The sequence below is a fragment of the Gymnogyps californianus genome, chromosome Z (assembly GCF_018139145.2).
Source record: "Gymnogyps californianus isolate 813 chromosome Z, ASM1813914v2, whole genome shotgun sequence".
Classification (NCBI taxonomy): Eukaryota; Metazoa; Chordata; class Aves; order Accipitriformes; family Cathartidae; genus Gymnogyps; species Gymnogyps californianus.
In genome coordinates, this window is record NC_059500.1 from 62,802,093 (window position 1) to 63,090,450 (window position 288,358).

The 288,358-nt window shown below is 39.9% G+C and overlaps 5 protein-coding genes across 9 annotated transcripts; 4 read left to right on the forward strand and 1 right to left on the reverse strand.

Moving 5' to 3' along the window:
• Window positions 1–76,385: 76,385 nt before the first annotated feature.
• SMIM15 (small integral membrane protein 15) lies at window positions 76,386–78,002 on the forward strand. The gene is made up of 3 exons (XM_050913435.1): window positions 76,386–76,440; window positions 76,660–76,735; window positions 77,481–78,002. Exon 3 carries the CDS (start codon window positions 77,508–77,510, stop codon window positions 77,730–77,732), a length of 225 nt encoding a protein of 74 aa, XP_050769392.1. The 5' UTR covers window positions 76,386–76,440; window positions 76,660–76,735; window positions 77,481–77,507; the 3' UTR covers window positions 77,733–78,002.
• A 1,794-nt stretch (window positions 78,003–79,796) lies between these two features.
• NDUFAF2 (NADH:ubiquinone oxidoreductase complex assembly factor 2) lies at window positions 79,797–155,266 on the reverse strand. Its single transcript, XM_050913434.1, has 4 exons — window positions 155,140–155,266; window positions 103,978–104,067; window positions 94,480–94,520; window positions 79,797–80,412 (listed from the first exon to the last, which is right to left on the reverse strand). The coding sequence occupies exons 1-4, from the start codon at window positions 155,264–155,266 to the stop codon at window positions 80,155–80,157; spliced, it is 516 nt and encodes a 171-aa protein (XP_050769391.1). The 3' UTR covers window positions 79,797–80,154.
• Window positions 155,267–155,544: 278 nt separating this feature from the next.
• On the forward strand, window positions 155,545–186,936 carry ERCC8 (ERCC excision repair 8, CSA ubiquitin ligase complex subunit). Of its 4 annotated transcripts, XM_050912901.1 has the most exons (13): window positions 155,545–155,621; window positions 157,781–157,876; window positions 158,026–158,127; window positions 161,595–161,718; window positions 163,184–163,265; window positions 163,895–163,963; window positions 166,101–166,167; window positions 169,025–169,128; window positions 171,903–172,027; window positions 176,801–176,998; window positions 183,405–183,491; window positions 183,570–183,590; window positions 185,218–186,936. In XM_050912901.1, exons 1-13 carry the CDS (start codon window positions 155,545–155,547, stop codon window positions 185,269–185,271), a joined length of 1,206 nt encoding a protein of 401 aa, XP_050768858.1. In that variant the 3' UTR covers window positions 185,272–186,936. The 4 variants fall into 4 exon arrangements, with proteins under 4 accessions (XP_050768858.1, XP_050768857.1, XP_050768859.1 ...); XM_050912900.1 differs by lacking the exon at window positions 183,570–183,590 and having other exon boundaries at window positions 185,203–186,936; XM_050912902.1 differs by lacking the exons at window positions 176,801–176,998; window positions 183,570–183,590 and having other exon boundaries at window positions 185,203–186,936.
• A 42,924-nt stretch (window positions 186,937–229,860) lies between these two features.
• On the forward strand, window positions 229,861–242,539 carry ELOVL7 (ELOVL fatty acid elongase 7). The gene is given in 8 exon segments (XM_050913292.1): window positions 229,861–229,925; window positions 232,874–233,064; window positions 235,545–235,625; window positions 236,041–236,097; window positions 237,839–237,944; window positions 240,771–240,783; window positions 240,786–240,906; window positions 242,188–242,539. Coding segments are annotated over 8 exon segments (837 nt in total). The 5' UTR covers window position 229,861; the 3' UTR covers window positions 242,392–242,539.
• A 3,706-nt stretch (window positions 242,540–246,245) lies between these two features.
• Window positions 246,246–272,020, forward strand: DEPDC1B (DEP domain containing 1B). Of its 2 annotated transcripts, XM_050913251.1 has the most exons (11): window positions 246,246–246,290; window positions 246,964–247,229; window positions 252,931–253,066; window positions 256,316–256,443; window positions 261,547–261,677; window positions 262,729–262,776; window positions 263,208–263,348; window positions 267,924–268,090; window positions 269,564–269,740; window positions 270,412–270,597; window positions 270,952–272,020. In XM_050913251.1, the coding sequence occupies exons 1-11, from the start codon at window positions 246,246–246,248 to the stop codon at window positions 271,111–271,113; spliced, it is 1,587 nt and encodes a 528-aa protein (XP_050769208.1). In that variant the 3' UTR covers window positions 271,114–272,020. The 2 variants fall into 2 exon arrangements, with proteins under 2 accessions (XP_050769208.1, XP_050769209.1); XM_050913252.1 differs by lacking the exon at window positions 270,412–270,597.
• Window positions 272,021–288,358: the final 16,338 nt, after the last annotated feature.

Consider the following 288,358-nt stretch of genomic DNA (forward strand, 5'->3'; position numbering starts at 1 on the left):
GGGCAGAGCAGAGCGACGCCAGCCTTTCGCCGGGGCTGCGCGGGAGTTAAGAGCTGCGGCGGGGGAGTCTCGGAGGGGCAGGTAGGAGGGTCCCACACGGGGGTAAAGGCCTGGGCTCCTGCCTCAGAGGCGGGCTGAAACGTGCTTCACCCGTTTCAGCCCGCCTCTGGGGTACGAGCCGGGGTGGGTGCCTCGACGCGTGCCCGCAACAAGCCCGTGAAGTACCTCAGTGAGGCGCGCCCCAACGCGTTCGCCTCTATTAGAGGGATTACGGTAACCGCCGCCGCCGCCGCCGGGCCGTGGGGTGCCCGGCGCGTGTGGGCCCCGCGGGTGGCGCGCGCCGCGGGCGGGTTTGCAGCCCGGTGCCAGCTCCCGGCGGCCGGTTCGCTTCGCAGATGGTCCGGCTTGGAACCGCTCCGGTAGCCCGAGGTGAAGGGCTGGGCGCCACAGACCCGCGGTGAGTCAATTGAACGCGATTAACGCGTTCTCTTTGCCTCGGTGTCGGAAGGGTTCTGTGAGGAGGCTGGTGTCGGCCGTCTGTCCCGGTTAATTTTTAGCAAGCGGTGCGGTTGCAATAGAGCGTGAAGTCGAAAGGATTCTTTTTATTTGTCTGTGTTCGTTAAAAAACATACCATTCGGGATCGTACCAACTCCTCAAATTAAATGGCCTTCCTGAAAAAAACAAAAAAAAAGAGAAAATGCACCACAGTGGCAGGCTGAGGATACCAGACTCCTGCATAGCACTGGGTAAATACCAAATGCTACTTCTGCTTGTAGCAGGGAGTTCTGGCCCCAATTACAACCATGCTGCTAATGTAAAATATTACGAATATAGTATGCAGTAAGGATCAGGGCTAGCAAATTAAGCCAATACCGTCTTTCCGATGGAGAGAGACTTTGATGTATCATTTTAGAACAATCAACATTTTTTATTAATTAAATATTTTGGAACTTTGGAAATGACATTTTTGGCGACTCACAGTTGAAAACAATACTTATTCATCTGGCTTGGATTTACGAGTGAACAGCACTTCCTAGCACGTAATGCAGAAGCCGTAATTTGAGTGCCTAGTGGCTTCATTCACGCAGGCTGGTTTACCCAGCTAGACTACATTTTCCATGATGCAATGCAAGTCTTCAGCTGGGAGGTGCGCAGGCGGGAGGTGGCTCCATCAGGGAATGCAGCGAAAGAATGTCAAGTGTGCTAGGCGTGAGATCTGAGAACTACAAATAACATCCAGTTGACTTCAAACTTGACATCTACTTAATGTTTCCACCAAAACCCCAGACTAGAACAACAGCTTATTTTCTGAACAGGGGATTGAAGAGCTTTGCAGAAACTGCATTTTCCATTAAAAAGGGATGGGAAATTGAATGAACCATATCAGACTTGCTGACTTTGATTTTTAAAGAAAGATCAGCAGAAACCTGAAGATGGTTTAGAATATGCAAGTGTTGGCTTTTTTATATGCTTGTAAGCTTTTAGACAGTAGTACTGATTTGAAATTTCACAGGTAGAGAATTTTTTTACATCTAGGTATAGAACTTTTTTTTGCTTTTTCTGCTGTCAGTTGCTCATACTAAGAAAATGACTGATGTTTTTTAACCAAGGAGTTTCAACTGCAGACTACAGACAGGGCCTGAACTATGATGTACTGCGTAGTTTACTTTCTGTATATACTACAAGTTGTTTTTTCTTTGGGATCATAAGAGCTACCTTCTGGGTAAGAAATGAGTTTAAACTGATGCTTGTGCACCAGTCTATACCAAAGTATAGACTGCACAAAACAGTTACACTTGAGGTGCCAGTTTCATAAGTCCACAGTTACCTTGCTGGGATATTAACTGGCTTCTTCCTCACTTTAGGCATGTATTTTGTGAGTGATCTACTAGATTTATAAACTCAACTCCAACTAAATTTTGGAGGTGTTAGGGAGCCTGAATGCTACAGGCCAGAGATGAGGATGTAGTACTTTCTTTTACTGTTAATATGATATTGATTTCAGTATTTCTGTGAACAGAGAAATGGAACATGTAGAAGGTAAAAAAAGAACTTTATGATTGTGTGTGTATGAGAAGAAGAGGAAAATTATATTTAATTTTTGTCCCGTCACTTACTCTTTGTTAATAAACGTTCACATCTCAAAGCAATTTTTCTTCTCTGTTATTCTAGCACTATTTCTGTTTTAAACAAGTGTCTAGCAAGTCAGTAAAAATGCTCTTCTAAATTGGGTAATGGCTGTTCTTTACCAGGTCTTAGCCACCTGCTGCAATAAAAATAACACACTAATGCCACCAGAAGAATTCTTCCTGTCATAGTAAAGAAGCTTTACAGTAAAAATTGAGAAATAAGAAGAGTGAGAGGAATGCCAATGAACAGCAAAACATCTATAATAAGCAGAAGTATCCCATGTGTCAGTTATCTCAACTTAGTCGTTCTTCTGTCTTTTCAGATCTGGGCAGAAATTATTAAACTTGCTTAAGAAATCCCAGAGAAAAGCAGGTGGAAAAGCCCATAAATCCACCTCTTTCATCTGTCTAGCACTCAGCAGGAATAGCTACTTCCCATTAAGTCTATGAATATTAATAGCTACACAGGATGCTGGTGAAGCTTTTTTATTTCTGGGCTAGGGAGCACACGAAGAGGTAATGGTATCTTTGCTCTTGACATTCTGCCATAAGCACCAGGTATGCTTCTGCCCAGGCTCCCTCTGCACTGGTGTAGCACCGTAATGGCTTGCAAATTATCATCTGAGGTTGAAGTTCCTTTGTCCTGCCAGTTTTGCCCCTTGAGTTCCTTTAACTTTCTGAAAGCAAGTGGGAAGATGTGTTAACTCCAGGGAAGAAATTAAAATGTGTTAAAGCCATACCTGAACTGTATTTTAATTTCTAGTTAGTTTTTCTTTCAGTGGATATTCTTGTGGAAAGACCTTGCTGAGCTGAGCATTCATTTCCTCTTTTTCTGCTTCACGGTTTTGGGAGGTCCGTATTCCAGAGCTACGCAGAGAGGAAGGAATGGCTGCAAAACAGCAACCTTAACTTGGTTAACTTCCTGCATGTAATCAAAGGCTATTCTATGAGCTGCTTGGAAAAATACCCTTGGCCACCGCTCGATGAAATTCCTTCTTAATAATCTTTCAAAGTGTTAGGCCCCTTGCAGTCATTTTTGCTTATTCCAGTAAAACATACGGGGCTTGAGCATTCTACCAGTTGTGCTAATTTAAAAGAAAGATCGCATACAGCTGTACAGTTGTCTTTGTATGAAGCAAATAATGGTCTCAATGTAGAAAAATGGATGGCAGACAACCTAATGCTGGCCAACACAAGTCACCCTGGTGGTTAAAACTTATCTGGAAAGATGAGACTCGGCATTCCTGCATTGAAGCTGAACAAGAATCTGGATTCATGCGCTGCATAAAATATTACTAAACGCTGGGAGGGTAGGGGGTCAGAGATAAAGAGCAGGGAACTTGGGAAGGGAGGCTAGAAGGTTCTCAGAGCTAGAGCTTTAAGAAAAAAAACCAAGAAAAATTACTTAAGGTGACAGCACTAAAATAGTCAAATACAAAAAAGACTGATGGGCCTACTGAAACAGCTGAATTTACAATGCTAAACTAAGTCTTTTTATCCTGTTTCTTTAAGCCTTTTTAGATAACTAGGCACTTCAGTTCTTATAAGAAAGCTATAGGGTTTACAGATACCAAATGTATTCTAACATTTATCATTTGAAAGCTTGAAAAACGCTACTGTAGGTAAAGGTAGTGAATATCACTGCGCTTTGCAGTGCAGTGACTCTGGAAATTCTAATACAGGAAAAACAAACAGTAGTGATGAGTGTCAATGAAGTTATCATCTTAAGATTGGTCAATGAAGAAAATAGTGTAGCTGGTCAATATCTTCGGTTTTACAATGTTTTCTTAAAATAGTTTCCTTCGTTATGTTCAGAAACTATTTTTAATTTAAGGAGTTAAAAAAAGAACATTTGCCTTTTACTAGCCTTTTAAATCAAATACTCTAGGATAAATATTGCCAGCTCTTTAGAGTCTCTCTACTGAAGTGAAAATAAACCAGCAGCACTGAATGAGCCCTTTCAAAGTGCAGCTTTTTATTCTAATTAAATTCCATGATGATTCCAAAACTGGAGACAGAGGCTAGAATCTAAAAGCATTTAGGAAAATGTACTTAAAAGACTAAGCGTGCTTTACCAGTATTCTAGAATAATTAAAAGAGACAAACATCTGAATTTGAGCTAAATCCTCTTGACATTCGTTTCTGTGTCCTCTGCCTTTTTGTGGCTTGATACTTGACGTATGAAGTCATTCTGAGATGGACTGAAGGGGAGGGCATTGTGTGTGCCATAGTCCCAGAGCTGTGTGAATTAATGCTGCTCTGTATTTCCTCAAGGAATGAGCACATTCAGTTTACATTTATTGAGAATAGACCCTGGGAATGAATTATTTCTTCCTTATAAGGAGCCTTGTGTTGGGATATCTGTTGGGACAGTTTAGCTCACTACTAAGTTACTAGGGATAATAGCGTCACTGTTACAAGTAAAATGATAATGTGCAAGTGACTTCTTAAAATTAAACGTTGAACTGATTTAGAGGGTTCAGAATTTCAAAGTCTTGGAATAGAGGAATAAGAGCGTCTCACCTTTCTTCAGAGTTTTAACTTATTCATTTACAAAAAGTCAAAAGCAGAAAAGCCTGTCTCTGAGAGGACTCTAGATATAACATCCCTCTGGGTTTGTTGTGGCCTTCTATAGATCTGAGTTGCAGAATTCATGAACACTCAAAGTAAAAACAGCATTATTCCTCTCACAGGCTTTTGTAAACTTTATTTTTAAAGGATTATATTTTTCTAATATCGAAATAAAAGCAAATTTGATGAAAACTTCACGTTTTAAAATAACTTTCTTATAGGTATTCTCTCCCTTTACTGCAAATACACATAATTGTGGTAAAGTGGTTAAAAAAAAAAAAAAGATTCCTCAAGGCTTTATCCTCTTCTGGTCAGACATCCTCCACCAAAAATGTGATAGGCCAGTTCAGAAGTAAATCAGGTGCAAAATGCCACCAATTGGTCTACCAGCATGTGTAGGAACACCTCAGCACATGTAATGTACAGAAAGTTAAGTGGACTGGTGGTCTAAAAGGAAGCATTATCAGACTGCCTTCTTGCAGATAAGCATCCTACTACTAACAAACCTCCTTTTTATGTTCTCGGGCTTCCTCCCTTTCAACTGCACTTTGCTTTAGACTTCCTTGCCTTAGACCAAACAACTATCTTGCTGTGGCAGGCAACATAATAATTCTTGGGCAGAAACTCTGCATGAAGAAGGGTATGCAAACTGCAATCTGCTAATGTCAGGAACAAAAGGCATGCTTACCTAGATTTTCACCTGTGGCAAAGAAAGAGAAAAAACATATACTAAAATTCTCAGAACTGCATTTTCCAGGATGCTAAGTGCTGGTAGAATGGCTTTAAAAATTACTCCAAAGAAAAAAAACAAACAAACAAACAATCAAAAAGACCCTCTTTCTCCCATTTCAAGACGTCTGAGTCCAGATTCATTCATGATTGCAAGAGACCTGTACTTACAAGGGAACAGCTTAAATATGCCAAAAACTGAAGCTCCTGCCCATGCACTATAGAGATGTGGTGCATATCAGCAGGACCCTTGCTGTGCTGATGCCTCCTTGTCTCCACCAGCACAGCCAAGAGAGCAGTGCAAGGAAGAGGAAAGTATAGCTAACTGGCCAGCAATTGCTTCGGATATTTGCCAGTCTTCTGTGAACTTCTCTGCCTTTATAAATGATAACTGAGGACCCACAGAAAGTATGGAGGCAGAGAAAAGGCAGAGATACCTAAGCAACACTTAAATGGTTCCTGTTTAAACAACTGGCATTCCTTTAAAAAGCTTGGGGACAATGTCTGCTTTCCCTGACTTGGTCACCAGTGATTACATTTAGCAAGCTGGGGAAACTGAGCTGGACTTTAAGATTTTTTTCTTTACAGTCTATTTAAAATTTGATTCCTGCTGGTACTTAAATTCTTAGTTTACAAATATTTGAACAATATTGCAAACCTGCTTCTAGCTTTGCTGGAACTGAAACACCCAATCAGGATTTACAGACGATTCTTTTCTTGGGTTGTATCAGAGACAAACTTACAAGGTAGTGCTCTAAATACAAGGGCTTCTGTATAATTCAGACACCCTATGAAATTAGAGACCAAGATTTTTCTGTATGGCAGAAAAATTATGCTGTGCCATCTGGTTAAAGTTTAATTTGGTCAAAGAGGACTATGCACTGAGGAGTAATTAATAAAGACCCAATGCAAGGGTATAACGTTCTGAGGAGTTGTTTTCACTTTTTTTTTCTCTACCCAGACTTCATCTTCTATTTGTATCTCTATAGCAGTATTTGGTGTTGTGGTTTAACCCCAGCCGGCAGCTAAGCACCACGCAGCCGCTCGCTCACTGCCCCCCCACCCCGGGATGGGGGAGAGAATCAGGAAAAAAAAACTCGTGAGTTGAGATAAAGACAGTTTAATAGGACAGAAAGGAATGAAAAACAATGATAATGATAATAATATGACAATAGCAATACTAAAAGAATTAAACTATACAAAGCAAGTGGTGCACAATGCAATTGCTCACCACTCGTTGACCGATGCCCAGTTAGTTCCCGAGCCGCGATCCGCCCCTCCCAGTTAACTCCCCCCTGTTTATATACTGGGCATGATGTCATATGGTATGGAATAGCTCTTTGGCCAGTTTGGGTCAGCTGTCCTGATGGTGTCCCCTCCCAGCTTCTTGTGCCCCTCCAGCCTTCTTGCTGGCTGGGCATGAGAAGCTGAGAAATCCTTGACTTAGTATAAACACTACTTAGCAACAACTAAAAACATCAGTGTGTTATCAACATTCTTTTCCTACTAAATCCAAAACACAGCACTATACCAGCTACTAGGAAGAAAATTAACTCTGTCCTAGCCGAAACCAGGACAGGTGTCAACTCCATCCTTAAGTAAAGTGCCATTTAAGTACTTTTGCAAGTTGGGTTTAACTAAGTAAAACTTGGGCATTTGTCCCAGGACTTTAGAAAGTATTTGAAATTTTGTAGCCCAAGTGCTAATTAGACTGACGTGTACTTGTTTTCCCAACTTATCCCTGCAACGCTGAGTGACTGAGTGGTGGAATACTGCATCCATTCAGAGCAGTCAGCTTTCAAAGTTAAACACAGCTTACCAACGTATAACTTGGGTGATGTTGATATACTTTCACCTTTATTTTGTACCCCAGCTGTAAGTATTTTCATTGTCTATTTGCCTGTTTCTATCCCTTCTTTCTCTTTCCCATCTTCCTTTGACCATACTTTGGTGCTGCCAGTTCATTGTGCATTGTACTGCCCTGTCCCGACTAATGCCCCGTAAACTTTCCATCCGCTCACCTTCCTTCTTCCTATTCTTCCTGTCCTGCAGTCTTGGAAATTGTACCAGAGCTACTATCTCAAGCTAAGCCTTGTAGTCAAATTCAGAAGATAGAGATAAGCTATGGTTAGAGCTCGGCAGTAAAATGTTGTCAGAGAAACCAGTGCTTCCTTCTGCTTCAGTAGCTTCAAAGGTTTCACTGGAATCCCTTTCTTGGAGCAGGGATTTAATTTTTTTTTCCTACTGGTCTGTCACTAAACAACATCTAACTTTTGAAGTTGCTCTGAATAACAGCGTCTGACTTTTGAAGTTGCTCTGAATAGAAAGGGAGAGCATTCTTCTTTTTCCTCCTTTGTGCTCCAGGGATTAAGATGAGCTGAGAGATATGCCTCTGCTGCACTTCACCACTTGGAATAATAGTGGCACAATGTACTCTTATATTTCCGGAAAGTTAGTGCTTTGAGCCTCTTCCAGGGGGGTGTTAGGCGTTGCAAGAATTTGGCAGTTTTGCTACTGAAAAGGAAGGGACCCCTTGATACTTAATACATATCCATGCTTCTTTGCTTCAATAAATGAGGCAGGACTCATGGGACAGCTGTCTTATGGCTAGACACCGTCCTCTGCTGGGCTGTATTGAGGTCCTCCAGAGGGAATAGATACAGGCACTGTGTGTGGTGTGATTCAAACGCTCCAGGAGATACTGTGTCAGATACTGTGGCTGCGAGCTTAGGCAGATGTCACCATCAGTCATCCTGCAGATGTTGTGATCCATGAGCAGGAGGGGTAGAAATCTATTCTGGTGTGTTCATGTACAATACATTTTTTAGTGGTTCCAAAAAATGGACCCTCTGGGCAGGGACAGGTCTCTGCGGAGCCACTGAATTCTTCCAGTTGTAGTGAAGGTCCAACACTATGTTACTGCTCCCCCAATCTGGGAAGATGGAAGCATCTCTCCAGTACCCTAACTCAGAACTGCTTCCCAGTTAGTAATTTTAATATGTGCTTCTCAGAGCTTTGTTACAGACAGCACAAAAATCACCTTGTTCTTCTGTGGTTTCAGTGGTTCTGAGCAGCAGCAGCAGCACAGCCTGAGCACGGTTTTCACTGTGCTCAGGGCAGCAGCACAAGCACCAAAGCTCTCCATATGCACACTGGGACAACCAGTACTGAGTCGGTTTGCACCCTACTCTGACCTTTCAATTTATCTCTGCAAACATAAAGGCTTTGATTTTTGTTTTTTAAAACAAAAGTTTACTGGCTGCAGTTGAATGGCTGCTTTTGAAGTTCACTAGGAAAGCTAGAGACCTTTCCTTTAAAAAGAAAATAAGAAATCACTAGGATATGAGTTAGGAGTAGAAGAACTGAGGAAGAGAAGGGCAGAACTAATGCAAGTAAGATTTGAAGGATGAATGTATAAACCCAGTTCCTTGCCAACTCCACCCTCTAAATGGCATTTACTGCCAGGGAAATTGGATCCACCCTGGACTGATTCTAGCATCAGGAAAATCCTCCTAAAATAGCTCTGAGCCTTGCAAAAGTTGCAGTTTCCTCTCCCAATAATTGATGCTGTGGTGACAACCTCCATCTGGTACTCATGAGTTGCAGTCACCACATCTGCTAAGGAGAAGGCGGCAACTTTTTCCCTTTGCTCAGAATCTCTTGCCTTGTCTGCAGTGATGGTCCTAGGAGTGAAAAATTGCTTGCTAAGTTTGAGCATTTCTTAAAAGGGATGGTGTCCCCTATACCGGTAACTTGGAAATGAAACTGCAGTCTCTGCTTACTCAGATTTTAAGAAGTGTAAATGAAGAGGAACCACTTTAAGAGTACCTGGGGATTAGTCTAAGTTGCATTATTGCCATTGAAAGTGGGTTTATTTCACACTGTTTACTAAATGGAGAGTATAACCATGGCAACATTCATGACATGCTCTGTATGGATCTGCCAACACGAGACTGAAATTAGCATTCAGAAGACAACTGTTTGAAAGTAGCTTGAGAACTGAAAAATAATGTTTCAGACTACAGTCTGGATGAGAATACACTTCAGCATCTGCAGAGTGAATATTATGCAAAATTTACTACTTTGGCTTACACTGATCTCAGCAAGAGTATTTGTGGTATCATTTGTATAGATCTTGTCTTGATAGCGAAAGCATAATGGTATAAATACTAATAGCCAGTGGTGATTCTGACTAGCCCCATAACAACCATAATTTTGGGTGAAGTATACTTAAAAAATACAAATACTACTAGCCTTTTATGCTCAACTGTAGTGCAAAGATAGTTAAAGTCTTTTTTCCAAGTTTACTTCGAAAAAAAATAATGACAATTCCTGGACAAGATGAAGGTTCTACTGTCTGCGTATAAAGAAAAAAGGTGTGGGGTGAATGGGAATAAGGAGGAGAGTATAAAAGGAAATTCTAGATCTGAGTTAGTCCTCTGATGTCCCAGGTATAAACTGTTGATAAACTTAGTCTAATAAACCCTTTTTGTTGTTGTATGTTGTGATGTTCTTGCAGAAATCTTTTATATGGGAAGTTGTGGTCTGGCAGAATGAAGGTAGATTGAATTATAGCTTGCTTCTTCATGTCTCTCCACAGGTCACTTCTTTCTGAAAGAAGCAGAGTCAACATAACTACACCTTTCTCATTGAGTCATACCAGCTGTTGCAAGTAATGCTGAACAAAAATAATTCCCTGGTTACTCTGCCTGCACTCTTATCTGTGGTTAACTTCACTGTTTTTGTTTAAGTCAGTCTCTTCTTTTGTGTGCATCTGTCACATAGCAGGAAAGACATGTTTCTGTAAATAAGCTGCACAAGTCATTTAGGAGATGTGTAGGAAAATACAGAACTGCTTTTAACTAACTTTTGAAAGTTGGCTAGATTTTAAGCTGACTCTGCCCTTTCAACAGATGCTCAGAACAGTGACTGCTCTTTATTGCCTCAACACACCATCTTGGGATAACACATCAGCCAGTCTGATGGAATATTTTATGTAGAGTTACTGCTTCCCGTGAGTCAGTGCTGTAAATGGCAATTACGTCTGCAAAGAACACAGCATCATTCATGTCCCTTGCTGCCCTCATGGCTAGAGGTGGTACATTTAGGGAGGGTTATGTTAGTCCTAAGATTCATATGGAGCTATAGAAATGATGGAAATGTTGCTAGTAAAACACAAAAGACTGAATAATTATATTTTTTTTCTGTGTTTGAAGCATACAGGTAAACCTCAAACTTCTATCACTTCGCAAGGTGACAAAACATATCCTATTCCAGCAGTAACTCAGGAGCGTGTTAGCCATCAAAGCTAGGTTTAAAGTAACACATTCAGATAACTTTAATTCAGTGTTTATATTCACACTGACCAAACAGCTATCTGTATTGCTACTGTTTGTTTTCAATAAATTTGAAACGGGGAAAGACCATCCAGAGGATCTGACGAAGTTGAAAGTACTGGCAGTAAAAAGGGTAGAGAGGACAATCCAGATGATTATTGGCTAGCATCCATGTAGGCAAAAAACGTATAACTGATGTGTAAGCTATTAAAGGAAATCAGTAGAACAAATGTTGGTCAAGATGGGTATATGAAAAACAGATCTGACCACAGTTTTATTAAACAGCACCCTTGATAAAAAATATAGTGTTTACTTAACAATAGTGTTTATGTAATACTTAGACTTCTTCCAAACATTTGGACTTACCTCTGTATGACCCTTTTTATATGTCATGCCAATTTGATCAACATGACCTGTTAATTAATAGAATACTGGTTAACTGACAGCTGAAAACAAAATAGTAAATGGAGGATTCTAACTGAGCAAGTATATTCATATTAGGGTTATTTTAGGAATTGCTTTTGGCCATGTGTTATTTAATGTTTGTTTTAAATTACATCAAACGTTGTACAAAATTATTAATGATACTCACAGATGACCCAAAAGATTGGGGATGTAATAAGCAACAAAGATAAGTCATTGATGCAGTCCAGATGACTTTATTTAATAAGTTGGGGGCAAGCAGACAAGTGTTTTGTGTGTAACTATTAAAGTGATACACCTGTGAACAGTGAAAGCAGACTGTCCTTTTTACCTGTACGTTTGGTCTGCCCACCAAATACCAGAGCTCAAGAACGGAGAAGACACCCAGATTTGGAGCCATTGAAGGTCAGTTGAGCAAGATGTTCTCAAAATAAAATTCTCTAGCAAACACAGCCTTTTGTTTTAGAGAAGTCTGAGCTTCCAATTTGTTTTCCTGCGTTTCCGTGTATACCATGGCTCTGATCATCTCTAAAGCTTACACAACTTTATTTTGGCATCTCAGAGTAATGCTAAAACATCCCCATGCTATAGATTGACTCTACTTTTGAACCTTGAGCCAGTCGTTTTAAATATGTCTTGTACCACAGATGCGTCACTACTTCTGTTACCCTTTCTCTGCCTTGCATAGCCTTTTCACATGTATTGGTACAGCTGTAACAAATAAGGGAATAAAACCATGTCTGCGGATAATTCCCATAGTCTAATAATCAGTCACGTTATGGCAAACCTAATGCTGCTGTTGCCTTTTTCATCTTCAGAAATTTGTGTTTTGCTGGATCTAAGAAGAACTGAAAATGCTGGCTGGAATTTTTCTTCTGTTAGTGAGTTTTTATTTGGGGATTTGGAGGAGGAATGAAGAGGTACAGAGAGATTTGTCGAGGAAGGTAACAATGAATGAACTCTTAAATATGATGCTTTGGTCAAAATGCCTCATGTAATTCTTGGCTATACAAAGAGAAATCTCTAGGGACTACAAAGACAATACTAGTTATAAGTTTGGCACTGAAACAATTTTTGTTGGAATTTGCTTTGTCCAGTTTAGGATTCAAGAAGACTGTTGGTAGACAGAAAAGCTTGAGAGAAGAGCCAGAAAAATCATTGATTGATGTGGTGTGATACAAGGAAGTTTTTTCTGTTTGGTTTATCAAACAGAAAACTGTATTGACTGCAGTCCAGAAGTATCTGCAATGAAATAGAAACTCACTACCTGGCTTTTCCATTTAGCTGACAAAGACATAACAGGATCTGATTGCTAGATGTTGAAGCTGCACAAAATCAGACTAGAACCGAGTGGTACAATTTTCCCTGAATAATGAGCAGTTAACCATTGGAACAGTTTAATGAAAATGATAATGAGCTTTCCATCTCTAGTAGTTTTAAGCTCAAGAGATGCCTTTCTTAAAACACATATTCTAGCTGAACTCAGCAGTAGTTCAGGAATCTCAGGGACTTGTATGATAAAACAGATCAGCCCAGATGGTCACAGTGGATGTTCTAGCCTTGTCTTTGATGGGGACCAAGGTGGTTTTGGTTCTTCCTTCAGCTCTGCTATGGAAGCTTACTTCATGATCCATTTTTTTGTCTATGGATGCTAACATTTGTACTGGAACTTCAGTGCAGCTGCAGCAGTTCAAGAAAGGGCATAATCATCTGTAAATGGGATAGTGTGGCAAAGGATCCAAACTGCATAAAAGCCTGTTCTAAAGATGTACACGGAGGACAGCCAGCCACACATAGAATTTTAGCACTTCTTTTTCATGTTTATTCCAGTTTCTGAGCAACAGTCTTGTGAATTAGCAGTGTATCTGGTGATTCTGTGCCACTGTATAAGCTTGTGGTCATATACAGAAGGTGGAATACTGTTTTGGATTAACAGTCTTAGCTCACATTATTAACTCTTGTATGCTTGTATGATTCTAAACGCACCAAGAGTATGTCTATATTGACACTTGGGTTTTTAGCTTGTCCAAAACTTGCAACTCATGTTTGGGCTCTTGTTTGTAAAGTGATATTTAGTCCTTCAAATGAAAAGTGCAGAAGTAATAAGTAACATTAGCTTATCATTATTTACAGCAAACCAATTCCCTCTTTGTGCATAGAAAACTAAAATGATACCCTTGCTTGGCTGAAAACTTCCTTTCTGCAAGTAATAAAAAATGCAAATATCTCTTACAATGGCTACTTGAGCCTTCTTGCAGCATGGGGCAAAACCACATTGGCAGAAGGACAATGTCTTGTCTCTGATGGCTATGAAGCCTCTCTGAACTCGACCTGAATATGAACTTATACAAAAGGGACCTCTGTGCAGTGACAACAACTTGAAAACAGAGTATAATTACATAAGAAATTTAAAATAAGCTGGGGAGCATGGTTCAATGAGATCAGCATTCCAAGTAATCCCTAACAAGAATTGGATATGTGTATCTCTGTTGCCACTCATTTTTCTTTATGACTGATCATCTGAATTTTTCTGTTAAACTCCCTCCAAGCTGAAATCTTATACCTGATAGCAATCCTTCTTAACAGGCCTTTGGTGTAAAGTTGGCCTTGGTATCCTATACAAATCTCCCAACTTCTTTAATTACTTTCATACTGATAAGGAAGGGATGTGTTTAAAAAAAAAAAAAAGTATGACAAAGGACCCTGTGTTTTCCTGTCCCATGTTGAAGAAGCTAATAAATTGCATGATCTCAAGAAATCAAGAGAAGGAAGAGCCACAGTAGTGTCATGGAAGTAGTAGGTAGCTCAGGTCACCTCGTCATCGCAGCACTGACCAGGACAGAGCTGCACTAATTGCTGCCCTTGGTATCAGTAGCTCCAGGGCTTAGCCTCTATTCATATGAAACCAGTTTCTCACTAAGCTCCCAAGCAGTATTTTACTACTGAGGAGATTTCTCTTTTGTGTTCTCATCAGACTGCCTTGCATGTTCTTTTTAGTTTCACTGGTCACTACTCATTGAGGAGTACTTGTGATGTGTCACTCCTTCCTCATCCATCTTTGCATCAGATAGCTGTTCAATTGTACTTAAACTACTCTGGAAATCTACAGGTAAGCAAAGCATCAAATTTCTAAGTAGGCCTTACCTCATATGCCTGAACCTCTTGGGTGGGTTGTCCTATGTTTCCATGCCTTGGGAACTCCAGTTTTGGATTGAGTGCTTTTAAGAATCATCTTTAACTTTGGATCTTTGTGTCCGTGTCCCCCCCCCGCCATGGTAAAGACTCTGCCTGGCAACTCTCACTGAGACAGGAGGCTCCAAAGTACAACTGTCATGAGATGATGGCTTAGTACGTCATGCCTCCACAGTTGATTTTTGCCTTCTCCTACTGGAGTCTTGCGTCTCAGATGCTTTTGTTTGTGTTGCCCCAAAGTCACAAGGAGAGACCTTGCACAGCATTTGCTGGTCTATGCACAACTACACTTGGCCATCTTTTCCCTTTCTCATGGGCATCTGAAGAAACAAATTTTCATCTGTAGCTGTGGGGAAAGGAGGCAAAACCTTCTCCATCCTCCTTTCCCTAGTTTTGCTTTCTGTCTTTGCATTGAAGGAGGTTTCTCTTCTGAAAGAGCCCAAGTCCTTTAGACATCTGATGAGATTTTCCTGGGATACACACCAGGCTTATGTCAAAGTGCTGTGATAACGGTCAGTTGTTTGTAGCAGCAATCCAATTGCTCTTCCAGGCTGAAAGTATTCCTGGCTGAGGTACTCTTGGAGGCTGTTTCAGCTCCATAGATATAATCTTGTTTCTGCTACAAAATGGTGAGTCTAATCTGCACTTTAAATTACAATGAAATCATATCCACAAACTGGCAGGCATTCCCCAGACTGTCACACCTTGCTTTTAACATATGGGCTGACTGACACAATCAGATCAAATGATTTTCCAGGCTTTTTGCTATATTCACTAGGCAGCATTTCTCATTTGAGATTCCTGTAGCAAGGCTGTATCTCCAATGATAGCTTAGATTCTCATCTGCTGTAAGTTATCATAGTTCCAGTCGACTTCAATGGATTTGATAATTTATGCCATCTGAGCTTCTGCATCTGAAAACTCTGTAATAAAAAGCAGCTGCTACTTTAGCTAATCTGAAAAATGGTAAGTACCTAGTATGTGTCTGAGTCTAGCTGTCTTAATACTTGCTACTCAGCTGCCAGTACACCACTGCATACTGGAGAACTGAAGTCCTTTGTCCTGCATCTGAGTAACTGGGATTGTGTCCTGTATTTTATCGAAAATGAAAGTTGAACAGAGACTGCTGTAGTGCTTGACAGCAACTTTGCTGGGAGACCTGAAAGCCAACACTCCCTCGGCAAAGCCTGTGAGTTTGGCTCTGCTAGAAGCTAGTCATATCTTTATACTGACCATGAACATTACATATATTATACGTATGCAATATTTTAGAGCAGTTACTTAGGTTTGTCACTTTAATGTGTTTTAGTTTTGATTTTTGTATTCATCTTCAAGCCATATGAACATTACTTGATGTTCAGTATCAATTTGAACTTGTAAAGCATATGAGATTGCACAGATATCAACTATTTATATCAAGAATATGGTAAAAATTTGTAAAGTGTTTCATAGAAAACATGGTCTCTGACCTATTCCATAATGTGATACTGTAAATAAAGTGCCTGTCAGTATATGTTAGAAGAAAATGTGTCTTCTTTATTTACAGTTCTTGATTTAACTCTCCACGCAGAACAAATCATCATTTTTGCAAGACTACAGTCTGTTATGCAATTTTGCCTGTAAAGAACTATTTGTGCCATAAAGCATCATATTTCCCCTATTACTTTAAAATTTATCTACCGTTGTGCTCTTTCTTTTAGTAACAACAGGGCGTAGCTATAAACACCACCTTTTCTATAAATCATGTTCAGTCCTGGCTTAGCCATACTCCATGACTGCTACCCAGTGGGGACACTCTTGGTGAATGACAGAAGTTTCTGTCCATGCTCAAAAATGATCCTTAATAGGTCAGCAAGAAAAAGAGATAAACTTTTATTCCAGCTTGTTCCTCAGAAATCGCTGGTCCGACTGTCTTTACATCTTGCAAAGACTTTACATTCATCTAGACCTAAAAGTAACTTTTCCTGATATGCATGAGTAGAAACATTGATAAATGACAGAATGCTGGCATTTAGGAGATGAAGTTTTTTCCTGCTATGTGAAGGTCATCTTTTACATCTCTAGAGCTGGTTGTTTCATGTTTCCTCTGCATCATCCCCTTTGTTTAATACCCTACTACATACTTTCTCTGTAGCTAGTACTAAGACCTAAACCCTCCAGTTATGGTGGTGGTGTTGGGGGGAGGGCAGGGGAATTATTTTTGCTTTTTCCTCCATTGTCATATTTTCTTAGAAATGTGTAAACAGGAATGAGTTATGAACCACCAATCTAAAGAAACTAGGTGTTTACAATCCCAAATTGGGAGAGAGATTTTGGCAATATGTGTCAAGTTCTACTACAGTCACGGGACTTGTTAAGGGGATCCTGGGTTAGTTGCTTTGGACAATAGCTGTAGCAGCATCACCCAACAGAGCCTAGTACATGCAAAAGGAACACATTCGCCCTTCCAAAGGCTTTTGCAGGTGCAAACAGAAGCATGACAAAAATTACCCAGCTGACCCTAGGTAAATAAAACACCATCAAGCACAGCCGAAGTGTCTTTGTCTATAGGTTGGTGGCAAAACTTAAGCAAGGACCTCCCCAAACTTCTCTTTTCCTTCCTTTTCTCAGCATCCCAGTGTCTTTACCCTCACTGCTGTTTGACCACTGTCCACATGTTTGGGTGACTCCATCTTACTACAGAGGGACAACGTCCTCTGCCCATCCCAAACTGCAGCTGCTTTCCAGCTCTTACATTACTCATCTTCCCGCCATCTTGTTCCCACGTAGTGGCCATGTGTGTGAAGTAATCACCAAGGGTGAGAGAAAGGGCAACAAAGACAAATAAATGTATGGAGATCATCGTCTCGGTGAGCCTGCAGGAAGCCTCAGGTGTGGTGGAACTAGTCTGGAAATGTTCTGCCCTTTGGTGCTATTTTATGTGTACTTAGGGGAAATAATCAGTAGTACAGTCATTTTTACATTCAGGGTATACAGATAATTTGTGAGTACAATAAATATTTTGTTCATGCAGCACATATGTTTGAGTACATCTTTACCTACTTATGAGAAATGACTATTCTGCATGTGCTTCAAAATACGCTGCTTACTTTTTGCAGTACTACTATGGATAGATAAATAGTGTATGTTATGTGTTGGACACAAATATGGCAACACTTTGTATTGTTTTACATGCTGACAAATTGATTTGAATTTATTTGCAGCTAACCAAAGTGCCATATTGAAAACCTGATCTTAATTATGGGTATTCAATTTTGCATTTGCTAGAACAAATAGACAGCGTCTTATGTCAGAGATGAGTTTGGATGATAAAATATAAAATGAGATGCAGTACCTGCAACTTCTCCTCGGGTCTAGCCAAAGGATGTCCCAGCCACTGGGTTATCAGTTGGCTCCAGAACCCACACAGCAAGGATAAACACCTTGGCAGCTGGGGAGGAAAGTACTTGGGCTCCAGGGGAATCTTCAGAGGCAGGGAAGGGAGTCAGCCTGAGCTCTTCCCACAAAGCTAGTTTTGCAGCCTGTCCTGCCTTTTTTTAAACTGTATGAACTGGGATGTAATCAATTGCTTCTTGTTTTGCTATTCCCATCAACAGTCTTTTGAAAACTTAACCCAGACAGTTTTACTAAGCTGAACTGGTAGGATTTCCCCTTCAGCTGTGAGAGATTTTATTCTTGTTCAAGGTCTCATTCAGGCCAGTAACGGAAATACAGAAGCTTGGAAAGGGTTACAGGCCAAGGCCGAGCTGCCAGTGAGGGTCTTGGTTAACTGCAGCCCAGGAGGAGAGGACAGATCCCTTGCCCATTTTTCTACCTTTCTTCTTTTCAGATCACTTCCATGTTATGTGTCTCTACATGTCATCTGATCTACAAGGTTTTGTTATTCTTCCTAGGAAAATAATTTTCTGAATAAAAAGGATTTGCCTCTTGGAAGGTTTTTATGCTTATTTAGTAATAACACAGATTGTAGTGTACTCTAGGTGCACAGTACCTCTACCTATCCAGAATCGGACCCAGCACAGGCAAACGCAGACAACCTCCTCATAAGGGAAATGCTGCCGCATCAGATAGTGGCAGCTTTGGTACACTAGCATGGACCTTTGTACACAATGAGAACATTCACAGCTTCCTTTATATATGGGTGTGAATGCACTAATCACTCATAAAAGTTCAAACTTTGTAGAAATCCTACTTAGGCAAAAGAGCCTTTTGCTCCCACTCACCTTGTGGGAGCGAACTCCAACTGCGAAAGCCTTTCTTTTATGTAGAAGGCATTTCCCTTGAGTTATCATCTGATATCCTTTTGATTTCACAATGTGTCTTCTTCTCATATTCTGAAATAGTAGTAAATAAAAGCAGTTCATCTCTTTCCTCTTTATGTTTTTTGTACTGTACACAAATTTCTATTATATCTCAGATCTGTCCCCCTCCAAACATTGAACTGTGTTCTGTCCCTTCTTATCCAAGCAATGGATACTAATAATTTCCAGAACCTCTGTATTTCTGTTAGGCTTTTTTAATCTTGCGACATGTTAGGTTTTTTACTTTTTTTATCTTTAGTGAGGGCACACCTGCTCAGAAAAAAGCATGAAAATCCTCCACACAATATCTGATCAGTACTTACTGCTAGCCCTTATCTAGATAGATGGCTTTTTAATTAAGATCCATCTGACTTCAAGTAGGCACAATTAAGGGCTATAGCAGGAGAAATCAAGCTGAATTGAACTCTACACTATTTTTTTTAAATCAATTTTAAAGTATATGTGCAACTATTAAAATAATTTGTGTGAGACTAGCACGATAAATAACAAATATATTAAGAACATTAAAATCTTTTTAATTGTTAAATGTCTTCTATTAAAAGTCAGAATTGGCTAACAGATTCTCTCATGCAAGAATGTAAGGGCTGACTGATATTCATAACACCCCTTTTCTTCCTCATAATACATCAGATTTGTGTGCACATATAAATTTGTGTAGTTGTAGTCTTCCTTGCTAACATTTAGCAATGCATATATATATACATCTAAATCAGTATAATAACTGAACACATTTTGAAGAGGTAACAGTATTTCATTTGAATTTAAATGTCTTGTTTTGAATAAGCAGTTATGTTATGGAGCTAAATCAGTCGGCTTAACAACAAAGGGCAGTATGCTGATGAATTATGTATGTTATCTGCATTTTCTGCCTGCTGATAATTGACAGGTATCATGGCACCTTCTACAAACTTCCTGTAATTATGTGCCACATATCAAACACCGACTTATGTGCAATGGTTCTCCCCACATACACATACACACAATATGTTTTTATGTTTTATTTAAAGCTTACAGCATTTTTAATTTTTCTGTTTCTCTCACTCTGGTTTCCAAGCTGCTTTGCCACTCAACCAATTCAACAATGTTAAATTAATAAGATTTCTTCAGTGTTACTTTGTCAGAGTCACTCATTCAAGTGTTTGTTCCATCCTTTTGTTTGTTTTGTTTTTAAAAAAATTAGTTAGGATAAACCAATACCAAAGAAGATTTACCTTGTAATTGTTTAAGAGAAATTACCTGCTCTTTGGATACTTGTAATAAACAGATGTCTCAGTCTTTGATATCAAGTTCCTGTCTTTACTGACAGATATATTTTTGTCATTATGTAGCAGCTTTAGGTAGTAATAGGTTAAAAAACCTAGTGTCTTAACAGGGCTGATTAAATAGCTAGTTCCTTCTTGGTAGTATGCATTTAATTCAGACTAACTCCACCATAACAAGGATACATTAATTGGGTAGCTCTGCAACTGGACTTATTAGATGCAATGCTTACTGATTAAATTTAACCACTACTGGGTATCTTAGCACATGATTCAGAATTACTTTTCTTTTAATTCAGTGTTCTGTTCCTTGGAAGGAAATTAATTTTGCTGAGAATTATTTTAATAAACCTGTGATAATAAAACTATAATTAAAAAGGAGTCTTTTAGTTACCTTGAAGGGCTTTTTACTTGTATTGCCTTAAATACCCAAATTTATATTTTAATCTAAAAACCTACATACATTCAGTAAATGATACGCCTGGTATATGTGAAAAAGCACCACTAGTATATGCTGTGGAAGAGTTCCTCACTCTCTATCATCGCATCTTTGACAGTATTCACTACCAGAGAAAGTACATGAAACAAAGCCCCAGCAATTACAGAAAGTAATTGTGCAGAAAGAAAATTAGATAAATATCTTTTGTTCCCATTAATTTAGACTTGATTCGTCAGCTTCTTTAGAAACCAAAGCTTATATTCTTATCCTGTATCATTGACTAAGTTGGTTCTGAGGCTCATACCTTAGTGAAACAAGTGATCTGATTGATACACTGTTTCTCACTGAATTAGAATAAACTATTAAATAAATTTATAAAGCCCCTTTCATCAAAAAACACTTCAACTTTCAAAATATGATACCCTGGGACTCTGGTAGAAGGTGACAGCCTGTGAGCAGTCAGTGATGGCAAAGGAAAGGTAAGGTACTACCACCAGCTTGTAACATCCCTGCTCTTTACTGAACTGAAAGACACAATTTCAGGAAGGAGAAAAAAATAACACTTTTTTCTCTAAGGCATGATTTTTGGCAAAGATATCTGGATGTAGGACCTGCCTGGCTTGAGAGCTCTAAACACCTGAGTGCAGATAAACAAGGTAAAAAGCAGAGTGCAGATCTTTTAGCAGTTGTTGGCAAATGCTTATATGAACAATCATCAATGACCGTACATAAATCCAGTTTTCAAAGACATAGCATTCAGCTGAAGTAAATGTAAAATTCATAGGGACATGTGGAGGCACTCTGCTATGGGGCTGAGTGCTAACTTCTCTGTTTCTGCCCCAGCTTTGAGGCCCTATAGCTGATTCTGCAGAAAAAAATTATTGCCTGAACTTTTTTTAAATGTCCCTTTAGGCAGAAAGTTATGAGGAACTGCAACCATGATTTAAACAGAAATGATCATGCTCCCTCTCCAATTTTTATTTTACATTGCCACCAATGTACCTAACGCTTCCGAAGGTGGTTTTGTTTTCTAGCTGCTGCTTATCCAGCTTAGCCTGAAGCAGCACAGATGTCTCCCAGAAGGCTATCGGGTTCAGTGGGAGAAGCTTTCCAGATGATCTCAGATGTATCTGCACCACAGGAGGAACTCAGGAAAGCGAAAGCGAGCGGGCTGGGGTGCTTGGGGGACACAAGCCTTCCAGAGGCAGAGTGTCCTGGGGACGTACAGCAACAGCTCTCAGAGAGGAAGTGGCAAATCAAAGACATTTCCATAAGTTGGCTTATTTAGCCTCCTAAAATGAAGGTTAGGAGAGGGTTGGATTACTTTTGATCAAAATGTGAATGTCTTCCACTCTGTACCCTTGTAAAGAATAATCAAACAAACATTCAAAACAAAACAGACTCTGTCATCCCTTTTCATCTTTTAATGGTCTTCTCACCTGTCAATCTGCTTAGCATAGCCTAATTTGTTTGGAGCTAAATAATACACCACTTTCTTCACAGGAGTGGTACGTAGTTAGGCAAGTAATCTTATGAAATTAACAGGACTACTTCTTTAATTAAGGGGTTCAGGACGGGACCTTGGCAAAGACCTTTTCTTGTCTGTGAACATTCACATCAAAAGTGCTTACATAAGGGGTTATTACTATGCTAGAGCTGCGTTATCTGATTTTTTTTTAGTGGTGATGGGCCCCGTTACCTCCTATTGGGGCACTCACAGGCTCCAGCTCACCAACTTTCCATTATAATGCGATCAGAAGAGAGAGTATTACGTACCCTCCTACCACAGGGGCAGACCTGTCACATCATGGGCATGGGTGGGTGCATTCCCAAGCACGTGGTGGAGGAAGATGCACAGAGCCCTTAGCACAGGGCTGAAACGACTGCCGGAGCAATTCCCTGGCCCTAGCGTGGGGCACTGGGGGGGAGCAGCGTGCAGCAGTCGGGGGTCTTCTGCAGGGCTGGGCAGCACCAGTGAGCCCTAAGCAAGCATCCCCACTCTAGACATAGTTCAGTTCTGGTCGTGGATTGCAAGCTATGGGGTTGTGGAGATTCAGGCTCGTTGGTCAGCCTCTGACAAGGCAGTAAGTGAAGGAGCCACATCATTGCCAACCTACAGATGCTGTGTCTAAACTGAGCTTTCCCATGCAGGTAAGCTGCAGCTGGAGAGAATGGCTGTCTGCTCCGTGGACCCATGTGCAGAGAGTTCCTATGCTGTCCTCTCAGCTGCAAGGAGCTTCTGACAGGGCTTACACCTGTATCATTTTTGGGGTAGGCCTTTAAAGGGTGAATTGAAAACACACTGGCCTATACTTGCCCCCAGAGAATAAGCGCATCATTTCTGCTTATTTTGGCACTTGAGTCTACCAACAAAAAAATCCCACTGTGGCAAAATAGGCTGTCATTCTCATAGCAGGCTGACTTGATTAATATAGTTGCAAAGCTTGTTTTGCAATTCAAACCTTGTCAAACCAAATCCAAAATGATTTTCCTGGTTAAATCCAATTACAATGTAAATACTGAATCAGAACATATTTTCTGTAATTACCAAGTAATTCTGTAAAAAGGCTCTTAATGTAGGCTAAATTGCCTCTCTTACCCTGCCAGCCCTCCTTGCCCCCCCAGGGGCACCTTTCTGGAGCAGTGCTGTGCTTGGCAGAGGAGGTGGGAGGTCAGCCTGCATGTGCAAAGCCCCCAGCTTTGGGCTGGCTTGCAAGTGGCGATGCTCCACGCAGCCCCAGTGCTGCTCCAATGGGAGAAAGGATTCCTGACAAGCTGGTGTCTAACGAAAATGGACACCTTTCCTATCCTCTTTTTTCATTTGAACTCCTCTCCTAGCTGGATATGCTTCTGTCAGATCAGTCAAGGCATCACCAGGCTTTGCTCTGAGTTGTTACAAAGACAGCAATATTTTAAATTATGATAGTCACTTGTTGTATGCTTCTTTTTCATTTAAAAAAAAGAAACCAAATAAACGTTTTTTTATCTCTATAAAAATGTCCATAGGCAAGTGTTGGAATTTTCCTCTTCCTGTAAAGCTGGCAGACATGTCGTAAGCATTACTAATTCTGAGGAGTTTGAAGACAAAATGCCAAATTTTTTTAACAACTGCTTTTTTGATTAGCTGGCAACCTTGATGTCTGTAGTAGCTTTGGGTTTGTACGGTCTAATTTTATGTGAGTGGCAGCTTGAAGGGCTCAAATAATTCATGACAACCCCCTCACTTTTGTGTTACTATTTTCCCCAATTAAAATAATGGGGTACCAGGCCGGGGTGAGGGTCTCACAAATAACGACTGCCACAAACGGTCCTTCCAAAATGACTGGGTTGTGCACAGGAGTGAGTACGTGTTCAGCACAGCAGGTGGAAACATTTTTGAGGAAAGCTTTTTTCCATCTAAAAATAACAGTTGGTTAAGCCGAATGTTTCCCAGGAATGTCACAGTTTTGACAACAGCAACAACAACACAGAAATGTGAACGGCGTCCCCGGGCCAGGGCGGATTTTGCAGGATGAGAAGGAAGGGGATGCCCCCGCACTGGTCAGATGCATCAGGAACAGAAAGGTTTTCCCACCTCCCTAGCCAATGTCCTGACTGCGGCACCACGCTCTGTCCTTCTTGCTTTCCTGCTAGAGATATTCCACTTCAGAGAAATAATCAAGAGGTGTCTGGGCTGGGCTGCAGGAGAGAGGCTCCGGCTGCCTGCACCGGCCTCGCAGGCAGCTGCTGGGGCCAAAGCCCCCACAGGGCAGCGAGGCCAATCTACTTTCGCCCCCCGTGCCTGGAAATACCAGCGCTTCTGCAGAACCGGTCATTGCGGAGTCATCTCGCTTCTCTTTTCTCCTTTTATCGGAAGTGCGATTTTACACTTTCTCTTTAAAATGTGAAAGGCATTATCTGGTACCAATATAGAAATAAAAGACATTTTGAATTTTTTCATATACAAAGTTGTTGTTTTCCAGCCAGACTCAACAGGACAAAAACATTGACAGGCCATTGACAAGGCTGAGGACTTTCTGGAATTCTCCGAGCTGAGACCGGATCCCCATTGCATTTTTAGTGCTATATTTCACTTTAACAAAACAAAGAGGAAAATAAACAAGCTCCCCATCTCCAAAATGTTTCCACCCACGCCAGTAAACATCCTTGTGCTGATGATGCTTAGACTAGGAATTGATGTATCATTATATTTCAAAGATGCACTTTAAGTATATACATGTTACAACTTCCTGAGTAATACAGACTGTACTTGTCTAGAACTGTTTCTACAGTACATTTTTTCAACACCCAATTACTCCATACTTGCCTCAAGATAATTTGTGGAAAATTTCATGAGAACTGCATTAGCCCTGATTTTTACAAGATGTTATCAGAATCAAAACAAAAATTCATTAAATAAATATACAATATCTCTATGCCAGTTTTGTGTACCACTTCTGGTTCTATACCATGCACAAGTTCCACATTTCTATTTCATCAGCGTCTGTCATTAATAAAACGATAGTCTTAAGATCCAGTAAATAAGTAAAAGTGTGGAAAATTATGCTAAAATAACTGTGACTTAGACAAGAAAAATTGAGAAAAACATTTAATAAAACCAGGCGATCATTAAAAGCATCAAATCAATTACTGTATTTCCTTACTTTTGATATCATGGACTAAACAGTGTCCCAGTTCTCTGATGAGACAACAGAGGAACAGACTGTTCTTCATTGACACATTTCAGGTTTATTGTTATTTTTAATGGTAGAAAGGGTGAAGGAAGGACGATGAGGTGAATCTAACAACTGTAATGATGAAAAAAATACTGCTGTTCTGGAAAGAAGAGTAATGATGTGCTCATCGTGAGAACCTGCAAGTGAAACCGGTCTGTTCTCACTATTCAAGCCAGACAAACAGAGATGGGACAGAGCAGTACATTTAGGAACAGCAGCAAGGCAAGTTTAACATCATTTTAGTATCCCTTTTAGAACTTGGAAAATCCAAAGCATAGCATTAGTATTTAAAGAATCCATTCATTTTTAGCTGAAAGAAGTGGGGAGAGCCCAAGCACTAGTCAAAGGCTTTGCCCAACAAGTATAAAAAGGCTAAACATAGTTTAGAGGGAAAAGTGCCGACTGCAATGTAACCCACCCCTGGTCCTGCAGTAGTGGGGGCACCGAGGAGAAACAAGCATGCCAGGAAAGAAGAGCATGAGCAGAAATGCTCAGGGTAGTGTGACTTTGCACAAGCCATCCAGTGAAGGCAAAGATGGTCTGGATCTCACACTCTGAGAGATTGATTGAGATGGAAACAACACTGCTCCTTTCCAGTCGCCTGTTACACATGCCCCTCAGCACCGACGCTTGCCCGGCACGCCTCCCAGCACGCTAGGTGCTGTGCAACCAACCAAATGACTGTCCGTGCACCTGAAGCACTTACAGTGTGAGTCCCGGAGCTATGCTGGTATCAACACATTAATAAAATTAACAAGCATGTCTGATGCATATCATAGCCATCCTAAGGATTTTTTAAAAGGAGCGTGCAGAACACTTTAATTTCAGCCTTACTTGATTCAAACTTTGTTAAAAGCTCAAAAAAAGTTGCACATATATACTGAAAATTTTGCCAAAACTATTCATCTTCTGGCAGGGCCAGCTGAGGGTTTGGAACATTGTGAGTAATGCAAACAAATTGTAACTGAACCTATAACTACAGCGATTGAAGTTGTAACAGATACTACATAACTGTGCCAGCTGATAGCAACTAAGCAGGTGAGAAGGCTCCTGTCTGCTGTGGAAACTCTGCTCACACTGTTTCCCTTTAGTTTCCCCTCTCACCCTCCTTTCACTAAAAGCTGATACACCATGTCATAAATGTAGAACATCTATAGAACAGGACAGGAGTTGGCATTTTGTTATTTATTCGTGCAGTCTGTGATGTTCAAGTTTGATTTTGACCCACAGGTTCTGTGTCGTGGTTTAACACCAGCTGGCAGAATTCACTCACCACTTCCCATCGGCAGGCCGGTGTTCAGCCATCCCCAGGAAAGCAGGGCTCCATCCCGCGTAACAGTTACTTGGGAAGACAAATGCCATCACTCTGAACGTCCCCCCCTTCCTTCTTCTTCCCCCAGCTTTATACACTGAGCATGATGTCATATGGTATGGAATATCCCTTTGGTCAGTTGGGGTCAGCTGTCCCAGCTGCATCCCCTCCCAGCTTCTTGTGCACCCCCAGCCTCCTTGCTGGTGGGGGTGGTGTGAGAGGCAGAAAAGGCCTTGACTCTGTGTAAGCACTGCTCAGCAGTAACTACAACATCCCTGTGTTATCAACACTGTTTCCAGCACAAATCCAAATCTTAGCCTCCTACTAGCTACTATGAAGAAAATTAACTCTACCCCAGCCAAAACCAGCACATTCTGTTAATCTACAAAACACTACAGTGACATGGATTGGAGTTTGGCTTGAGTAAGGCCTGCAGGACGTAGCCAGTGCCCAGCCCGGCCTTCTCACCTTTGCTTTAGTCTCTAGGTATGAAGAGATCTGCAAACTGGTGCAAGATAATCATAGAATTGTTTAGGTTGGAAAACACCCTTAATATCATCAAGTCCAACTGTAAACCTAACACTGCCAAATCCACCACTAAACCATGTCCCTAAGAGCCACATCTACACATCATTTAAATACCTCCAGGGATGGTGATTAAATTTTGTTTCTGTGTTTACTTTTACATATTTTTCTGTCCCTATTATTTACTTTTTTCCTGTGTGTCTTCTACATCGTTTCTTTTAAAATTTTCTTTCCATGTCTACCTTTATCGAGATGCCTAACCCTATTTTTTTATTATTTCCTGTCTGTCCTGTGTCATGTCGCTCATGCAATAAAAGTATCTTCCTTCTCCCTTTGGTTAGGGATTTTTAGAAGAACACTCCCCACAGAAAAAAAAAATATATAGCATAAAACTAGTACTGTAGATGAGAAAAGTGTATCTTCAGTAGTCAAAAACAACAAAACCAAGTTAAATCATCCCAGAATTTAAATTCTTCCCAATTTCAGTACTCCCTGCTTTGCCTGCACTGCAGGCACTGATGCTACTAAGCAGTAGGACCCATTTAGGATCAGGTATGCTTGTGTTATGTGTCGTAAGCACCATCTTCTAACAACATTGCAAATTAATTAGAAAAGATAATATACTCTGTTTTAAGAGGAAAAAAAATTGTTTGCTTATCTCTGCATCACTGACGTATGAGACCCAGCCTAAATGATCCTTTAATAAATACGTTGTTTAAATATAGGTGTTCTGGTCTGAATCATATTAATATACAGAGAGTCAGTTTTAGTGTATCAGCTTAGCAACATTTCAGCAGCAAGATCTGGTCTAAATCACCAAATAATTTCCATTTGTGAACCATCAATCAGTTTCATGATACCTAATACACAGAAAAGCTTCTTAAAGTTTTTTTTTTTTTTTTGAAAGAGAGAAAAGTTCTTGACTTGGGATAGGTCCTGGGGAGTCCTGAGCGAAGACCCAAAGGACAATAGATATAATTATTCTACTAAGGTTTGGCTTTTGACTTTTCTTTTTTTTCCTGACAGAAGCAAAGAAGGGAGGCCTGAATAATTCCCCTTTTTTTCCTGCTTAATATCAGATTTGTTGGTAAGGAAACTGGAGTTTTATAAATAAAATAAAGTAAAGTAAAATAAATAAAAAAGATGCAAAAGCTGTTTGTGCATAAACCCAGTGTTGAACTGATGCACAAGCTAGTGTTGGAAGAACTTTTGGCATCCTTCCTATGACCCATTGTCATTAAAAAGGTTTCCTGTTTAATAAACAGGTGGTGGTTGGTTTGCGCTAGATTCCAGGCCCACTTCACCTTTCGATGTTGAAACAATGTGGATATCAAGCCATGTAGGTTGCTCCATACCTCATAGTGCTAGAGTGTCTCAGTGTCTTTTGTCTTTCTCGCCTATATATATCCATTTAAGAAACAGTTATATGCTCCTTCTTTAAAGTTTGAAGATCACCGACATCCACCTAGCTGTGCAATTACAGTAGTAAATTAACAAGTGAGATTGATCTGTTTGGTGTATATAAGAAACAAGTACGTACTCTATTGCCCCAAACAGAAATATTTTAATACTATATTTCTCACTCCATCACTTGGTATTACCTTTCTGGAGTCCTGCTTTGCCAGAAACACGGTGGGATGTCCATGGGACCACGGACTACTCCTAAAGACCCCGTACACAAACGGTTCATTCTGGAGAAGCAGAAAGCACCTATCTGCAGTGGCAAACCACGGATCTGAGTTCACCCACGCTGCTGGTCTGCCAGGGCTTGCAGGGTGCATGGTGTCTGGCTGCGTTCCAGCACACACTGTAATCAGTCAGGGGAGAACAATATTGGGCATCCTTGTCCTGCTTCTTACAGGGAATTTAAACGCTATTGTAGCACTTTTTAGGCTCTTGCAAGCTGCATAACGTGCTATTAGAATAAGCAGTTACATTTTTTTCCTAGTATCATCTTTGCATAAATAAAAACATCAGGTGCCATACATGTTGTAGCACTGGTTTATATTTGCATGGTAATTGCCTGAGCAAATTACAGTGCATGAGTAAGCAGAAGGGGAATGGAGAGAAGACTCCTCACCTGGATTAAAGTTTTTGATTACCTGCGTGACACATGTTTATCCCTGTGCTTGCCTTAGAATGGATCTTGCTAACCCAAGAGCATGACACTGAATTATTTGGTGCTGTCAGTTTGCTGAGGTCCCCACGTCACTGGCTGCATGGGAGCACTGGAAGTCAAGAAGCAGCTGACTACATCCATGACTGAAAGCACCAGCTCTCTCTATTTCCACCCTATGCATTAATCTCAATCTGCGCAGGTTGAATTCACAGCTTTCACCTCCCAGCACTTATAATTGTGAGAACAGAGGTAAAGAAACCTCTAGGATTACTAATTTCTTAAGCAGAGATGGGAAGATGTCCTACCTAAAAATGAGACGGTCTTCAAATCACCTCTGTTATTGGGCAAGGAGCAGAAGAGTTGGGAAGAGAAGTTTGGAGAAGAGAGATTGGAGCTATGCAGAATGCTTCAGTTCTTCTGCTGCCACTTGGTCATTGCTGAGTTCTGTAGCGATAACAACAGTTTTGGGGCTACAGCTGAAGGAGGGTAACACTCCCAGAAAATAACTGCAGTTGGTGTGGCATCTCTAAAAAGACTTCCAGCTAATTTTAACCTCAAGGTTTATGCGACTGTAAGTCATGTTGGCCAATACTAACTTAGTGTCACTGATAATGGCAGCAATGTTCATACCACAGAAATGAGGCCTTGAAGGATGATTCAATATTTCCTTACAATGTTTTCAATTGTATCAACTTACAATGTTTTCAAAATTACTTTCAGCAGCATTTTACCTGTTTGAGTGCACTGTTTTACATCTCTCTAGAGCTGTATCAATAAAGACCTAATGTTCTGCCTCTCCAAATGCCTCTCAGATATTGAAAAAAACATAGTATGTGTCACAAATAGTGAACTTTTAATGTTCTCTCTTGTCACTGGTTCACTCTCACTTCAGCCAACATTAGTCTCTGTTACTCTCTTGACACTGTTTTGTTACGAGGCTTAAAGTGCGCCTGATACTTCACTGTGTAGGGATAGATAAAAAAGAGACTAAGAGGAGGAATAATAGCTCTGTAGTGAAAATAAACACAGCCTTGGATGCAGGCAGAGTCAGGATTAGCAGATGCACACACTCCCAGTCACGCTGCAGAACACAGCTTTCGCAGCTGGGCTCACGCTGAGATCCTTTGAACAATCAGTGTCAAAACATTCACAACTCTGCCCCGAGTTTTGTGTTTTATTTAATTTCTCAGTTCTCACTTCTTTTTTGTTGGATCCAGCAATGAAACTTAAAGGTGGGAATGGGGGAGCCCACAGGACCTGTGAGGTTGTCACAGAAACTGGGGAAGTGACTAGAGTGGGTATGCAGGCGAGGGAGGGAGGCTGAAGAGCTGTGGGAGCTGGTGGAGTGGCCGGGGAAGGAGCAATGAGAAAAACCCCAGCAAGGAAACCATAGCCAGGGAGATGGGTGGGGAGCAATGAAGTGGAGAAAGAGAGGTTACATCAAGCAGGCAGATCTAGAAACCATTTGGTCTCAAATGTGCTCTGACACCCTCGCTAAGATAAGCAGAATGGTTCAGATGGCTGACTATACGCCTAGGAACACCCAAGGTATTCTCGCCATATGGTACACGCAGTCCTAATGAAAGCCTAGGGCAGTTCGTTATTAGCTTGCTCATGTAAAACATACAAGATGCACACTGACAAATTAATATTGCACCCTGAAGTTGGAGAATTTTCTGACTTCTAGTATTTGGTCTCTCAATCCCAACATTACTTTTACTTCATGCACTATACATTCAAACATATCTAAGGAAAGTTAAGGAAAACTACTACAACTTACTGAAAAGTCATATTCTCAGGTTGTCATCAGAGTGCCATGTTAAATCTTTGACTTGCTTAGAAAACCAGAAATGTGTTAAAAATGCATTCAGACTTAATTAGATATGGTATTCCTGTTACAAAGGACAAACCTCAGATCGATGCGCTCACATGAAAATACCAAACGTGATATCTTTTTAAATTCTTCTTTTTTAATAATATCCTCTTAAATGTGTTTCCTTTATCCCATCACTTGGTATAGTTAGCAATCACTGGTAGACAGTATGCTCTGCTGTAGCTTACTCCCCTTAAGAAAAAACAAAAGGATCAGGGCCACCCATGTCTAACAGGGTTTTTTACAAAAGCAGTTTTGAGGAGTGAGGCTGCTCTCTCATCCCATGCTCTCCCACACTCCCCCTGCTTTTCCTGCTGTGAATGTTCTTCCAAATGGTTAGGCTGGCTCTGCTCAGTGCATCATTTGTTATCCTAGGTCTCTCCATGAATAATAGGCAACAGAGTGTAAAGTGCATAGCTTGCAAAGTGACTCCTCTTCCTTTATTAGTTACAGATGCAAGCAAGAAAACTCAGAGTCTTCCATATTAAAGCCTATACCTTCAGCAGACCTGTTCCCACAAAACCTCCTCTGAGTCTCAGGCAAGAAGGTCAACTATTGACCAGGAAATATCAAAGCAAAGTCCACACATGAAAAGAAATCCAGTTTCCTGGTCCAGCTAGCTCAATATGACTGTCTCTAGGAGGCATATCCACAAGCTCAGACCTTCTTCCTTAGCAATCCTGAGCAGATCCCATTCTTGGAAGCCACCTTCTACATATGTCCCCAAGTAAGAGGGTATACATGTTCTCCTCTTCATGAGTTTGGCAGAAAGAATCTCTAATTAGCCACTAAAGCAAGACCTCTTGACCAGGAACAGTCTATCCTTTTTTTTTCTTCTGTAACTGGCTAGTTACAGACATAATTCTGTGTGCAGAGTGGATACCTCACACATGGTGATAACAATACTTCTACCCAGCCACCATCCTGCTGGATCCCTCCAGCCCCTTCACCATGTAACCCCAAAGTTATGGCTACCAGCACCGATCAAACAGGAAAAAAACAATATCTGACAGTTCATTAAATTATGTGGTGAAACAACAATAGGATTTTACATGCAAATAAACTTTAACCAAGTGTATAATTGCTGATGTATGACCTCTGATATCTAAACTACACCTCCTGAAAACTTAATCTATGAAGGTCATGAAATCAAAAAGAAAACCCGCAAAACTTGTACTGGCTTACCTTTGGGACCATCTGACACCTTTAGCCACAGTCCCTTACCCACAGGAACTCTTCTTATAGCCCTGGTTGAGTTCCTCTCTGTGAGTAGTCACAGGACTGATGTATTGGATCCGCCTTTTGGATCTTACTTGCTTTCAAGCCAGCTCAGCTGGTGTTGCACCAACAGAGAGTCTAAGCCTTCATGTGCCTTCATGGACCTTCTTCAGGCGCAGGTGCTCTCTCTGGGGATTATGCAGTCAATGACATAGCTGTTCCAGTTCCCAGTTTAACTCTCTGAGGACTACGTGATAGGTAGAGCATTTACAGCCTTCACAAACAAACTTTTTACCACACAGTCAGCCATTTCACTTATAGGTAAAAAACCAAGAGAGCTAAGAGCTGGGCAAAAAATAATAAATGTCTTTTTTTGGATCCTCAGTACATCTGGGCAGTACAACTCTTTCTGCTCCCCCGTATTTGTGCTCACTCTTCCAGTCTGGTCATGGTGAGAACGTTGACATGGTAAGAACCCTTTACTGGGTATTGCCATTCTCCTTCCTCCTTCAAACATGCTCGCCAAGAGTTGTTAGTAGTCTGTAGCTGGTACCCTTCATTGCCCAGGCAGGACAGCTCTATTGGTTATTACTCTTAAAGGAATATCTCAGTTTCTCAGACAGTCTCCCTTTCCTGACATAAAATGGACAATTCAGGTTGCACTGAAAGTGATGGGGAGTTTGTAGAATGGAATAGATGCACATTGCAGGGTTCCCTGGCTCACCGCAGCCAGGGCTCCCTTTGCAGCCTGGGTTAGAGCCATGGGTGTTGCCTTGCCCAATATGCAGCAAAGAAAAACCGCTCAGAGAACAATCATCTGGCAGCCTGTGTGTATTCTTTGTACCACCTTTGAGGAACATGAAACTGTGTTCACATAAGGAAACCATGGCACATTCAGTCTTATTCTGGCCCTACATCTCATGTTTGCCTATTTTATCTCTCAAAAAATAATTATGACTACACGTTCTATTCACTGGCATATTTGTTTTGTTTTATCAAACCTGTTTTTCTTGTTACAATAGCATGTGATCTATCAACTATTTAATACAATTAAGAAAAAAACCAGTAACTCTGCAAGTAAGGCTGTGCACACATTCCAAGGCTGTGATAATATCACAAGTCATGAGAGCTTTGCTTTTTTGAGAGAGTATCATTTTGTCAGAATGACTGGGTGTGGGTGCCCTTGGGTCAAAAATGAGGTTTGTAGGGTTTTTTAGAGACAGCTTTTGATTCCCTTGCCTGCATTTTTAAGATAGGAAGGAAGCTTCCTAGTGCCAAATGCTGCATCTAAACATGTGACTAATTACACCAGAGACAAGCAGTGCTACCACTGATAGGAAGAACAAGTTCTGAGAATGAACATTTCCAGGATCACCTCAGCATGCGCATTTTGACAGCCTAATGGTATTTAAACTGCTTATTCTAGAAACATTCTTCCCAAAGTTCCCTTATTAGGCAACTTCAAGTGACTGTGTTTCATTTGATTAAAGATCTCCTGTTTGCTTTCCAATATAGTTTGGAACAAGGAAATTTGACCCACTCATGCTGACCTTCAAGGTGCAGCTCTCCTGACTTGCAGTACTGATGGATTTCCAAAATAACTGTATGTCCCATCTCATCCTAAGGTCTCTTGCATACCTGATGGATCAAGAGATAAATTTCAGTGGTTTTATCTCTGCTAAATGCATTCAGGATAGTCCCTGCATAATCATTTCAAGATCTAGCATTTGTTGTTTAAATTGATGAGGCCTTACTTAAGGTTGTGTTTCAAAAGCACATAACACTTCAGTGTTTTTATCTATCTCCTTTCCTTCCTGGCCTTTGCATGCTAGGTATTTTTGTCTGCTTTTCCTGCTGGCTATTGCATGCCAACTAACTTATTGCTATGGCACAGAATATACCCCATCTGTCACAAGCATTTTTTAACAGAGTCTAAGCTGAATGTTGAACGAAGCCATGCCTTATGTAGAGGAGTTTTAATTATTCTTCGGTCTGTGGAAGAGGGGAGTAAGGCCAGGACGAGGAGGACAGGGTTGTCAGGCAGATAGCTGGAGGGAATCAGAATATATCATTACCTAAGGGAGTGGTATCCTCAGTCTTCATCTACTTTAATTCTCTCACCAGACACATCAAATGACAGTGCTGTAGGGCTTAAAAAAATTGGGGCAAAGCTGGGGCAGTGGGTGGCTGATAATGACAGCCTGTCTAAATGTCTGAGTGGCAGACAAGTGGAGAGAAAGAAGTTTGCGGTAGGGGCTAGCTAAGGTGGAGTGATAATGTATTTGGTTTTTATCTGCTTTCTTTCCTGAGCAGGGTTTGGCAGCTGGTTAAGCTGGCTAGCTCTACATAAGCTTCACAATGCTGTTTATTAAATTTTTTGCTAAGAAAATTGAAATTTGGCAATCATCTCAGCTTGCCCACAACTGATTGTTACTGCATGGAGCACAAGAATGAATGACTTGAATGACTCTTGCTTTACTGGCAGAAGTAAGAGGCAGCCACAGCCTGATTTCTTTCCACACCTCCTACAAGGGGCCCAAGTTAGGAGTCCGCTGCAGATGGAATTACTCGGGAAAAAGGAGGAGCTCTCCAGGAGGGGATGTAGCTGCAGTTCTGCCAGTGTCTCCTTCCTATGAAAAAACATGTCTATTCCAAGTCTATCTCACTATTTACACGTGGAAATCTATTTCCTACTCCCTAGGCAAATCTGACAAGTGTTCCTCTAGCTCATTCAGCTCTTATGGCACATGCATATATACGTGGCACAATAGCCACAAGTAACCTGCAGAGCCCCTGCTGATCCCACCCTGAGCCTATGAGGCCAGGAGGTCCTGGTTCACACAGCACAGCTAGGAGCCCTGGCACTTGCCACTGATTGTCATGGGAGATGAGGTGTCTCATCTGCCCAGGACTTCCCTTCCCTGACCAGACTTGGCAATTACAATGAGCTGGCAAGTGAGGGATAGTGTAGTGCTACCCCATCACTTCAGCATAGAAGACAATTCCTGACTTAAAAAGCTTTTCCATTTCCAGTGAAAGAGAGCAGACGGAAAGGTGAGGAGGGCGCACATGGAAGGGTGGTGTTGCTCTTACTCAGCTGTGTGTATTTAAAAGCTAGGCTTTTAGCTGGGGTAGTCATAAGCCTCCACCTATAGACAAAGAGAAACAGGCACTTCCAGAGACACATTCATGCCATCTGAGATAGATACCTAAAGACAGCACCTCTGGCAGGTGATTCATCCCATCTAGCACTTTCTCCACAGACTAGAGAGGGAGTCTAGACAACTGGATGTCTAACCTTCAGATGGCAAAAATTAGGTGAGTTCAATACAATATAGATAAAAATAAACATGGGCATGAGAGTTTCCTTTGGATACCATGCCCCAGCTGTTCTTCTACAAAGTTAATGTTGCTGATTTTTTCTTTTTTAATGTTAACTTTACTGAAGCCAAATATTTATTTAGCAGCAAAACAGGTCAAACCAGCTATTATAGATCTGCCTGTTGATTAGCAGCAGTTTTGTTACCACATAAGACAACTAATGCACCATTCCCATCCTGTGCCATGGTAGCCTTTTGATCAAAGTCTATCCCAGATATCATAGAGCCCATGACATCCCAGGGGAAGACTCTCAAAGGTTTTTCTCTTCCACTCCCTGCTGTTTAAGCAGACAACAAAGAATTGCTCACATGTAAAGGTGGCTGGCCACCTTTGAACTTACCCACCACTCCAGATTTCCAAATTACTTATCTGTGATGGTAGTCAGCAAGTAATTCCTTACCAACAAACTGTTTGTAAAAAGCTCACCACCAACAGTCCTAATTTCTGCTCTCCTGCTTACACATCAGGTGACACTGCATCTATTCCCTGAATAGATGCAAGCACACACACAGAGTAAGAAAGATCTGCATTTCTTTCCTGGTCTAGGACCACAATGAACTAATGTCATGCAAAGACCAAAAAGGAAAACAAAGAGCAAAATGACATATCCTTCCCTAAACGCCTTACAGTCTTAATATAAAAAAGAGACAATAAGCAGGCACAGAGGGGAGCACAAGAGAAATGGCAGTAACAGACAGCTTGTCAGGCAGTACACATTGCACATCTGCAGCCTGGCTTATTCAGGCCTCTGCGAACATTATGGAAGAAAAGAGCTTGATGGAGACAAGCTGGCATTCTGCAGAGGCTTGCAGTGGGCTCCAGAGCACCAGGGCAACATGAGCCTTCTCAAAGCCAAACATGAAGTTCTCTGCTCCTTCAGAGGAAGCAGAAGGTTCAGCAGAGTGATTAAAAAATAGCATCTTTTGTTGCCCCAGAGTGAGACTGTCAATTCTCAGCAAAGGACAGAATTTAAAACATATCCTTCTCTCCTTGGCAGCGCTATTGCCCAGCTTTGGCAGCTCCCCACTCAGCTGCCTTCCACAAATCCCACACCAAGGTGCCAAATCTCCAGCATACCCATGGATCAGATTTGGATGTTAGAAATGCCATTGGGTGCCTACAACTCGGGAACTATGACCTTCAGCATTATAATGTCCAAGTCTCTTTTTGGCTATAGACCAAAGACACTGAAGGGACTCACAGAAAGAGAAATAGAGAGGCTGTTTGCATACAGGCTACCAATAGGACATCTCTTTCTAGACTGCCTCAGATCATGCCCTGCCAGTTTCCAGTCTGCAGCACACTGGATGCTCAGTCCACCCCTTTCTAAAGAAAAGAAAAACCACTGCATTTTTACAACAAAATCCGTAAGGCAGGTGCTACATTAAGAACAAGGGCCAAAGGTATACAGAATTCAAACAAGCCACACTGCTGAGTGCAATGGACCCTGGAGGACTTCCTTGGAGGAGAACATTGCTAAACAGGGCAGTTTAGGTTTGGAGAGGAAAGGTGTTAGGACTAGCCTGGCTGCTTTCCATTATCCCATATTTGCGGCATGGTGGGGAGAAACTGTAGCTCATTACACTACCTCATTAGCCCTACCTGCTCGCTTCCTGTCCTCCATGGCCTAGTGGCATTGGTGGTTCAGACTGGAGGAGCAGGGGAGAGGTACTAGTTGCTCATGAGGGGCTCATATGCTTTTTACAGACTTGGTACAAGGGTTTATTTGCTTCAGGTCTAGCTTAATAGTCAATCTTTGCAGTAATCAGTGAGCATGGAAATATTTGTTAGAAGCAAACAAAAGGACCACAAACATCTCTTTCATATTCAAACAAACATTTGTACATCTCCTCATTCCCTTTACCCTGTCTTTAGGTGTGTATTGCTCAGCAGTAACACCTATCTGTGATTTATTTATTTATTTATTTACATGCTTGGATTTATATCTTGCAGGGGTCCATGTTGCCCAGCTCAAGGCAAAAGCCAGGAAAACATGAGGTTGTGCTTCAAATATAACTTGTAAGTCACCCATAGAGTGGGAAAGGATCCGACATGAAGTTATTCTGTTCTGTCCTTCATTCCCAAATGGAGAAAACTTTTAAATCAAGCAAACTCATTGTACATCCACAGTAACTGGAAGCAAATTACATTACCAGTTTCCAAAATAAGAAAACATGTTTTCAAAAGAACCATAATGCACAGGTCCATGCATTTGTCTAGGTCCCAAATAAGTTTGATATTGAGGAATCTGGTGACCTGTGGGTGGCTGATGGCACTGACTGTGCCTTATGGGAGTTGCATCCTTCTGTCTCAGCCTATCACCCCATAAAGGAGGTGCTTGATCGGCCACTGCCTCTGTGGCAGTGTGACCCAGGGCCACTGTTCAAGGGCAGAATATGATGTATTGTATCTTAGCCTCAGTCTGTGAGGGACTTCCACATTGCTAGTCCCTTCTGCCTTTTGTCTTTCCAGAGAAATGAAACACATATTCCAGTAATTAAAAAAATACTTTCTTAGAGCATTCACATCTGCATTTTTCATTCCACATTGCACTGCCAAAGTGTGCAGAGCCAGTCCTATCTGTTAAAAAGGGGTGTTAAAGACTTAGAAAAGCATATAATTTTCTGAAGCCATAGACCAAAGAGCCAGAAGACCAAAGTCTGCAAGATGAGAACCTCTTCAGGGCACATGTACTAACTTATTCAGGAATGAGCAAACTCTGCTTTATCCTTTTGTTCTTTGGTTTGCACAGAATAAACATTCCAGACTTATACACATCATACACAAAGGCCCATTTCTAGCTTAGGGGACTAGGGACTGTATTGTGTTTTGTTTGGTCCTAGACCTGAAAACAAAAGACTTCAATTAGGGATATTACTCATTTTCTGAGCAGTAGCAAAAACAATCTGCACTCTAAAAATGGCATTCAGCTGTATTCCACTTCTTCAGGAGAAGTGTAGGTACTCAGTCTTGTGCTGCAATGTACTCCCTCCTCATTTGTGCTAGCACTGGAGTTTACTGGAGTGCGCTATCAGCCAGGGTAGAGGACTGACATGGCTTAAATCCCTCTTGCTCCCTTTTCTGTCAGACTTAGAGATGAGCCTCTTCACTTTCTGGAGGCCTTCAATGAAAGGACAATTCATTCACTGGCTGCTGGCCCTCAGCCCTGGGTTTGGTCATCCATTTGGGCCAAATTCTCCCTTTGGGCATGGCCTAATGTGATCACACAATGCCTTCAGTGGCAATCCTGCCCACTGAGCTGAGAGCACAATTTAGCTGTTAAAGCTGACACAAATCCTGATGCAAAGCCTTTCCTTTGTTCTTTGTTATCTCAGAAAGAATTTCAGCCTCCCTTGCAGCTGTTATTTTTATCCAACAATAACAACACTTTTGTGGTCTTTACAAAAAATTAATATCTGCCAAAAACCTCTGCTTAAAATAGCACCGTACAGCATTTAAAGTATCATTTCTCTTGCATTACTACTTTTAGGCATCATGCTTAAATCCATGGGTTGCCTTTTTTTGTGTTGATTTAGGTGGTTGCATTTCCTGTTGCAGGAATGAAAATAACACATATATTTTTTAAAACTACTCTCCAGCTTCCAGTGGACAAAACTATGTCCCAAATGGCACAGGACCAGGCTCTCATTCCTCTTCTGCTATTGAAGAATATTTTACTGTGCAAGTTTTCCTACTGAATCAGTGAAACTATCTGTGGAATAAGGCACCATTCGGGAACAGTGAAGATCCTGACATTTAACCCTTCATTACAGCAGTGCCTCTGTAACTGTAGTCATGCACCAAACCCAATACATTGCCTAGGATAATGCGAACAAAAAACCTAAACAAATTAGCAAACAAACAATAAATCCTCCCTCATGATTAACTGCATGCTCTTTCTTACATTTAAATGGGCAACAAACTATATATGAATTCTTGGATTATCCAGATATATCTTTTATGTCTCTATTTTATATAAATATTCAATTAAATACTTAATTTTTTAAAATTATTATGCAGAAAATTAAAGTCTGTTTATATGCTTTGCTCTTCCAAGATGCTTAAAATATCATTAAGATTTGGGGAAAATGGGTCAAGAAGTCAAGGAAATTTGAAGTTTAAAATGAGGTATTACCAGTTTCTGAAAATTGCACACACACACACACACACACACACACACACACACTCTTAGGCTTGTGATAATGTAGAATGTCTTGTTCTAGGGCATCACCATGGTTCAGATGTATTATCCTTGTCTCATTGAAATGACGTTTTTCATTGCTGATGGTCTGTGCTGGCAACGAAGGCGGCTAGAAGATCAGTAATCTTATGTAGGTACTACAAACACTCCACAGGCTGCGCAGGCTTCTGAACTCCTTGCTGCTCACACCTGGAGGGCCTCGCTACAGCAGGTACCGCACAGGAACCCACAGTGAGGGCCAGGGCAATTAAGCAACAAGAGCAGGGGGAGAGAAGTCATATGCAGAGAAAGGAAGGCAAGTGGACATTCTCACAGCATCTGCTGTTGGCTTGTACATCTATGACCAGCGTGGAAAAAAAACCAGCCCAGCCGTTGAATGTAAGCCTGAATTTGACAGGGAGCACACCAAGAGGTTTTTTATTCATAATGATATGCCTCAGACTTTGAAGGAGTAGAGATTTTATATTTGACTAAAAATTTTCTGCATGTAAAGTAATTCTGTTGGAAACAGATGATCAGTTCTTAAATTTCAAGAGGGCTTTGGGACTATTGTAAAGTTCTTCTTCAAGTGCAGGTCAGGTTCCTTGCCCATCTTATTGAACAGAGGAGAACTGCTTACTACATATACGTCAGTCAGTGGGCTTTTGCTTAAGATGAGTAGAAAGTGTGATGTACAATGAGGAGCATGAGAGTCCTTTGCTTTAGTAGTCACCCTAAAAAAAAAAAAAGAATTCTTGGAACAAGAATAAGCTCATGGTACATAGGCTTATACTTAGAGAACATGAAATTTTCCACTATAAAAGTATGGACAAAAACAGAAACACTTTTGCAAAAATACTGTATGGACACCATAGAAAAACAAAGTTGTAATTGTCATAGGGAGTTGAAAGAGAGTGATAAAACATCTTGACATTTAAAAAAAGACCACTTTATGGGTGCATTTTTCTTTCTGGGCTTCTCAGTCTGCCCTGCCTCTTCCCCTTCTGTCACCTGGAGTGTAACCTATTCAAGATGAGAAGAATATGTATTATGATTCAGGATGAACTCTATTCATAGTAATTAACAATGGAACAGAAAGGTACCACTGAAGGGGGAGATTTCCTCAGTAGGATGTGTCTTAGCAGGAACTGTACATTTTTTTTCAGGAGAACCATTGTACAGAGAAAGATGAGACTTGAGAGCAAGCCTGGCAAGTCCAGAAGATAGGCCGCTCTGCTGCACAGAGCTCCATGGCGTGTAGCCTGGCGAAGCAACATTTACTATGCGGATCAGGAAAGGAGGTGCAACAGTGAAGACTGTATACTAATAACCCAAGTCCAGTTAAGACTTGGTTATAATAAAGGCAGAAATCCCCTCACCTCACCTAGCTCTATAAAAAATAGGCATCCCATCCAAACTAGTCATCTTGACTTTTTCCCTGTTGTCAATGGTGAGACAGACACTCCAGAGAGTGATTTATTCTTCCTCTTATGGCTGCATGCCCTATGATAACATCACTCATCTTCTGAAAGAAATTTTGAATAGAGACAGGTTATAGTCTTAACACCTTGTCTCTTCCAGACATTTTAGCAATTCCCAATTAAAAACGGCAGCACTACCACAGTGGTGGAAGCATCTATGAGAATGCTGAAGGAAAGCAACATTTTTGGCTACTAGTAATGTGAACCTGCTTCAGGATGTTGTAGGTAACATGATAATGCAAATGCCAGTGGTTTCCAGAGCCCGATCTATACCCACATTGCCTCTGTGACTAGCCAAAAGGGAGCTGTGCTGGCAATAGGAACAGCAAGTTATTTTTGCCACGCAGCATGAAAGGGCAGGATGACAACTCTCCAGCTAGCTCCAGCTAGCTACAGAAATTAACATTCTCCATTAACAGAGCGGATGGCAACACAACAGACACAGCAAATTTGCCAAAGAATTCATTATAGTGGATTACTGTGGTGTGGATTGCACTGCTGTATAATGATCCCTTTTTGTTAGGTGTAAGCTGCACATGCCTACATGAGAGGTTTGATCAAATGTTTCATTGTTTTAAATTTTCATCTAAAGATGAGGTTGCAATACAAATGTAAATATTGCCTTTTGTTTCCAAAAAAGCATCTAACTCTTAACAGAGGGCGCATATTGCCTCCTTTGCCATCAGTATGTAGAGGCTGCACTGCAAGGAAATTCCTAGTGAGGTTCTTTTTGCATACACCAGCCGTATTTTCTTCTTAGATGTATCTATTAACCTGGTTTTACTCCACTGAAGTCAGTGGAATAATTCCAGCTTTTCACTGATGTAGAGGAGATCAGAATCTGCTGGCTGTGACATTAGCCTTCAGATTGTCTGTTCAAGCAAGTCCCACATCATTAAGTAGTTTTTTTCGTACAGAACAAACTACACCACAGAGAGAGGGGAGGTGGCTTTGCAGTTAAAGCTCCAGCACTGGTTTAAGGCCTCTTTGTGCTACTGTTTAGGAGATTTAAGGGATAAACAGCTGTACTAAGCCTGTATCTCTGGATGACTTGGACTGGGAGACTCAGGAGCCCAAGGGCTGGCTTTATCGTCCCTTTTTGTATACAGTGTGTGGGCACGGAGAGAGCGATCCCCTGGCAGAACAGAAATCCCTCCACACTGTAACCATACACAAAACTTAGAGCTGCCCTGAATGAAGAGCACAGTTAGTGTCTGGACTACAAAATCCTCTCCAGAGAACATAATTCTATTCTGCTGTGTAACCTAATTCTGCAATATAAATGCAAAGCGAACAGTTTAGTGTAAATGTGTCTTTACATAAGTATGTATCTGGGTATGGTTCGCTTTTAATATACCATTGATATAATCACGAATAAGAAACAAAACCTGGCATCTGGTGACCCCATAATTTCAGAGATGCTATAATCAATACAAGAGACATTATTTGGAGAGCTTCAAAGAATCTTTCCCATTCCAGAATCAGATCTCTTGCTGATATCTTAGTTTCTCCTCTGAATAATAATGCTGAAGCTTTATTAGTTAATCAATAAGACATGATACAGGGTATGGTTATCATAAGATAATCACGCCCTGGAGCATTTTGAGGCATGAGCCTTATGCTTCTAATCAGATTGGGGTGAGATTATCTTTTGATAACCACACCCTTGAGGACTGGCTCATTTCTATTATGAGAAAATTTTATGGTTGGGGAAAATGTGCATTTCTGCTGTAGAAAAATGAAAATTGTAGTTTAGAATTAGCAGCCATTTCTCCCAAGCTGAAAAATCAGATTTCCTTTTGGAACATTCCAGGGGAATTCCTCACTATCCATGCTACTTTAAAGCAAAAATAATTTCTAAACAGGTGACATGCTTCGGAGTCAGTTTTAACCTACCATACATACCAATATAGATACATATATATATATGCGCACCAAAGAGGCACACAGGAAGGAAATATCCAATCACAAGTTTGCTGTAGAGATGCAAAACAAAGAAAGGCATTGCCTTGTTTTCTTTAACAAAAAAAAAAAAAAAGACCGGCTGACTTGGTATTGTTTCTGATGTCATATATGCTACACATCAGATCACTGTTTATATACATTAGAAGCCTGTCTGCAGTCAGTTTTTGTCTACTATTTACTAACAGGAAATTGTAATGTTGATAAAAGTTTCATTTAAAGGAAAAAAAAAAAGAAAACAGCACATTGCAGTGAACCAGGAAATAACCTTTTCCAATTATAGTGACTAGAAGTAACAATCACGCTTGGGTGTGTACATCCAAAATGTACACATACACTCTTTTTATAAACAAACCCACTGTAGACACTTCTACATATTTTGGAAGTGCTTTCTATGAGTGTTCGTAAGAAGCATTAATGACAAAATAGTCTCAAATTTGCAATTAAAGGTGATTGGAAAAAGCAATTTTTAGATGTTTATGAACAAATATCTGTATGAAATACATGATCAGTAGTGACAGAATTCAATGATTTTGCTGAATAAGAGTAATATTAATAATAAAACCTCAAATAACAATAATTTCAGGGATTCACATTTAACCTAGTATTTTTTATCATTGGAGATCACCTCTGTGTTTCCCCCCACCCTGCTCCAACAGACTGGGAAAGGAAGGCACAAAGAGATGAAATAACTGGTCCCAACTTACCCAGGACCCCAATGACAGAGTGAAATGCAGAATCATAGCCTCAATATGTGGAGTAAATGTCTACGCTATGACTTGGTATGTGCCTGAGAGGGCCCAGTCACTAAACCGAGCCCATGTTAGGGCTCTTGTTTATGCCTACTCAGGTGAAAAAGTTCCACTGGTGACAGTACACAAACTGCCTTTCTCGGGAACCACTGAATATGAGCCTTACTGCAGAAAGCAGAGAGCACAGGAGGTGAACTGTGACCTTTCAATGAAGATCCAGCTGATAAGAAGCCTCCAAATCAAAGAGGTGTGGCAAAGCAACAGCTGCTTCACAGCCCATGTTCCTACTACTTCCACCATGCTCTTCTGTGCGCACCTCCATCTCTCTGCTGGTTATGATTTTTCTAAACTTTGTCTGCATTTCGTAGGTGTGTGTGGTTCTTCTTCCATAAAAAGAAGGAAGATATTTTTAGAAGGGGATTTTTCTTGCTGTTCCCTTCAGCACACACACCTTTCCCATGGCTATTTGCTGCCATTATTCTTAGCCATAGCTGTCTGTACAGTCCAATAGCACGAGATTTTGTGATCACTGAGAGATCAGAACAACTGCTAAAACTATTGCAACTAACTCAGGACCCCTTGTTGATCTACCAGGACAACACTCTGTTCCTACATATTTCAACATGGACCTATTTCAGTTATTCTGGTATTATATTCTGGTATTTGTGAATAGAGAAGGACTCATGGGAGATGTGATGGTAGGTGGCTGTCTTGGCCACAGTGATCATGAAATGGTTGAGTTTAAAATTTTCAGTGTAATGAGAAAAAAGGACAGCAGAGTTGCTACCCTAGACTTCAGAACAGTAAACTTTAAGCTATTCATGGAGCTATTTAGCAGAGTACCCTGGGAATCTGCTTTTGAGTGCTTAGGAGTCCATGAGTGCTCGTCAGTCTTTAAGAACCACCTTTTAGAAGCACAGGAGCAGGCAATTCCACTGTATTGGGAGTCAAGCAAACAGGGCACAAAAGCAGTGTGCCTGAACAGAGAACTCCTCGTCAAGCTCGAGAGGAAAAAGAAATTGTATGATCTCTGGAATTGAGGTCAGGCTTCACAGGAAGGTTACAGAGCTGTGGTTTGTATATGCAGGCATAAAAGGCCAAAGCTCCATTAGAGCTGAAACTGGCCAGTGTTGTGTCAGACAAGAAGGGCTTTTTTAAGTACATTAATAGCAAGAGGATGTCTAACGAAAACATTGGACCGATATTTGTTAAAGATGGTCATCTGACTAATAGGGATGAAGACCTAAGTCAGAGGACCACAAGTGTGGCAACAGTAATTTTCCCTTTGTGGACACTGAAATTGTGAAGGACCAGCTGTATCAGCTGAACGTTCACAAGTCCATGGGGCCTGATGGGATTCATCCCAGAGTACTGACGGAGCTAGCAGATGTTATGGCAGGACCCCTCTCAATCGTCTACCAAAGGTCTTGGGAGTCTGGGGAGGTCCCTGCTGACTGCAAGCTAGCCAATGTCACTCAAATTTACAAAAAGGGCATGAGAGAAGACCTGGGAAACTACAGACCTGTTAGTCTAACCTCAGTTCTTGGAAAAATTATGGGGAACATCACACTGGGTGCTATTGAAAGACATTTAAAGAATAATGCAATCATCAGGCACAGTCAACATGGGTTCACAGAGGGAAAGTCCTGTTTAACAACTAATTTGATATCCTTCTATGATAAGGTGACCTACCTAGCGGATGAAGGGAAGGCAGTGGGTGTAATTTTTCAGGATTTTAGTAAGGCTTCTGATATTGTCCCTCACAGCATCCTCCTGGACAAGTTGTCCAACTGTGGGATGAGCAGGTTCACGGTGCACCGGGTGAAGAACTGGCTGAAGGGCAGGGCTCAAAGGGTTGTAGTGAATGGGGCTACATCTGGCTGGCCACCGGTCACCAGTGGTGTTCCTCAGGGCTCAATTCTAGGGCCAGTCCTGTTCAATACATTTATCAACGACCTGGATGCAGGAGTTGACTGCACCATTAGCAACTTTGTTGATGACACCAAACTGGGAGCTGCTGTTGACTCTCTTGAGGGACAAGAGGCCTTGCAGAGGGATCTAGATAGATTGGAGCATTGGGCAATGACTAACGGGATGACATTCAACAAGTCCAAACACCAGATTCTGCACCTAGGACAGAGTAACACCAGGCACAAGTATAAACTGGGAGAGGAGTGGCTGGGGAGCAGCCCCTCAGAAAGGGATCTGGCGGTGCTGGTTTAACGCTGAGCTCAACATGAGTCAGCAGTGTGCCCTGGCAGCCAAGAGGGCAAACCGCATCCTGGGGTGCATCAAACACAGCAGAACCAGCCGGTCAAAAGAGGTGATTGTCCCGCTGTATTCAGTGTTGGTGCGGCCTCACCTTGAGTACTGTGTGCAGTTCTGGGCCCCACAATTTAAGAAGGATGTGAAGGTCCTTGAATGCATCCAGAGGAGGGCAACAAAGCTGGTGAGAGGGCTGGAAGGCATGTCCTATGAGGAGCGGCTAAGGACTTGGGGATTGTCTAGTTTGGAGAGAAGGAGGCTGAGGGGTGACCTCGTTGCTCTCTACAGCTTCCTGAGGAGGGAAAGTGGAGAGGGAGGCACGGATCTCTTTGCCCTGGGATCCAGTGACAGGACGCATGGGAATGGGTCAAAGCTGCGCCAGGGGGGGTTTAGACTGGACATTAGGAAGCATTTCTTTACCAAGAGGGCGGTCAAACACTGGAACAGGCTTCCTAGAGAGGTGGTCGATGCCCCCAGCCTGTCAGTGTTTAAGGGGCATTTGGACAATGCCCTTAATAACATGCTTTAACTTTTGGTCGGCCCTGAATTGGTCACTAGTCATAGTTGGACTAGATGATCGTTGTAGGTCCCTTCTAACTGAAAATAGTCTATTCTATTCTATTCTATTTTGTTCTGTTCTGTTCTGTTCTGTTCCATTCCATATGTTTTGATTCTGATCTTCCTTACTGCAGATTTAGGTAAATGTAATGCTACTGAAATTGGTGGAATGTGTGGAAACCCACAAATACAGGATGAACAAGATTTAGAGGTGAAAGCAGCAGGATCAGGCCTAATACTTAGATGCTTAAAAAAAAACCCTCAGACTTAATGAAAAGACCTCATAGGATCCAAGTAGTCAAAAGATTCTTTTTTTCTTTCTTATAGCACTGAGCTGTGAGCCTGAGTGTGATTTCTGTCCTGTTTCATGTTTAGTCACACTCACATCAGTAGAAGTAAGTGTGCAGCAGAATTGTTAATAGCTCAGATTTTTCTGTGCCATTGCCCTGAACATACTCACAAGTACAGCAAAGATCAAAAGTTGTCATGGCCTTAATATTTAAACAATGCCACATGTGTGCATGTGGTTGGAGCATGTGTTAACAGTATAACTGTGACTAGTCTTATATGATGCCCTTAAGGGTCCAAACTACGTAGGCTTTAGTCATGCACTTGAGTTGTCCAGCTATAATTTCTGAACCATCTTTCAGGGCCAATTTACAAAAGTAATCTCAAAAGGCAAGCAAGTGCCCTTTTGCTTTTCCTTACAGGCATGTTATTGCAACAGTGTCCAGTGTGGGGGTTTGCATCTGAAGCACATCAGACAGAGCATGTCACAAGACAGCATTCCTTCTGTCCCAAATTCCCAATGACTTTGATGAAGTTTGGCATGTGTTAAGTGTTCTAAGAACTTCTATTTATATGGTGATTAAAAAAACCCTAGTTGATAGTTTGCGTCAGCTGCTGTTTATTGTATAAAGAAATGGTTTTATTTTTTTAATTGATAGGTCTTTGTAATTGCAGCACAGCTGGAAGATCACAGTTCTAAAATAGAAAATTAGAGACATATGTCCATCATGATCTTCTGAAGATGATCATCAGCTAATCATAGACTGTCCCAAAGCCCACCAAAGTCAGTGAGAATCTTTCCATTGCATCCAAGGAAATAACTGTAATACCTGACAAATTAGGTATTACACTGAGGAGGTAGAACAGAAGTTCAGCTCATCCTGAGAGAGGCCAATATGCACACTGTTACACCACATGAGTTGTGACAGACATATGGACAACCCTGCTAGGATGCCTCCCACAGCTTTGTAGCTTACACCAGGGACCAACCTCTGCATGATCACCTTGCAGAGCTGCCCAAGGGTTGTTCATGGCCCAGGCTCCTGAGACTGCTCTGCCTTCTCCACTTCAGCTTCTACTACTCCCTGAAGCAGAAAATGTTTAAGACTCAGCCTACAGTAGCTCTGTCCTGGCAATATTTCTGAATTGCCGTTATACTGGCTGCTGGTGTTGTAAATGGCCAAGTGGAGCTGAAATCTGGGCCATATGTGGTCCAATTAGCTAAATAAACTTGGATTTTAAAAGTAAAGATGGCAAGGGGATCATCTTTGACATGAATGCTAAAGTTGCATTTGGCATTTGTTGGCCCTAGGTCCTTTCTTCTTTTTATTATTATTACAGCATGAATCTTATTATTAGAGTATTTATTTTTAAATTCCTTGTTGACTGTAATACCAGAAAAATTGAAATTAACTTGCATTTGTTTGCCAGCTTTGTTTTGGCAAATATTGCAACAACCCTTTTTAAGGGGAATGATATAAAGAGAACCTGCTTTACTTGTTTTGGTATCTTAGACATGTATGATTCCAACATAATTTGGGGATTAATATTTATTTATTAGCCTGTACTCCATTTACTGATTGGCTGGCTGTGTAACAGCAGAGCAAGCGTGCTGAATAGAGCCACATTAGCATGGAATTTTTTTTTTACAAACCACCAATGGATTAAAAAGTAAATCAGAAATAAAAGGTCATATCATGCAGCAAAACAGTCTCAGAAACATTCCTCAAACTATTTACCAGCATCTCCTTAATATCAAAGCTGCACAGACACAACTATATTTTCTAATTCATCTAAACTTGACAGGTATGCAATATAGAGACCAGAAATGTATATTAATACAATGGGGAGGAATTACTCTATTATTAGTAACAATAAGCATACTTTGACCATGTGCCATCAAAAGAATTATCAGAAACTTTGATTTATCAAAAAACACTGTAAACATTTTAAATGTCATTAAAACTGATTTACAATGCATAGATGAATCTCTAGGTCAATAACAACATTATTTCTCTGGAAAATAGTGTACCTCCAAGAGAAAAGCACAAGAGAGGGAGGAGGAGGAAAAACCTAAATACAAAGTAAGTAAGTTCTATAAGCAAAACAGTAATGCTCACAGGTACTGTGAAGGTTTAACTACTGAAAATTTTAGATTATCTGCATAAGAAATCTATGCCAAAGCATGCTTGCTCCAAATTCTTGCCATTAAAGTCTTGTTAGACCTTGTACCATTACAAGCTAATACACTGATTAAATGTGTGTGAGAGAGAAATAAAACACTTTTTTGTAAACACTGCAGTGCATTTATCAGGGTAGCAATTTTTTAAACTGTCAGATTGGCTATTCAGATGTGGGATTTTTCATTGAAATAATACACTGGAATGTCCCCTAAAATAATTTTTGTCTATTAGATAAGTGATACATACAGTAAATATTAACATGAGACTAAAAAGGATAGTAACATTTCTATCTAGCCTCCACAGATATCTAAAAACACTAGGGGTATGGGAAAAATGAAGGAAAAAATACAAGCTTAAGGGGTGAGACTATCATTTTGTCCTTAAGTCTCTGTCTGAATTACATGGTGTCAACTTATACTGGATGTTTCATACTTCTGCTTACATGAAACCTTCAGTATTATGTACCTGTCTCTCTTAAGTATTAAACACTAGTCAATTTTTTCTTCACTAATAGCCATTTGCAGTGTGAAAGCAGATCCCTCTTTCCTGCTGTGCTCCTGGTAAACATCAAACAATCATGTTACTTGCCTTGACAATGTGTCTTCACAGTGTAGCTTTTTCAATATGATTTTGGACTTGTATGCAATTTTCTTCTTCAAAGAAGAATATTCTTTCATTTTAATTTCAGGACCATGTCCAGTTGGATTTTGAGTATCTTCAGAGATGGAAACTCCACAATCTTTCTGGGCAACCTGTTCCAGTGTTTGAGAGTAAAAAGTGTTTTCTTGTGTTCAGATGGAATTTCATGTGTTCCGATTTGTGCCCACTGCCTCTTGTTCTGTCATTGGGCACCACATAGAAAAGTCCAGCCGCTCTTCTTCATTCCCTCCCCTCAGGTATTTAGACACATTGGTAAGATTCTCCCTGAGCCCCTCTGTTCTCTGGGACAGAGAAAGCTGTGTAAAACATCAAGGATCTGCCCCTATAGAAAAGTACTGCATGATCTCTAACTGCCACCTGCAAAACTACCTGACCAGCAAAGTGAATTTCTCGCTAACAATTCATTGAAATGACAGAAATACTGCTTTCTTTAGAGCTGCACTGTTCTACCAGCACTTCCCCAAGTTTTCTGATTCAGAGGGGAAAGTCTTGACAATTTAGCTTTGAGTCGTGCATGCCATGAGAACAGATGTGCTTCCACAAATAAGATTTCCATCCTTTCACCAGAACACATCCATATGACAGGATGATTTGGGCATTTTTTTCTGGGCCTAGCTAACCTGAATGCAAAACCTACTGCTGCAGCTTTCAGAATGCACTTTATTTCTCGATTTCAAAAGCATTTTCAGAGTGCAAGGGTCTACCATGAGCTACTGAAGGGGCTGTATGTAAAGATGAGAAGATTGGCCTGTCTCAATATCCAGTCATTCTCAGGAGACATTCTATATAGCTGGTTAACAAGTGACAGTGGCTTCTGATACAGAGATGCAAGTATATTAGGAACTGGACTAGACAAGTGGTCTTTCTTTCCATAGGCAGTGGCTGCTACATAAAGGACAGCATTTGTCAGCTCCTGCCGTAGATATTTCTTTTTCTATTGATACAGAAAACTGGTATTATAGAGAACATTCTGACCCAAATGGATTTAAATGCCCAAAAGAATTTAAAAATATAAAATTACTAAGATTAAAATGAGAATAAAGAATTATTGTGAAGGGTGAAAATTAAGGAAGTCAAAGCCAAATAGCCAGTTCTGCTGCTTGGCGTCTGTGTCTCATGCACTCCATAGCATACTGGTTGGACTCATCTGGTTGGCTACTGAAAACATGTAGTATCTCAGAAGCTTTCTATTGAAGTTTTTTTGTTGTTAGATACTTTCCATGCAGGGAGAAACGTCAGAGGAATTACATTCTCCAAAACAAGTAACTTGACTGGGATGCTGGCTGGTGGCTAGTCTTGTCCCTCAGAAAGGAGATGATGAGCAATAAACTTTTCTCACCTTGTTACTTTTTAAAATCAAGACTTTTCATCAAGTTTAAATGCCCCCCTAGTTCTTGTCACAAGATTTGTAACACTTATGAAGACATTACTAAGTTGTCTTTTAGGTTAAGTTCCTGAATGAGAGAAAAACAGGTTGCTAATATTGAATTTTGCTCAAAATTCTTTCCAGTAGCCCTCCCCAACACATGAACACCTGATCTACTGCAGTTAGTGGCAAAGCTACACTGACTTTAATTGGTAGGATTTTGCTCAGCCACTCTTAACCACTTTATGGCAGACATCCAATATCTTACTGTAAGCTCTACATGCACACACTTTGCAACTTGTTAACAACTTAATGTTTTTGCTCTCAGGGGAGTTTATCACATCTTAATCATTGCCCCAAGACCAGTAAAGTCACGCAATACATATTATAATCATTAATTTTAAACTTATAAAACAAAGAATGCCTTTGTCCTAGTGAAATGGACACACAGCTAGTAACCCAAGAAATACAAGGGAAAGAACATGTGATGGCTCTCCTGTTTCGGCATTCCTTGGTAGTTCTGATGTTTGCCGTTACCAGGACTGGTGTAATTGTCTAAGAATCCAGAACAACGTTTGTCATTCTTTGCTCATCATTACAGTGTATTGTGTATTTTCCACAAAATTAAAAATAAAACAGAACACAAAAACACAGTAAAACTGGGAGGGCACTACAACTGTTGGAATAAAGATGAGTTGCCAGCTGAGCTGTCATCAGCAAAGTTGATTTCATCTCCATTTGCAGCTGTTTCTGCAGGGTTTAGATCAGGCACTTTCACAGAAAGGAACTATTTCTTGGTGGTAGGAGTCAAGGACCCCCCAGAGCTGTGAGTACATTTTGTGGTCCACAAAATCGTGAACAGAATAAAACTTTCATCAATTATGATTGACAGAAAGGATCTGAATTCACTGGCCTCAGCTACAGAAGATACAAGAGCACCAAATGTGATTTCACTTTAAAAAATATGTTGTTCTATAATGTATAATTTAATCACAGATATATACATACGTTGTCTCTGAAACCTCATTTAAAATCCAATCCTTATCCCCAAAGCTATTTTTAGATCGCCTAACAAAGGCTTATTAGCATATTAGTAAAAGTATGGCACTCCAGCATGTGAAATGTCACTCCAAAAACTTTCCACCTGAGGCTGGTTATTCATGTACTCCAGTTGATAATGAATCAGTTATTTTTAATGAAATCATGTAATGTCATACTTTTTAACTGAGAATTTGCAGGAAAGGCAAATACTTCCTTCTAAAAATTTCTTCCCACTCTTCTCTTTGAAGTGCTAAAGGTTGAAATGCTAGGAATAAATTGTGTCTCATTTGAGTGGTACCTGGAGTTTACCCCTCATTGGATCAGCTCAGTGGACAGCCTGGACCTACTGAGGTTTTTATTTTTCTGCAATGTCCTTGGGAACCAAAATCAGAAATGGTAAATGTCTTAGAAGAAAGAATCTAATTTGAGACTAATATAGTGCAGCAAGGCCCTATATTAGCCAAACAGGCTGCTGAAGTCACTGAGAGAACTTAAGCAGTGAGACCTACATACACAAGTTTTGCTGAAGCAGGGCTTTGAACAGAAGAGTTTGCTCCAGAGGATACCCTGAATTCTGTTCCCATCTCTTCTACCTGCTACCTCTTGCAGCCTTAGTCAGATATAGCAATGGACTTGAGCAATCAGAATTAGATTTAGGCACACTTGAGGTGTTTTAAGTCCCTATCTGTGATGCCACCTTTCATCCACACAGTGGCCATTTTATAAATTAGGCTCACAGCCTTTGGTCTTTAGAGTCCCATAAGCACCATCTGATTTATGACTGCTCCCATCAGACCAGGCAAGCACTAGACAATCACTACAGGACCTAGAAACTTGGAGAGTGACATGTAAGCCCTGCTTAGTAAATATTCTCCAAGCACACCTAACTGAAGCTGACAGAATGAGATCCTTCACAAAATGCAGTTGTATTTGTTATCCTTTTCAGACCCCGTTCCTGGAGGCACAGGTAACTTATCTATCCAACCTAATGCCTAGAGCACTTATCTGAAGTGGGAAATCCAAGTTCAGATCCTTCTTCGGCCACAGTGAGTTCAAGTCCACAAATCTCCCTGCACAGAAGACAATCCAAATGCCCAGGTTACAGGCTGTGAAGCCAATGTAAGCAAAGAAGCAAGATTTACTAGACAGCAGAACAGCAAGCAAAGGGCATGATTCTGCAGTGCTTAGTGGCTCTCAGGCCTTCTTCTGGGAAAAAAGTTGGAACCGACCTTGTGCTTCTCCTCCAACCACTATCTCCAAACATGTTTGGAGGGGAAGGATTGAAACAAACATAAGCGCAGTGTTCATTTTAAGGCCCACAATACTCATAATATTTTCACTATGCAAGCATGCTTCTTTGTAAATATTATGCCTTTATTACCAAAGCAATCCTAAATGGCTACTCTATCAGAGAAATTTCTGGCTGGCTAGCTAGTCAGCTTACTTACGTCTTTTAGTTTCTGGGATATGCATGTCACATTCACAAACTCAGCTCTGCCTAATTTCATGCCAGAAGTTACACAAAACCCATACACAGACAATCGATTATGCCGTAAAGGGGAATAAGAGTTTAAGGATTCCAGGGGAGCAATGGCAGTAGTAATATTAATGAGGGCTGCAGGTGCCTTTGTTGTTCTAGTAAAGCACACAGACAATGTGCCAGCTCTAACGATATTATGCTCTGACTTAGCAACACAGAACAGTACAGAAATGAAAAAAACAGTGATGTGTCTTTGCTGAGGAGGACAAGAGGAGAGCTTCATGGAAGGAAGGAATTTTAAAGATGGATTTAATGGCAATAAAGAAGAGTACACTGGGCATAGCAAGTAGGAACTGGAGGTAAGGGAGATGGAAGTTACACCCTCCCCATATGTGTGTATCTGAGCGTAACTGCTGCTAAATAGAGTCAAGGGCAAAATGTCATGGAAGAATACGGGTTCTTGGGAACATACAAAGGATAAAAGCTTGGAGATTTATGATAAGAAAATTATTGTGGTTTAATTAAACACTTCTGAAGGCCATTACACTGTTAATAAAACACCAGGTGCAAATAATTTTAGGGACAGAATGAGTCACAAAGTATGTGGGAGATGGCAGGGTCTAGCATGAGCATTACTGCACAAGGAGCATGGCTGAGAGGCAGGAGGCAGCAGATCTATTTCAGACTGTGCCACTGGCTTGTTTCTTAACTGAGTGAATCACAAAGATTCAAATATTCAAAAGCAGCTTCTGATTCCAGATGCTTTGCCTTAGACACTGAGTCTGTCTTTTCAAAAGTGCTGGACACCTGCAGCTCTCTTTGCAGTCAGATGGGATATTCTCTGGATGAAGTCATAAATATCTGAAGCCAAGTTCTGAATAACTAAGAGTGAGGTTTCATGTTATGGCAAAACTGATTGGCCGGCTAACTGCTGGTAAAAGAGCTGCCCTGCTCCCACCTGATTCTCCCACGAGCTGCTTTCGCTTTTGTTGGGATAGGTCTGACCTCACAGACCCAGGGGCTAAACTGGCAGAAATACTCACTTGTGGGGGCTTACATATCTTCTGGATTAACTCCTTGAGTCATCCTCCTTTGTGGCCTCACAAGCACCGGAGGGGTGCAGGGGAGCATAGAGGCAGTAAGAAGGAGTAAGGATTCCCTCTGAGGCAGACACATTTCAAGGCTAATTTTGAACCCATATGTCTTGTCCTCACCATTCATTTGTTTCAGTCTCACCATTTGCAAAATAGAGATGGGGACAGATTATTGTAAGACCACACTAACGGGAATAAGAACGAGGAAGTACAAAGACTAAGAGCAACTCCATATAAATACAAATCTTAACTAAAACATTCTTATCCTCATGTTTCTCCCACAACCCTGCCCACTGTATTCCTTTCTTGTCATAGAATCATCGAATCATAAAATCATTTAGGTTGGAAAAGACCTTTAAGATCATCGAGTCATTCTCACCTCTCTCCTGATTTATGTTATTGAACACATGTATCTTTTTCAATTCAAATTTGGTAGAAATACACCCACTGTATAGTACTTTTAATCAGGCTTGTATGTTGAAACCAGGCCTATCACTTTTAGTTTCAATCCAGCTGCGCTGCTGCTTCTTGTACCTTGAAACAGCACTCCTCAATCAGTGCCTCTTATCAGAGCCTGACAGGAGGTGCTGCTTCCAATTCATCAGCTGGGAGGAAACGGCTTGCGGTAGGATAGCTGCTGGTCTGCCAATGCCACTCCACAATAGTCAGCCTTTGAGAGGGCTTACTACTTCAAATACTCAATTAGTGAAATCCTGGCTATACTGAAGAAGGCATTGGGACCTTTGCCACTTGCGTGTAGTGAAGCCAAGATTTCACCCATTGTCTGTATGCGGCTGCAGCACACTGAGGCTCAGGATTTTCAGGCTCACCCATAAAAGGTTATTCCCTGCTCCTGAGTTAACTCAGGAGTTGTTGTAGTTATAGACCACCCAGTATTTCACCATGACAGCCCCCACAGAGATAAATCTGTCAATTAGCATGGCTGTGAGAAAAGGAGGGTAGATGTTAAACATGAAATCATATTTAGAGCTAACAGGTGCTGAAAGGTATGGTGGGGTTTTTTTGCCATACATTTCAGACTGAAAGACTACCTGGAGAAGAGCACAAGAAGCACCAAGCTACATTTGTCAGCAACTAATTATAAAAAATCCACATGAACTTAGCTTTTCCCTTCCACATGAGCAGGTAGTCTCATTATGCAACTCAGTGATAACAACAATATCAATAACCAATTTAGTTATATTAATTTTGCTTATTAATACAACTATTTTATAAGCAGATTTATTGACTGAAACACAAACTATGACCAATAATTAAAAGCCAATGCTATGTGGTTATACTCGCATAACTTTCCTATAACCTGATAATATGGACAAAATATGGTCCCTACTCCCAAATATATACCAATATCCCCAAACTCATGCTTTGTATATAACTGATGATACATGGCTACTGTTAAAGATTAATATCTAAATATTATTCTGAAGATTGATAATGTGACATGCAACCACACTAGGGCATCATTAGGACGATCTAGCTGAAATTGCAGCAATTATTTAGGTACTGAGTACAGTGCATTCAGTAAGAATGACCTTCATCACCTGAAAGTGGCCTGCATCAGTCACACATATGTAGAATTATTCCTCATCCAAAAGAAAGCTGAGAAATTAAATAAATAAAGTAGTAGGACTGTGGGCCCAGGAGAACCAGCTTTCTATACGCGAGGAAGCTGCACAAAAACAGGGCAGCTTGTGCTGTAAAATATTAGCCTATAAATAGAAGTGCAGTATGTTATAAAATCAACATGGAGAAAAAAGAAAAAAAAAACCTAACAGGTTGTTTTCTTTGTGTGCTCACTGTTGGATTCACAATTGTATTTTTGTGCATGGAAAGTACTGTATAAACAGTATAAACAATCTCAGCAAGGTATTTTTTTTAGTCCTTCCTGTTCAATATGACTTTAAAAAAAAGCTATAGAAAAAAGGCATAATGCAATAATTCTCTTAAAAACAGGAGAAAAAAGTCTTGCAACACTTTTGTTTGCAACTGGTTTGTTACACTTCAGCAATGAAATAGAAACTATTTAATACCTGGAATATACACAGAGTCTGTATAAACCAGCATCATCCCTTTGGCTACATTTCGAACAACTAATTCTATAATTCCTTAGCCATTTACTCAGTACTTGGAAATGTCATTCTGTGGACAAAGTAGACTATGCTCCACATTAGCTGCACTAAGCAAACAGCCATTCAAAGTAAATATTAACAGAACTTCATTTAATGCAGGAGAGAATGTCCATTTGCATTGTTTTATTTTCTTTAAAATGCTGAAGTATTACACTTGTGAACACAGGAAGACATCTATATCCATTAATATACCCAAGCTTAAACCAGACCGGGTCCCAAAATGGAGGTCCACAGCAGCAACTCATCCAGCACTCACTGAAATTTATAGAAGTCCTTCCACTGACTTCTAAGTGCACTGAATCGTGGTTAGTCACCATTGCATGATTTTAAAGCTACATATAGATGGGTAGTTTCTTCTTATAAATACATATGCTTATGTTTTAATCACTCAAGTGGAGTTCTCTTTACAAATCTTTACTCATGCTCAACAGAAAATAGGGATTAGGTTTTTTAAAGTAAACATTTTGCATGTCCAAAAATAGCTAAAATAGAAAAGTGTTTGCATGCATAAAGAAGGATATGAGTTTTGTCAGGTTCTCATATGCTTACCTCTTTTTACTTCCATGTTAGGTAAGAGGACTGTAATCAAGTTTAATGGATACAACAAAGAGCTAAATTTAGTCCAGTGTAGGACAATAGAAAAAAAGTCAGTTTCTTTTTTTTCTTATGAATAGGTAAATACATGGCACAACCGAACAAAAATTGATCACAGTTTACTACCAAAGGTGAGAGATATCCCATGCAATCCAAGTGTATCCATCCCCAGGGGATGTCCACAGCATTTTAGATATTTATTCATGCAAGTACCAAACAAAATGAAAATGAAAACAGCTGTTTTCAAAGCCTAAAGGAAATATGTGATTTTGTTATATAAGAATTACATACACCGGGAACAAGAATTACTTATAGCAACATCTCCCTGGGCTGCCTCAGGGATATTCTGAGGCAAGCTGCTGACTTCCAAAAAGAAGACAACCTAAGCACCTGCAGAAATACTTCAAAAGCATGACATTGTGTACAGAAATATTTCCTTCATGTAGGGCATAGCAGCTCCTATGCACAGGCTTTGGACCTATGTGTTTCATTGGTTTTGGACAAGAGACCGAGTGAGAAGGTACAAGATATGAGACTTTCAGAGAGATTCTCAAAAACATTGCCAGCTTATCTAGTAGTTTGTGTCTTTTGACTTCTGCAGTGCTTACAGCTAACAGAAAGAATTTCACAAATTATGCACACACACTTTCTGTGAAATAAATATGGGAAGAGTGAGAGCAAGCCAAAGCAAGATTGCCCTGTGCATCCTGGTTTGCAGCTATGGGTCATTCAGTACTTTTGCAATTCTCTTCCGTAGGTCACAACAGCACACATACCCCGCACTGTGCAGGGAGGCCTGTGAGGGGCCTGAATAATGGAAGTGGGACTCACGAAGGAGTTGTACAGCTAGAGAAAGAATAATAAGAAAAGCAATTTGACAGGCACCCTGACGTTCTTTTAGCTGGTAGAGGTCTTTCCATGTGCTTTGCTTCATAGATATGCACGAGAGCACAAAATCCCACCTCCTCATCATATGACTCCAAGGAGATTCTGTTGCCTGGATGCTGCAGCATTCTCTACCTAATTTTATTGTTATGTGGGACAGCACTGACCTGAGAGACCAGACTATTCTCCTTTATGTGATGTGCAATAACTCAAATTCATATAGACGTTTATACACACAATGTTGCCATTAATAAAACTGTTTTTATTAGAAGATAACTAAGATATTTATTTTTATATCATAAATTTTTCTTTCCTTATTGGTATTTTTTTTCTATAGACAGGTTAACCAAGTATGCTTGTTAAAAATTGCTTCCCTAGTTTCTGCCATATGATCTCAATACAAACGCTTTTAATTTCCAGATGTAATGAAAAGATCCTCTTGTGTATTTATAAAGGCTCTCCTGGATGTTACTTTCTGGTTTATAAATTGCTTTCAAAGCTGTTTAGGCAATACCAAGTAGTTCATGATACAATCCAATAAGCACAGTGTCATTCTGGAAAGTGGCAGGCAAAGAAAATATAAAAATCTATACTGAAACACAAAACACAGAAATATAGAATTGTGTTTATTTCTGAAGGCAAGGAGAGAATCTTTTTTACTAAACATTTATGTGATGTGAAAAGTAAGCCTAGTCTAGTAATGAAAACGATACAGTCCAAATTCATTTTACATTGGAGGAAAAATCTTCTGAATGCCATTCTGTTTGCTGTGAGGGCTGCTACACTAGATTTTTAAGGTGTCCAGTTTGAAGAGTATGTGTGCCTGAAGCACCCACATGTGCTTCTGGAGTAATGAGGGGGAGTCACGTAATTTTGGGTGCGAGGGCTGTTATGGTGCAGCATAAGAAGAAGAAGGAGAGGAGCAGCACATACATTTGGGATTAACTGAACTGCAAGTAGATGTTTATGGATGATCTACTCATATGAAGCCCCTTTAACATTACTGCAGAAACAACTAGGCATTTCCAGGGTTACAGTTCATCTTATCCCATGGTCTGAGTTGGGTCAGATGAATTTCATCCTTAAATTGGCACTTCTTTCTAGCAGCTGTAATGAGGTATTAGGGCCCAGTCGTAGCAGGTACACAAGACGAATCCTTCCACCAATACTTGTTAGAGACACAGCTGAACTAGAAGCAGAGAAGAAAAAATCCAGTGCATGAAGTAGGGGAAGAGGCATGTCTAAAATTGTCCAGGAATGGGATCTGATTCAGGATGGGGATGGGATGGGAGAGCATTAGGGACAGAACAGTTCTCTGTTCCTGGAAGGGGGCCCATCCTTCGCTGGAGGGATACAGTGCCAGCAGCTTGAGAGGGAAGTCCATGCAGACAAAATGCTTAACACTGCACAGTGTAAATGAGTGAATGGAGTTGATCTCAGAGCACAGCTGTTTCATGGCATAGCACCAAAATCCAAGTAATTCTTCCTCAGCCTGTATGCCACACAGAAGAAGAAAAAGATGTTGTGGACTCCTGCTTGAGTAGACTTCTCTGACCTCCACAATATTGCTGACAGCACTGTCCATTTGCTTGGAAGAACTGAAAATGCAGGTGGTAGATATTGTGATGCCTAGCAAAGCCAATTCAAATCAGAGCTTCTAGAAGCTTTTCAGTCTGGGTTACATGAAAGGCTTGGTGGGTGACACTACAACCTAGGTCTATCCTAAGGATTGGCAACTGTTGGAGTCAGATCTTGTTGATGTGCCCTGAAGTCTAGAGATCGCCCACAGGTCACCATTTGAAAATCTTGCTTTACAGTACAATTGCTCTGTATTATTCTTGCTATCTAAGAGAATCATATCCCATCTCACCCCCAAAAGGACCTGGATACAGAAGACCTGATGTGATTCTGTTGTATGGCAGACAAATTCCATGACTGGGTTACTGATGATGTAGTTTGACATTACAGCCAAACAAACTTAACAGCCAGCTGCTACCAACACTGGCAATTCTTTCCCCTCACTGCTGTTTTTTCATGCCCTGGCAGGTGGAAAGGTGTGTGTCGGAAGAACTTCTGTGACTCAAGGAAAGAGAAGCAGTGGTGTGTGCATGGGGGAATGCTAGCACACACGTCCTGCCCCTTCACCTGGGCTGGCATTTATCTACATAGCAGCAAAATGGGCTAGAGAGCTAACCTGGCATAAAAATTAGCAGTTCATTTGACAACCATTTGTCAAAGGACTGAGTAGCCATGGCAGCTCCAAATTTCTTAGCATCCAAGGCAAAATTGAGCTTTGTTGCCTTTAATTCACTTTGGAAGTAGATAATGTAAACAGGAAACCCTGTTTATACAATATGAATGTCCACAAACAGACATTATTCTGTAATGCTTATTCCAATTTATTTTAGACTAACAGTCACAAACAGATGAGTTCCAAGTATCCAGCTATTTTGTTGGTAAAAATCTGGTGGCAATCTAATCTAGGAAAGGAGATCTTTTAGCTTGCACTAAGGATTTTACAAATAAAAATACTTTGACTCACTGGTAGTAGTGGTACATGGTCTTTCATATGGAAGAATGCACAGCTAATAAAAAGATGACAAATAAAATTCAGTATACTTTCTTAAAATTGACATAAATAAAAACTGTCCCAAACCATACTCCTCTCAATTCCTGCTTTATGCAAAGTGTGTTTGCCCTGAACCCATGTAATTGTTTGTTTTGTAAAACTTTTATGAAAAAATGGAAATTCTAGGTTCTAACTGTATCTCTTAGGAAAGGGGCAACAGGTGTAAGAAATGTGATACTACAATCAAGTCCACAAAGAAGCCTGTATGTTCCACAGTCTCTGCACACATCTGCAGTATTGGACCAAAGTACAGGGCAAACACTTGGCTCTTACCACTGCATTATATGTTTTAGAAAGAGTAAATCTCAGGCAAATAATAGAAAATGCCACTGTCTCCCTGAGATGGACACTTCACGTTTCTACACTGACTCCTATTCTATTTTGTTTAGAATTCTCCTCTTCAAATAGCTAAACACTGAGTTTAATTAGCTGTATTTAATAACCATAATATGTTGTATTAAATATATATTCTCTGTGAAGATGTAGTTATGTTTGAAGAGAAAAATCTTCTAGCCTTCAGAATTACAGCTGCTAACCAATACTTAGACAAAGGATCTACATATTCCTCATTTTCTTCTTTACATTTCTTGCACGTTATCACTACATATGTGTTAGATAGCTGTGGCCCAAAAGCAGAGCCCCAAATCTGACGCTTTCCAAACTATTTGGGAGTTCAGGAATAACAGAGTACTCCCCATGCGAGGCCCTAGGCTCTGGAATTTGATTCCCTCTTTGGTCTCCTAGTTCCTGGATTTAGAAACATTCCAGGCATGCTACATAGTCCCTCTTATCTTGCAGGGTTCAAAGAGGATGAGGCTTGAGAGATGGAAGGGCTGGAAATACAATGTAGGTGGGGTTTCATAACACTGGTCCCTAGAGTGTCTTTATTTTTTGTGGGAGAATGTGTAAATAGGAGCATTCACAGCTGGAAATTCTGATGAACTGAAGTATGTACTGAAAGCATGCTACAAGCTGAAAGGTACTTAGAGCCGTGGGTCATTATACATGTCTTTTGCTTGTTCCACAACAAAAACAGTATGAAGAAACCATGAGGTATAATTGAGTCCCAAATAACCGCACTTACTAAATAATACACAAACATGCAAGACATATAGCTAGGGGCATGCTGCTGCTCAGACTGGTTCCTGGCAGCTTCTATAAACACAGAGGGTGCTATTAACAGGTTCACAAGTGATTTAAAGAGACACTAACATATCCTTATACACTAAGAAATCAAATTGGTGCTGCAGAAATCAAATCAATAAATAAAAAGAAATGTAGACTGTAAAAAGAAAGCATCCCACTATGTTGTCCTTTATTTTTTTATGAGAAAAAGTAAAATGCCATGGTTGAAGGAATTTTGGTCAGTAAGAATAACATTCTTAAACACCACAAATCATAACTGAGAAAGACTCATACAATAATGCTAAAATAATACTGAAGTGGTCTGAAAACTGAAGTGGTCTGAGCTATATCTAGTTTCAGCAGCCTGTGAGGTTATTTAATGCATTGTATTTGTGCTATAATTGTTAACCAAACAAGTAATAAATAATTATATGCAAATCTTCCTCCAAACCAAAATCAAAAAATAAAAACCTTTAACGTAACTGCAATAATAGTAACTACAGACATATCCACATTATGGCGCCTTTTTATCACTCAGACAAAATACAAGGACATTAAAGCAGGCATAAATGTAGATACGATTAGGCCTATCTTAAAGAAGCTTTGGTGTAACCGAGAATTGCGTTTATAGAATTAAGTTCCCTCTTATTTTACCACTTTCTGCACAGACATTAAAGCTAATCCCTCTGTTGTTCACATAGCATAAACTCAAGTGCCTTTAAAGATAGGTGATAGACATTACTGTTAAGTGTTCCTTTATATTGTGTGATTGTATAATACATATCCCCAAATACAGTATGACAGAACACTATTCTGTGAATGTTTTTATATACATATGTATGTGTACAATTATATATGTACATATACATATATTTATATGCATACATTTATATATCTGCATGTCTCATTACAGGCAACAGTGCAGTTCAGTTTTGACTGCATCATATTATATGTTGGTATCTGATGGTTTGGGATTATGGAATTCAATGCCCTATCAGGGTGTAAAAGTGAAAAACGACAGAAGAAACATCTCTGAAAATAAGTTTGAAATTTCCTACCTTATGCATTATTAAAATTAGAGCTTTAACAATACATCAGCACACATCATCATATAGCATTCTCACTATTCCCCAGTTAGCAGAGAAGTGGGGCCATGGGAGAACTCCTGGCTAAGTTACAGTCAGAGAAGTTTCTGTATTGAACACCAAATATGAGAGAAGTGCAGCCAAGATCAAAGTGCAACCTGCCTACAAGAAAACAATTCAGAGGTGGTGAACAAAGTGATGCACTCTAATGCAGAAGGTAAATGTCAGAATCTTATGTTCTTTCCATATTTACTGACCACATTAGTGAACTGGCTAATGTTTCAAAGAACCGAAGGACAGATAACAAAAAATTATTTTTAAGTGCACATCAATCTGATACCATTTAAGGAAATCACTACCTTATTACATTTGCATTTACTATATTGCGTTCAATACATATTTTTATGCATTCTCAAGTTAGGATGCAGGATGCTAAATACAGCATGAGAGACAAACGTAGCGCAATGGGTCACATAGGGTTTATTTATAATGCAGATTCTTTGTGGGGAAATTTGCACAGCCTAGAATTGGTAGAAAGTCATAGTCTTGTTAAAAGTTGTTTCCAGGGAACTGACTGGAATCAGGACCGAAGATTCCTGAGAAAACAGAATTGTTTGGATGTGGCTTATCAGCACCTCTCACGAAGGATGTATACAGTGTAAATGCAGAAGTTGTATTTGGAGGATATCCAAACATCACATTACTGATTCTTCTCCAAAGGGCAAATAGTCAGTAAGGCACCAACTTCTACCACATGGCAGCAAAGTGAAGATATTTAACTTACACAATTTTTTCTGCCTGTGATCTATGGGAGTGTTTGTAAATTAATACAGGCATTTCCTATGAAAGAAGCAACAAACCTACCATTGTGGCAGCCCAATCCTCAGTTACACTAAAGCTGTTTTATACTTCTCTGGCATCACCAGGATGTTAAAGAGAGCAAAGAATATCTGAGAATATCTCCTCCCCAGTCAGCCACTGCTAGCATTAAAGGATCTAATTTGAATTCCTGACACAGGGCATTGGGACACAACTACTCTGTGCTTTTTGAAGAAAGTGCAGTGCAAGGAAGAAGTCCTCCTACATGTTTTACCTGTCTTGGTTATGTGCATCTGTTTTAATTTATTAGCTCCCTGAGGCAGAGGCATTTTGTAAAGCACTTGCCCAACATGCAAATTCAGCATAGGCAATCATGTCTAAACAATTCAAACAGCCCTCTCCTTTGCCTTCAATTTTTTTTTCTGCAGATTCTCCAGTGGTGTAAAATCAAGCAGCAGCTTCCAAAACCCCAAAAAATTCAGTACCTGCCTCTCCTAGACTGATGTAAGCAATGGTTTTGTGGGTATAAAATTTGCATCGTGCTTCTCACTGTCATTTCTGTGAGTTTGATTCTCCTTCCAATCAAGTCAATGGGAAATTCAATACCAACATCAGCAAGGCAGAACTGGCCCAGGAGTCATGAATATCCTTCATCTAACAAAGGAGTCTGAGGGCTGTTCTTTCCACCACTGGAGTGGGCAATACAATTATTGGGGCAGTTTGTGGGAACCACCGGAACTCACACGTCTTTCTGTTCTCCATTCCAAAATGGAGAGAGCAAAATTTCCAGTGGAAACGTTTGAGCAATTAAATAAACACAACAAGCATGGAGTAGTTAAACTTCAGGGCTGAGTATAAATATACTTGTTTGGTTCAAACTGTTTTAAGAATGAAAATGAGGCGCCCCACCTCTCCCTGCCTTGAAAAGGACTGTGACTAATGTGAAAAATGTTTTTGAATCAGAGCAGGAAAAAGTGTGCCCTCTGTTTTTTGGAATACTTCCTTGGTATTTTTGATGAAGTGAAAGCTTTCCTTGGAGAAAACATATTGCCTCCTGTAATGTATGCCTGATGGGAGCAGGGAGGAAAAGGCTTCCCTTTTCAGAAGCAAACTGGAGGAAAAAGTATAAAATTCAAGGAGAGAAATGAACTTTGAATGGAAGAAATAGTCCTAGTTATGCACGTGTTTCTTTGTTAATCGCAGTTTACTGGCAAGTCTCAGAATCAAGAACATTGTGTTGTATTAGGCTGAAGGAGTCTTGAAATGTAAGTGAAAGTAGGTAATTCAGTATCCATGTGATATAAAGGTTAAGCTGAATCATAGTCTTCAACCACATGATGAAACACTTGCATTCAAAAAGGACACCAAAGCCATTGGTTTTCCCCAGCATTATCTAATGTGTAAAATAACAGACCAAACAACTTTGGGAGATGTGACAGAGACCATGAACACCTACCTCACCATCCAAGCTAGATGAAAGATAATACTGTTGGGAAACAAAAAGAAACATAATATCCTGCCCCTATTAAGGGAACATCCTGTCCCTTAATCTGGAGGATCGTTATGCAATGTAAAATACTAGTGACTAAGACTATTTCAAAAGCCATAGTGATGAAATTACATTTTCTAATTGGAAATAAAAACTAAGTATAGAAGGCAAAAATTTTCTTCAGGTGCCACCATCAGCTGGCATCATTGTTGCTACAAGCACTAGTTTCAATTCAATAGAATAATCTCTAAATATGTAATACAAGAAATTCCCTGTGACCACCTACTCTACCTCCTGTTTGATTCTGGCTATGAGATTTCTTCAAACCAGCTTCTTTATAGAATCATTCTTTCCCTGGAAAAGGGTCCTTTTGAGACATAAACCTGACTTATCCTTTTACAAGTAAGTGCACACACATATTAGGCCATAAACAAGACTCTTTTCCAGATGTAGGTCATAAATATTTACTGAACATTTCAACTGTCCTGGACCAATTCTTTTCTTAGGAGAGAATATAATCAAAACGCCTAGTTATCCTTAACTCTGCTGGCTATAAGCTTGTTCACCTGTACTTACTTCTGTTACCACCTTTCTGCAATTCCTACATTCTGCTTTAGAATATGAATTGTTTAGTTTTCCCTTTCTTGATATCTATTATTTCTGAAATAGCTGCTTTAATTTTCTCTCTAAATGGTTTTTTTAGACTATGTCATCTACTTTTTGATTCTGGGACATCTAGTAAAATGTTCTTTAAAGGTTTCTAATAATCATTCACACTTTTTCTGTTCTTTTTAGTAAGTTACTTAGTGAGCCACAGTCAATTGGAATTAAGAGGTTGCTTCCCTTAAAGGCCTACCAGCATTAGTGCATATCTAATTGCTCTGTAACCCAGTTCTGTTAAATGACTCAGTTTATCTTAAAAACACCTTAAACACAGTTTATCTTAAACATGGTTTTAGTAGATGTTTTTAAACTGATAATTTTGACAGAACTGGTAGAGAGCAATTACAAACACAGATCCAGCTGGACGGTAGCCCCTCACAAAAAAGCTTTGGCAAGTAACACTGGAGGCCAGCTTCTTAACTTGTATCAACTATAGGCAGAACAGTTCACCTTACCAAGCCCAAAATTATGGGTGTGGATCCTAATTTTTTTCTAGACACTAAAGCAAGTCAACTCAGACTAAATAAACATGCAGTTGTCATAACAAGCTTTGTTAGGGTCCCCAGTGTGCCTCTTCTCCAGGGATAGCGGCCCACCTCAAGTACTGTGTGCAGTTTTGGGCGCCTCAGCATAAGAAGGACATCAAACTATTAGAGTGTGTCCAGAGCAGGGCGACCAAGATGGTGAAAGTTCTTGAGGGCAAGACTTAGGAGGAGCGGCTGAGGTCACTTGGTTTGTTCAGCTTGGAGAAGAGAAGGCTGAGGGGTGACCTCATCACAGCCTACAACTTCCTCAAGGTGGGCAGCGGAGGGGGAGGTGCTGATCTCCTCTCTCTGGTGACCAGCCATAGGACACGAGGAAATGGAATGAAGCTGCGTCAGGGGCAGTTCAGATTGGACATCAGGAAAAGGTTCTTCACTGAGAGGGTGGTCAGTCCCTGGAACAGGCTCCCCAGGGAGGTGGTCACAGCACCAAGCCTGTCAGAGTTCAAGGAGTGTCTGGATGATGCTCTTGGTCATACGGTTCAGTTTTAGGTAGTCCTGTGAGGAGCAGGGCGTTGGACTCGATGATCCTTATGGGTCCCCTCCAACTTGAGATATTCTACGATTCTATGATTTAGCTGCCTACGGCTCAAGCTCAGCACTGGCTTCATGCATCTCTGTGACCTTAAAGTCAGAGGGCTGTGTAGAAAGAGTGATGTGAGAAAAAGCTGTGGGAAGTGGCATCCTGTCCACCTTTGCTCCAGAGCTGCTTTTAAGCTCGGGCTCTTGCTCTCAGGCTCTGCCTGAATTTTGTTGCAAGGATGCCTGTGCTTGGTCTTCTACCTTCCTGACTCTTGACTCTGATCCTGACCTACTCACTTGACTTTCTGGCTTGATCTTGGACCTGTCTCATCACTACAGGCTTGCCTGGTGATCTGAACTGTTGGCTGAACCTTGCTACCGTTACCAGGCCTGCTCTGCTATTCATGCTCACGTGCTGTGAGATTGCACCCTTGTCAGTGAGGCCACTGTCCTGCCTGCCTTGGCCCCTGGTTTGCCTTCCCTTACAGAGTGGCCTGCTCTTGCTGCCAAGTATGACCATGAACCTTTGGAGGGTACAGAATAAATTCCTATGCTAATTCTGTGGGTAGAGCTCTTAAAAACCGTGCATACAGGAAGGAATATTTCCACCTTTAAAAGCATACCTGATCTCTTCTATGAAGGCTTTCTGCTGCCAAAAGAAAGGTAAGTCAGATGAGCATTCGAATCTACTGCTCTGGTATGCCTCAGAATGGAGAAACAGTTAAGGAAAAAGCATCTGATTTTCTTGCAGGGATGAAACATCCTGACAGCAATTTTCAGTTGCCTGAGCTCAACTGTCTGAGCTTAGTAAGCTAAGCTACCAAGCTGCTTCTAAACAAATCAGATGTATACTACTGTATTTGGTGACAATCTAAGTTACACAATTTTAGTTGGTTGTTTTTGCTAAGTGATGCCTGTTCTAAGTGTATACTCCATATGTTTGAAACTTAGGAGTGGACCTGGCATTGGCAAGGATAGGCAAGCTGACAGTTACCTAGACTGATAAACATGTCATTAACAATTCGATTTCAAGATCATACATTTATACATTTTGCAAAACTGACCACTGCTGTTAGAATAAAGGTAAATTTATGTCAGTGAGATAACACAGTTGTGAGGGCATTTCTAAGAACGTTATTTCCCATTATTTGAGGAAGAAGGAAATAAGTACAAGTTCCATAGCAGTGAATCACTTATCTTTTCTGATTGTCTTTTGAACATGCAGTATCATTTAAACACGTGATCCTGAAGGTGAGGTGTTTCAGACCACAAAATCAGAGTCAAAACTGGCTGATGTTAGATACTCTAGTCTTGGCAAAGTTCCTTTATGTTTGATCATTCTGCTTTGCTAAGAATGAATTGAAAAGCTTTTAACATAAGGTGTTTTAACTCTAGCATGAAAACTAGGTAAGGGGACATATTAGAATTTTCTTTTTTGCTAAAGACTACTTCACTGCTGAACAGAAGGCAGGAGGGATGTACATGTAATGCTAGACTGCTATAGCATTCCATTCCATAGGACTAAGAATTCAAATAAGGTACAGACTCGCACTTCCACTGAAACAGTTTCTTTCCATATAAGACAGAGCAGGAAGCAGCCAACAATGCTGGCTGTCTTTCAGATCTCAGTGACTCACATATATACTACTCTTGTAAGTTAATTTAATACTGAAATGGGCACTCATTATCGGTACTGAAGATCTATACAGTGTCGTTCATCAGCAGAGAGCTCACAATACTTTATAAAGTATTTCTAAACGCACATAAGCAAAAAAAGGTACTGCCATGTTCAGATGGAAAATGGCAGCCATATAACACATAGGAAAAATGTACCATAGCATGTAGGTCTAGTTGCCCAAGAACGAATAAGGAATTAGAATTAGGGTCCTTTGTTATGACAGCAGTCCTGACTCATTAAAGCATATCCTATAATGAGAGTCTCAAACTTCACTTTTAGCCTGGATCACCAGCAATCCTTGTGGTACCTTGTAAAAAGGAAATAAAAATCATTGGAGCTGTGAAAAGGAATTTTTGTTTAGGAAAATATGTTACTTGAACTAGAATTTAGCAAGGACACTAGAACAGCTGTGAGAGGTATTCCCTGGCTACGTGATGAACACTTCAGGCCATTGAAACACTATACAGTACAATTATTATTACTGCAAGTATCAGGACCTCATTCTTACACCATATGCAGAGCACAATGACTCAAGTAAAGAGGTTCTTGCAGGCACTATCCTGAGACATTTGTTAATTCCAATTACGGGCAGTGCGACCTGGTGAAGCAGCTGTGACACTTAGTGAAGCAGTATCATTACTTCCTACTGCTCTTGGAAAGAAACTATAGAAACAATAACTATGTTCAGCTCTTCTATGAAATGTGATGGATTAGACAGAAGTATGGTTCTGGTTCTCTAGTTCTCAGAACGTACATAGTACATACAGAGCAGGCTAAGTTTCTTACCTTAGAGTGTACATCAGTTAAGTTCTAAAAAGAATGTCATTTAAGACTTAAATGTCAATCAGTCTCCTCAACTTTGACTTCTCTGCTGAAGAAGCCACAAAATGAACCTGCTTGTACACAGTTTTGGGGAGATGTCTAGTTACGCACTAGAAATACCAACTCCTAGTAAGTTTTTGTAATAGAAAATAGGGTAAGAAAGACCACAAATAGAAGTATTAGAACAGCACCCATGAATTTGAAAAAGTTGTGTTTAGATCCATTACTTGCATATAGCTTTATAATAGACATAAATTGCTTGTTAAACTCAAGCTTCTACAAAATCAAGGAAAATCTGAATCCTAAAAGTTCAAATAATAGTCACACTGGCACTGCTTCTTTTATTCAACAACCTCAAAATATTTTAAGAAGGTGGATATATATTACCACCTACATATACATAAAGACATGGAGTTGATTCACCGAAGGATACACTGTTTGGTCTGCGTTCCTTGCACTTCAATTTGGCATTTATCTGAGGTGTTTAAGTTGGGAACACTGTCCTCAATCCCTAGTGCCCTCTATGGTCCGTGAGAGGAAACAGGCAGCTTCAGAGAGTGACTCGCATCGTGGCGGGCCTGAATCTGTTCGGAGGCACCAATCCTCCTCCCTTGCCTTTCGCCATTGTTCCCGGGCAATCAGACTTCTGTGAAGATGCCCAAAATTTTCAGAATCAGCCCAAGCCTAATGTCACAGTTAGTATATGATCTTGTGATTCTCAGTTTCTTACCTGAACTGCTACACCAAGCTACCTCTGGGAAAAGCTCTGAGGATTTATAAAGCTGTATCAATGATGACTTTTTCTCTCCTTCTCTTTAATATAACCCAAGAAAATTGAGACGCTAGTTAATACCCACATCAGTCATGACCATATCAGAATGCAGTAATGATCTAGGAGAAGAAAAGATCTTTGTTATTTGAATAACTTCCATTTGTATCTTTGATAATTCTTTTCCCTTTTTGAACTGTAAGAAGAGCTACAATAGGAAAAAATGAAGGATGGAGTAAGGCCTGACATACTTCAGTTCTTCAGTTATATCATTCATTATAAGGGTAGTAAAAACAATGCTATTACATAAATGAGTCCACCTAAAGCACAGAAGCATTTGATCATTCTTTAATCTACTTCTATGTTCTATCACTTTCTTAAGATACAAAAGTGTGCAGCACATTAATTGGCCTATGGGTCATTCACTGTCCCAATACATGCTCTATCCTTGAAAGAATATAGTAGCAGAACAATTTGTAAGGATGGTTTGAAGTGAATTAAGTAGAGCAGCAGTATTACTCACGATTTTGAGTACTTTCGTCTTGGATACTCAGACCTAGCTATGTTGAATGGCAGCCAAACTACAAATATAAGGGGTTGTTCATGCAATTTACAGAATAAAGATATACTGCAGATCCCCTTAAACATAAAACACCAATGTTCTTAAACAAAGATTTGTAGCAGAAAAAGAATCCTTAATCCCCAGTGGTACAAAGGAGTTTTGTTGGCTCAAGTAAAGCTATAAAAAACAGAATGTTTATTGGCTGACACATACTGTGGATATATCATACACGGTCAAAAAACTGCCAATAAAGCTTTCACAGCTTAGAGATTTTACAGGCTGGAGAAAAAAGCAATAGTCAAGTTACTTTTCAAAATTCTTCAAAAAACCACCATTGTGCAATGGCACAAGAATTCCACCTTGCTCCTCTAGAAACAGGGACATTCAGCAGGTGGAGTACAACATGCCTGGAACATTAATAAGTACACATAAAGATTATTGGAGAACTCATGCTGTATGTAGAAAAAAAAATAGCTTCAAGGAACTAGTTTATCCTCAGAATTTACAAATGATAAAAGGGTAGAGACTACACTGCGTGAAATATTTAGCAGCTTCCTTATATAGAATGATTTGGGACCACTGATACATGTCAACACATCTGAGTGAAATTAATATGTTTACTCAAAGCTTGTCTTCACCACACACACTCAAACACTCATAGACTCTTCAGACACTGTTGGCATGAGAAAGGCTTTGCTTTCATGCAAGTAACTCTCCCATTTTCCATGCCTATATTACATTCTCAGCAGATTTCTCTGCATTGGATCTTACTTTATTATTGCTGGATTTTTGAAGTGCTGTTTCCATTCCTCTGCCCACTCCTTTGAAAGTGTGACAATGGACAGTAACGCTTGTCCCCTTCAGCATGTTCTCATGAAATTCCATTGAAATGGAACTTTTAATACTGTTCATATATATATACAGATAAAAATTAACTAGTGATTTAATTTTATCAAAGTTGATAGTTCATAAATTCATACTGTATTATAGTTTGATACTACTTCTGTAGCTGCTGCCATTGAGGTTATGTAGTTGCTGAAAAGCTAAACTCCATCCTAAGTAAAGTTCCTTCCTAGCCTAGATATCTGGAATGACATCTAGGTAAACCATTATGATGTTTAGTATGAATCGTGACTTGCACACTTTAAATGATATGATCTTTCGTTGGTGGACCCTTTCTCACTCCTTCCTAAGCCCTCCAATTCTCTCACTCATCCGCTTGTAACTGACATACAAAATTAAAGAGTGTCTGTCTTAAAATACACACAGGCACAGACATAGCTATAAATAACAGAACAGGGTCATTTAAAAAAATTCTAGATGAGATGTAAAAGAAAGTGCAGATTTACAAAGTAGCAATTAACTGCCAAAATTATAGTTAACATAAACATATGGTTAATGTAGTCTTTTAAAGTATTCTCATGGTGTAGTGAGGGTTGTGCTGCTTTGTTCAAGTTGTAGTGAATTCTGGAATTTCTGTTCTCTCTTTTAATACTTAAAGTACAAAAGCTGAGTAACTCAGAAAAGCAAAACAAGTACCCCGATCTCCTGTGGCCTTGTGGTTGAATTATTCTGAATTTGGTAGAGTGCAAGCCCCAACTGAGGCCTTCCCATCGGGTAGTAATCCTATAACATCTCTTAATTCCTAATACAGAGGCACTGCAGCTTTCAGTCAAGGTTGTAGCGTGGGCCTGTCTTCTCTACCTATCTGCTTATTCTCACAAATCTTAAAGGAGCAGAATTATTATGTACGAGACCTCTACTACTTTGCCAATATAACCAGGCAACAACTTCAGAATGTATTAGGGGAAGAAGGAAACCAGAAAAGGTAATTACATAAGATCTGTTTTCTTAGAAAAGTGAATTAAAAACCCCTATTTTTTATTTCTTACCTGACACAATGAATCAGGCACTTTCCTTTTTAAATCAATAAGGCAGAGAAGGCACAGACAGACAGATGAGACTACTACTATTATGTGAAAGAATGGAACTGGAAATTAATTTTGCAGCAGGTCTAAAGGTAGTGATATTAAGCAGCTTGTATATAGCTGTCGACTAAGTCAGTGCTTATTTTGGCATATGTACCTGAATTTGACATCCAAGCATCAGAAATATAACTGTCGCCTCTAGCCCAATATGCAACTTTACCAGAAATAGGCTATACTTACGTAATAGCCCAGCTACTTTTAACGTAGCTACACAGCATGCAAAAACATCTTATAATGATACCAATAAATACATGTCAGAACTAATATCTAAGCTCCAATAAATTTAGATTGTTACATTTTGCTAAAATTTACAAATTACAGACCAAACAGGGACCCATAACCTCTCTAAGAGATTTAATGCTCATATACATGACTAACACATGCACAGAGATACACGTATAGATATCTACCAAAGGTCTTGGGAGCCTGGGGAGGTCCCTGCTGACTGCAAGCTAGCCAATGTCACTCAAATTTACAAAAAGGGCATGAGAGAAGACCCGGGAAACTACAGACCTGTTAGTCTAACCTCAGTTCTTGGAAAAATTATGGGGAACATCACACTGGGTGCTATTGAAAGACATTTAAAGAATAATGCAATCATCAGGCACAGTCAACATGGGTTCACAGAGGGAAAGTCCTGTTTAACAACTAATTTGATATCCTTCTATGATAAGGTGACCTACCTAGCGGATGAAGGGAAGGCAGTGGGTGTAATTTTTCAGGATTTTAGTAAGGCTTCTGATACTGTCCCTCACAGCATCCTCCTGGACAAGTTGTCCAACTGTGGGATGAGCAGGTTCACGGTGCACCGGGTGAAGAACTGGCTGAAGGGCAGGGCTCAAAGAGTTGTAGTGAATGGGGCTACATCTGGCTGGCCACCGGTCACCAGTGGTGTTCCTCAGGGCTCAATTCTAGGGCCAGTCCTGTTCAATACATTTATCAACGACCTGGATGCAGGAGTTGACTGCACCATTAGCAACTTTGTTGATGACACCAAACTGGGAGCTGCTGTTGACTCTCTTGAGGGACAAGAGGCCTTGCAGAGGGATCTAGATAGATTGGAGCATTGGGCAATGACTAACGGGATGACATTCAACAAGTCCTAATGCCAGATTCTGCACCTAGGACAGAGTAACACCAGGCACAGGTATAAACTGGGAGGGGAGAGGAGTGGCTGGGGAGCAGCCCCTCAGAAAGGGATCTGGCGGTGCTGGTTTAACGCTGAGCTCAACATGAGTCAGCAGTGTGCCCTGGCAGCCAAGAGGGCAAACCGCATCCTGGGGTGCATCAAACACAGCAGAACCAGCCGGTCAAAAGAGGTGATTGTCCCGCTGTATTCAGCGTTGGTGCGGCCTCACCTGGAGTACTGTGTGCAGTTCTGGGCCCCACAATTTAAGAAGGATGTGAAGGTCCTTGAATGCATCCAGAGGAGGGCAACAAAGCTGGTGAGAGGGCTGGAAGGCATGTCCTATGAGGAGCGGCTAAGGACTTGGGGATTGTCTAGTTTGGAGAGAAGGAGGCTGAGGGGTGACCTCGTTGCTCTCTACAGCTTCCTGAGGAGGGGAAGTGGAGAGGGAGGCACGGATCTCTTTGCCCTGGGATCCAGTGACAGGACGCATGGGAATGGGTCAAAGCTGCACCAGGGGGGGTTTAGACTGGACATTAGGAAGCATTTCTTTACCGAGAGGGTGGTCAAACACTGGAACAGGCTTCCTAGAGAGGTGGTCGATGCCCCCAGCCTGTCAGTGTTTAAGGGGCATTTGGACAATGCCCTTAATAACATGCTTTAACTTTTGGTCGGCCCTGAATTGGTCACGCAGTTGGACTAGATGATTGTTGTAGGTCCCTTCTAACTGAAAATAGTCTATTCTATTCTACTCTATTCTATTTTCAAAAGCTATTACAAGAGCCTGAACACTAAAGGCAGGTTTTGAATAAGAACACACAAATAATGAAAATTTGCACATAGCACAAAATTGCATTCAACATACTCAATCTAAAGTATTTTAGATTAGTCAGATCTCTTGTCAATGACTCTCTCATTGACAAAATATGTTTATTTGCCTATTTGCTGCTCTTTAAATAATATAAATATTCACAGAAAGAAAAGACATACAAAAGCAGAATGCCGTGATGGCATTTGCCGTTATGCTACAGAGAAAGGAACTCCTGAATTGATCAGCACAATTTAAGTGATTGCAAGATCTTCTCATGTACTAAGCTAATACCCTAATCTATTCTTAACTTTGCTTCGGAAACATAATGAAGTGTTTATTCACATCAGTGTGTGCGTGCACACGTGTGTAGAAAGGGAGAAGGGAAGGCTCAGTGCAACACACATAAAGCAAAATCTCAAACCCTGAATTTTCAGTATGACACTATTAAAGGCTTTAAGAGTCACTCAGATTATTCTGATCTCAGCTGAGCATTTTTGAAGAGGCCAGTTCAGCAGGGGCAGCGCAACAACAACAGCTTCGATAGCAGCAAGCAGCTATTGCACAGCACTTTTACCCGTGGGAACTGCACAGTGCACTGCAGCTAGCCACTGGAAGTCCAGCAGAGCGGGTCAGGATTCCCCACAAGGTGCAGGAGATACATGCGGTATCTTGCCAAGCTACTGGCAAAAGTTACTTGCAGTATACCTCCAGATCGTAACATGCAATTGAGGAGCACTATAATGGGAGAGAAAACGAAGACATTACAGACCAGTGACAGCACGGTGCACCCAAGGCACCAGTTCCCAAACTTGCGCCGGGTCACCGATGGCTGCCAGACTGTCACTGGGTACGAGCTGCATTCTGCCACAGGCCTCAACAGGGTTCTTTCACAATGCGAAGAATCCATTCAGATACCTCGGAAGCTCTTTTTTCCCGAGCTATAGCCTTTTTCGGACGGGTAACACAAACCTCAGTGCCGCAGCAGCGCGGGGGACCGCCGCCGGGACGCGCTCGGTTCCCGCCGGCTGCCGGAGGCCCGGCACGCCTCTTCCCACGGGAAGCACCGCCCGGGCGGGGCGGTGCCCAACCCCCGGGGCGTTGGCAGGGCGGGGCCGCTCCGCCCACGCCCACGTCTCTGTGTATGCTGCCCCGCCCCCGGAGTGACGTCTGGAGGGCGGCCGCGAAGGAGGTGGGGTGGGCGCCCGGCGGGGCCGCTCTAGCCAGCCGTGGCGGGTCGACTCTGTTTCCTCCGCGCCGGGCCGGCATGGGCGGAGCGGGCGCCTCCTTCCTGTTTCCGCTCGGCAGGCCGGCGCCCTCCAGGGCAGCGGTACCGTGGGGCAGCGGCGGGGGGAGGCGGGAGGGAAGTGAGGGGAGGCGGGACGGCACGGCCCCCCCGCCCTGCCCCGAGCCCCGGCGATGCCTTCCCGCCGCCGCCATCCTCCGCCCCCGCCCGAGCAGCGCTACCTGTGCGGGGCGGAGGCGAGCGCTGCGGGGGACGGGCCGCGCCGAGCGCCTTTCCCTCACGGCCTGTGTCTTCTCTCCGCAGGGACCTCGGCGCCGCCCTTCCGTCGCTCGACAGGCCCGGAGGGTGCCCGAGGCGGCGCTGGGCCCCCTCGCCGCAGGTGAGGGCGGCTCGGCGGTCTCCACGGCGCGGCCGTTGGGAGAGGGCGGGGCGGGGAGGGGCGCGCGGCCGGCCGTTACGGGGCGCGGGGGGGTGGCGGCAGCGGCGGCGTTGGGGACGGCGCAGCGGCTGCGCCGGCGGGAGGGAGGCCGGGAGGGAGTCGCCAGGGAGGCGTCCGGGCGGCCGCTGCCTGGCTCCTGCTCCTGGCCGAGGGGCTGCGGGCCTCCCCAGCCCGCCTGGGCGCTCGCAGGCGAGCGGCCCCGGGGCGGCCCGGTGGCCCCTACCTGTGCGCCTCTGCGCGGGCTGGCGCACACGGGCACAGTCCTGCTCGCTGCCGACGCAGTTCTTACGTTTTTGACTTACCCACTATTGCTCGTCTACTATTTAAAGCGCTGCCTCGGCTCCCTAGTAAAACTTAAAGAAAGATAAATCAAGTGGGCTCTCTTTCCTTCTCTTCCAAAGAAGCACGGGCTTCACTCTTTTTTTTCGTGTAGCAGTTTTTTCTTGGTGGTATCTGAAGCTCTGCTGGATGAAATGCATAATTATTTTGTAAACACTGTACTTTAAGGTAGGGTCAACACTTTGTATTATGCTTTCACATACCATGCACTACTTTTAACTTCCAGCAAAAATGAGCTTGTTCTTTAATAATGAAAGATGGTGACTTATATTAAAATGGTAATTGCCGTGTATGTGTGCTTTTATTTTTCTGAATACTCAGAAGTTACTTTTTTATTATTCCATAGGGTTTTCCCAATAGAAAAACAGAAAAAATGTTCGATATTAAGGCGTGGGCTGAATACATCGTGGAGTGGGCTGCAAAGGACCCATATGGCTTTCTTACTACAGTGATCTTGGCCCTTACACCATTGTTCGTAATTAGCGCAGCGCTTTCGTGGAAGCTTGCAAAAATGATTGAGGCCAGGGAGCGAGAGCAAAAGAAGAAGCAGAAACGCCAAGAGAATATTGCAAAAGCCAAACGAACAAAGAAGGATTAAATGGGCAAAAAAAGGCCTTCCTTGCGCAAAGAATCTACTTAAATGAAACACTTGTACATTTTGTGTTGTAACTGTCCTTTGATACTTGATCCTGTTATTTCTTGAAGTATGAAATTTAATCCCCTCAATGTATTTTTTTCTGCTGAGATGATCTGTGTTAAAGTTTGCCCAAGTGACACTTGTCACAGTCATTTAATTTACTACTTGGGTTCTAGTGCAGGTTGCTTTTCTAAATTTGCATGTTAAATTAAAAAATTAATCTGTTGGGTGGCTCTGGGGGTAGATTATTTTTTTTCCTGAGCTGAGCTATGACTTAACAAGTGTCTTAAAATGGTCAAATTATGGGGAAAATGTGAATGGTAAACTGAATTACAGAAAGGCAAGTTTTGGTATACCTTCAGCAGAGCTGTAGAGATAAGCTAGCAGCAGAGTTAGGTGGCATACCTTACTGATTTCCTTTCAGGACACTGCATATGGCCCTGTGGTTCATTCAGCTGTGCGCACAGGGGCTGCTGTAGTGTCTTTGATGGCAGGGCTTGTCTGCAAAAAGAACCTACCTTAGCTTTTCCTGTTTCCTGAACTACCAGCCATCAACAGTCTTTAAATTCAGCCCAAACTCTAGGAAACCGATTGCTTGTTCTTACTACCTTCCTTTGTCTTAAGCCACTCCTGTTCTACAAAATACAGTACGTTGTTTGGTTTTCCCTAACGATCACCTGAACACTCCACCTTAACTAATTGTTTCTGCCTTCAGAAACTTTTTATGCCTCAAAGAATAGCCATAAATGGTGTGAGACCAAAGGCCCAGGTGGCCTAATGTTCTGGGTCCTAGTGACCTATAGCAGGTGGCTGTGGGAGAGTACAGGAGGAGGATGCGCATGCTGGTGACAGTAGTTCTTTCTACTTGCTAACCTTCTGGCTACCTTTGATTTAGGACCTTCTGAGTTTAGGTGGGATCTTTGTTCTCATGGCCCTTGAAACTCTGCTGCCTTCCAGGTTGCAAAATGCTGGCATACTGGAAAAAGTCAAGTGGGGTTTGTGTTGTAAATATGCCAAAATTATTTAACCTTAATTCCAATTCATGTTTTTCTAACAGAAGTGATTAATTTTTCAAAGCCTAATTTTTATTAATAGTCTAGCTCCAAAGAGCTTGTGGCAGTCATTAAATTTTTAGACTTAGCGTATTTCTAACCAGCAGCACAGAGTTGTGCTTTCTAGCAACTAGTCCTTCATTATGTTTAAAAATAAAACCTTAAAATAATACCATTGTTCAAATGAGGAGACCTATAGACCAAGGGGGATTAGAAGTGGGGAGTCTTAACTGAAATGACTTAAAGTAAATGTGAAGTATTGTTTATCCCCTTTCAATTCTGTAGGTCAAAGCAAGCATTATTAGAATATCACATTTCAGCATTTTATAAATACATGGGATTAAGTCTCCACGTTTTGTATCAAGTGTTGTCAAATGTGTATGTGTTCCACCTTTGATACCTACATAGCTTAAAACACATGGAGGAGAACTGATGAAGGATGCGCTGCATAAATTTGATACTTTTTTAAAAAAATTGTGTGGTCTTTATTTTGACTTGAAGTCCTCAAACATCATCTCTAAGCAAATAATCTGTACATTCTATGTATCTAAACTATGGCCAAATAGATCTAATCATTTAGGGAAGTCCCCGCATACACCAGAAATAAAAACTAATTTCTTTTTTTTTTTTTAATATTAATGACAGTCCCTTGTCCCAAACCTTGTGTTATTTTCCAGCAGCTTTACCAAGTGCTTCTAACCTCTATTATAGTAGTTATATGTAGTTTAACTCAGCCTGATTTTGTCCTCTGCTTACTGCTGGCTGCAAATCAAACATTATTCAAATATGTTGATTGTTTTCTTAAATCTAAGTTACAAGAATGTCTCTAAGATTAATACAGTGCGTAGTCAGTGTAGTGTCATAGTGATTTCTGTTAATGAAATAATCAACTTTTCCATCCACTTGTCAGAGGAAAGCACACTGGCACTGCCAAGGCAATGCACAAGCATTCTGAAGAACTATCTTATACTGATGCCTCTTAACTAAAATTTATTACATCAAAAACTTTTAAAAATAAATGAGTCTGCAAGGAAAAACCAATTTAGAATTATTTAAGAAAATTAAGTTAGCTACAAGACCTTCTACCTATGATTTCAAAAGTAACTGATGAACAGCAACTGTTGAAAACAAACTTACATAGTAACACATCTCACTTTTCACTAAACGCAAACATTTTACAGTAGTTTGTCATAATTAAGCCTATCTGAACAGTTCTGCAAAAATAAATGAAACTGCTTTAATATTACTTTATTGCACACTCCTATATAACAGCTGTTTATGTTGTCTGTTAAAATATTTATCCATTAGCAATATTTGTACATTACAATTGTTTATTTATTATGACTACTACCGCTGCCTGGCGGCATCCAGGAGCCTGGCTGAAAGGTATTGGCAGTGCTCGTTGGATCTTGCGAAGGCTCGCTCTTTCCATAGTAAGGGGCAGATGCGTGGCCTTTAACATGAGTACGAGCTGGTTCAGCAACAAGTCCCTCCTTGTATTCCTTGGCCTGAAGCAACTTATCCTTTTCGGATACATCTTTGATTTTCTGTTTCATCTCTTCTCTATAATTTTCATTCTTAAGAATCTCCTAAGAACACAGTAGAAAAATAATTGGATAAATCAGAAGTAAATGCACATTGTTGGAATAAAACATTTTAAACAGTCATTATTTTTCTTAATTTTATAATCCAAATTTTCAGGTACGTAGGTAAAATAAAATGTGGCAAAATTAATTGGTTTTCTACAACTGCAATTTCAGCCCTAGTTTAGAATGTTCTTAATGTTTTAATCATGTTGTTGAAGCAACGCTGCACTGTGGTGTCTGAGTTTCACTATTCTATTGGATCAAAAAGGGAAAGAAATTAAATACAGTCATCAACAAATGTGAAAATGCATTAGAAATCAGGCTAGCTTTTACATTGTTTTCTGTGTAGAGCTTGCTACTACATAGTCTTTATCACTTGCATTTCTTCCTGTAACTCACTATGCTTATGACGTTAGGTATCTGCACCCCAGGGGTGCAGTTTTAGGAGAAAGAGATGTGCAACCTTGACTCTGCTAGTACGTAAGCCGAAGCCATGCAAGATTAATAAATAAAATAATAAAATATAACTAAAAAAAAGCTAGGACAGAACTGAAGCTGCTGTGATGGTACTAGTAACTCAGGAGAAAAAACACTGGGGTGCGGCGGGGGGAAGCATAAAAATCCCTGAGGGAAACCCTGCCCTAGAGACTCGGAGACAGCTCAGTAAGGCCAAGGACCAGCGTGGTCCGAGAAGCAAGGGAGGCCAACACATCCTCAGCTGATGGCTGCCTGGCCAGCAAACGTGAACTGGGTACTGTGATGAGGACCCTAAGCACGACACTGCTTAGGTGAGCTCTGTGTTAACTCTAGGTATCTACCAGGTGTATTAGCTAAAATAAATGTACTACATTCGTAACAGGTGTAAAATCTTACCTACTGCCTCTGGAGAGGTAAAAATCTCAAATAAAAGTGATCCAGTTTGAGAGGTTTACCTCCACCCCTGATAAACTGAAGCAACTATCTGATGCATGATCCTACTGCAAAGCCAAAAAACCCACCCAGGACATGTATTCAGAGAAGGCTCGTACAGCCTGCTGATTCAACTTCATGAAGCTCTGTACTGAAACATGGTTGGGTACAGGTTAAAGCTGGAAATTCCCTAATAAAGATGACCTGAACTGGGATTTGGCTGCTTCCACTGAGAAATGCTGAGGCCATTAGTTGAAGCAAGAGCAATTACTGGCTCATCCACAGGTGTAACAGAAAAACAGCTGTTAGTAGACCTTGCCATCTTGTTCAGAGGAAAACACAAGGAACTCCCAAATTGAACACAAAAAGGCCTGAAAAATACTGAAGTTTGGTTTTTATCTGTTAGCATATGTTTCCTATTAGAAGGAAGATTTGCAAATTCTGCTAACAAGACTTCTCTGTGCTTTTGTTAGAGCAGATAGTGAAGAGTATTAGAAACAAAAGCAGAAAGGTGATACGAATTTTTGTAACACTTTGAACCCAAATACAACTTAACTGTAACCGACACCATGTAATGAGGAAGCTGCCAATATCCACGTTTAGACTGGGATACAGGAGGAAAAAGGCTGAACACTTTCTCTGGATTACAAGTGCATGGAAAAGCTAAAGAGAAACTAGACCAGTGCACTTCTCTCTGAGCAGAAGATTAGAAATGGCATTAAAATACATGTGATACTGCCAGGAGCTGACATAGCAAATATGTGAACATTTAAGAACATTTAAAAAGGCAGTATTTAAAGAAAATCTTATCTGAGAGATATCATGAAAACTAACACCTTTTTCTTAGTCCTTAATTGCCTCTGTACTTAAATTCACAGATGCACAGAGCAGAGGCAAAACACTGCACATACCTATATAGCATGAAAATACACAAGCAGCACATAAACGACTTTGCAAACTGAGGCGGGGAGGGAGGCAGAAAATTCTCCCATACTCAAATAAAAATATTGCCAAGTGTAACAAGGTCAAATTTTCAACAATCAGTATAGCAAAACCTCATTATAACATCTCTCAATTTTGTCCTTGTTTACCACATGGCTGTATAAATCTACCATGACCTTATTGATTTCAAGGGGATTACTCCTATGGTGCTTGTATTACCCCACTACTAAGAAACAAGGTCATATACCTTTGTGATATCTGAAGACTGCATCATAGTCTCTGCTAAAACAGCATGAAATGATTTATTAAAATAGGAATGTAATTCACTACTGTGAACAGCTACTTACTAGCTTCAAATCTTTTCCAGTGATTCCTTTAACAAAGTTATCTTAGTCAGGTAATAGCAGCTGTAACTAAATTCCAAATGCTCCAAGTCCATTTTAAATGTTGATGTATAATTGTCATCTGGTTTTCAGACTCAAGCAAGGCTTTTTTAATCAGCTTTCACTAGCCAAAGTATAGTTGTGATCTAGTAAAATAACCATGTTGATCTTGAAAAAAACATGAGGAATGATCCTCATTAGCAAACACAGAAAAAAAAATACTGAAGTGACTTGTTCAGAATCTTCTATGCAATCCACACCAGGACAAAAATTTTTCAAGTTCAAAGTATCTGCATGCATCCATTTTATGCATTAAATTCGTGCCACTAACATGTACACTGAAATCAGGGTTCCTGTGCTCAAACTAAACAAAATGTGAATCAGGAATCTTGTGTCAATTGGCACATTAGAAAAATTGGGTCAAGTAGGTGAGTTTCCTTAGCATAAACATCTTGTCCTTTGGTACTGGCATGTTTGTTCTGTGGAATTCTCTCATGGGCACCGAGTCCTTCCTGTTTCTAATATTATCACCAGCAAATACTTCATTCTCAAGTCTCACTAGAACAGATACTTTTTTTTTTTAAAACATTTTGATTGTATTTCTAAATACTATTGGTTCAATTACCATAGCCACTGCAGTTTGAAGCAGTTACGAGACTGAAGGTTCCCTGCCATTACAGGCATTTCAATAAAAGATCCAAGTAGTTCCAAATTTGAATAGAATAATCAACTTGGTTCAAAATGCAAATTTTAATGAAAATATTGCATGCATATTTACAGAAGAAATTATCCTTAAAACACACTAGAAATGTGCAGGATCTTTATAAATAATCTTCCAAATTTGGCTTCAGTTTATCTGCATGGCTTACTGCAATTAAATACAGTGAGTGTTAGAAAGGTTCCTCCCCAGACACCCTCCTGGTTCTACAGGGCTTCCTATCACCTGCTGAACAGTGGTAGAGAAAAGGACATCAGCTGGGCTCTTCTGCCCATGACAAGTAGTCTGTAAATCTGCACGGCACCACAGGCTCTTCCAACTCACCTGCACACAGCTACATTTTGACTTTGAAGCACCGTTGCTATGCAATCCTTTACTGTTTGATATACTGTAAACAGTGACTGGGAGCCAAAAGCTTTTTTTTTTTTTTTTTAATAAATTACATTGGCAGGTTCAGAACATTTATCTTCCCTCCTCTTCCAAGAGGAATTGAAATATTTTATAAAATGGCTAGCTTCACTATAAACTGCCCCCCAAAACATACCATTTAAGTTTTCTGCTGAAATATAAGAACATGAATATGTAATGTGCTCTGACCTTTAGGGGAAATACAAAATCATTTTATCCAACACAGAGAACACGGTATCTATCAGGTAACTGCAGTTCTCTAAGGGTTAGCTTGTTCTTCCAATACTCTCTTTATATAAATAAATTATATAAGCCCTTTGAACCTGCAGTTCTCAGGAGGCACATGGCATCTAAAGAATATCAGAAATGCCCTTCATTGTTTTTATTAAAAGAGAAATCTAAGGATTTGGATTATGCTGCAAAACTAAAAAATGAAAAATACCTGAAGACATCCAGCCATATTTTATACCAGTTGAAATCCTTACATGTAGATGTTCACCTTGAAATGCATCAGCTCTCAGCATTTGGAACAAGATACACACGATGTGGCAAGAACTAGGTCCAACTACATGTTCTACAGTTTGCTTTTAGGTGGAATGTAAAAGAAGAAATTTTACTCACTGCAGGAAACTACTTGTCCAGCTTTGATGACTACTGTAAGCTCTATGAGGTTTTTAATTCTTCTAAAGATTGGAGCTGCATGCCTTCCCTCCTTAGAAAGGCAGGGTTTAAGAATGCAACCTCTAAGGTTTTCTTGAAGAACCTAACATCATTATTAAGGAAATGGCCTTATGGCCCTATGTGGAGTTTGAGGCAGCTGCTTTTCATCCAGAAACTGATGACTCCTGCATATTCTGACGTCTTAGCAGTAGCAGCTGCATGAACAAAGAATGAAAGACGGCCTGCTCATGGAGGCAACACAGCCCAAGACATGTTGCTGTCTTCCAAGTGTGTTGCTGCAAAAGGGATCAGGCTGTATTTCATACCACTGGCATGAAATTTCCGCTTTGCTTGCAAACTATACTTTTGTTTAAAGCTCTCATTTAACTCTGGCAGCTGAGATGTATCACCAAGCATCCTCTGCTCCTTGGAAACTGTATTCACCTCTACTCCATAGAAGGAGAAAAATCTAGGAGTTTGTCTCTAGTCAAAGGATTTTCAGTGCCTACCAGGCTATACTGGAAGACCTGCTTTGTAGGCTGAAGATTTGGAATGCAGCATTCTTTCACTCTTAAAGGATCTCATATTGTCGCTGCTTTCCCTCTTCTGAATAAACCTGTAGCTTTACAGAATAAATAAAATTGGTTCCTCCTGGTACGAAAATGTCATAAATACAAAAAAGGTTTCTCTAGACTTGCTTATTCCTTCAACTGGGGTCTTGCTCAGTACTGACTAGCCTTTACTGAACACTTCTTGCTAGTCTTCTCCACAGGCAAATGTCTCTACCTTTCTATCCTGTAGCACTTCCTGAACCCCACAATCTGAGGAACTCCTCCTCCCTTTCCTCTTGCTTACTTACTGTTTCCCTCTCAGTCCTCAAGCCAGCCATCAGTTACACCACCACTTGCCTCTCATGGACCATTTTCAATCTCCTGAAGGCAATGGGCCACCCAAACTTGTGAACAAGTAGCTCCAAGGATGCAGGTGGCTGGACATACAGTACCAATGTAACAATGTCCAAGAGGGATTGTTTAAAGGTTATTTTAACAGACTGGTACTTGGTTTGCTTTCGTTCTTTCCAGATGATTTTCTAAAGACACTATACCCAAACCTATAAATACAAGGGTTTTATGTATTACCCATTTCAGATGGGTTTGTATTTTGATTAAATTAAAAATAAATAGCTTCTTTATGTTGTCTTAGAAACTATTCCAACTTCCTAAGTTATCTTAATTACATATGTTGAAGTACTCATGATTTCTCTTGATTTGCATAGGGTTAGCTAACTATTATTTGATGCCAGAACTGAGAAACATCTGGACAAATTAATGTTCTTTGTTTGAACTGTACAGACACTACATATTCATAGAATACTTGCATTTTGATTTCTAGTTTGAATATTTTATGTTTAATCATGAATGAACTTGAACTTTGAACTCTGCCTGTTAAAAATTCATATGTACAAGTTAGCAAAAATTTAAAAAATGACAAATGGAAAGGAAAAAAATCTGTTTTGAACAGTATTAAAAAAGTTGATTGTTACAAGACAATTTAACATGTCAGAATTTTTTCTTCACTGACAAATTAACTAAAAGTCCAGCAAAGTGCTAGAAGTTAAGCCAATTCTCCTGTTTTTATAATATCGCCAAACTGGTTAACGAAATTCCATTTTCCAGTTTGACAAGTTAAATAGGCAAGACGAAATAATCGGATATTACATCATATTTCAAGAGTAGGAGGCAGAGAGAGGACCTCATCACTGGGAAGGACTGAATGTTCTGATCCAGGGCAGGTCTTGTTAACTCAGCAACTGAGCATGAGCTCAGCAATGCCAGGCTGGGAATAAGAAATAGTGTGGTAAACGAAGGGCTGTGTCAGTGCATGGCAAAAACAGAGGCGCAGTTTGAATTAGAAAGGCGTATCTGGCTTTGTGAAGATACTTATTTAAATCAAACACTGAGCCAACTGACTGCTAATTTTGTAAAGAACATACATGCTAAATATCTTTGGTCAATTGACAATGAACATTAGTCAAATAAATGTAAGATTTGCTTTATTCAGGTTTAGTTTTTGAGCAAATCTCTGATCAGTTGCAATTTTAAAATACGGACTGTGTTCTGTGCACTCTGATTTTTTTAGAAGGATGCACCCTGCATAATTCAAAAGTAAACTGATCTGAATGATCTTTGTTGGATACACCACAATTTATGGCATCTCTCATTGTCTAGGCTTTGTACAACAGCTTTTTTGACCTTTGAACATTAATCAGATAAATTATCCAAACATCACTAAACTAACATAGCTGCTGTTTTAGAACAGTTACTTTTGCTTGCAACCTGCAACAACCTTAAACATAAGCAGATACAGAAACAGACCTCTAATGGTACCACAGGTTTTCGAAACAGGAAACTCTGACTCCCATTCTATTGTAAGGGAAAGGCAACTCCTTAGGGTCATCTGTTACCGTTCACTCCAGATGACAGCTGTTTGTGCATTTTGGGTTCCTAATCCTGTAAATGAGAGATGCACTAATTCTTTGGAATCAATCAGTAACAGCACAAAAATTGCAATTAAGGTTTAAAGCACTCCACAATTAACGTGTAAGTGTTAAACCGATATATTGATTACAAATATATGTACAAATATATGCTCTGATGACAGCCCAATATTTAGTTTCAAATGCAGTGCTAATACCACATTTACTACCAAGCTAAATCAGTTAAATACTAATTCTATCTCACAGCAATTTTTGTTTAAATCAAATCTACAGAGAAGCAAGCTAACTATTACTAAATTACTATATTGCTACTTCTGAGCTACAGAATTTCTGGCATGAGCTGGCATAGTCTCTAGGGAACCAGCGTAGCACACATGTATTTGGCAAGAACATGTAACAAGAGGCAAAAGGAAGAGAAAAGGCACAGACACTGGAATGTAAAGCATGTCAGCAACACATGGAGTCAGTAAGGGTTTGTGCCTGAATTATTTTTATAATACTGTAAAGATTTTTGTACAGAACTACATATACGTTCAAGATCACAGATGAAACTGTGTAGAAGCAGCAAAAATCACAAACTAGCCTGGCACCACTGCACTCTGCCCTGAATAAAGGGCAATGCATAGCCTTGATGCCCACAGAGCAAACAAGGAACTGTAGCTGTGACTCAGTCCCAGTTTGGTCCTTGCTTTCCCCTTACTCCACATATGATGTAATCTGTACCAGCCCTTTTCCTGGTACACGTTACTTCTCCCTCCACCCCCATTCAGCTGTGCTGACAGTGAATTAGGAGACTGAGCCAATGCTCCGTGCACTCCCTCCCACACAGAGAGGAGTAGCAGAGCGGCAGCAGCTCTCTCCCCTACAGCCTTGGGATCTGCAGCACAGGCAAACTGGAAGCAATGGGACAAATTGGTGCCTTGATACTCTTCTGTAGAGGCTGACAAGCACCTATGTTTCAAACCTGAGGAGAAAGTTAAAGTGAGTAAGAGGGAAAAACTCTACAAGATGATGGCTTCTTCAAGTTCTCTTTTCTTTTTTTTTTTTTTTTTTTTTTTGAGTGACTTCTCTGACCGCTCCCTTCTATTTAGACTTTTGTAGCTCAGCTCTTTATATTGTCAATTTTTACTGCCCTTTCACACTGAGTAATAATCCCCTCTGGAATCATGCACAATTTACTATGCAAAATGCTATTTAGTGCAAGTCAAGTCATTTGAATATGTCCCAAATTTTCAATCCTGGTTATGATCCTGGATGACAATGCTGGAAAATATTTTGCTTGGAGAGATGTTTATCCCTGTGCTTTTTTAACAGCGTTTCCCAGACCTGCAAATCATATTCTGCAGCTTTTTGTGGCTTCAGGACTAAAATACTCATTTGCTAAACCCTACTCTCTATGCAAGAATGTACAATCTCCATGTCAGAGTTCTCATTTTAAAACTTCTCAACTGAAGCATCTGAAAGATAGAAGCAAAACTATAGAGTGCAATCCCAACAGTGTCAAACAAAGAATTTTTCTAAACTGCATCCCATTCTGGTTAAAGGAACGTGAATTCTGTTTAAACTAATCTCCGTGACTGAAGCTAGTTTTGATCATACCATCTCTCAAATAAATAATACCTGTGCTCAAATAAATGGGAAAAGTGGGTATGCATTGTGGCAACCAAACACAATGTAATTTCAATGTAATTGGGGGGGAGGGGGGGGGGAGAGAGGGGAGGGGAGGAAAGAGCATTGAAACCTTATGCTTATTACAACTCACTGAAGTACATTTTTCCTCCCTTGACAAGGAGGTTGTCAAAGCAGATAATTATGGAAATGCTAGAAATAGTTTGAAAGAAGACAGGAGCTGTCACAAAAAGTTTCTTTTTTTAACATTTCACCTTCTATCCAACTGTGCAATTCAGAAGCCACTGAGTTTTGTTACTGTGTAACAAGTACATAATGCATGAGAAAAGTGGTCATTTACTATGGTTTTCTATTTCAAACTATTTTCAGGCTCTTGACATTAAAGGAACATGCGATTCTACTTTACTTCCCATGAAATATTAACATACATACATATACATGCATACAAAGCAACAGTGAGGTTTCAATTCAAACTGAGAATACTTGTAGCTATGCAGCCCTGTGTGAACTACAGAGGAAGCGGCATCTAGCTTAACAGTGAAGTGACTTCTAGTACAAAGATGTGTGTTCACAGAGTAGCGTTACTATAGGTACACATCTAGCAATTGCAGGATATCACATTGCCAGGTTCAGAGATAAACCTCATTTCTCTCCGTACCAGTTTCTCTAGGCATTGCCATGAGAACCTTCTCTGGTTTTTCCTCATGCATTTTCTGGCACCCCAAGATAGTCTGTAACTTTATCTCCATTCTACAGACAAGGCCATAAACAATGCCAAGTTACTCAGATACTCTTGAACCTCAGGACATTGTCAGAAGTAGGACATGGCTACAAGGTCTGTTACGGGAAAAAAATAAAGTTTAGATTTCTAAATACATTCAGGTACCTCGTGTTACAGACAGTAGGGTTCTTTAAAAGCCCCTACAAATCTGATGCCCTCTGAAATCAGAAATACTAAAGAAATGAAATAGAAGTTAGGCATAGAAAGGCTTAAAAACTCCCTATATGCCTGATATTCTTAAGGTTTGCTACATCCTTAAAAATATGCCTCTCAGTTCCTTCCAGGTTTAGAAGCTGAAGACTCAATGTGTCTTAGATACAAGATACCTAAACCAATTTTGAAATGACTCCCACTATCTATGTGGGGGAAAACCTGGCTGTGTGTTACATATGCACTGATCATATAAAGATGAGAGACAGATAGAGAGGTAGATACTCTATTGAAACAGGCACCATAACCAAAGCTTACAAGTATCTTATGCATCCAGCCACTATCTCAATTAGGAGCTGCACCCACAGAAAATAACAATTTCTTTCATTAGTAGTTTTAATATATTTACATAATGCTATCTCAGATTTTAAACAAACCATTTTTTTTAAAGGGAGTGTGACCCAGAATGAAAACAGGAGATGTAGAATGCAGCAAAGCTTGTGAATGCCATGCAAAGTTGCCTGTCAACAAAGTGCTGAGAAGTCTCAACAAGTTCTTATCAGCAGAACTTGCTTGAAATTCATGGAGGTGCTTAAAAAGAGTGAGACATACCCACAGTCGTCCTATAGGTGTTACATTGTCTAACATCTTTTAAATTTGGGGAGTTCCACTTTGGTGATGGAATAGCAACATAAGCTCAAAAAAAGGAGTCCTGAAGAGCAGGATTTTCCCCCTGCCTCCCAAGAGCATTTTTAATTTCCTTTGCAACCGAGATGTGAAAAATCCAAAACATAAAGATGTCATGTTTTAAATCAGGAGTGAAATCTGTAGCCAGAAGGAAAACTAGGAGGTAGAAGTGTATGTGAGACAGCATGTTTATGTTTACCTTACAACCTAGTTGATAAACCGTACTGAAAGTGGACTATGGCTCGAAGAATGGAAGGAAATAGTCTCCTAAAGAAATAATTTGCATGGATGGAACATCACTCCTATAAAACTGTTATATCCCAAGACAACTTTTGTTAATAAATTCCGACAACATTAATGCTTAGCAGGTAAACTAATTTGCATGTAAAGTGATAAGTTATTAAATCTGCTTCCACAAAATAGCATTTGATTAAAAATATTTTAATATTTGTAGCCTTTAAAACATTTTCATTAATTTAAAACTGTAAGCTCTCTAGACAAGGACACATTTCCTATTTGCCCAAAAACATCCTACATACATCTAGTTTCCTATATACATAATAAAGAAATGTAATAGTCTACTTAATTATTCATCACTTGTTAAATTGGTTAAAACATAATTTACAGCTGCACAGGAATAAAGGTAATGACAAATTTTCCTCAGCCACCCATATATGACCATACACAATATATATAAAGGAACAGATGACAGAACGCTATAGTAATGCAAAAATATACATATACAAGCTCAGATTCTCACCTGTTATAAAGCAGTATGTGTGTATGTATGTGTACATATATTACACTGGGTGCAGACGTGATCTGAAATTCTCTATCAAGATGGACTCCCTGATTACCCCAGGAACAGAATACGTTTAAGCGCAAGATAAGACACAACTTGATCTGCATTCATTTGCAAAGTTATCAGCCTCATCATAAATGAGTTGAGACTTGGCATATTTCAAGCTGTAATAAAATCAAAAGGCAACCAACTGTTTCCAGTATCCCATAAGCTGGCTTTTAAAACCCGAGGCTTCCAACCACTAACATGCCTTATGTTACTGGTCAGATTAGAAATAACCAAGGCAATGAGCAGCGTTCTTGGGTTACGACTAGCCCAGTACACAAAAGTCTAAGTGACTTCCTCCAAAAATGGGGAAAAAGCGTTGGTGGCGCAGGGAGGAAAGAAATCGTTAAGTATGTGAAACACTGAACACTGAACAAGTTGTCTTGTGAAGTCACTGGAGTATTCTTCCAGAAAAAAAAAAAAATTCTAAAGAAAAAGAGATGTAAAGCAATTTCTTCTGTGAGAAAATGAAAGATTTATAATGGCAGCAAAAAAAGATCAGCTAGGTGTTTGCGGAAGAAAGAACGGCCTGAACCCAAGACATTATCAAGCCTTCAGAACATCGTCAACAGACTTAGCTGGTGTTATGACCCAGCTACCTTGACCAGTGTAAGGACAGACAACTCACATTCATTCTCTCTTAAGTGACTGACACGTCGTGATGATTATGAATGACTTTTTGTTGGCCTACAGTATTCACCAAACCATTGGTTCCCAAAATGTGTTCATCAGTGCTATCAGTAAGAACCAGCTGACTTGTGAAGCCATATCTCTGCAATATTTTAAATGAAAGTTTGATCATAGAGCTCATCATGAGACCTGATAGCCTGAGCAGTTTGGCAACCTCTATCATCCATAGCTGAGAGCTGAATAAAAGACAAGCTTGACAAATATAAAAAAACAAACATAAAATACTAAAGGGGGATGGTAGGCAAACAGAGCAGAGAAGGGGAACAGAAGTTTTAATAAAGTTTAACATATGTCATTTTATATTAGAAAGAAAAAAAAAAGATGATGGGCAAAGGACAGGAAAAAAAGGAAAACCATCCCCAAAAAAGTGGTATTACAGACCACAAAGGTAGGAACATAGGCACAGCTCCAGAAACTTATGCTTTAGGAACTGTAATGCTGTTTTGTGGTGTTACAATACGATGTTGACAGTAAAATGTCATTAAAGCAAAAATGCAAAATTTGTGGGCTTTGCATCCTTTTTCAGAAATAGTCTAGTCTCATGAGAAATATCTGAAAGAACAAGGAGATTTGTTATACAGGGTTTCAACATGAAATATGGTCACAAATATTCCCTCATTCCATAGCTGTCAAACAGCAGTTTACATCAGCATTACTGTCAAAAAGGGAATATAATACAGAATAGCAGCCAGTAAAGTTTATGTAGCTAAAACACTAAGGCCAATCAGTCCTAAAAATAGGGACCAAACAGTATTCTGTATGTACTTCACTAGTATAATTATATTTATAATGATATTGTGGTATAAGGGTTTGTGATATAACAGTTTTAAATCAGGAGAAAAGTAGATCATACATATCACCCTACACGAATACAGAAAAAAAAATTAAGCTGCACTATCACATATTTAAAATGTGACTGCAGCATTATTTTCAAAATATTAGCAAGAATTTTTAACATACATATATTTGAACTGCCTTTTCTTATACAGGAAAAAACAATTTAGAGATTACTTGAAAGAAAAGATAACTACTTTTCAAATTCCTGGTATATCACTTCTACTCTGATAAGGTCAATGCACAGCCCTGCAGGCAAAGTACCCAGCTGCTAAATTATTTTTCATATCTATTACCTCATGAAACTGAAGGTATAAGCAGTCCTGTAACTCTGAATGCACCATTACTCCCAATAATCTTTCATTCTCCATAAATTGCTCTTTCTGGAAGGTAAAATATTTAGAACACTATCGAGCCACAGTTCTCTCACCTGTGGAGACTCCTTGCTCCCTATTTTGAAACAGAACCAACACCTCCAGCGCCACGAGGAGCTTTATTGCACCAATTCCAAACCCAAGGCTGCCTGCGTTCTCTGGAGCAGGCTTATCTTAGCACAATTATCATGGCAGTCCGGCTCATGGAAATGATAGGACAAAAGACATGCAACACCGCCCATCTTCAAGTATCACATGAGGTGGTAATTTCAACAATAAAAGTTGCATGTATACAGTTAGTATGAGCCAGAGCCACTTAAAAGGAGATCAGTCCATGCTTAGATAGAACAACTGCTGTACTACCACTTCTGCACAAGTAACTAGGATGAGGAGGGAGGGGGAAAAAAAAAATTAAATTTTTTTTAAAAAAATCACACGTAATACTTCCCCGAATGTTAATGCAAAGAAAAGCGTGTTAATTTGCTTTAAGTCCTAAAAAGCTTTGAGGATAAATTTAACTTAAAAGTCTTCCATTCATGGGTCTGTTATAGCCCTTATTATCTCTACAACCTCAGTGGCAAGCACAAAACAGAGGCAGAGAGAATTAGTTGAAAAGCTGTAAGTTGCGTGGGAGCTCATTTCAATGAGTTACAGCTTGTAAACATCAGCTGACAAGCTTCCCCACATCATCTTAACACACAGGCAGGCAGGACAACTTTTCACAAACCAGTATATTCCAGAAGATCTCAGTGACCAAATCTTTGCCCAGAGCATGCCAACATAGCTTCAAAGAATTCGACACAGTTATTCCTACTGGTGTAAGTCAAGTATCTGCCTCTGCAGGTGTCAGTTTGAATCTTCTGTAGTAAACCATGCCTCATGTACTCACTCATTCCTAGCTAGTGCTTAGTAACTTGTAATACAAATCCAGGGCAAGTAGTGTATGTGCGTGCATCTGTATACACAGACCAACACTCAAACTCGTTCCACGCTTTACACGCTCATCAGCATGAAAGACTGTGGGATATTTCTCTGCTTCATTCCATTAGCAACTACTTACGGAAGAAGTCATGGCTGCAACTCCCCCATCTCATTAGCACTGTAAACTGCTAGTGCAATTTGTTTTCCTGTACTGGTGAATCCACTGGCAACTGGATTTGAAACCTGCATTTTAATGTCAACTACCATGAAAAGAAACCTTGCATTAACACATAGAGGACCTATTTTAAAAATTCATAGCACTAATTTCAGAATTTGTTTAATTAATGAAACTCTTGAATGGCCATGATCATCTTAAAGAATCTACATAGATCATCTTAAAAGCACGTACATAAAAGTAACAGGTAACAACTAAAGAACATTGGAGTTTATATTTCCATTTGTTTTTCTTTTTCCTAAGTGTTAGATATCTAGTCTGTGTATAATTTCATCAATTAGGCAAGCAACACACTAAATTCTCCCCCAAAAGTGACAAATTATTGGACAGATGAGTCCACTATTAATTAATTACTGTAGTTTAATTACAACAATCAAAAATTTAAAGACACTTCATCTCTCTCACCTCAATGGTGGGTGGATCCTTTCTTTTTTTTCTTATCCATGCTGCAAAAGAAATAAAAATCAAATGGATTATTTCAAGGATCACATAGTATTAAAACTAAAAATTATGATTAATTTCTAACAGAAAGCAAATGTTTATATAAAAAATTACAATACAATTTGCCACAACCTGGCAAGCCGTATCGTTTCCCAAAATATAAAGACCCAAGATGTTATTTCCTGTGTCAATACTCTCAGTCTTCACAGAAGGAAGGGGGGAAAAAAGAAAAAAAAAAAAAATCACCTCTGTGAGGAGAGCTTGGGCACAATTTACATACCACCCTGGCTGCCAAAACAGGGCTTAAAAAGCACGGCTCACAGCCCAGGCCTGTTGTTGAGCTTGCTATACAGAGCTGAGCTTCACCCTGAGAAAATGACAACACGACTGCTGAAAAGTATGAAGTGCCTTAGACCACTCTGGAGAAAAAGGACTCCTGTATATGCCTCCGGCATTGTTAAAGCTGAAAACCTATTTATGTTAGTGCCAACTACAGTCCCTTTACAGGGATGCAAGATACAGCCCCAAACCTGACCGAGGGGCTGCAGAGCCCTGACTGCACCATGTCCTACAGCTCTGTGGGACTACCCACCGCATCGAGGGGGAGGTACTGCAACTGAGGGAAGGCTCCCTCCATCTCAGTCAATTCATGCTGGAAAAGACAGCAGAGGAATGAAAGCAGTGGCAACAATTGTCCTGTGGCTCAGGTTTTCCATGATGAACCAAAATCAATAGACTTACACCCGCTCCCATTGCAAACACAGACGGTTAGCATGGGACTGACTGGAGATAGCTATCCAAAGGGGGCCCATTGCAGACAGAGAAGCAGCACTCTGTCGGGTCTTGCTTCAGTCAGTCGATGAATTATTAGAGATTGCTCCAACTATTACAGGCATTATTTAGACATACAAATTACCTGACTGTGGACAATGCAATATCCATCACTCTTTAAAAAAATTATCACTACTATAGCATTTTTTCATGCCTTTTCAATCCACACAGTTGGATTGAAATTGGCACACAATTGGCACTGGGTTGTATATTTTACAGACATTTGTCTTTTCTGCTCATATTTTTCAAATGAATGAGTAGCAGAATGCAAGTGGCCAGTAATGAACAGAAGGACAAACATAAGGAAAGCCAGTTCCAAGTGCCGAGACATGGCAAAATGTTCTTTTGTATGTTTGTTTGGATAATTAAGCCTTTTGTTACTGTGCTTGAAAATTAGAGCAAAAATGACATTTTCATTATCACCCAGTCAAATTCCTGGTCTGACCTGTAGCTGTCCATAAAGTTTCAGAAATGCTTGAAGAAGGAACTATTCCAAATTTTAATTTCCTAATACCATCTGTGCTGTATTTTGAGGGGAACTAGGGAATGAGTCAGACAGCAAGTCCAGAACACTAAAAGCTGCACCGAGTCATAATGTCACGTCACTACTGAAAATGCAATTACACATAGGGTGAAACATTAACACCACTCTGCTTCAGCAACATTATGAAACTGGTTTTAGGAAGAATAGCTTCCAATTAACATAAGAATGGAATTAAGGGAGGCAAAATGGCATTACATAGCTTGGAATTTAACCATGATGGCAAGGCCAACAGCCTTAACTCAAGGTTAATGGTAAAATACCTGTAATGATATGAAGCAAGGTATTACTTTCAGTTCTTGTCTATCAGATGACACTTTCTGAAGATGTATCTTTTAAGATGTATTCTTTTTATATGTTAGATGTATTTTAAGATGAAGATGTATTCTTTTAAATACCATTCTCAAACGTCTTTTCTTAAAAGCAGTCCCTGCCAGCCCTTCTCAGAGGTCTTTTGGTCCTAACAAAGATTAGACCCAAATTTGCCATTGTGAAGAAGCAACTGAGCACTGAACAGTCAACATCACCCTTTCTGCAAAAGTTTTATGTTAGTGGAAAGAAAAACAGCCCATTGAGATAATCCAAAATACAACTAAATGACTTTCTGGCAAGATCAGAGACTAAACTGGCATGACTGAGACTGGCACTTCTCAGCTGGCAGCCTTGAAGACACTCTTTGTAGAAGAACCAATGATGCTATTGGAGAAAATCACAGCACATAAGCCTTTCCTCCTGGCAGAAGTCATCTTTGTCCGTACCTAGCAACAGTTCCAACATCATCCAGAAAAGCAAGGAAGTGGCAGAGATATCAGGTACAGTGAAGTATATATACTAGACACTAACCAATAAAAGATACAGCTGGAGAAAAGAGGAAAAGTAGTAGTTTAAAATGTTTTATAAAGAATTAAGTTTTAAACCTTCAAAATTTAAGGGATTACTTTCAACAAAGTATCATCTGCCTTGCCATGCCTTGCTTCTGTCACATGGAAGTACAGTATCACTGGTTTCAATTCCACAGCTCTCAGCAACTAAAAATTGCTTCATTTTTTGGTAATTGCTAGTGTTTTCATAAAACACCAGCTGCATTTTAACTTTAACTGATTACAACTAGTGATTCTTAAAGAAAAATTCTTAAAATTTGAAAACCTACAAAAATTAACCTGCAGTTAGAAACTACTGCTGAAATATAACCATTACAATAGATTTTCTTTCAATGGCAGATGGGACTTCTAGGCAGTTATTTGATTAATAATTTTCAGATGAATGGAATACTTCTATTAAAAGATTTTATCATTTCATTATTTGCCTCAGTTTAACAAGCCACTGTCCTGGTTTCGGCTGGGACAGAGTTAACTTTCTTTTTAGTAGCTGGTACAGTGCTGTTTTGGATTTAGTGTGAGAATGATGTTGATAACACACTGAGGTTGTAGTTGTTGCTAAGTAGCACTTATCTTAAGCCAAGGACTTTTCAGTTTCCCATGTTCTGCCAGCAAGCAGGTGTGCAAGAAGCTGGGAGGGAGCATAGCTGGGGCAGCTGACCTGAACTAGCCAAAGGGGTATTCCATACCATGGAACCTCATGCCCAGTATATAAACTGGGGGGAGTTGGCCGGGAGGGGCGGATCGTGGCTCGGGCATCAGTCAGTGGGTGGTGAGCAATTGCATTGTGCATCACTTGTCTTTTCTTGGGTGTTATTTCTTTTTTTGTTATATTCCTTTTCATTGTTATTATTATATTATTATTATTATTAGTTAGTAGTGTATTTTATTTTATTTTGGTTATTCAACTGTTCTTATCTCAACCCACGAGTTTTACGTTTTTTTTTCCCCTCCTCCTCCCCACCCCACTGGGAGGAGGGAGGGGGAAGCGGCTGCATGGTGCTTAGTTGCTGGCTGGGGTTAAATCGCGACAGCCACAGACCGAACAGTGAAGGGTAACACAATGACACGTGTCCTGTCAACAGAAGCTGTGAAGCAAGGAGCATTACGCAACACATTTTCATTCATTAATAGATCTCAATTAGTGCCAATACTCAAAAGCAACAAAACAATCCTTCATTTAGGAAGATTCCTCGTATCAAACATTCAATTATCAGACTGTATCTATTTAAATACCTAAATAATGTGCACAGTTACAACATCGTGCTATTTTTCTTTCCAGCTATAACAAGCATTTGAATGCATGGTTTTATAGGAGCTATCAACCTTCCTTCTTTCTAATAGATGTCAGGACAACAAATCTTTTTCAGTTTAACCCTAAATAAAACTTGCTGACACAAAGATTGGATACCATTTTCCAAATTACTGCAGGTAAACTCATTTTAACCTTTCTAATGAGCTGCATTAGAAAATCATTATTTAATGAAAGATTCCTTCACTGCTATGTAGCTGAGGGACAAATACAGTAAACAAATTTACTGAAATTTCTTTATAGCCATAAGATGAAGTTAGTTAGATTTAATATATAATATTCCCTCTGTGCAAATCCTTTTCTGAAATATTCTACGTAAACCACAGCTCAAGATACATTACAAGATTAAAAGCAAAGAAAACATCACCTGAATTGAGTATATTTGGTATATTGTACTTCAGAATCTAATAGTTTTATCAGTCTTTCAAAAGCAATACATTTTTCTAATAATTCACCTGACCACTCCTCAGTCTTTGGGGAGAAGAATGGGAGGACTCTAATATATTTAGTCCCCACCAGTTTTCAGGTGGTTCTCTTTCAGACAGAAAATTTACAAAGCCTTTCAATTCTTTTTATCAACAATATTTTGAGCATCCAACACAAGATTCAAAAAAACACCAACACCTCATAACTTAGGCATAAGAGAAATTCATATTAACAATTAAAGGAAGAAGGAATGTATACAAAAATGTAACCAGTGATTTATTACTGAGTTAGCACTAATTTTAACAAAATCCAAGTAAATGAATCTTGAAATTAAGACATTTTGCATTCTCTTTGAAAAATATAGTCAGTGTATACAATTTAGCAAAGGAAAAGCGCTCTCACACCTTTCTTTGCGCTCACCATTACACTTTCAGTTAATGCAGGTTTAAATTACTGAATAGATTTATACCACTGTTAAATATTTGTTGATGGAAACAAGGCAGGTAGGTGCTTTATTACATATTATTTGAACACCATATGCACACATGCATATACTTAATTAAAAAGTGTCCAATGACAGTTATAGCTGGAAAAGATTTCCACATAAACACTCCCATTCCCTACGCTAACAAAACAAAATGCCCTCACTATTGTCAGCCAAGATGTTTTAAACCTGGTAAAGCAGAGAAGGCAACATGCATGTACTGAGTGCAACCAAAACACGCTTCCCTGCCCCGCAAAGCTTGGGCAAAACGAATCACTGCCTCCATTTCAAACTAATTATGCTGCTGCTTCTAAATTTATCTGGATGGCAATTCCTGCATTCTGTACTCGCTGTAATGCTACTTTTGTCTAAAAGGAATTTTGCAAGCTAGCTGGACATTTCCTACCTTGAGACCCTTGCATTCTTTCATCAGCACTCATTTGCATTCTTATTAGTATGCATGAGATTTTCATTGAACTTTAAGACTCCTACTGGCACATAACATGCTGTAATGAGCGTAAAAGTGAGCATGCAAATTAAGACTCCCATTAACCACTAAATGTTACCAGGAAAAAAAAAAAAAAAAAAGACTAGGACTAGATGGGCAATACAATGCTGCATGACACATGCAATCTAATGAATCTCTATAGGTATGTAAAATTACTGATCTCCTCACAGGAGCACTATTGACATGTCCCAGGAAGGTAAATTACACATTCTACAGTAGGTGAACATTCAGAACGAACATTACAGAAAGGTTATCTGTTGTGTGCCTATATTGCCTAGGGAAAAGTATGCACTCCCACTTTGTAGTAAAATATAAGAGGCTTCACCTAAACAAAAACAGGTAATATTTGTATTGTGTGTATGGATTACGTTCTAAATTCAAAACTACAGTACAAAAGGAAATACGCTTTTGGATTTTTAAAATGAAAATCAACTTAATTTTCTGTGTACAAATAGCTAACACTAAGACTAAGGATAACACAATGGATTATGATTCTATTCTTTTAATATTGAGCATGTTTCAGTTTTACAAAGCCTTAATGGACATCCAGAACTTTTGTAAAATTCACAGGTCTGAGAACTTAGGAAATTTAATCCTGTGGAGCACTTAAAACTAACATCTTCAGGAGAAAAATTCCAGGCAAACCCTTCAGGAGTAAGCCCTCGGCCCTGTATTCAGTAAACTCTCAGGACAAATACACAAACATCCTCTCTGGAGTCTGAGAAACAGCTTGCACAGATTGAGTCTCTAATCTGGATGATTGGTTTATCTACTTGCTTTATAGCTTTCTACCTGGTCTCAGTTACCTTATTACATGTTTATAACTTTATAAACACAGCACCAAAATCAGCCCCTTAGTTTACCAGCTGTCCAGGCTGAATGTCTTAGATATGGAACAAGATTTAACTCAGACACTCTTCAAATTTCACTACAGCCTGCTCCCACTCCTTAAACAATCCCTTGTCCCTAGTTTTGTGCAAGTTTTCCTCAGACAACTCATGCCCTTAAGTATTTCCAGGGACAGTACTTCTATTCGTTTCGGTCACAAGAGGTTTCTTTTCTAGTCACACAGTGTGATGTAGGGAAACAAGGAGAGGGAAAGGGTGGTGGGATGGCTGCTTTTAAATCAGGTGGTCATTAAGGATTATCCACAAGTGAAAACACTGACTCCTGGCAGAACAAAGACAGCACAGGTAAAAGCAGGTCTCTGCAGATCCCAAGAAAAAGGAGAGGAAATAAGGCAAGAGAAACTTTAGCACAGTATTTAAAGTGAAAAGACTAAGAAGGCTAGGCAAGGACACTGCTATTGCTGAACCAGCCAAAACCGAAGCGGAGAGGCCGCAGATGTCAAAGTGCATACACAGGATTTGGAGAGAAGGCCCCTGGAGATGTGAGCATGTGCCCAGCAGAGATGATTTAGAACACTAAAAATCCACAAAATTTCCAAGAGTAAAGAGAAAACAGAAGTCAGAAATATTATACAGCCTTCTAACCTTACATTCATCTTTCACTGTTCAGAGAAAACAGCAAGTATTTTAGAAATCCTTCTGCAAAGTCTCAGACTATTAGCTGGAATGATCAGCATCCACGACAGCACGAATTATAAAGTGAACACCCACAGAAAGAATGCACTGGGAAATTTTCAAGAGTCTGGACAGAAGATACAGAGTGAAAGTTCAGCGCAGGTCTTGTGGGCCTAGGAAACTTCTAGACCAATCTTAAAGAGGAAAAAATAGGGACAGAATTGTAATGAGCCTTTCAGCAAAGCGTGTCGAAAAACCTTGTATTAAACTGCTCCCACCCAGATAACTGGCTTCTATTGTATTATTTGAACTCTCTACTCCTTCCATTCTTTCCCATTTCTTACTCATTGAGAATTTTTCGTTTTACAGGAGGCAGAAAAGAAGTAGTGATGAACCGAACTTCAGAGCATCCCACATCCCTAACTCACACCCCAATATACAGCAAAGGCACAATAGTTCTTTGAACAGCCTCTATATCCACAGCAGAAGTACCAGGTTTGGCTTTTTAAAATTATGTTACACTTCCACAAAACTGTTTGTAATGTTTAAATTGGCATTGGACAAAAAAATACAGGTTAGCCTTTTTTGTGGAATTCCCATACTTTATCTGTCAGAAACATGCACGACACACCCATTCTTAAGGAATTCCTTAATTCTTAAGGAATGTGCAGGGGAAAAAAAGATGCACTTATCTTTTCTTTCTGTTTCTAGAGAAATTCAGTACTTAAGAGGAAAGGACTGTTACCTATCTGCATACTGTAAATTTTCCTTTTCTCTGTGAATTCTTTCTATTTGGTGCTGACAAAATCAGAAAGAAAAAAACCACAGTTACAAAGATGAGGAAGTTAAGCTTTACATAAAGTGTAAATGCAGCTCATAAAAATGGGACTGGCCAATTGTCTTTTCTTCCTTAAAACAAACCTGAGTAAGATGCCTTGACCTGCAAAAGTGCATCTCAGGTCTGGCAGCTGCATATTTTTAGGCAAGTCCATACTGCAGGGTACCTGACCCTTGACTCCAAGGTCCCTGTACTGGTGCTTGCCAAAAGCATCCTTCCGAACAGCTGTACCCTCCCATGCACCACACTGTCAAGTCACATTGATTTGTGCTAAGGTTTCTGAAGAGAGATATACTGCAGGCTCATTAGTGCTACACCAATTCCAGCAGTCCTAAGGAACAGGTTCATACAGCAAGTTGGTTGAACCAGTCTAAGACCCTTTGTGAAAGGGTGATTAGCCCACACCCATCTGAGACAGTCTGACTATCCATGTTGTTTCCTGTTAATTCCAGCCAAGTCCAGGTAGACGCTATTGGATTGCATTTTTTGACTCTTAAAAGGCAGCAGCAGGTCTCAGATGGGAATTCATTCACAGCAGAGCAGAGCTACCTGAGGCTTTATATATGCTTCTCAGTGTTTGTGGTGCAGAGTGATTGCATGACAGTCACAGACCTAAGATGACCAGCAGTGGCTGGAGAACTTTTGGATGAGGAAGCAGACCTTCAGAAAGTTGGATCAGGTAGATACCCATTGAAGCACCAGATGACTTAGTAAGGACAAGCCTACCAGGCTCCTGCTCTCCTTCAGAAGATGGCTATCTCGGACTGATAAAGAACTAGGAGCAACTAGATTAAGACTTGCAGCCAACTGTGGGTACTGCAGCAGTAGAAGACAGAAGCTGTTGATACTGTGGTTTTGCCACAGTTGGCAAATGCTGCTAATAGGGTTGAAACACCTTTGAGAAGCTTTTAGCTGTTAATACTAGTCTTAGTTGATGTCAAAAAAAATCAGAGGAATCAGTGTAATGACAATGATAAAATGCAAGATGGCAACATTTGATATTTCTCTACTGACTACATGAAGGGATATAATGGGACTGAAGTTTTCTCTTAGCTCAGTATCATCTCCCTCAGGGGCCAACAGCGAGTGCAAAGGAAAGACAAGGAGGCAAAGCAAGTATACTATGGTATTTCCTCAAAACACACTGTAGCCTCCATTAATTTGCAGCTCACCGACAAATTAAACCACAGTAATGTCTGTATACGAGAAGGATTTTTCTTCCACGAATTCTTTTAATCACTTTTTGAACTCATGCAAAATTCCAGCAAGCAGAATATTCAATGACAAGGAATTCCACAGTTTAACTACATACTGCTTAAAATTTGTTTGCTTTAAACCTACCAACTTCTGGGAGATGCCTAGATATTATTCTCTGCAAAAAGCAGGGTGAATGATGGATAGACTCTATCTACTATTTCAGGGGTTCCTTGCTTATGCTATAGAGTCCTATGTTTTAAGCCACATTTAACCTCACACTTGGCTCGAGCTCCTACAGCCTCAAGGACCAACATACACTCCCTCACTGCTTTCTCTCTTTCTCCAAGGACTGCTCAGCTAATCCTAAGGAACTTCTCTAACCTCCCTGAATTTCTTTCCATGTCCCAAATTTTCAGACAAAATTTTCATCAGTAGCAGTGGGAAAGAATGGTTAATTATTAACAGGTTCTCCAACTCCCTACAAGACTGTGCAAGGAAGAGTATAGGAAACCAAATACCACCATAAAAAAAAAAGCCCCATCACCGTGCCACCAATAATTCAGCTGACAGTTGATTTACTGCAGTGAAGGCATAATTAGGAAGTTTAACAAATTTAGTTTTGGTTATTCTATCAGATCCCCCTCAGGCACAAATATTTTCACATTTAATAGGAGAAAGTCATGATCATACAGGCTTTATTTATATTTTTATTAAGTACTGATTTCCTAAACGTAATTTATCCTATTTATAAGGGGGTTACCTTAAGAATTCATAAAAATTACGCAGTGAAACAAAAGCCTGCATTACTCAAAATGAAAGACAACAGACAACCTATTCACATAGGCAGGCTTTCCATTAAAAATATTGAATCTACATTTAATGGCAAAATTATCTTGAAATAAAACCTAAATATTCAGGATTTACCTTCCCATTCTGTTGGAAAGTCACCCATTTCATACTGATATGCTTGACGATTTATTGCTTCTACAAATCTTCTTTCTGGTATAATCTGCCCTATAGCAAAAAAAAAAAAAAAAAAAAGAAAAAAAGGCAGTTAAATATATTCGTATGTAATACTTGAATTGCTGATTATGTTATTGTTTTGCAAGAACTGTACTTATTCACACAAGTGCAATAATGTCTACAGGACAAAAATGAAGGATTAAAATACTGAGAAAATGATTACCATCTCAATGTTAATTTGAAACGCTATGTGTTTCAGTAACTTTAACAAAAGCTTGCATGCTCTACAGTTGACTTGGATTATTAATAACAAATATATTTCAGCTCAAGTTATCCACCTTAGTGTATCCCTCCCTTTGAGAATGCTTCTCTGAAGAACTGTCGATCAGTTTTCTATCAACTGTTTTTTCCTTCACCTGGATATCTTCCACACCATTGCTGGTGAGGCATCAGAAACTTGATGCTGTTCTCAAGTCAAAAACCAGCACTGAAAGTTCCCTGGTTAAAAGCGGTCAGGCCACATCATCTCCAATCACTGGCAACTGCTCTGTGCATGTGAGCCTTTTCACATAGGCTTCCAATCTAAATATTTTCTATGTTAAAAAACACAAAACAATAGGTAGCTTTCTGATAGGGAACATTCAGTATATTGAAAGGGGAGCCAGTGTGGAGAATCTGGATCTACATTGCACCCATAGATTCTACTACTGCCAAAGAGGAAGAATTAAGGTTCAATGGGTGACGTAGCACACAGCAGACTGACTGCCAGATATCATGCTATTGTACAGAGAAACAGTATTTTAATCTGCTTTTTAAATTAGCAGATACTGGAAAGACGTGCAAGTTCCCCAACCCTCACAGGGAAAAAAACTAACAACATTCCCCAGGCTTTTTCTCCCAGCTTTTTCACTCCCTCGGAGGCTGATATGGAGAAATTTGACATTTTGAAGAAACATAAAGAAATATCTGCATAAAATATTTTCTTTCATAACTATGTGATTACTGCAGTTCATTCCTTCAATATGCTTTCAACAAGTATTTCAAATGAAGTTATTTTAAAACTGATAGCAGTCAGGAGTTACAATTCACCCATCGCTGGTTAATAGCTAAACTGCATACTATTGTTCATTATTAAGTATTTAATACAGTAAAATAAGAACTTGTCTAGAAACTGCAATTCCTTTTCTAAATACCTTCTTTAGTTTTACGATATTTCTTTTTATTTTTTAAGCAATGCAACATTTTTACTGTTTCAGATATGTCATCAGGCAAAGAAAATAGTGTAGCATACTTCCATCTCCAAGATTAGATATTTTTTATGAGTCTTGAAAGATACATGATTTATACTTATTTGTTTTAGAAGTACACAGTTCCTATATGCTCAAGATATTATACTTCATATACTTGCTTTAAAATAATTTCCTTTCAACAATACCATGGATAATTCCATTTCTCAAACTCTTTGTCTACAAAGCAAATAAAAAATACAGAATTACTTTCTTCCCATACAGAAGATTTCCATAAAAGCTGAAGACCTATCTAATTAGGTCTGATCCTATATAAGTCTCAGAATTAACCTCTTCTCCATAGTTGGAAAGTCACTAGATTTTACTGTTAGCACAGCACCTTTTAAAAAATTGTCCATAATTTGAGTCCTACGCAGGTAGAACAGTCTGAGTAAACCGACATAAACAAAAATAACGAAGAAGTGTATTTTTCTACCAGCTACCACGAATTGTGATTGATGTTATAACTTAATGCATTCCCAAATAAAACATTTTTAACTAATCTACTTTTAACAAAATACACCACTTTTTATTCTGCTGCAAGTTTTCATAAGACCCATGTAAAAAATTCATTCTCCAGATCCCACAGTCAAATCACATTGTAGAGCCAAACTCAGAAAATTATTTCTCAAAGATGTTATTTTGAAGAATCATCACACAGTAGTGCTGGTGGCTTTTAAGCCTCTCTGCATTTGTGATGCACACACAACACTAATTAACTTCAACTGTCTGATTTGCCTTGTCCCCTAGGTTTCTTTTGGCAGACCACCACTGACAAATAATTTACATAGACTTTTCTATTGGAAGATCACACTGAGGCCTCTTTAGATGTAATTAAAACCTTTTACAGTTTAGAGAAATGTTTTTTCATACTAAAGATATTGACTATTTTGCTTTACATTAATTCATTCCCATGTTTTCAAATAAATACTACGGTCTTTGCTACTGCAACTCAAGAAAACTTCACTTGCAAGCGTATACATATAAAGCAATTACAAATAGCAATGTAAGAACTGCTATTTACATTTTCAACTTTAAAATTAACCTCATTTTCATGTGACCACTAGATCTTAGAAACATAGAAGAACCATTAATGCTTCAAGCTGGGATTATATAAAACACAATAGCCAATAACTCACAAAAAGCAGATTACTCCAGAAAAAATTTAACCGGTGTACAGAATACTCACACAGAATACTCAGATATAACACCATTTACATAAAACACTGAAGTAGCCAAGATTTGCAACTTTGAAGGAGTTACAAGCAGGCAAAATGGCCAAGAAGTCGAAGTAATGGACAGATCTTTCAGCAAGTGATACAGCATTTACACATTTTAGATTTATATACTTTCTTACTGTACATATTTTCTCTAAGCCTTTCTGTCCCAGTCTATCTGAAAGTCAATGTGTGATGACTGAAGTGAATTGGTATAAAAGCCTGAAAACAAAAGTGTTTAACAGAAGTTAGGCAGCCTGCTGGCATGAGAAAAGGGTAGCCAAAGCCAGCAAGGGAAATAGTAAGTGAAATGTGGAGGTTAAGCAAATGACTTCATGAATTATTTTCTAAATTTCTACACCCCTATCTATAGACTATGAAGGCTATAGACTAAGTTATATTTCCACAACAAAAACACAGTTAACTGTAGATATGCACAGATGTTATAAAATGAATATTTTAATTTTTCAGTTTCTTCTAGGGAAGAGACCCTCTTCTACGGACAGAACACCCTAGTTGTTTCCATTGCAGTCACTAAATCTGATATATCCACACTTGCATTAAGAAAAACCCACTGAAGAACCTTCCAGATCAAAATAAAGTTAAATAATGAATAATGCCAAACTTGTGTTGTTCTATAAACAAATTATTATTCTTCCCCTATCAATTTCTTAAAACAATACATATACACTATTTTAAAGATCTCCAGCAGCCCTAGATTGATTTTCACTGATAACAAAATTGTTCTTTGAAAAAGATTTCTCTGCTAACCTCCAAACAAGTTTGTCTAATGTGTACAACTAGAACAAACTATGGCACACATGACCAGTGAGAGGAGAAATGGGACCATCAATAGGGAACTGGATGTTTTTGGTACCTGAACTGAGCAAAAGCCCCTGACGGCTATATAATATCAGCACGTTTTGCAGTCAGCAGATGGAAACGGGATCACCCTCTCACACACAAGCATGCGTGGAGCTACCATGTTAAAGCAACAATTCACAACTACCATTCAAATTGAATGAATCTCAGATATTCATGAGAACTCAGGACCAAGACTCTTCTGGCTTGCTGATTTGCACTGTCTGCATGGTAAGAGGCCATGGAAGAAACACTTTATTAATTACTTAGAGAAAAGAATTTTTTTTTTTTTAAATGCACTGACTGAATATGCAGCCTTTGATAATTTAAGACAAATGGACAAAATTTCAGTTGCACAGCATTGCTGTAAACTTTATGGTGAAACAAGCATTTTTAAAGCATACCTATTTACTGAAGCACTATGTAGTCTGAAAAGATTATATTGTACTTCATTTACTAACAGTACGTTATTTCATCATCAGTAACACAACATAAACTTTACCTACTGGAAAAAAAGGTTTCCAAAAATTTTTTCAGCAGTATCTTAGAAAGCTTACAGAATGGATCCCTCATTTCTTTCCTCATCTGGTAACACCTCAACAAATTCTGTAGTTTTTGCTAAATATGAAGCAGTACTTAAGTTAGCAAAGCAACTGAACTATCAGCAGTTCTTCACAAAAAGCAGAGAAAGAACTACTTCTCTAGAGGCAACAAAAAGCAGATTACTTCTCTAGGCTGCAGGAGTGGCCCATCACCTTCAGAGCAAGATACGAATTTCTCATCTCTATTGGAGGCAAAGGAAGAAAAAGTCTGTTGTGAAGAAAGGGAAAACCAACTCTTTTAAAGGTGAATATTAATTTGTGCAAGCCTAGATCCCTCCTTTGCATAGATTTTTAGCTGAGGGACCTTGTTGATTGGTGACCGTCTTCATGTTACCTTGTGGTCAGAATTCCAGTATTTCTGCAATAATAATCTTCACATTAGGAAAGATGTCAACATTTTAAGATAATACTTTTCTCCCACAGAATTCTGATTTTATTTTTTCAAAATTTAGATTTCTATGAAATTAATTAATTTTTGCTGAGTGACAATAACTTTCAATATTCATATTTATTAATATAATAAATCAATACAGTAGTCTAAAATAAAATACAAGAAGTTTACTATTTGCACCTAATATATATCACTTACGCACGTAGTTATATTTTCTCCAATAATTCATACACTGGAAGTCATCTAAAACTCTTTATGCTTTATAAAATCATATTAGAAATTCATTTCAACTTTTAAGAGCAGCACGTAAGGCCATAGGCTGCTTTGTTCTATGGTTCTGATTTCGATTAACCTCAAAAGAACCAGGATCAGTGATTTTCAGTTTTACAGGGATGCAGGATCAAGCAATATTAAACTTGGTAAGTGCTGAATGAGCAAGTCCAAAAAAGCTGTAAGTACCAGGCACTCAGGGACAAAAATCACGCTTTGATTTTACTATTTATGTTTACATCTTATCAACAATACATTTGGCTTTACAGAGTTGTCTGTAGCTACTATTTTTGAAGATATAAATCATCTTCAAAAGCTTCTCTAGGATGGACTGTTGGTCCTCTGGAGAAGTTCTCACCCTCGTAAACGTGACCAACACGTGCTTATGGTATGGTTAGCCTGATTTTGTCCCAAATTTTAATCCAGGATGTCAACTTAGCAAATCTGACTCTTGATATCATCTTTCTTATAAGCATATGCTAAACAATGAAGTTCTTGCAAACAAGGTTTACTATCCAGCTATTTACTAACTAGCAATTGATGTATCACAATGTATACATACTTGGCAAGCAAACAAAAACCAAATAAACATATGTCCAGAAGGAAGACCACACATTATTCCTTGAAACAAGAGCCGCATTCTTTATTTCTGAGAAAATTTTTATTTCCTTAGGGCAGGAAAATTATTTACATATGTATGTAACAGGAAAAACTGCTCAATATTGTTCTTGCTGTAGTCATGTATGACTGTAAGGAAATTAAACACCTTATCCTGTTAGATCAAGAAATTTTGCATGTTTTCCATAAATTAACCAGGAAAGACTTAGAACAGTACCTTCCAAACAGGTAACAACTCAACCTGGCCCTATTTAACCCAACCCAACACAAGTAATATTGCAGGGTAACCAGGCCTATATGGATTCATTCTGATTTCATATACAAATTTGTATCTTTTGTCTGCTAACCAGAACGATTTTGACACCATTAGCTTCTTTGTTTCTTTGGATGGATATATTCTGTATTTTGCTTAATACACAACAAGCTTATCCCTCAGCCCTCTGAAAAGACAATCCAGTTTTATAATAGCTGTCAGACATCTAGAGTGTACAGGCTGCAACTTGATTCCATTTCGCAGTTAAAAAGTTACGCATATTAAAATTTTCCAGTTTGACACCAATGGCAGATTTTTTTCCCGTTTTAAATCAAAAGGCCTATGCTTGTGTGGGTCATTAGTCCACAGAAATTACATTTTTGCTTAACCGCCCCATTGCATGTATGCACACTGATATACTGAATGTATATACTTACATACATATATGTATTTTCTATGACCCATTGCCTAATTATGCTTTCAGAAGAAAAAAAATTACAGTAACGTAACATGTGTAATATAGTCAACAGCACTATTCAAATTAAAGTTACTCAGCCAAAGTGCTGATAGTAAAGACATGGCATAGGCCAATGAGACTTTGGAAAAATACCTACACAATCAGCCAGGAAGGACTGGGGTGGGATGGAGGGGGGCCGGGAGGGGAGAGGAGGGGGAGAGAAAAAGAGAACTCAGTTTAAAAATGCATTTACTACAGTTAAAATGTGAATAATGAGTTAAAAAAGAAAAGAACACAGGCTTTGGGTTTTATTGTTTTTTAAATGCCTGCATATCCCTCCTGTCTCCCAGTTGTATGTCTATGCTATTTTTAAGACTGCTACATCCCTAGTCTAGGACTCTGCCCTGCACATATCTGTCAAGGATGACAAACAATTAATACAAAAATTTGTCTGGAAGCTGCCTCTTTGAACAGAAAAATACACACACACCTGGGTTGTAAGGCTTATTGATACACTGTGCTGGTTTCGGCTGGGATAGAGTTAATTTTCTTCATAGTAGCTAGTAGGAGGCTATGATTTGGATTTGTGCTGGAAACAGTGTTGATAACACAGGGATGTTTTCGTTACTGCTGAGCAGTGCTTACACAGAGTCAAGGCCTTTTCTGCTTCTCACACCACCCCACCCCAGCGAGTAGCCTGGGGGTGCACAAGAAGCTGGGAGGGGACACAGCCGGGACAGCTGACCCCAACTGACCAAAGGGATATCCCATACCATATGACGTCATGCACAGGATATAAAGCTGGGGGAAGAAGAAGGAAGGCAGGGGACAAAGTGATGGCATTTGTCTTCCCAAGTAACTGTTATGTGTGATGGAGCCCTGCTTTCCTGGAGATGGCTGAACACCTGCCTGCTGATGGGAAGTGGTGAATTAATTCCTTGTTTTGCTTTGCTTGCATGCATGGCTTTTGCTTTACCTATTAAACTGTCTTTATCTCAACCCACGAGTTTTCTCACTTTTACCCTTCTGATTCTCTCCCTCATCCCACTGGGGGGAAGAGCAAGTGGCTATGTGGTGCTTAGTTGCCAGCTGGGATTAAACCACAACATATACCAAGCTGTAATTTCTGAAACTGGTGATGGAACAAGTATTCTAATAAGGATGGAACCAGTAACAGAAGAAAACACTAGGAGAGGTAAACCAATTATACAATGTGCAATGCCAGTAACTATTTCATTATCCATTTTCCTAAGGTGACCTACAACAGTAGACCTTACTGAAATCAGGAGGAGGTGTTTTCTCAACACACTGCTCCCTCCATTCAGTTTACTAAGACCAACCATATAGCACCAGATCATTGTTAGTAAGGTTACCTTTACAGAAAGAGCTTAGTACATTTTAGAACCGTGTCCTTTAAGGTGATCTTCAGAATGTTTCTCAATTCAAACTTTAAGCAAAAGTTAGCAGGAATAGTCTCTCAGAAGTAATTTTTAATTAATGATTGGAGAATCACCAAATTCAAAACACTAACATACAGGTGTCCCACTTTCTCTTTTAAACTGGTCTCTTTAAATTACAAACCATATTTCTGTCCGATTGCTCCAACTGCCAAAAGTTTAAGAATTTCTATCTGGATTATGGCCAACTGTATTTAAATGTCTCTTTAACTGTTTGCTTAAGTATGAACAAGTATTTTTTCTAAATTAAAACAACTTTTGCTATGGAAAGCTCAAGTTTTCAAAAAACTTTATAATAAATGTTTTATTTAGATAATATGCTTCTGTTTTACATACGTTGTCAAAAAGTCTAGAGAATATTCTAGCAAATGATTAATGGAAAATACCACTTTTTACTTTGGTCTTGGCAGGGGGGAATCCGCAAAGAACAATCTGATATTTTTGTGATAAATAAAGCCAAAACACACACACACAGAAGTCAATGAGTTTTCTATTGAGTTTAATGGTATCAAGCCACAGCCATAAATACGAAGTATAAAACATTTGTACAAAAAAAAGGCATTGTTCAGATCACTCAGAGAGAAATTTTTGCAAGCTTGCAAAATATTCAGCGCAAACTATGCACTGTGTGGGCCAGCATGACTTTACCCATCTCTGAATAGAATCACCTCAGAAATGAAAAGTTTAAAAATACATATACATGCACACACACACACATATATAAATGCATTACGAACATAACACAATGTCGTGGTTTAACCCCAGCCGGCAGCTAAGCACCACGCAGCCGCTCGCTTGCTCCCCCCCCACCCCTGGGATGGGGGAGAGAATCAGGAAAAAAAAAACCTCGTGAGTTGAGATAAAGACAGTTTAATAGGACAGAAAGGAATGAAAAACAATTATAATGATAATAATAATATGACAATAGTAATACTAAACAAATTAAACAAAGCAAGTGGTGCACAATGTAATTGCTCACCACTCGTTGACCGATGCCCAGTTACTTCCCGAGCTGCGATCCGCCCCTCCCAGCCAACTCCCCCAGTTTATATACTGGGCATGATGTCATATGGTATGGAATAGCTCTTTGGCCAGTTTGGGTCAGCTGTCCTGGCGGTGTCCCCTCCCAGCTTCTTGTGCCCCTCCAGCCTTCTTGCTGGTTGGGCATGAGAAGCTGAAAAATCCTTGACTTAGCATAAACACTACTTAGCAACAACTAAAAACATCAGTGTGTTATCAAAATTCTTTTCCTACTAAATCCAAAACACAGCACTATACCAGCTACTAGGAGGAAAATTAACTCTGTCCTAGCTGAAACCAGGACACAAAACCATTTAGAGGCTAGTAGAAAATAACTTTTTTGGTATACAGCCAGATGCGAAGACAAGCTTAGTAAAACATCTGATTAAAACATGTGCATGTGGAAGGAGGAAACCTTTGCTTACCACCAGTGTGGCAGTCCAACTCTGTGTTAGATTTCACAGAGTAATTCTGATACACTCTTTCCATTGTTGTTGAATATTGCTTTGAAATCCTTCTGCATGGCAATTGTGAACCCGACCCAAGATGGCCCTGAAGTACAGTCTTTGGGCTGAGAGGGCTCTAAGTTTTCAGTAGGCCAGAAGATGTTTTTTCAGTATAAATCTATAAAAGCCATCTTGTGGGGTCTAGATTAACATTTACACGCCAATCCAAAGATGCAGCAGCAGTTCCTATAGATGAATCTAAACTAACATCTGAGGTGTTAGTTCACTTGATCTGGTGTGGCAGGAATCATTTGACTGAAATACTGCTATTACTGACATTGACTGCTGGGTTGAGTTCATTCATTGTTTACATGGTCCATGTCTACTTGTCTAGAATTCTGACAAATGTTTTTATTTTAGAAATAATCTCTTCTGTCGTTGTTCTTGAGGATGCGGATGCCATCACTGTTCCTGAGGATGTGTGTACTATTACAGATACTATGCCAATACCTTAGAAATCTAAGCCATGGACAAGGATCAAAACATACTGTCTGCCATCTCTGATAGCCTGTGCTGCTGAAGGAAAAAAAATAAGAAAAAAAAGAATCACAGTATTCGCAAAGAAGGGCAGTTAATCAGCAGTAAGAAAGATACAACCTCTCTCTGATAAACACAGTATTTTGTCAGAGCGTTTAGGGCTAAAGGATTATAAAACAAATAAGGATATTTGTTTTGAGACATGACAAATTCCTTCCAAGCAGCAAGACTAAATCTAGCCTTAAATATAATAGAACACAAGGAAACCGCAGAGTTCTCTGGATCCAAATGTTCTACAGTATCTTCTCAACAGCCAAATAAGTGAACAAATAATAAACCCCCCTCACCACTCCCTATATAAATCACCAAACCTTTAGCTCTACCCAAAGGCAGCAAGTAAAACAAGGCCCAAATTCACTGCATTGTAAATGTTATAATTGGGTAAGCAGACAAATGCATACAAACTTAAGTATATCTACAATATGCAAACAGAATGTAACACTCCATGCCACACTGGGAGTAGGAAGCCAATCCTGTACAAAAATGAAAAATATGTATTTTAGACCCAGCAGGAAGGGAACAGGAAGGCAGAACCCAAAGTCTGAATAACCGTATTAAATACTGGATACAGCTATTCCACATTATTTCACAGGAAGATTAGCAATCAGTGTGTATACACTGATTCACTAGGGCTCATATATATTGAGAAATATTTTACTTTCACAAAGACCAAAAAAATGATTGTTACAATGATTCCATTTTGAGCATGTCATTCTTAAAGAAATGGTCAAGAGCTATACATAGTGCCAGTATCTGTCCTAGTAAAAGTCTCTGGACAAGTACAACTTGTCCAGAAACATCTCAAAGTTGCTTTTATTCACACCTGATTATCAAGCAGCTAATGATTAAGAGGATGGTTTCAGAGTTTCTATACATGGAAATGCTCCCTGACAAACTGGCAGTTGTTACTGGAACTCTGACTCTAGTGTTGAAAAGCTATGAACCAGTCTCAGAAAACTAATACATGCAACACTTCTGTTAATGAGGCCAAAGAGAAGGGAAAGAAGAGAAAAAAAAGACACAATCATTAATCAGTGATAGATTAGGTCTTCTTTTTTTGTACTTTAAAAATGAAATAGTATTTATTTGATCTTTTATGAAGTACCAAAATACCTGTATGACATAATACATTATGCATTTCCTCAAAAATTTAAGAGGTATCCTGAAAACATGGCTCAGTTCTCACCGAGAAACGATCACTTCATAACTTGCTATCTGATAAACTAGTGTGCAGACAGAGCAAGGTAAATGGCAGAGGCTTCAACTGCAAATCCTTAGTTTAGGTGACTACAGTGCAAAACTACACCTCATAAAGGTTTTATTCTGCATACTTCAACAACTAAACAGACATTACGTTTTTAGCAGTATTACTCACAGTAAAAGCAATGGGAGGTAATATTGAACTTACTAAAAGTACCCTTACGAGTTCAGCCTCGAAGTTCTCTAGGGAAGAAGTCTGCTTTGACACTCACTTCAGATCTTACCCATTATATGATAAGTATGTGAAAATTTTCTTCTACTTGAACTGCACAGATTCATGTTTTCCATATGTAAGGACAAAATTAACTTAAATGTACTCATTCTCATTTCTGGGGTCAATTTCTCACTCTTCTCTGTATGCAATTTGCCATTTTGCTTTTATTGTTTTTTATCTTTTGTCATTGTAGGACATTTGAGCTAGTCAGAAGGGATACTACAACTGTGTTTCTCTAACACTAAATAGTTTATTCTAATAAAATCAGAACGCTATAGATAATTATGAGCTGCTGAGCTGTCAACGTGTATTCACTTACGTCTGTGTCACAAGTATTTGAAAAAAGGCATCTTGAGTTCTGTATTTTCTTTTTAGGAGTGACAAATTTAATAATCTGTAAATGCTGATCCTGTAACTTCCTGAGGGATCAGAGCCCATGGCTTTTATATACATTCACACAAACCTTATGTTTTGAAAGCCTGCTGTATCTGAGACTGTGGCAGTTAAGTAAAAATACATTTTATTGCAGTTTGTCCAAGAAGCAAGTTCTTTCAGTGGACAGAGATTTAAAAACCCTCTGCTAAATGCCCATTGACATTCCAGTCCCTGAGCTCTCTTCATCTGGCAGCAGGATGCACCAACACCAGTTCCAGTTCCCTTGCTCACTCGAGCGCCTTGCACATTCTACCTGATCAAAGCAGTACAAAGCCCAACAGATACTACACCTTTACAAAGAACCACTGTTCTGTAAACGAATCTACAATAAGCTTACTGGAAATATGCAACACTACTTTCTTTTTGCAACAAAAGTGTAAATGATACTAGTCCAAATGCCACTTCCTTGGAGAGCTGATGGATGCTTGGTGCTCTGGCATGCAGAAGCTTTCTCCCAACTGTTCTTTGGTTTGTTTTGGTCTATCAGATTCCAGAAACAGTTTTCTACCAATTACTGTCAAAATGTGAATAAATTCAGGAATGAAGTACTGAATATTTTCTGTAAATGTATGAAAAACGGCTTAAAATAGGGATTTAGCATGTATAAAGGGAACTTAGCAAGCAGATAGAAAGTGTACAATAACTTGTACTCTATAAATAAAAACATAATGCAGGAAGATAAACAAAAAGGCAGTCATGCAGGGAAGAGAAATGGGAAAATGACAGCAAGGGTATGAATTGTAAATGAAATTAAAAGAAAGTTACAGCTGTGGAGAACATCAATTAAGCAATATGACCCAACACAGCAGTGTTACAGTCTGGTTTGGATGATTAATTATATTTCAATTATAAATCATTTGCAAATGCTCATTTACCATCTCCATTTTTTTCAGAATAAATGACATTATTACAGCTAGCTGCACATACACTCTCAAGGAGCTAATGCTATTTCTGTTTTTTAGTACGTTTTAATAAATTTTACAAAAGGATTACAGGTTTGAGATTTGCAAAGAAAATTCAGTCTTATACAAGGTCTGGACACAATTACAGCTAATACTGTGCATAGCACTTGAAGCGCTAAAGAATACTAATACTGCTACTTCATTGTGTTTGCTTTTCATTGCAGACTATAGGGGAGAATGCTCAGGTATCTCAGCCACAGTCAACAGAAGAGTGCAACTTCTGAAGAAAAGGAAGGTTAGCTAAAGTAACTTGTCCTTTGAGATATATTATCCATTTCACATATATGCATATCCTACAGACATTTCTTTTTAACAGCATCAAAAATTATTCTTTATCCTACAATTTATATGCTACTCATTTTATCATATAAATTACAAAATTATCCTTTGAAGCTGCACTTGCACTATTCGTATACTCCAGACAGAGTATTTTAAGAACATAAGAGAAGCCGTACGTATATAAACCCCACCTAGTCCTTTCACTAACAGAAGTCTCACAGACTCAGATGAAAAAGTGGGATGCAGATACATCAATATAACACAACAAATAAACTCCTACTATAGTAAAGTTGCATGTTCTCACCTATAAAGCAATTACACAAACACTCTTGCAAAGTTCACATCTGAGCAAGATGTGAACAGAGGTCTCAATATTTCAGACACAGAAGGTGGAGGTGGTCCTCCTCTAAGTGTGCCAATGCGACTCTGAAGCTGGTGGTGTGGTTGGAAACCAAGAGTAGAACAAGACTGAGCTCCTGACCCGCTCCGCAAATGTCACAGTCAACTCGGCAGACATGCTGAATGTGTATAGTCTATTCAAAAAAGCCTCTCAGTTCATCCAGCAGGTGAAATGCTACTCTTCGTGGGTTAATATATGGCTTTGGGAAGAAAACAAGAAATAGTGTTCAAGCAAATACAGCTTCAAGGAAATAAAACACCTAACAAAGACTGAAATAAACGTAGATAATGGTAAAGTCTGCCAGAGTTGCCAAAGGAGAAAACATTTTCCATTTCATCACACAGCTGGGTCTAACAGGAAGTTTTGTACTTTTATAAATAACCTCATGGCAAAGATATGTCTTGTGAGATGAGGCAGTCAGGATCGACACCACCAGGTAAAGAGGCAACAGGGACTCCTTTCCATCAGCTCTCAGAAAGAGCAACCTAAAGGGCTGTGACGGCACAGACACCAACATGACAAATGATGTTACTCCACAGCATCTGAGTGTGCACGCAGGGGCACTGCTGCCTAACTGAGAATGCAACCGCAGGCCTGGCAGCTGAAGAGCGGGATTTTGCAACCATCCACATATTTCATTCATGTTTTATATAAAACAATACTGAAGCTTCTGTTTGAAAGCACAGACCTTTCACTTGGATTGAGCTTTAACCAATTCTAAAGAATCACATTGGAGCTGAAACAAAAATTGGTACTGGAACAAAATGAAGAACATCAACATTGCCTGACCTGGGAAAGAAGCATGGTACATTGAACTTACAGCTCAAAATGCTATCACAAAAATTTCCTGTGCTTCAAAATACCAATGCTATGTAGCACATAGATACTGCAGCAGTCAGTTCCATTAAAAGTATGTTATCATCACTTATTTCCAATTTGAAAGTTTAATTTTTTACTCGGATAAACTAACTGAACTAGAATACCTTATCCCATAAGCAAATCATGCCTTACTTTCGCTATGAGAAAGAAAAAATATTACTGAAGAGGGCTTAAAGACTACTCCATATCTATAATATTATGATAGGGTTATACATCTTGAATTCAAAACTGTCATCTCAGTTCTAAAAAACAGAGGATATGCCACATCCTCTGTGATTCATATTAATTATTATAATTGCATTTCACCCTCAGGATCCTTAAGAAGCAGCTGGGTAGACAGTTAATAGGCCAAAAAACTCCCCACAATTTTACTCTTGTATCCTAATTTGTTTAAAGTATATGAGCGCTGAAAGGTAGATCCTTAAAATGAGATATCTAAAAAAGGGTGCACACCACTTTAGAAACAACTTTCTAAATATATTTCTGACTTACTAGTTTGGCACTTGACATATGAGTGCAATAAGATTTTATGTTCATCAGTCATTGTATTTTGCTTTACTTTCAAGTTTATATTTACAATAAATTTCTTGTGTGCTTTTTCACATATCTTTATTATATACATATGTTACATATAATGTTTAATATAATGTTTAATATTTATTAAAAAGGCATTGAAGTAAAAAATAGGAAATAAATTGCAAGCATAATTAGTAATATGCTTTTTAAAAGAATTAAAGAATGCTACACTAATGCTTATAGGAGCTTAAGTATCGTTGTTGTTCAGGTTAGTAAGTACTTCCATAGCTTTTAATATTTGAAGTTTGCAAAATGTCATCTTTCATTATATATAGAAATAAAAAAATGTTTACTTGGTTAGAGTTCTAAGAGAAACAAGTATTTCAAAGGTAACTGGTACTTTTTTTAAAACAATATTAAACAATACTTACCAGAAAGCACAACAATTTAGTGGATTAATATTAGTAACGTGGAATCATTTACCTTTCAACAGTTGAAAATTTTTGCCAGATTTAACTCTTACTTTACATTGTGAGGTTACTTTTAAAGCTCTGCTTCAAAAGTCTGTTTCTTTACGCTAGCCTGTGTGCACCCATTAGTTAAGGTATTTTCCAGTAACATTGATTCTGGGAAAAAAAATACATTCTAGCTGGTTTTGGTGAGCTCAGTGGTGTAGGTGGTGAAGAAGTAAAAAAACTTCACATAGCCAAGGAACTGCAGCAATATTGATTGCTTTGAAAGCTACTTTGAGCAGGAAAAGGATAAAGTGGAACAGCAAGGACCAACGACTACCTGAAAGTCAAAGCTGTTTAGAACTGAGACAACCCATGAATTTATTTTTCTACTCAAATCTCTGAGTTTCTGTGATCACTTTGCAAGTTAGAAAAAACAAATGCACATGCAAAAAGCAACATACAGTCCCCACTTAACAGTTTTTCCTGCTTTCTACTTCCACAGTTCCAGCTTAACTAAGCAAATTTTAGACTAAACAGCAAATACTGAGGCCTATGTGCTTTCACAGTATTTAAGTACCTAATCATCAAGTATTTAAATACTGAATTGTGCGCCGATTGGTTCTAGAGTATTTCACTGTTACCAGAAGCTAAAGCACCAAGTGCAACTATTGTAGCCAATAAGTACGTGTAAAAGTTTCTATGTGAAATCATTTATGCTGATGCCAATGAAAGAAAAGAAGAAAGACTGCCTTTGGATGGCAACCTTTAGACTTGCATAGCTTGTAATAACCGTAATACAAGTGTTTGATACACAGAGTTTATGACCACTGAAAGAACAAGCTGTGATACTTATAAACTCTATAACCAAATAATTTCATTTTCCTGTACGTCAAAGACTTGTAGGTTCCTAAACTATTTTAATTTTTAGAAGTAAAATTAAAGATAGTTGCTTTACTACACCTTATCAATTTTATCTCTAAAATGTAAGCTCTCAGAAATAATGACATTCATAGAGATTCTCATTATTGCTAAGTTATTCAGTTAATCTCATTAGAATTCTAACTCATTCCTTTCTAGTCTGAGCAGCTAAGATACGTGATGCCCGTGTTTTTATGTTAAGATGTCACACAAGCACTTTCATTCCTAAATATCTCCAGACACTAAGAAACCGTACTGATATCAAGACTACACATGACTTGTGTCTCACCACACTAAAGCACAACTCTGTGTTGTCCAGCTACAGAGAGCTCCCTTACCAGTTTCTGGAACATTTAGATGTCTACTGACCTCAAAATTTATTTTTGTTGACCTTCCCTAGCTTGCAAGACATGACGGAACTGCAGCATAGGATGGCACAGATGCAGACTACTAACTACGAGGAAAAGGCTTCTGAATACAACTCAGTGGGTATAGCTGCCTTGCTATGCATTGAAAGTTGCATGCAGAAATCTCTAACATCAAGATGAAAAAAACCCACCTAAACATTAAGGCTTCCTATAGTCTTAAGATGCATAGGTATTTTGAAACAAAGGTGTTAAGGGAGTTAGAATCTCTCAAGGATAACAACAATGATACTGCTTGTCCTGGGTTTGGCTGGGATAGAGTTAATTTTCACAAGAAGCTGGGAGGGGGCACAGCCAGGACAGCTGACCCGATCTAGCCAAGCGGATATTCCATACCATACGATGTCATGCTAGGTATATAACTGGGGGAGCTGGCCAGGGGGAGGAGGAATCATGGCTTGGGAATGGGCTGAGTGTCGGGTTCTGGGTGGTAAGCAATTGCATTGTGCACCACTCACTTCATATACTCTTTTATTAGTATTATTGTTATTATTGTTTCTTCTGTTCTTGTGTTGTCCTATTAAACTGTCCTTATCTCAACTCACACCTTTTTCTTCTGATTCTCCTCCCCATCCCACCAGGGGTGAGGGGAGGAGTGAGCGAGCGGCCGCATGGTGCTTTGTTGCCAGCTGGGCCTAAACCACAACACTGCTTCTACCAAAAAAGAAGATAATTCAGAAATACTTAACCTTCCCCCCTGCCCTGTTCCCTCCATGAAAACAGAAATAGACAGTAAAATACAAAACCTTCTAAACAAGAGAGAAATCTGTTCAACTTTATTATAGCATTTGTCTCAATGGCATTTCTTACTAATTGTTTTGACAACATGGACTTGTTTTTGTGAACGCATGTTTGCTTTTTAAATGATCAACATAATGAGAGTTGTTACTTAGAAAAATAAATTCAGATCTTACATCCTCTCCTATCTCTGTGTGTGTATGAATGAGAGGGAGCACGCCAGAGATGAGATGAGATTTTCACCCCTAATAAAGACGACCTACTTTTGCACATCTTGATATAATTCATTTTCTATCCTGGGAATTTATTATAAAATCAAACTACCTGTATGATAAACCTACTGTAATTACCAGTAAGAGTCTTATTTTTCAGTTTAAGGACACTTTTGATTTGCAGTTGCATTTTACATACCGTACAGATGACTAAACATATATTTAAATATCAAATTCAGACATTTTTAGTTCAAATCAATTAAACTGAGAAATCATTTCCTTCTGGCTGCCTGTATTTCTCTTTAATCCTGGTCAGTGTAGGACCTTATTACAAGTAATTTGCTACTATAAGGCTGAGGAAAAAATGCTAGCCTCACAGTTTTTGTCATTTTTTCCCCCACTTCTCCGGCAGGCTGCTACTGTTGATGGCCTTTATGGAAATATAAATTCAATCAGCAGCTGCAAATTTCATGAGACGTCCATCTTCATGCTGAATTTCTAACTGAGTGTCAAAACAATCTGTGGATTCCTCCCTGATGAAACACACTTTGAATTGTAAATTTCTGCAATTTTCTCATGTTAGAATTCGAGCTGCACTAAAATAGAGCTAGCCCAGATATAGTGCATACCAGCTTGAGACAACTCATTTTTCCCCTCATTATTTCGCTCTACTGTTGAAAGGGTTAAATAATAACCCAAGAAAAATGATGTTTTTTTCTTCTACATAAAAAATTAAATTACATCTTCTGTACTTTTTAGTAGTAGAATAAAATAGAAAGGCCTTCAATATATTCCAAATGTGCTCAAATCAGTTATTTGAACCCGCTATTCATTTTACAGTATTTTGCAGTGATAAAACCCCAGAAATTAGCTGAAAAAAAAACTTCAAGAATTTTCTATAGTGTCAAAAAGGTGCAATATCCAAGGAGAGCAAGTTCAGTTCACAGAGACAGTTTGTTTCTTCTAAATCTCAACTTACATTAAATGTTGATGGAAAAAAATAGATACATAAATGACAAATCGAAACAGTACAGTTTCGAACACTTTGCTGTTCTCTGAATACAGTAAAGCAAAATACAATTTCTCATTCAATTACTGTTTCTTACAGTAGCTTAGAAAGCACACACAGCCTATCAGGTATATTATAGCAGCTCAAGTATTTTGCTTTAGAATAATACTTGTTTCTCTCTTCTGTAGACACTAACATGAAATATGTAAAACAATACTACTTTTCAAATTTGCAAGCAAACTAAATAGTCTGTTTATTAGATATACTTCTCATCTTCTTTCCATATGTAGTTAAGAACTGGCTGTCCTTCTATCTGTTTTCTCCTTTCCAGGGATAAATGTTGGGGTGGGGTGGGTGGGGGCTTACTGAACTGTACTTAGTACTAACACTGAAAAGAATGATTCTGTTTTGGATGTTTCAGTACAAATACCGTATTCCAAAACACAAGATTGTCTTTCAGTTTACAGAAAATTCAATGAGGCATCTTCTTTTTGTATACACCAAACTTTCAGTTAATTATCAGAATGAGGAAAGAAACCTAAAAATTAGTAGCTACAGTATAATTCCCTTGCAGAAGACTTTCAATGTGCTGAGGTTTTATCACTCTTAACATGTGACTACAGCATTTCTTTGGTCAAGCCCCGGCCCGGCCTCCCTTGGTTACCTGCACTGCATTCTGTTTTATGTGAATTGGAATGACTTGAGAGTTGATCATATTTCCAAACCCTCAAAACTAACTGATCTATACAATTTCCCTGACTGGTTTCTTAACCTTAAGTATGACTTACTGATTTAAAAAAAAAAAAAAAAAAAGTGAGAGAACTAGTCTATGTCAAGAATCACGTTTGTCTCAAAAAAAGGCCCAAGGAAAGAATGCTGGCATGCAGCTGGGAGGGACTTGCACTAGTTAGGTGAAATCTTATGCTCTGGCAAATAAGCAGGTCACAGGGGCAAGTTGCTCAGAGAAAACTACCGTGTTCCCTTTTAAACTATGCTTATTAAACTGACCCTTATAAACTTGCTATTATTAGAATGCAAGTTCCCTGCTCAGCATGACAAAAAAACCCCTCAACTTCACTCAAAACATTATTTCAACAGATGTCTGGTTTTGCTGCATTGAGTCACAACATCCCAGATCAAATAATGTTGGGACTTTATTTCAGTTTCACATGGTCATGTATTTATTAGCTTTAACAGCAAAACAAAAACACACACCAATCTCTGCTCTAATGCCAGTAATTTTATATAGTGAAGCAGATGTTCTGTTACACACGTAGTTTCCAGTCACAAGTTTTAGCACCCGAGCATACCTACAGATTCTGCTAGGGTAGATAGCAAGAACGGTAATTACTGAATGTATTATAACAGCTTTCATTACAACAGCTTCTTGAATATTGCATTATTTGGTTACATTTATCCATGGAGCCTGCCTGAAAGGGAGGGCAAAACAAGAAAATCAGGTTCTGTTTCTCAAAACTTCCAGAGTACTACTGATAGAGCTCACTGTAATACATGCAAAGGACAGGAACCAAGAATCCATCCTAATCATATTACTCCACCATTATTGGACACTTGTTCCTGTTCAGTTTTAGGGTTTAGCTTTGTCACACATTATTTCAAAACCTCACCTCTATTTCTCAAAAACAATTACTGCCATTTTATCCATATCTTCCAAGTTCTAGGCCATGACGCTTTATTGAAGCGCAGAGCGTTGAAGCACTTCCAAAGGGAGCTGATTAAACTTCCACCTAACACATTAAAGTGCAGAATTTTCCAATTGCTGTGTGGGCTCAGACACGCCAACTACTAGGCATCCTACCAAAATTGAAAACACCAAAGTACTTTAAAACTTAGGAAGAAAATGAAAATTGAAAACAGTGTTAACAACAGAGCTGCACAGAAGAAAACTCACTGTAGTACAAATCCAACAAATGCAATCCTACAAAACGTAAGATGTGCTACATATTTCTTCAGTGCCATCTTCTGGCACCATAGTTACAGCTACTAAACAAGTGTGATTTCTTTTTTCCTTCCAATATAACCTTGAAAGTCGTTAGTATATCAATTACATATGCATGTTTAACAAGAACAGCACTCGAAAAGAGCCCTCATGCTGAGCGAAACAGTTTTAGAATTTTACGCTTTGTAAAAAGTTGCATTAGGAGGGGAATTCAGTCATCTGCCAATATTAAAAAAATGCATCAAGTAGTAATGTCACAAGTCAGATAAACCTAGGATGACACTAAACCTAGGATGACACTAAACCTACTTTTTGGCAAGGTGTCAGAAGTATTACAAATAAACAAAAATTGTAATTTTTATGGCATTAAGGTACACCATGAAGAGTGCTACATGAATTGACTAATACCAAGATTGTATTCGTCTCCTTCCAGATGCCCCCCAACTCACATATTTATCATTGAAATACTCGACTTCTGACTCCGAACTGAAGATACGTTTCTGGGCTCAAAAGTCGGTCTGTTTATTTTTTCTGAAAATATATTGGTTGTTTTAATAAAAATATTGCCTTCTATCTACACACCTTGCCTTGCTCATCTCTTTTAACGATCACAGCTAAAACTTCACCACAATATTTTCCTTGGCTTTTCTACTCAATAGCTAAGAATATTAAACAGTTGATTTACCTTTGCTTTTAATTTAATAACACCTCCCACACACACATGCATAGAAGTTCATTAAGATTTCCTTTTTCTCATCTTCTTCCTAAGGCAACTGGAAAAGTTTGTAAATGGCAAGACATCTAACAAGGTTTTGCTTAGAAACATTGGTAGCACTACCACCTTGTGAAGCTGATTTTTGTTTTAAAATACAGCATAATCATTGACAATATCAGAAGCAGGCAAAAGTGAAGCAAATAATAAAAATAAACAAAAGGGCTTGATTTCACTCTTTGTTTTTGTAACCGTCAATTACTTTCTCATCGAAGGTACTTTGTAATATGACAATCTCTCAGTAAGGTAATCATTCCACTAAAAAAACTCTAAAAATATCTTCTTGAAAATTGACATGAAGTTTAACCAAGCCTTATAATGCAAATAATAAACAGTTTTCAAAACAGAAAACATGCAGTGGTTAAAACTAGATTATTTGCAGGATTGTCAGTTAATTCACCATATGGCATAAAAGACACGCCCTCTCTGGGAACACTAACTTTCATGCTTTCTACACAGTCTCCACAGATTACAGCATGTTAACAGGGAAACACAGGAGTGATACACAGAGAACAGCTTAACACTGCAACAGTGGCAAGATGTCCAGTGTGATATCCTTGTACCTGAATGCTCTCAGGAAAAGCTTGTGGGAAAGCACTTGGACACTAGCAAGAAAGGAGAAAAGAAACAACATTACAACTTGAAAACTATCTGTCGTTTTGGAGACAGCTTGGTTCCCAGGTGCTTGCGTTTTCATCTCCCTTCTGCTTTTACTTCTTTCAATGACCTCTCCTTTCCTGTTGCCATTGAGGGAGGAGGAAACAGAATCGCAGTGCTTCCATCAGCTGCTGGATCCATAGAGAAAAACTGTCATATTAACCAAGTAAAGCCCTAGTGAAATTAAAAAGTGAACGGAAGTGCTTATTTTATCCCTCAGGCAAAAACTGAAACATTTCTAGAATTCTGTAAGCACTGCTTGGGTAATGGCATCTATAACAACATTGCATCACCCCCAATATACACAAGGTTTATCTTTTAGAAGAAAATGTGGTCAATCTCCAGTCTCTCAAAAATAGTTCTAAGACAAATTTGTGTGCATGTTTCTAGAAAAGCTTGTGTTCCAGAACTGTTGCACCCTTTGCAAAACTATAAGAACAATCGTGTTCCTCAGTGATCTCCAATATCATTATTTATGATAGCCTTGAAAGCTTCATCTGGAGTGAGGCCATGCAAGTTAATGCATAATCAGGCACATACCATTTTTCTGTGGATTCTACATATTAAGTGTCATTTTCAAGTATTTTCCATCAATGAGATGATCAACAATACTATTTACAATCATAAAAAAATCCTAAATAGGCTGTTTGCACATGAGAGTTCTCCACAGCTTTGATGTAACAGGAAGACGACAAGCACTAAACTTCATTTTTAGGTATCTGCCATCAAATCCTAGCCTTCTGTGCTCATTAATATTTACAACTGCATTTCTAGTCCCTCCTAAAAGTAGCACAAGTTTGAATGTCTTTCTTTCACTTACTTCTTCAAAGATTAGCCCAAACACCTTTCTGTTATTCTTGTATTTTCTCTTAATGGAGAAAAAAAACCCCAACCAACCAACCACCATCAACAAAAAAACTGTTTCACAGTTGCTTCATATGATAGAGCATCTCCCCTACACAAACTTCCCTCCCTGGAGTGCATAAGTCTCATAGAATTTGGCAGCCAACAATGCAGAGAGAGATGTTAAAGGCTCTCTAAATTTAATTGCTCCTGTAATCTGCATCATAAATAGCAGACTCAGAGTACTGCCCTGATGAAAAAGTATGGAAAGGAGAACACTGAAAAGGAAAACAGGAGTATGGACTTCCTTGTATGGATTCTTCCATCCAAGCCATTCCACACGTCGGGAATAGCAAAAGAGGGAAGGATGGGAGATCCACCTTCTTTTTTGGAAGCCAGGAGTGGAAAGGGTAGTTATACTAACATTTCACATCAGGATGTCCCATGTATGATACAGAGTCATAACTATCAGACTAATTCAATGTCATAACCCATAGATCCATCAGACAAGGTGTCGTCTAATAATTTTTTCTCCATTCTATTTTCTTTAGCACCTATTAAACATCTCTTAGGTATACCATCTAAATACCTATCAATATTGATACAGAGGAAACTACCAATTACTTTCCTTTTAGTCCATTATTTTGTTGCTTGTCAGATGCAGACATGCTACTTGTTAGCTCTTTAATGTTTCTCATACTTAAAAAAAAATTAATCCTAATATTCTAACGGGCAGTTTCTATTGTGTATTTTAAATATATTTTGCATTCTCTCTCCCATTTTATAACAAGTTGCATGCTGTTTTTCTCTACACAGAATTAAACACTGTCTTTCAGTCCTCATTAATGTTCAGCAATTTATTACTCATCCACACTTACACAAATCTTCAGATACACCCAACAGCATCTTTTCTTTTGAGCCAGCTCCAGGTCCCTCTTTATATTTTGGCCAAATTACTTACGCTGTGTCTTTTCCTAATTAGCAATGTCATCATTTTTTACTCAGCTCACCCTAGTACCCTCTTTCCCCCCCAGTTTAGTTCATCTAGTTGGACTACAGCTACATATCTCCTACACATATCTACGTATCTCTACATAGCTACATATCTCCTCACAGGCTCAAATACAGAGTCAATGCATTCTTGAACCTCATCCCACAGAATTTCAGAGAAAACGGCTGAAATGGCTCAGTACATTACATAAACACTTCAGAATCTCTGTATCTCCACTCCCTCACTTACAAAATGCATTCAAAACCCCATTATGCCAGTGTCAGTCCAAGTGCTTGCCGTCTTATTCATGCAGATTATCAACTCTTGCCTAGAAATTACCTCCTATAAACAGTTTCAGTTTCACCTAGCAGTTATGAGGTCTTCTATTACATGAGATTTCAAGATAACATAATCATTTTAAAGTGCTAACACTTTAAAAATATTAATAGTGATATTATCATTTAACTTACTGTGTAAACTTTAACTACAGTAATGTAAGATAAAAGTTCCAGTCTGCCAATAACTGTTCAGAAATAAATTTGGACCTCTTTTGAAAAGGCTCACAATAAAGCAATATTCAGTAAACTACAAACTTTGATCTAAGAATGAAAAATTTTCTCAATTCACTGAAATACCGGCCTCATCATTGGTGAGCTCCTTCAGCATGACAGAAGGCAAGCTACAGAACACACCCTGGGAAGCAACCCTGAGAAAAAGGAGCGCATGCAGCTTATTCAGCGGTATGTGAGCTACAGATGAGCAGGGTATTCATGAAGGGGTAAAATGTTATTGCTACTTGTGAATTGTTACTAAAATTAAGCACAGTGGTTGCTATACTCTTCACAGCTTGAGGGTGTGAGGGGGAAGTAAGTGGAAAATCTAGTGAATACTGCATACATATCATAACTTGCCTGGCCACTGCAGTGCCACAGAAATGACAGAAAAAAAATGTCATCATTTGAGACAGGCTGGTTTTAAGTATAGAATTACTTCTTTTTAATCAAAACTGTACCAAGAGATGCCTGGGGAAGTGGGACAAAATAAAAAAAAGCCCTAGATTATGCTGTCAATTTTAGATATGATAATGTGCTTCAGAGATAAAACATTCTTCTACACAACAATTGAACAGATGGAATTTCTCATGTTCTGTTAACTGGACCAATACTTAAAATATAATTCAAATTAAGCTGAAAGCTACTCCTTTCTAAGAAGCAGGTGCACCATCTCCCCAAAGATTGAATGCTGCAGAAATTAAACTGACATTATATCACATTATACATTTATGCAATACTTCAAACTAAATGTTGAAGAAAGAATAGGCATTAACACACAGTGCATTAATGTAAGGAAAAAGAATACATGTTCCATATTTGGTGGAGAAAAAAAAATAAAAACTCGGCAGGGTAAGACTCTCCTAAATCTCAAATGCATATACATTTCTGTTCTCTTCCCCGCCTCTGAATTGTTTTATTGCTTCAAATAGCAGCTATAATTGGACTGAACCCTAAATACCAATCATCATCCAACATTTAAGCTCCCACTGAAAAGTGCTTTTTTAAACTTTTCAATCTCTAAATCCATTTCTTTCTAACTATATTCATTATGAGGAAAATCTCTGATTTGATCCAAGTCTTTGCCTCCTCTCACCTTATTTCCAATGTATACTTGTTTGGCCTTTCATGACACTTCCTCTATATAGTCTGTCAACAATACTGCTTTCAAAAAAACTCCACCATACCCTTTCTTGCTATAGTTACATTTTCTCTGTTACACTACTTCATTGGCTTCCAGCTTTTTCTGTTGCATCAGCATTTTGAACAGCAAGATGAGCTAGAAAGCTCCAGTGCACTACAGGACTTGCAGCAATTGTTCTAACAGCTGCTCTCAGAAGTACGAAACTAATAATTATCTTGCAATACTTACAAGGCTACTGCCTCATGGCACTGGCTGTCCTCGATCCCCTCTTCTCTTTCTGTATTTCACCTCTGGAGACACTTCAATCTTTGCAACACAAACACCCTTCAGACAAATATTTGTAGTACAGGATACCATAACATAATGCCAATCTCTTTCACTGATTGTTTCTGATACAAATTACTGCTAAGCACACTCCATAGTTGTTTTCAGCTTACTATCAGGGTTCACCCATCTCATACACAAAACCAAATTCTTCTTTTGCAAGAATTTCAAGACTTGGCTCCTTCTGCCTTAAGATCTCTCTCCCTCTGACACCTCCAAATAGACGCCTGATCTTTACATTAAAATCAGCATGTCTAAACCAGATCTTATTCTCCTTCCTTTCCACGCAATCATGATGAAGAACGCCATCATTCTTCTCCTGTCTTTCTGATATTGTTTTAGAATTGGAGCTCTCTTGTCTCTACACTCAGGATTTCTCTCCAACATATGGCTTCTTTCTGCATAAGATTTTTTCAGGAAAACTTTCCTGATCTTCCACACTGCTAAATCTGTCACCCAGGCTCAATTACTACGACATCATTTTCCCTTGACTTGGCATATGCATCCTACCCTACTCATGAATTTATAATACTGCTGCAAAGATTGCTTTTCTAGTCAGAAGCTGTGAAGCACTTCAATTCCTTCTTTAGACCCTCCACAACATCTCTGTTTTTCACTTTGGCTACAAGCTACTTCATTTTCAAACTCCTCTGCAACCTGTCACCTTCTCCTCTGCCTTTCTATAGCCTGAGACAGGTGGACTCCTATCACATACAGGTCTGTATCAACCAACCTAAATTTATTTTCTGCCTCCTTGGCTAGACAGAACTCCATGAATATCCACAAATTTCAAAATTTCCCTTTACTTTCTGTTTTGCCACAAAATATAAAACAAAAACTTCAGTTAGTCAGGCTGCAGGTGGGTTACATTTTTGCTAATGAGGATGACCATTACTATCCATATTTATCTAGAGTACCTTTTCTTATGCATCAACTTTAAACACTTTAGATAAAGACTATCCTTCTGTCTCAATGACCAAGCAGGTATTCAGAGATGCAAGACAACGGTTTGTGGCTCATAAGCATAATAACTTACAAATAAAAGAGTAATACCTGTAAATAAACTTAAACTACATGGATGGGAGAAACAGTGCTGCAATAGCCAGGAAGATAACATAAAACTACAGAGATGGCTCTTGCTCTTTGCCCAGTAGTACAGCAAATTTTGAAGTAGTTCTACAGCAGGGTGTCTTCCTACTATAAGGTCAAAAATTTGAAATAACTGTATATAAAAAAACACATTTCACCATGCAGCAACCGAACTTCATTTTTCTCCTAATGTAATTCTTTTGTATTCTTCCAGTTTCAGAAAGAGGTGCTTCTTCTTAAGATTTGTTTGGCAGAATATGGGAGAAAGAAAACAGGTCTCTACAGATAATAGAACTGCAGTAAGGAGGAGACTAAATATTTGAGATTTCCTAACCTTTTTTTAAAAACACTTGAACGGAGAAAGATATAGTAAAGGGGGCTGCCAGAAACAATGACCAGGAATCATCACTCCTATTGCATTACACTAAGCAACGTCAGTGTAAAAATAAAGATGCCTATAATCCACTTAGCAGCCTATATAAGTCCACACCTGATCAATATGCAGAACATATGACCTGCTAGCTGTAATTTTAGCATTAAGTAAAGCCTAACAATATTTTATCTAGACTGTTTAATACGTCTGTTCCGCCTAGCCAGCCAGGAAGCCAGCCACTGAAGCCACACCTGGTCTCAGGACACGGCTGCCAACAGAAGAAAAAGCAAAAACTTTTTTAAAGAAAAGCAGGTAAAATTTATTTCCTTCCCTCACCCATATATAAGGAGGGCCTGCATTTGCACTTTACACATCTGAACAGAACAAAGCATCACATCGAATTTGCCTTTGGCTTCCACTGTGCAACTATCACAGATTATCAATTTCTGCTCTTCCAGCTCACACAATTTATTTCCACTTAATTCGCCATTTACATGTAGGTGGTTGGACTCCTGCTTCACATTATGCCATACCTTCCTACTGCAGAAAGATTTCCTTCATGAACTCTGCACCCAGGGTAATACATCTACAGGGATCCAAGAACACTTGAGAAAGAGAACACAATCCGTTTCAGCTCAAGAGGCCAGAGTCTGCAAGTTGGATGTATTTTAATCACCAGTTCCTTTGTCTTGATTACCAGAGGTAATGTAGCTTTGTACCAGCATTTCTATTACATTCTCTTTTAAAGACTAGCAACCAAGCTGTAAAAATTTGCCACCAGCCAGATTACTGAATGCATTCAACTTGCATGGTAAGTAAAAGTATATGGATGTTGGTAAGCAGTCTGAAACAATCAGTTAACATATAAACTTCTTACTATTCCAAACTTTTAAGTAAGGACAAATCAAATCAACTTTTTCAAGCTGCAGAAGACTTTAGAAACGTTTTGAGCCAAAAAAAGTATTCAACGTAACAGTTTTTCCATCAGAACAGATTCATAAATTCTAGCAAGGAATAACTAACACAAATCCTTGATGATCAGTTTCCATCTTCACCCACCGTCTGACTCATTCTTCTCCTTATCTGAGAGGGTGGCAAGGTGGGAAATTCAGGAAAGTGCAGCTGTGTCTTCCTACTGTTCTTCATGGTAAAGTCCATGATCCATTGCAGCAAGATTTTCATAGCAGCAGACCTCCAGGGTGAAAACTTAGATCATCCTTTAGATGTGGACATCCAGCACAATAGTATCTTAGACATCTCCATCTTCCCTTGGGTAGTATAACATGGGTGTTTGCCCCTTCTTTGTCCCTCCCCCAGAATTACACTGGTGGTGATAAGGTGACTCCCTTCCATGGCAAACTAACAATATTTATAGATATGCAACCATGCAATAAAACTCAATGCAGAGTGGTTTTAGGGTTATGAGATAGTAATTCGTATTAAAAGTCCTGATGTCTTATGTACTTTAATAATTTACAAATGCATTATTACAAGATATTTTGATGACTACTCTTCATACAAAAGGTTACTGTACATAAGATTACTACGAGCTAAGAAACATACAGAGTCACAATTCATAAAAACCAGATAGCCAGGCAGTGCACAGCTGTTACTCAGGAGGGAGGTCAGGATGTGTTACTGGTTGAAGCTCTCTTTCTTTTGTAGGCGAGACCGTAACTGGCTCCAAGGTGCTTGGGTGACACATGTTTGTTCCTTACTTGAACTGTCTGCACATCTGCTGCCTCAATGTTATTAAAGCAAACCAAACAGACAACAACTAGTTTGCAACTATGTGACTTACACTACTAGCATGTTTCTTGCTGGTTTTCTGGTACATTAACACTATTTTGGTAGGCTGTTGTGGTTAGGCATCCAAGGCCTCTCACTCTCATTTGCAATAGCCACCTTTTACTGAGGGGAAGATGTGAACAGCCAAAGGACATGGAAGAGACTAGGTCAGAGTTATGGACTGTACTGAACTGCCTTGTTGCACATTGGAACAGCAGAAGTCAGACAATTAATTACCCCTTTTTGAGAGTCTGCCTATATTCCTGTTTCAGAGGACAGAGTGACAGAGTTATCACACTTGGGAATACTGTGGCTGTTGCAAAAGTCTAAAAATTAGTACAACCTCCAAAGAGACTGGGCCTTCGTACCTCCTTCCCACTCTCAGAGGGAAGTCCTGACCTGGCATGGACAAGGAGCTCCTCAGAAGCATTACCCTACCATTGTACAGGATCTGCACAGACCATACAGACCTTCGTTCCAGCTCAAGGCAAGTCAAATATTAGTAGAGATTCCACTGACAGAAACTTTCTATAAAGTCTGTTAAAATCCTCAATTTGGCACTCTTCTCTTCTGGTGATGGGGTTAAATGGCTTCTTCCAGGTCTGGAAAAATGTTTAATATATCTCCCAAAAACCTGTGTTCATAACAACAAATCACACTAAACTTCTTATTTCAGCAAATACTACCACTTCTTTCTCATATAAAAGATCCATGGTTTTTTCTAACACAAAATAAAAATCAGAATCTCATAGGTAATCCTATAAAAACACTGAAGATTAAGCTACACAAGGAGGGATGTGTTCCCCTGGCAAGTCTCTTAGGTTCCCCCACCCAGAGTCACCAACCTCCCACCCCACTTCTAGCTCAAAGGTTCCACCTTCCTCCTTTGTCCCAGCTTCACAGCTCATGGGATCACTTGCTCAACTTTTTCTACTGTGTTGAGTTAAACTGGCACAGCAACAGGTCTCATGAGTGCCACTGCCAGTTTGAGGGAGAGACGCTAAAGAAAGAACAAGATCTCTCCCTTTCAGCAACAGCAAACTTAAGTGAATCAACTCAGTCAACCTTACTTCACCTTCAGGTTCACAAGATATCCTAGCTCCCGTTTTCTGGACTTTAACCCATACTATTACATATCTGGGTCAGACCCAAATTCAGGAGCTGCCCGTTTTCCAGCTTTGGCTCAGAAACTGCTTACACGGCCTGTCTTTTTGATCCGAGATGACAGAAATTTCACAAAACCAGCTGATTTCATAAACTACCTGTCATTTTCCCACTTAATTATTTCAAGAACAACCTAGGAAACTTTGGTGCATCACACTGAAGCAATGCCATGATTTGCTTATGGATACTGTATTCTTGGTTCTCAAATCAGGAATGCACTATACAAACTTTTTTTTTTTTAAATGAGGAAACATCCATATAACAATATCAAGCACATTTTAATAGCATGGACAAATGTCTCTAATCTAAATAAATTATTACAAAGATACAAAACTATTATACTGAGTAAAACAAATTATCCCAGACAGATAATAACCACAACTTATTTCTAAAACTACTCTTTTGATTATTTTATAATCATTATACTAGCTTTAATTCAGAATTTTGCTTTGTATGATAAGATAAAAGTGGCAAAGTTCTAAATGCTATTACAAATATGAGCTAAGAAAAACAATACCAGTACCTTCCAAACCTCCACTGGTTATTTACAGATAGGTAAAAACGAACAGTGCAGCCCTTGATTCTTTAGAATTACTAAAATTACTCCACAGTGAACCTGGATTAGCAGTTCAACTAGCATTTCAAGCTAGAAGAGCCATTGAAAGTAGCAGACCTGCCTTGTTCTCATCCCTGGGTACTTTTTGCTCCTTTACACACCTTGTGCCATGAACCAGACCACGTAACTACTCTTGCTGAAAAAAGGAAGAGCACTACGTTAGACAGATGACAGACCCAGCACAAGGCTGCGTGAACACTTGTAACGAGAAAGAGGGAGCGGCCAGTCTTAGAAGGTAGACATGAGCAGCCAGACAAAGGAAGAGGACCGTTCTGCCTTTTTTTGACAGAAATACTAGCTTCTACTAACTCTCAGATCAGAGATTTATTTTATCATGGAAATAAACCTGGATGTTAATTTTACTATAGCCAAGTAGTTTCGCAGAAAATGGGATGATGAACACTTTATTTCTTGGCAATTTTAGAGTCCAGTGTTTCTAGCATATTGCTTAGATCAAGTATTTACAGTTTGTGTTTTTAAATCAGTTTAAACACCAACACATGCCACATGCATTAAATTAAATAGACATTCACATACAGAACTCTCTCAGTAGGTATTTCGCAAGAATGGCAAAAAGAGAGGTGAAAATCTGGAAGACAACAGACATTCTGTCATTGACTTCAACAGAATCAGTTTCTTCTCATTTCTTAGGGAAAAACATTCAAAGCCTGTTTTTAAAAAATCTGATGTAGCAAAAGAGAAAGCATAACAGATGGGTCTGGCCATAGTTAAGTCACCATTTATTAACTACCATTTCTTGACTGACTAAAAATAGAAAAAGATACATTACATCCACTTGTGAAAGTCATATCACTATAACTGAAACATTCATAGTTCCACAATTAGCGTTTGTTCACATCAGGACAAACTTTTTTAAAGCTTCTAGAAGACCACTTCATCTGAAATTTAAAATAACCTTTAGTTGTTTCAATATTGGGATGACTATACCAACCAGCATTCAGTATTTTAATTTCTAGCTAGTATACTAGAAAAAGTCACCACTTCTGAAGTATAAGTACACAAGATCTGACAGCTGAACAGACAACTTAACACTTTCTAGCCATAATATTGAAACAGTCTTTGTAGAGTGTGCTGGTAATAACCAGCTCTGAGGCTTCTCTCTTGCTCCACCTGAACCTTTCACGACCCTTGTATAGCATGAAGCTTGTCTTCACCAGACTTATCTTTTTTTCATTTCTTTCAACACAGAATGAATGCTTGTTGATAGGGGAACAAAAAAAGCTGCTAGATACAAACAAATCAAGCTAACACTGAACTTGCTGTGCCCTGGCTTCATGCTGGTCTGAAAAAGTAGTAGCAAGGACCACCTTGAGTAAGGGCACAGGACCACCAACAAGACAATACCTGATGCAAGACGATCTAAAGTGAAGCAGTGATCCAGCGACCAAGCAAACAGAACCCTGGCATAACACCCCTGCAAGAACTACCAAAAATGTGGCTTAGCTTAAACAACTATCCTTTAAGTTCTTTTAAATTGCAAGGTCTTTTAAAATTGCCCATGTTTTTTCCACACACATTGGTACGGTAAGCTGTGTGTTCCAGATTTCTTTCCACTTCTTTAAAAAAAAATTAAATTGTGATCAGTTTGGTCACGGGAGCAAAACAAGTGTTCCTTTAGTACCCTGGTACTGGATGCATCTGCTTGAGATAACTGCCTGCAATCCTACTGGAAGCCACAAATTTTGCCACTCCGCATGACTGGGAACTTTATTTCCCCCTTGCTCAATTCCTAATCACCCAGACTGCATTACAGGAGCAGAAGCAGCCAGCAGGCTGCAAAAGGACGTCTTCTCTGAATGCCAATTTATTGTACTGAAGATGCTGAAATAAGACGTTCAGTTCCTCTCTTATGCTCCCTACATTCAGAGAAACAATAACAACAGTTCAGCTCACTTAAGTTTAACAGTGCTGTAGTTAATTTCATTATCAACCTACGTGATTAATCTTTATACTAATCAAACATGAACTATGCTCCTGAATGAATTCCTCCCCTGCTTCAGGCAGAACCTTACCTTGGCTGCCATTAGCCTTCAGGGTGGTGCATCCTGATCCAGACAGCAAAACATGATAAATAATGTTTCTGACCAAATGGGGGTGGGAGATGCATTTAATTTTCTACACAACAAAATATGAAGGAGCAACTGAGCTCAATTAATTTATCTTAATTTCTTCACTACATAGTACATCTTCCTGTTACACTGTTAAATCGGAGCATTCTTGACCATACTAATGAGTCACTGCTATATACTAAGCAAAAAGGAGAAAAAATATGAATACTGTTTATGGATAAGGGTGAAAAAGGAGTGGGCAGCATTGTGAGGCTGGGAAACATTGGTGGTGTTCTGCTATTCTAAGCCGCCTTGTTAGATAATCTTAATTTAAGATTCCTCAATAGAAAAGAAACAATTATTCCATAGCACTGGGAGAAAAGCTTCCACTTATGTCCTGCACCGTTTCACCGCCTTCTTACAGAGAAGCAAATAAATGACTGATGGGAACACATAGCTACTATTGAGGGTGTGGGTGAGGGTGTTAGTTGCTTAGAAAACTACAGTGTTTGGAAATCGTGCATTATAGGAAGTTCTGCTGCAAGACTGAAATAAAACTCAAGCCAATGTAGACTGGCTACTAGATGCAAAAGCACCTATTTGCCAAACAGGCATTTACTTCCAGTACGCTTCCAAACAACACCCCTGTACAAATACTGATGCCATGCAAGCAATGGACACTTACATAATTCTGCTCCCCCATTCTCTCTGTTAACTATGACAATCAATAACATTTCTGGCTCAGGTGATGCCACTCTCACTGACATCAATTTTCACTTTCTCTCTGGCTATCAGTGGCTGGATGTGACCCTGTCCTGGTTTCGGCTGGGACGGAGTTAACTTTCTTTTTAGTAGCTGGTACAGTGCTGTGTTTTGGATTTAGTGTGAGAATGATGTTGATAACACTCTGAGGTTTTAGTTGTTGTTAAGTAGCACTTATCTTAAGCCAAGGACTTTTCAGTTTCCCATGCTCTGCCAGCAAGCAGGTGTGCAAGAAGCTGGGAGGGAGCATAGCTGGGGCAGCTGACCTGAACTAGCCAAAGGGGTATTCCATACCATGGAACCTCATGCCCAGTATATAAACAGGGGGGAGCTGGCCGGGAGGGGCGGATCGCGGCTCAGGAACTAACTGGGCATCGGTCAGCGGGTGGTGAGCAATTGCATTGTGCATCACTGGTTTTTTTTCTCCCCCTCCCCTTCCTTTTTTTGTTATATTCCTTTTCATTACTATTATTATTATTATATTTCATTATTACTATTGTTAGTATTGTATTTTACTTTAGTTATTAAACTGTTCTTATCTCAACCCACGAGTTTTACTTTTTTTTTTTTCCTTTCCTTCTCCTCACCCCACTGGGAGGGGGGAGGGGGAAGAGGCTGCGTGGTGCTTAGCTGCTGGCTGGGGTTAAACCATGACAGCCTTTTGGCGCCCAACGTGGGGCGTAAAGGGTTGAGATAACAACAGATCTGACCAGAGCATGTTAAAATGAACTTGTTATTTGTTGTATTGTATTAGTTCAGTAGTCGCTGGTCACAATGTTGGGTTATTGGCTCTTAGAGTTGTGGCGTTCGTTCTTAGAGTTGTGTTATGTATCACCTCACTTGCTGTATGTAGTCCCTGTGGTGCTGCTTATCACCCATAAGGTGAGGTGGATTAAGGTTTTCGCTTTGCTGTACTATGTAATACTGGTTTATGGTACGATAAAATTATCGGTTGTGGGACTAATCCCGTATTTGTACTCAGCATTGCCATTATCTCCGTACTTTGGGAGCTATCTAGCGGAAACTGTTAATAATGACACCCTTTACCTTTTCTCCTCGGAGAGCCAATCTATGGGGGAGACACCTTCCTTCACCTTCCCCTTCTTCTCCAGGCTAATTACAGTAATGTTTGAGAATTCTGAAAATTTTGAATATCCTTGGAATGTTGAAACTAACATGGTTCTATTGCTAGGAACTAGCTTGTTCCTGAATGTGGTTCAGGTCTTGTTTAGGGTTAGACAACTATTTAAGAGGACCACCCAGAGATCTGCCCCAAAGCTGCAGAGTTATGAGTGGCAGGGTGTGTGGGGTAGCATGGGTAAATGCCTAGGACGGTGGGCACCTCCAGTGTTTTGGAACTTCACCCTTGAACAAGTGCAGAATCCTGAAAAACTAGTAGAACATTTAGAAAAAGTATGCTGTCACCCCGACAATTCCAGGGAGACACAAATCACTGCAATGTGCTGGGGCCTGGCCCATGCCTACCGAGCCCTGTTCAACATTGTTCAAGGGGAAGCGAAGGTCTCTGGATCTGACAACAAAATGACAGCCACTGCAGCCCCTCCAGCCCCAGCGACAGGCACTGCAGCCCCTCCGACCCCCGTGACAGGCACTACGGTTACTGCAACGCCTGTGACAGGCACTGCAGCTGAACCAGAGAACCAACCCATGCCGGTACCAGTTGCCCCTGTACAGAAGAAGAAATACTCAAAAAAGACAGCTCGCTTAGCAAAGGGTGAAGGTGAACTAGGGTCATCACGAGAACAGGAGGAAGAGGCAGAACCAGAGATAATCATTCGATCCCTATCCCTGAGTGAGCTGCGAGATATGCAAAAAGATTTCAACCGTTGTCCAGGCGAGCACATCATCACCTGGTTGCTCCTATGCTGGGATAACGGGGCTGGTAGCTTGGAATTAGAGGGTAAGGAGGCCAAGCAGTTGGGATCCCTTTCTAGGGAAGCGGGTATTGACAAGGCAATTGGAAAAAAAACACAAGCCCTCAGCCTCTGGAGGCAACTTCTATTGGGCATGAGTGAAAGGTACCCCTTCAAGGAACATATTGTACGTCAACCAGGCAAGTGGACCACCATGGAGAGAGGTATCCAGTACCTGAGGGAATTAGCCGTGCGGGAATTATGACCCAGACGATGGGCAGTTACCCACAGATCCAGATGAAGTCCAATGCACATGACCCATGTGGCGGAAGTTTGTACAAAGCGCACCATCGTCGTACTGCCAATGCATTGGCATAATGGACTGGAAAGACGAGGAGGGACCAACAGTAGGTGAATTGGCTTGCCAACTTCGGCAATACGAAGAAAGTCTCACTTCCTCCCTCGTCGCGGCTGTGGAGAAACTGCCAGACATAATAGCCGAGAAACTGTCCCAAGAGTTCCAGTGATCTGAGGATAAGTTCTGCCTCCCACCTGCACAGACCAATATCTCAGCTATTGGGAATAAGCATCCCTCTGCTCAAGAGAGAGAAGATAGTAGGTACACCTCACGGGGTATCCTGTGGTCTTACCTGTGTGAGCACAGAGAAGATATGATGAAGTGGGACAGAAAACCTACCCCAGTCCTAGATGCACAGGTACATGAATTGCAAGGAAAAACAAACACAAATGAGGATTCTTCCAGGAAAATTGCTGCTTCAGGCTCCAGTGAGCACTGTGAGCGGTGTGGCAGACAGAGTGGAAGGGCTGATCCTACTCCCGATCCTATGAGAAAGAATTCTAATCCATTTTTACAAAGAGTGAGTGGAGAATCCTATGACCTGGACTAGAGGGGCCCTGCCTCCAGCCAGGCGGAGGAGAGGGACAACCGGGTTTATTGGACTGTGTGGATTCGATGGCCTGGCACATCAGACCCACAGGAGTATAAAGCTCTAGCAGACAACGGTGCACAGTGTACTCTAATTCAATCAAGCTATAAAGGGGTAGAACCTATTTGTATTTCTGGAGTGACAGAGGGATCTCAACAGCTAACTGTATTGGAGGCTGAAATAAGCCTTACTGGGAATGAGTGGCAGAAACACCCCATTGTGACTGGCCCAGAGGCCCCATGCATTCTTGGCATAGACTATCTTAGGAGAGGGTATTTTAAGGACCCAAAGGGTATTGGTGGGCCTTTGGTATAGCTGCCTTGGAGATGAAGGAAAGTGAACAGTTGTCCGCCTTGCCCAGTCTCTCTGAGGACCCTTCGGTTGTGGGGTTGCTGAGGGTTGAAGAACAACAAGTGCCAATCGCTACCACAACAGTGTACCGGCAGCAATATCGCACCAACCGAGACTCCCTGATTCCCATCCATATGCTGATTCGTCGACTGGAGAGCCAAGGAGTGATCAGCAGGACTCGCTCACCCTTTAACAGCCCCATTTGGCCAGTGCGAAAGTCTAATGGAGAGTGGAGACTAACAGTAGACTATCGTGGCCTGAATGAAATCACGCCACCGCTGAGTGCTGCCGTGCCAGACATGCTAGAACTTCAATATGAACTGGAGTCAAAGGCAGCCAAGTGGTACGCCACAATTGATATCGCTAATACATTTTTCTCAATCCCTTTGGCAGCAGAGTGCTGGCTGCAGTTTGCTTTCATTTGGAGGGGCGTCCAGTACACCTGGAATCGACTGCCCCAGGGGTGGAAACACAGCCCCACCATTTGCCATGGACTAATCCAGACTCCACCGGAAAAGGGTGAAGCTCCAGAACACCTGCAATACATTGATGACATCATCGTATGGGGCAACACAGCAGAAGAAGTTTTCGAGAAAGGGGAGAAAATAATCCAAATCCTTCTGAAAGCTGGTTTTGCCATAAAACAGAGTAAGGTGAAGGGACCCGCACAGGAGATTCAGTTTTTAGGAATAAAATAGCTAGATGGACGTCGTCATATCCCAATGGATGTGATCAACAAAACAGCAGCTATGTCTCCACCAACTAGTAAACAGGAAACGCAAGCTTTCTTAGGTGTTGTAGGTTTTTGGAGAACGCATATTCCAAATTATAGTCTGATTGCAAGCCCTCTCTATCAAGTGACCCGGAAGAAGAACGATTTTAAATGGGGCCCTGAGCAACAACAAGCCTTTGAACAGATTAAATGGGAGATAGTTCATGCAGTAGCCCTTGGGCCAGTCCGGGCAGGACCAGATGTTAAAAATGTGCTCTGCACCGCAGCCGGGGAGAATGGCCCTACCTGGAGTCTCTGGCAGAAAGCACCACGAGGTCAACCTCTAGGGTTTTGGAGTTGGGGATATCAAGGATCTGAGGCCCACTATACTCCAACTGAAAAGGAGATATTAGCAGCATATGAAGGAGTTCGAGCTGCTTCAGAAGTGGTTGGTACTGAAACACAGCTCCTATTAGCACCCCGACTGCCGGTGGTAGGCTGGATGTTCAAAGGGAAGGTCCCTTCTACACATCCTGCAACTGATGCTACATGGAGTAAGTGGGTTGCACTGATCACACAACAAAGTCGAATAGGAAGCCCCAGTCACCCAGGAATTCTGGAAGGGATCACAGACTGGCCAGAAGGCAAAGATTTTGGAATATCACCAGAGGAGGAGGTAACACGTGCTGAAGAGGCCCCAATGTATAGTAAACTGCCAGAAAATGAAAGGCAATATGCCCTGTTCACTGATGGGTCCTGCCGCATTGTAGGAAAGCATTGGAGGTGGAAGGCGGCTGTATGGAGTCCTATGCGACAAGTCGCAGAAACCACAGAAGGAGAAGGTGAATCAAGTCAGTTTGCAGAGGTGAAAGCCATCCAGCTGGCTTCAGACATTGCTGAACGAGAAAAATGGCCAATACTTTATCTCTGTACTGACTCATGGAAGGCGGCAAATGCTCTGTGGGGGTGGTTGCAGCAATGGAAGCGGAGTAACTGGCAACGCAGAGGTAAACCCATCTGGGCTGCTGCATTGTGGCAAGCTATTGCTGCCTGGCTAGAGAACCTGGTTGTGAAAGTACGTCACGTAGATGCTCATGTACCTAAGAGTCAGGCCACTGAAGAACATCAAAACAATCAACAGGTAGACAAGGCTGCTAGGATTGAAGTAGCTCAGGTGGATCTGGATTGGCAGCATAAGGGTGAATTATTCATGGCTCAGTGGGCCCATGACACCTCAGGTCATCAAGGAAGAGATGCAACATATAGATGGGCTCGTGATCGAGGGGTGGACCTGACCACGGACACTATCGCACATGTCATCCATGAACGTGAAACATGTGCTGCAATTAAGCAAGCCAAGCAGTTAAAGCCTCTTTGGTGTGGAGGACAATAGCTGAAATATAAATATGGGGAGGCCTGGCAGATTGACTACATCACACTCCCACAAACCTGCCAAGGCAAGCACCATGTGCTTACAATGGTGGAAGCAACCATCGGATGGCTGGAAACATATCCCGTGTCCCATGCCACCGCCTGGAACACTACCCTGGGCCTTGAGAAGCAAATCTTATGGTGACATGGTACCCCAGAAAGAACTGAGTCAGACAACGGGACCCATTTACGGAACAATCTTATCAACACCTGGGCCAAAGAGCACGGCATTGAGTGGGTGTATCACATCCCCTATCATTCACCAGCCTCTGGGAAAAATCGAGCGATACAATGGATTGTTAAAGACTACATTGAGAGCAATGGGTGGTGGGACCTGCAAACATCGGGACACACATTTAGCAAAGGCCACCTGGTTAGTCAACACTAGAGGATCTGTCAATCGAGCTGGCCCCGCCCAATCAGAACTTTTACGTACTGTAGAAGGGGATAAAGTCCTGTAGTGCACATAAAAAAATATGCTAGGAAAAACAGTTTGGGTTACTCCTGCCTCAGGCAAAGGCAAACCCATTCGTGGGATTGCTTTTGCTCATGGGCCTGGGTGCACTTGGTGGGTAATGTGGAAGGAAGGGGAAGTCCGATGTGTGCCTCAAGGGGATTTGATTTCAGGTGAGAACAGCCAATAGATTAAATTGTATGATATTAATTGCTATATAATCTTGCCACTGTATGTCATCATCATTATAATTGTTATATGCTATATTAATGGTATTAAAGTAAAAATTATCTAAATTAACGAAGAATGAACTTTGACAAAAACTGAGTGAAGTGCAGTAGTGATGGAACCAGGACTGACTGCAGCATGCAACAATCCGACACCACACACCATCCTCCTGCTGCACCCAATGTCACCTGCCCGCCACATCACACCAAAGCCCAATCCTGTTCTGCCGACTGAGCGGACTCCTGCCCAGACAGACTGTTACAACAGATGGAGCCCAAAGTCATGGACTGAATGAACTCAACAGACATTTGATAGAGATGGCCCATAGACCATGGGAATGATATCTATATGTATATATTAAAAGACAGGAAAAGTGATGGTGATTAATTGGAAACGTATCAGAAAGTGTGGGATCTGGGCATAACGTAAATGGTATAGAATAAGGGGTGGATATTGTCCTGGTTTCTGCTGGGACAGAGTTAACTTTCTTTTTAGTAGCTGGTACAGTGCTGTGTTTTGAATTTAGTGTGAGAATGATGTTGATAACACTCTGAGGTTTTAGTTGTTGCTAAGTAGCACTTATCTTAAGCCAAGGACTTTTCAGTTTCCCATGCTCTGCCAGCAAGCAGGTGTGCAAGAAGCTGGGAGGGAGCATAGCTGGGGCAGCTGACCTGAACTAGCCAAAGGGGTATTCCATACCATGGAACCTCATGCCCAGTATATAAACAGGGGGGAGCTGGCCGGGAGGGGCGGATCGCGGCTCGGGCACTAACTGGGCATTGGTCAGCGGGTGGTGAGCAATCGCATTGTGCATCACTGTTTTTTTTTTTCTCCCCCCCCCCCCCCCCCCCCCCCCTTTTTGGTTATATTCCTTTTCACTACTATTATTATTATATTTTATTATTACTATTGTTAGTATTATATTTTACTTTAGTTAAACTGTTCTTATCTCAACCCATGAGTTTTACTTTTTTTTTTTTCCTTTCCTCCTCCTCACCCCACTGGGAGGAGGGAGGGGGAAGAGGCTGCATGGTGCTTAGCTGCTGGCTGGGGTTAAACCACAACAGACCCCCTTTCAAGAACATTAGTTCTGCCAGATTAAAGTCTGCTGTGGCTAGCATTTTCAGGGTGCTCCCCAGGCTTTGCAATGGACATCCTGCTGCATAGTGCTATATATCTTTCCATTCTACCTTTCTGGTTGTAGTTCTGTGGACCAACTTTTCCTCATCCCTGAGTTCGATATCTCTCTTAGAGGTACAAAACATCCATCCGTCCATGGGCGTCATGAGTTCCAAAGCTTGTGGCATTTTCAGTTCCTACAGCACTGACCACTGCCTGCAGAAGTCTCCCAGAATCCATCCTTTCTTTGACCTCTCCTCATCAGAAGCAAATTTCATACTGACTGCAGTTCCCCTTGATGGTGCCTCCAGATCATCTAGGTGGAGGAGACTAGTCAAATTAGTCCTTCACTTCAAGGAGGGTGAAATGATAACATGTTGCATTTCATATGCACGTGGCCATAAACACGGGACACCTAGAAATTAAGATCTTACCTCCCTATTTCATCATCTCCATCCCCTCAACCCGTCACACTCATTTTTAGGTGTTCTTCCGTTCTATGCAACTCCTGCGCCCAGAGGCAGAGCACGAAACTGATTCTTTCCTCTCCTCAAAGCAAAGCAGTTCTTATCTCTGCAAATCTGACCTTAAAACTATCAAGCCTCTTATGACAGAAACTTTATTTGGTATTTTAAAGATCTATAAAGAACAGAAAAAGCTTATTGTACAAAGCAGAAGTCAAATCTAATTCCTTACCACCTTCTCTATTCTTCAGGAGAAACTGAAAAGGTTACAGTGGCCCACAGGGTACCATGCCAACCTTCCTCAGCTCCTTTTATTTAACCTCTCTTTTACTATGGTTTCTCAACTGCACTCTTTTGTTCAGCTCTTTATCCTTCTATCTTCTTTTCTAAAATAATAATGTAGCCCCACCACTTTTATTTAAATGCTTTAATTTTCTTTCTAGTCTTATTTTACAGTAATAAACAGTTTCTAAAAAAAGATATACCAAATAAGGTACCAGCAAAAGTGGACATCAAAAATTTTCACAACAATCACAATTAGCAAAGCATTTGGACAGTATTTATAATCTTGTTAACCCAAATTCATCTAAATAATGAGCTGAAATTCATTATACAGACATATTAGAAAAATGTTCCCTGCACCAGCTACAGACATACTTCAAGTCTCTTCTATGCTAAATCTGTTCTTTAGTTTGCCTACACAATTTCAAATACTAAAGCTTTATACAGAGTAGGTGATTTGCTCTTCTTATACATATTAATGATTTATTTTTTTCCTCCTCTGGAACCAGAAAAATAAGTTGAATTCTCCTTGCATTTCAGGATAATGAAACTAAAAGCGATAGAATTTAAGCATAAAGCAGATATGATGATATGCCAACAATCCTGACTGATATAATGATCATGTTTGCAACACACTCATAGCTCTAGTGATCACGTTCCAAGGATGAAATACGGGCAATGTGACTGACAGTTTCATAGGAAAGCAACAAAGCTCTATTTTTGTAACAACTTGTCCTCCTTCTGCCACTGTGAACTCACAGCAGGCTCCCCTGTGCTAACTTACAATGGAATGAGGTGGTGGTGAGTTGCATCACTTTTTAATATACAGGTAGGAAAACAAAGGGCAAGCAACTTCATCAAGACAGCACAGGTACCCTATAGTTATTTTAACTCTTAGAAAAGATATGCCTAATGAAACATGTTTGTAACAACCATCAAAAGGGCTGTTATTCTGAATCCTGCAGGTGGCAGCTGTTTAAATCAGCATGATTAACAAAATCAGCAAAGACTCTTCCACCTATTAAAAACACGTATCTGTCCAGTACTATACTGTTTCTTTCTCTATACATAGTAGAAGAAAGGTATTAACACAAGGAAATTAAATATTTTTTTTTTTTTACTATCTGATTTTTTGGCCACCAAACAGACCTCAAAAAAAAAAAAAAACCAACCCCAAACCATAACCTCCCCACACACCCCTAACTGAAAGATCAAAACAGGTTCTCAAACCAAACCCACAAAAATTAACAGTAACAAATGTACAGCATATAAAACTTACTACTAGCAGGCAAAATTCAACAAGATCAGCATCTCAGTTTAATATCAACATACACACTGAAGATCAAACCTGGCCATAGCAACACATAACATGCAAGTTACTGCCTGTCCATATGACTACTTATTGCTATTCCTGGTTTTCAAGTTAGCAAGGTTAACATACCATGCCTGTTGCCAGTTCACTTCTGGCAGCTGAAGGAAAAACATATCACTGCATCCAAACACTTCTGCAAATATTAATGCTTTTATAATCTGCAGTGAGCTCTTCACACTGTAATTGCTTTGCTGCATAATGTATCACCCAGACTAAAAAGCTATTTTGTCACTCCAGAATTACTGTCCTAGAAGTCTGCAATGCAAGTTTTATTTCTGTACAAACACACATACACACAATTATTTTAGAGCTAGGTTTCTCTGTTACACAGTCTCACCCGAAAGGAATATTCAGCGAGCTGTCAGTATGCACTGTTTCTGAAACAACGTTGCCACCATCTGGACAAACCTGTAACTGCCAGATATTACTGGATGTGAGAGTATGTGTCTGGATAAAAACTCCCTATGTGAAAAAAAACCCAACACTTTCTCAATACACTTATTTCCATATCCAAAATAATCAAGCCTTTTAAAATTTGCTTTCATATTCATTAATCAAAATTCAAACTCTGTGTTTCCTTAGTACCTTAACATTAGACATGTAAAACTAAAATGAGTTTATTAGGTTTCCACCAACACTTGAAAAACCAGCTTGCGAAACTTTTTATGTTCAGCAATATTCTGTACAATTATCTGCAACACTTGATAATCAGTTTACAAATGCTTCATATAATCAGGATCAGTTTCTGCCTCTTCTGCAGACTTGATTCCTGCTAGTGAGAATGGTAACATTCAGTCAAAAGAAAACCATAGCTCCAACCTCAGAAGATACATTTTGGAGAGAAGATGCTGCTCCTTCCACTCTATCCTGTTCACTAGAAAGCATTACAGGAATGTTTCAGTCTAGTCTTCAATATAAAATTTTATAGCAAATTTTGAAGAAAAGTAGAAATTCTGCTCTATACTACTGATGCACAAGAAGGCAACAGGCCACTATCTAAAACAGAAAACAAGCAGCTACAAAAGCAATCACAGAGGATTCCTTTAATCTCAATAGAATCATAAATTTTTCTGACCTTCATTAAAAATGTGTATGTTTCTGTTGAAGTCCGGATTCAATAAGATTTAGGACATCCTATATGTTTCACACAATTGAGCACTTAGTATCTTTTCCTCATACAGATTCTTTCTTATTTGCACAGTTCTGGTTTGTTGAGAAAAGAGTTCGCAAGATACAGGCTTTTTATACGAATGGGAGTGGGCATTTCACATGAACAAAAGGTTTCCCACATAAGTCAGTGCTTGCACTCAATTATTAGCAACAAAACTTAAAACTGAAACTTGGTAACACCACTTTTGTTTCAGATGGTATTTGTAAGAGTACTGCGAAACATGTTTAGCTTGCCAGTTTCCTTAAAGCTCATATCATCACAGGCTCAGGCCACATGTGCCCTCTAATGCAGAGTTTATGCAACATATAAAAACCTACAGAATACAGAATGCTTCAGGCTTTTTCCAGCGGCTCCTGGTAAGCTGCAGCTCCAAATCAAGTCACACCTGAGTCTGCTGTTTTCTCAAAGGGAACCTTAAAACTTGAGCCATACTTTTAGCACTGATACATAATCTTTTAAAGAAACTACCTTCTTGTTGCTGATCTACTGTTCTTATAAAAACTTTCATATGCTGGTATTTCACAGAACACTTATTTTAACTCTTAATCATTATAACAGATGAGAGTACAAATGAAGATATTGAAAAAGTTTAAATATAAGTTGCTCATTAATCAGCCTTTAGAAAAGACGAAAAATATATACCATCTCTTAAATATTTAGTGCCTCTTAGGTTCCTGCAGTTTTTTTAATAAATTGGTTATTAGGCGTCTTTATAAATTATTTTCAATGGAAAATGGAATCACCTATTTCCTGGAAGACATATTTGGTTGTAATAAATGCATAAACTGTATAAGGAATTTGTTTTGTAATTAAAAAAATACTAACATTTTAAGTGTCACTCCATGTTCTGCAGCAAGAACACTTTGTCAGGTAGCAAAGCTATGGCAATGCCCTGACAGTATGTCACACAATAAGAAAAATAAATGCATTACATTGATGAATCTAGTCTGTTCAGTGAAATACTTGTCTGAGATACTGAAATGAGTCATCAATCACCACTACGCAACTGTCTATTCCTATCTTCTATCACATCCAGTTTCAGGACTGGCAACTGAAGAGTCATCTCAGAGTTAATGAGTTATGCTGGATGTTCCTCTCATGACAAGCATGGTGTAGTTTTACTATTTAATCACTGTCATCACTTTAAGGTAATCTTCTAAAAAACCACTACTTGCAGAATGTCATTAAATCTCACTGTAGTGTTGAAGGTTTGACTTGACTTTGAAGATGATTGTTTCTTCCCACTTGAAAATAAAAGTCCCTGATAAACATTAAACAACGTACCTGCAGTCCCACCATGTCTCAAGTTCCACATTTGCAGAAAATTAACTACTCTAATTCTGAATTCTTTTGTATTCCTGTGGGCAGAACAGTTCCTTTTTCAGGGTCTTTCCCCTCTATTGACACTCAAATTGTTCTTAACTCCTTTTCTATTTCTAGCAATTACTTTCTTTACTGAATCTACTAACTTCTTATTCTAACAGTCTAGAGACTTTCAATGTTTACTGTCTCTCTTTCAAGAGAATTAACACAACCAGACTCAAACAGCTGTTTTACATTTTCCTTCCCTTCCTCTCCAAACTGCCAATCCTTTCTATATTCACCCAGGAGAACTATGGTACCCCTGCAAGCTCATATCTTTTTGCCATTACTCATTAATCCTTTTTAAAATAAGGCAAAACAGCTGTTAAAATCAGCACCTTGGCATGTCACTAACAGCTGATACCACTGCTTAACTCTCCACAATGATTCCCTACATCACAATGAAACACATTAAAGTTGCTAGCTCTTCTTCTAATAACCTAGTTATTCAGAGACAGTCAAAATCAGGAATGCAAGGTAACTTTCCTGTGACTACAAACAGGTAGAGGTGGTCTCAGGGTACAGTTGCTACATCTTGAGTTTGACCTGGACATCCCAGAGTTCAGGTTATTTGTGAGACTATGCCTACCTTCGTGACTTGATTCAAAGCAAGTGTGGTTTTGTAGGGAATCCCATGCTGCCTCTACTTATCACATGCTGATTTGGATCTCAAAGTAGTTTCTGTGTGCACAACTTGCTTTTTTTAAGAAGAAATCCTCACTTACAAAACATTTCAAAAATTAACAGGATATTAGGTACCAAGGCAATGTGAAAGCCACGCCTGCAGCATTTACCTAACACTTTTTTACCTCTGATATCTTCAAACTACATATATTGCAGACGTTCAGTCCTGGGAAACAAACTAAATTTGATCTGAAGTAAATTTTCTGAATCACATGTGATGGAGGTGTGAGGAAACTCAACATCAACCACTTAGATCCACTGATCTGCTCCTACTACTCCTTACTAATGTAGACAAGGCTCCAGGGTTCAAGAGTGTCCTGGACTCTGGACTGAGTGTAGGAGAGAGCAATTCACAACTGAAAGAAACTAAGCATGAATTCTTTGCATCATAGGCTCCATGCACTTCTATTCTAAACCCCCGCCAAGGACCAGGCAGGCAAAAATAAAGTTGTCAGCCAGCTTTTGCTTGAGTACAAGAAGGCGTAGATACTACCTATGCCATCCGTTCTCACCTCTAGCTGAAGGTGGGATCTCCCTGCTGGTCTGAAACAAAGCCCAGCCTGGTCCTGATAGACCTACCATGTCTAAGACATGAAAGAGAAAGCAGGACCTTTCTGTTCTGTACTCTCTTTCTGCAAGAGCTTATTTGCCCGAGTACAGTACAAAGGCATAAAGCACATCAGACCCGGCACTGTGCTAGAGCTACTCAGTCCTCCCCAGATATGGAGGACAGCAAAGCATGGTATAGACACACTGCAGTGACCTTGCAGTGGAACCTGTACGGAACAGCTGAGTGTCTCTACAACGCTTCCTCTACAATTCATTTTCTTTCCAGTGCTGTTCCCAACCTGCACTGGTCCCTATATGGCTAGGACACAGGGTAAGATACGAACTACATATGCTGCAGATTTTCCTCATGCACAACAAATAATGCTCTCCAACACTTAAAAAGAAAACATTGCTTCCTCCACACTTTTAAATTCCTAATTCCTTTAAAAACTGAGCTTCAGAAATTTTCTGCATCTGTACATTTTAGTTTCTATAGACTAAAATAAATTTCCTTCTCCATCCCATATCTTTAAACTTCACAAGTTTTAAAAGCCCGCAAGTCCTGGTGTGACCCTGTTGTACACAAGTGTGACCAGCACAGGATGCTCTTCAAATATGTTATAATTTGTAATGTAAATGTAAAATGTAAAAAAACACCACCCAAGGCAATAGGTGTAACCACCTCTAATCACTTCCCTAGCGACAGAATGAACTGACTTATCCTCAGCCACAAGGTAATACAAACCTGAGGGAGGACTGGCATACTTTCCTGCTCTGGAGTAGACTAAACCTAGTATCTTTTCTCTGCTGACACCACAAGGATTACCATCCACAGAAGTAAAAGCACAAATTACAGTGGAAATGAGCCACTAGTGGGTGGGGAAATTTAACGGATATAGAATCTCCTACATCCAAGTAACCCAAAGTAACAAGGGACTGCTGCAAGAGGCTGGCTAGGTTCAGGGAAGACTGTATCTTAAAATAATAATAATAAACACTCATGCGGAAGTCTGTTTTGCAAGGAAGGTGGATAATGGTCTGTAAGTTGGAAACGGAGAAAATGGGTATCCAAATTAAGAGAACACAGAAATGAAATTTATAACAGTACTAATACGACACATGCTGTCCTACAGAAAATTTGTCAGTTGTAGATCCATGTTCTCAGAATCCTTTAACCACTAAATTACATGCTGTTTGTTTAGACATAAGCATGGCTTGATCCCAGCTGATCCCCCCAGTTGAATCATATGACAGTTGACCTGCTATAAGATGCTCACAACTACTCCCAGTTTCCTCCTGCACTGTTTGACCTGCGAATGCAATAAAAATACTTTGATCTTCATCCAAACCACTAATAAAAACTTTGAGTAGTTCTGAACTTCGACAGAAGTGGTGGTTTGCTCTGGATACTCCCCTCCAGCTGACAGGGGAAGATTTCTGACTATTCCAATAACAGTTTCCAACTATGCACCCACATAGCAAATTCATAATCCAGAGTGTTAAATTTTGCACACAAAAAGGTCTAAAAAAACATCGAAGTATTGTCCACTCAGAAAACAATTTTGATAAGAACCTACCTTGTCAAACCAACAATTTCACATCAGTTTTCACTCACTACCTTGTGAATATACTTACAAGTTATTACTTGTTCCTCTGTTTCTCCAGCACCCATGCCAGTTAACCTGATTCATGGAGGGTTTTTGTCTTCTGAGGTCACTAAAAACTCATGATTTAGCCAGCTTAATTTATTGCTATACTACTTAGCCTTCATCCATATTAGGGTAATTTGCACATGTGCCTTTAACAGTTGGAGGAGGTACAAGTATGAATTGTCCTACATACCTTTTCACTTATTCTTCTTAGACTTCACAGGTTCTCTCCTATTTGTTTTCTGAATTTATGGAAGCCCATTTTCCTGAAGTAAGTTGTTTTCATTCTACTTATTTCCCTCCCTCCTTAATGACTGTTACATTCCACATCTCATGGTCAAGTGCATCTGATTGTAACAGTGAGTTCCATCAATTAATAATACAAAACAAATCAACAGAATAAAAAGCAAAGTTCAAACACTTTCATGAAAAAGTTTCACCATCTATTTCTTCTTTGTGTAGGGAAGTCTTGCTTACTTCTTTCAGAGTTCTTTCATTCTGCTGACGCTGAGGAGTTGGGTTTTTTTAGATCATGTAAAGGCACAGCTAGTGTACAGTGTCAAATACACATCAGTAAATTAAACAGAAAACAGAATTTTCAAAAGTAGTATTTTCACACAGAATTCTAGTAGTAGTATTTTTCATATGCACTCTCCTGTTCTCTAGTTACATAAAGAAGGACAATAAGGGAGAATTAACTGACTGTGAATGAACACATATATGGAAGACGTGGTATGACTTTTGAGTATCCCAAATTTCAGTTTGTAAAGCTAAATTACAATAACCGTTCCCTTACTTTCATTCCAAATATAGAAGGGAAGCATGGGAAGAGTGAATAAAACATTAGCCCTTTGCCAGATATTTTTTTCTTATTCTGCTTTTCAATTTTTTAAAATACACGATTTTTTCCCAGATAATATGCATTTGACTGGGCTAAATCAGAGGAATTAAAAAGCTTAATAGCAAACTATTAGAAGGCAGAGGAAAACAGGTGAATATGGTTAGAAAGTATCAGAGACTATGTAAAAGTTCTAGCTCTTCACTTTGTTTCAAGACATCTTGTACAACCTAATGCTATCTAACAGCTCATCGTCTTCATTCCCACTTCTGTGCCAGTTCTAGCTTGCAACTGATTCTTCATCAAGGCATTTTAATCCATTTTTATATTAGAGTTTTCTACAGGAAGGTCAAATAAATGACAGTGAAAAGTTAGCAGCAGTGAGAAAGAAAATGGGAAGAGAAGATCTCTCCCTTTTGGTGGCAGTAAAATATTGCATCAGTGCAAGATGGTGGTGCAGAATTTTCAACTTATCAAGACAAAGAAAGTAAGACAAGTGGAAGAATGAGAGAGGAAAATCCAATAACAGAGAAGTACTGATAACTCAGTAGACCTGCATTGTGTCATCTGTATCACTGAAATAGATTTAAATGTGCAAGAGCCTTAGGATTTACAGAAGTGCTGTTCTCACTGACTTCAGCCAGAGTCGCAACTGCAGAGCATTTACGAGCCAACCCTCCCTGCTCAAAGCAAAATCAGCACAACTTCACCTCTGAAATACTCAGTATTCCTACAGTTCATCTGAAGAGAAACTGGTAAATATAAAGGCTACCACGATGTGTTCTCAGATACAACTATTTCAATTCATTACTAACTTTAAAAGCCTCTTATACTGTGCTCCTGCTGAGTTCAATAGCTACGACCCACCTCCCCTGCCCTCTTACTGGCACTACAACTACCGTATAATTAAGTTCTAAATACAGAGATCAGCCTTAATGTTTCAGTAGACGGCTTTCACTGTGAAAGGCATGCCAGCATAAATTCAATTATTGAGAAAAAGACTGCCAGTATTTCTGATAAAACAAGTAATTTTTACTGGTAAATAAGGACTGACACCGCAGTAATCACATAAAAGAAATCTGACTGTAGTTTTTACTGCTTCCTGTATGCTAAAAGACACGGCCTTTTGTACACCCCTCAAAGTCACTATGAACCCCAACAGCGAGAAGACCAAAAGCTGAAAGCAAGATGCAGAAAGCCTGGAAGTGCTACCCCATCATATTAATCCAGAGGAAAAACACACAGCTGACAAGAGGGCGTTCACATCTTCCCAGACGCGTGTTTGAGCAGACTTGCTTTAAGTCACCACCAGTTGTTCATGAAGTTGCACAGCAAAACAGGTCTGGGGAACTGCTCTGAAGGCAAAATAACTCCAGAAGACATTACAAGTTTCTGATGGGAAGGTGTGCACCTGTTCCCTCCCTTCCTTTTAGGAAGAGTACTGACTTAAGTGACTGCACAGCCTCAGACTTTCTGCTTCTCCTTGCACTCTGAAGAATATAAAGTAGAAAGCATCCACAGCCTGGGGGTGCTCTAGTTGATGCGGTCACACAAAACATATGGAGTACAGCAAGCAGATAAACAAGCCTGTGCAGGGAGAGGAAACAGGACTGTAAAATATTATAGCATGTGCACTTAGACACCTTCAGGGAAGCAGCCTTCAATAAATTATACACAGTTGTGCAGTGTAAGCATAGCATCTGTAAAGAACGATGTGAGGACATGCTATAACAGCACCCAGGCTCCTGGAACACAGGCAGAAACCTAGAAAATTATTTTTCCTCAGGAATGCAGTGAACATACATACAGGAATTCATTTAAAAACATATGCAGAAGTGCTCTGAATTATCAAGAAGAGTCAATTTGTTCATTGCTGCCCGCCTACCTACCTACTACAGGGTGGTAGCTACACTCTAAAATCTTTCGAGGACTGGCTTCAGGTTTTTTCTTGCATTAGAGCATCAGTCTAACGAGAAACGGAACGCGCTTTTCGAAGCGAGCCGCACAGAACGGGCCCACCCTCGGTTCCCCCAGCAGCTGCACCCTTTCCTTCACTTAGAAGTCGCTCTTTTTGGCGGCTGGGCGGCAGCAGCCCAACGGCCCTGCTGACTATAGACAGCGGCAACATGGTCACCGACCACGCAGGACCGCTCTCCGCCGGCTGCTCGGGGGGTCTCCGCAGCAGCACCCGGGGCTCCCGGGCGGCGAGCAGCGGCAGCACGCCTGGGCGCTCGTACCCCCGCGGCGCTCCCCACGCACGTTTGACTTCAGCCACCAGCAGCCGCCGCCACCGGCCCGCCAGGCTCCCGGCCGCGGCCCCCGCCGGCAGGCAGCCCCGCGGCCCCCCCGCGCCTACCTGCGCGGGTCTCGTGCTTGGGCACCCGGTAGTACTTGTTCCCGAACTGGTCGGTGCCCACCAGCTCCTTGGCGGGCCCGAAGAACCGGAGGCGCAGGGCGCGCAGCGCCTGCCAGGGCCGGCTCATCCCGGCGGGGCGCGGGGCTCCCGCCGCCAAGGTCGCCGCCACCAACGGACTCCGCCCCCGGCGGGCTGCGTCACGTGCGCGCGCGCCGTCCCGCGTCCCGCCCCGCCCAGCTGACCATGCTCACCAGCGCCCCGGTGCCTGCCCGGCCCCGCCCATCGGTGGCGGGCATGCCAGCAACGCGGCTCGCCACTGGTGGAGGCCGGCCTGCCCCGAGCCAATCCCCGGCCACCCCTGGCCCAAGATGCTAGAGTGGCGGCGAGTGGCTTCGCGGTCCCGCCATGTTGGGGTTCATTTCGGCTCGTCAGGCCGGGCTCGACGATCCACTGCGGCTGCGCCGGGCCGAGTCCACCCGGAGGTAGCGGGGACCGGCGGGGAGCCGGGACCGGGGCTCCGATGCGCTGCGCGGGGAGGCGCCGGCGCGGCCGTGGCAGCCCTTGGCTCCGCTCTGCCGGGGAGCCCTCGCCCGACCCACGCTGGGCCGGTCTGAGGTGGGGCCCGGGGCCGCCCTCGCTGCCGCTCCGGCCGAGAGAACGGAGCTCTGCCCTGCCGCTGCCCGGCTCGGTGCTCCGGGCGCGGGGAGCCGGAGCGGAGGAGCCGGGAACCTCCGGGGCCGGCCTGGGCTCCCCGGCAGAGGCTGCCGCGTGTCTGCCGTGCCTCGTCTCGGAGTTCCCCGTGGAGGTTTTTTTTTGCTCACGTGTGTGGATTAGCAGCCCTGGGGTGGCCTGAGTAATGGTGTTTTGGTAGGCTGAGCAGGCACAGGGCAATGAGCCGTACCTCACTATTACTGCCCTTGCTATCTTGACGGTTTCACCAGGTGCTATGCTCTGCTTTGGGAAGAAACAAGATTTGTGTGATGCTTGTGTGCCCGCATCCGTTCGTCCTCCCTCTTTCCAAATTTGGCCTGTTGGCAGGTTGCAGAAGAAGCAGATGCAGGGGTTTTGTTAGGTTCCCAACAGCTTTTGTGGAAAGCGGTGACTGTGTAGAGAGGCTTATTAATATTCCTGTTAAAGGTTATTATGTGATAATATTTGTTCATTATCAGAGAATCAGTTTTGCAGCTGTATTTCAAGATAAATCCAGTAAAGGCAACGTCAGTTCAGTTGCTCACACAACTCCATCAGCAGGAAGGATTTGTGTTGGTGATTTACAGCTTTTGGGGCTGCATCGCTGTAAAAAGGATTTGTTTAAAATTGAAATGAATTTTGGTGATTCAGGAAGCTCCTTTCTGTGTGCATTTTGGCAACACGATTACATCCTTTCTGTGCCCTCAGCACTCATGTGGCATTCAGTATTAAGAATGAAACCACAGTGAGCACAATTTACGTTAGTTGGACAGCTGTCTACCTAACTTTTCCCTTCCTAAACATTTTAATTTTGACTTCAAAAACAAATAATCTGTAGTCTTCAGTACATTGTATTTATAACTACATTTTAAAGTCATATGTTTTAAAAGATTTCCTTAGGGGGATTTATTGCTTCACTAAAACTCAGTCTTGAGCTCAAAAGTTTTAAACTAGGTATGTTGCGTATGTCAAAATTCTTATTCTAGGTGAATTCTTGCAAAATTATATTTCACATCCTTTAAAAGAGTTTAAATGACTTGCTGCTTTTGAAGCATGCCTACAGACATGCTGTTGGGAGTCTGCCCGTAACAGCCTAAGCTTCTGACATCAAGATTTTTACCACTCAAGCCGAAGCTGCATAGGGGCAATCTGCCTTACAGCTTTTCAGTTACCTACTAAGTTATTTTTTTGTTGATAGTGGTTTTTACAAAATAGTACTGTAGGAAGCGCGGGTCATCTTGTAAGGCTAATTTGATATCAGGTAGTATGGTTTAAGGAAGCAGAATCTGTCTCTTTTTCTGACTATGTAATATTAGCATATTTAAAGATACAGGCTACTACTAAGTAGTACAAGATACTAATTGCAGTTCAGAAAAGTTGTCTTGGAAGCTTCATCATGTGGATAGCATAGTTTTTATTTAATGCTGCAGAAAACGTAACACACAAACGTTTTTTCCTTAAAGGAAATAACTGTAATTTGTTAAACTAAATGAGTCTGTCCACTAGGTGTCCATAGTTCCAAGTAGTATGAAGCTTGGAAGGATTGTAAATGATGAAGCTTCAAAGTAACTAATATTTGTAGCGACTACAACAACTGCTTCTTAATGTTTCTTTTGCTCAGTGTTTTCAAATTACATTCCATTTTTTGTTTCATGTGTTGACCCCAAATGCAGTTTTGCTATTTCTTTGAGTCTATTTTACATATTTATTTCTTGCTTGCCTTCCAAACAACATAAAGAATAAAATGTTTTTTCTGTCAGCTTCACAGGACTTATTTCCAGCCCTGTATTGTGTCTGCAAGTCTAGTTTTGCAAAAAATAACGGGGATGGGTTAAATGCATTGAGGAAGTGCGAACTACAGTTTGAGCTGTTCAGAGCTACATAGTAACATTCTACAATTCTGTTGTACTTGTTCATATCTGTGTTTTTCTTTTTTTGTTGTTGTTTTAAGGGTTCTAAGTTTGGAATTAAATAAAGATAGAGATGTGGAAAGAATACATGGGAGTGGTATCAACACCCTTGATATTGAGCCTGTTGAGGGAAGATAGTAAGTATATACTTTAGTTGGTAAAAATTTATGAGAGTACTTCACTGTGTTTTGGTACTATGGATTTATTTTCTTGCTGAACACTCAAGTATACTGAGCATATTGAGATCATGAGTGTTGTAACTTGTATGCTTTATTAACGCTTTCAGCATGTTATCCGGTGGATCAGATGGTGTTATTGTACTTTATGACCTTGAAAACTTGAGCAGAAAACCAAGTTACACATGTAAAGCGCTTTGTTCTGTGGGAAGGTAGGTACTGAAAAATTCTATTAAAAGTTCATAGTGATATCTCTTGTGTGACTAGCATTAAACTCACAAATTAATGTGTGTTCTTGTTTCTAGGATAAAAAGACTGTACAAAATAGTGCCAGAAATCGTTGAAGGCTAGCATGATGCATTATGGTTTTTGGCATGCAAAAAAAAGGCAAGAAACTTTGTGAGGATTTATGTGATTTATTACATAGCAGGAGCTAATTGGTTTTTCTTGATTTCTCTAACAGTTACGGTACTTGTACAATGACTCTCTGATGTTGTTTGAGCAGATCTTTAGCAGTTCAAAAGTTAAAATGGAGGATATTAATTGTACTGATATGGAAACGGAAGTAGAGGGGCTTGTGTTGCTGTAGACCCCACAAAAAAGTCAGAGTTAGTACTCCAATCTCATGTTTTAACACTAGAAAAAAGACAAAACCCCAACCCTCTTCCAGGTCACAGTTCCTCACCTGTGAGTTTTCTTATTGTTTCATGTTGAAATTTGCTGACTCTATGCCAGTAACTATGAGAAAGTAATTTTAGGACTGTTGTAGAAATATTCCTTGTATCCCCCGAATATATATAATATATATATCTTTGAATAAATATGTGTTTAAGCAAAAGGAAAATTGTCTTTGCATAACCCTGTTTATCTGATTGGAAAAAAATCTAATACAGATTTGCAGTCATTGGTTTTATTTCCCCTCTCCCTGCTCCCAGCTTTACTAATAACTATTTTCAGTTCACCAGGTGTTCACTGGGTACAGGAGTAATTAATACAGAACTTCTTAAGAACATGTTTGAATGAAAACAGATGTGTTACAAAAATGGGACACATTTTTCTGAAGAACAGGGTACTAGCGTGCTGTGTGTGATCTATATAAAGACTCAAAGCCTTTATTGACTTGTCAGGCTTTCCCTGCAGGCAGTATAAATTTGTCCATTATGGGCATTAAGTCTTCTAGCAAAAGCTGTTTTTTGCTTGTGTTTAGATAGTAAGGTTATCTAGTAGGTTAGGACTTTGTCTGAGACTCATAATAAGATATGTCCTACTGTATAAAAGATTAGTAGCTACAATTTCCCCTATTTTTTCCCAGTCTTCAAATTATTTGAGGTCTAAGAGCTTCATGAGTAAGATCGACAGGAACAGAACAGATTTGTAACAATGAAAGGCCTAAATGGTATCTTGGACTGTGAAAAAGAAAAAACGTAATAGAACATGCATCAAAACAAATGGGTAGGAACAGAATCTACTGCAAGTAAGCTGCATTTGGTAAGTGTTGATGGCTGGGACTTCTTGAACAAAATTAATTAAAATTGTAATTAAGAACAAGTAATGACTATACATCCCCAAATCTCAAAACCAAAATGAATTCTGAAACAGATACAGCAAACTGAAGAAATACATGCTGAGAAGACACAGCATAAAAACTGGCAAATCTGTATTAAAACCATGCCATTGTTAACTTCAGTTAGGTCAGTAGAAATATTCCATACTTGAAAATTCTGTTTATGAGCATAGTTAGTTGGTAGTCTGTTTCCTGAGTAGGTGTTAATTTGCATAGATGCATCTTTCATTTCTTATCAGTTGAGTAGGGGCATAAATCATACTAGTAGAATCTGATTTTGTGTGACACAATGTTGTAAATGGTAGGCTTATTATTGTTATTGCTTAAAGTAACCATAGTAGGGTTTTTGCCTCAATTATTTATTTGCAGTATTCATGTAGCTTCCTAGTATGTTTTAATTACTTATTGTAGCTAATTAGCTACGAATATAGCTTCAGATATTGGAATATTATTCATGCAGAGTTCCTGACATCATAAATTAGTTTATAATTACGACTAAGAAACACTTCCCATCTGACTATCTGGCTCCTATCTTTGAAGCATATGATAATGACGTGTTGCAAAAGTTTGCCTGTGTTCCAAGTTTGCAGGGCACAATGCAACTATGGTCTCAAAGTTGCTTAAAGAATAAGCTCTTTGTAGAGGCCTTTTGAAGCTATTTCTGAATAGAGCCTGAACTGGGCCTGCTGAGGGTCCAGTAGTTTAGAACATCAGAGGAGATAACTATACATTTTAGAAACGACTGCGTTCTCAGAAAAAGAGTTTGTCCTGGTTTTGGCTGGGATAGAGTTAACTTTCCTCATAGTGGCTTGTATGGTGCAATGTTTTGGATTTGTGACCAGTCTTGGTAACAGACTGATGTTTTAGCTCTTGCTGAACAGTGCGTGCGTAGTGTCAAGGCATTCTCTGTTCCTCACTCTGCCCCTTCAGCAAGTAGGCTGGGGGTGAACGAGAGGCTGGGAGGGAACCCAGCTAGGACACCTGACCCAAAGTGACCAAAGGGTATTCCATACCATACAATGTCACGTGCAGCAATAAAACTGGGGGAGAATTTTCCAGGGGTTGCCGTTGCTCAGGGTCTGGATGGGCATCCGTCAGCCTGTGATGAGGGATTGCTTTTGCATTACTTGTTTTTCTTTTTTTTGTGGGTTGTTTTGTTTTGTTTCCTTTAAAACGTCTTTATCTCAACCCACAAGTTTTCTCACCTTTGCCATTTGGATTCTCTCCCTCATCCCACTGCAGGGAGGGAGTGAGCAAGTGGCTGTGGTGGTGCTTAGCTGCCTAGGGTTAACCCACAACAGCATGGTACATCTAAGTCTGGGAGCATGGTTTGGGGCCCTGAAGCTGGATCCACATGGATCTAGCTCCGATATGAGTGGCCTAGCAGGTATGTGAAACTATCTGTATTGTTCAGAGCCTGGTCAGTTGAGTCATATCCTGGAGCTGTCAAGATTGGCTCTGGTGTCCCTTCTTCCCACCACTGTTAATGTATTATTAATTATATTACGTTCTGTTACTATGCATAGTTGAGTTGAAAACTTCATATTGTTCTTCCTCTTTCATTTATGAATGCAAAAATAATTAACTCTCAGTAACTCAGTCCACTGCTATCTGGTGACTTCAGTATACCTGAATTTCCAATAACTGTGTAGCTGTAATTATTAGCTAATAGTCATAAATTTTTTGAACTCTGTGGGTGCGTGTATTTTTCAGTGGATCCATTTCTAAGACAGTAGGATTCCACAAGCATAAATGGTTTGTAGTGTTAGGCCCTCACTTTAAACATTAGAACTTTCAACATTAGAATTAAAAAATTTCAAAAGACATTGGTGCCTTTTGTGCCTCAGACTGAGTGTCTTAACTTGAGATATGCTACGGATACCATATTTTGAAAAGCTAAACGATCTGTAGTTCCTTGAAATGAGGGCTCTTCAAAGTAATTAACATTGGTTGATTGAAAATTGAGGCACCAAAACAACTAGTTCTTCTTGAAAACTTCAGTACAAATTAAAAAAAAATGTTTAAACTATGTTTTCAACTTTTCGTTGAATATCAAGACAATTGTAAGGTGATTATCAAGAGTCTAACCAATTGGAATCTTTTCCTTGATTTTAGGAGCCATCCTGATGTACATAGATTCAGTGTGGAGACAGTCCAGTGGTATCCTCATGACACTGGCATGTTTACATCCAGCTCATTTGATAAAACCTTGAAAATATGGGATACAAATACTTTACAAGTAAGAGAGAATTTCTACAGCTTGCAGGCTTCTTTGTATATGTTTTATTCATTCTGCATCTGCAGTTCTCCCAGAGCTTAACAGGACCAAGCATCCAGAAGGATGAAAACCAGCCGATTGTTAGAACTGTGGGTGCAGCAGCAGGGTGGCGTGGTTCTGGCATTCACGCATACCTTGGTGTGTACCTTTTTTTTCTGAAGACCTGAATGTCTAAACTACGAGAGCTTGGAAGCCTTGGGACAATTCCTTTCTGCTTTTGCTGTGAACAGGAGTACAGCTGGTTGAATTTGTGCTATGTAAACTTGTCCACCAAGTACTGGTCTGAAGTTCGTTCCTGGGGATTGTTGAGTGTAATGGTAGTGTACAGCAGGGCTAATTATTTTTAGTAACCAAGGCCTAAGTACTGCTTTTGAAGGACTGGTGGTCTTGGCATTCAGGGTTATTAGGTCCAAAAACTGGCGTTATTAAACTAAACAGATTCTGTAGGATTTTAGGTTGCTTTGACTCGCTAATCCTGGCATCTAATTGTTGAACTAAGAATTCATGACTGCAGTTTATCCTGTTTCCGGTATTAATGTAGTAATGGATTTTCACTGATGGTATTTGAATGTTGTTTCATGCATAGTGGAAGAATTTTAAAAAAATAAGAGGTCTGTCATCCTAGAGACAATAGAGAATAAATTTTGACCTCTTTCTTTGTGAGATGTGAAGCTGTGTTTGCAGTTACTAAAGCTTCTTGTAAATACAAAGTTCAGTTCACTTTCTAGGTAGTTCTATGAGCAGCACTTAAAAGACACAGTTTGCATGTGAAAGTTATTGATTGACCTGTTCTGCCACCAAATGGTGTATTTGAAAACACAGACAACTTAGTTTTAAGGGTTTTTTTAATATATAATATTTTAGAATGAGACAACAAAAGCAATTGTACCTGAAAGTAATTGTACTGATTATTAAAGCCAATATTATATTTCATTAATTTTTAACACTCACAAGGGAGCTAATAATTTTGTATGGGTTTGGTTTTGGGGGTTTTTTTGAGGAATTGAAGGCAGTATGTGATGTTTGTGAATGACAAGGGGCTTCTAAATTTAGTCTAACTGCCTCTGTCCTGTTGACTTCTATCCCCATATTATAGCCTTCTTGTTTGCTGTTTTTTCTTGCTAGCTTTTTAAATTTTTGATAATTTTTTAATAATTGCCATTCATGCTTCTGATTAGCCAATTTTCTTGGTCTTTCTTTTGGGTCATCTCTGAGTTCTGGCATAGTTGTTCTAGTGTTGGAAACAGACTTATTTTGCGATGTTTGCATGATCTGGTTTCTAACCAGGAGAGTTATTGTTAGTATGTAAATAGTAATATTTGTATTAGTCTCATTTGTAGCTGTTACTTGAAAATTACTTAATAATGAGGATTTACATTCTGATAACATACTTGCACTGTGATTAATTTAATCTTTTTATTGTCAGCCTGCAGATGTATTTCGCTTTGAGGGAACAGTCTATAGCCATCACATGTCTCCAGTTGCTACAAAGCATTGTTTAATAGCAGGTATGTATGTGTTTTTAAGAAATGCCTTCTGCATTTTGGAGTTATAGCAACAAGCAAATAATAGTACGGTTTTTTCCCCTCCCCTGTCTTATTTTTGCATAATTTGAGTCTTCATAACACATAAGGTCATTGGTAAAACAAAATATTGGTTAGTCAGATGATGTCGATGAGAATATCACATTTGTTCTTCTGAAATAATGCAACAATCAGTTCTCCTTCTACATAAAATTTCCTGGCTATAATTAGATTACCTTTCATTACAAAAGTTAGCAAGTGAAGGTTATTAGACCCAAACATAGTAAAATGTGTAAACAGGGGTGTGTGTGTATTGCTTACATGTACACAATTTAACTATGTTTAGCAAAAAAAATATTTAAAGAGGAGATATTTTTAATTTCTAAGTTTCATAAGTACTGTCCTGTTTACCCCCAGTTTCTAAATTTTGTTTGTTATATGGTAAATTTACTTGGACTAAAAATGTAAATCTATTAATAGAATGCATTGCTCTGACTAAATGTACTGTTGTGCAGCTAACATTTTTCTTCTATTTCTTTGTCATTGCTAAGATTTTTTGTTGTTGTCTCAAATGCTGGGGTTTTTTTTAGCTGTCTTTGTTTCTCTTGTTACAGTTGGTACCAAAAGCCCCAAAGTACAGCTCTGTGACTTGAAGTCTGGATCCTGTTCCCACATTCTGCAGGGTACTTTTTAGTCTGAAACATAAATGTTAAACAATAACTACTTTGAGTAAAACAAGTCCTGTAAAGAAACACTGTATACAATGTATTCTTTGTAAGTAACATGACTAATTTATTTATTGCCAGTTGTGAAAGTTACACAGTGGCAAAAGGTTCTTCTGGGTGTTAGTCTAGTGCTGATGAATTGGAGAATACAGATATTAATTAATGAACAGTTATTACAGATGTTTGGGCATTTTCATGATCTAATCAGTAGTGATTACTATTTATTACATGGTTAAGTGTAGGCATTGGTTTTGTGTTCACGGAAATTCAATGTGAGATGCTGGTTTTTAAAAAAAAAAAACCAAACAATAACCCCAAAACAAACAAAAAACCCAACAAACACCAAACCAAAAAAACCTTTACTATTTTTAACAAAATATCCTGTGGAGATGCTTGCATGGATTTGTTTAGAAGTTTCTGTATAACAGGCAAAATACGACTTGCTATAGAAGAGTGGTATCTAATCCTTTGCATTTACCTAATTCAGTAAACAGAGGGGTTTATTGTTCCGTATTCCATTACTTCTTGTGCTTAATGAGAATTTGCCGTTAATGACTCTTTTCTAATGTTTACTTTTTGGAGTATGGGTATATATACACATGCTCAATTGAAGGCAATTACAAGGCAAATCATCATGCTTCAAACCAGCAGGGCAAGAGCCAGATCTGATATAGAAGCTGTAGAGAACTGTTAGCTCAGACACAGCAATGTGCAAATGCAGCTCTGTTTCTTCACTGGCCAGCTTAAGTCTCAAAGCAGCCTAGGTGCTTTCGTGTGATGCAGAGCTTAAGCCATTAATTCCTTCTGAACTGAATCAGGCATAATGTGCATCTCAATGTTCTGTTTCTAGAAATGAGAGCATCAGAGCGTGCAGACACAAAAATAGTTCTCTAGAAAATCAGTTTAGTTTCAGCAGGCTTCTTAATTTTCACACAAGAGTTAGTGCTGTCCAGGCACAAGCTGGTTGTGTCTTCATACACAGGCTGGTACAGTTAGCTCAAGTGCAGTATCAGAGGAACAGGTGGAAGCAGATTATATCCTCCACTAAACATAATCTGATCATTCTTTACAGATCTTGAAGCACTCAGTAGTGTCTTGCAAATAGGTATGAATATTTTTCACATAGGCTAACTAGTAGCTGAAATGGAGCTAAGTGCTTGGGTGTAGTTTACTTAATGGATCCAAATAAATGTGTCTGCCCTGAGCCTTCCGAGTATATCCTGTAGTACCTGTATTATGGAGATTTTTTCCACTATCCTGGGCATCAAAGCCCATTGATTACTTCAGGTAATGGAAAACCAACTACTATAAGATGTACCAGGAACAAGGTGGTTCACATAGCTCTAAACGGCATTAGCAAAAATGTATTTGTATAACTTGTTTATTTTTCAGCAATGTGTTTCTATTATTCCATGAAGGGTGATTGCAGTCTTTCCACTTAGGACACCTTACACTTCCTATTGTCTGTATTTGTTTAACATTTTTAAAACTTTCCAAGTTTTAAAGTGTGTGTGTGTTTATATATATATATATTACTTGCCACTAAGCTGCACTGGGTATGAAATTGCTAAGAAGACATTTATCTTAATATTTCAGACCTAATTAGGGGAAAAAATATCCCAAATTCAGGACAAGAGTATTTGAGGATAAGCTGAATAAAGTTTTAATCTTAAGTACATAAAGCAAATATACTTTTTATTAAACATTTTGAAAGGACTTGAAGAAAAACAAATGTAAAGTTCCTTCCGTGTGTAAGAACACCAGTGCTAACATAAAATTTAATAACAGTATTTAAAGTAAACTCAGGAGCTGTGACTGTGCTATAATGTGTTTTGCATAGGTAAAACAGTCTTTGTTATCAAAAGTTATACACATGTAATACTCCATGTATCACTTTCAGCTCACTGCAATCCCACTCAAGCAGAAGGAAGAAAGAGAAATAACCTCTAGCCCAAAAGAATATATTTTCACAAAATTCAAATTCATATTACAATTTAGACTATTATTCTGGATTGGTGGATCCTGTAGAACTAAGCATTTGCTTTCACTTATTTACATAAAATGTTGTGTATAAGCTTTTTCATATAATTTTTAGGTCACAGGCAAGAAGTACTGGCAGTGTCTTGGTCCCCACGTCACGAATATATTTTGGCAACAGCAAGGTAGGGAGATGTTGCTGGACTGTTATATGCACTAAAAATGTCTGATGGTAAAATTTTATATATTCATTATGCGTGTTTTTTACAATTCAAATGCACTTTTAAAGTTAATCTTCATCATTTACTTTAACCTATTCACAGTTTTTCACATCTTGCCTAGAAAAACTAAGCTTGAAGATCTATCCAAGTGATGCTTATTTTATAGGAAGATTGTACAGAATTTTGAAAGAGTAATTGCATTTAAAGGTATAGGAAAATGGTAGAGCATTATAGAGATACTTCTGTTTACTAGTGTGCGCATTGGTAATCTGTTCTATAACAAAGTAAAACATGTTTAGCTCAAAGTAGCATCCCGGTTAATCATGCTTAATTATGTCAAAGAGCATAACTCAGGTATCTTATCTGACAGGTTATAACTTTCCAAGCTGCAGTAATTCAGTCAGTGTGGATTGTATGTTGATACTCCCAGGTCGTGTTTTTTTTTTTTTTTCCCCATTCCAGCCATTTTCAGTCTTAAAGATCCTCTTGGCTTTCTTATAACTTCTGCATATGTTAGCTTTTGATTATAATGTGACATTTCTCTTCTCAGTTTCATGGTTGGCATGTTTTTTCTTTTGAATTGCAGAGAGGAATGGCCGTTTTATAAGTTGAGAGTGAAATTTTAATAAGCTGGTATCAGAATTGCATACCCTTGGCTTCTGATTTCAAGCTTCTGAAAGGCTCAACATAGTTGGGAAATTTTCTGACAGTATGATTTGTTCCTTTGTTTTAGCAAATGAAAAATTGTTTCCTTGTTTTTCCATCACAGAAATAGTAGCAAATTTGGTTTATTAAATATTGACTTATTGATGTCTCCCAAAACATTTTGCTTCAGTGTCATGTAACTATAAACTGCATCTAGCTATGTTGTCATGTTGCCTTATGATAATTGCATGTGAAACGTTTCTTATGGCTCCATTACTTAATTCAGTACTATAGTTGGACCACTAGTTCCTAATAATATAACTCAGTTTTGCCATCTGCTAAGGCAAATATGGTCAAGAACTGGCAACACTGAGATAATGAAGAGGTAGTGAGGCGAAACTGACTGGTACTGCTAAAAAGAGAGTCTGGACTTAATCTTGTGTATCAGGAGATGTAACTGTTTTCCAAGACAATTGTATGTTTGCTTGTGATCACTTCATGGGATGGAGAATATATTTTGGGGGTTTACGTGGCTTGCATGTGAAACATGTTATTTCACATTTCTCTATGTGGTGCTCAGCTCTTCCGTAGTTTTGGCAGGAGATTGGAACAGTCAGAAGAGAGACATGTTTTCTGGGTGTCTTTCACACACTTCAGTTTAAGGCACTAGAGAAGATGATAAGCTCTTTCTTGCTCCTTAGAACTGGCTAGAAAAGATTAGCCAATAGAAACTGCATCATCAAAAATGGACAACTGTAGGCTTTTATAATAAGAAAGCTCTTTCTGTGCCTTTGTTAAGAATATTTCAGTGAACTACCTGCAGTTTGTTGCTCACTTTACAGTCAGCTCAGACCTCAGCGATATCTCTATTCACAGTCTTAGAATATTTGTGTGCAGCAAACTAATGTGTTGTCAGCATATTCAATTGGAATACCACTTGGAAGTTAACAGAATCAGTCTGTAGTGGAGGGGAGTGCAAAAGAACAAATCAGTCATTAGCTTTGTCAGATGCAGAACAGATAAGGAATAACAGTTGCTTTTGCTTTGGTCAGTTGGTGTATGTATACTATATATATTCCCGATATTAATGCCCTGATCTAACTTGAGAACACACAGGAAAAAGCATGTAGTACTTCAGTTAGAAGACTGCTTATCTAAGAAGCAGTTTGATTGGATGTATTTTCCCGCTGTAGATCAAAGAGATGCAGTTGGTTTTGTTCAGCTGGTGTGAAAAGTGATTTATGTTTTTGGGGTGTTTGTTCTTCAAAAGCACAGTTAAGTTGCTGGGAACTGTCCAAATAGTTTCAGTAAATACATCTACACTGGTGACTTAGTGCATGGGAAGTGGTCTTTTCTATGAATTTACCTCCTATCTACATCTGGGAGTCTTGTGGTGCACACAGAAATACACTACTGGAATGCTCAAATCAAGCTGCACATCAAGGTGCCGTACAAAGTGCACTGCCTGCAATGTTGCTGTCTAGGCGTGTACCTAGTACCAACAGTTGTCATAGCTTTTGTTGCTGGCAAAGGCACAGTGTGAACAAAGCATGAGCATGCAGCCTGGGAACCAGAATGAATCACAGCAGCCTGAACCTTGGTCTTTCCCTCCTTGTGCCACCCTGGTAATGTAGACAAAGCCATTGAGTTCCTACAGAAGCAAGCTCTCAGTGTTTCTCTGCTATAGCACTGTATGACAACAAAGCATACAGACCTGTCCAGCCTATGTGTATGTAGCCAGCTTCTGTACCAGTCATACTATAGATTTGTGATAGCAAGAGCCTGAGTTCCCAGACAACCATTACAGACAATGCTGCAATCTGTAGCTGTAGTTTAATTAACAGAAGAATTAACAAGTTTATTCCTAGTCTGTGTATGTATGCAAGGGTGTTATGTTGTAGACAAAGAGGCAAGTGTATTGTATTGTAGACAAAGATTCAGTCTTAACTTAGGTGCCTGTAGCGTACTAGCTATATTTATTAATACATATAAATGAATGTCTGAAGTCTGTCTTGAAAACTTTTCCATGAAATTCTATTAGCTTGAATGTGACTGTGTGATGAATAGTTCAGAACAGTTGCTGGAGCAGGGTAAGTGCCAGGTGGGTTGGCTAAAGACAGTTACTGAACCAGGGTGCACACAATTTCCCTAATGCATGCAAATCTGTTTTTCTTAGTGCTGACAGTAGAGTAAAATTATGGGATGTGAGGAGAGCATCTGGATGTCTGAGTACACTTGATCAGCACAATGGAGAAAAGTCCAAAGCGTCTTCTGAGGCAGGTAATACAGAATATAACTGGTGGTAATCCATATGTAACTAGAAGCATTCTTATATTTCATAAATGTGTTGAATACTAAGACCAGCAAGGAGAGTAGTGATAATCCAGTTGCTACCTGCTGTGTAACACAGGCCATTGAATTTTATTCAGTTACTTCTGTTATAGTGACAGTGTTTGTGGTTGGGGATCTTATGTAGAGAGATCTCCTTGGCAACAGTATTGTATCTGTTCTAAATGTTTTTCCCCCTAAAATGGGAAATTTTGCCATCCGTTTTATGGGCGGAAGAATTCATTCCTGCTGTAGATTAGGTTTCATGGAAACAGCAATCGCTTCATACTTCATAAGCTGTTCCAGTAGTTAATACAAACAAAACCCACAAAAGCACATTCCCTTTCCTGTTTAAATTAGTCTTGCTTCCAATGCAAGCCTCTAGAATATTTTCTCATACATGGTGCCATAAAATCAATTGTATTCCTTTTATACTGCATAAAGTATACAACAGAGTATAAATTTATGATTATATTTAATTTTACAGGAAGCTAAATTACACTTTTATTTCAGCACAGGCAAATGCATTAAGGATGCCTTGTATCAGTTGTTATTAGCTACAACATTAACATTTTTATGTATCTTCAGGTCACATTTCTGCACCTAAAAAAACCCCAAAAAACTAAATTAAAGAGAAGCTTCTGAACTTCATAGTTCATGAATTTTGGTCAATTCTGGACAAAAGATATTCAATTTTGGCAGGCCAAAAAAGTACTTGAACAGTCACTGCTCTGAGGTAGAAATACATAGTATTTGGAACTGAATCACAAAGTAGAAACTGTGTATCATGGCTCTGAACAAAGGGACTTGTGTAGCATAAATCATAGTGATTAAAGCTACAAGTCAGTCTGACTTCTTATGTGCAACCTAGATTGCATGTAGAAAAATACATGCAAATCTCTGTGAAGTCAAACTAATTTTCAAAAATGTACAATTAGAGTATATGAAGTAGCAGTAAGTAGCTGTTTTAATAACCATGCTCTCTACTGTGTAAGTTGTAGTGCGGTAATACACATGTTTTGTTTTGACAATTTTAAATTTCATTGAAATTCAAGAAATTACTGAGATGAAAATGCTCTAAAGAAATCTAAGACTTAGGAAAAAAGAAAAATTTGGACAAGTTTTTTTTTCGTAAAACAAAATTCTGTGTAATTTGCAAGAAAATTAGTGCCATTTTATACTTTCCTTTGAATGACTTATTGTCTTGTTCAAACACAACAACTTTCCTTTCAACTATATTTCTCTGACAGGTTCAAGATGATTTTTTGATAATCTAATGGCAATCAAGTGGACTAGGATATTAAATGTATTGAGATATAGCTGAACTAAACCAAATGCAGCTAACTTTTTTTTTTTATAAAATATTTGAAAAACAGGTAGCACTTTTTACCTAAGAGGTATGTCTAAATTGTGTACTGCAGTATAATGCAGAGATACCTTATCCATTTTTCAGTGAGTTAATTTATGGGGACCATAATTAGGTTTGCTGTGGTAGCACTGAGTTGGATTTTAGCTACTTTAACGTACTTAAGAATGTGCAGTATTGCAGGGTGAACTCAATGGAATTCATTTATAGTACTCTATAAACAATATAGAATAGGATATTCAGTTCGAAGGATTATCTAGTCCAACTGCCTGACCAGTTCAGGGCTGACCAAAAGTTAAAGCATGTTATTAAGGGCATTGTCCAAATGCCCCTTAAACACTGACAGGCTGGGGGCATCGACCACCTCTCTAGGAAGCCTGTTCCAGTGTTTGACCACCCTCTCGGTAAAGAAATGCTTCCTAATGTCCAGTCTAAACCCCCCCTGGTGCAGCTTTGACCCATTCCCATGCGTCCTGTCACTGGATCCCAGGGCAAAGAGATCCGTGCCTCCCTCTCCACTTCCCCTCCTCAGGAAGCTGTAGAGAGCAACGAGGTCACCCCTCAGCCTCCTTCTCTCCAAACTAGACAATCCCCAAGTCCTTAGCCGCTCCTCATAGGACATGCCTTCCAGCCCTCTCACCAGCTTTGTTGCCCTCCTCTGGATGCATTCAAGGACCTTCACATCCTTCTTAAATTGTGGGGCCCAGAACTGCACACAGTACTCCAGGTGAGGCCGCACCAACGCTGAATACAGCGGGACAATCACCTCTTTTGACCGGCTGGTTCTGCTGTGTTTGATGCACCCCAGGATGCGGTTTGCCCTCTTGGCTGCCAGGGCACACTGCTGACTCATGTTGAGCTCAGCGTTAAACCAGCACCGCCAGATCCCTTTCTGAGGGGCTGCTCCCCAGCCACTCCTCTCCCAGTTTATACCTGTGCCTGGTGTTACTCTGTCCTAGGTGCAGAATCTGGCATTAGGACTTGTTGAATGTCATCCCGTTAGTCATTGCCCAATGCTCCAATCTATCTAGATCCCTCTGCAAGGCCTCTTGTCCCTCAAGAGAGTCAACAGCAGCTCCCAGTTTGGTGTCATCAACAAACTTGCTAATGGTGCAGTCAGCTCCTGCATGCAGGTCGTTGACAAATGTATTGAACAGGACTGGCCCTAGAATTGAGCCCTGCGGAGCACCACTAGTGACCGGTTGCCAGCCAGATGCTTTTATAAACCAAGAGTTAAATTATTAATTTACTGATATGTTACCATTTAAACAGCACTTTCAGTACTATACACTGAAATAAAAATGTGTATACAAAACAGTAATTCTTCTGTAGAAATCTGACCAGATCTTTTACCCAACAGCAAACACTGCTCATAATGGGAGAGTTAATGGTTTATGCTATACAAATGATGGACTTCATCTGTTGACCATTGGTACAGATGATCGGATGCGACTCTGGAACAGCTCCACTGGAGAAAACACGTTAGTAAGTTTTCAAGGATCTTCAGTTATGTTTTTACTTGCACTTAATTTTAGAAGACTTATGATTTGTGCAATTGTCATTACAACTTTGGATATTTATTCATTTTCATAAAGGATACAGCGGCTTAATCTTATCATTAGAAGATTTTGTGAGCATTTTTTTTCCAGATTTCTTTTCTTATTTCTACTTATAAAAAAAACAGAGTATGAAGAAGCATGGATCTACTTAAATATTGAGTATGGTAACTTTAAGTTCATTAATTTCTGAGCATAGCTGAAAACACTTCAGACAGTAATGAAAACCTTAATATGCAGTGACTGTTGGTAGAAATTTTTTTTTTTTTTTTTTTAAACTGTTAGTTGTCAGCATGCTATCCACAGGGCAGTTGTCCATACCTGAGAGTTTCACTGATTACTGCCTGGCTTTCTTGCAACTTCCTTTGTGTTTTTGTGGAGTCTCCCTTGTGGAGCTGTGTAACAATGTTAAAAATATCTATCCCTCTACAGTTGCATTGCAACCAAACAGTGGGGTGGATGGGGGTGGAATTGAATCTCTACTGCTGCTCCAGTCCTTTCTACAGCTTTTTTTTTGCTGAAGGTTCCTGTTTTAATTTTCTGTTCAGTAAAGAAATTGTTTCCCGTGTTTATTTTGAAAGAAGAATGTACTAGGTAAGTCAGTTTCCATGGGATTTTAGCCAATCGTGATTATGGTCTGTCATTGCTGTCAGGAAAAGAAGAGATTTTACTCTACCTTAGAAATTTCTTACTTCTGCTGCTTAGTTTCAGAACACAGCAAAAAGAATTCCTTCTAGACATTTAAATGAAAGGACTTTTCTATCTCCATGCTACCCATATTTGCCAGCTTGTTCTCAGCACTTCATAGACAGACATCTTTCTGTCTTCAAATCACCATCACCAAAGTAGATAATACAGTTTCTTCACTCTCCTATGACCAGCTGCATCACTGTTTTTTGTTTTTCTGTGCCTGTTAGTTCATTGACTTGTTTCATAGGCTATTTTACAGTTTTCTTATTTGGTGTAGAATAGCTTGATCCTGCCTTGCTTTTTCAAGTTCAGAATTATATTGTCCAGAGTACTGTGTTTTGACATGCTGCCTACAGGTATTGCTTAAAATAATTTTAAGGCACCAGCTGACAAATAAATGCATGTACAGGTAATACAAGTTCACACCATAGTCCCTTTATTTCCCCTAGTAGCCAGTCCTTTTGAGCTCCGTAGGTTTTTTTTCTATACCTTTCAAAAGGTATAGAAATTAAGCCATGCATATGAATTTTTTTTGAGCAATGAGCCAAATTTGGGGCCTAGTGGATTGTTTCAGTTAGTAAGAGAAACAAATGTTGGAGTTGTATGCATCTTGCATACAACCTTTATCACAAAAAGGAAGAGAAATTCCTGATTCACTGAGTATAGGAAGAATCAAACAGAAAGAAGCAGGTTTTCTGTTTGTCTGTGTGCTCAAAGGACAAAGCCAGTTTTTAAGAACTGTCTTCAATTCTTGCTTCGGCAGCATCCTTTCCTTTCCATTGCTTCTCTATCAAGCAGGAACATTTACACTGAGTATATCCATATAATTTACTTTTCCCAGCTTCCACTTCTCCCTTTCATTGTACATGCCTTTGTTATGAGCCGTGTTATGACTTGGAAATTGTTGCTGTTACAGCTCACATACTGTGTAAAGGAGTTTAATTGCTCTTTATCAGCAGAGTAATATGCCTCTTAAAATGACTAGCATTAACAAGACTTAACACAGTCAATATTTACAAACACTGTCCTTACAAAATGAGCAGTATTATCCACAAAGGACATGACATAAGCTCCACATCTCATGAAAATATCCTCTCAATATGAAAAAAATTCAAGCTACTTGTATGCTAATCAAACTCTCTTTGTTTACATTTTTATGATGATTGAAAGAGGTTTTCTGAGGACTCCTTTTTATTATACTTTTCTTACGTAAGTGCTCTTTGCTATGAAAGAGCATACTTTAAAAACAGAGCAACAAGTAGTCTTCTTCCTTGCCTGGCTCATGCTGACTGATGCTTATATTTGCCTCAAACTTTGGACTCAGGCAATTGATGTAGTATGGATCAAGAACCTGACAAAGCAAGACATATGTTTTAGAATATTTACCTGATAAACTTAACAAATCTGTTAGCTTGTAGTCAAAAGATTTCACACTTAGGATTTTTTTTTTTTTTTTTTAACTGTAGGCCATGAGGTTCAGCTAGGGAGCTTTAAAATTAACCCAGAGAGCTTTGCTAACATTGTACGTGTAAGTGAGTCTCTGTTTTTCAGCAGAAATTAAGAACATAGGTTGTAGGACAATACTATTTGAAAACAAAATATTTTATGTATAATGTTATGTAGTATTAATAAATTTAAATCTAAAATACTGTTATTTTTATTAGAAAAAGTACTTCTTTTAAATCATAAAATAATGTGTGGATTTCAGGTGTTCATAGTGGACTTCTGCCTCTTCATGAAAAAAAAAGTGTGTTTTATTTGTCAAAATTCTAATGCTTTGTTTTAACTGAGTTTGTTTAGAGGTAAGATATACTGTTCTCATGAATATATTTCTGTATTTTCTCATGAATATGCTTTTGATGTCTGACAAGACCTAATTAAACTGATATATCCAACTGGAATATTTCCTAGCATGTTTGGAAACTTTCCACTTTCAACCTTTTGTGAGATTTTTATCCATATAGGACTTGTCAAGAGCTTGAAACATACAGATGCTAATAAGCTGTACTTCTTATACTACTTCTATTTGCAAGGCTTCCCACACACCTCACAGGCCCGGTCTTAGAAATGTAGCATTTGCTCCTATCCCAGCTGCCTTATAGGGAACAGTATTGAATTTCTCAATGGTGATTTAGCTTTGGTTAGAAGATGGGCTTTTTTATCACTCTTAACTAGTCCATAATAATTTAGCAAGTTATTCTTTATTTGCTTCTCCTTCATGAGTCTCTTTCTTCTAATCCCTTTACTTCGCCCTTTACTTATGCCATCCTTCTGCTTGCCCTTCAGTTGTTTTCATACTGCCTATTCATCTCCTACTGTTTCTTGGTAACTCATGAGGGAGAGATGCAGAATCTGTCCCTACATTGCAAATGTTTTTCCTCTATTCCTTCTTCCCCGAGCAAGGGATGACTTGCTGAGAAATCCTTAGGGCTAGTTCTTGTGTTGTCTAGGCTGATGCTTCTGTTCTTTGCCATCCTACTGGCATATATATCTCAGAAATGTAGTTTTCTGCAACATCAGTCAACTCCGATAAACAAGGGGCGCTTACAGGGTAGAAGGTAGTGTAGATCAATTTTTGTTCAATCTGTGGACTAAAGTCTTGCAGTATTGGGACCAGTACTGTTTAATATTAGCAGTGACATAGACAGTGGGATCCAGTGCACCCTCAGCAAGTTTGCAGGCAACACCAAGCTGAGTCATGCAGTTGACACGCCTGAGGGACGGGATGCCATTCAGAGGGACCTGGACAAGCTCAAGAAGTGGGCCCTGGTGAACCTCATGAGGTTCAACAAGGCCAAGTGCAAGGTCCTGCACCTGGGTCAGGGCAACGCCTGATATCAGTACAATATAGGCTGCGCGGTGAAGGGATTGAGAGCAGCCCTGCGGAGAAGGACTTGGGGGGACTGGTGGACAAAAAGCTGGACATGAGCCGGCAATGTGCGCTCGCAGCCCAGAAAGCCAACCGTGTCCTGGGCTGCATCAAAAGAAGCGTGGCGAGCAGATCGAGGGAGGGGATTCTGCCCCTCTACTCCACTCTCATGAGACCCCACCTGGAGTACTGCATCCAGCTCTGGAGTCATCAGCACAGGAAAGACATGGACCTGTTGGAGTGGGTCCAGAGGAGGGCCACAAACATGATCAGAGGGATGGGACACCTCTCCTATGAGGAAGGGCTGAGAGAGTTGGGGTTGTTCAGCCTGGAGAAGAGAAGGCTCTGGGGAGCCCTTATTGCAGCCTTTCAGTGCTTAAAGGGGGCTTACGAGAAAGACAGAGACAGGCTTTTTAGTAGGGCCTGTTGCAATAGGACAAGGGGTAATGGTTTTAAACTAAAAGAGGGTAGATTCAGAGTAGATATAAGGAAGAGATTTTTTTATGATGAGTGTGGTGAAACACTAGAACAGGTTGCCCAGAGAGGTGGTAGATGCCCCATCCCTGGAAACATTCAAGGTCAGGTTGGACAGGGCTCTGAGCAACCTGATCTAGTTGAAGATGTCCCTGCTCATTGCAGAGGGGCTTGGACTAGATGACCTTTGAAGGTCCCTTCCAACCCAAACTAGTCTATGATTTATAACTGTATACTGTTGTGCATAAGGAGTTCTTTTAATAGTTTCAATATCTGAGAGAAAATTATTATGTTGGATCATCTAGGAACATGTTTAAGGTGGTAATTCCTGAGCCCGTTCTAATTTCAGTGATAGATGAGGTGTTCAGTGTAGATCTGGCACACAACAGCCTGTGCAAATTCTATTTCTAAGTGTGGAACTGCTGATTTTTAGGCATATCTTTCTTTCCCTTTCTTAAAGTTGATATTAAGGAGAGTAAACTTTAATGAACAGAAAAGTGATTCTCTTGATAAACATCTGTAATTGGAAATCTCAAGAGTTGTTTTAACATTGGGAAGCTTAAAATTCATTTTATTGGGTATTAAAGAAGAAAGAAATTGGCCTTTTCACATAAAGTTATTTACTGTAGCTTTAGTTAATAGCTAACTGCATAATCCTTCGTTTTACAGGTGAATTATGGGAAAGTCCATAATGAAAGTAGAAAAGGACTCAAATTCACCATCTCTTGTGGCTGTAACCCAGAGTTTGCCTTTGTACCATATGGTAGTACCATTGCTGTTTATACAGTTTTCACAGGAGAACTGATAACTATGCTTAGAGGGCATTATAGTACTGTTGACTGCTGTGTATTTCAACCTAATTTTCAGGTAAGTAAAGTACAAACAATATTCCAGACAACCTGGAATATTTATGCAGATTGCCTAACCATTTGCACAAAAAATGTTAACTTTTCAGGGATGTGCTTTAATCAAAGATTTTGACATAAGAGGGAGTTTTGTGGCCTATGTGTCAAGCAAGAAAAGTTTGGTCAAGTTCTTGGGATGGCCCTTTCTATGTTGAGTTCCTTCCACTATTCATTTCGTCTCACATAGGTAACTTTTCAATATACCTATAGTAATTTTTTGGCTTATATTGTCATTAATAAATCATATGCATTAAGGATTTTGCCTGTTTTCTGTAAGACTGAGGAGGAGGCATTTGTCTCTCTCTGAGATACCCAAGACTACTCACAGTAAGAAAGAATGTGAAGTGCATTAGTATTGCTGTCGTACTGAGAAACCCCTCAAGTACTTTGCTAGGATGATCTTGCGCAAATGCCTGTAGTTATACCAGTCACTGGATCTATGAACAGTTTGAATGAAGTGTTGAGAACATGTTGAGCTTCTTAAATTAATCTGAGAACATTTCACCTAAGAAATGCCATAGCATTACAGGGACTCATGGTGCTGACAGCCTTTTTTTTTTTCCTCTGCTTTTTTTTTTCTCTTTTCTTCTTCCCGTATGGTATATTTTTCTCTTGTAATAAAAGACTTAAGGATAACAAAGCTTAATTTGTTACAAGACACATTACAACAGATAGTTCTTACGGCTTGTGGTGTGTGGCAAGAGCAGAGTGTATGTTAGTATGGATTTTAAGGCTGTTACATAGTTGCCCTCAGGTGTTGAGGATTGTACTTCATGTTCCAGCTCCTCCTTTCTCGTCTTTTGTTTCCAAAATATCAGGCAGAAAGGGCATGTGTGTATCTTTTCATGACCTCTCATACAATACATCATAGAAGTGAATCTGGCAGCTCTTGCTTTGAGTCCTGTAACTTTGACTGAAACAATGTTTCCCTGTCACAGAGACGGACTTCACTGAAAGGTTTGGACAAATTACAGGTGGGGCAATAGAGCCCAAGCTAATAAGCCTTGCTAGACCTGGAAAGCAGTTCTAGCATGAATAGGCAGTGAGATACTAGGTCCACTGAAAGGTAGAATATTCACATTATAGCTAAGGCACATCTTTTCTGGACTGTTCTTGACTAGTTTAAAAAGCACTTTGTGTTTTTTAAGAATCGTTTCCCAAAAAAAGTGCTAGTGTGTTTATAGTAAGTCATCTTTGGTGTTCTTTTTGATAAGCCGAAGAGGTGAGGCTCATTAAATCTCACTGTAAATCATGTTTTCCAGTCCTGGAAATGCAAATCTTTTTATAGTGTCTCTATCTTGGCTTTTAAGATCCTTAGAAAAGGATCACTCGTGTGTGAGCATACACACAAGAACTGCATCAGTCACTATAGTTATAGGTTTATGTTGGCAACAACTTCATTTGTTTATCCGTTGTGATTCCTGATTCTTTTTCAGAATCACGCTTTTCCAGAGTTCAGTTCTGTATTCTAGAAGTGTGACTGGATTTTCTTTTTCTTTAAATGCTCTGCTTTTAGTTGTATTACATTGTTACTCTGAGGGAATGACGTTAGTATAGTCAGTGTTTCAATACCAAAGGTAGTGGTAGTGTTATTTTGACTATGCTCACAGCTATACTTCCAAATAGCTCATTCTGTCTGGAGACAATTAAGTACCTTCATCAGTCTTCATATAATTCCAATAGAAATGATGATTTTCCAGTTAAAACTGTCGTGGTTTAACCCCAGGCAGAAACTAAGCACCACGCCGCTGCTTCCCCCTCCCCGCTCCCAGTGGGATGGGGAGGAGGAGGAAAGAAAAAAAGAAGTAAAACTCGTGGGTTGAGATAAGAACAGTTTAATAACTAAAGTAAAATAAAATACACTACTAACTAAGAACAATAATAATAATGTAATAATAATAATTGTAATGAAAAGGAATATAATAAAAAAAGGGAAATAACACCCAAGAAAAGACAACTGATGCACAATCCAGTTGCTCAATGCCCACTGACCGATGCCTGAGCAGCGATCCGTGCCTCACGGCCAACTCCCCCCCTTTTATATACTGAGCATGCCATTCTATGGTATGGAATATTCCTTTGGTTAGCTCGGGTCAGCTGTCTTGGCCATGCTCCCTCCCAGCTTCTTGTGCACCTGCTTGCTGGCAGAGCATGGGAAACTGAGAAGTCCTTAGCTTAAGATGATCACTACTTAGCAATAACTAAAACATCAGCGTGTTATCAACATTATTCTCACACTAAATCCAAAACACAGCACTGTACCAGCTACTAAGAAGAAAACTAACTTTATCCCAGCCAAAACCAGGACAAACTTTTTCTGAGAATGCAGTCATTTGTAAAATTTATAGTTACCTGTTTTATTTTACTCTTGCAAGCAATACTAAATCAATATGTTACAAAGTTATTCACAGCTGTGCATTTCTATTTTCAGTTATTAGTTGTAAATAAAATCAGTTTTGTTTGACAAAACCTGCTTTGTTGCAAACCATGTTGACTGTTGTTGTTTATGTTCCTATATCTTAACTCTACAGTGACTGAATCGTTTAATCACCTTTTCCATTGTCTTGTTTAGGATTAAAGAAGTCTCAGTTAGTTATTTGTGTCTGTATCATTTCACTTCCCCACCCCACCCCACCCCCCCACCCCCCGAATGGCATATTAGCTCGCTTTAAGCTTTGTAGTATTTCAATACGTATTAAAACATAGTTAACTTAAGCAAGCCAGAAGTTTTCTTGGACAACTCTTCTAAGTCTCTCTGATACAAGTTATGCATCTACTGGTGAAATGTGTAGCAGATGCCTTTCTAACATTTTTCTTATTAGCACATTTGAGGTTAGTACACACTATCTTCATATGAAACAAGGTCTACATCTTTTCTGCATAGTTTTTGCCATTTCCATCTAGTAGTGAGTCTCTGTTGTTGTTAAAGAGTTTTCTTTGTATTAATAGTCTTCTAAACTTTTTCTGCTCTCTTTAACCCTGCTGAGTGATTTTTGTCCTACCTACCCTCAAATCTGGTCCTTAGATTTTCTTACTGGTTTTTTCCGTCTTCAAAACTTCTGATTGATACTGGTTGCTGCCAATCGCTCACGTTCTTTCTGTTCATTAACTGTATTTTAATCACTATCTTTGTTTCACCTCATAACTGGAATAGGCTCTAAAAGGAACTTTAACTTTGCACCAATTATGTGTTTGAGGTGAGAAGTGTCTTCTGTTTGCTCAGAACCATATAATTAAATACAATCACTGATACCCAAGCAACTAGCTATTTGCAATCCAATGATATTAGTCTTTATCTGTTCCTGTGAGGTCCAAATTCATTAGCAGGTTTGTTTGTGTGGAATACCTTTTGTGTTTGAGATATTGTGTGGAGCTGTCTCCACAGAGTCATGTGAGATTTAGTTAATGTGGGTATATATGCCTTTTGAGATCCTGGGAATAGAGCCATAAAATCCACTATATTATTGTTGGCCTAAATTGTTCTTACGTAAAGTTAATAAGATGTTAGTCTGCTTGAGTAACAAGAACTGCAGAATTTGGCCCTTTAGTAAGAGCCATTAATTTAATAGGAGGTTGGTAAATTCAAGGGTGGTGTGGAAGAGGAAATCTTCATTGTGCAATCTCTTAGATGATGTTTACTGTTGGATCTAATATGCTAGATACCATTGTGCCATATTAGCTGCTTAAAAAATTTAACTAAACAAACAAGACCTACATTTCCCTTTCAGAAAAAGAAATGGAGTAAAGCACCATGCACAAATAACATGTGTCCTGGTTTTGGCTGGGATAGAGTTAATTTTCTTCTTAGTAGCTGGTACAGTGCTGTGTTTTGGATTTAGTGTGAGAATAATGTTGATAACACTCTGAGGTTTTAGTTGTTGCTAAGTAGCACTTATCCTAAGCCAAGGATCTTTCAGTTTCCCATGCTCTGCCAGCAAGCAGGTGTGCAAGAAGCTGGGAGGAAGCATAGCCGGGGCAGCTGACCCGAGCTAACCAAAGGGATATTCCATACCATGGGACATCATGCCCAGTATATAAACAGGGGGGAGTTGGCCGGGGGGGGTGCATCGTGGCTCTGGCATCGGTCAGCGGGTGGTGGCAATTGCATTGTGCATCACTTGTCTTTTCTTGGGTGTTGGGTTTTGGGTTTTTTTTTTAATTATTATATTCCTTTTCATTACAATTGTTAATATATTATTATTGTTATTATTATTATTATTATTATTAATTTAGTAGTGTATTTTATTTTACTTTAGTTATTAAACTGTTCTTATCTCAACCCATGAGTTTTACTTTTTTTTTCCTCCTCCTCACCCCACTGGGAGCAGGGAGGGGGAAGCAGCTGTGTGGTGCTTAGTTGCTGGCTGGGGTTAAACCATGACAACATGTCATAAAATATTAGGTATGCATCAGGAAACAATTTTGCTTTAAATTATGGCTACTTCTGTTGCTCAAGAAATGCCAGTGACACCTGCAAAGGTATTTGGCAAATCCAGTGGTAAACTAGTAAGTAAAGATAACTGAAAGTTAAATTAGGTTTTATCTGCAATCTTTCCTCAGAGTGTTACACCATAATATTTCCATATATTGTACCACAAATATGCATGGAGAATATTTTTAGTACAATATATGTGTATGTCCTGTACTATACCATAAACATGCATGGAGCTCACTGGCTCTTCTTTTGACTGACTTAAGGTATAAGTCACCATTTCAGGTTGTAATAATTAGTTGTAAGTATTACTCAGTGCACTAGATATTAACTGAAGATCTTGCAATGCCAGGATCAGAAAGTAAGACAAGTGGTAATAAAGATTAAATGAAATAGGCTGATGTCACTATGACATTGCTCACAAGGAGAGATTTTGGTGTGGGAAGAGGTTTTAAAGTTCTAGTGATATTCTGTATCCTGTCAAAGACAGGAGGCCTGAGTAGAGTACTGCAGACAGGATAAAGTGGGATTTGACCTATACCTTGGTGTAACTTAGACCTGTCTTCTTTTAAGCAAGATAAGTAGGATGTTTCTCTCTCATGAAATTATAAATTAATCTTGTATGTGTTTTATGCATAAACAACTTCATGCATGGGACTAGTTTTACAAAAGTGAGTATGTCAGCTCTCTTCAATAAGATTACCCACATAAATGTGTATTTATAGGAATTAGGCATTAAGTTCCTGCACCGACTGTCAGCATAATTCATGCAGTTCTAGAATTAAATATACATAATATAGGAGACTTTCTGCAAAGACAGAACTGTAATAATTTATTGAACTTATGTTAAATCAATGTATTAATAATGTGCACATATGCACAGAGTCACTAGTTTAAGTGTAAAAGCCAGCATGCTTAAAGCAAGGCTTTCATACTGTCAGCCTGAATACAGAAAAAATACTTCATATATTTCACTCAGGCAGTTTAAATGCACGGGAAAACTCAAGTGTTGTCAGACATTGCATATAATATGCAGGAGTATGATTCAAGATTGAATGCATATGAGAATATCTTCATGCATGTTCATTTAAGTAGCACTTTGGAAAATAGAAGCATTATTAGTGCAAAATTTACTGCAAAGATGGTGCAGTATTTCTTATCAGCAAAATTTCCTCAGTTTAACGTGACAGAGAAGTCTGTATTTCCTTTAATAAAGAACTAAGAAAACTAAGCTATATTTGACTGTTAGCTGTTTGGTGTAGAAACTGTTTGCTTCCATGTGTTTGCAGGGTGCCTTGCACAATGGGATCTCAGTCCTTAGTCATTACCATAATAAATAGAGTTATTTATATTAAAAATAATAAATTGGTCTTTCTGATCTCTGCCTTCCCAACAGGATACAGGCTTCAAATTGTTCTCTATTTGTTTTTTTCCTTCCCTGGGCATACTGAAACTACTTTTACTTAATACTTGTTTGTTCCATACATATGCACTCTTCTAACATGTATTACTAGATGCTTTTGAGTTGATAAATATTTTTTAATTATAATAAAAAAATCTTCCCCTCCCCCCCTTCTTTTTTTTCTTACTTCTCCATTAAGCATAAACCATCTCTTAAGCTTCCTAACTGTTATAATAGATGTCTTTTCAGGAAACATGAGAGAGGGAAGAATAAAAGTGCATTTAAGCAATAAAGTTCCTTTAAATGTGGGTAGTGCTGTTTTGGTGAGCAATCTGGGAAAAACATAAAACTTACTCATTTTGTTTTGGCATATTATTTAAAATACTGTTTATCAAGATTATAGTACAAATTGGAAATTGTATGTTTGTCTTGATTTTTAAATAAATATTTCATACACTTTTTTCCCTCAACATTATATCTATGTCACTGTTCAGTAAATTTGTGTAAAAGTAATTTCTGCTTGCTTTCTTAAAGGAACTTTATAGTGGTAGCAAAGATTGCAATATCCTTGCATGGATACCAGCTCTTCGAGAGCCAATTCCTGATGACATTTCTGAAAAGGTAATAAATTTGTGAGTTTGAACTATACTTTTTATGGCTGTTATACTTGGGGAGGTGGTGTGGAAATTAAATATGAAGTATGTTTCACCATCAAAATCTGTAACAATTCTTAATTAAGAGGAGAATCACCTGTTGTTTCTGTGCAATCTTTTGATTGTTGTGGGGTTTCAAGAGGACATTTTCTTTCATAGTTGCAGACTTCTAGCTTCTCACTTAATTAAAAGTAGTACTTGTATTTGGCTATCCGTCTTTCAACTTCTACTTTAGCTTCCTTAATTTCCAAACTGTTTTCTGTAGTTTATGCTATTTTGGAATTGGAAAGGAGCCAGAGATTGTATTTTAAATTGTTTAAGAATATACTGTGTATTAAACAGTAAGATCAGGGATGTCACACTTCATACCCAAATATTTTTGATGCAGAAATATAATAAAGAAGATTCTAAATGAGCTTATTCTAGTGTCTGAGGCAAGACATTCAGGCTGTTACAAGGAAGATCATATGTAACACTGTTTTCCAAGAGAGTACTTTTTCTCTCCTAGTATTAGAGCTGGGCAATAAAAATTTCAGTGAACAGTTTGAGAGGGAAAAATTCTAGATTTTAAGGAACTGAAACCATTCACAGAATCAGAGTCTGGCAAAATGTACAGTGTTAAAAAATCAGGATATATTAGTGTTTTGGCTCATAGCATACAAAAATTCCACTTTTTAAAATTTCTGAAATATTCCATTTTGGATGGGGAAACGATAAGAAGCATAAAATTTTGGTAACGTTTGCTTTGCTTTGTAAGACAACTTATTTCAAAACTGTCCTACGCTTAAGCAAAGAAGAAAAAAGTAATATCAAAGGTTATATACCCTAAACCCAAAATGTGTTCAGTTGACCTGAAATGAACATTTTTGCTGTAACTGAGAATTTTGATATGTATAGGTTGTTTTTTCTTAGTCTGAAAAACAAACCCACAGCAACAAGATTATTTACCCAGCTCTGATTAGAACTGCCCCTTTAAATTTGACATGGTGGAGGTATGTAATATTTGCCGTTGTTTTGAAATCTGTTAAGCTACTACTGCTGTTTGCAAATGTTGTAGATGAGCACTGCCTCTGAAAGAAGCAGTTCTGCTGTCCACAGGCCACTAGTTCCTGCTCCCTCTCATGTGCTAGAAGAGCCATTTGAGTGCCTGTACGATCAGAATCTGAGCGCAGGATAGAAGTAAACAAGAAGAAAATTTCACCCCGATTCACTGTGATTCAGTGCACTGCGTAGCTGCACAAACACTTTAGCTTGACCCTAGGGGGGCTGAGGTGAGAAATAGTTGTTGGATGTGGATAGAGGCCAGGACTACTTCTTGTGACAGTAGTGCTCAGTTACACTGGGCCAAGGAAATTATGACTTAAAACCAATGACACAAAACAATCACAGTAATATCTATCATCTGTTATATTTTATACTAGACATTTGTAAAACTTACAGTGAGTGCTCCAGATATTTTTTTTGTTGAAATTGGAATTAAATAGAGTACTATTTCATAATTTATCCTGTCTCTAATCAGCGAAATGGCCAAAGAAGTGGTTAAAAAAAATCTAGTACCCATGAGAGACACAATAGTTTGTCTACGTATAGTAATTTAAGAAATGCCTTTAGCATTGCCCTTATTTGCTTTTAGTATTTTTAATTAAGCAAACCACTGAGAGAATTTTTATTTTCTTTAGTCTCTGCCGCAACAGCATTTAAATCCAGCATATGAAGACGCATGGAGCAGCAGTGATGATGAAGGCTGAATTTCAATTATGTGCTGATATAAAATTGACATTCAGGCACTGCGTTTACAGACTTTATCTACAGAATTGGATATTATCAGATTTATTATGACTGGATTTCTGGTACAGTTCTGTTAGAGCAAGGTCTTTCAGAAATAAGTTTCCACTGTTCTGTGTTCTTTCTTCACTGTTACAGTTAAATCTAAAGGATTACTTTTTCATACTTACTGACTTTTATACTTACCCTTACGCATTGGTATACTTTATTCAGTGTTGAACAGCTGATAAAGGAAAAATAAAAGCCCTTCGGACCAGTTAATATTGCATTGTTTCTGGCATCACCTCCTTATCGCATAAGGAGGTAATCCCTTGATTTCCAAGAGACATGGTACAGAAGATTTTGCCTGAACGAGGACTAGCTCAGGGATACTTCCAGCTTATTTTTATCAATGTCTAGATGGAGCAGACCGTGTCCATTTTCAAGTGCTTGTGTGCTGTGGGAGCCAATAGGATTTTGTGCCTGTTCTTTTGCATTTTCAGTTTTGCGTAAGTTTCTCCATAAATGCAGTATTCAGTTCAGAAGGAGGTATTGGTGGGATCATCTATTCAAGTATTTATATGGTGACCCCATCAACTAGTATCTGAATCTGTCCCAGAAAGTTAAGAATAGAAACTAATTTAATTAGAGTTTTTGTTGCTCCTGTTAGGTTTTTAAGATCTGTCTTCTATGTATGGATCTCTCACACTTCCCTAGCCAGTGTGAAGAATTCCTGGACAGAAACAGGCTTCAAGTACAGTACAAGGCAGAGAGTGGATCACGTTTCATGTTAGAAATATGACATGTAGTCCGTCAAAACTGTTTTCATCTGAATTTTGGTCCTAATGCTTGCTCTGTTTTGAAAGGGAGGAGCTTTGTAGGGTTATTGTCTCACCTCAGTCACTAGTTTGTGCTTCAGACATAGTGTAGTCACCAAGCTGAGAGCTGAGTTAGAGGCTCCCATCAGATGTAGATGCAGCTCTATAGAGGAAAAATTCCTTCCAAAGCAGAGCAGATATTAGGACCACAAATTCAGACAAAAGGAAAAAATATTGTACAAATAAATCAAAGATAATAACTTAATCTTTGTATAGTGTGTATTATTTCTATTATTAGTATGCATTTTAGAATTAATTCACTGTGCTTCTGTATTTTAATATCTGTATAAGATATAGGCTGTCAGTTTCTATATCAATCTAGAGTCTAGCATTGTAAAATGATACAAAGTGAGCAGTGGGCATATCAAGGGAATGTTATAATTAAACAAGCTTCATATGTAGTGCATATTTGCTGGGAGAGACCCACTATTAAGTGGATAGCTGCAGGGTGGAAGACTTCCAGAAGTTTCAGCTGAAGTTAAGGACCAGCCTGACACTGTCACTTTACAGGAATAGAGAAGAGAATTTTCTGTTTTTTTTTTTTCAAATGGTAGTTTTCATTACCAATGGTGACTGTTCCCTCTAAAGTTGGAAAAACTGGGGAACAAATTTGAAGAAAGATTACACATTTTGATTTTTGTTTTGAAGAGGATGACTTTTTTGTGTGTTATAATTGTACATATCATTTGTATATGCCAACTGCAGTGCATGTATTTGGTATTTGAATTTCTAAAAATGTGCTTAGTAAATCATAGAGCTAGTTATCAAAGAATAAAGGCATTATTTTTTCCAATCAGTTTTCAGTTATCTATAATGTGACTATAAATGGTGTTGATTTTAAAACAAACAAACAAAAAAAACATCAAAAAACCCACCAGCTCTGTGGTGGACTGGGAATGGTATATGAAATGGGAGAGGTAGAAAAATTACATTTATTAAAAAAGGTGAGAAATCATAAAAATTAAACCCATAAATAAGAATGTTGCATTAATTCTCCTGTTTTTCGGAATGGCCTCTCTCAAATGAGTTCGTTTTCCTGTGCTTTCAGTACACAATTATTGAGATTGGAAGGGACCACTGGAGATAACCTAGTCCAACCTCCCTACTTAAAACACTGTCACCTAAAGCAGGCTGCTCAGGCTTATGTCCAGCTGGGCTTTGAGTATCTCTACAACCTACAAACCTGTTCCACTGTTTGAGCATTCTTAGAGTAGAAGTTTCTTCTTAGATTTAAATAGAGTTTTCTGTATTTCAATTTGCACCCATTGCATCTTGCCCCATTGTTGGGTATCACTGAGAAGAGTCTGACTTCCTCGTCTTTACTGTCCCTTTCCCTGGCTCCATCAGATATTTCTACACATTGGTGAGATCCCCCTGAGCCTTTTCTTCTCCCACCAGAACAGTCCTACCTATTTCAGCCTCTCCTCATAAGAAGGATCACTTCCCTCAACCTGCTGACAGCGTTCTTTCTAATGCAACCCAGGATGCTGTTGGCCTTCTTTGCTGCAAGGGCACATTGCTAGTTTATGGTCACTTTAGTGCCCACCAGGAGTGCTGGGTCCTTTTCTACAAAGCTGCTTTCCAGCAGGTTGGTCCCTGGCCTCTTCTGGTCCATGGGCTTTTTCCTCCCTGGGTGCAGGATTTAGCATTTGCCTTTATTGAACATCATGAGATTCCTGTTTGCCTGTTTCTCCAGTCTGCTGAGGTCCCTCTGAATGGTGGCAGCACAACCATCTGGTGTATCAAGCACTCCTCCCAGTCTTGTGTCGTCTGCAAACTTGTTGAAGGCACATTCTGTTCTATTATGAGGGTCATTAACGAAGATGTTAAACAGGACTGGATCCAGTATTGACCCCTGGGGTACACCACTACTGACTGGCCTCCAACTGGACTTTGTGCCACTGATCGCAACCCTCTGAGCCTGGCCCTTCAGCCATTTTTTGATCTCACTGTCCACTTATCTAGTCTGTACTTTGTCAGCTTATCTATAAGGGTGTTTTGGGAGACTGTCAGGAGCCTTGGTAAAGTAAAGGTAGACATCATCCACTGTTCTCCACTCATCCACCAAGCTAGACACTGTGTTGTAGAAGGCTATCAGGTTGGTCAGGCACGATCTTCCCTTCATAAATCTATGCTGACTGCTACCTTCTTGTCCTTTATGTGTCTGGAAGTGGTTTCCAGGATTATTTGCTCCATCACCTTCCCAGGGATGGTGGTGAGGTTAACTGACCTGTACTTACTGGATCTTCCTTCTTGAAGACATGGGTGAACTTGGCTTTCTTCCCGTCCTCAGAAACCTCTCCTGCTCAGGACCTTTCCAAGATAATTGAGAGTGGTCTTGCAATGACATCAGACAGTTGTGGGTGCATCCAGTCAAGCACCATAGACTTGTGTATATCCAGTTTGTGTTAGTGTTCCCTGACTGATGCTCCAGACTTTCTAGTGGTCTCAGGGACCTCGGGTTGCTAAAGTCCAGTCTTACCACTAAAGACCGTGGTGAAGAAGCACTGAGTACATCAGTCTTTTCCGTGTCCTTTGTCTCCAGTTCCCCTGCCCCATTTAGCAGTGGGTCCGCATTTTCCCTAGTCTTCCTTTTGCTCCTGATATACCTGTAGGTTTTAGTTTTGCTTTTCATATTCCTCACCAGATTTAACTCCAGATGGGTTTTGGCTTTCCTAGCCCTGTCTGTGCATGCTAAGACAGTTTATATTCTTCCCTGCTTCCACCTCTTGTATGCTTCCTTTTTGCATCTTGAGTTTTGTCAGGAGCTCCTTTTTCATGCATGCAGACATCCTTCCACCTTTGCTCTATTTCCTGCATGTGGGGATGGACCATTCTTGAAAATCAACCAGCTCTCCTGGACCCTCCTTGTCATCTGGGCCATATCCTATGGAATTCTTCCAGACAGAACCCTGAATAGGGATCTATCTGGAAATGTGGAAACTTTCCTCTATACTTTTATGGTGCTTATTTTCATACTGTTGCTGAATAACTTTTTGCGTATCAGTTTTGTGTAAGTTGCACCATGAATGCAATGTGGGATTCAGCTCAGGAAGAGGTGGGCTGGGGATTATTTGCCTAAGTATCTATCCACCCAGACACCTTTTGATTTAGTGTGTGAAGCTGTCCCAAACAGTTGAAAACAGAAATTAGTTGCCTTGGGGGTTTATTGCTCCTACTAACAGCTAGTATCTTCTACACAGGAATCTTTCCAAATTCTTTTCTAGTATCAGTTGATGATGTCATTATTCTCCCTCTTGACTGTTGTCCTCTGCTGGAAGGAGAGGCGTTTGTGGTGAGGGAAATAAAAAACATCTATGTTTCATCTGGGCAAGAATCCAGGTACATTCTACAATCCAGTACCTGCAAACCTTCCATATAACAGCAGAAGCTGATAGGCAGTGTTTAGTTTGCAAGGTTTGAAACCTCTTGGTACTAGCTAGCATCTCAAACACCAATTTCTGTGAAAATTCTACTTTGAATAATGGCATATATGTTATGATTTCCTCCAGTACTTCTAGTTTTCTGTAGATGTGGTAGATTTATTATATAAGTTTTTTTCTAGAAAAAAAGATTATTTTATTTCTGCTGCGTTCTTATGGTGGCTGTACTTAATTACTAAGTAAAGTGTTGGTATCTTCAAAATGAAAAATTTTAAAGGACAGTGAAGGTATGCTGTGTATTATTTTTCACTGGAAAGAACCAAGTATTAAGCCAACGGTGTCAGTTGCAACTATGCATCTCTTGCTTATGTGTAAGTTAAATGTGATAACTAAATCTGAGTCTTCCCCTTCATTTATGCCTATTCATGCTTGTAGCATGTATTTTTATAGTATCAGAGCTCTTTCAGAACCAGAAGTGCAGCAAGTGGGGTAGTATAGACTTAATTGCACTTCCCATGCTTGTCAGTCAGAAAAAAAACACATTTGAAAATCCAGTCAGGTGTCAAAAGGGGTGCTGTATTCATGTTGAAATAAAGTTATTCACTTGAGAGGCAACTAGCTGATGGCTGGATTCTAAGTTCCTGTTAAAAACAAGAAAGTTAAGAGTTTAAAGAGAGAGCTTAAGCTGGAATGGACTGCACTCTTATTGCAGTAGTGGTACTGGGATTTAAGTCATGCTCTGTATCAGAATACGTAGAGAAGTGCTTTCATCTTTTCAGGCCGTTCCGGGAATTGACTATTGCTTAGAAGACTTGGTTGCCTGCCAAGGCAGAGATTTTTATTTGAGCTTGATACAGCAGGTACCAAAAGAGGGAAAAGAATTTGTTTGTTCTTACAACAGATCAAAGAATTTCCTTTCCCTTCAAACCTAAGGAAACAATGGAGGTGGGAGTCAGTCTGAGCCAGCCCAGCTGAAGAAATCCAGAGAGCTGAAGACAAGCCTCCTTCAGCTTGAGTTAAAGTTGAGTTCTGTAGAGACAGTAAGATAGGACTCATTATTTGTGTCTAGGTTATGATGCTCAGAAAGAATCTGGTATTGAGACATCCAAGCAAAAACCTGGTTCTTTTTTTCCTCCTGTACACAGACCTGGAAGAAAGCATTAGCACATGAGAATTTAAATATGATTAACTCCCAAGTATTGGGAAGAACAAGTTAACACCATGTGCTTACCTCCCTTTGCCCTTTTTTCTATCCCCAATATACTCACTCTTACACACAGGCTGACAAGACTAAAAATGTAGGGATTTGTTTGCCACCTTTTTTTGCATTGTTTGGATTTGTAGTCAGGCCAGACTCCTCACTGCACAAGACATCTGGTTTTTTTAATCAAGAATGAGTTCCTCGTATGCTCAGTCAGCTTTGGGCCCAGAATTTAAGACACCTGTCATTGTAAAGCTGAAAAATTCTTAGATTTGAGAACATCAATAGAATTGACTGTTAGGGTTTTTTTCCCTTATGTTTACCCTTGTGTTACAGTCCTTATCCTACCTTGAATGGAGATATAGAGATATATATGTGTACACACACACATATATATGCACACAAGATATAAACACATTTAAAATATCACTGCTTTGGCACCATTGGAGGATAGTTCTCGGTTTTCTTCCTACCTCATTTTTTAATGCAGGTAAAGGTCTAGTGCATACAGTTGAGAGTTGTAAGCTCCTCAGTGCACATTGGCCTAGGATCTGCCACAATGAATGGGTAAGCCTACTGTTAGCTTAGTACAAGCAAAGTTTGTGATACATAGTCAAGTTATGGGCGTATCAGTTAGACCATGGGATCTGTCCAGGTACGTATTTTTGGCATGTAAAACATAGGAACTAACATGGTTAAAGTAGTCCATAAAGAAAGAGAGCTTGAGTATTGGCCATGTGCTGAGCCACTAAGATGTGTGCTGAGGTTTTGACACTTGAGAGATGTTCTTGAAGGCAGTATATTGATTTCAGTGGACAGCAGTTAATGCTTATAATACCCAACTAAACAAAAGTATGTAAAACATATCAATAAATTCCTTTTGTGTGGTTAAAGCTGAGTTATGAAATGGACATGCCTTCTTCCATCCTCCCCTTGTTTTTGTTTTCTTTTAGTCTATTTTATAAAAACAGTGGGAATGGAGGATAAAAAGGGATGACTGAGTGACCAGGAATTCAGGCAGGTGCATAACTATTCCCCACAGATTCATCCCTTCTAATCATACCTGTGTGCTGTGCAGTCAGCCTTACCCACCAGCCCACGTGTCCTGCCCAGATGACAGCTAACCGATGTCATCCACCATGCTGGCAACCCTTAACCACGCCCAGTCCTGCCAAATTCCACTAAGCACAAGAGACTGGAAAAAAGTATTTCAGGCTATTAAGGCAGCTTTCTATTTACATATGAAAGAATTTTTTAATTGCATAGGCATACAGCTTTGTTCTTAATTTTCATTTTATCACTGTTTGCTTTCAAATTAAGGCAGAAAGAAACCAGGATATTTTTAGCTATGCATTTTAGCTTTGTGCTAAGAAGGAGACTTTCAGTCAGTCACTGAGGTCTGTACACTTGGAAGATTACCAATCCACCGTTTTCTTGCAGCTATGGGACAGAGATGCATTTGCAATCCTAAACAGGTTTTATAGTAAATTTCCTCATGCCAAATTGGAGATTAAAATCAGCAGTTTAAATCAGTCCAACCAGTTATTTTTACAGCCATATGTTTGTAATCTAGAGTGACATGTTTAAGCAAGAATGGGGTAGTTTATTCAGCAACAAAAATAATATGCCTTTGTTTAATACAAAACAGATTAACGTGGGGGGCAGAGAAATGGGGGGTTATTAAAACATTTTTTTACTGTTCTCAGCAGCCACATTTGAAAGATACTGAGCATTTTCCTTTTCTATTCACTGCAAAGCATTTATTTAACAGGATACTTGCTTTATGTTAGTTACAGGTCTTAGCCTCCAACAGAATTATTAAAACATTCTGAGAAAATTTGGAATCGTATTTTTAGAAAAGTTAGCTCAAAAAACATATTCATAATAAATGAAGAAATACATTATGCTTTTGCTGGAGATCATTGGCAAGAATAAACTTACATTTGGTAGCCAGCCAGTTCCACTTGTATTTAAAATTTAAAGTTGGTTCTTAATCTTCTCTGTTAGTAGTTCAGGATGGCCTCTGAAGGAACTGTAGCTATTAACACCTGCCTGCAATGTTTTACTTTCATCCATACAAATATATCTTGGTCTGTATGGTGGATCTTTAATCTGTCAGTGCCATTTTAAGAAAGGGGGGTAGCCTGGGAAAAGAAAGAGGAAAGGACTCTCTTTTTTCTGTAACTTAGGGTAGGTACGTCTGTTCTGCAGGCAGCAGCGTAATACAGAGATGTTAACTCTAGCTTATGTGAGCAACCCCACCACAGGCTACTGTACCTTGCTGGGATGCTGCATCAATTCGCCTGTATGGAGCTTAATACTGCCATGGCTAGACTACTTTGTTACTGTGTTAATATGCTTCTTTTCTATTTTCTGTAGATATGCTGTGTCAACAGGGCATAATGAATGCAGCAGTTTGGGGAGCACATGTTTGCTGTGATAAAAGATATACCAAACAGTAGGTGTATGGTAAGAATATCAAGTTCTCATGTTTTGTGGCAGTCAGTAGGGAGTGTCTCGTGTTGCTCAACAGTTAATTACTGTTGCTATCGCCTCCTACACTGTTCTGTAACACCTCAGAAAATCAGCTGATTATGATTCTCATGCTAGCAAACATGAAAAAAATGTGTTGGAACTTTATAAAATAGTACATTTGAATGAAACTCTCTTCTTTTGCCCATCACTAGTTCTTCCAGGTGGAGTATATGGCTCAGAGAATATATTTTTGTACCTGAATCATGCATTATGGCCTCTGTGAGTTGAAGCTAAGCATCTCACTATCCAAACGGTCTGATGCTGTTCTGTGGTTTTGCACTGCCACTAGTGCAACAGGAGCCTTATACTGGGCAGTTCTTCTGCACATCTGTGGGAAATGGTCACATTTGGCACTTACTTGGAGTGTATTGCACATTCTCAGGGTAGTGCATAAATTGTGTTTCCCAAGGAAAAAAAATGGATCTCTGGAGTTGCATGGAACTTTGCCATCTGAATGCTATTCATCATTGTTTATAAAGAAAGTTTCCAGAACATTTAATTGTTTTGCAGACAGCTAATATACCTGAGGGCCTAAATGAATGTTTGAAACAGCTGCTTCATCCTGTTCTGCCACTATGGATAACAATTAAATTTTAGGTTGACTAATGAAGTGTATCAAAGTAATTTAAATAACACTCAGTGATGGGCTACTATATTAAATGTAGATACCTGTGAGACATGCAGAACTCTGGGGTATAAGAATTATATTGCTGCTTAGCAGAATTCCCCTGTGTTGGATTATAGGTTTCAGTACTTCAGGAGGCTTGCTCTGTGTGCCCTAAACATGTATAAGATCTCACTGGTACATCTCGTATCAGTAGGAAAGCTTATTATATATTCCAGTGGCCTTGAAAACTGTGCCAGCAAAGTTTTTTTCTCTGCCAGAGAGAGGAAAAGCGATGCAAACCAAAGAGTGGAAAGTGGTCCGGTAGTTCACAAGACTGCCTAAGCATTAACCTTGACAGGCACAAGAAAAATGAAGATAAGAGTGTCGTGGTTTAACCCCAGCCAGCAACTAAGCACCACACAGCCGCTCACTCACTCCCCCCCTCAGTGGGATGGGGGGAAGAGAATTGGAAGGGTAAAAGTGAGAAAACTCATGGTTGAGATAAGAACAGTTTAATAATTGAAATGAAATAAAACAATAATAATAATAATAAATTGTATTGAAAAGGAAAATAACAAAGGGAGAGAAATAAAACCCAAGAAAGACAAGTGATGGAAATGAAAAAAATTGCTCATCACCAACCGACCGATGCCCAGCCAGTCCGCGAGCAGTGGCTCCCCCGCCAACCTCCCCCCTAGTTTTATTGCTGAGCGTGACGTCATATGGTATGGGATATCCCTTTGGTCAGTTGGGGTCAGCTGTCCCGGCTGTGTCCCCTCCCAACTTCTTGTGCACCCCCAGCCTCCTCACTGGTGGGGTGGGGTGGGAGGCAGAAAAGGCCTTGACTCTGTGTAAGCACTGCTCAGCAATAACAAAAACATCCCTGTGTTATCAACACTGTTTCCAGCACAAATCCAAATCATAGCCTCCTACTAGCTACTGTGAAGAAAATTAACTCTATCCCGGTGAAAACGAGCACATAGAGAAAGGAAACAAAGGAGCCATTCTAGTTTATAGAAGGAAAGGTAGAGCCCTGCTTGTGCCCCAAGACGCAGAGGGTGTGTGTGTTCGACCATCCTCCATGCTGCAGTGGTGCACCACCAAGGCCAGTGCTCACTTCTGTGGTGCCCTGGTCTCCCGAACCCTGAGGTGAAGGTCCTGCTTCACATGGGCCAGTGCGTGGGAGCTGTGAAAGCAATGGTTTTCACACTGCTTCTTCTTCCCTCTATCTCCATTGCTTTACCTAGAGTCAGTTAAATACAGATCTTTCGTGGTCCCCAACTTCTGCCTCCTCTCACTCTCTCCCCAGCAGGCTGTTCATAATCATTGCTGTTAATTTGCATCTTCTTTCTCTGCTGCACACAGCCATGCCCACACACAGCTCTCCAAGCCAAGACTTAATCCTGGCCTGTCTCTACACTGAAGTCCTCAAACTTTTACTCATCCAATATTATTCATCAAGCTCTTTTGCTTAAAATTGGTAGTTCTGTTCGCTTTTGAAATATGACCCCATCTTTCTGGGCAGTCCTTAGGCCTGTCCTCCCCTTTCTTCTCCATTTCTATTTGGCTGGCATGGCTACGTGCTTAAGTGCATACAGTGGTTTGCCAGTTCAGATAGTGTTTTGAGCAGAAGAACATGAGAGCTTTGATCTGAAAGCCATTTGGCTATGTCAGAGCAGAACTGTACCCACAGAATAAGGAAAATGGGAGGGAGGTTTCATTAGCTTTTTCGTAACCCTATGTTAACACATACATGCAGTTTCTGGAATAACATTAGCTGCTTGTTAACTCACTTGGACCCAGTGCAATATTTTTCTATGAAGAAGCAGCTCATTAGTTCCAACACTTGCAGCACATGTTCATTAAAGTTGGTAGAAAAGAGTTGTCTTGAAAACGTGGCATTTAAATATTATTTTCGTTTTATAGTTGACCTATGTTCATCATTATTTTCCCCAGTCACCTGCAGCTTCTTAAAATCTTACAGTCATTAACAAAAGTGATCAAAGTTCAAGGTCTGGTTTATCTAAAAAGAGACTTAGTTAAATAAAAGTATAGCTGAGGTATTGCAGAAATCTTTGAAAATCAGCAGCACTACTAACTGCCATATTAAAGAATTTCTCAGTTTTATAACTTTGTGCAATATAAAACAGCTGCCAGCTTTGTTGTTTATCCTCATTTGTAGATGTTACTTCTGCATGATCTTTCTTTACCCAAATTCATATTTCTGCCTTTCTCCCCATCATTTCTTAAATGCCATTTCAGTAGTCCAAACTGAATTACTTAATTTCTCTTAAAATGTTCTCACTGCCTTGTCTCCTGTCACCATATCTAAGACCAGCAGCTTCCATGATACAGAGCTGCAAGCTCTGCTCCATCCAGCGTTGAGATTTTACCACTTTTTCCTGTATAACTATTCATAAAATCTGGCCTAACCTTTTTTTTGTGCCCAAAGTCCACTAACTTTCATTCCGTCACCTCCCATCTTGATGGCTTCCTCTTCACTTACTCCCACATTTCCTATCTGCCACCTATTTAATGAAAGGTGCCACAAATTTTAAGACAGCTCCTGTGCTAAGATCTAGTTATTTTCTTTTTACCTTTGTTTTTTGGCTTCTTTTTACCTTTGCTTTTATCCTCCCAACATATCACCTCCTCTTTAAATAGCTTCTCTTTCTCTTCAACACATTTCATAATTCTCACCTAGCCTGCCTGCATAAGCTTCGTTCATTTACTCTTCCAGCAACAACTATCTCCACCCTTTTTACTCCCTTACTCCAAGTTGGTCTACCCACGTTGTAACTTTTTACTCTTACCAGATTTCCAGACTCACTTCTGTCTTCAAAAAATGAGTCAGACATTTATTTATGGTTACCTCTTAAATATTAATGAGATGTTTCGGCATTGTGGTTTCAGCTGCATCCCATGCTGTCCCATTGTCTTGGGTGTCCCAGGCCATCATTAACCCAGAAAATGGACAACTGACCATAGCTGACAAATATTAGACCTTGCTTCTTTTGCATGATCACATCATCCACTCCTCTTCCTTTCTACTTCCTAAAGCTTTAACCCCTTCATTGTATCAGGACTCACATCACTCAATACTGTAACACAGGTATATTGAACATACGAATGATTTAATATAGGAGGTAAACCTTCATCTAACATTAGCAGAAAAACAAAACAGTGTTTTATTACATCCACGGTTGTATTCTAAATTATTACGGGACAATTAACCAAGAAATACAGGGGCTATCTAAGGTACATTGCATTACAGTGCCTTGACAGAGATGCTTAACTTTGTTAAAAGCTGTTGTCAAAACTGTTTTGAGGAAAATAACAGTTCTCCCAAATCTTATAAAATCTCAGCTCATGCTGCACAAAGCAGAGAAGATTTCCTTGATTGGACTCTGTAGAAATCTGCACGTAAGTAGACGTTCTGCATTATTCCAAATCCACCCAATGTTATCCCGCTCAGAGCTATCACCTATTCAAGAAGACAAAGGCATTACCAGAGATGACAAAGTCAGGGACAGTCAGCAGAAAGAGCCCTGTTTGTGCCTCCACCATCTCTGCCTGCCTGGGCTGCACCACAGCAGGCAGCAGAGTCTGCAGCGTTTGAGCCCCTTAGGGCTATTAAGTTAAAGACAGGCCAAACAAGCACAGGGACCTCCTTGGCAATCTGGTGAGAGAGTTCAAAATGGTTAAAATTAACTTTGCCTCACCTGTCCTCAGGTGGCAAGAAGGAAAGCTCTGGTGCAGAACTAGATTGCTCCTTTACTTTCCATGCATGAAAATCCTGCTATGTCTTGGCAGAGTCTTAAAAACAAATCCAGCATAATGGAAGGAGTTTGTAGGGAAACTCCCCTGCTTTGTCTACTCGGGTTATTTCTCTCCTGTTTTTCTGTCTCATCCATCTCCCTTTTATATTACTTAGACCATTCTCATCCTCCCCACCTTTCTTTGTAGCCTGTTTGGAAAAATAAGGTGTTTTCTTAGGAACTCTAATCTAAAAGCCTTTTAACTGTTAAAGATTAACCATTAAAGCATCTGTGGAAAAGCACACACTCCCCTGACACTTGACTCCAGCCTGCCGCATTCTGAAACTCAGCTTTAGTAACGCTTCAGTAGCTTGTTCACACTTAACAGGTTGATAGGAAGAGAAGCTCAGATCCTATGTGGAAAGTACACAAATGCAGGCTAATATCGTATGCCTGGGTGGGGAGCCACAAACGCCTCTAACTGTGAGCAAGCAAGTGTAAGAACCTGCCTTTCAGTAGTGCAATTTGTTGGAGATTTTGATTTTGATGAAGGATTCTAGTGAGTTTTCTGAGAGTGGCTTGGGCACTTTCAGAGTGGAAGGGAGGAGGGTTGCACATGTGCCTGTGCACAGAGGAAAAAGGATGAATGCAGCAAATCAGGCCCAAGTGGGGGACATCAAACAAAGAAAGGGCTTTTTAGAGAGGATGATGTACACGTGCAGCTGGAAAAGCAAAGCTCTGAAATTACTATTTCGGAACACACAATATGCTTCAGATAAGAAAACTCAATGCTATGGCACTGGTAGGAGATTTCCAAAAGGTATCTACACTCATGTTGAATTTGGGGGCCAGACATGGTCTAAATGCTCAAAACTTTAAAATTTTATGTGGATTTCCCAATAAGATTAACAGATATTTGGACCTTTCCTTTATACAAGGTGATCAAAAGCAGTTTCCAATGTCAGTGAGAGGTTTTCTACTCAGCATTTTGCTTAGTCCCTTTTTAGTGATATTGAAATATTTGTTTCTACCTCACCATAAAATCACGGTAGAAGCCACTTCACCATTTAGACTGAATTAGCTAAACTCTTTTTAAAGAAAGAGTATATATAAGGCAGACCAGACTGTGAAATTTCTTTGTTTTTAGGAATTTCAGTGAAATTTCAAATGGCTTTTTAATTTCTGCCTTAAAAATAGAAGTAATTAGTTTTATTATAAATTCATTTGTGATTTGGAAGCATCTAGTTCCTCTAGCAGAATCAAAGACCAAACATCTGGGAGAAGAACTAACCCAAATGACAACCAAAAAGAGAGTGGGAGAAAGGGAATGATGTTGGCTTTTCTGAATTATTTACTTTTAATTGGGTTTTTGTTGTTGTTGTTATTACATTAACTGGTAGTATCTAGGATGATTTGATTTACTTCAGTATTCTCTGCGATTTGCAGAATCTTAGACCAGAAGCATTAGGGGACATGTCCTGACAAAGAGCACTAATTCCTCTATGGCTTCGTATATGAAAATACTACCACCAGAAGAAACAAAGATGCTTGGGGGTAACTTCTTTCTCCTCGTCTTCAGTACATGACAAAGAGACAAGCTGCCTTAAAAATGGTAAGAGAGAATAGTAAGCAATAGTAAGTAATTTAGTCCTTTCTTTGTGTCACAATGACATTATATCTGCTGAGAGATTTCAGCTTCATTCATATTTATGAGCTTGTGTAGCCTTTGAGATTTTTTTATGTGTGTAGAACTCATTATAAACAATAAAGACCAAGATCAAGCCAAGAGCAGCCTAGAAGACAAGAGCCTGAAATGTCTCTGAAAACCTTGACATAAGTTTAAAATTTCCATTCTGTCCTCTTACTGCATCTCTCAGTAGAAAAGGTGAGCACAATAAATACAATAACGGTTTACCTCAACCACGGTAAGTCTCTGGATAAGACAATAGTTGTCAGGAAAGAAAAAGAGTGGGGAGAAAGCTTCAGAGTATTCTTTAGAAATACTTAAGAAGCCATGTTAGAGTCACAGAAAAAGACGAGTAGCCTCAGTTTTCTATTATCCAGTGTTTAAGCTTTGAAGAGAAACTATTGGCTTCTAAGAATACAGAATTCTTCCTATGTTCTGTCTAAAAATCATCGTTTTATGTGTTTGTGGGTGTCACATGAGCAGAGAAAACAGTACCTCAAGTGCAAAACTGGTCTATGAATGTAGGTCTTGCAAACTTCACCAAAGATTTAGCCCCAAAAATTTCTCCAGCTGAAGAACATCAGACTATGTATTATTCCATAGTAACATGCTGTAGACTAATGCAGAAGTAACAATTCATTGAACAGTAACAACCAAGGAAGTGTAACCTTTTTTTTAAAACACTGAGATTTCTAAATGAGATTCAACACACTGTAAAGAGTTGCATTAATCTCAGCCAATCTCTGTCTGAGCTGTTCTTATAACCCATTACTTTGCCTGTGGCTACTCTAGAGTGAGTGTAAAGGCATGTCAAAATGGGTGGAGATAGGAAAACAAGTATACTTCAAAGGATTTTTTCTCAGCTCCCACCTACACCTAAAAGTCAAATAATGCTCTGCTATCTGATATGAAGCCACATTCCCACTTCCACCTTTTGCTCTTGACCTGTTTAAATTCTGAGCCCCAACAGTAAAGAAATAGCAGAGAAATACTATGAAGAGCACTGTAAGACATGATGCTGTTCCATGCAGTTGCCTAACATGTCCCCAGATGCAGCTGTTGAAGATGACAGGAGTCTGCCTGGCAGAGTGTCCTCAGTGGGAATATAGGCCCGGGATATGCCCTGTAGCAACAATATACCCTGTTGCATTTAAAGTCTCTCACTGACAAGTCTAATTTCTCAGCTAGAATAGGAAGATAGTGATTTTTTTGGAAGAAACCATTTGGTTCACTGAGTTCAGACTAAAAGTTTCACTAGTTTGTTTGGTGAGTTTTTCCCCACCTTCCCTCCATACTGGCCTTAGACTCCTTCACAGAACATTTTAGGTTTCATGGCAGATTCTCCAAGACAGAATGTGTTTTTCCAGCCATGTTACTATTCATATCTTTAAGCCTTGCTTTGAGCCTCACTGTTTGATAGCTGTGCTTCCCTCCTTTAAACACACAAAGAAGACATGTTTGTCTGCAAAAACTCATTGTTCTGTACTGTTGCAAGTGACAGTTATGGTGAGTAGTAATAAAGGAATTTCAAGGACTTCGTAAAAAAATCAGACTACTTAGCCCATCTCTGTAAGCGTGTCACGTCTGTATCAGCAGTAGTGCTACTTGTTAGTAGTGTCTGCTTAAAAGACATTCTCATGGCTGCCTGGAAGATCAAGGAGAGTATGGCAATGAAAATGCATCTGTGTTGGCCTGCAAAGGGGTGCGCAAGGTTTTTCCATGAGGCACTAATAAAGCCAGGCCAGTAAGATCCCCCAAAGGAGGCGATGCCCAGCCCAATAACAGCCCAGACAACTGCTTGATAACCTCATGGGGTCAGGTGCTCTCCTCTCTGCTCCACTCCTGCCACGGTGCCAATTAAGTACAGCTCAGCTTTGTCAGGCTCAGCAGTCTGAAGGGTGTTTACTCAGCCCTCAAGGAAGCTTTAGTTAGTTGCTCTGAGTTTCCTGTTGCTGTGGTTATGCTATTACAGACACTTGAGCTAGGAAGAATAAAAGAAATTAAGGTATGTTTATGTGAACTGTTGTGATAGTAATGTAAGTGTGTGTCCTTTAAAAGGAGAAATTTAATTACAATGGGAAGGCATGTGTTGTCTTGCTGGTGCATGGTCGTGGCTTAGGTGCTTCCTGTGAAAATGTCAGATTTGATTGTAAAGGTTAAAGAAAAGAGCGATACAACAAGTAATGCTTTGAATAAAAGTTTCTGTTATACTCTTGACACTGTCTGCCTTCTTCCTCTTGGAGGAAAAGATAGTGAAGTGTATGCATGTCTGTGCTAGCTGGTCAGGAGTGTGTAGAAAGGATCAGAATTTTTGGTTCGGAGAGGGCTAGGGATAGAGTCATGTAAGTGAATGAGAACTGTTGAGCACAGCTTAGCTATTTGCGCATGTGATTTTATTTTCCCTTTGTTTTGTCGAAGTCTTAAAACTCATATGAGGGCCCTCTGCTACCCCTTGGAGAGAGTGTAAAAGGTACCAAAGAGAGAAGATGCAAGAAAGGAATATATTCTTGATGCCTATTTCCATGGCATGTACTTGTTGGCTGAGAGGAAGGGGAAGACCATGGGCAGAACTGAGCAGGAAAGGGTTTGTGGGTAAAGTTGTTTGGGTAACAACACTGTGAGGTGGAATCTGCATCATCCCCTCCGGGCAAAGTGCTGAAAGGACCAGCCTAGTGTAACAGAGCTGTGATCTTCCCAGGCTCTTGCACTGGGCAGATGGATAACTGAACAGAGAGGCTCAGTGCGACTGCTGGACTTCTTACTGGCAAAGCGTGATTTGCTGCAGCTTCAGGGTTAGGTGTTTAAATTAAGAAATACCAGAACTAGTAACTCATTCAACTCTTACTGCTCTTTCTTATGCTTATGCAGGATGAAGGTGTATCACTTAATATTATTTTCAGCCATTCTTCTGGATCAAAATATACAATAACTCCAATTCTTGGCAAAGTTTTGCTGATAATTATTACAGAGTTTATGAAAATTGTCTGAACCAATGAACTTGCTCCAAATTCTCACTGACATAACTAAGATGGGGATCCACCATGCAGGGAATGCTGTCAATAAGCAGGAAACTAAGGCTTGTTCAGCTGCTTTACTCCCTGAGCATTCTTCTTCTTCAGAGTGCAGCATATAGGCAGCATTTAGGGTCTTGATGGTTTTGGTTTTCTTCAGAAAGAAACTCTTGAGACAACTGGGTATATTCTCTGGTAGAACCCCGTTCCCTTAAAAACAATGTTTCCCCAAAATAATAGGGGAAAAAGATCAAGCTGACAGCCTCCTTCTTCAGAAATCCAAGTCTGATTTCTGTAAGGATAGTGTTTCTGTGAGAAATTTTTTCTTAGCTTACTCCAAAAGTTTTGTTGGTACACATTTCCCTTATTTGCTATCTCACCTGCACAGTTTGAGCTCATTATTTGTAGGGACTGGCAGATTGTAACCTGCCCTAGGAAAAAATATCTTTAAGATGCTGCAGGTTAGTCCTTGTAAAATCTTACCATGCAGCTAGTTGATTTAACTGCTTTGATTGGTGTCTACCTCACTCCAAAGAGAAGCATAAATGGCCTTTCTACTGAGAGTGGCAGATGGTGCTCTCTCACTTTTCAGATTAAAACAGATCTGTGACTCTCCAGCGTTTTCTTCCTGACTGCCACTGCTACTTTGCAGCACACTTGCACCATCTGAACATGCACTGTGAGACTGCGAGTGAGATGGGCTTTTGTGTCTCTAATAGGTTATGGATGTAACTGCAGACCTGCACAGTGCATCCTTTCATAAAGGAAAGCCATTGAGTGTCCACATTTCTGTATAGAGGCATGATAATGGTAGATGTCCTTAATGCCTTTTGCAAATATTTCTAGAAAAACAAATGCAGAAGTGAAGAATTTTTTTGACATTTGTTTGGGTGGTTTTTTTGTTCTGTTTTTGGGGTTTTGTCATTTGTTCTTTTTTTGTTAATTTCAAAAGCCTAATTTAAAATACCTGATCTGTGGTAGTACTATAGGTATGAGACCGCAGAAAAAGTGTAATTAGCTATGAAATGTAATACAGATTTCTGTTTGATTGATTGGTAGTTAGCTCATGGGATTTCTTTTTCAGTAATCTTTGTCTCACAGGTCTTATATTGCCAGTGAAGAGGCTCAGTTTCAAAACCAACCTATTTATGTGTGTAAACTAGCTATGACAACACAGTACGAACTACAAAGACTCCTCTATCATGCCACAAGATTTGAAATTTGTTGAAATTTCCAGCCTATTCTTCTTAGCATCTTATCTAAAAAATAATCTGAATTAGCAAGTTCCTACACTTAATCAGCTGGTTTCTTCTGAATTTACTGGAGCCCTTATTAGGAAAGTAGCAGTACTTATTTTAACCCATTTGAAACATACCTTGCCTCCAGATCCTTTTCTGAGTGTCTTGAAAAGCATGTCTGCCGCAAGGCTATTTTTCCATGGCTTACCTTTCCTTGAGCATGAGTGGGTATCTTCGGTTTCAAAGTAACTTATTAATCTGTGGTCTGTGTACCAAGCACAGGTGACATTACTGTCATGGGGAGAATGGGGACAAAGATAGTCTGATTTGTCTGAAATCAGATGGGAAACTCCAGGGAAAGCTGTAATGTATTCACAGAAATGGTGTTAAATACCTCTTTGCCTTTGGCTTATACATTTCTTTCCTTTTATTTTCCTGCTCTTCTTCCCAATCCCATCTGCAGAAAGTTTTATAAAAATTTAAAAAAAAAAGAAAAAAGAAAAAAATCCATGGAAGACTTAGGTTTCCACAATGTGTTGTTAAGTATACGTAGTGTGACCAAGAATCAATTTTGGAAAGTAATTTCTTGGTATGATTTTACTGTAGTTTTGCATCCTATGAGTACTAGCATATCTGTTAAGGCAGAATGGACTGTGGATTTGTTGTAATTAATGGTAAAGCTCCCTTTTCTGGTCCTTTGTTTTTGTTCGTATCTCAGAGGTTGGCAGAGAAAGGAAAGAGATGCTGCTTTGCTGTTAGCAAGGCTCTTCAATTTAGTAGCATTCATGGGAATCCTTGTGGACGTTGGCATGAGAAATATGAGAAGAGACAGGAGAAAAAAAATAGATGGTTGGTTTTTCAAGAAGGGGAGGTGGGCTTTCAATGGCTTCCTCAAAAGTCTTGTAGATGTCCATTTCTCACTGTGATACTCAGTTGCCTGATAAGTTACCTCCTGAGCCTTGGCTGTCTGAGTATGAAACAAATGAAACAACTCGAGGGCTCTGGTTTGAAGGTCTCTTCTCACTCCTTAACCCAGGTGTACCATCTTTGTAATGCATTCTCACAGCAAAATGTCTGGAAACTGGCAAAATTAGTTGGAGCTTTTGCATGGACACTGAACATAGCAGAGAGAGCACTCTTTGACAGGCATCCCTGTCCCTCCTATTCAGGGAACACAGCAGCCCACAAACTCCCAGAGCGTGGTCTTTTCACTAGCAAGAGAACAGGAAAATGATGTGAGAGATACAGCTGTTGGCACATCTCCATGTCATCACATGCTGCTTGGATAAAGAAGCTGTCCCTTTTGTGTTCAGACAAATGCAAATCAGCAGCTACTGAAGCCCACACCTGAGAAAGATCTTACTCTTATCCTTGCAGATGTTGTGCAGGACGTGGCATGCTGCGGTGACATGCACAGCTGTCTTCACTACTACCAAAGAGTTTCCCCGGGCTATACTGGTTTATCTTCACCTTGCCCAATTAACTCACTTCCTTCTAACAGCGCAAAACAAAGTTTAAATCAGGTAAAAATCTTCGTTGATTACTCTGATTTAGAAACGGTGTAGGTTGTACTAACAGTTTATTGTTATTGATCTTCCTAGAGCTCTGCACCCCTCTGGTGTATTGCACCATGACATTCCTGCACCTGCCAGTTTGGCCAGCTAAAACCTATTGAGCACAGCGCAGGTATTCTGCAGAGTTAGCATTAACTTCTTTGCTGACATTTTTTTGGTGGAATGCTAGAATGCTTTTGTAGTCGTGGAGCACTGCTATCTAAAAGGAACTTCTTTTTCCAGACATGTTTATGCACCCAGCTCCTGGATAAGGCTGTGATTATGGCATGATGTTGTGGCCCAGGTACAACAAACAGACCCTACAACGCTCCAGCATCCTGAAAAGATTACTGCTTCCTTTAGCTTCATCTATGTGAGCTCCTACAGAATAAAACATTTGTTCCCATCACTGTCAATAACACGTACAGCTAAAATTTGACTTATGAAAGAGTTAGCTATAAATTTTATATAACAAAACAGTTGGTAGATAGCATCTGAATTAGAGTTCTCAGCTGTGAAAAGCTGTAAGATGTTGTGAGCGCCAGAACAGCCACTGTCTGCAGTATCATGGAACATGCTTGTAGTGTTCATTCAACGGTTATCCACACTGTGCAACAAGCATTTAAATCTTCACATTTACACATTTTCAAATTGGAGATTATATTCACAATGTTAGTGAGGCTGGCTCTTTTTTTCACATATTGTTTTCAGAGATGGGACAGATTAAAATGAAAGATCTGGTGATGCAAGGTTATGATTTTTGGGAATAGACTGGCCAAGTGTGTTAGCTTTGGTTTTCTCATTACATACAGTAAGGCTTCTTTGGCTGACTGCAATGCACTTTTTGCAGGTGATTTACTTCTTCCTGGTATAGATTGAGTTGCAATCAGCCTGCATTTAAGTAATACACTCTGAAGAGGTGTGTCACTACCAGTTTTCATTTGAGAAGCACAGTGTGTATATAATAAGCTGTATTATATAATGTATGTGTATATGCATTATAAGTATATTTATATATACAGTATATCATATATGTCTATATAATGTGTATGTACTATATACAGATTATACGTAAACTTTAAAATATATACATATATAATAGAATGTATATATATCACATAGGTATATCATATTTATATGACACTACCTCTGTTAAACATCCCCTTTAAAGACATTTTTCATACACTTACGATTATTGCTTCTACTTTTGCAATAGCTATTTTTCACCCTACTTTTGGAGCACCTTCCTTCACTCCTGCCTAGCACCAGTCTCAGCTGCATAAAACTAGTTTTTTATGGTAAGGACCTAATGATTTTAATACTGTTACTTGAGATAGGTGGGTTTATATGGACAGTGCCCTATCTGAATAGCTTTGTCACATTTGCAAGAATTTATCAAATTCACTATTGTTCAAATGGCAAAACTGGAGCTCAACGTGTAGGTAAACATATAACTGTTGAAGCAGAGCTGACTTGACAATACTGCAGTAGCTTGTCGTGGGTTCATGGTGTCAAGAAACGATGCAAAATCAGCAACAACTACTCACTTCTGTACAGTTACCTGCAGTGTATGTCCACAGAGAGAGGGGAGAAACCTCCTTGCACAACTCAGCTCATCCATAGACAGACGAGCAGGACTGTGTCATCTTCTCACCTTGTGCCACAGCGAAAGTGATGATACATGTCCGAGGAGGACTTTCTTTGCTGTTTGGAAACTGCTCCTGGAAGGTCACCACCAGCATTACACAAGGGCCCACGCATGGGTCTCTGGAACAGACCTAGGCAGAGAAATATTCAGAAATGCCTCAGCTACACAAAGGACACTGTTCTGGCTCAGAGGATTAGGTAGAAAAAGCAATTTTTTTCTGCAATAAGCAGTAAGCAAAGTCTGAAAGTAACTCCAGCTGGAAAATGAGAAGGGCCACAGAGGGCCCTTTTGTCTCCAGTCCAGCTGCCAAGCAGAGCAACACGCTGTGCTATTACAGCTGTGGGATACACGCCACTTGCAACAGAGCCTGCTGGGACAGGTTTGGCAGTTGTGACTCAGAACACCAGTACAGGTGCACAGGCAAACCAGATGTTCTCTGGGAAAGCAAAGCTTGCAAACAGGATTTGGGTAATGTTTGCACCTCTTCAGGATTGGTGTGCTGGTATCTGTTGGTGTTCTTTGGATGACTACCTTGTTTGGTTACAACTGTTAATATTTCAGCAAAAGCTCCCAACACTGTTGGTGCACTAGGGAGTGGCTCCTGCGAGTCTCCTGCTGATCAGCCCTTCAGACTTGAAATACAGTCCTAGAGAGTACTCATCTCTAAAAGACTCTTAAAACACGATCTCATCAACAGAAGGACAGCCTAAACATCCTCTAGTCAGTAGAAAAGTAGCATCTGAGCTGTCTGGATTCTAGTGAGGCAACAAAATAAGGAAAAGTATTGGTTAGCAGTATTCATGGCAAGCACAGTTCTTCATTCAGTGTAGACCAGGAGTTAAGTCTTCCAGCGTCTTGTAAAATCCGGAGAGCTGTCCCCAGTGTCTACATTCATTTCCGTCTTGCTCTGTTCTTGGATGGTGAATGTAAGGAACTTAAAAGATCACTTAAATTTCCAGTAAATCTCATGTGCAACTTTCACGTGCTTGAGAAAACCTGGCTGCTGCTAGCTCCCTCTTTTACAATTTAAATCCCTCTGACTTCCTGTGTGTCTCTGCTTTCTTTGTGCGTGCAGGGCACAGCGGTCTCCTTCATGCTGCCTTTCCCCTGCTGCATGTTAATCATTTACCAGCCATGAGCAGGTCAACCATTATTTCTGTCCTCTCCCAACCCTCACAGACTTGCTTGATGATTCAAATTACCTTTGCTCCTGAAGTGCATGGAAGGCGAGGCCACTTACTTACTCTCTTTATGGGGCTCCAAAGAGAGAGGAGCTGTTGTTGCTAGCACTGTTGGCATCAAATGTGTTAGAGCTGTTAGCTTGCATCTGGTAATTGTTGTTATTTTTTTCCATTAATGACAACAGCCTTGCATTTTGAAGTCTACAGGTGACCTACTTACTTTTTATTGTTAAACACCCCAGTGTCCCATTTTGTCTCAGCCAAGGCAGCCCTATCAGGCACAGCAAAATAGATATTACAACATATGAGGAATATTAGTTGCTTGCTGAGCCACATAGCCACATCCCTCTGGACAAGTCAAGACTCATTAGTCTTAAGGCTCCCAAGGGCTCTTGTCTCAGCAGGGATGTGCTGGTTCCTAGGGTCTCTTTGTAGTTTTTCTTGGCTGATGTCTTAGAAAAAATGGTTTTGAACCAAGAAATCAAAGGTTCCAACTTCTGAAAATTAAGGGGGTGGAAGAATGGGGTGTTTTAATTTTGTTTTGTGATCTTCCCCTCCTAGGTGAGACATACAGTATTGCTCAATGGATTATCATATTTCTACATAACACTTTTGGCCAAACCCAGTGATCTTATTAAGATCCCCTTTCAAAAGCCCCAGGATTTCTTCACCTGTCATAATCCTAACAATTCCAATAAGAGCGTGAAGCAAATCCAAAAGGTCAAGGTCCTCCTCCTAATCTCCAGCCTAATCAATTGCTCAGTGATGCGGAGTTTCTGCAAGGTCTCTGTTACAAGCTATGTTTCTCCATCCCCATCCCACCACCTGTTTTTCAGCCTCTCGTAGTATTTCGACACTCGTAACAAACTTTCTATGCTGGTTCTGCCTCTTGTGGTCTCAAACTTCTGGTCTGAGCTTCTCGCTGTCCTCAACTCAGAGGCCCCTTCTGCACTTACGCGTTGACTATGTATTCATTTCACAGCGTCAGCTCACCGTCTCTTCATCTTGTGCTTTTCTGCACATCATAAAAGGAGTTTGCCTTTTTCCCTCGATTTGCCTTCATACCCTCTCCCTGCTTCTTGGTTTTGCCTCTTCTTTTGACTCAAGCGATCATCTCCATCTCAAAAAGCTGTAATTTCTAGCTTTCTGTGGACTAAAGCGACAGACAAACTAAAACGGAGCACCTATTTACACGCTAGGAATTCCCCATCACCTTCCCTTGTGCCCCATACTTCTCTGGACGGGAGTCATTGTGGAGCGTTAGCTTCATCCTAAACAGCTTCTACCAGAGGGGTACTGCAGTCTTTTGGGGGTGAGAGTGTGCCCTAAAGCATTGAGCTAAGGCTGACCAGTTGTGCTTTGTTTTTTAAAACAAGGAGTTTCTACGTCTTCCCAGCGTTGCCTTGAGCGACCCTCAGTCGCCACCGGTCGCGGAGCGGCGTCAAGAAGCGGCGCTGCAATTCGCGCTTCTCCCTGCTGGCAGAAAGCGCTAGTGAGGGAGGGATCGAGGGGCGCCTGGAGAAACCCCCGAACACCGCAGCAGCGGACCTCGCAACAGGTAGAAAACCAGTTGTCTCTTCCCTATTCCTAGCCCCGCGGGGGAAGGGGCAGCCCGCGGGGCGGCGGCGGGGGGTGTGGGCGGCACGGCCTTCCTCCGCGGGCCGCTCGCCCGCCCCTGGGCGCCCATGCCAAGGGGCGCCCGAACTCCCCCTCCGCCCCTGGGCAGGGGGCGGGAGCGGCAGCGCCGGGGCCGGCGACGCGGGGCCGGTGACTCACGCCCTCCGGCGCGGCCCCGAGCGCGGCGGGCGCGGCGGGGGGCGGTGCCGCGGCGGCGGCGGGGGCCGGGCCGGGCCGGGCCGCCCCCGTCTGAGCGCCCTCCCGGCGGCCGCGCCGTCCCGGCGCGCAGTTGCTGCCCGGCGGCTGCGGGGACAGGTGGGGCCGCGCCGCTGCCGCGTGAGTGGTCCCGGCGGGAGCGGGAAACTTCGGGGCGGGGGAGGCACCGGCGGCCCGACGCTTCCCTGCCCGCCGGCCGCCGCGGCGTGGTGTTGGGAAGGGGAGCCTCCGGCGTCCTTTCGCGGGGTCTCTTGGGCGCGCAGGGTGGGCGGAATGGGGATGGGCCCCGGGGTGCTGCCTGCCCCCCTGCCCCCGAGCTCCCTGATGGCGCCCGCATCCCCCGTGCCTCTCCCGCAAACCCCCGGCTGTGCCCCGCCGTGCCTCTTCCCTCCCCGCCTTCGTCCTCTGGCTGCACCTGCGTCCCCGGTCCCTGTCCTTGTCTGCACCCTTATGTGCCTTACCCCAAACCTTTAGGCTGTGCCCCACGGTGCCTGTTCCCCCAGCCCCTTTGGCTGCACCTCACACCCTGCAGTGCCTGGCCCCCAAGCTTTCTGGCTGTGCCCCCCCCCACACCACGGTACCTGTTCCCCCAAACGCTCTGGCTGTGCACCGCACCCCGCGGTGCCTGTCCCTCCAAGCCCTCCGGCTATGCCCCACATGCACCGAGCTCATCTTCCTGTCTTGAAGAACAAGTCGCACCAAAGATGAGGCATGGGGATGGCGTCCACCTTGCACAGGAGGCTGCGTCAGGGATTTTATTCTTGAAAAATGCCTTTTCCCACCCACACTCCCCAGAGAGAAGAGTGGTCGCAGGCGTCAAGAAATGGAAGGCTTCTTTCTCTGCAGGGGCAAAAGCTGGAGGCACCCAGGGGAGGGGTGTGGCCCACGTGCTTAAGATGGTGATATTAAAATGTAGGGCTGGAGGGATGATGTCTAGTCAGGGGTTGTCTGGCAAGTTGAAAGGACGGCTGTCTGGCTTGCTGCCTTCCTTCTCCTCGGAGACAGGTCTCCTCTGCTGCCGTGCATGGTGGGTCCGTCCTTAAGGAGTGGCAGCAGCAGCGAGGCCATGAGCTGAGGAAGCAGGTGGGTGCCGGCTTGTGTGGCTGACGAGGCTATATGGACCAGTCTCTTGGACTTGCTCTTTGCGACTGCGGATGTCATGTATGTTGTTTGAGCGTTGTAAGTACATTGATACTTAATTTGTAAATATGTTTTTTGTACGTTGATGCTTTGGTTGGGTTTTGGGCGTCGCTGCAGCTCAGATAGAATTGTGTGATGCTTGAAAAGGCGTAGTGAGGCTGCAGACCAACTCTTACTGATTTCTTTGCTTGCTTGTGTAGGAAATCAAGATAAGTTAACTAAAGCTGTTCGGACAAAACAGAAATCTTACAGCTATGTATGGATACCCTCTTCCTTACTCCATTGTAACTCAGTCCTTCCCAGATCCGTGTGTAGGTCTGTACTGAACATTGCCATGTGGGAGAAGTTTGAACAAGTTTTTCTGGTTGTCGGGAGCAGCCTGGGAACAGCATGCTGCCTGACTTATTCTGCTGCTCAGCATCTGGACTGCTGCCTGGGAAGCATTCAGGCTGCCTTGGAGCTGCCTCGGGTAGAAGTAGCGTCGTTATTTATCGACACGGTGTTAGGCAGTGTGGACGTACCCTGAAAATGCTTCACTGACGAATGGGAGCCCTTGTACTTAACGCGTTTGCTTGCAGAAAAAGTACCAAGACCTAGGCTACAAAAACCTAGCCAAACGTAGGCTTAAAGTCTTCCTAGGCAGCACCTCTGTTGCAAGTGCAGGGAATAACAAAACTATGGTATTTCATTGTAATGTGCCAATCAACTTTCTCTTTAATAGAATTTATTTACCGGTAGAGTGAGGCAGGTTATGGTACAGGAAGCAATATTCATGGAATGTGTTGGGAAAGATGCCACGACATTAGTCAAGTAATACATGCCAAATAGGATTTAACTAGTTATGAAGCTTGCTGAATACCATGAAATACCTGTCAACTAATTACATACCAGTAAAAGAACTAATCAGGTACGTTTCTGTATCCTGACATGACTTGATGGCCTTTGTTGAGTGTGCTCCCCTTGCTGTGCTGTGCCCTTCCTGGCTTTGTTTCACTCTGCTGCAATAAACCAGGAAACCTTCCCCCCGCCCCCCCCCACCTTGGGCTCCTGCTCTTCCTCTTGAATCTACTTCTGCCCAGTGCTTCTGGTTTAATGCTTATCTTATCTCTTCCTCTGGCTTGCCCCTGTCCGGTTGCTTAACACACAGATTTCTGGAGGTGTGGGCAGATGCGGAGCGAGGCAGAGGGGTGAGCAGTGCGTGGGATGGGCACGGGAAGCGTGTGTGTGGTGAGGGAAGTGGGAGGACGTCACCTCTGTGCCGTGTTCAGGTACAGGAGGTGGAGGGGAGCCAGGATCCCTTCCTGGATCTTCGTTAGCTGCTTGTGAAATCATGTTTGTCATATTCTGGATCTAACTTGGCAGGCTTCAGGTGGCATCTCTCCCTCCCTGATGCCTCTCTGCCTTGGCATGGCTGTCCAAGGCTGCTGCCCCGTAATTCTCCTGGGGAAGGCTGGTGTGAGCTCCCTGGTCTGCCCTAGCTGAAATGAGATAGTTTGGCTCCTGACTGTGGGTTAAACTAATTTGCCTCGCTTTGTCTAAAGTGAATTAAGGACCACTTGTAAACGATGGGTAGTAGAGCTATGGCACATAGGCAAGGATGAATAGATGGGGTGGTGTCATCTTCAGTGGCACAGCATGACTTTATAAAAATGATTTTTTAGCCCAACACTCATATTGACTTCAGGCTAGTGGATGTCTGAAGCTTTAAGCTTCTTCCCAAAGCCTGGGTAGCTGAAAAGGAAGAAATACTCCATTTCTCTCACTATTCCTCTGTCCCTCACTGCAGCTCTTCACTGTTCTGGTTTTCTTTCCTGAAGTCACAGCAGGTGACACACACAGGTGCAGTGTTTTTATCAGTTTCCTCATTGCCCAAGTATATATTAAGTTTGAGGACTGACAGGTTTGATTATGTTTTTCTCTGTTGCAATTTATGGATGCTTCAAACAGGAGTTCTGGTAGGCCTTTCCAAGTATTTAGGAGGAAGCTGGTCTGTGCTTGGAAGCTGCCCCCAAGGCGGAAAGGAATGGGAGCTAAGCACTGGGAAACTCCAGCAGAAGCTATTCCAACATTAATTGTTGCCATAGCATAGATTTAAAGCATGCCCAAAAGCTTCACGGTTGTTTTAGGTTTAATTTTAGGATCTTTCTGCTCACTTAAAATTACTTTACATATTATTTAAAAGTTGGGTAGTTACTCTGCATTGTTGGACAGTGCTAGGGAGCAGGTCCCACGTGCTTGCCCAGGGGCCTCCCTCCAGTACCCAGGTTCAGTGCTGCATCTAGAGGGCAAATGCAGCCTAAGTGGTGAAGATTAAACCTTTTACTCCTTGAAAATACCAGATTAGAACAAAAACATAGCATTAACAAAATAAATAATTCATTTTGTAAGCCTGATTTTACTTTTTTAAATGTAGTTCCTTTAAAAGGCAAGAAAATGAAAGCTAGAGGGTCATGCGATAGTTTTATTTTCTGTAGGCTGTTGTCATGTGTTCAATTTACAAGAAGTTTTGCGAAGTTGCAAGTGATGTAGCAGTTAAGAGTTTTTTCTATCCTTCTGATACTTAGTTGAAATCCAAAAAGTAAAAAATTATTTCAGCTGAAATTAAATATGTAAGTTTACGCTGATGGGAAACACCAGAGCAACTCAGGTGTCTCCTTTCTTTACCTGTCTTTGGTTTCAGTGTTTAATGCTGACCATTGAACTGGAAATGTTGAATAGTTTTTTCTGGGTTTTGTCTCTTTTTACTAAATTCATGTAGTAAAATGCTTTCCATGTGTCTGTTGAAGTATATCTTTATTTTTAATTTTTTTTCTGCGTGTATTTTGCTATTTATGTTCTGTCTGCTTCTGATGCTTACAGAAAACATTTTATCACTGAAGATGTTGACTAGAAAAGACCTATAAGTAGTTCATAAATTGAGTAATGTGAGAAGAATACACAGTTTAGAGCAGCACAGGTTTAAGTGTCTTGGTTGTTATCTTGGTTCTGGATGAGAATCTGAGGAACTGAATTTCAGTAACATTTTTGACTTTGAAATCCTGAACTAGCACACAAAACTAATCTCTTAAAAACTACTTGTAAAGCCTGCCCAGCTCAAAGCAAGCTCTGGGTTCCACCTGCAGAGTGGCACAGATGTCACAAGGAGGACAAATATAGGTGTCAGTAAACTATGAATCATCTTATTTGCCAGGAGCAGTGGTATTCAGATTGCCCCTCTTAACTGTGTCAGGGCTGTATTACTCGTCACGGTAAAAGCAGTGAACACCAACTCTCACCTCCACTCTGCTCATGATACCAACTTAGGCTGATGTTGTAGTTTCATCAGCATTTCTTGTATCCTGAGTGCTTTTTGCCCTTGTGTCACCTTTCTGTTTTGCTGGTATAACCCTTGGTGAAGGCTGGCGCTGAAAATCACTGAGGAACTGGTCTGGGTTAAAAATACCTTTTCCTTTTCTATGAGGCTGTCTCCCCTGCCCTGGATCTGTTTCCCAATCTATTTTATCATGCAGACAGACAAATGGTTGTTCCAGCACAAGTCAAGGGTGACATAGAAGCAGGTATGAGTAATGGGGGGAGAGGCTGATTAAAATGATGTTGCTACCATTAAAAGTGCTCTCATAATTGCAAACTTACCCTGTAAACAGTCAGACTTGCTCTTCTTGAGCAGGCTATGCTCAAGAGAAGCTGCTTGTAGCAGCTTTATGAATTCCTACACGCTGCCTGCGTGTTTAATTGTATTGTGAATTCTTTGTAGTTTGGATTATCTTTTATATTGATATGGTGCCTTGCACATTGGGCCCTGTGCCTGGAGCCTCTATTCAAAGTCTTTTTTTTTTTTTTTTTTTTTAAAAGCAGTACCTCGCCAAATGTGTGTGAATATGAGCGTAACTTTGTATGGTGCACTGCAAAATCCTGCACAAAGGAATAGTATGTACAGTGCAAAAAGTCGCTAAGTTTCTACGGGCATCTCCTGGACCCGAATTCAAGAGAATGCTCCTATCCCAGTGACAGCATTCTGCATTTATGGGTATGTCTGAGATAAAAATATAGCTTACTAAGAGTAACTCTATTCCTTTTATTCTTTGTTTTCTAACAAAAGAAGGGGACAACTCTTGCTGGAGTCTGAAACACAAAGATCAGTTTGTTGATTTGGAAATAATTTGCATTGTATCATCAGTCCTGAAATGGCTTAAAACAAAGTCACAAAAACCTGATTCAATGCTTCTCTGTACGCTTTTAGAGTATGGGTATGTTGGTACCATGCCCTTTCTTTCAGAAAAGTTATTTGAGGTGACAAGTAGATTTTTTTTTTTTTTTAAATTGGGTTTTGCCTGATCTGTTAAAAGGTAAAGTGCCTGGAAATTGTTACGAGTAGTTGAAGCTGATGTTTTTTGATGTGTACCTGAGCAGAGTGCAAGGTGACTGGGAAGAAGAAACTTCTTGGTTTAGATATGTTGTCGCTGTTGGAGGAGAAAAGATCTTGTGGAGGGGGGAAAAAATGTTTCTGTTTAGTTAAGTTTTGAAAGACAGTATTTGTCAAATGTATCTGATTTTTTTATAAAGACTTTACAGCCAATATTTTCAGTTGTTTTCTTCTGGTAAAATGTTTTTTGTATTGTTTTTAATGAAAAGGTATTGGCTGAAGCATCAAGAGTATCAGAGTTATTGGTCAGATGTGCTCATTTATTCTGTTAAGTAAATACTGCGGTATTTGTTTACCATGTGGCATTACGAATAGATGGGGATGGGGAGCATGGAAATGTCTATAGTCTGTTCAGAGAAGTAGTAGCTGGTAATGTTGCCTTCTCCTGTACAGGTGAAAATTACTTAGATTCAGGTATATTGCAGGTGAATACTTCAGTGTATTTTACAGTATTTGCATTTATATCATCCACTACAATCCCTTTTTTGTTTGTTTAGATGTACAGTTTGAAATATCTGGATTAAATACATTCTTTAATCACTTCTGTAGTCAGAGTTCTGTGGCTTGTCTTTTCAGTACTGAAAGAAAAGATTCACTTTTGAAACTTTAACTGTACAGAATGGGTCTGACAAGCTTAATGAAATTACTGTAATGCACAAGTGCCCTGTCCACCCTTGTCTGTTGTGACTGAGATGTGTAGAAGACGCTGTGTACAAAAGCCAAGAGGCTAATGGAGTAAGCTCGGTGTTCACTGTCAACTTTGAAATTAAACCTTTCACAAAGCTACTTGTGAGCTGTATTCCTCGGAAACTTTATTACAGATATTAATTCCTTTGGTCACTTGCATTATTACTGTTGTGCTGACAACGTTGTTTCTGTGGCACCTTTTGTTCTGTACCAAGTTAGGTTGTTAAAGGGGAGTCTGCTTGCATTTGTTTTTACACGAAGAAGTGATAAAACTGTAAGGCAAGGCTATAAATAGTTGTATGCATAGCTCTGGCATTCAGGAAGTTTACGCATTTTAACTTCTACCCATGAACATGACTCTTACATTTTGGAGAAGGGGGAAAGTTGGGAGGAGGGAGTGCAAAACATAGGAGCTGTTAGAGCTCTCTGTGCCTCCCTTCAGCAAGTCCTTTAATGAGTGTTTGAAATCTTATGGGGTGAAAAGTCCCCCAGCTGAATTTCAGATTATCCTGAAACTGCTTCTCATAAACTGAAGTGGTCCACTTGATCAATTAGGGAAGCTTATCTGAAAGTTGCAGAAAAAAGGTTCCTGAACATGGACTGGACCATGCTGAGTTCTGGTTTGATCTGGAGTTTTTCCTAATCTGTTGAAATGAGGCTGCTACTGTATTTTAAAACTGAACAGCTTAGGTACCCCATTTGAACTACGTTTAAAAGTATGAGATGGAAAATTGCCTCTGGAGCCGTGGAAATTGTGCAATTTGGTGTTCTTGCTTTTATCCTGTAGAGACTTTACACATATCCTTGTGAAGTGAGATTGCATGCCATCGGTTGCTTTCATTCAAGGTGCTGGACCATCGGACAAAACTTAAGACAGACTTTTGTGATAAGGAAGGGAGCTGCTTTTACAGATGGTGGAATTATATGACCTTGGCTCACTTGTTGAGACAACAGCAGTGGGAAGAGGTCCAGTCCTCGATTCCAGTCAGTGGGAGAGCATCATGCTTTTTGGATATAGTCAGCTGGATGAACCTGCAGCTATATCATGTATATGGAAGACAGTGAGTATGGGTGAAAGCAAATTCCTTGGTTTGAGTGTGAACAATAAAATCATCCTGAAGCGAGGTAGAAGAGTGGAGACAAACCACTGTGCTTAGAAACCTGCTGGAGTGATGAGGGCTGTGGTGTTGCTTTAGGTTCAGAAAGTGGTGGGTGGCCTGGTAGTTTTGCATAGTAACTGGAATATTGAACTGGCAGCCAACACTTTGGTTTTGTTAACAGCTTTGCTGTGCTAACTGACGGAAAAGGTGCCCCTTTTTCTCTGGTGACTGAGTGCTCCATACGAAGAGTGAACCAAACACACTGGCGTCTTCTGCAAAGCACTGAAACCTGTACATGAAAAACACTATCTAAGACTTTTTTTGATAACTTAAATGCATAGTTATATATAAGCCTAATCTTCCTTTGTACTGGAGACAGTCCAGTTTTCTTCTCTTTTATTGCTGTTGCATGCTGAGTAGACTATTAGACACTTGTCTGTTTCTTGTATACTGGTGTTTTACAGGAACATTAGTATTAGGCTGAGTACTCTGCTGCTTGCCAAGCTTCTGCGCTGGAAGTAGTATTGTCTCCTGTGTTATATTGATGTGGCACATCCATTGCCTAATGCACTTTGTTGATGGGATACATTTTTTTGCGCTATTTGTATTTGGCAATCTTTCAGGATTGGAAAGAGGAAAAAAAATAAGTGCAGTTGACTTGGCCAGATATAACTGGTTCATCCCTACACACTGTCTGGCTGAGCTGATGTATTTTAAACTGCAGAGATGTCTTGTGGTCCTGGGTGGTCTCTGAATGCTTGGAAAGATGGTAAAAACTACATTCTACTGTAGTAGTGGAAAATACTGATAGAAGATGGAAAATCATTACAACATACCTGTGATTAAACCTGTGTGTTAATGTGGTGTTTCATTCTGTTCTGTGAAGTTATCATTCGGTGTTTTAAGGAGATTTTAAAAAGCTCTGCTGTTACAAACTCACACCCTGCATGATGCTGCTTTATACACTGTTCTTGAACTTCCTGAAAGTGTAAAATAATGAAGACTTTTGAAAATTCCTCTTAGCAAAGGAACTAAGGTCTAGCCAACTAGATCTGGAGCAGAAGTAAACCTTCACAGCTGTGTAATGTCATTAATATATTTTGCCCATAATATCAGCCTCTACTTTGCATTCTGTGTGATGCAAACTCCTGCATGTTGATTGCTTGGAATTTGAACAAAAAACGGATACATTTTTAAAGTTGGATTTTTATAACAAGATCTGGTTTTAAAAATGTTGTAAGACACTTTTGCTGATCAAACCAGTTAATGTTTTTAGGTGATGGAGAGTTTTGTTTTCATGTAAGCTTTTGAGGTTAGGTTGTCATCTGAATACTGTCGCATGCAGCATTGCTTTGCCCTTGTAGCAACCTTTTTCTTTTGTCCCCATAGGCCTTTGACTGCTCTGAGTCACCTTGACTGGATGTTTCCTGTCTCTAATACTTGTAGGCAGCTATGAATGTTCCTATTCCACACTGTTGAGTCCTGACCCCCAGGGCTGTTCATGGGAACCCTTTGGAAGTCCAACACTTCTATAGTCCTTAGAAGGGTACCTGCACAGCAAGTGGAAAAGAGCGTTTCTGGAACTGCCGTTAGTACTGAGTCAAAATAAAGGTGCTCCCATTCTTGTGTTCACACTATATGCCCAACCTCTGTCAAACTGGGTCACCCTCCAAGGGGTGCAGTCACCTCAAAAGGGAAAGGTGCTGTGGAAAGTTATCAACCATGAAGTAGTGTAAACAGCATCCAAGACGGCTTGAGTGGTACCCAAAAACTTAGTCAAATTTCAAACAGAATTAAATGGGGTTTTGTAATATACTAATTTCCATGCATTCATCCCTGGACTCAAATTATAAGCACAATGCAACCTTGACAAGTGGCTTTGACTACAGGATGAGTCTGCAGGGTCATTTCCTCCAGCTGTCCCTAACATTCAGATGTCTCTTTGCCGTCTGTTCTCCATCCCTCTGTGATTCCTCCCGAGTACAGAGTACAACAGGCACTAACTGGGAAACATCTGGCTTTTCCACCTCACCTCTTTCACTTCTGCAGTAACTCTGGTCAAGTATAAACTCATTATTTCTCTTTTTTTAGGTGGAGATCTTTGCCATTGCAGGAGAAAAAACAGGAGTGTCAGGAGAAATTAGAAGTCTATTCGTGTTCTTACGGCTCTGTTTAGTTGTTCTGGCTGAGAGGGCTGAGTCTCCAAACAGTGGTATAATGTACCTTCGTGGGTTGCCTGACACTCATGAGTATGTTTTGTAGTGATTAACTAGACCTTTCATCATGCTGAAGAATGTTGATTTAAACAACAACAAAACCCCAAAAAACCTAAGGCCTTTATATCTCATTGCATATCCCTCAGTGATTTGGAACCTCCAACTGCAGCTGCACAAATTACCAGCTCTGGACTGGAAAGATTTAGGATGTGGCAGTGTAGTAGCTTCCTCGAGCACTCCAAAAAGCACATTCACAACAGTAGTTGATGTGCCAAGACTGAACTTGGGAGCAGCAGCTTTTTTTATGATACTGTCAGCACACTTCCTTGGGTAGGGGGAGCATTCTGAGACTTTAGTTTAAAAACACTTAGCACAGGTTTCCTTTAAAATGGCTTTTGTCACCCTAAAGCTCTGCCATCGTCTCTTGCTGTGCAGCCGCTGCCTGTGTCGCACTTCCCAAAATTCACGGTTGCGGTGTGTGGGTCATTGCAGAAGGTGCCAGCACAGCTGGTTCCAGCTTTCTTTTGAAAGAGCCTCCTAGTGAGGGTGCAGTTGCTGATGTTTACAGTGCTCAACAGCATGTCCACTATGCTGCACGGGAGCTTAAAAAAAAATTGGGGGAGGGAAGGGAGGGTGTCAGTTCTAAGTCAGCTGCCTTTAAAATTTATGCCTGCCTAATGCAATGCAACCAAAATCAGAGCAGGAGGAATGCATTATTTTGATGCCAATGATATCGGCCTAGGACCCAGAGGGTGGGTAGGGTGAGCAAGTGCAAGGTGGTGAGAAACAATGGTACAGGAAATTAGCCTGCGTCAGCATGAGAGAGTGGTGTGGGAGCAGTTCAGCTTTTGTAAATTGCCGCATTAAAGAGCGAACAAAGTAATATGTTGCAACTCCACATGGGTGTTATCACTGTTACTACTCACTAATATTCTGAACCCAGCAAGATTACAGCTGGTGCAATAAAAGTTCCATAAAATGACATTGACTTTGCAATGTCATTTTGCCACGGCAACTGTGGTGACAGTAGCTGAGTTGAGTGTATGCTATAGGCAAGATGTGACTGTAGAAAAATACTTCTTCCTTTGGTAATGATGAATATTTTTCACTTTACTTGCTCACCTCTTCTCTGTTAAGGTGAATATTGTGTTCTTAAGGTAATTATATTTTTTATCTCCCCTTCCTATGAAACTCCTTTCTGCTGTATTTCACGTTACAAAAGACAGCACTGTCCCTGTCTTTGTCTATGACAGGTGGAAATTTATGGTCTAATTTTTCTGTATTTATTTTTCTCTAGTGCTGAACAGCTACAGGTACATTGCATTGATTACTTTGTTACAAGATGTCTTTGGAAATAAGAAGGCTTGTCTGCTTTTTTTCCATTGGTATTGGCTAGATTAGCAAGATGTTACCTGTGTAACAAGTCTTGTTCCCATTTGTTTTAAGGAGTCTTCTCTGGAAGCTGAAGTCCAGCTCTGCATTTCTCTTTTCGTTTAGCTTCCATGGAGTGCCCCCCACTGTGACTATTTAATGGCAATTTACATCATTGTTCTATTAAGTGATGGGTAAACGCAAACAAAGTTCTTTACTGGTCCTTGGTAGCAAACTGCTTCTATTGTAATTAACTGGATGTGGGAGATTCTCATATGCAGTTAACTCATATGCATTAACTCTTAACTGTTAATGAGGATAGATGATATGATGGAGTCAACTCAGTGACTCAGCTTGCTGCTGAAGGAAGGGGATGGTCTCACTCATGTCCCTTCTCATATTTTGAAATGAGTAACTTTAATCAGGCAGGTAGATACAAGCAATGGTACTCATAACCAGAGTCAATTCTAAGCCATCCTACCTGGAGGCTCAAGAATGATAGAGACTTAGGGTAATGGTATCACAGAGGAGAAGGAGGAAGAGCTTTAGACTGATCACCGATCTTGGCAACGTTAGCTGAGTCTGTTTCGCTTGTGGCCTGCCCTTTGTCAGGTATATTGGGAAGGTATTGATAACTGATATAAGGATGCTCGCATCTGCATTCCATATGCTTCACCTTAAAAGGGGTGTCTGGTAGAAGGTTGAAGAGTCTTACCAAAGCATTCAAATAACTACAGTGTGTACTCAAAACAAGCAATCTTCATCACCACAATGAGAAGAAATTAAATGTTACTGGTCCTATTTTGTGAATGTGTCCACAAAACCCCTTCATTTTTAGTCTTATAAAATGCAAACTTTTGATGTCATCAGACATCTTTGATCCCTTTCATTCAAAGTAGTTAGTTAGCACTTGCACTCTATCTACCTTTTTAGAGCTTACCTATAAATTATGTCTTAAAAATAATGTACTTCCTATGCAGGTTAAAAAACCCAGACTGTGCTGTCTTTGCGATGCAGGTAGATACCACTCCTTATCTCTCTAGTTCAGTACAGAGTTTTATATTCTGGTTTCCTTGGTCATTAACGATATCTATGCACTTTAGAAACACCACAGCTGTAAATAATTCTTACATATATTTATCAGAGCTGTCCCTACTGTAGAGAAGAAAAACCAGAATTGGTAAAAGCTCAGCATACTACGAAGGTGTTGGCTTGTAGAGGAATGAGCGGGGAGCACTGGGTGTATGAGTTAGCATTATTGTGTGGCACGTCGGAAAATACTAGATTGTGATACTGCTGTCTAGCCCCTGGTTCTCGTTTTGTGAAAGCCTGTTTAAAGTGACCCAAAGCTTAGTTGATCTTGTCTTGAAATAAAAATTGAAATACTGCAGAAAGCTTTCTAGTTACACAATAAGTAAGGAGAAAAAAGGAGAATCTGTTGTTTGGGTAAGGAGGACATTAACCTGAGTCTCATATGGCCCAATTACTAAATCAATACTTTGCCAAAGGCCTTTAATAAGGGTAATGATAGATCATTATCTAATGGAAGTGAGATTGCATTAATAAAAATAATTACATCATAGGTGAACCTTATTTTGACTTCTAGGTGAAAGTTGTCATGCGATATGTGCCACAGGGCTCGCCATGTAGGCAGGGCTGGGTGACTTTGAGAGCTGGCGTCACTGAGCCGGAATCAACCGTAAAGCAGCCAAGTGCAAGTCGTGCACTGGGGGACCAACGAGAAGAGCTTCTGTCCTGAGCTGGGTGCAGGAGCCACTCACTGCAGCAGAGGAGTAGGCAGGTGAGACTAGCCGGCTGCCCGATGGCTGACATGCAAATGCTCAAGTAAAGAGTTTTTGGTAAAGGCAAGGGAGCACTGATAACAACTTAAAATTATAGGAGCTTTTCCCTCTGCTTATGTTTTTGCCTTTCTCTGAAACATTGGGAATACGGGGAGAGAAAACTGAGGAAGATACACTGATGTCCATGGTGTTCACTTCCCAAGTGAAACTAGGAATCTTTTCAAGGGCCTGCCCAGAGTCTTTCTCATACTTGAGTTAAACTGATAACTGGGCACAGACTTGTAAAGAAACTTCCTTCCAGACTATGATTGCAGGGACTGTTTGGACTTGATGTGTCTCTCTGTGTGATGTGGGACATTAGTCCCTAGGGTCACTTTCACGTGCACCACTGCAACCCCAGGTGATGCATTTAAGATATTTAAGATATTGGTGATGCCAGATCATTTCCTGCCTTATGGTAGCACAGTGTAATTTTTGTGGCTTCAGTTCTCGTGTTGTAGAGTGTCCCTTGTGGCTTGTGATGGACAGAGTGATAACTTGCTGAGGTGCAGTGTATGAACTTCTTGACTACGGATCTAGTACATGATTGTCTATGAGTATGCAGGACGGGACGTGATGATCCTGTGTCCTCCCTACATGATTTCACTATCAGCTTAAAGGGATCTATGACAGGGCTGCTACTCCCACCTTTCTCCCTGCCTGCAGCATCCCAGTTTGTGTGTCTGAATGTTTCCTTTTCACAAGCCCATTCAGCCTTTCAGGTCTGAGTTGACTGAAAAATAACTTTTTTTCTCAAAAGACTAAGCTTTCAGTTGGGTCAGTGAGCTGCTGTGACTTATCCTGCAGCTGCCTGAGGACCAGACCCGTCGGCAGTGATGCTGTGGGACTGCACACTGGGGCTTCCCTGTTCAGCCATCGCTGGTGACTGGATCAGTGTATGTGGACCACGATAATGCCCATATGATTCTGGCTGGGAGCTGGGCACAAAACAGGGCTGTACCCCTGAAATAGTTCCCATAGGAAGGGGCTTTTCGGTGCCTGTTGCCAGTGGTCAGCCTTGCTGTGAAGTCTGCGGTATCAGTTCTTTTAACAGTTTATAGGCAGGTGTGGAAGGAAATACAAAGTGGTCTTTATTTTACGCAGCACAGAATGGGAAATCCATTAGTCTGGCAGAAAACCAATCTGAAGTGTGATTGAAATGAAACGTGTTTTCACTAGTTCCGCTGTTTACAGACTACTTTATTCACATAGGTGAATGACAGATTTGATGCTAGTTTAAAAAGCAAAGCATTAAATAAAGAGGTACCGTGTAAATAGTACAGTAAGGGTGACTACACAGGGTAAGTATTAGATCTCTTATTGAATACTGCCAATGGGGAATTTTACAAGTAGACGTTCTAATATAGTTTCTAAACCTCTTTCATCTGTTTTTAGGATGTCCAGTTTTTTAAAAGGAATTTATATTTATTTTGAAATTTGCTATTCTCTCCCCAATGTCTACCCTAAAATGCAGAGATTGTTGACGCAGTCTAAGGAGTTAGAATCTGTGTTTTAAAATGGACTGGCTTCGAAGACAAAGTTTGAAATTTAATCAAGGTAACAACTAATACATCTCTCAAAACTTGGATATTTCTCAAAGTACCTCTGTTGCATAGGGTTGCCTTGCCTGCCTTCTGTCACTCACTTGGGCAGAACTGTCATCTAACAGGAACAGTGTTTATAAGCAATATTATCAAAAAAGAAAAGGCCACCTAATGCTAAGCAGGATGTGGCCAACTTGCCTGTGAGATGAATCTTTCGAAAAATGGGTAGGGTGGTTGAGAGAAGGCATAAAGGATGGGGAAGGTGATGGAAACTTCTCTCAGGGAAGTCCGTAACAACATGTGACACCCGGCTAAAGTTTAGAACTTTGTTGCAGAATATAGGTGAGTAATCCATCTAATGTAATAGGCAGTTTGTATTTGTTTGCCATGTGGCATAAGGGAGTAATGTAGTTAATAAAACTGCAATTATGTAAGCACACAGCCTTGGGAAATAGGAAGGGCAGAACTGGTATTTCCTAGGTAAAGCTTAAGATACCATCTCTGAAACATCTTGATTTAATTACCTTCTGAACTTGAAGAGCAGAATTAACAACAGTATACCAAGTGATTCTGAAACATGAAAGTTTCATAATTATGCCTGAATATGTAAGCCAGTATTACTGTAATTTCTTAAGCTATCATTTTGAAATCAGACCTGTGTGGGTCAATGCTTTCTGCAGGCTCTCCCCATCTTCCAGTGGACTCTGTGGGGTGGAGGATCTCCCCGTTATCCCTGCTTGCCGGGCCAGGGCATGATGCTCCAGAACGTTTGCTTTTGGGATCTGCCTTGGGTGGAAATTATCCCATTGAAGTTTGTACTGTATTGTCATATTCGCCAGTCTTTTGCTAAGGGGTCCCTGTAAAAGTAGTTTGTCTGTCTTTCTAATAATTAGCTTTGCTCTCTAATGCAAATTCTTCAATTTAAGTGTTTTAAGTTCCCACTGAGTTTTAGAATTTGTTTTCTAGAGTGACAGAGCTTACATTAGATTGTTTCATTTTGCTTGGTTTTCTGTCAAGTTGTTTTGTTCGCTTGTTTTGTTCAGTAGCCATCAACAAAAAACACTTATTGTAAAAGTACTATTTAAAAGCAAATCTTGATATCTGTTTTAATATTTAAAAACTATGTAGGGGGAATAAATGAGCATCAAGAATGGCAAATATCTTTCATGTGGGTTAAACAAAGGAATGTGAGAAACTTCTTGTTCTCATTTAAAAATAAGGAATGTTTGAGGCATACCAGTAATTCCCATTACAAGAATCACTAATAGTTTTGTGTGCTAACCAAACTTGAGCACTTCCAACAACTTACTACCTGCTACTTGTCATCGTGAGGCATTCTTATATGGTTTGCTGTGGTATTTGTGGCATTTTTGGCTGGCGTAAAAATGATCTTATCTACTCTTGCCTGTCCAGTAAAGGTAATGGTCCAACTTGAAATTGATTCTGCCAAGCTGCATGCCTTAACTCAGCTGCAGTTAGTGGGCTCTTTCAGCTGGCTGCTGAGCTGCAGGGGACCAGAGGCCAGCAAATGACTTTGCTCTTTTAACACAGCCCTTTCCCTCCTTTGCCGCACTTACACCCCCTATTTTTATAATGGTAAAGACAGATTTGTTTAAAGATGTCTTCAGAAATTATATTAGTACAGCTGGCTTGAACCTAGGTGCACAATATTACTTCCACTGACATTTTTAAATAGGAAAAAAAAAGAAAAACAGTGCTTATTTCTTTCTCAGAGCTGAGTACCTTGCATATGTTTTTGAGGTGATTTCAGTGCTTGTTTTCTGAATGTGTGTGCTTGAGAGGACTGCCTCTATGTTCTTTAGAACTTTTCAAGCTGGGCAGACTTGACTGAACTTATATGACTGCATTTTTTTAAGTTTATGCAAATTGCTTCCAATATGTCATTTAAAATAACCTAATTTTGAAAATGAGTCTGCTAGTGTGACTTCCCTAATTTTGAGAGAGTTTACTACAATCTAGACACTATTTTTAAAAGAAAATTTGCTACTGTTAATGCATTTTAGTTTTGTTAAAAGCAGAAAGTGGAACATTGGAATTAAAAGTGCCGATGTGCTGATTCTGTAAGTACATTAGCAGGTATATAAACTAGATGTATATTTTCCTGACTGAACTGTGGCTATACAAATGCTTAATGTACAGATGAGTTTACAGCTTGAAGAACTAAAGCTGTGTATTTAACAAATGGCCTTCTCTGCTCCCAAGTTTTTGTCCCTTCAGGCCAAATATCTCCAGTCTCACATTTAGAGGATAAGTTCTGTAGACTTCAAACCTGACAAACGTTATGGAAGATTGTGTTATGGTCAAAGCATTATCAGGTTACTTCTTAATAACACAGCTTTACTGAAAAAAGCAGTCTTTCAAAAATGATTTGTTTTTTGCTGAAGCACAAGCTAGTTGTTTATTTTGTGTGTGGGTATGTGGGGTTTTTTTGCTCTTCTATTTAAAAAAAAAAAAAAAAGGCAAGCCTTGATAATATTATTTTCCAGTACGTATGAATTTGTGGGTGAAGTAAGTGTAACAGAATAAGGCAAAATACCTTCCACGCTGCCATTAACCCTACTTGTAAGTTAACAAACAAAAAATCCTGACAAGATTAATGCAAACAATTATTCATAGAAATGTATTTACAAAGGAAAACTATGTAGCTAGTTAAGAAAATAACTAGAATTGTAAAGTACATTGAAAGTAAAGTAGAAGTGTTATATATGAAAGTTGATTTTAAATAAATCTTTTAACTGTAGAAAAGTTCTGAACAGCACTGTCTTTCTTGCAGACGTTACTCCTAGTCTTAAAATCATTAGTTTTAACTTACTGTACTTTGCTTACCTTCAGATTCAGAGTAATTGATCAGTCAGTATGTCTGTGTGGTGAGGCTGTGGCTGCTCTCTGGCTGGTACATCCTTCTTTCAAGCATAGTAACTAAACAGCAAAAACTTTCAGAATAACTTTAGCAACTGCTGTGGAGTTGTATCTTGCTTGCTTGGTTATGAACAGAAAAGAAACCTTGAAGGCTAAGAGCCTCTGCTGTCTTAGCTCTTGTGAAATATTTTAAAGGGAGAAGAGCTACGAGTGCTGGGGTCAGGAGAGGTGTGACAAATGCCTCTCCATCAGTATGGCAGGGGCTGGGAAACGTCAGGATTAGCTATTTTCATCTGCTGCCTTTCTGCTACCAGCAGAAGCAATCTATTGGAAATAGTCTGGTTCCAGATAAAAAGCTTGCTTTTGGTCCCAACGCCTAGCAGACATAAGAGTTGCTATTTAAACACTGACAGCATGTTTGTGTGACTCCTAGTGCAAAATTGAAGTGATGTCGACAAGTCAAGTAGATAAATGTAAAGAATTGTCTACTTGTGAGCTTGCAGTTGTCAGGATGAGAGTTTTGCACCATAAGAGGGAGGAAAAGTCAGTCAACATCCCCAAGCCCATAATAAATGGCAATTCATTTTGAGCCAGCATCCACATAGAATTTTCTGGATTTTTGAGAGCATGTTTTGAAGCAGTAGGTTACTTGATTAACTTAGGTCTTGGTCAGCATGTTAAGCTAGCCAGTCTGAGTTCCAGTAACATCTTCATCAGGGTGAGAGCAGGAAAACTGACTGGCAGTGAAATCAGTAAACGGTTTTTCTTGTTGAAGAACTGATTAAATATAATGTGATTATTTGTATTCGGTGAATATATTTATTGGAATATTGAGCCATACTGTGCACAAGGTGTCTGTAGGCTTTGGTAGAATATCGTTATAACTGCTGAAAAAGGTACCTTCTGTTTGCCATGCCTTGCCTCTTGATAGACTGTTCTCATGAGACTGAAATGGGAAGAATACTGGATTTTAAGGATAACTCATTGTAATCAATCTAACTATTTCAATAAAATAATTATTTATAAAATACAGATTTTTTAACACTTCCCTCCAGCACCAGTTACTTGCAGCTGAGTTGGGTGGCTGTCATAGTCAGGCAGTCTGAAGTACCTGGTGTTCAGGACAGGGTTGGGTTTACGTATGTTTGATATTATCCATAGTTTGGCTTATGGAGCAAGATGGCAGGGATATTTATAATTTGTCTCTAACCATAAAATCTTTCCTCTTGTGTGATTGCTAGTGCCAAAAGGAAAAGGGCCACTGAGGTTTCCTTTAGAAAAGGAAGAGGATGTCCCCTGCTTCTTCTGATTTTGCCGGCACTTTTATAAATGTAGAGCTTTGTAGCAAACATTGTAATATGAACACAGAGCATGTGAAAATGGTCAGCATAAAGGCACTGACATTGAGCTGGGAAATGCTGATGCTAGAGGATGGTATTTCTGGAAAATGTGAACTTAAAAGAGTCTTGCAGAGGGAATACTTTCTGAACACAAAATTGACGGTAGTTTCAGGTGTTCAGACACACAGGACAGAAGTGCAAGCAGGAAAACAAGTGGGTAGCAAAATGAGAATTGGGAAGAGGTAGGTCAGAGGAACTCTAATGGAGGCAAGCTTGCCTGTGTTGCATCTTGTGATGAAGGGTGGGTGTAGTGTACTTTGAGGTGCCTAAAAACTCCTGTGAAATGGCAGTGATCAGGAGGTACTTGTAGAAGTGGAGATAAGGGTGAAATTATTTTTCAGGAGTGTTAAGGTGAGGACAAATGAGAAGATGATAGTGGGGAGATCTGAGAAGAGAGATGCATTACCATCATGAGGGCAGAACTGTTACCATCATGAGGGCAGAACTGGCTCTCCAAACCTGCAGCTGGCTTAGCCTGGAGGAGATGTAGAAGGGCAGCCATAGGAAGGGAGCTGGTTATCAAGGTGTGCTGCAGCCTGGACTAACAAAGGTGAATACAGTGTGAAGATTGCACAGGGGTATGGAGAGAAATCATATGGTGAAGTGAGACACTAAGTGGGAATAGGAGAGACACCCTTCAAATGTGTTGGGATTTTTAAAAAGTATTTTCTAGGGTGAGTGACGCAAGGGAAGGGCTGATGAGTACTTGATTTTAGAGCAAAAATCAGTATACATGTATGCATACTTCTTTGAAAAGTTTTACATATGTAGGTGGTGCTGCATGCAAACTGGATGTGCTGGATAATTTTTGTGAGTTAATAGTATTACCAGTGGTACTATGACACTTCATGATCCTGGTGTGGAAACAGTTGATTCATCAGAGTCTGATTTGCATACTAATTATAACATAGCTAATTATTGTACTTAAAAGGAGTCTACAGACATATTGGTACCTCTCCTCCTTCCCACCTACCTTAGAAATACTTCTTAGTTAGAAAATTAAAATTTTCAATAGTGAATGGTGCAAAGCTGAACTTCTTCACATATCAGTGACTTGGACTTTAAGTGGAGATGGTAATAAAAATTAGTTTAAGCAGCTGTTCTTTATATTTTCCCCTTAACTGCAATGGTTAACCACAGCATGGTTTCTTGAGATAATGCTTTATTGCATGGAGGCAGCTTGTTTGGTATGTAGAGGTTACAAAATCATACAATTGTGCGTAACAGCTCAGCTATAAATCAGCCCCAAGCATAGTGCGATGTGGTCAGCTAACACTCCCTGATCTGTATTTCACATGTGGTGCTCTGTTAGCCCTGTCTATATTTTTTTCCATTCTGTTTCCTGAAAATCTTTTCCAAAACACTTTACTGACCCTTATTTTATTAATTACAAAAATCCGTATTTCTGTTTTGGTTTGTTTTCGTGCAGGCAGCATCATAAAATCTTAATCAAGTGAAAATGGCCTTTAGCAATCTGACATCAAAGGCTGTACTACTGTATGATGAATGGATTAAAGATGCCGGTGAGTCATTTAAATCTAAAATTTATTAACTTTCAATAATTTTGAATAGCAATGTGTAGCTATTCTAGGTGTACTGTTTATCAACTTAAAGTAGCTTTGTCTTCCTGTAAATGTTTCTAAGACTTGCCAGGTTACCTATTGACATTTTTAACTATAAAGAACAGACTAGTTTCTGCATGTTAAAAAAGGAAAAAAGCAAAACTCAGCTAGTTTATGGGTATATCCACACACTAAATAAAGTGCAGACAGTGATTCTTCTGTAAGAGTTTCTAGCTTGCCTGAATATATAGTTTAAGTTTTTCCTATGCTGCTGAATGTAAAGCTTTAAGTCTTTTTCATTACTGAACAATGATATTTTATCAGTCAATTGAGCTAGGTGCATGGTGTTACTGTATTTTGCTTTTGCAAAGTGAAAGAAATAAAAATCCTAATGAGTTACAGTATCTTGAAATTAATCCTAAGAGTAATTAACTCTGTCACAGTTATGCTTTGAAAAGGAATGTTAGCCTCTTGTTGCAGCTGGTATGAGGATGTTAAACACACTTTGCTTTAATGTTGTTGTTCTGTAGTTCTGTATGCTTACCAAAAAATGACAGAGATCTCAAGTTTGAGGTTAAGACCCATCTGTCGCAGTGGCATCCCTGAGTGTTCCTCCTTGGCACATAGTGACAGGGATTAGCTGATTCCTGGGGAAAACTTGAGAAGCAGTTAAGGTTTGATCAATAAAATTACTAATTTATGTTTTCTAGTATAGCTGAGAACCGTTTCTCTTGTTCTGTAGAACCACAGCATGCAAGTGAGAAGGGAGTTGTATCGGTATGACTCGTGGGGTGAAGTGGATTGGGATGGAGCTGGGTGATGGAGCATTTCTGCTGCAGTGTCCATGACTTCAGAATTTGAATTCCTTGTCTCCCTGCCTACCAGCGCTCGTATTTGGCATCTCATAGCGTATTGTTAGTGGCGGGACATGGTTTCCTCAGGATCAAGCTGGGAAGACCAATGGGAAAGTTTTGGTAGTACCAGTGCAAGGGGTGGATGCAGAAAAAGCAGTCAGTTGTGAAAAGCTGGTGATTCTCTTGCAGTGCAACACCTACAGATGCCTAGTGCTGTGGTTTACAATCCTTGTTGGTCTGTGGGCAGCAGCACTGGGCACATTACAGGCTGTGAGCAGCATTATAATGTGCTTTCCTCCTCAATCTGTTTCAAAACTTCCAGTGGCTGTAAACAACATCAGAGGATCTCATGAGTGATAGGTTGCTTGAATGCTGTGGGTTGAAAAATCACTGACTTAAGACATTTGGCCATGAATTAAACACTTCAAAAAAATTGCAATGGTATAATTTCACCCCCAAAATACAGCAGCAAACCATGAAACCAGCAGTTTACTGAGTCAATAGTTAAGTTAGGGGTCATTCAGAAACGAATCTTCCAAAAGTCAGTTTATGAAAATAAAAAAACCCAAACAAACATGAAGTTCTGTCGTGGTTTAACCCCAGTCAGCAGCTAAGCACCACGCAGCTGCTTCCTCCTCCCCCCTCCCAGTGGGGTGGGGAGGAGGAAAGGAAAAAAAAAGTAAAACTCATGGGTTGAGATAAGAACAGTTTAATAACTAAAGTAAAATATAATACTAACAATAGTAATAATGAAATATAATAATAATAGTAGTAATGAAAAGGAATACAACAAAAAAAGGGGGGGGGGGGGGGAACCAGTGATACACAATGCAGTTGCTCACCACCTGCTGACCAATGCCCAGTTAGTTCCTGAGCCGCGATCCGCACCGCCCGGCAACCCCCCCCCCTCCGTTTATATACTGGGCATGATGTTCCATGGTATGGAATACCCCCTTGGCTAGTTCGGGTCAGCTGCCCCGGCTATGCTCCCTCCCAGCTTCTTGCACACCTGCTTGCTGGCAGAGCATGGGAAACTGAAAAGTCCTTGGCTTAAGATAAGTGCTACTTAGCAACAACTAAAACATCAGAGTGTTACCAGCATCATTCTCACACTAAATCCAAAACACAGCACTGTACCAGCTACTATGAAGAGAGTTAACTCTGTCCCAGCCAAAACCAGGACAAGTTCATATCAGTTCTGCTGCTTATGGAGAAATGTGGAAGTCTTTGGTGAGCTGGGACTTGGTGATGAACCACAAAAGGGTGCAGTGGAATCATGGTGAAGCTCAGAGGGAGCGCCTGCCAGCCTCTGCTGTGGGGAGAGGGAGAGGGTGTGTGTAGGAGGAGGACTCTGCAATACTTCTGTCTGGGATAACTGGAGAGGAACTTGTAACACTTTTGCCATCTGGAGGCTTGTAATATGGAAGTGTGTGTTTTATGTGAAAGTGGTGACGTGTCTGCACTGAATAGGCACAAGCCTCAAGTACTAAGCTATGAATACCAACTGATGGGACAGAAGGTCTTCTAACTTTAAAATCCCCATACTTACTATGTCTAACATCATACTGCTTATAAAGGTCAAGGATCTTGAAAAGTGGGGCTACTCCCTGTCTGTGACTTGAACTTGTGAAATAAGGTTCCTGCTTTTCCAGAAGAATGAAGTCTCAAGTGGAAATGCAGCCTCAGTGATCTGCTTGTGCATTGCCTTCCCATGCTGCCCTCTGAGCCATGTTCATGTGTGAAAACGCAGACTTTTCATGAAGGAGAGCTCTAGACAGAAAATCGCGTCACTCATGATTCTATGTCTCCATTACGTGTGAAGGATCGATGCAGAAAGAAGTGTTGAATCCTACAGGTGCTAAATCTTGTTATCCAGTTGGTATAGATTTGAGGTGAATGGACTCTGAAACATGATCAGTGACAGCAAAACCTAAACTGTTAAGAATTAAGTACCTTTCTGTAGCTGTTTTAGGATTTAGTAAGTACTGGAAAGATCTGATTTCTTTTTCTTTTTTTTTTTTTTTTTTTTTCCCTCCACCCCCTCCCCTCCTCTAGATCCAAGACTGGAAGGCTGGCCACTCATGTCTTCACCTTTTCCAACAACTTTTATCATTGGAACCTACATTTATTTTGTCACTTCCTTGGGACCCAAACTCATGGAAAATAAAACACCTTTTGAACTCAGGCAGATAATGGTGTTTTATAATTTTAGCGTAGTAGCCCTCTCTTTATATATGACTTATGAAGTAAGTACTACTTTTATTTGTAATGTATTTATATATTTTGTGTCTCTAACTACTAACTTTTAATAAATCTATTAATATAATTCCTACTCTGCAATTCTTAAAAAACTGTTATTCTGATTGTTGTAATTATATTCCTCCAAGCAGTATGCTAAACTAATTGCGCTCATACTTGAAAAAAGGGAATAAGTCATACCTAGAAAAAAAGATTGTAAAACATTTTATGTGTCATTATATGTAATTTACAAAATTAAAAATTCTCATAACTTATTTAATTTCCCTGGGCAGTAGCAGGTAAAGCAGACTACGTGTTTTTCTTTGTTGTAATTGTTTCTGTCCTACTGCATGATAGTCAACACTGATGTTTCAAACACTGTATAGAGTATGTTTACTATGGAATAATCTTCAGTTAGATCTGCCTTTTAAATGACAGAAGTTAACGAAATCTAATTTGGGGATCTTCATCCTTTAAAAAAAAACCCAAAACCACAAAAAAACCCCCAAAACCAAAAAACACCACCCCCAAGCCCCCACAGTGCAAACCATGAAAATCTTTAGCATTGATTCCCCCCCCCCCCCAACCCCAAAATAGCAAACTCTCTTTCTCTCAAAAGGAATGTTGAGATTTTGCTGTAGTTCATAGCTCAAGCAAATGTCAGACTTTAAGACTGGAAAGCCTGATGAGTTGTGTAGCGTTATGGGTTGAACGACCTAAAAATCCTTAACTGTGAGTGGTATGACTATGTAGAAGCTTTAATTTAGAACCTTAAACCTTAAGATAGCTAATATCTGTTGTGTTTTTGGTTGGGGTTTTTGGTTGGGGTTGATGAGTTTGGTTTGGTTTTTCTTTTGGTTGGTGTTGGTGGTTTTTTTTTTTTTTTTTGGTTGGTGGTTGGGGGGTTGGTTTTTTTTATTTGTTTTGTTGGGTTTTGGGGGGGTTTGTTGATTGTTTTTTAAAGTGTAGCTATTTAATGATAGTATTGTGTGAATGATAGGCTTATACACTTGCTTGGTGAAGCATCACTATGCTAGTACTGACACTCTTTGTGTTAAATCTGGCTATGCGGCTATTTCAGGTTTGGCAAACTGGTAATGAAAAGTTGTCAGATTATTGTGCCAAATTGGCAGGATACCTTTCTGTTAGCTCAATTTGCATAAATTTCATCATGAGTTACAGTGAACTGCTTGACATTTCTTTTAACAGCACTCTGAAGGCAGTGCAGCTGCAGCTACTTTGTGTCATGACTATTGTGTGGAAAGCGGTGGGCAAGATGCATGCATTTGATATTTAGACTTTGTTTTGAAAAATCACCCAACTTCTTTTGTGATTTGGTGCCAAGTTTGGTTTTGGTTATAACCTTCAGAAACAAAAAAAAAAAATTTAAACTTCTGTTAGTGTCTGACACTAAGACAGTATTCAATTAATCTGCTGTCAAGACTTCCATGTTACAATTTCATGAAAGCATGCATGGATAGAGTGTAACAGATTGAATTTCTGCTATTGTCTGGTGCTCAGCAAAGAGCTGATTCTTTCCCTCTTTGGAACCAAGCCATTTGGTGGGTGCTTTAGTATTGTACTGTCTTGGTGGTGTTTCAAATCTTGTTTTATTTAAGCAACTGATTCTTTTAGGAAGTTAAACGGACTAAAATCCTCCATGTGTTAAGAGAGCTGAACTCCTATCATGCATGGGTGGATGATGATGATCAATGGATGAGAAGCACTTTATAAAGAGAGATAAGATACAGTAGTCCTAGTGGCTGGCAGGGGAATGAGCCAACTGTAATATTAACAGTGTTGCTCTTGTCCAAGCTTTGATGTATTCCAAGGGGAAAGATTAAATGATATTTGTTACATACAGTCCTTTGGTCATGCGTGTGCTCTCAATTGTAAAACCCTAGCTTCTCATCGCTTGTATCAGTGAAAGACTACTTGAATCATGCAGTTTAAGCAAAATTTTAGAAACTGTGATACTGAAAATATAGTGCATATTGATTCATTCCTTGTTTTTAATGATATTAAGCTGTATTTTTCTGTTGTGCTGGTTTTCTTTCAGTATTAACATGGTGTGCTGGTTTCTTTTCAGTATTAAGACAGTTGGCTGTGACAGCAATCTTCAAAAAAATTTCAAAATGTTTGATTTGGTTTTGTGGTCTGATTTGCACTGTGAGTTGCTTTTTTAACATTGGTTTTGAGATGCAGCTGTTTCTCCTCTTCAGTTACTAATGCTGAAATAATGGATGTAGGAAGAAAGTTCTTGTCTATAGGTGTGGTCCTGGAATTAGAAATTCATTAGTCTGCAATAGCAAAGGATTTTGTGGTAGCTAGCCTGCACAGAAGTAGATGATTGACAAGGCTGCTGATTCAACAAGTTTTTAATATTGTTTTCCCCTCCTGTTTAGTGATAGTGAAAGTAATACAAAATCAACGAATTTTTCGAAAGACATAAAGTAAATCTTTGCCCTTTCCCTTTTCTTTGCTCCAGTTTCTTATGTCGGGTTGGGCTACAGGCTACTCATTCCGGTGCGATATCGTTGACTACTCGAGGTCACCTACAGCTCTAAGAGTAAGTTGCCAAACAAAAAGCCAAATTGTTATGCTACACTGACTTTATTTTTAGAAATGCTTTTTGAACAACCAAATGTACTGCTGTAGAGTGGAATGCACTAAATGGAAATGCCCTCTTGCATAATGTAGAGCATGTGAGTTAACTGGACGGGTTGATTGTTTGGGAGAAGGAAAGAGGCAACATATTTGTTGTCTTGTTCTTCTTCGTTTTAAAATTCCTTCAGGATTAAAAAATGTTTTCTTTTTTTAAAGAAAAACCAAACAAACCATACATGTAAATATTTCTGTCAGCCTTGTGACACCACTTACTTGTCCCAATACTTTCCTTTGTATCGTTACTTATTTTTCCTGCAGCTGCTTAGTTTTATTTATGACTATTATGATTTGACAATTTCTGTTTTTTACTCTTGCAGATGGTACGAACTTGTTGGCTTTACTACTTTTCCAAGTTCATTGAATTATTAGACACTGTAAGTATTTGTAGCCTAATAAAAGAAGTAGTGATGTTTCCTTTTCATAGAAGAAGAACCGGTGCTGTTGGGAGCTGGGGGCATAAATTGCTTTTTATTTAGCCCTCCAATCTTCAATTACTGGAATACCATCAGGGTGTTTACCCTTATTATCTCTTCTCATCTTATTGTCCCATTACACTGTCATACCTTGATTATCAGGAAAAATGTTAATGAGGGAACACACCTTTAAAAATTTAGGAAGCCCTGATAACTTGTCTGTTTAACAGCTGAATACACTAACCTGCTGTGCTATGGCAATGCTTGTCTCAACACTGCAGATAAAAAACAGTGTTGATCATGCTGAATTTTTTTTCCACGTCATCTTCAGATTTTATCTTCTACATTCAGAGTATTTGCATCAGCAGCTCTGAATACAGCATAGATTGCCATACTACCTGCCCTAAATTCCTGTGTATGCCTTGGGGTTCATGACTATAGATGCGTTTGATATCAGGCTGGCACTCTAACCTGTTTCAAAGAAAGTCTGAGCAGCAATGCATTGAGCAGAGTACAGACCTCGCTCACCACCAGCAGCCATCTGCCTTCCCCTCTTCCCAAGACCGATACCTAGTAGGGTTGGTTTAGCTATTTTCAAACCAGCTTCTGAGTGTTGGAATGAGGTGCGATTTCATTTGCCCTGTTGTGTGGGGCACAATAGTGGTGATTCAGGAACTGACTCATGAGCAGTTAGGATGTTCTACATCCTGCGAGCAAAGTTAGCCTTCTAACTTTCATCTGCAAATACTCGTGATTCAGCACTGGAAGAATCTTACTGACTGAGCCAAATGGAATGGTAATGGAAGGGCCAGGAATGCTAAACTGGAAAAGCCTTACAAGTTTAGTCCTCTATTTACCTTACTACCTACTGGTTAGACTGCTCCTTTTTAATTAGTCCTGAGCCTGAAAAATTCATTTTTTAAAAATTTGTTTTGTTTGAATCCACCCAATCAGGTACCTGTTTCTCAGCAGCTTTTTGGTTGTGTTGCAAAAGTAATTTCTTAGCTGTATTTAAGTCAGCTGTTTCCAAGTGTTTTCCCCGGCACACCAGACTTCTTTTCTTCTGTGTTCATTTCCTTGCAATCTGATACTAACCTTTGCATGACCTTAGTTCTTACACAGTTTTCTTTATGTCTTCCCTTAACACTTCATTGATGTCTGTCCTTTAAAATGTGACCCATCAATATCGATTAAAAATACCTACATATATTCTGTCCAATTTTGCCTTTTTCCAAGGGTAGCTAAGTCAGTGTTCATAATAAAGTGCTATTTCTCTAACTTAGTATTTTCTACTGTCTCTATCTGTTGCTAGTCTGTTGGTTAATTTTCTCAAATGGCCTTGCATTAGTAGTTCAGGGGACTTAATATCTGATGCTTCTAGATACATCTTAATCCAAGCAAGTCCATCTTACGCTGTCCATTGCACACATAGGTGATGGCTCAACCTTGGACATTTGCTTTCAAAGCTTGCCCTGGCTTTGAGACTCCACAGGTGGATTTTACATACTGGTTTAATTTTTTTTTTTGAAAACTAGTCTGCATATCCAGAGCCTCAGTTTCTCTTCTTCTCCCAAGACTGCAACTGTGAAGAATTTTTAAGTGTATAGTAGTGATCAACCACCACTGATGCATACAGTTTTCTGTAAGTACGTTGGGCTTGATTATCTTCTGTAACATTCTGTTCATTAAAAATCTGTTTCAGATATTTTTTGTGCTGCGTAAGAAAAACAACCAAGTTACATTCCTGCATGTCTTTCATCATTCCATCATGCCATGGACCTGGTGGTTTGGAGTCAAATTTGCTGCAGGTAGTGGAGAGAGAGTTTAAGTTGTACATATCTTCTGGTAGTGAAAGTTAACTATGCTGGACAAAAATATTTAAAGAACAGAATTAAAAACCTTGCAAACATCAATGTTTTTAAACTTAGATGTCTGCATTATTTCATGGAACATCTGAGATCATAATTATTTAAATGGATGGGGAGTACTCATTTTTCCTATTTGACAGCATTTTGTGCAGTGTTGGTTTCTCATAGGGAGGAAAAGGTGCAGAGGAGAGAGCTGTATATAAGCAAAGAGTATTATTACGTGAAAAAGAGATGTGACTGCAAAATCAGAAGTGCTAGGGGAGAGGTATGAGGCAGATAACTCTGTGAAACTATTTCAAAGCCATCTGCCCCCTGAAATGTAAGAACCGAGTTGGAGGGGAGGACTACGTTCTCATTTTTTTTGACTGTTTAAGAAATTGTTCAGGCTTTGTTGCAGTTATTTTTACTGACTTTAGGTAGCATAATTGGGGTTTATTTACATCTAATACTTTGGCTTTCACAAAACTACAGAAAAATTTTTCTGGACCTTACTTATTAAAGAAACTTATTTGAATTGTACTGAATTGAAAGTCTTTGTCCATTTCTAGCTTACCTTCACTTTTCCTTTCCTGCTCTGTGTGTCTATGCATGTATCTTCCTATGCTATATTATTAGTGTGCACCACTAATAAAAATATGGCTTGCCGTGAGAATAGCCTGATAAGCACAGAGTGGAGAAATGCACAGTCATTTAGTAGCCATCTCTAGGAGGATGTAGGGTTTTTTCAGGAGTTTTCCACTGAAAAAAGGATTTTCTTGTATGTATTTCTTCACTTATGTCTCTGGCCTGTTTTTTTTCTCCCCAAAAAATCGGTGCAAATTGATGAGAGAACCGTTGCTTATTAAATCTGATCTGTTAGTGCCTGTTTTATGAATACAAAAATAAGACCTGGAAGCAGTCCAGAAATTTGTAGATGGAATATTTTGAACATGTCAGTGTGCAGATTTTCCTAGTGTATAAAAGGATATACTTCTGCTGTATTTGTTGAGTTTCTGTTATTAGGAAGCGGTGTCTTGATTGTGTCTTTCTCAAATGTTGCTGAGTAACTGGTATTCTAAGTTAATGATGAAATTGTGAATAGTGTTCTCAGCATACAGTTCAGTATGTTTATAGATTTGCAAAGAAACCCCAGCAACTAACAGTCCCTCCTCTTCAACCTTGAAAAGTTTCCATTTATAGGTAACTAACTTTCTGCCTTTTATCTGGACATCGGATCAGTATACCAGCTACAGGCTTCTGATTTTGTATCAGATTCAAATTTCCTGTGTGATAATTTGACAAATACTTTCAGCAAAGTGTGCAAGAACTGTTTTGTCCTCTGCTCATAATAGTCCTTCATATTCATGCAGAGCTGTGTTTATTCCCACAACTTTATTGCTTATCTTTATACTAATCTTTCCAAATATTGTTCTGTTTGATAACTTAAATTTTTTTCCAAGAATTTCAGTCCTGCTGATGATTATCTTGTATTCAGTTTCATCACTGTTTGTCCTTCTAAATAGTGACATTGATCAAGTTTTCAACCTGTTTTGTAGAAAAACAACGGTTTGAAAGGAGATGCTGATTCTTCTCTGATCTGATGTAAACAGGGAATTGTAAAATGGTGCTTATATATGGTCTTGCTTTTTGGAGCATATTTTTATACTGTTGATTAGGTTGTTTTCTTCTCTTTTCTCTGCTTTAACTATTTATTTTTTCTTCTGAATATTCACTGTGCAAGCTAAAAAAAGTATGTACGTTTGAACTGTAAGAACACTCGAATTATTTTTAAAAATACAAATAGCTAAGTTTCAAAGAAAGTTTGCAATCACAGCTGGAGCAGTTATGACCTATCAAGCTGGAAGATTAGTGTGAGCTACTAAAATCACAAAATAAATTTTATTTTTAACTTGAATGATTCTTAATGAAAATTGGCTTTTTTTCTCACCAAATGTCTATTTTTGTCATCTGTTTTTCTTCCTGATGCTCAGTATTTTCATGTTCATATTTCTCTTAAATATTTGCTGTCTGACACTTCTTGGATCATTTTTACTTATAATTTCTTTTGTTCATTAAAATAAAATTACTTTGAGCAGGATCATCTAACTCCATGGTTGATCCAATGGAAAAGGAAATATTTCCTTACTTGCTTTGTGAAATGTTCGTATCTTACCAGTTTCAGTCATGAGTTTGCCCCAAATGGGGCTACTTGACCTTAAATTTCCTTTTCACTGTAAGTATGTCTTTGAAATGGAGGATGGATTTGTAAGACCCTCACTTAGGTCATGATTCCGAAAACTTACTGTCTGAAACTGTGATTCCTTCCCTGGAAATCTGGAAATCTGTGTTGGGGAGAGAATTATTACTTATCCTCCAGAGCTTTGCACAGTTCATCATGATGTCTAGAAAAGAGGTGTAAAACAGGAGGAACACTGTTTCTGCTAAATTCTCTATGTCTCCATCACATATATGTTTTAATAATAAAAAATAATTAAAAAAAGAACCCAAAGAACAAAAAATTCCACTAAAACCTTTTACAGGTAATTAGATCAGCTAGGTTTTATTGCTGTTTTGGAAGTGCTTAGATAAGCCTTTCCTGAGAAAGGAAACGATACGATACCTCGAATTGGTGTCAACCCAATTCAGGTAAATACTTGAGGTTAATCAAAGTCTGTAGGTTTTGTGGTACGTGTTTTTTCTACCCCAACTCAAAACAAACTACTAGGATCTGAGGTGGCTTTTTGAATACGTGATGCAATAATACTACTATATTTTGTTTTTATACAGGTGGTTTAGGAACTTTCATGCTTTGCTGAACTGTATTGTCCATGTTGTCATGTACACTTATTATGGAATCTGTTCTTTGGGACCAGCCTATCATAAATATTTGTGGTGGAAAAAATACATGACAACTATACAGCTTGTGAGTAACTTTGACGTAAACACCTCTCAGCTGATTGTGGCTAACACAGACTTAATGCAATACATTTGTACTTTTAGTTATGTTCATGTGTGTCGCTTACAGCTGGTACAAGGTTCACTCATGTTTTAATCGAGTAAAACAAAAGTTGTGAGCTCCACTCAGTTATATACTTAAACCTGCTGAATTCAGTGTTCACTGTAATCACAGATTTAGACACGTGAGCTTTTCAGTTATGCAGTACTTGGTAAATATATCTACAAAACTCATTGCCTGTATAAAAATGATTAGAATGTAAGTTTACACCAAGAGAACATAAACTAATGTAGAGAATACGCATGTGACTAGTAGTGAGGAAAGGGAAAAAGAAGTATTTCTTCAGAATGTCATGCTTGTTCTTTCATAGAAATGTTTATGTTTAGAGAATTTACCTCTCTAACTCAGAGCATTAAAAACACTCTTGCAATAATTACATTAAATGTTTTATCAGCCTTAGATCACTTTCAAAAGGTTACTGCTCTGGGTGCTTTTTCATGCCCAGCTTTTTTAATAGCTGAATTTTCAAAATTCAGCTTCTGGCTAAACAATTAGTTTGGCCTGAGCAAGAATGCTGATGGAGGAGGGAAAGGAGCAGGGAGAAGCAGCCATGGCTGTCTGTTGCACCAGATCTGGTGTTAATAGAATAGTTCTGTAACCATGTGTAACTCTGAAGAATTTAGCTTGAATATTTATAACTTAAAGTCTTTTTGTCTTGGAGGCACTACCAGTGGATTATTAACTTGGAGTTCATGTGGAAATTTTTTTTTTTTTAAATCCTCCATTAAATTGTTTTTTGGGACCTGCAGACCTTTGTGTCACATGCAGGGACGGTGACAATTCATGTTCACCAATCCTATAATGGTTGCCTTTATGTTTTTTCTGGCTAATTTTTCTAAAGGAGCTCCCATTTGTCATTAGTCAAACACTGTCTGTCACCGCTTTCTTCTCCGAACTGGCCAGGGCAGACTCCATTCTCCTAGTATGGGTTTCTCAGTGCTGCTTGTAATTCAGTTTGTCCCAGGACTTCTCTTTCTTTACTCTGTGAAAGTCTTTTTCAGTGGAGTAACATTTTGGGAGAGGGGCTCTAAAGGTGCATCTCTCATTTTAAAAAGTGCCCTGCTCCTGCTGCCCTCCCCCCCACTTTCTGTTTTTCTGTATGCAAGTTATGCTGAATCTTTTTAAATTTCTGTAGTAAGTTTGTCATTTATTTTAAAAGTATTTCTTTTCTTCACCTTTTTCCTTCAGGTCCAGTTTATTATGGTTACAGGCCACATAGGACAAATCTACATCATGGATGATTGTCCGTACCAGTATCCAATTTTCATGTTTATTATTTGGCTATATGGCTCTATGTTTTTAGTCTTGTTTCTCCACTTCTGGTACCACGCTTACACAAAAGGACAAAGACTACCAAAGATGGCAAGAAATGGCATCAGCAAAGATCAGTGAAACAAACTCTTGTCTCTAAAACAAAAAAAGTGTATATGTCAAAGTGGAAACTTGCACTACTTGACAATCAAGATATTTAGGTGCACACACTACATGGTGTATATTTTGTATGTTTTCTTCCAAACAGAATTTGTATTTTTACCATAAGTTATTTGGGATTCAGATTTTGGGGGGTGGGGGGAGCAGCGTGGATCTCTGATTTAAAAAAAAAAAAAAAAGAAAAAAGGCATTTTTTTCAACAACTTGTTCATGTCTATCCTATAAGAAATCAACGGATAGATGATCTCTATCTAGAAGATGCATGAAAGTAAAGATACTCATTGGGAAATTAAAATGTGTATGATGAGTACTGAGTACTTTGAACACTGAGGGAAAAAATTACTTCACCTTAAATGTTATAAGTTGCTGAGACTGTCAGCTGAATTTTATTAAAAGAATGAATCTTCAATAAGTACTGTTTTATAGAATCTAAAGCTTATTATTAATATAGTTAATACATAACATTATTACATGTGTTTACAAACTATATTACTTTAAAGAAAGAAATGTATGTTAATTGGTCAAGGGTGGCGTTTCATTTGAAGATCATAGATTTTTGGATAGACTGTCTTTTACTAAGATAACTTAATTCATTTCATGTTCTACTCACTTGAACATTATTCTAAATGTCGGAAACTTACTAATTTGAGGATTATCCAACTGTCTTGTAGCGTAATGATCAAAATATCCTACTGATTTGTTCACCAAAGTATCCCAATGTACTTACTATTAAATGTTCTATGGACATATTTTGATATTGGTAGCCTAGGCTGTTTGGGGCGGGGGGGGGGGAATCTTGTAATTCAATAGCCAAAATCTTAGTCCTCAAATAAGTTTTAAAAAAATTTTTTGATTGAAGCCTGAATGTTACCTAGCATGATTGTACTGTGCTCTATTTTCTTCTTTTCCATTATCTATTGAAATACATGCCTAGAAAGATTTTCTGTTGTTTTTTCATGATTATTATTGTTTGTTTTTAACAACTCAAGGTTAAAGTTTCTCCATTAATAGCACCAGTTACCGTGTCCGGAACTAGGCAAAAAGATTGTGCCATTCTCTGAGTTGCTGAGAGTGGGGCAGGCAGTGGCGACCGGGCATGAGTCCAGTCCATGTAGAATTAACTATGATGTTGTTTTCCATGGTTAGGCAGATTGTTAGGGTCACACATGTATAGAAATTAAAGGACCTAGCTATTTGTATGCAAGTTGCATTTGTACTGTATAGGTTTATTAAGGAATTGGTGCGTGCAGCAGACCTGTAAATGGGGAGTTAAAGGTGTTTAATTAATGTTACCTTTAAAAGTACTGTTTTCTATTATGTTCACTACTAACAGAAAAGAAGCTTGTGACATTTTCTTTGTGCTTGATCTGATCTGTGGGATTTTCAAATACCCAAAACTTTGGGCAGGTTTTAATTGCATCCCTGTTGTACAATTCCAAGAATGTAAGTTTGGTTACCTGAATACTTTTATGGGAATACTAACATTTATGGTGCATTGTTAATGCTAAAAGAATTTAAACTTTATGTTGGACGTGAGTTGCAAATGATTTCTTATGAGATTACATACAAGTTTCTTTATAAAACAAATTAAAAAATAATTTATATTCTATCTTTCCACTATTTAATCCCTGTAGCTATCAACTGTCATGGCAGATTGAAATTAGATCTCAGAAAGGATTTGGATGGTTTGAGATGAATATTGCGACCCCTGAAATTTTAGATGCTTGATCCTAGAATCCTCAGTGCTGAGTTTCGGCTCCTGGCAGTGCATGTGGAGAGGTGCTTTAGCACAGAATCCAAGACAGCCAGGGTGCTGATCAGGGGCCACACACGTTTTCAGTGGGAAATGCAATCACTGACTCCAAGTGTCAAATCCTGCCAGCCTCCAGCCTGTGTGTATGCCATTGGCTTCCAAAGTAGGGGTCATCTCCTAAGGACAGAGATGTATCACTGTTTTTTCAAACGGCTGGAAAGGATTTGCCTCTGATTTATTTTTAAAGCTTGAATGGTGCCTGTTTTTATATAATTTATTAACTAAGTACTGATGAAGAAAGTGGGACAATTTGGTTCATTTAGGCTCAAGGCCTTCTTGAGCCTGCAGGTTCAACATGTTTAGGAAATGCAGGCTTTTGGGAAAGGCTCTAATAGTCTGTAGCGTAAACTGGATGATGCTACCTCTGCTTCTTCTGGAGGGAAGTAGGCATTACCTCTAGTCTTGCAGATGACTCCTATGCTGGTAGGGGAAGTCCTAGTTCTGGTCTCTGATTTTGCAATTACCACCCCCCTCCCCTGCCCATAAATATGCAATGGAGGAATGCAGCCTGCAGACTAGGGTGTGAGGGGCCAGATGGTTGTTGTTGGTTTGGGACCTAGATCTGCAACTGATTCTTCAAGCTCACTTGGGCTTAAGTAGGAGCTGAGAGTATACACGGTCAAAACTGAGCAGCTCTGCACATGGACAGGTGCTGAACAGAAAGGAGCCAGGAAAAACTTCCAGGTCCAGCAGTGCTTCCAGAGTCAGTTGTTTGAGATTAGGAATAAGCAGGAGCAGAAACTGGAGATGCTAATCAGTCAGTGGGCTGTCAGCAAGTGCCATTTCAGATTCCTACTGCATAATTTCTTGCACACTGGTTTAGTTTTCTGTAAGTTATGAAGCATTTGGAGAAAGAGAATGCATTGTTTCAGCGAGTTGTATGGATGTACCCTAAGAGGTTGCATGTAGCGTAAATACGCTAATGGTATCAGTACAAAATGTTATTAAACCCTGTCCTCCTACGCACAATGTTGCAGCCTGTGAGAATCACACAATCTTCATCTGGACAGTTAAATTTTTTTCTACCTAAAAATGCTGAAGTGTATTACACATTTGAGTGATGCTAGAAAGAGGAGTGCAACAGTCAGCAAAATTCTTAATGTTACAGTGAATGTTTACTGATAATGATGGGAATTGTGTTGAAATTTTGTACTCCTTAGATTTGGTGGAAGAGAAACACTAGTATTACTAGCTACTCCTCTCCTAAGAAATTGAGTTCTGAAAACTGGGGTGTTTTTTTTTTTTTTTTTCTTTTATTTTTTTTTTTTTTTTTTGGTAATTAATGAAAAGGCTGTATTCTCTTTATCAAGGTGCAATTCACCAGACAATATTCCATTGACATGGTTTGACTGTTTTCCAAACCTAGGCCTGGGCCCCTGTCCTGAACCACCTACTGACTGAGGAAGGACAAACAACAACACGTAGTTAAAGTTCGCTTTAAAATTAAGTATTGTATCTTCTGGGAAGCCAAACCGTCCCACTGAAGTCGACGTTCCCCCTCTGGCTGCCCGTAACGAGCCGAGTTTCTCCTCCGGTTCTCCTCCTGCGCCCAGTCCCACCCAGCGGCGTTGTTTTCGGCCCCCTCCCTGGCGCTCCCCGCCCCGGCCCTTCCTCCCACGGCCAGCCCTCCGGCCGGGCAGCGTGGGCACGCGTGGAAGCCTGTCAGCGGGGCCGCCCGTGGGGCAGAGGCACCCGAGCCCGGGGAAGGGCAGAGGGGGGAGCCCGGGGGCGCGGCGGCGGGCACGGGGACCTCCGCTCCCCCTCGCCGAGCAGGGGGAGGGCCGGCGGCGGGGCGGGCCCGGCCCTCCGCACGGCCTGCCGCGGGGGCGGGGCGGGCCTGCGGGTCTCTCCGCCAATCGAGGGCGGCGCGGGCCCGTCAACGTGCCGCCGCCGCCACCCAATAGGTGAAGGCGCCGCCTCTCGGGCCTGGATTCAAACGGTCGGCGGGCGCGGCGCGTGCGGCTGCCGGTTTCCGTGGAGACGGCGAGGCCCGGCCGCGTCCATGGAGCTGAGGCTCGTCGGCCCCGGCCTACCGCGCCACCGGCTGGTGAGTGCCCCCCTGGGCTGGGGTGCCCCGTCCCCGCCTTTGTCCCTCGCGTAGCCTTACCTCGTCCGAGTGGGACCTGCGTGCCCGACGGCGACTCTCTGGAGTCTCCTGGGTACTGGGCCGGCTGCCTTGAGGCCGTCCGGCCACCTGGGCCTGCCCCGCTGGCTGGGTCTCCGCGGCCTGAGGGCCGAGCGCCGCCAGCCCGGGCGGGCCCTGGGCCTGTCTTGGGCAGCCCGTCCCTGGTCGGGAGCCGGCGGGGCGGTCCCCAAACGCCGTCCAGGTGTTGGTGCTCCTCCACGCTGAGTCTGTGTGGGGCGGCTGGAGCCGGGCGCCTGCGTGACTCGGCGGCAGAGCTCGGCAGAGTGGAGCTTTAGTCCAGCCTTTTGTCAAGTTAAAAGCCAAGGGGAGGTTAAAGCTGTATCCGTAGAGCCGTAGGTAGTATTGAAGTATAGTAGGGCTCTAGATCTTTCAGCTTCTTAAACCTGGTGTTTGTTCTCAGATCTCAACTGTTTAAATCATTGTTTTAGGTTTCAGTGTGCTTGTAAATGCAGATGATCAAAAAAGTATGTAGTTCTGCATTCAGATCTGGCTGCATGCTGATCTCGCTTTGTACAACTAAAATGCTTGTAGGAGAAGAGCTCCCGTAACTGTTTGCTTTGTTCTTCTTCCCTAGTGGAACGAGATAATAGAACTTTTTCGTGCTGGAATGCCTTTACGGAAGCATCGGTGTCGCTTCAAAAGCTACGAGCGTTGCTTCAAAGCCTCGGAGGCAGTGGACTGTTTACATGAACTGCTTGGCTCGAATCAAAACTTTGGCCCAGAAGTGACTCGCAATCAAACTGTTAAGCTGCTTAAAAAATTCCTGAAAAATCATGTTATTGAAGATATTAAAGGAAGATGGGGCAAAGAGGACTTTCAAGATGATGGCCACTTATATAGGTAAACTGATATACGGTGACAGAAAAATTTTGGTTTTTGGAAACAGGGAGTAATAATTCTTGTGCATTGGTCTTACAAATGTTTTTGTAGAATGCCTTTGAAAAGGTGTTAATATGTCTTCCCACCCTTCCTTTTAAAGACTTTATTTTCTTTAGTGATAGGGAACTGTCACGATTTAACATTTGGCTTGGTGTTTTGGGGTTTTTTTTGCTTGCTTGTTTTTAAATATTTTTGAAGGGCACTTTTACTCAATTAGATTCTATGAATACTAACAAAAGCTTTTGCAGCTTTTACAAGGTAGCAAGTTCTGTTTGCTCTTGGTAGACATCGGGTTTGTCAGTGTTGGAAGAGTGTATCAAGGAGACATGGATGGAAGTGAGGATGCCATTGAGCATCCAACTCCAGTTGTCCTCTCTCTCCCCCAGCCCCCTGACTATTTTGGATGCTGTTTCAACTCCTTCTGAGAGAAGAGAAAGACCTGCTGAATTTAAAAGTCATTCATGATGTAACCTTTTTCTATACTCCTTGGGTTGTAGATTGAAATTGTCTTAAAAGAGACAAAGTTTTATTTGCTTATCCTCAAGGATGCTTGCTTACTTATCCCGGTTTAGCCTCTCAAGTGGTGACTTGTTGACAGAGGAAAAGAACTTTCTTTGTCATGAAAGCTTAGCATTACTGGAGTGGGTTCTTTGACCTCTTGTAGTTTCAGTTAAGGTTTGGGTGTCCAGAAGTTGCAGGTTCTGAATTTGTACCATTTTGTAGTGTCCTGTTCCGTGAAAAAGTAGTGTAAAAATGACCACTACCTTAAGTATGGATTTGTAACTTATATCATGGTGAGTCTTTTGAGGAAATGGGAGCTATCTCCATGCAGAGCAACGGGGAAAATAGGTCAGCAATAATGCTATGTTTCTACTTATTGTATCTATTATTATATACTGAAAGAAATTTTATGTATTAATTTTTTGGTAATGATTTCTTAATATTGTCTTTGGGAAAACGTATGTAATACTGAATTTCCACTTGATGTGGATGAAGTCAATTTTTCAGTTTGCCCTATGATCTTAGCTAGTTTGTCTGTAGAGTGTGCCTAAGCTTTTTTGCTGCCTAGTCTGTACACCTATGCTGTAAATGCAGTTCATTATTCTCCTAATTTTATTTATTAACTTGGAATACTTTAAAAGTAAGAGGTATGTATGATGTAATTCTCTTATTTTGTCATAAACAAACTTGGGTCAAGATACTTTCTTATAAAAGAACTGTGGTTTACGTTAAACTTGTTCCACTGCAGTTCAGTTGATTTACAGTCAGATTGGATCAGATTTGTGTTTAATTCCAGTACCAAATTAGCACCAATTCAACTTGTTCTTTATGATACTGCATGACATCTTTCAGTAAAAGTGGTAGCTGTTTTTTAGCCTGCCTTCTGAAGGAAACAACATTGAATGCTACAGCTTCCCTGCCAAATAAGTTAAATACTCAAACAAATTTAATCAACTTTAATGGAAGAAATTTTAAATAATTGGGGGGAATAAAAATTTAATGTTCTCTCCAAACTTAGCTCTGTAAAGCGGAATTCCGTGTAACAATTAATCAAGGAAAATGGTAAACTTTAGAATTTGGGACTCAAATTCGAAGGACCAAGCATATCAAAGGACTTGTATCTGAAGATATTTTGAGAAGCTCACCCAAGAAAGTCTGTTGCTAAGTATCTCAAAACAATATATAGCTCTGCAGTCTGTGAGCTGAACGTGACCGAAGGCTGGGAAAGGATGCTAAGGAAGTATCATGTATGCTTGTCCTGTTCTTAAATTCTTCTCTGGCCATCTGCTTATGGCTGCTATAGAAGGGCAAGATATTGTGATAGTTTACCTAGTCATTGACTAGTTCAGGCTGGAAAACAGGCATGGAAGACAAGAAGAGCTGCAAGGGATCTTACATCTTGACTTAGGCCTGGAGAAGGTTAAATGTAAAGAAGTGGTGTGGAGTGGGCTTTTTACTTGTTTAAACAGAGTTAAAGAAGCAGTTAGGTGCTGATAGAGCACATGGAGGTAGGTGTCTTATTGGTTTGGTATGTTCCTAGCCCAGTCCTGCTCTGTCTGTTCTTCTTAGGATAGCACTACCTGCAGGTTTTTTTCTGGTGCCATAGGTGTTGAGTACTTTGTCTCCTTTCTTTCTGGGCATTGACTCTTTGTCAAAGATTAAATATGGGTTTTGGTAACCGCTGGTGTTATGCTATATCTCTGGTTTGGGTTTGTTGTGTTTGTGTGCTTGTGGTTTGTTTGTTTGTTTGTTTTGCATTGGCATCCTGACACATTCAAATTATTTTGTTCTTTTCTCCTTTGTATTTTCAGCCATGACTTTCCTGAGCTGCAGGCTGTGGGAAGCCTCAGGCTGTGGAAGTTGGTCGAGTGAAATGTTTCTGTGCTTTTCATTTTCTATGTGCTCTGCCTAATGATCTGCTATTGGACAAGTGAGCTCGTTTGTTATAGCTACCTTAATGATGTTCTTTCTCCACCTCCCATTCAAAAGATAACTAAGTTACTAATTGAACAGGTTTTTTACTAAAACTGCATGCCTTTCATGCATCTTGAATTGGAGCCAGCATTTTCCCACTGGGCTTGGTGCATAAATAAACTATGTGTGCTACTCCTGGTTTTGGTGTTTGGCTTTATTAAAACATGCTTTTCTCCTATTTATGGAGCTAAATATCGGTTTTCCAGCCCACCCTTATTCATGTATTTAATGTCCTGGCAGCTCCCTCTGGTGGACTTTTCTAATGTTACGTTGTAAATACGTTTCTCACTGTGTTGATACGGGTAGCAGTACAAGTCGCTTTTAATTCCACTGACAGTGCTTACTCTGGAAACCTTGATATGCTTCATACATTTTCTATAAATTCCTGTGTTAATTTACTGTAACAGTACACTGTGGTGCACAGTTGTGTCATTCATTAACTTCACATGTAAGTGTAGTTGTCTGTTCTTGTTCACCCCACAGAGTAAGCAAAAGATATGTTGCCAAATGTTGATTTGCCTGAGAGTACTGGGAAAGTATTAAATGTGAAGGCAAGAACTAGTGTGGCTTCTAAGAATAGCAAAGATTATCTGTCTGTGTGTCCTGACTTACTGGCTCAGTGTAGTCTACAATAAAAAATGGGAAGTTACAGTTTTGGAAGCTGTCAGGCTTTACAGTTTTTGGAATCTAAGCAATTGTATCAAAAGTAAAAGGCTTAGTACTCTTGCATTGCTAGTAAACTTCTGGGAATTCAGCTGTGGTACTTGTTGTACCATTGATACCAATGTTAGTTGACCCTGTTCTCTATCCATTGCCCTGGATGCAAACAGATATCTCTATTTCCTCCTTGTATAAACTCCTAAAACTAGTGTTGCTGGCTGTAAACCATGCCAATCTTGACATGTCAACCTTGGAATGCTCCTCTGTTGCTAGCTTGAGGCAACATTATTCTGTTCATCATAAAATCAGAGGCTTTTCATTGTTCGTCCAAAAACTTGACTCTACCTAGATCTTGATGTAATGCTACCTGAAAAAGCAGAATGCACCTCCTTTTTCTGCTTGTAACAACTCATTCATTTACTGGTTGATTGAGAATCAGGGCAGCAAATGACATAAAGCTAAAAATTGTGAAGAACTGGAGGGAAAACAGGGAACCTTTGAGAATACTGTAAGGCAAAGGAAAGAAAGGCTGTAGATGTTTTAACATTAAACTCTAAGAAATAACGAATAGCTGAAAAATAGTTGAGAACACTTAACAGCTGAACACCTGCAATGTAATCTGGATTACTTTTAAAAGGCAGAGTAAGTCTTGCAGGATTAGTGCAAGATGCTTATTACTTCTCCTCAGAGTTTGCCCGAAGGAAGTGATATCTCACTGTGTTGCAAAGATTCTGTTGAAGAGCTTTGTGGAGTATGCCGGTTGGGCTCAGTGTGTGTGGTCAAAACCATAATGTGTTTAACTCATGCAGCATAACCCTACTGGACTAACAAAACTGCAATACAAAACTAATTAAATGTTAGAACTGCCTTGAGAGGATGGGGTGAAATTTTAGAGAAAACTTGAGGATTTCTTGAGCATGAGAATCTTTCTGGTAGGGTATAAATGCATGCTATCCAGCAGTGTACAAGCTCTTGTTGCATGGTCACAGACATAACTGTCTTTTACATTCTGATTAAAAGAGTGAGTGAGGCTGACGCAATTTCTTGAAGCATCAGGAATCTCAGCATCTAAAACCTAGTGTCCTGGTTTCGGCTGGGACAGAGTTAACTCTCTTCATAGTAGCTGGCACAGTGCTGTGTTTTGGATTTAGTGTGAGAATAATGTTGATAACACGCTGATGCTTTAGTTGTTGCTAAGTAGCGCTTATCTTAAGCCAAGGACTTTTCAGTTTCCCATGCTCTGCCAGCAAGCAGGTGTGCAAGAAGCTGGGAGGGAGCACAGCCGGGGCAGCTGACCCGAACTAGCCAAAGGGATATTCCATACCAGGGAATGTCATGCCCAGGATATAAACAGGGGGGAGTTGGCCAGGAGGCGCGGATTGCGGCTCTGGCATCGGTCAGCGGGTGGTGAGCAACTGCATTGTGCATCACTGTTCTTTTTCCTCCCCCCCCCCCTCCTTTTTTTGTTATATTCCTTTTCATTACTATTATTATTATATTTCATTATTACTATTGTTAGTATTATATTTTACTTTAGTTATTAAACTGTTCTTATCTCAACCCACGAGTTTTACTTTTCTTTTTTCCTTTCCTCCTCCTCACCCCACTGGGAGGGGGGAGGGGAAAGCAGCTGCATGGTGCTGAGTTGCTGACTGGGGTTAAACCACGACACCAAGGAGTGCAGGTAGACAAGATCTGATCTGGGCTAGTCTGATGATACGTTACTATCGAACCGATTTGTCTTTCTGATGTGCTGCTATTAATTCCTTTGTACATGCTCTGATGTAGGTTTGGCAGTAATTTAATTCTGGTCAAGCTGGAGATGTGACTGAGCTCAATGTGATCTGGGATAGTTTGTTTTCCTTGTTTTCTGCAAGGGCTAGCTTAGGGTTTATTTCTGCTAATTTCTTCAAGCCACTTCTTGAAATGCCTTAAAAAGAATGAGTTTCCTGCATAACCAGCTGGAAAAAGACTCCAGAAAAGAACTGCAGGATATAATCTTCGCATAGAAAGCGTGTAAACACAGAAGAACATGGTAATGTGGACAAAACTTTGTGTGGACACTTGCATGCACACTAACTAAATCCAAGCATTAGTCATGTGAATTAGTTATGTAGCTTTGCTTTAGGAGATGCATGCTAGCAGTGCACTTGACATTGGGAAAATCTACCCACAGCTTTTTCAGCAGAATCAATGTCTTCTAGTGAAGACTTGGGTCAGTTGTCTATGCATAGGCAGCTGGTGCTATTTCAGATGCACTGGGGTATCAGACATTCACCCAAGGCTCAGCTATGTCCTGGGAGGTACAAAGGATCTGAACTCTTCTGGAGCAGCAGATGGAGGCCAAACAAGACACCTTAGGATGTTTTATGTGTCACTCAACACCAGTCTTCAGGCAACTAAGTTGCACTGTGAATGTCCAGGGCATTTGTTGTATTTTTGCATGTGAAGGCCTACTACAGTTTTGCATTGGTAAATATGGAACAGGGTGGAGTTCAGAGGCATTAAAAATATTCTCTAATTGTAGATTTCCTCCTTCCTCACCGCTGAGGCCATATCCAAAGAAACCTTCATGTGGAAAGGAAGTAATTAAATTTCCAGACTGGAATGAACCAAGGGCTGGCACTTCCCAAGAACACATCCCAGTGAAATCAGTCACAATGGTAAGATATCCAGTTTTCATTTCCCCAGACATAAGCATATTTGGAAAGCAAAACTGAACTAATGATCTCTTTGTTGTGGCACAAAATACTCGGTTATAAAATTACATGCAAAATACTTTTAGTTTAAACTCATGTGAAGTAAGGTTGTTCTTAATGATTTGCAGGGGATGTTGGCTTTGAGTGTTCTTTCTGCTACAGATTATGATGTCCTGAGCATCCTAAGTTCAGCATGGCTGTATTTGCCAGTATGCTTGCATTCCAGTTTGCTCAAATTCCAGTAGGGTATTTATTATACCACAAGACAAAATAGTTACTTTACTGTCACTTACACTGTAACTCTTATTCAGACATTTCATGTAGCAGGATATATGCAGTATTACTCCCTTCCTAGCTGCTATGAGGTTGTTAGTGATCCAGTTTCCTTTTTCATAAGGAATATGTTGTGGCTAAGGAGAAGTGGTCCTGGTTTCATTGTTACCTTTTGTGAGCTTGGAGAATCATCCTGCCCCATACTTCCCTGGATTGATCCAGCCTTTGTAAAGTTGTTGAAAAAACTGTTGCTTTTATTAGTAAACCAAAATTGTATCAACTCTTGCCACCCGGACATCTTAAAAGCCTAGGCTTCTGGAGTTACGTATATTCTAAAACCTTCCTCCAGTGTATCTTGTATGTGAGTGTTCTTGTATTTTGTGAACTCTTGGGACTTCTTCAATAATTTTGGCCTTTTTATTAATGCTCATCAGTGCAGGACACTAGCCTTGGATTTCTTGGTGATCAATAGTCTGTTTGGAAAAGTAGCTCCTAGCATTTTGTTGGACATCTAGAGGTCCTGAATGAATGGTTATTCTGTATTTGTAATCCAATTACTTATGTGCCGATCAAGTGCACCTTTCATGTACAGCAGGCTTCTGAAGAGGAAAAAGCATGGTCCTTGGAACTTCAATAGTAGGTAGAAGATTAAGAGGGAAGAAAGAAAAGATAGTGCCAAAGACAAGTAAAGAGAACAGAGTATTTTAGTTACTGAGCAAGTATCTGCTGCATTTCTGACATGTTACAGCCTCGAACTGTCTGCTCTAAATTTCCATCCAAGCATCCTGGCCTGAAAAAAGTTAGCAAAAGACTGCCTATATACATCTGACTCGGATGCAACAGCATACAGTCTAATATAGCTCAAAATTTCTTACATTGGCAGATTTGGTTAATACAGTGGACTGTAAATTGAAGTACCTGAGGCAAAGGAATAATTTTCTTTCTGCTTGCTCTTTTATAGAAAGGTGTAGCTTTTATGTTGGGTTTGTGTGGCGGGGTTTTGTGTAGCAGGGGACAGGCTACAGGGGTGGCTCCTGAGAGAAGCTGCTAGAAGCTTCCCCGACTCCAAGTCGGACCTGCCTCTGGCCAAGGCTGAGCCAATCAGCAATGGTGGTAGCTCCTCTGTGATAGCATGTTTAAGAAGGAAAGACTGCTAAATTGGAGCTGCAACAGAGAGAGGAGAGGGATGTGAGAGAAGCTACCATGCAGAGCCTGAGGTCAGTGAAAAAGGCGAGGGAGGAGGTGTGCCGGAGCAGAGATTCCCCTGCAGCCGGTGGTGAGACGGCAGGCTGTCCCCCTGCAGCCCATGGAGGTTAACGGTGGAGCAGAGATTCCCCTGCAGCCCATGGAGGACCCCACGCCGGAGCAGGTGGCTGGGCCCAGAGAAGGCCGTGACTCCCTCGGAAAGCCCACGCTGGAGCAGTTTGTGGAGGACTGCAGCCCGTGGGAAGGACTTGAGTTGGAGAAGCTCATGGAGGGCTGACCCCCGTGGGAGGGACCCCACGCTGGAGCAGGGGAAGAGTGTGAGGAGTCCTCCCCCTGAGGAGGAAGGAGCAGCAGAGACAATGTGGGATGAACTGACTGCAACCCCCATTCCTGCCCCCTGCGCTGCTGGGGAGGGGGAGGAGGTAGAGGAATCAGGAGCAAAGCTGAGCCCAGGAAGAAGGGGGGGTGGGGGGAAGGTGTGTTTTTAAGATATGGTTCTATTTCTCATTATCCTACTCTGATTTGATTGGTAACAAATTAAATTGATTTCTTTTTCCCCAAATCGAGTCTGTTTTGCCTGTGACCATAATTGGTGAGTGATCCCTCCCTGTCCTTGTCTCAACTTATGAGCCCTTTTGTTGTATTTTCTCCTCCCCATCCCACCGGGGCAGGGAGGGGAGGAGTGAGTGAGCGGCTGCGCGGTGCTTTGTTGCTGGCTGGGCCTAAACTACGACAAGCTTCCACTGGAATGGTGAAGTAGACAGGTAGCTGAAAGTGGTGGCACCTTAAATGGCTCCAGCATCAATCAGAGCACTTATTGGCTGTGTGTGGATAGATGGGCATGGGTCTGTGTAGTGAAATACTGATGTGGAAAACCAGATAGTAATTTAAGGGGATGCTGTTTGTTTCAAACTAGCTCTAGTCTAGTGTCATGGAATGACAGACGATTAGTGCTTGGAGTAATTAAGTTCATTCCTGGACTGCATTTTGTGGTTTGGTTGTGATCACAAGGAATACTGTTAATGTGCTTTAGGACTGCCCTGTGATGTAAATCAAAGAACTGGGAATAATTAGGAGTTTTGTCTTGGAAAGTATGCTGCTGACACAAACTGTATTGTGTGTCCACCCATCGACACATTGATGACAATCTTCAAGCATCGAGCTTGGATGTGAAGGTTGAGTAAAGGATGACATCTCTTGCACTCTCTGCTTTACTTCATTCTTTTATCATGGTGGACTAGATCTGATAGGTGTCTTCAGCCATAGCTATTTGCTTTTACTGTTATCATGTATAGAACCTGCTAATGAACTTAATGTTTAGTTATGATCAATATATGCTGAACAAGGAGGAATATCAGTCTTTGATATCTCATGTAATAATTCTCCAATAATTTTTTCATAAGCAGATGTTTAATCTTAGAGTAGTATTTGAAAACAAGTGAGTTGAACTGATTCTAATCATGGAGAAGATCTGAACACAGGACTAGACGCCATTGACTCCTGAACTTCAGTGGCTATTCTGACAAACATAATTTTTCAGCTTTGGACAAGTTAAGTAACTGAGAAAAGATGCTCTAAGTCTGTGAAACCTCCACATTCACTTGCATCCTGGAGACCTTCCTGGAATTTAGGAATATTTAAAATACTTGTGATAGGGAGCATGCTGTACTATAAATATATTGTTTAATACTTGAAAAGTCACCAGTTAATGAGGAGCGTTTTTTCTGATTTCAGAACTCTGAGATGTGGTACAAGCGACACAGTATAGCTATAGGGGAAGTACCGGCATGCAAACTTGTGTTCCGCAGAGAGCTAACACAAGCAAATATAGAAGAGATATGGAAATCCATGACTTTGTCACGGTGAGTATACTTGTGAGTCATTTGCTGTTAGAGTAAAACTGTGTAGTAGGTAATAGTCTTGTCTGTTTTCTCCGGTAATGCTTGTAATTTCACCCACTCACTTTTCATCACTGCCATCAAAGCCATAGTGGCTAAGCTAACTATACTGCTTGTTATTTGGCTAACGAATTCAGTAAATAAAGTTTGCAAAGAAACTTTATTGTGCTTAATACCTTTTGACTTTTTCCTGTTGTGTTATACAAGTCCTTTTGTTGTGTGGGCTTTGTCTTGTTTAGTCACTTTTTTCCTCAGTCTTTCTCTTTTTTTCTCATCCCTATGAAATAGAAGCACTTCTGTAGAAGTGTGATACCACGAAACCTTTCAATGACGAGTACAATACTTCATATGAGATAAGAAATGGAGTAGCTAATCGAGTGCTGAAGGCTTTGAGATTCAGATATTCTTTACTATTTCTAAAAGGAATACCCTATGCAAAGTTAAAGGCATTGCTTTAGACTTTTATGCAGAACAAAAAAATAATATACATTAGCTGTTTTTACAGCACAGTTGAGGCCTTACTAATGATTACTTTCATCTAAACCTAGCCCATTATCTCCATGTAATAAACTTGATGCCGAGGCAAGCAGTTCTGGTGCCAGCACGATCCGCAGCGGAGCGCTTTAGTGTGGCAAACGGGGCGTGGGGGGGTCCCCAGCCGGGGAAGCCTCAGGGGAGCGGAGATACCTGCCGGGAGCCTACAGCTCACGCTGCAGCGGCTGATGAGACCCAGGAGGGGCCAGGAACAACAGCTGGCAAGCCCCCCATGCCTATAAAAGAAGCCCTTAGGGAGTGCTAGCAACCAGGAGCATCACAAACAGGACATGGCACAGCGGTTCGCGTAGAAGGGCATGCAGGAAGGATGCTGAAGCCTTGCCAGCTTGACCAGGGAGCAATAGTATCCACCGGGCAGAAAGCCATGTTCTCTCTAAACTCTGCACCCGCCACGACTGACGGAGCTGCCCAGACAGAGCTCCGGTGGGAACATGCTGCCACCCAGGTGTCAGGCTGCAGGATGTGCCCTACTCTTACTCCAGTACCGGATGGCAGTAGTGACCACACCTATGGGAGGTGCGCCCAGGTAGAGGAACTCCTCTTCTTAGCGACAGAGCTCCGGGAGGAGGTGAGTAGGATGAGGAGTATCAGAGAGTCTGAGAGAGAGATAGATTACCGGAACCGCACCCTACCTTCCCTGGCACAGGCCTGTCAGGCAGACAGGACACATGATATGAAGGATTCCCTATCCTCTCTCCACCTGGCTGAACCCGGTGACTTAAGGGATAGGGGGCAATGGCAACAAGTTCCTGCCTGGAGCAGCAAGCGTGTCTCCTCCGTGGCTACCCCACCTTCCCAGGTGCCCTTGCATAATAGGTACAAGGCTCTGCAAGAGGCACCGAACAATGATGAGGACGATGGTTCATCTAGGTCACAGGTGTCACCAAGGTTAAGCCAGCCTACACCCTGTGTCAAAACCACTTCCATAAAGAAAAAAAGACAGGTCATTGTCATAGGAGACTCTCTTCTGAGGGGAACAGAAGGCCCAATAAGCAGACCAGATCCATTTCTTAGCGAAGTCTGCTGCCTCCCTGGGGCCAGGGTTAAAGATGTGAAGAGAAAGCTTCCTAGCCTGGTACACCCCTTGGATCATTATCAATTATTGATTTTTCTCATGTAGGCAGTGATGGAGTTGCAGTAAGAAGTCCAAGGGCAATCGAAAGACTTCAGGGCCTTGGGACAACTGGTTAAGGGATCAGGAGCACAAGTAGTGTTCTACCTGTATCCTTCTGGTTACAGGGAATGATGAGGGAAGAAACAGGAAGACCCAGTAGATAAATACCTCACTCCGAGACTGGTGTCATGGGCAAAAGTCTGGATTTTTTGATCATGGGTTGGTCTACAAGACACTAGGCCTGCTGGTGACAGATGGAGTACACCTGTCTCAAAGGGGGAAAAGGATCTTTGCACAGGAGTTAGCAGGACTCATTGAAAGAGCTTTAAACTAGATTTGAAGGGTGAAAGGGATAAAACCAGGCTCGCTAGAGATAAGCCTGGGGGCGGCGCGCCAATGTTTGAGGGACGGTGTGCTAGCGAGGTCCTTTGGTCTGCTCCACAGTGTGCTGAGTACACTGGAGCGCATTTGAAATGTCTTTATACTAATGCATGCAGCATGAGGAATAAGCAAGAGGAGCTAGAAGCTTTGGCCCAGTCTCAGAGCTACGACATCATTGGCATAAGCAAAACCTGGTGGGACAAGTCCTGTGACTGGGGTGCCATGATGGACGGCCATTGGCTCTTCAGGAGGGATAGGCAGGGCAGGCAAGGCTGGGGGGTGGCACTGTATGTAAAGGAGGGGTTGGATTGTATGGTGCTTACAGTTGGCGATGACATGGTTGAGAGCCTCTGGGTAAGGATGAAGGGGAAAGCAAATAAAGCAGATGTTGTTGTGGGAGTCTACTATTGACCACACAGCCAGGACAATGACACCGATTAATTGTTCTACAAGGAATTAAGGGATGTCTCTAGATCAACTGTTCTTGTCCTTATGGGTGATTTTAACTTCCCAGACATCAGCTGGGAGTATCATACAGCAGACACAAACAGGTCCAGGAAATTTCTGAAGCATGTTGAAAATTACTTCTTGGTGCAGGTACTAAGGGAGCTCACTAGGAAAGGTGCCCTCCTAGATTTTTTGTTTGTAAACAGAGAGGGACTCATGGTGAAGTGGTGATTGGGGGCTGTCTTGGTCACAGTGACCATGAAGTAGTTGAGTTTCAAGTCATTGGTGATAGGAGAAAAACTGCCAGCAAAACATTGACCCTGGATATGGGGAGAGCAGACTTCGGGCTGCTGAAGGAGCTAGTTAGGCAGGTCCCTTGGGAATCTGCTTTTTAAAGTATTGGGGTCCATGAATGCTGGTCACTTTTTAAAAGCCATCTCTTAAGAGCACAGGAGTAGGCAATTCCAAAGTGTCAAGCGAGTGGGACAGAAGGCTGGCTTGGTCGAGCAGGGATCTTCTTCTAGAACTTAGGCAGAAAAGGAAAGTGTACGGACATTGGAAGCAAGGACAGGCGATGCAGGAGGACTACAGAGATGCTGTTCACCACTGTAGGGAGAAAATTCGTGCAACCAAAGCTCGATTAGAGTTCAAGCTGGCCAGTGCTGTGAAGGACAACAAAAAGGGCTTTTTAAAATATGTTAACAGCAAAAGGATGATCAGAGATAACGATGGTCCATTGCTTGACGAAGTTGGTCACCTCACAAATAGGGATGTAGACAAAGCAGAGACGTTTAATGCCTTCTTTGTCTCTGTCTTCAACACCAATGATGGGCCCTGGGACCCCTGGAGCCTTGTGTTGGAAGACTGTGACTGGGGGGATGATAAATTCCCAGGTGACCCTGAACTTGTTCGAGACTTGCTGCTCCAGCTGGGTGCACATAAATCTATGGGGCCCAATGGGATTCATCCCAGGGTACTAAAAGAGCTGGCCGATGTCATTGCAGGACCTCTCTCCATTATTTTTCAACAGTCTTGGGAGTCTGAAGAGGTCCCAGTCGACTGGAAGCTGGCAAATATCCCAATTTTCAAGAAGGGTAAGAAGTAAGATCCTGGTAATTACAGGCCTGTCAGTCTCACTTCAGTGCCTGGTAAAATTATGGAAAAGGTTATTCTGGGAGTTATTGAAAAACACTTGAGACACAACACAGTCATTGGTCATAGCCAGCACAGGTTCACAAGGGGAAAGTCCTGCTTAACCAACTTAATTTCCTTTTATGACAAGGTCACCCATCCAGTTGACCAAGGGAAGCCAGTAGATGTGGTGGTTTTGGATTTGAGCAAAGCTTTTGATACTTTCTCTCACAGTATCCTTCTAAATAAACTGTCCAGCACACAGCTAGACAAGTCCCTAATATGTTGGGTGAGCAGTTGGTTGATGGGTCAGGCTGAAAGGGTTACAGTAAATGGGGTTGCATCAGGCTGTCGGCTAGTCACCAGTGGTGTTCCCCAGGGCTCGATTTTAGGGCATGTGTTCTTTAATGTTTTTATAAATGATCTGGATGCAGGAATCAAATGTACATTAAGTAAGTTTGCTGATGATACTAAATTAGGAGGAGCTGTGGACTCCCTTGAGGGCAGAGAGGCCTTAGAGAGAGATCTGTATAGACTAGAAAGCTGGGCAATCACAAACGGTATGAAATTTAACAGGAGCAAGTGCCAGATTCTGCACATGGCATGGGGTAACCCTGGTTATACGTACAAATTGGGGGATGAGAGGCTGGAGAGCAGCCCTGCAGAAAGAGATCTGGAAGTTTGGGTTGATGGCAAGTTGAGTATGAGTCAACAGTGTGCCCTGACAGCCAAAAGGTCCAACTGTGTCCTGGGGTGCATCAAGCGCAGCATAGCTAGCCAGTCAAGGGAGGTGATTGTCCCACTCTATGCTGCACTGGTGCGGCCCCACCTCAAGTACTGTGTGCAGTTTTGCGCGCCTCAATATAAGAAGGACATCAAACTACTAGAATGTGTCCAGAGCAGGGCAACCAAGATGGTGAAAGGTCTTGAGGGCAAGACTTAGGAGGAGCGGCTGAGGTCACATGGTTTGTTCAGCTTGGAAAAGTAGAAGGCTGAGGGGTGACCTCATTGCAGCCTACAGCTTCCTCAGGGGGGTAGCGGAGGGGGAGGTGCTGATCTCCTCTCTGGTGACCAGTGATAGGACATGAGGAAATGGAATGAAGCTGCGTCAGGGGCAGTTCAGATTGGACGTTAGCAAAAGGTTCCTCACTGCGAGGATGGTTGGTCACTCGAAAAGGCTCCCCAGGGAAGTGGTCACAGCACCAAGCCTGTCAGAGTTCAAGGACCATCAGGACAATGCTCTTGGTCATATGGTTTAGTTTTAGGTAGTCTTGTGAGGAGCAGGGAGTTGGACTCGGTGATCCGTATGGGTCCCTTCCAGCTTGAGATATTCTATGAAATGGAGAGGTCTCTTTTTCAGAATTGTATCTATCCTAATACTACGTTTGCCTTTTTCAGATTAGATGATGTATGAACTATGTGTTTATGTATTTTTACAGATTACAAAAGGTCTTGGGTTTGGATTCTCTGGATGAAGTGTTAGACACAAAACTTGTGAATTCAAAGCATATAGTCCAAAATGCATACAATGTCAATAAGCAAGGCATTGTCACTTTAGAAGACAAATCAAGTGAGTATTTTAGAAGTTTTCATTTAACTTTTTTATATTGTAGTTTACTAATATATAAGAAGTATTAGTTCTAATCTATGCTAACACGTAACATCTTTATACTTGTATGACCACATTTATAATAGAGTTTTTACAAAGTATGCCATTGTTGTCCTCTGATATCCCAATAGTAAGTATTGGTGTTTATTCCATATTTACTCTCTTAAACGTATTCCTGCTTTAGCAGGGTTGAAAGATGAAGGTGAAAGAGCAACATCTTTTCATTTATAAAGACAGGGATATTATTCACTTCAAGCTGGCTTTGTCAGCCCAGCTCTTAACTGCCTGAACTGGAGTGTTTACATGAGGGAAATTTGTATTAAAAATTGGGAAAGAATCAAAATGTATGCTGAGAGATGCTTAAAATTTCTCAGTTTTGAGTTTTCAGTCAATGTGTTTTGAAACTAGCACCGTGTTTAAAGCTGCTTTGCACATCAGGGAGAATGTAAAGCATCTTTGCTGCTGTGATGTATCACTTACAATATTATTGCCACCATGTTTTCCACAAGATTTGTAGAGAAGTGAAATATGAGATTGGAACCTGGTTTGGTTTGTGAATGAAACCTCCTCCAGAGCATATACACGTTCATTTTAAAGACAATTGGAGCACCTCAAGGTATTAACTTCCTCCTTGCAGAAATGACAGAACTGAATGCATGAGTGCTTTTCATCATCTTCAGTGCAAAGTAAACACTTCACTGTAGTGCACTAATGAAGGTGTAGCTTGAAATAGTGTAGCTGATTTTTGCAGGGCAGGCTAAGGATTTGAGATACGATTCATTTTGCTGATTGAGTTGTAAGAGCAGTAGGCATAACTGGTTGATATTGAGTACTGGAGGTACTAAAGTATAGATATAATTCAAGCTAGATCCTACATTAAGGTATACCCTGCCTTTGCAATGAGTTGATCTACTATAATATAGGAGGAACTTCTTAAAGAATTTTCAGCTTTGCTTTAACATTTTTCTCAGGTTTTTCTCCTTTAATTTCTGTCCATTTCTCCCCTGTGCAGAAGAACTACCTCACTGGATATTATCAGCAATGAAATGTCTAGCTAATTGTAAGTAAATTCAGGAGGGGAAAGAAAAAAACAACCCACGCCTGTAAAAATCAATTGAACTGACTGTGCCTTTACTGCTTTATCAAATCCTGTTTATATTCACAGTATTTTTTCTGATCATTGCCTTAAACAAAGTTGGAAAAGATCAGGCAGCATATATTTTCCTGCCTGTGCAGCTTATTTCAATGAAGTATATAAAGGTTTAACTATTCTATTCATATTTTTCCTCCACTATGTGTTTTCAATAGACCTATTGGAAATAGATCAATTCAATAGATCAATACAATTTCACTTATATTTTGAAGAATGAGTCTAAGTTTTGGGTTGTTGTTTGGTTTTTTTTTCCTACTTGACATTGCATTTTTATTGGCTGGAATAGAAAATAGTAATCTGGTTGGTGGCTACAAATTAACACTCTCTCCCCCTTGTAGGGCCCAGCTGCTCAGATTTGAAGCAGCCTACTTACTCAGGATTTGAAAGAGATGTCTTCAAAACTATAGTGGACTACTTTGACCAGATGAAAGAACCTCTTCTCACATTTCATTTTTTTGATGTTTTTGTTAGTGTGTTAGGTAAGTAGTTTGAGATGTAATGAAAAAATTATTCTTTTGACTTAAATTCCTGTAATTAATTTACCATACTCAAGTAGTATCACAGCTTATTTCTTTAGGACCTGTCCTGTCCATTCTACATAGAGAACAGTTTAATATTTGAATTTATTTCATATCACAAGGCATTTTTATTCTTGTGTCTTTTTGATCACGTTAGTTCAGAAGTCTTCCATTGCTTGTCTTTATAATTTTTAAAGGCCTCTGTTCATTGCTTAGCACTGCCACACCTAACAGATGCATTTTAACAGATTTTTCTTTTTTTACAAATGCCTAAGCATTTTAAAAACTCACATAAGCTTTTAGTAATTGACTGAAGTATGGATTAAAAAGGATTAGGGCTGTAAGGACTGTTTTTAGCACTGGCAATATGACATCTGAAGGAAATTGAAATCCTTCATGCTTAGACTTAAAATAGACTAACTAATCTAGTGCTTTAAAGAAACAATAGTTTAGTTATTAACTATAACTTTTTAAGGGTTCATGCTATATCAAATTCAGCTATCCTGTAGCTCTAGATGGCATACCGAAAGACAGTAAATGTGAAAATATTTGATTACATTTTATGATTACATTTCAGAAAAGAACAACTGACTTGAAAAATAAGCGTGCTTTGTAGCATGTCACTTTTCTGAGCTTCTTTAAGTGAGAACAACATTGCTTTTAATAAACTATTGGGATGAAAAAGGAATTCAGAGTAACACTTTTATTTCTGGAATTTAGTATTTTTATACTTTGTTAGTTGACAATCTTGCTTCAAACTGAATATAGTTCCTTTTCTGACTTATTTTTCTTAGACAACAGATATTCTTGATAATATCTTTAAAATGTCTTCCTCTCTTTTCATACTCTCTTTCTGTTTTCTTTTCCATTGTATTTCACATCTTCTAGGTTTTAAGAATTTCATTGTGCAGTATTTCACAGATGTAAAAATGAGAAGAAAGAATTTATGCCTGTGTTTATGTGGAAATGGATGGAAATCGTGCACTGTTTCAAAAAGTCAAAAAAATCATTTTGTGGTCTCTTTCACAAAAAAATGAGGTGTTAATATGGAATGCTTCCTTAGTAACAAAAATAGATTTACACAAAATAATCATGGGAATATAGGCTTTCAAGAACTACTTAGTTTGTTTTCCATCTTCATACTTATACAATTTGCTTTAAAGTACTCGCAGTGTATGTTTGAAAATGTCACATTTCTCTAGAATTCTTGCCTAAACAGCCTCCTCCAGACACCTAACAGGTATTTGAGTGGCTAAAAGGCTGCATTTGGCCTTAGTGGGATGATTTGGGATACCTGAGTTAGGCATCCTCACCGACTGGGGAATGGAGTTGGGAAAGATGATCCCCAGGTGCCTTTTTTCCACTTTTTTTATAATTCAAGACTATGCTCCCTATCTAGCCAGTGGAGGGAGTTCAAGAAGACAATCCAGCATACCTGTGGTGAAGCCTAACTCTCCTTTTTGTACTCAAAACTACTTAGAAACAGTAGTAAGAAAATAAGTAAATATAAGGCAGAGATGCCTGATCTGTAGTTTCAGTAGCGAGGTCTTCTAATCACTCAGACTCTCTTCTGAGATTTGATCTGTGATTCTTGGGGGTGGGGAGAGAGGAGGAGGAGGAAGGGATTTTTGGGGGTTCAGCTGGAAGACAAAGGGGAAAGTTTTGGGTTCTGCTCAATATGTAATTAAGTCTTAACAATGAGGCTAATGTACAGACCATTATGAACCTGTAGGTAAATGTAGAGGATAATGCACACTCCACAGAATACCAATTTGTAACAAGTGTCACTACTAGTACTGAATGCTGCCTGTAAAGCAGTAATTGCTTAGCAAGTTGTACATTTACAAAATATGGAAAAGCAGATCCATGTCTGCTGTTGCATTTCTGTGGGTTTTTTTTCATGGAGTATGAAAATAAATTTAAATTGGTAATAGTTCTCAATCTTAAGACATTTATAAACCAAGATTTCAGTTTTTGAGTCTTTGACTTTTCATATTGCTACCCTCAGGGAATCACAAGCTTTCCACAGTGATTACAGGACTTCTTTCTTCGTTCAGTGGATAAGTTTTCTGTTTAGTGGAAGACTTAGTGTTGATATTTTTAGTCATTTGAGGCAGCCGTGATGCAATTTGTACATGTCTAAAAGCTCCCTCTTAAAACCTGAGAAATATTTACAGAAATCATAGGTGACTTGTGTAACCATATCAAGATGCCTCACTTGCTTCTGTTTTTGAATGAAGACAGTCTAGAGCACTTCTCTTCCAAGAGGTTGGCTGAAATTAGTTTTCAGAATAGCTAAGAAAATAGGACTAAGGTGTCGGTGATCATCAGATATTTTACTAACTTAGTAAGATTAAACTTGCTCTTTGCACAGGTTATAATGATTCTTTATGTACAAATCTCTTTAAGGTTAATTATTATTTCTCAGGGCCACTTCTAAACATATGCGCTACTGTGCTTGTCAAATCTTCCTTTGAAATTAGAAAAAGCTTTGCTTTGAAAATGAAATTAACTACAGTGCTTTACCACCCATTTCTTGGAATACTATCTGTTTTGCCTGCCCTACTTACTACTGCACAATACTGTTCTTTTTTTAATAACAAACAGCTTCCACTTTTTACACAGTGTGGAATTGACTGGCATGGTGGATGAGGGGACAGCAGTGGATGCTGTTTATGTTGACTGTAGTAAAGCTTTCAACACTGTCTCCCATCACATCCTTATAGGCAAACTGAGGAAGTACAGGCTAGATAAGTGGGTAGTGAGGTAGACCAGAAATCGGCTGAATTGCGGGGCTCAGAGGGTTGTGATCAGTGGCACAAAGTCCAGCTGGGGGTCAATCAGTAGGGAGTACCCCAGGGCTGGTAATGGGGCCAGTAGTGGTTAACACTTCATTATGACCTGGATGGTGGGACGCTCAGTCCTAAACAATGACAGAGTGCCCTAAACAAGTGTGCAGATAATACAAAATGGGGAAGAGCGGTTAATGCAGCAGAGGGTTGTACTGCCATGCAGAGGACATCAACAGGCTGGAGAAATGGGCAAACAGGATCTCATTATGTTCAACAAAGGGAAATGCCAAGTCCTCTCCTGGGGAGGAACAACTCCATGCACCAGCACATGCTGTGGGTGACTGACTTGAAAGCAGCTTTACTGAGAAGGACTTGGCAGTCCTGGTGGGCACTAATGTGACCGTGAGCCAGCAGAGTGTCCTGGTGGCAAAGATCACCAGCAGCATCCTTAGCTTAAAAGCATTGCCAGCAGGTTGAGGGAGATCTTTCGTCATCACTAGTCAGTAAGTACAGTGGAGGCCCACAAAAGTTATTAAGGGCTTGGAGCATCTGTCATATGGGGAGAGGCTGAGAGGAGCGACTGTTTAGCCTTCAGAGGAGCAGGCTCAGGGAGGACCTTATTAATGTGTATAAAAGACTGATGTGAGAGGAGTAAAGAGGGAGCCAGGCTTCTATCAGTGATATCCAATAACAGGACAAGGGGCAATGAGCACGAACAGAAATACAGGAAACCTAATTTATACATAGGAAAACAGCTTTTTTGATTGGAAGGTGGTCAAACACTGGAAGAGGTTGTCCAGAGAAGCTGTGGAATCTCCCTCTTTGGAGATATTAAAAAGCTGACTGGACATAGTCCTGGGCATCTTGCTGTAGATGACCCTGCTTTGAGCAGGGGGAGAGGTCTAGATAATCTCCAGAGATCTCTTCCAGCTTCTATAATCCTATGGAAAAAAAAGTGTATCTCTTTGTCATCTTCCTTGTTTCTTTTTTAAGAGAAATTACTGTTAGACTTCAGTCATGCAGATATTTTGCTCCTGACTTCTGTTTTGTTCTGATACTAGTGCTATTTAGGCAACTGTGTAGTAGGTGTTTCCTTCACTGAGCCTTAGAAACCCAAAAGAGGATGACATCTCAGTGGTGAGACCTCTTTATAGGTACCTAAACCACTATCGGATTCTACTGTGCCTGTCCAGTCTTCAAATATCGCTGCCATGCTCACATTCTGTATTTTCTCAAGAGTTTGTAAGTAGAATTAGTCATAGATTTAACTCTATAGGTGTGAGGGACAGGGACATGTCAGTATTGTCATACCTGTCATTGATGCATAAACACATGTTTTGTTTGGATTCTCTGATTGTTGCCCCAGACTTAACTTTTTTATGTGGTTGCACAGCTGTGCATACATCTCAGTTGTGTTTAGAGCTGATGGTTATAAAAGAGCAAAGCATGAACCAAAACATTGTAGTTTTTCATGTCTACTAATATCTAGAGTTGTTGGTTATGGTTAGTAATATCTCCCAATGCATTAGAAGGAAATCTTGTAAATACTTAAACAAGGTGCCCAGTTCTAGTAGTCCAGTTCTAGAGGTATCTTCCTAGACTCTTTTGGGGAGTGGAGTTCTAAGGCAGTCTTGAATGAGTAGGAAAGGAATTTGGGGAGACAGATTTAGAAATGTTATGTTAAATTTTATGAAAATATATAATTGAGAAATATTGCCCAATCTCCTGATCTTGTATAAACCAGGTCTGCTGCAAAAACACAGCAAGGTCGTAGAAGCTCTTCAGATATCTTGTCTCCTGCTGCCACCAGAAAATCGGAAAAGACTACAGCTGTTGGTGAGGATGATGGCAAGAATTAGCTTTAACAAGGATTTGCCACCTCTTTCTGAAACAGTGAGGACCAGAACCTTGGTACGTATAGTGTAAGGCAAAAGGTCTAGACAAGGCTTTTGGAGTAGCACAGATAAAAGATTCTTACTGGAGAGTGTATAAAAAATACAGTTTGCTTGTTTGAAGAACAGTTTGTCTATTCTAGCTATGTGGAAATGAATTTGAACAAATTGAGATTTCTTGCTAAGTTGTGAGCAAACGAAGAATATGCTCAGAATTTGGAGGCTTCCTTATCTTTCAAAGTTAAATCACCACTGATTTCACTATTGAGTAGAAAAAAAAAACCAACCAAACAATAGATGAGGTCTCTGGTGTTCTTTATCACTGCAGACAGTGTGAGAGAAACAGATTGCCTGTTTCAATCATAGTTAGAAACACGTAGCTGAATGTTTTGATTTACCTGTTTTCAGCCATTTAAAAAAAAAAAACAAACCTCCTACCAGTTTATTTCAGTACTAATTTTTTTTCATCACTTAAGTGCAGAAATCTCTGAAAGTAATTTTAATCAGATTTTGACAAAGCCCTAGTTTTTGCTAATGCTCTTTCTATAGAGTACTTGTAGAGTTATCACTGATGTTTGCAATAGTATTTTATTACAAAGTTATTAGGGATAACTTAGCAATTCTGACTGGCTAAGAACATGTATTTCTTTTGGTTAATCTTCAAGTCTTTTACAAGAAGGGCAACAGAAAACTCAGCTGCAAAGCCACTCCATAAAAAAACCTATAGTAGCATGCATAAATCTAAATTTGTTCCATAGCAATTAAGTTTTTTATTAACTATGATTGATTAAAATAATTAAATTTGTGCCTGCTAACGTTATTATTTAATTAACTAACTGTAAATGGTCTTTGATTAAAATAATTATGTTATAATCTAAATGTTACTTTTAAAAGTGAATCCTTTACATTCCAAGTATTTTGTACTAAGTTTTAACTCAGCAGTGTAGTCTACGGTACATGATGGAAAACCTTGATTGCCTTCTGTGCTTTTAATGTTAGAAGTGACTGGTGCACAGACAGAAAACTCTTGTAACTGAATGCTTGAGTATGAGACTACATGAAGTGAGCTGGACCTGAAATTTGGTTTGATGATTTCAAAATAATGATATTAAGTTTACCCTCTGGTGCTTAACTTCTATTAAAGTCCTGTGTTATTTTTAAAACCTCTGCAATATTTGTGCTCTGTTTAACTGGAAAAGCCATGTGAAGTGGCAATTTGACAAAGTCTTGAGAATAAAATGGAATTCAGCCATTATAAGTCTAAAGTCAGTGTTAGATTATGTATATGAGGCAAAAGCCATCTTCAGTCCACTCAGATAAAGTCACTGTACACAATACTTTTTTTTTTTTAAAGATTGATGTTTTGGAAGTACGGTAAGTATTGTGCTGTTAAAACCTTTTTTCTGAAAGATGACTTTTTAAATACATTCTGATTCCCTAGCCCCCACCCCCAAACAGAAAAATATACAATAATGATGGGTTTTTTTCTCAGATGGTTCAGGCGTTTTCCCGTTGTATTCTCTGCTCAAAGGATGAAATGGACTTGGATGAACTGCTTGCTGCTAAACTAGTATCTTTTCTCATGGACAATTATCAAGAGATCTTAAGTGTTCCTTCTGCCTTAAAATCTTCTATAGAGGAACATGTTGTACATCTCCAGAGAGTCCAAGTAGGTATCTAGTGAAAAAAGCCTCTTATGTCTCTGTGCTTCTAGATCAAATTTATCCTTTCTGCTCCGAAGTTCGGCAGTTCTTAAAGACTTTGTTCTGTATCTGCTAGCTTATGAAGAGCTAATTAATTTTGACTGCTGATATTCAACCATAACTATATATTTAAATGAAACTAAGCAGATCTTGAATGGTTTAGAGACAAGAACTCTAAAATATGTTTTCCTGTTGGTCAGCACTATCTTCTCCATGGAATGGGCAAACTATGTTTGTGGTAGTGAGGAAAACTGTTAATGGTTAGAAAGTGTTTCCATTAATGTTTTGATTTTCTTTTAGAGCCATCCTTACTTGCTCAGCTTTTTCATAACTCTTTCTTTTTCCTGATACCATATTTTGTTTTGTTCAAAGCTGCTTTTTAATTCTTCCTTCTTTAATTTCTACTGAAAAAGTAACTTTTAACTTATTCCAAGAGTTAAAAAGGCTTCCTTTGTGTCATGTGTTTTGACTTACTAGAACTCACTCAATTAGTGCAGGAGATAGGAGTTACAGTTTAGGGTCTTTATGCCATATCTTTTCTACTTACTGACTTCAGGTGGTCAATTTGATTAAGCCAGTTTTTGCAGATTTATTGCAGAAAACATAGCTGCTTTTTTTTTTTTTACTCTTTCTTCAGATAAAATATGCTGGAGCTGATACTGATGCAACTATTCCTCCTCCATCATTTTGTCACCAAATCAGTACAGATGAATTTGAATACCAAAGGGCAACTGGCTCTGAAGAACCACTGGCAGCTTTATTGGAAGAAATTGCAATGAATAAAGAAATATCTGTGAAAGATAAGAAGAAACAGCTGAAGCAAGTAAATAAAAATTCCTCCACAGTTTTTAACTCCTCCTTTAATTAATTAATTCCTCCTTTAATTTTAACTTAAAAAGCTTTATTAAGCCTTAGACATGTAGTCCTCTAGAGAAATACTGAGATTTAAAATAGTAGGTACTCTTGTGGATTTCAAACTTCTTAATTGTTTGGAATAGGGGTACAGTGATGAATCAAGCCATGTTAGAAGATATCACCTAATTTTCTATACAGAGGTATAGAAAGTCCTTTAGATAAATAATCATTTTCCTGCTCTGGAGATGGAGGTTGCACTTCAATAGTTTTTTATATTACAAGTTTGAGTGAATTTTTCATTTAAATTGATGTGTTTTTCTAGTTTCAGAAATCTTACCCTGAAGTGTATAGAGTACGATTTCCTACCCCTGAAACTGAAGCGGTGCTATTTCCAGAAAAAACTAAACAGAAACCACCAATACTGATGTGGGCCTTAAAAAAGCCTTTTCAACCATTTCACAGAACCAGAAGCTTTCGGATGTAAATAGTTTGAAATATATCAGCAAACTGAGTCAGAGCATATTGTCAAGGGATCTTATGCAAAAGGAGCCTGAGCAGCATGTAGTTACTCAAAAACTACTGAAGATACTGCCGAAATGGTAGAAAAGGTCAAAAGAAGAGGAAAGTATTGAGGTGGTAGAAATGTGAGCCATTATCAGTATTTTTGTAAATCATTATTTTTTAAAATATCTGTTATTTTTAATAAAAACCAAGACAAAAACCAACAAACGCAAGATGATTAATCTACATGAGTGATAAAGTACACTTGCTGTAGTTTGAGTTGGCCATCATTTCAAGGTCTAAATGTATTTGTGAGTAATGAATTGTTGGTAACTAGTCAACAGCTTTTTTCCCCTGAAAATGAGTCTTTTGTAGTAACTAGGCTGTGTTTGTTCACATATAGCTTGAGAAATTAATTTGCTGTACATGCTTGAATAAGTATGAAACACTGGATTTTGTTTTGCTGTTGTACACCTTAATGTTCTTGATATGTAAGATTTATTTTGGAAAACTGTAAAAACTCATTCTTAATGTTCTGATTCATATGATGCATTACATCTTGAGTCAACTCCTGTTGAAATTCCATTAACTTCTGTAGTGCTGACCCATTCTTTTAAGTAACCCAGTCTTTTAAGTCTTTTTCCCATATGTTCTTACTAAATATTGCAGAACAAAATTGGATGCTTGACAACAGAATATATTCTATCAGAAAAATATGAAGCCTTGCATTTCTTCTGGAAATGGTCTTCTGGAAATGGAATTCAAATATTGAAGAGACACTGAAGCATACATGCCTTTAATGATTTCATTTGTTTTGCATTATGAAATCTGCTGTACCTATAACTTGACCATGCATATAACATACTTGGTTCTGACAGCACTTTGAGCTATTAAAGCATTACCATTTTCCGATATTTACTTAGAGTGGTGATTTCATGTTATCCATTAGTGATTTAAAGAGCAGCATTTCATACCTTATTGAATGTCAGAGTAGTCTATGCAGGAGAGAAGACAGCTGACATCTCAACAAATTTATATCTGGCATTTTAGTAAGCAACATGGTGACTATCCTGTAATGCAACATTGACAATATTTTCACTTTGCTAACCTCTTAACGGTTCAGTAAGCTTTAAGATATACATTACAAGGTTGTTGGTTTAATAGACTGGAATATTTCTTGGGCAATGTGATTTTGAACAGTACGTGTTTCCATGGTCTGTTTTCACACATCGTTTATACTTGGACTTCATATCAATAATCTTTTTCTCAAGCAAAATTGATACAAAAGGGTACACTTTTCAAGTAGTAAGGAAATATTAAAATTAATATTAAAAGTAATCTGAGGCCACTTCTTACCTTTTGTACTAGATCTTCAAGGGTGACAACCTTTTAGATGTGTCATAGTATTCTGTGTATGCTTATGTGAAGTCAAACTTTGACTATGACTAGACTACTCATATATAATAATTTGGTAATCCATGAAGTATACTAATGAGAAAGGCTAGTTGGAAAGCAAGTCTTGCATAAAAGTGGAAACCACCCTAAGTGATCTCTGATATCAGTTCCTAAATTACAGACAAGAATTGGAAGCTGATCTGTTTGCCGTTGGAAATAATCTCACTGCCTGCCAATAAGCTTTCTACTGTCATGTTGAATGTTATCCCCATTGTTACTTTTAAAAAATTTGTAGCCTTCCTGAGCCTATTTTAAACAGTAATTAGAGTTTACTCATTAGTTTCCATGAGGAGAAGTTGAAGATGTCATATGTTTCTATGGATCAACTGCATTTTGTTTCAAAGAATTGTTCCTTGACTGTGGTAAAAACAAACCGAGCAACTCCATTTGCTCACAATTCCCAAGTCTGCGAAAAATACCACCACAAAATGTCCTCTAAAACCTTGAAGGGACTGTAGGAAGGGAACTTTATCTGAGATCATAATCTCACAGGCTGAATTTTAACTGTTGCCCTATCTTGGGAGACACTAAAGACTCCTAAAAAAAAAGAGACTAGTAAGAAAATCTTATCTTAGTAAGAGAAGTTATGTGACTATGGCTGCTGCTTACAGCTCCTCCTTGTCTCATAACTGAACCAACTGCAAATATGCAAGACAAATATGGTATGAACACAAAAGTAAGTTTGCCTATTCCTTTCAGGGCAGAGGTTAGAAAAAGAAAGCTTGAAAGCTAGTTCAGAGAAGGTTGTAGGCTTGATGAAGTGTCTTAGAAAAAATGCAGATTCTGTATCCCTAAGCTATAGTCAATAGAAACTTCAGTTTTGATCGTAACTTTCTCAGGAATTTAACCTTTACTTCTGTGTTAAAGCCCTGCAGTGTCTTGATGTTGCCAAGACTGAACAACATGGGTGCTGTTGGCTTTATTTCCCTTCAACCGTGAGGACCATAAGCAAAACATTCTTTTGCTTAACCTAGTGGCTGTTTTCTGGAGAGGCTTGCTAAATGGAGTACTAGCTGACATTCTTTTAAAGCACATCAGGTGGAAGACTCTATAAAGGTAGAAGATGTTGTTTCACCTGCTTTTTCAGGCTACTTAGACCAATGTTTGTCACCTAAGAGGAGCACCTGAAACATCCACCTGTAAGCTCGTATGTAAGTAGGAACTATTTCTTGCTAAATTTGAACAATGCTGTTTAACTCCTTAGTACTGAAACTTCTAGTGTAATGGTATTAGCTGTCATGGTACTGTTAGGCTTTTTGGACAAGATCTTTGAGTAGACAATTCTATTGTGTGGGTGTTTTTGTTTGTTTTTGCGGTGGGCTTTTTTGGTTTGGTTGGGTTTTTGTTTTTCGCTTTGCTAAATTCTTTGCCCCCAGCAGAGCAATCCCTCTTCTCTCACCCCGCACCCCACCTTGAGCATAACCTCCCTCCTGTCCTATTGGTTGCTAGTGACACATCTGTGGCAGCTTTGCTCCAGCATTTCCTGGAAGAGGGAAGAACAGTATTTATCTTCCTTTCTTGGGAAGGGAGCTGAGTCTTTGCTTAACATTGCTCTTTCTTGCTGATTGTTGCATTGCTTTCTTTCCTTACACAAACATAGCTTGCTCCAGCTCCTAAATTAACAGTCATCTGGAAAACCTTTCGGTTCACATGCCTCTGTTTCTGCTCTAGTCCTCTGATGTTCTTTGAGTAATAGGTACCATTGTTTGTTGCTAATATGTAAAGATTGTTTAATTGCTCCTATTTTGTCTGAAGTCTGTTTAACTCACCTAATTTACCAGGATTGTGATATCAGCTGTTTACAGTTATGACTACAGAGAATGATTGATGACTGATGTTATTTTCTGAAACTATTTTCAGATGTTACTTCACTTCATATCAGAGGAAGCTTAAGCAAAATCTGGGTGACCTCATCTTCTCATTCTACTAAGTGGAAACAAGAACTAAAGTGAAGAAGGTAGTATGTTAACATACCACGCTTTTTAAGTTATTGCTGTGATATGCCAGAGCTTTCTTCCTCTCTTTTCTAAAAAGATGTTTGACACTGTAAGAGCGTTTCTTTCGTTCACAGAGACTGTGCTAACTCATATGACTTGCTTTATCTCTTGATCACAATTTTTTAAGTCTCCTGCTGCCTCAGAGCTTAGTTATGGTAGCTCTGGGTAAGCTCATACTTCTTAGATTTTAAATCCATGAACTCATAGCTACTATTCTGTAGGTATATAAGTGTACTTTAATTAATTTTATTAATTTGGAACAGCTGGTGTACTTTATACCAGCTGTAATGCATTAACATTACTATTTTCATCAATTCATTAGGCTTGAAGCAGAAGTGTGAGGTGACAAGCTTTTCAGGAAAACAAAGCCTGTAAAATGGGATTAGAATTTATACAAGTTTTTACCTCTGTTTTCAAGTATTTGCTGTATGGTATTTGTTTATTAACATCTCTGTGTTAGATGTCAGTTCTGTTGTTTGGGTTTTTTTTCCCCCAGAAACCCAGGTTATAGTATAGTTATGCATCCAGAACACCATTTATCTCCTCTTCCTTTATGAATCGTGTTTGAGAAGTGAGTGTTGCATTCTACTGTCTGTAAAAGGAGTTGACAAATTTACTAAGTATAAACATATAAAATCAGGTGAAGTAAGTCCCTCTTCATAAGTTTCTGTTTGGATGCCTAACTCCCATTTAATTTTACCAAGATCTCTTGCTTGTCCTGGCAAAAGCAGAAAAATACCAGAACAGTGCCAAATACACCATTATTCAAGAAGATAATTGAGAATAATCCAAATAGCCAATAGCAAATAAGTCTGATGGCAAACCTGGGCAAAACAGTGGAAAAACTGATACAGAATTTTAGTGGGAAAACTTAAAGCACGGTAATAGAGCTAAAGCTTAGTTAATGCATTGTTTTAATTCCTTATAGAGAGTACACTGTCTTGCATGGCAAACTTGCCTTTGTTAGTGATGGAGATTACAAGTTTATTTTCTAATGTGTGTCAGTTTTTGACTGCTGAAAATTTTTCAGTGAAAGTGGGATATTTATATAGCAGATTTAGGTAACCTGACAATAGACTTAGCTCTTTTTTTTTTTATGGATTCCTTGGAAGTACTGATGGAGCCATGGATATGGCTGAAAATTGTGAGTACAATAGGATTTTTATGGCATTTCATTTAGTAGCATCTGATAAAATTATTCCTGGATAATGTCAGTAAGTGTTTAAGTGATTAAGAACTGCCTAATTGTAGGCACAAGGGAATCACGATGGAGAGAGTCTTTCTGGGTCTTTGCAGGAAATCAGTACCAGATTTTCCTATCAGCCAGTGTTTTCCTTGAGGACATGAAAATAAATATAAAAATCACTGTTAGCATCATTAGCTAATCTCATTAGTGTTTTCAGACTCTTCAGTAATAATAGAGGCATTGATATGGAAAAGTGCAGGTTGAAAATGAATTCGAGTGTGGTCACTTCAAAGTTATATGTCCGAGAACAAGATGTGTAGGTCATGTAAAAAAGAAAAAAAAGAGGAGGAAAGACTGTGTTCTGGAAAACTACAGCTCTGCAAAAGGTTTCTCCCACAGTGAACAAGGGAGATAATGTCTTCCTGACATTATGCTGAGGCAAAGGGCTTAATGTGGTTCTTGAAGGTCTAAATTGGAGGTTGTTACATAAAATCAGCTGACTCATCTTGTGTGACATCTACACTCAGTACCGACTGACTGACACTGAAACATTGCAGGTTTTGCAGCTTTTATAAAACTGTAGATGACACAAGGTGAGTATTTGGAATTATTTCCTTAAACTAAGAGTTTGCATTACTTCAGTCTTTCCCATTTATGAGAAACAAGAACAGGAGGTCACTTGATTATCTTGTGGAGTACATTCACATAAAGAAGTACTTATATTGGTAAGCAGCAAAGACCTGAGCTGAGAAAGGAGTGATACTCAGTGGATGGAAGATGGAGCTGGATATGGTTTTTTTATGTTGAGGGTACTGAATGATGGGACTGTGATGAATTTTAGCTTTTCCTGGTGTCTTTCGAGGAAGATCTCTCTGGTGGATATTCACTCAAGTCATTAAGCTCAGGGCAGAGTGAGCAGAGGGGAAGTATAATGACTCATAATGTGTGGAAGACTGGACAAAATCTCAGGGCTCCTCAGTCTTTGCGTGCTGTGGATTTTCACATCTGAGTCACACATCTGTTCAAATTCATTAGCTTCAGTCAGTGACTTGATGTTCAGGAGATGATGTGAAACAGTTGATTTGTCATTCCTCTCTTGATTTTTGAGGCAACTAAAGAAAACAGCATTTGTTACTTTTGTTCTTCTGCCAAACTCCAGTGAATATAGGCAAAGAGGGATCACCTTTTGAGTTGCCAGGGCACAGCTGCTTCTGGTTATAATGAAGATCAGCTCTGCTCTGCCCAGCACTCTGGTCAGGGAGAGTGAGGTATGTCTCTGGTGTGCTGCAGTTGCTTTGCCTGGGATTGAGAGGGAGAATAAGATGCATAGAAATGTGATCTGGTGGCTGGTATGAATTATAGTAATACAGTCATTGCTGCTTTATGATCTAAGTAGTATTTTAAAATGTATGTCTTAGTCTTGTTTTTTTTAACCTGGGATTATGTGGTGCTGAACTGATCATATTCATTTCTAGGAAAGACAACTCTTGACCATCCAAAGCAGCCTGAACTATCTCTTGTCTTAGCACTAACTTAAGACTGTCTATAGCTGCTTCTTCCTGCGAATTTTTTACACTTTCTCTATAATTGTCATTTGAAATCACTGCAAGGTTCTCTGAAACTTTAGCACTGAACTGAGAGAGAAGCTTCTGGCAGTGATTCTTGAGCTTGCCTGCTGAAGAGAGGATGGACTGACCTTGGCACTTTCAGACAGACTGCAAAGGTGAATAAAAGGTACAATGTAATATATTTACATGTTTGCAAATCTTTCTTTTATTTTGTTGTTTAACCTGAGTGCTTATTCATGTGAGGATCTGGCCTTGTGCATGACTAAGATTTGCTATGTGATTTCAAAGCTTATATGCAGTGCTAGCTTTTAAATTTAATCTCATAAAAAGCAGTAGTTCTGAGTCCTGTAGCTAATTTTGTATTCAAATACTGGTGAGAGAATGAGTAGTGGGATCGTTAGTTTCTTGTTTGTTATAATGACTTGCAGTATATTCACTTTCTTGTTGCTAGAGGCTATGTGAAGAATAATATGTCCTTTTGATGTTGAAATCTATGCAACATATTTTGGGATCCTATGAAGAGTTCCTTCCTTTTCTCCTCCTTGATAATTATTTAATGTTTTGTGTATCACTCTAGATGCCTGGTAATTTATGACCCAGCAGAGGTCAGCCTTGTGACATTTTTCAAAACACATGCTCAAGGAGTAGAGACAAAATTCTTATTATAAAAGCCTTTGGAATTTTGTTTTATAAAATACATTCCTGCAAATTAGAGTAGGTGTGATATTACTGTGTTGTAGCTAGACGTGTGGCTCAAATATCTCAGTGTAACTTCTCTTTATGTAATAGGAATGTTTATTGTTTTATAAAATTGTTACAAATTGTCTCAAATGTTAGCCTTGTTGATATACTAAAATACGTACTTACTGATTTGATTAGATAAGAGTATTTTATTTCCAGAGTTGGTTGTGTAAGTGAAACAACATCAAGAGGGAACACATGGAACTGTTGTTTGAATGCTACATGCTTCAGGTTCACAATGATGTCTTGAAGAAGTGTGTCTGTATAACATTAATGACTGGAACAGGGCAAGAAAAAGTGGGGAGGGAGGTGGGAAGAACAGCCAAGTATTTTGTCACTTCTTTCCAAGAGTCTATGAGAATAAAAGGTGTTCTTACCTTTCCATAAAAGAGCAGTTTTTTCCTTTGTGATGCTTAAAAAAAATGAAAGTTGGGGAGTGGAAGGAAATCAATATTCATCCCCTATACTAGCTCAGAAGCACAAATTATTTGTTCACAATGTAAAATCCTATTCCTCTGTTGTATCGCAATGCTAGAATGAGCACTGGTGGTTTCTCTGATGCTAATAAGGGTCTAATTGTATATGAAGCTAATGATTCAGATTATAATCCTCATCAAAGATAGTGGCAGTCGTGTCTTAAATTGGCTGACTACCTGGTTTATAAGTTCAGTTCCAATTGGCAAACTCAACAGCAGCTGATGTAGTTGCTGTGCTCTGCTTGAACACAATCTTCTGTGTACTTTGAGTTAGCTCCAAAGTAGTTTTATCCAGTTAGACAGTAGAACTGAATATGCAATAACAGGCTGCAGCCGAGTCTTCTGCAATAGAACATGCTTAAATGACTTGAGCATGACATTGGGAAACGGAAAAACACATTGCCTTTTTCATTCAGCTAGTTAGTTTTCTGAACTTTGCAAAGATGTTTTACTCCTTTACTGTTACTGCATTTTTTGTATACTCTGAAGTTGTTTTTCAGACATTAAAAACACACTGTGATGACAACAATTTTCTGAGGATTTGGAGTAGCTAATAAAAACATATTCTCTGTCTCTCCCAGCAGCAAGGCTGCAAGTAAAAATCAGCCTCAGGAACAGAGACTGTGCTTTTTAATGCTTGCTTTTCTTTTAAAACCCTCTTCTCCTTTTCTCTTTTTTTAATTTGCCTTCAAGGAGGCAAGATCAGCTTGAAGCAACCGCAGCTACTATGTTTATCTTTTGCAAAAGGTGGTTACAAACCACCCAAAAACCTGCTGGACAGAGCATTATCTTACAAAAATGTTCTCCAGTAAGACAGAGAAAGTAAGAACTTTGTTCAAATGGAAGCCTTTCCTGAGATGGAAGCCTTTATTAGGGTGCTGTGACCAGAATGCTGTAACACGTTCTTTTGGAATACATTATTGAGGATGCGTAATGTTTATTATTTGCTGGAGAATAGGAAAGCCAAGGTATTAAGACAGAAAACCCTATTTAATGTTAAGCAGCAACAGTGTATGTTGTTCTTGTTCCTGTCCAATCTATTGAAATGAAAATAGTGTTCAATGCTTTGGGCATCCTGTGGACTTAATAGTATGCGCTTATGTAATTAGGCCCTAAGCTAATGGGTATGCAAAAGAAAAGATATTGTGAATTAATGTTTCATGAGTAACTATCATTTTATGGTGCTTCCTAGCTCTTGAGTACTTGACTGCTGTCTTAACAGTCTCTCATTCAAAAGCATGTTTTGTCCTTAGCACAATGGCTTTTGCCCAGCACTTTAGTTGTTATATAGAAACCCCAGATTTTTGAGCAACTCTTCAATTTAACAAGCCTTCCTTTAACAAAGAGAAACAAAGGTAGATGCAGAGACAGGTGCTCTGAATTGAATCAGCTTGGGTCCAGGGTACTGAAACTAATAAACCCAACTGAACTTAGAATATCTAAGCGGAAAATCACTGGGATGTTTGCACTGTGCTCCCCACCACACCTCCTTTTGAGAACACAGTGCAGAAATGCCTGGTCTGGTTTTGACAAAGAAGCCTGCTTCTCAAGGTGTCACACCAGGTATGTAAGCCTCAGCTAGTAACCTCTTCAGTCTTTAGACATCTGCACCCATAAAGGGTGCATAAACTTACCTCATCCATAAACTTACCTCAAACAAGTAATTCAGGTGAATGGAAATACACAGCACTACTTAGGTTCTTCTGGGATGCTGTCTAGAAAGCTTGTCCTAAACCTTCAAAAGATCTAAATGCTTTTACCCAGTATGTGTAGAATTCAGTACTCCTGAATTTCTACACATCTGGATTAAACAGAAATAACACAAGCCCATTTCTGTCCTTTCAAACTGACCATGGTAGATTATGAGGCAGATAAAAACCATAGCTATTAGAAAACAACAAATTCTGGTAAAATTTACTTTCTTTTTTCCCAGTTTGGGATGAGGAGAGGTGTGGTGGGTTGACCCTGGCTGGATGCCAGGTGCCCACCAAAGCTGCTCTATCACCCCCCTTCTCAGCTGGACAGGGGAGAGAAAATACAACAAAAAGCTCATGGGTCGAGATAAGGACAGGGAGAGATCACTCACCAATTACTGTCACGGGCAAAACAGACTCGTCTTGGGAAAATTAATTAAATTTATTACCAATCAAATCAGAGTAGGGTAATGAGGAAAATAAAAAACAAATCTTAGAACACCTTCCCCCCACCCCTCCCTTCTTCCTGGGCTCAACTTCACTCCTGATTTTCTCTACCTCTTCCCTCCCAGCGGCGCAGGGGAGCGGGAATGGGGGTTGCGGTCAGTTCATCACACGTTGTCTCTGCCGCTCCTTCCTCCTCACGGGGAGGACTCCTCTTCCTCTGCTCCAGCGTGGGGTCCCACCCACGGGAGACAGTTCTCCATGAACTTCTCCAACATGAGTCCCTCCCATGGGCTGCAGTTCTTCATGAACTGCTCCAGCATGGGTCCCTTCCACGGGGTGCAGTCCTTCAGGAACAGACTGCTCCAGCGTGGGTCCCCCACAGGGTCACAAGCCCTGCCAGCAAACCTGCTCCAGTGTGGGCTCCTCTCTCCGCAGGGCCAGAGGTCCTGCCAGGAGCCTGCTCCAGCGCAGGCTTCCCACGGGGTCACAGCCTCCTTTGGGTGCATCCACCTGCTCTGGCGTGGGGTCATCCAGGGGTTGCAGGTGGATATCTGCTCCACTGTGGACCTCCATGGGCTGCAGGGGGACAGCCTGCCTCACCATGGTCTTCACCAGGGGCTGCAGGGGAATCTCTGCTCTGGCACCTGGAGCACCTCCTCCCCCTCCTTCTTCACTGACCTTGGTGTCTGCAGAGTTGTTTCTCTCATGTATTCTCACTCTGATCTCTTCTGGCTGCTATTGTGCAGCAATTTTTTCCCCTTCTTAAATGTGTTATCACAGAAGCACTACCACCTTTACTGATGGGCTCAGCCTTGGCCAGCACCGGGTCTGTGTTGGAGCTGGCTGGCATTGGCTTTGTTGGCCATAGGGGAAGCTTCTAGCAGCTTCTCACAGAAGCCGCCCCTGTAAGCCCCCCGCTACCAAAACCTTGCCACACAAACCCAATACAAGACGCCTACATAACTTGAGAAAATGCGAGAGTAATTGTGGAAATCTGCACAGAAAAGTTGCACCATGTGCACCTGAGCAAGGAACACTACGTATTCAGACAGCTCAGATTTGGAGAACAGGACATTCTATGATGTGTAACTAGTGCACACTTTAAATTTTATGAAGGCTTTAATTTTTTTTAGCAAACTAGGAACATGGAGTTGACTATACAAATAAGGTTTGACTTCCTGAAGCTACCGGCTCACCTGTGAAGTCTTGTTTAGGCTCATCTGGGAAACATCTGTCTGAGTTTCTTTAACTCAAGCTAGTTTTGTTAAAGGACAGACTACTAAGAGGTTTTTTTCTTGCTTAGAGTCAAATAGGCTCAAATTTCCCTTCATTAACTTCCTCTCATAACTTTCTTTTCAATAATAATGGGTGTTATTTTTCTGTAGCCAGGTTCATCTACTACTCTGTGATGATGTGCAGATTATCTGAGTGTGGAATAGTAATGTTTGTGCTTACTATGATAGTGCTCATTTTCTTACAGTTATGAAAGAAAAAGAAGGGACTCAAGGTTTGTGCTGGGCATCCTGTTTCACTGCCTGATTTCCCAAACTATTCTGCATATTTAGTTGGTATTGTGTCTGAATATACTCAAAATATCTGCAAAATATTAACCTATATAAAATAACTAATGATTTATTCTAGACAACCTGTTTGCTCATTTCACAGGTATCTACAAGCATAAGTAAATTTTTTGGTAGGTTTTGGTTCCTATCGTGTCAGGAAATAGAATCAAAGAAAAAAGAAAGTCGTATACTATTTCAATGCCAAATGTGTAAGTAAAGACAAGAATAGACTTGGTTTATAACATCTGAAGAAGTTTTCTTTACCCATCTAGAAAATTTTATTTAATCAAATTCAAATTTATTCCAATTTTATTTTGAAAAACACTGCAACATTGAAATACTATTGTTACCTGGCTTCCATTAAGAAAACACCTTTGTTTAGACACTTGAATCCAGGTTGGAATAAAGTATTCTTAGATGTAATATCAGTTTTGTAATATTGGCATAAAATATGATCCCCCCCCCCCCCCCCCCCGCCTTTAGATTCGGTTGGAAGTCAAGCTTGCACTATCAGGGCAAATTCACTACCAAATCTTGCAATCTTCTTTGTACTTTTCATCTGGTTATGTCAATTTTCAAATTCCTGTTAATGAAGAAAACTATTGCCTAAAACCGTGAAAATGAAATTTAAATTTAAATTCAGAGTGGAGTTATTGAGAAAGCTTGGCAGGTTCATTATTCTTATTTAAGGTGGGAATCAGTCCAATGAGGAGAGGTGCTATGCTGGACCTTGTTCTCACCAACAAGGAGGGGCTGGTGGGGAATGTGAAGCTCAAGGGCAACCCTGGCTGCAGTGACCATGAAATGGTGGAGTTCAAGATCCTTAGGGCAGCAAGGAGGGCACACAGCAAGCTCACTACCCTGGACTTCAGGAGAAGAGACTTGGGCCTCTTCAGGGATCTGCTTGGTAGAGTACCATGGGATAAAGCCCTGGAGGGAAGAGGGGCCTAAGAAAGCTGGTTAATATTCAAGGATCACCTCCTCCAAGCTCAGGAGCGATGCATCCCAACAAAGAGGAAGTCAGGCGAAAATGCCAGGAGGCCTGCATGGATGAACAAGGAGCTCCTGGGCAAACTCAAACACAAAAAGGACGCCTGCAGAGGGTGGAAGCAAGGACAGGTAGCCTGGGAGGAATACTGAGAAATTGTCTGAGGAGCCAGGGATCAGGTTAGGAAAGCTAAAGCCCTGATAGAATTAAATCTGGCCAGGGACGTCAAGGGCGACAAGAAAAGCTTCTATAGGTATGTCAGTGATAAAAGGAAGACTAGGGAAAATGTGGGCCCTCTTTGGAAGGAAATGGGAGACCTGGTTACCCGGGACATGGAGAAGGCTGAGGTACTCAACGACTCTTTTGCATCAGTCTTCACCAGCAGGTGCTCCAGCCATACCACCCAAGTCGCAGAAGGCAAAGGCAGGGACTGGGAGAATGAAGAACCACCCACCATAGGAGAAGATCAGGTTTGAGACCATCTAAGGAACCTGAAGATGTACAAGTCCATGGGACCTGATGAGATGCATCCACGGGTCCTGAGGGAACTGGCGGATGAAGTGGCTAAGCCGCTATCCATTATATTTGAGAACTCATGGCAGTCCAAGGAAATTCCCAGTGACTGGAAAAGGGGAAACATAACCCCCATTTTTAAAAAGGGAAAAAAAGGAAGACCCGGGGAACTACAGGCCAGTCAGTCTCACCTCTGTGCCTGGCAAGATCATGGAGCAGATCCTCCTGGAAACTATGCTAAGGCACATGGGAAATAAGGAGGTGATTGGTGACAGCCAACATGGCTTCACTAAGGGGAAATTGTGCCTGACAAATTTGGTGGCCTTCCACAATAGGGTTTACAGTGTTGGTGGATAAGGGAAGAGCAACTGACATTATCTACCTGGACTTGTGCAAAACATTTGACACTGTCCTGCATGACCTCTTGGTCTCTGAATTGGAGAGACATGGGTTTGACAGATGGACCACTCGGTGGATAAGGAATTGGCTGGATGGGTGCACTCAAAGAGTTGCGATCAACAGCTCAGTGTCCAAGTGGAGACCAGTGAGAAGTGGCATTCCCCAGGGGTCAGTATTGGGACTGGCACTGTTTAACATCTTTGTCGGCGACATAGACAGTGGGATTGAGTGCACCCTCAGCAAGTCTGCCAACAACACCAAGCGGTGTGGTGCGGTCAACACAGTGGAGGGAAGGGATGCCATCCAGAGGGACCTTAATAGGTTTGAGAGGTGGGCCTGTGCGAACCTCGTGAAGTTCAACAAGGCCACGTGCAACGTTCTGCACATGGGTCAGGGCAATCTCAAGCACAAATACAGGCTGGGCAATGAGTGGATTGAGAGCAGCCCTGAGGAGAAGGACTTGGGTGTGTTGGTTGATGAGAAGCTCAGCATGACCTGGCAATGTGTGTTTGCAGCCCAGAAACGCAACCATATCCTGGGCTGCATCAAAAGAAGCATGACCAACATAGATGATTCTCCCCGTCTGGTCTGCTCTCATGAGACCTCACCTGGAGTACTGTGTTCAGCTCTGGGGCCCCCGCCATAAGAAGGACAGGGACCTGTTGGAGCAAGTCCAGAGGAGGGCCATGAAGATGATCAGAGGGATGGAGCACCTCTCCTATGAGGACAGGCTGAGAGACTTGGGGTTGTTTCAGCCTGGAGAAGAGAAGGCTCTGGGGAGACCTTATTGCAGCCTTCCAGTACCTAAAGGGGGCCTACAAGAAAGCTGGAGAGGGACTTTTTACAAGGGCATGTAGCGATAGGACAAGGGGTAATGGCTTTAAACTGAAAGAGGGTAGATTTAGATTAGATGTAAGGAAGAAGTTCTTCACTGTGAGGGTGGTGAGGCACTGGAACAGGTTGCCCAGGGAGGTTGTGGTTGCCCCATCCCTGGAAGCATTCAAGGCCAGGTTGGATGGGGCTGTGAGCAACCTGGTCTAGTGGAAGATGCCCCTGTCCATGACAGGGGGGTTGGAACTAGGTGATCTTTAAGGTCCCTTTCAACCCAAACCATTCTATAATTCTGTGATTCTATGATATGCAGCTTCAGCCACGTAAAAGCTAAATCCCAGCTGAATCTCTTTTTATTGCCATTTTCAGGGGACTACGTGTCTCCTGCCTTTTGAGATGAACTGTTTTCAGAAAGTGCCTGTATTGCTCTGTTGATGTAACAAAAGTGTAGATAAACTTTATCATCCAAAAAAAATCAGCCTGGTATTTTTTTCTCATGTTTATGAAGCCAAATGTAGGTAAGACTGCAGCACTCTATAATATGCTAAATTTAATTTGATGTGGTAACATGGGTGATAACAGTGAAGAAACGTAGCTTTCAATGCAGCTTGCAAGCCTGCCAGGAGCCATGGAGGTGTAGTCAGGTTTCTGGCCTACTCAGAAGCCCTTGCTCTCATGATCTTTGTTACGACTGTTATTAGTGCTAGCTTAACTCAAAGCTATGTCTGTCTTCTCATTGTAGGTATATGAAATATGTATTTGGGTGAAAAGAGATTTTGGAGGCTATCTATCTGACCAGAAATTTTTGAAGAACACATTAATCCAAACATAGGTTTACAGAGTATTTTCTTGTATACAATTTTGATGAGCTTGCTTGTATATTTAAATTGAAAAAATGTTAGTAAAACTGAACTGTAAACATGTATTTAAAGAAAGGAAGTGATAATCCTACTTGACTTATGAGATAAATGAAGAAAGATTCTGCCATCTCTTAAAGAGTGTTATGATGAGTGATAATCTTAGAAATATATCTAGGGAAAGTGAAAGGCTTGAAAAGAAATTTTTTATTCTGAAATTTTCTCTGATTCTCAGTATTTATCTATGAAAGAAGTGCTGTGACATACATGCATAAAGAGATTTTCTTCAAGATAGGGGAAAAACAACTTGACACAGGAATCACGATAAGAGGGGTATGCGGCCATGAAATAACTGAATGGAAGTAAAAAAAAATTCCGATAAATATTTATATAAAATCTCTAACTGTTTGAATAGGAGACATTAAGCAGTCAAGGAGGCAGGAGGGACATTGGCCTTGAAAGTTTTTGAATGATAAATCTAACATGCGGAGGAAAAAATTTTGTTTTATTTTATTTATTTTTTAGCTTGTTATTCCTGAGAAACTGAAGGTCAGAGCAGAGACAGGGATAAATTACCTCGAGAGGACAGTAGCATGGTAAGAACTTTAATTTTCTTGCCCTGCATGGACAAAAAGTTGATAAGAAAATGAAAAGTGTGCAAATAATGGTTCACAGCATAGAATTAAAATTTTGCCCTGAAGCTTTGGCTCATGGGGTTCTTTATTGATATCTAAGAGGAGCAAAGAGTAGCGTGATGCTGCTTGAGGGCACTCTATGTAGTGTTTGCATAGGAGGCACAGGTGTCTGATGTCACTGATTGCTGAACACGGAGAGCATGTGGACCTCTCTTTTTCCATTATCTCTGATGTGTTACTTGAGGAATTTCGGTCATACTTCATTTTTATTTTTATTTAGAAAGTAAAGAAGAATATTGTCTGCTGCCATCCAACCTGGACAAAGGAATTGCCCTAATGCTTGTGGGGATGAGGTATCTTGATAATGATGCTGCAGCATGCCATGGGTATAGCAGGGAAGAGTGGCCACCACTGCTGGTGCAGGTAGGTTGTCTCAATGACTGGATAAAAGTATGCTTAAGCAACACTACTGACATCATTCTAAAGGCTTAGCACAGAGCCAAAGCTGTCTTGAGACAAGTGTTGAACAAATGAGGCTGAATGCTATCCACATGCTGCAGATTGAGGAGAAAGAGACAAACTGTGATTCATCCCGCTTTATGAAAAGTTTTTGTGGTTTTTTTAAACACTTATCCTCCAAGGTGTTTGCTTTTGGTGGGAAAGGTTTTTCAATGTATGTAACTATCTTTGCTCAGGAAAGAATAGCCACTATTAATACAAACTTCTGCCGAAAATATTTCTGTGCCACTGAAAGCATTAAGGAAGATGATGTCTTCAGCTTCCCATACCTTTACGCCTTGCCCTAACATAGTTATCACTTTGTTGGAAATTGTCTAAATGTAGTATATGCAGAGACTCATCTTTTCTCACAATTTTTTCTCATGCTGATGTATCAAACACTTAGGCATACTCTTTTACCAGGGTAAGGACCAGGTTCTGTATATGGCCTCTATTATTCTAGCTCCAAACTGGACTCTTGTGAAGCCTGTTCTCCAAGTATGATCATGATTGCACTTGATTGCCTCCGAGAGTAGCAAGACCTTCTTAGTGTTATCTTGAAACACTGCACAAGACCATCATGCAAGTTTGGCAAAACAAGTTAAAAAGTTGAGGGTAATACAGAAAGAGAATGGGGCAAAAATAGGTGCGTGGAGACAGGTGAGCCATGAGATTAGATATTGTTTGGACGAAATCAATGGACTAATGTTACTGGAAGGAGGTGGAACCTTTTCTGTCTGTCAAGATGCCTGTTATAACTATGTGGGAATTGTCTGGCACTGTTAGTACTTAATATGGTTTCATTCAGCTTTATACACGAATGTATGAACAACAGAAATTAAAATAATACACAAGAGGGTAATCAAAAATATTCCGTAACAAGACTAGCTGAGTCTGATATTCTCTTTACTTAATGGAAATTAAACTAAGAGAAGACTTGGAAAGTAGAGATGTCTACCTGTGGGTAGCTAGGGGTTTACCAGGGAGGAGGAAAGCCCTTTGTCTTCTACTTCTTTCCATAGATTGCTTTGAAGGCTTGCAGTTGGCTGAGTTGTTTTCTACTGAGGACATGTTTCTATCTTTGCCAAAATGAAATACAAAACTGTGGGAGTGAAAAGGTGTCCAACAGTTCTCCGTGAAGAAATGTGGAAAGCTAATGTGTGCTCAGGAGGCAGGAAAGGATCCTTCAGACAACTTTTTAAAGGATAATTTGCAATAAACAATAATAGAACCATGTAGTATTCTGTATTCAGAAAACCCCTGTCCTGGTTTTGGCTGGGACAGAGTTAACTCTCTTCTTAGTAGCTGGCACAGTGCTGTGTTTTGGATTTAGTGTGAGAATAATGTTGATAACACACTGATGTTTTAGTTGTTGCTAAGT

Coding starts and splice junctions, on each gene's coding strand:
- SMIM15 (XM_050913435.1), top strand. CDS start 77,508: ATGTTCGATATTAAGGCGTGGGCTGAATACATCGTGGAGTGGGCTGCA.
- NDUFAF2 (XM_050913434.1), bottom strand. CDS start 155,266: ATGAGCCGGCCCTGGCAGGCGCTGCGCGCCCTGCGCCTCCGGTTCTTC. Junction 104,068..155,139: donor CAAGCACGAGACCCGCGCAG/GTAGGCGCGGGG, acceptor TTTTTGCTATAG/GGCAGATTATACCAGAAAGA. Junction 94,521..103,977: donor CTTTCCAACAGAATGGGAAG/GTAAATCCTGAA, acceptor TTTCTTTTGCAG/CATGGATAAGAAAAAAAAGA.
- ERCC8 (XM_050912901.1), top strand. CDS start 155,545: ATGTTGGGGTTCATTTCGGCTCGTCAGGCCGGGCTCGACGATCCACTG. Junction 158,128..161,594: donor GCGCTTTGTTCTGTGGGAAG/GTAGGTACTGAA, acceptor CCTTGATTTTAG/GAGCCATCCTGATGTACATA. Junction 183,492..183,569: donor CTGATGACATTTCTGAAAAG/GTAATAAATTTG, acceptor TTAAATATGAAG/TATGTTTCACCATCAAAATC.
- DEPDC1B (XM_050913251.1), top strand. CDS start 246,246: ATGGAGCTGAGGCTCGTCGGCCCCGGCCTACCGCGCCACCGGCTG. Junction 246,291..246,963: donor GCCTACCGCGCCACCGGCTG/GTGAGTGCCCCC, acceptor CTTCTTCCCTAG/TGGAACGAGATAATAGAACT. Junction 269,741..270,411: donor TACATCTCCAGAGAGTCCAA/GTAGGTATCTAG, acceptor CTCTTTCTTCAG/ATAAAATATGCTGGAGCTGA.